The sequence below is a fragment of the Pezoporus occidentalis genome, unplaced genomic scaffold (genome assembly GCF_034315485.1).
Source record: "Pezoporus occidentalis ecotype Australia unplaced genomic scaffold, CSIRO_AGI_Poc_V1 ctg80, whole genome shotgun sequence".
Classification (NCBI taxonomy): Eukaryota; Metazoa; Chordata; class Aves; order Psittaciformes; family Psittacidae; genus Pezoporus; species Pezoporus occidentalis.
The window spans coordinates 2,478,346-2,766,703 of NW_026916159.1; the positions used below are offsets into that span (position 1 = coordinate 2,478,346).

The 288,358-nt window shown below is 40.6% G+C and overlaps 5 protein-coding genes and 2 long non-coding RNA genes across 17 annotated transcripts; 3 read left to right on the forward strand and 4 right to left on the reverse strand.

Moving 5' to 3' along the window:
- Positions 1 to 3,995: 3,995 nt before the first annotated feature.
- DYNC1LI1 (dynein cytoplasmic 1 light intermediate chain 1) lies at positions 3,996 to 28,545 on the reverse strand. 3 transcript variants are annotated; one of them, XM_062603560.1, is made up of 13 exons: positions 28,256 to 28,545; positions 27,912 to 27,985; positions 17,585 to 17,701; positions 15,773 to 16,003; positions 13,355 to 13,524; positions 12,176 to 12,269; positions 10,426 to 10,561; positions 9,947 to 10,058; positions 8,523 to 8,582; positions 8,352 to 8,396; positions 7,361 to 7,481; positions 7,046 to 7,204; positions 3,996 to 4,916 (listed from the first exon to the last, which is right to left on the reverse strand). In XM_062603560.1, exons 1-13 carry the CDS (start codon positions 28,528 to 28,530, stop codon positions 4,804 to 4,806), a joined length of 1,707 nt encoding a protein of 568 aa, XP_062459544.1. In that variant the 5' UTR covers positions 28,531 to 28,545; the 3' UTR covers positions 3,996 to 4,803. The 3 variants fall into 3 exon arrangements, with proteins under 3 accessions (XP_062459544.1, XP_062459545.1, XP_062459546.1); XM_062603561.1 differs by lacking the exon at positions 8,352 to 8,396 and having other exon boundaries at positions 28,256 to 28,489; XM_062603562.1 differs by lacking the exon at positions 15,773 to 16,003 and having other exon boundaries at positions 28,256 to 28,488.
- A 115-nt stretch (positions 28,546 to 28,660) lies between these two features.
- On the forward strand, positions 28,661 to 50,945 carry LOC134155923 (uncharacterized). The gene is made up of 3 exons (XR_009961773.1): positions 28,661 to 28,839; positions 47,233 to 47,422; positions 50,077 to 50,945. It is a non-coding gene; the product is annotated as an uncharacterized LOC134155923 (long non-coding RNA).
- A 1,550-nt stretch (positions 50,946 to 52,495) lies between these two features.
- CNOT10 (CCR4-NOT transcription complex subunit 10) lies at positions 52,496 to 88,389 on the forward strand. Of its 4 annotated transcripts, none has more exons than XM_062603555.1 (20): positions 52,496 to 52,778; positions 54,137 to 54,190; positions 57,976 to 58,067; positions 62,285 to 62,446; positions 62,990 to 63,140; positions 63,983 to 64,128; positions 65,010 to 65,096; positions 65,816 to 65,899; positions 66,885 to 67,002; positions 68,605 to 68,754; positions 69,619 to 69,821; positions 73,671 to 73,792; positions 74,434 to 74,610; positions 77,149 to 77,229; positions 82,182 to 82,295; positions 84,114 to 84,244; positions 84,494 to 84,529; positions 84,614 to 84,741; positions 86,592 to 86,667; positions 88,103 to 88,389. In XM_062603555.1, exons 1-20 carry the CDS (start codon positions 52,757 to 52,759, stop codon positions 88,255 to 88,257), a joined length of 2,289 nt encoding a protein of 762 aa, XP_062459539.1. In that variant the 5' UTR covers positions 52,496 to 52,756; the 3' UTR covers positions 88,258 to 88,389. The 4 variants fall into 4 exon arrangements, with proteins under 4 accessions (XP_062459539.1, XP_062459540.1, XP_062459537.1 ...); XM_062603553.1 differs by lacking the exon at positions 52,496 to 52,778 and adding an exon at positions 53,174 to 53,360; XM_062603556.1 differs by lacking the exon at positions 54,137 to 54,190 and having other exon boundaries at positions 52,498 to 52,778.
- A 2,239-nt stretch (positions 88,390 to 90,628) lies between these two features.
- Positions 90,629 to 151,137, reverse strand: TRIM71 (tripartite motif containing 71). 5 transcript variants are annotated; one of them, XM_062603523.1, is made up of 5 exons: positions 148,573 to 150,444; positions 110,704 to 110,871; positions 100,618 to 100,752; positions 97,236 to 98,616; positions 90,629 to 90,888 (listed from the first exon to the last, which is right to left on the reverse strand). In XM_062603523.1, the coding sequence occupies exons 1-5, from the start codon at positions 149,434 to 149,436 to the stop codon at positions 90,884 to 90,886; spliced, it is 2,553 nt and encodes an 850-aa protein (XP_062459507.1). In that variant the 5' UTR covers positions 149,437 to 150,444; the 3' UTR covers positions 90,629 to 90,883. The 5 variants fall into 5 exon arrangements, with proteins under 5 accessions (XP_062459507.1, XP_062459505.1, XP_062459506.1 ...); XM_062603521.1 differs by lacking the exon at positions 90,629 to 90,888 and adding an exon at positions 151,028 to 151,137 and having other exon boundaries at positions 94,521 to 98,616; positions 148,573 to 150,162; XM_062603522.1 differs by lacking the exon at positions 90,629 to 90,888 and adding an exon at positions 151,028 to 151,094 and having other exon boundaries at positions 94,521 to 98,616; positions 148,573 to 150,167.
- A 277-nt stretch (positions 151,138 to 151,414) lies between these two features.
- On the forward strand, positions 151,415 to 154,197 carry LOC134155897 (uncharacterized). Its single transcript, XR_009961766.1, has 3 exons — positions 151,415 to 151,890; positions 152,332 to 152,483; positions 152,732 to 154,197. It is a non-coding gene; the product is annotated as an uncharacterized LOC134155897 (long non-coding RNA).
- A 42,412-nt stretch (positions 154,198 to 196,609) lies between these two features.
- TCAIM (T cell activation inhibitor, mitochondrial) lies at positions 196,610 to 216,227 on the reverse strand. 2 transcript variants are annotated; one of them, XM_062603563.1, is made up of 11 exons: positions 216,135 to 216,227; positions 214,051 to 214,121; positions 210,940 to 211,072; positions 210,245 to 210,398; positions 208,815 to 209,061; positions 207,365 to 207,487; positions 204,823 to 204,920; positions 203,093 to 203,184; positions 200,970 to 201,202; positions 200,298 to 200,429; positions 196,610 to 197,145 (listed from the first exon to the last, which is right to left on the reverse strand). In XM_062603563.1, exons 2-11 carry the CDS (start codon positions 214,080 to 214,082, stop codon positions 196,920 to 196,922), a joined length of 1,470 nt encoding a protein of 489 aa, XP_062459547.1. In that variant the 5' UTR covers positions 214,083 to 214,121; positions 216,135 to 216,227; the 3' UTR covers positions 196,610 to 196,919. The 2 variants fall into 2 exon arrangements, with proteins under 2 accessions (XP_062459547.1, XP_062459548.1); XM_062603564.1 differs by having other exon boundaries at positions 214,051 to 214,129; positions 216,135 to 216,189.
- Positions 216,228 to 221,083: 4,856 nt separating this feature from the next.
- Positions 221,084 to 257,199, reverse strand: TOPAZ1 (testis and ovary specific TOPAZ 1). Its single transcript, XM_062603588.1, has 22 exons — positions 256,418 to 257,199; positions 251,523 to 253,983; positions 250,479 to 250,505; positions 247,299 to 247,366; positions 244,324 to 244,463; positions 242,209 to 242,270; positions 239,787 to 239,902; positions 237,493 to 237,578; positions 236,648 to 236,785; positions 232,628 to 232,691; positions 231,394 to 231,545; positions 231,040 to 231,132; positions 230,671 to 230,786; positions 230,110 to 230,154; positions 229,460 to 229,529; positions 228,258 to 228,432; positions 226,738 to 226,838; positions 226,164 to 226,329; positions 225,140 to 225,304; positions 223,921 to 224,124; positions 222,673 to 222,859; positions 221,084 to 221,390 (listed from the first exon to the last, which is right to left on the reverse strand). Exons 1-22 carry the CDS (start codon positions 256,986 to 256,988, stop codon positions 221,177 to 221,179), a joined length of 5,421 nt encoding a protein of 1,806 aa, XP_062459572.1. The 5' UTR covers positions 256,989 to 257,199; the 3' UTR covers positions 221,084 to 221,176.
- Positions 257,200 to 288,358: the final 31,159 nt, after the last annotated feature.

The window sequence follows — 288,358 nt, forward strand, 5'->3', positions numbered from 1 at the left end:
GACAAGACACAGTGGCAGGGAAGCAGGCCTGGAGTTAGATCATGAGCTACAGTAACATGCCCAGGCAGAGAGTGGGAGATCAGTGGAAGCAGGTTTATGACAGGTGACCTACTTTTCTAAGGCCCATCCAACCTGGCCTTGAACGCTGCCAAGGATGGATCAGCCACAAATTCTCTGGACAACCTATGCCAGTCTGTCACTACCCTGCTAGTGAACATTTTTTTTCCCTAATATCTAATCTAAATCTACCCTCTTTCAGTTTGAAGGCTGTAAGGTTTTCCAAGGCTAGTTTATAAGGTGGATACAGGCCAGACTGCATCACTGTTTCCAACAAGCGATGCCCTGTTGGCTCGCTGGCACTAGCATGCTGTGGTACAGGATGACGGCAGAGCTTAAGTCCCTCACACTCAGAACTGGCAGCAGGGCTCCACTGACCTCATGAATGAACAGTCTCCTTTTCCAATGTTCCTAAATGCAGTTATGGGATTTTTTTGCTTGTTTTCTCAGAGGGCAAGTGAAGAATGAAGTAGAGGAATGGGAAAGCAACTGCAAAGCCCAAACCACTGAAGGAGCCAGACCCAGTTTCTTTAGAAGGGTGGTGAGGTTTTATGCTACTGCACAACCTGGGGAGCTCCACTGAAGTTAGCCAGTCAGAGGCGCAGCTTTCTCCCTGGCCTTGGGTCTGGTGCTCCCACACAGGCACCTCAAGAGCCTTTGTTCATGACTGTTGCCCTGTGTGTTACATGAAGTAAATACAGGATGACTAAATGGAATATTCCAAGTACTGTAACAACAGTTCAGAAAAAGACTTGAATGTGTTGCATCTGCTGAAGCATCTTCAGCTCTGGAGGCTCTATTTTTGGGCTCAGTATTTTAACTAAACTTCACAAGCCCCGATCACCATACTAACATGCTAGAATGTGTGATTTTTAAACAGCTGAAGATGAAGAACTGGCATTTTTAACAGCTATTTCCAAGTATCCCTTATGGCACAAGAGAAGAAAACCTCTTGATTCCCCACATTTCCCAAAAGCAGGGTTAGGCTCACTCTTGTCAATGGTTTGCTGCATATGTCTGCATGGCACGGAGCACAAAGCTGTGAGATTCAATAGGCAGCAGTTCTGCAGCTGCATGTGTCTTACTGCAAATTAAGTTTCCTCCCTAAGAAGAGACTTCAGCCCAACAGATACTTGCACTTCAGATGTATTTCTAGAAATTTAAGGTTAGTGTAGTATGGTGGTTAGTCCATTTAACCTAGAAGTCACCTGCACATTTTGGAGACTTCTATTTTCAAATGAAAAATATGAACTGTCTGGAAATGAAGTGGCCTTTTACTTGGAATTTTCCATCTTAAAATCCGTAGAACAGCTTTATTACAATCAGTATACTCAAAGAACTGATATAGGAACATGTAAGAGAGAAGGAGGAAGAAGAGATTTGTGAAATTCCCCTAAATCAGTTTAGTTTGAAGCGAATCAGCTTTGTCTACACAGAACTAGCTCTGAAAGTGTAAAGGAATTTATTTAGTTTATTCATGTTGCAGTGTTTTTGCAGTATTCACAATGCAAAGCACTTAAAGTGTTAATTGCTCTTTATCAAAAAATCACCCCCTGCAGTTCTTGTATTACCCCTTTGCTTTCTGCATCTTGTGTGGTAGACTGAAACTGTACCAAGTAACACCAAGTATTAAAGGCACATGAGAGTGATCAGAAGGAAAATCATTTATACCATTACTCTTTTTAAAATTGGGGTCATCACAAACCTAACCCATACCCAGCTTGGGTGGTGAAATGACAGTAAGGATCCCTGACAAATTAGCTTTATTCAATTTATTTCTTACTTGCCTGACTTGTGAAGGAGGGAAACCGGGGAGAAGGATGGACTAGTACTTCACATCTTGTGAAAAAGGCCTCCTGTCACAGAGACTCATTTTACATTATAGTTCTGGTAAAACCCCCCTTAGTTGCCTACTCTCATCAAAGCAGAAGGCAACTTAAGAGAGCAAAGCAAGCAGCTCAGTAGTCTTGGTCTTACCAGAGAGAAACAAGCCAATGCCATCAAGTTACACAGAAACACATTCTCCGACGTTTCCCTTTTGTGATAAAGGTACCCTGAAGTCTTTTTTTTTTTTCCTCCCAACAGCATGAGCAGGCTGCAGAGAGAGTAAGCAGTGGTAAGAGAATTTGAACTTGACATTTTGGAGGGAAGCAGGCTGCTTTAGTCTTGTAGAATGAAAAGGCATGTTAGGGACACAGCCTCTTTGTAGTGATAGGACAAGGGGTAATGGGTTAAAACTTAGGGGAAGTTTAGCTTGGATATAAGGAGGAAATTCTTTCCTGTTAGGGTGGTGAGGCACTGGAATGGATTGCCCAAGGAGGTTGTGAATGCTCCATCCCTGGCAGTGTTCAAGACCAGGTTGAACGAGGCCTTGGGTGACATGGTTTAGTGTGAGGTGTCCCTGCCCATGGCAGGGGGGTTGGACCTAGATGATCTTAAGGTCCTTTCTGACCCTAACTATTCTATGAAATAACAAAACAAAACCAAAAGGAACAAAAGAGCCATCAGGGTTTAGGGAAGACATAATCTTAGAAGCTTTAAATATGCAGAAGTAAAATTTTGCCAACCTTATTTTGAGAAGTGAAATTATGAGTCGTAAGTAAGGCTTTCCCCTGTCCCAGCCTCCACAAAAAAAGGGCACACAATGCAATAATTCTTCAGATATTGCATGTCTAGTTTTCTAGCTTTGTTAAGGTGTTGTGCTTTGAGAGATGCTCAAATGAACTCAATAAAAGATTGCAGAAGCTAAAGTTTCCATTCAAAAACTTGGAGAGTACCAACTAGTTTAAGATGTTGCCCTCAAATCCAGTTTCACCCTACCACCAGATACCACTGCAGCTGTAGGGGGAAGGGTGGTGGTGATGATTCAGGCAGGACTCATTCTTTCAAGCACCTTTCAAATTCTGTATAAAGTTCCCATACAGAATCTAGAGAAGTGCTCTGATGCTGGTGTAGGCCATGCATCCATGATTGGAAGCTTTACTTTTTTTCCTTCAAGACATAATTTATCCTATACAGTTGTTCATCAGCAGGTCATGCATTGCCCCATGTGCTACCCTTACTGAATCGTTGCAAAGCAAAAGTTTATTAGGACTCCATTTTGAGTAACTGATCCATAGTTAATCTCTACTGAAACTTTTCAGTTCACAATTCCATCCTCAGAGTCAATTTTAACAAGTATGTTTAAATTTAGAGAGTTCAGTGGACAAAAGAATGTGTTGTTCTTGAGTAAACTTAGGAAGAAAATATAGAAGTAATTCACTAAACCCACTACATAGTGCAGGAACTGGAGGAGAAGAGCACCACCATATGCAGGATAAAGACGATTTGCCCTCTCCAGACTTTTCAGAAGTTTTCTAAATAATCAGAGAAATTAACGTAAGACTTGGCAATTTAAAAAACTAGAAAGCTGAGCTCATTAAACTCTCTTAGCTTGGTCACTTGGTCAGGATAAGCTTTTCAGGCTTCCTATTCATTGGCTGTCAGTAAAAATTGACCACAAATTTCACACTGGACAGCAAAGTGATGCTTGACATTTGTGTACTGAAAGCTTAGATCAAGTCCTAACCTCAGTCGACTACCTCTCAGACAATATACTGGAGTCATCAGCAGGATCCTCGGTGGAAGTAGTGTGCTTTTAACACGCAGCACAGCAGAAACCACCGAACTTGGATAAGCCAGTTTTACATCACTGACTTACCTACTTCCTCCCAGAAACAATGTTTAAGGAAGTTTAAATATCTACCAGTGGTATTATTCACTGAGAGGTAAAATATAAAAAGCATGTTTTTATAAATATATTTATATTTATATATATTTATATAATATTTATATAAATATAAATAAAATAAAAATATAAAAAGCATGGCATTTTATACCACATCCTTATGTTTTACTCTAAATAAGAAAAGGAACACCATGGCTTCAACAAAAGTTAGTTAAATTTGAATGCAGAGAATACTTTATTAACTGATTACAGTTTTGATGACCAATTTTTAACCATAACTAATGTGGGAGACATAGTGGGGGACATTAAGGCTGAGCCATATATATATATAGACAAATCTGGATACTGATAATCTGTACATTTAACCTCTGCTTTTTCTTTATACATCTGTTATTCAGTGTTTGAAATTAATCAAAAAAAAAAAAAGACTCCAGCCACTAATTTAGTCTTATATCTGAATCAGCTTTTGAATGCAGTGTAAATCTCAGTTGAGATCACAGAGATTTTTTTAAGCCATACTCCAAATCAAGTGTTCAAGTATAACTGGAATGCGTTGTTACAGCTTCGTGCAGTTATTTTTCTCTTCCAAAACCCAGTAGTTGTTCTCTCATGTAGAGGTTAAGCTATTTAAGGTAGTCTTAAACTTGCCTAAGAGTTTGGGAAATCAACATAAATTAAAGTGTCTGTGGTGTGCATGGGTTTTCCTGCTCTAAGCAGACCCTATCACTTAGGTGGAGATACTTGCAATTTTACAGAATTACGCTTACTTTTCAACAAAACCCAGAAGAAAATCATGTTACTATTCTTGCCCTGTGGACAGTACTCCTACATGATGTCATAACCGTTTCCCAGCTGTACAGCTCCCTTTTGTAAAGTTGGGCAACACGTATGAAAGACAGACAGACATCAGCTGTGTTTAGAAAGATATTTCAGTTCCTTAGGTCCAGTCACTGAAGGAAGAGGCAGAGGCAAGTTTGAATTATCCCAGAAAACTCAACAATTGGTTTTATTAGGTGTCTTCAAGACGTTTCACCTTCTGTGGGAGACGTAGGTGTTGTAGGAGAGACCATTTCAGGTTTTCGTGAAATTCTGTCCAATTCTGCCTGAACATCTGTTAAAACTGGCTTCTGACCTACAGGATAAATGCACATCAACCAGTCATGTTTATGAAACAGTTCTGGGAAAGCCTATAGTATCTTTAATTGTCAAATTGGGCAAATCCTAATTATTGTTACTGCATATTTTCAGTGCAGAGTAAAGGCATAAGGCCAAAACCCAAAAGAAATAAAGGAAACAGTAGAGAGAAAGTCTCACCCTTTTGTATTTTCGATTTCTCAAAGAAACTTCCACAATTATATATTAATTATCAGTATATGAAGAGTTAAAGTATAAAATACAGAAGTATACTAAGGTGAGCACTCCTACACAATTTTCTGCACCATATGCGTTTTAAATAATTCTGAATGTAAATCAGGATTTCACCACAGACCAGTGAAGTCAGTTCAGCACATGCGGTCAGTACAGACCGGACACTGCTGCTCATAGGTGCACACAGACCTGCAGGTGGCAAATCCCTTTCTCTCCCCACCCACTTCCTTCCCCCCTAACTTGGAATGGCACAGACATCTCTGCAGTCACACTTAGACCTGATCCAAACTTAACACACACCATTTCCCCCTCGCCCCCCACCATTTTAACTCTTACTCTCCAGTTTAGGTTTTTATCCTGCCAGGTTCTACCACAAGAATGAAGAAGAAAATATGGAAAAAGGCAGTGCAGAATATTAAGAGTCTAATGCCATAATGTGTGCTCAAGCTGTGCATATCTCAAGCTGTGAAGGAAAATTCTGACCCACATGGAGTTTCAGCAGGGTCCCAGCATACTTTCTGAAGATGCAAATTAACAGAAACTGTTAATGTACTATGCTGCTCTTCAAATCCTTTAATGAAAGCTAATACTGTATCAGAATCAAAGCAGCTAATATTCCAGCAGAGGATTTTCCCATAGCTGCTGAGGGGAAAAGTAATTCTCAAATCCCAAACTACTGTCTTAACAGCCAGTTTCCAGATTTAAAGAGTGAGTGGCATGGATGACACTAATCACAAGACAGCACATACTATGGCAGGCAAAGAGGCTACATCTAAGCCAAACTTACAGCAATTCCTTGAAAACCTAATCCTTTGTGACATGAACTGGCTATACCCTAACCCTTAATTTGCTGCATGTTAGGAAATGTCTGAGAACGTTTGCTCCTTAACAGTTTAATTCTGCTCCTAAAGTTCCTGCCAAGGCTCTGAACACAATATGTTTCTGGAGTGCTGCCTCCACCTGCACTGACTCTGCAGTGGAGCTCTCTGCGTCAGCAGCACTTGTGTGAACAATCTCCATGTGCAGTTTAGACCAGCACTGTGGACTTGGCCTGCAGCAGGCTCAGGAGTGCTCAAACTTTACCCAGCCAACTTAACTTCACGTTTAAAAAAGGGAAGTGCACACACGTAAACAAAATAATCAGTCTACACAAAATGTTAGTGGGAAGTGTTTTCTCTTACTACATCAAAGTAAGCACTAACGCCAAGTACCAATGGAACACCAGTGTTCTCACCTAGGTGCTGCACTGCTACCCTCTGGGGAAGTCAGTAGGGAAGGTGTCAGTACAGGTATGTTCTTAAGTAATACAGAAACATTTTAATCTGGAATAGCAAGAAGCACCAGAGTAGTCCTGCATCTAGCATTGGAGCACTCACCATTAGGCATTTTTTGATTAATTCAAATCAATAATCACATCATGTAAAAAAGGCTCCAATGAGCCAAAAGGCTCTTTAAAAATACGTATTTTTAAAGACTATCAACAAACTGAAAGCCTTCATCACATCAGAGCTAGATCACTCCATGAAAATTTAAAATTATTTTAATGCTTACTGTGTTGTTAACAAAAATCAACTTGAATTTCAGTTGCAGTATATCTGAATAATATTAAAAGTGGCTTATAGCATAACCCATACAATTGGAATAGTAGGGATCAAAGGCAAAATGAAGAACTTGTGTGGACTCAATTCATGCTTAAAGAGCCACATGAAGTTCTTCCTGACTCTCAAGAGTGCCATAAAAAGGCAACACCAAACTGCTGTGAAATCAAAACCAAATCCTATAGCCCATAAAACATTCAGTTAAATAGTGTTTATACTTCTGAGAAACTATACTAATAGGGATGATCCACCACTCTCAATTTAGATTGAGTTAATCTTCTATCATCAATCATACCTGACTTTTTTGCTGATGGTGTCAAGTTGCTGCCAGCGCCTCCAGTACCACCTCCTCCTGGACTGCCACTAACACCACCAGGGCCACCAGGGGAACCAGTTTTCTTGCTTAGGAGACTATTGAAGAAGTTGGCCAGGACTCCTTCACTAGTAGCTCCGGCTACAAGGGGAGGGAGTTAAAAAACAAACACAAGACAAAACAGATTTTCTAAGCAAACACTGATTTAGCGTATTAATCTAAATGAGCACATTAAAGAGCACGCAAAGCACCTATTTTACTTCCCTACTACATTTATGCCCTCATAAGAAAAGGTACCTTTCATATTAGGATCAATTTTTTTTGACCCAGTAGGGATAGGTGTAACACTGGCAACGTTTGATGTTACAGATCTATTTGGTGTCCTAGGAGATCCACCAGGGACTCTTGGAGAGGCATCCTATGCAAAAAAAATAAACATTTCCAAAGGTCAATCTGCTACAGAATTAAACCATGCAGTGTAAGTGTACATTAAATGAAGTCTTCGGTTATTTCTCAGTTCCTAATCTTTTTTGTTTCAATAATATAGTATCTCATGCACCTGGAAGGACACAGGATTCCATTTTGCTGATTGTGTATGAGCTTTCACGCTTGTGTAACATTCTTAAAAATATTAACTTTAGTGCAACTAAAGCACTAGTGAAGCTTTTTATTTTATCCCAATGAGAAACTTGAACCCCTATCTGTTACTCAGTAGTGCCTCTGATCATAATGACAATGGCACTAATTAGATCATAGATGAACTACACCAAATTTCTTGGGACGTCACCACATACCACCAATACTCTGGGAAGGACTAAACGCAGCCCAGGAGAAAAATCATTACTTCAAGGACAACAAGTCACGTTTGCAGTTCAGCTAAAAAAATGATGCTACTTTTGTAAGATCACATGCTCCCCATTAAACTTGTCTTGCTTTTTAGTTATTTTGCTTGTATTTTAAATGTAGATGATACAGTTTTCATTTGACCTTAATATTTATGCTAGTCTTAATATTCCTAGAGAGACAGTGGGAGTTAACTAACTGCTTAGATGCATTCTAACATGAAAAGTAAAGCCATGACATGTAGCCCTTGCTGTCAATACAAGCTGTCATGACTAGCTGTGAAGAAGCATTATTTTAGAGCAGTATACAATGTAGACTTTAAATACCAAGTAGTTAAAAAAAATTACACTGAAGAATATTTGACAGTGCAATTAAAACAAGCAACCCTCTGTATATATGAAAGTGATTCATGTTCATGTGATAATATTTAAGTTTTGTTACTAACCACTGGCCTTCCTGCAGCAGTAGGTGGTTGTTTCGCCAACTGTGACTGCAAAAAACCAAGCAAAGCCATGTAGTGTTAGGCATTATCGTGACTAAGAATACAACCCAAAATTTCTATTGAGAACATTATTAAGTGACACACTGCATACTTGTTTTATAGACAAAAAGTTACCTGCTGCTTCATAAGAAACACTTGGTCATCTTCAGCTACAATTTCTTTTTCATGAACAAACTGCAATACAAAAACATTAACATCATTTTGACTGAAAGAAAGACAATTATTTCCTTTGATACCCCCTGCTGAATACAATCAAGGCCTTCAATAATGAAGTGTGTGAAATACATTTACTGCAGACCACATTTTCTGTACTTAAGACTGCTACCTCATGATTCCATTTAAGCTCAGTTAACTAGGAGCAAATAGAAGTATCATTAACAACTCTGACCTGGCAGGCTTAAGTCTCCAGGTGTACTTGTAGAAAGGACCATTAAAAAGTTCATTAAATTGTTCAGTGAAAGAAGAACAAAGTGGTTACAAGGCACATTCAAGGGTCTTGGGATCAATAAGAAACACTGACAGATCCCACTCTTCATATACCAGTCTAATGCAATGCAGGTAAATTGGACAAAGACATCTCAGATCCCAGTTGTAAGCATCAAATCACAAGCACTCTCCCTACAAATAAGCTCACCACAAAACAAGCACAGCAAATATCAATATCAAAGTTTATAATCCAGGCCTGAAGTGTATAAACATTCAAAGAAACCTTGTCAGTTATATTTTCCTTGGACACTTCTTTAACACAATACTATGTATGTCCTGACTCTTCCCCTGAAGATTGCAGAAAATACACAGTATTTTTTTTTCTCAGCTAAAATAATTCACACTTGGAAATATGACTAGTCCCAAATCCCTAGCTTTGTTAGAAAAAGCATAGAAATAGTTGCCTTCAGTAACTTTTGTATGCCTGAGGTCCACTTCTGCTGGTATTTTATTCAACCACCTCACATGTGTTTTCAGGTAGTTCTGCCAAAGCCTTTTGTTAAATAGTACGAGACAGAAAATATACTGAACAGGTAGAACCTGTTTTCTCATGTTTATTTTTCATTTTACACTGCCTCAAGATTTTTTATTTTAAATACTCCAACAGAAAGCATTATGAAGTTATGGGCAATTTGGAGCAAAATGTAGTGTACTTAAAAAATACTAATTCAACCTGACCAAGTTAAATGACACTGTTCAATACAAAATATGTATTAAAAGCAAAACAGACATTTTTGTAGTCTTGAACAATGGAACAGTGGCAGAAAAAACAAAACCAACACAACAGCGTAAGGTGGAGAAGAGCTATACAGAACAAGAATAAAGGATTTTTTGATGATGAAAGAAAATTAAGAAATAAAGACAAAATAAGGACCCCCCTCATTTCACACACACACACACACACACACACACACACACACACACACACACACACACACACCAGTTCATCACACTCTTATGATAAACTGGAAGCAAAATCCCAGAAAAACAGTCAAAAAACTGACAGGTAAATAAACAGACAAGAAGTTGAATGCCAAAACATTTCAATTTACCTTTCTGACCGGTGGCTTTGTTATGATATCCTCAAAATTGTCGTCTGCTTTTAGTGTCTGAAAGTTCTCGTGCAATATTCCTATCTTCTTGTCATTATCCCAACCTGAAGGACTAGATGAAGGATTATTCATCTTTAAATTCTGTTACTTCAGGTTGATCTTGGATGCAATCCTGAAGTGTACAGAATTCAAAGCCAGAGAAGTTCTCATAGCTCCTGCTCTCCTGTGAGGACTAATATTCGTCTGTACAGATAGTCAGGGACTGGTTCACCGTAACAGATAGGAGCAAACTCTCTGGGTTAACATTTCTCTCTGGGGCAGCAAATATTTGTAACCTCAATCCACTGGTGCTCACCAAACTCCAGTTCATGAGAATGTTACAGAACTTTAGAAAGCAGAAAGAAAAAGAGTTCTAAATGGTTCTAAATTACAAAAATACATTCCATACTCATATAAACATAATAATGCAGGTAACTTACATAAATACCGCATCTTTTTCCACAACAACAGCTGGAACATTGAAAGGAAATCCATACAGCTTCTGGACTATGTATTTATATACTAAATCAATGTTTTTGTTCTCCTTTACAGAAGTGTAAATAAGTGCTGCCCCATCTGAATAAACTTGTTAAAGAAAACTCAGTTTAGTGGCTAATAAGAGATACTAAAGTGACTTTCTTTCTGCTAGTTTAAAGGTTATTTACTTTGTAGAATTTAGAGGGGGAATACAAGATCAAATAAGTCAAACAACTCCTGACACTTAGATTTTTTACATAGGCAACTTGTAATTTAAATAGTAATTTAACATAGTAATTCAAATCTTTTGCATTTGTTCTAGGTCAACTCAGCCATCACTTTTAGAGTAAAGCACAGGCTCTTCTCAAAGCCCATAATACCAACAGTTTCACTACGATACTTTCAAAACTGTCTTCTGCTTTTAGTGAAGAAAGATGTTCATGCCATAGCCTTAGATCTTGTCATTAGCCCACCCTGCAACGGGGACACTACAGCATTAATGAAGCATTAATACAGCTTCAGAAATGCCAAAGATCTTCCACTTCCCCACCTGGGTTTTTAAATTAGGGGAGGACAAACAAATTGTAATGTATATCAATTACTAAAAGACCAAAGGAGTGCTTATATTCCAACATGGTTCAGTGTCAAATTAACACAGTTTGTGCACAGGATTAATAAAAGCAGCCAGGGAAGTTTTGAGTTATTTTTACTTTGGGATTATAAAAATGCCACCCCCCCTAATGTATTTCTACATGCATGTAATTCAAATTCTAGAATAAAGTTATATAGTGGGATATGATTCCCATTCAGTGACGTTTAGAATAGAACTCCCAAGTTCTACATGGTATATACCATTACAGAGACTAATTCCTACTAGCATTCTGCATTCTTCATATACAAGACCTATCACAATTATCCCTAATACCAGTTTGAAAAATTAGGTCTTTGAAGCCCATTGAAGGAAGTGCTATCTTAGTGCTCAACTGAGTCCTCAGGTTCTTGAACTAATGTGTCCATCTGTTAAGGGTGGCTTAAGCATTTAAACTTCCCTTTACCACAGCACAAATTATTATGACATGATGTATGTGTGTTCCCAGCATCTACAAATCTAGATCTCAGCATGTCTTGCTGACTAAACACTCAACAGAATTTTCTAAATTTTGTTTAAAGAAGTTTAAAAGCCATTGCAGTGCTATTACTGTTTATGTGCATTGTCTCTGTAGCAACACAGAGAAACCAGTGGATCTTTCCTACAGCAATCCACACTTCTTCCCTTCCCTTATCACCTTATCTTGTGCAATTACTGAACCCTGAAGAGACTGCATATTTAGGTTGAAAAGAATAACATGCCTTATTTGCATCTGAAGCAAGATCATACTTAAATGAATTATCTTTTGTTATTTGAGGGAACTTGGCAGCAAGGTGTGGTGATTTGCAAACTGACTCCCAAACATGAAAAGTAAACATGGCAAGTAAAGAAATTCCTGGTAAGGGGACACACCAGACTCTTGCAGCTCTTTAAAAAAAACCCCCAAACCAACATTAAAAAAAAAAAAAACAGAAAAGTTGAATTCAACATTGCTTGCAGGTGTAACTAAAGTAGACTGCCATCTACAGTAAAGAAGTTGCATTCTACTTTGGTCCAGGTGCAAATATTCTTTTAAGCTTGTCATAATTGACTCATTATCATCTTTAAGATGTGATAAAGGATACACTGTAAGCAAAACCGTCTGATATGTGACTGAATGAAGTCGAAGTGTTCATCTCTGTAGTCATGTTCTTTTTCCAGAACGCTGATGGCATCACACTATCAAAACACACAACATGAACACACCACTTTCATTTACCTGTGGAAATAGCAGTGCTACTACCCATCCAAGTTCACAGCTGGACAAGGGGGATGGACTGGGGTGGGTGGTGCAGAAAACCCAGAACCTGCTAAGATAGTTTAAAAGCATAATTTAAACTTTTTTTTTTTTAAATAATATGTAATATATATGTGATCAGCCCTAACTTGGGAGTTCAAGGGATTGCCATTTTTCATTCACTCCCTCATAAAGCAGCAACTCAAAAGTCTCTGTTGAAAGACTGACACACTGAATGATACCATCATTTTCTTCCAAATGTATTTTTTACACACTGTGGTAGTACAGGACATAGCAGTTTTTTTTATCCAGTTACTAATCAGCCCTTTGGCAAAGGGAGGCAAAAATCAAGAAATGTGGAAGCACAAAAAAAAAAAAAGTAAATGAACTAGCAGATGAGAAAAAGACAAATGAGAAGGTTTGCATTCCAGTGAAGGAACAATATATTCCTCAAAAGGTTTATTCTCTCACTGTGGGCCAGCAGAGGCTGCAGATGCAGTATGCTTAATGGCAGTGAGAACTGGGGTGGGAAAAACAACCAAACCAACAAAACAATCTAAAGGTATGGCTAAGAATATGGTTACATATCTAACAAAAAGCAAAAGAGATCACAGAAACATCCCAAGAACTGAGGAAAGTTAACAGAGCAGCACTTAACTAACTAGAGCCCTCAAATATATTAATCTTCAGAAAAAGATCTGAAATATTAAAAAAAAAACTACCAAACCACTATTTGCAGAATCATAAGGACTGTGGAGATGAAGGGGAGCTGACTGACCAGCTCACTTCTGTGAGCAAAACTAGATCTGATGTGTTTCTCAATTCCTTTAAAACTGGTAAATGAAAAAGTAATCCCAAAATGACACGCAATGGGGGCTTCCTGAAGATAACCACCCTTCAGCATTACACATTTTTAAATAATTCTTATGCAAGGTATTCAGAGTGAAAAATAACCAAGCACTTTCCACCCATAATTGGCAAAGTTGCTTAAATAAAATATGCAAAAACACTGAAATGTGGAACAAACCTTTGTACAAACTACTACTACTGGAATGCCTAAGTTACATGTTAGTGTGTCTGCACCAAGGGGTAAAATCACACTGTCATCTTTGTCTTCCTGTAATGAAGTATTTCTTCTCTGTGGAGAAGCTGGAAAATCCTCGCCTGGTTCTATATATTCCTGGAAGTCTCTTACCACTGAAAGTAAAAAAAGTTATATTAACAGATCAGGTACTTGATTATTCAACAATGATTTTCACTGCCATTGAGCTCTAGCACTGTTGATCGTATAATACTCCTGCTTCTTTATGTTAAAAGGTTGAGCATGCACCAAGTACTATTTGTTTACTCTGTGCAGCACAAGAGAGCACAAGACTAGTAAGTCTGAAATCTGCTTGACGGGCAGCTAGAGGAACACGACCAGGTAAGACCACCCATAAGGACAGCATTGAACCATTTTTATTTTACCACTGTGGAACCACTTGGCAGTTGCTATTAACTATTACTGTTGGATATATTTTGTTCCATTTTTCTTGGCAAAATTAATGGAATGGTTTGTTAGAACTAACAGAATTAAGAGTTACACAGCAGCTTAGCTGCTTCTCTATGAGATTTTACCTAAAATCCCTTCACTTCCCTCTCTCTGTACAGAGAGCCTACAGTAGTAATAAGTAAAAACAACAGAATACACAAAGGCTCCAAAGAATTTCGTAACAGGAAGAGCTATTCCAACCCTTCACACACAGCTGGTATGTATCCCCTAATGCCTTCCCATACCAGTCTTGGTCCTCACAGGGTCTGTTTATAAGTGGAATAAAGTTGCTAGAACAGGAAAACAGCAGTACACCTCCAGAAAACTACACACACAAACCCTCAGTAGATTTCAGTCCTGTCAGCATGTTAAGTCAGCTCACAGGAGCTTCTCAGGAGCACTGAGCCTGGCACAAGAATTAAGTAGGACCATACAGCCAGAAGTCAGGCAAGCAAGATTCCTCCCTCCTCCTCTTGGCAACATCAGGCTGCTGCCCACCTAGCAATGCATGAAGCCACATTACAAGAGTTCAAAACAAAGGCAGCTTCCAGTCATATCTGGATTGTGTCCAGGGCTTCTGCTACACCCAAGTCGCATACTATCAGTATCTGCAAGAATTAGAGCAGATGACAAAAGAACAACAGAGCAGACAAAACTTTTAGTGAGTAGCTGTTTTTCTTGACTCAATCACATTTTCTGGATTTTACAGAGTTTCACTGTTCTGCTCACTCCATGAGTAAAGAAGCAAAACTCTCAGCTACACATTTTTGATAACAGATGCTGCATCCTTACTACTTTCATCCAATAAAATCCTATCCTGAAACTGCGTGGGAGGTGTTCAATATGCACACACTTACACCACCCCCAGAAAACACATCCAGAATTTCTCAGCTCTTCCCTCCTACACAAGTTCTTCTTGCAGAAAATATGATTCTCAAGGATGATACTTCCCTTAGAAGAATCTCTCTCTCAAAAGAATAAACAAACTCCCCCCAGAGTATCTACAACTGCCACCTCATGGACTACTTTATCACAGCAGAGCTACAACTTCCACTGCTGAAAAAGCTGTTCAGCAAACTGACAGTCAACTGCTTAAGAACACAGAGTTCCAGAGAGCAACTTCAGACTTACACACAAAGTTTATCATGCTATTTGATCTTAACACATGGCTGTCTCAAACACTCATCCTTGTAGTGATTCACCGAGAGATGAACAGCAAGGACTCATGGTTTAGTACCCTCAGGGAAACACAGAGGCTGCCCAGAAGTAATATGGAATTATGATGTTAGTGAATCCAGTCACATAGCTTAAGGAATCCTGCAAAATCTTTGTGTTCTGCATGTTTAAAACTAAGAGGACAAAGAGTTATATCGTATCCATGCCAAAACAAAATTACAGCTGCATTACTGTCAATAATAATGATGATAAAACTCTTCAAATAGAAAGGGCCCAGACATTATGGTAATGTCATGAATCCTCCCAACAATTACACTTTTGGTGGGTAGAGAACAGGTCTCAGTTTCTCTAGACTAACTAATTACAGGAACAGTTAAGAAGCTGATGCAGTGATTTGCCTTTAAAATAAATACATAAATAATTGAAAGCTAAGAAGCTTTTTTTTTCCTTCGAGAATCTTATCTAGAAAAAGCTGTAAGATGCAAGAATGTACAATCAGCTGTGTTCATTCTGAAAGCTTCCACCCCTAAATTCCACCCCTACTTCTGTTAGAAAGAAATATCAGTATCATTCACATATTGAGACTTATCTGAAGCTTGACTTGCTTGATAACTCCTAATTTTAAGTAACATTTCCAAAGCATGAAAACTGTACAACTGTAATGGAGAGATTAAATGCTGCAGAAAGCATTAAGCATATTTGATTAAATGGATTCCTACATATTTGCAGAATACTCACACTTCTGTTCCATTTCTTTCATTTCTTCAGGAGGAATTTTTAACTTGTCAATATGTTCTCTTACAACACTCGCCCATTTTTGTAAAGAATCCAGTGCAGTCCAAGGCCTAGACATGTCTACTACCAACATAATTAGAGTGTCCTTTAGAGAGCTTGCTTCCATTGCAAATTTAAGAAGACCTTTGTGATACAAGTCACCATCTAAAATCCATACATTACATCTTGTTTGGTCTACAAAGGAAAAACATTTTATGAGACTTGCTGGAAACAGTCCACTACATAACAGAGCTATTAAATCTTCTTCAGACATATAAGGACGAAAGCAGCTGACTTGTTTTATCAGTCAATTAAAATGCATAGCAACAGAGCAAACTACAGCTTTTGGGGACAAGCTCCTTGTCTTCCAGACCCTGATGTTTAACGGCTGGTAACTGAAGATCTTAAATTCATTATTTGTAAGTGAGAATTCAGAGACAGCATTCAGCATTTCCAAAATTCATGTTCACAGTTTTAGAGAGGGAAAAAGTTTTCTTCAAGATGCAACTTAGAAGGGGAGAATTGGGTGAATTAAGCCACCCTTTCTCAGCCCTTGGTCTGATCAGTTCAAGGACTGCCATCTCCCCTTCAAAACTCCAATGTGATATGCCTATAGATTTTTTGAAGTACACAATGTACCTTGGCCCTTCAGAAAACTGGAGCAGAACTGCAAATTTTTCATTATTTAGATGGACTTTATGGATAAAGTTATTTTTTTTCAGATTTGCAAAAGGCCAATCACCATACAGTCAGACCATCCCACTGCTTTTTTCTCCCCAAACAGCAAACAATATTCAGAAAGACTTCTGCAGTAAATGAGGAGCTGCTGATTCAAAATTGGAGAGCTTAATATAATTACATTTTGACTTCAAGTAAGTTTTTGGTACTGGTTACAGAAGTTCTGAGGAAAACATTTAGATCAAACACCAAATCCTCTTAACCCTGGTCAAATCATCTTGGAGACCAACAGCCAGACATGGGAATCAGGAAAGGTCCAACTTCTTTTGGTTCTGCTTCTCCTTCTATCTGTATTTGGTCATACAGTTTAGACATTTTTCCCCACAGCTCCCAGTATGTCCTTATGCACAGCCCACTAAGTATTGCCATCTAGATAATTCACTGTACCTCTACAGAACCTGGTCATACTCCTTCCCCGATTTCCCCATATATAAGCAGTAAATATCCATCCCATAACTGCAGGTATATTGGGGCTGGATCTTAAACATCTTTTTTACCTTCTAGCCATAAGCAAACTCAAGCCAGTTGAAATACATCTTCTACTTATTTCTCCTTCCTCCAAATGTTTCTGTTGGTGGTTTGGGGGTCTTTTGTTGTTTGTTTTTTAAATCTCCTTTAGCACTGTGCATATTTTCCTACCTATCAATTTATGATACATAATCTTGCAGATTCTCATACCACCAAGACAAAACCTTCTCTGTATATTCAAAAACAGAAAAATACTTGCTACAGTATTTGAGATGCAAGGTAAGAGCACCTTTTCCTCTAGGGCTGAGGAATACGTATCTATCCAGAACACTGCAGCTAAGACTGCTTCCCTGCTCTTATTTTTTTCCCCAGCCTTTTCTTTTGACTGCTTCATGGCATATACTAAAGGAATTACACTAAGAAACTTCCTCAGGATACAAATTACTTGTGACCTAAGATGGACTCCTGCAACTTATAAAGAAAGAAAAACATCCCACTGTCATTCCAAGTATTACACTCCTGATTTTTCTTTCAAACTGGTTTAAGATATTATTAGAAATAAAAACTTACCATCTCGATCTTCATCATGCACATTTAAGTACAAATACTCCATTCCTCTTCCTTTTTTGTATTCCTCTATTCCTTGAATTTTTCCTATTAAGCTAGTTTTACCTGCTCCATCTTCACCTGGAGAGACAGAAGTTAGATACCACTCAAACTTTACTCACAGTTACATATTAAAAACCACCTCAGGCAAGAAGGAAACCATATACTAAGAGGGTAACTGAGCTCATTAAAGCTTTGAAATATAGTGGGCTTTGCCCAACTCAGCTATCTGCTCAGAGCACATGCCTAAGCTTCAAATCTTCTAAATACAATTTTATCACTAACTATCGTATCTGAATTAGGCTCTTATACGTATCTTTAAACAGATACCTTAAGGAGTAGTTAAATACCACAAACAATCACAGTCTTTCAATTGCAACCAAAGTGGTAACAAAGTCTTTCTAAAGTAGAGTTCATGCCACAGTAAGCTCATCTTGCAATCAGAAAAGTATTATTTGGAACTCTCTCCTATCAAACAGGACATACCATCAGGCTGAGCAAGGCAAATCTGTTTCCTTAGCTTTTATGGGTTGATTTCTTTGAATCTTTTCCCTGTTACAGGTCTAAAGAAATCTTACAAAGTAGTGACAAACAGTAAGCCTCTTGCCTTACAGTACATGTGTGATTAGGTCCACACATAGTGACAAGCCTGCAATCCGAGTCCATTCACTCCTCCAATGGGAACTGGGATAACCATTAAACCTTACAGCACGTGCATAGTGTGAACACCTCAGCTATTGCCAGAGACTCTTCGTGAAAAACTTCTATTTCTAACTTTGCATGCAGTTTTTACAGTTTGAAGGAGTAACCAAGCTGAATTTGGACATTAAGAGGGGTACTGCTACTTGAATTTGGCAGTATGATGGGTACATAACAGTTAGACATTAGAAAATCCTTGGAACTCACACCCAAGTTAGAAGCACCTTATCAGTTTTATGCGAAACAGAATATTTTTTCCTCAAGTCTCTCCTGCCCAGGGGAGTATAAACACTTGCTTTTAACTACATAACAAAGAGAAGAGTTCAAGGACAGTAATTTCTACTGCTAACTGTAATGAAGGTTTCCCTTTAAAGAAAACTGATCGTGATCTTGTAGACAACATTATGTCTATGTTAAAAAGACTACAGACAAAAGCCCAGAAGAGAGCAGAATAATGATACGGTCATGGACTGATTCTGAATTTACTCAACATATCATTCCCAAGATTACCACGTGAAGTCTTCAGTTTAGAGTTCAGCCTTATTTGCAGATTTCACTAATAGTGTAGAAGCTGCCAGAAAGCATAAGACCATTTACTCTGTAGCCCAGAGAATTTTACTCAATGGAATGAAAAGGGGCTTTTTGCCCCTCCCATTTTTAAAAAAATTAATAAATAAATTAAAAATAATAAAAAAGAGAAAGAAAAACAAGACCAGAACTGAAGGTTACAATCTGGTTAAGTATAGAGAACTTAAGTGAAAAATGAAGTTGTATCAGTCTACCTTTTTCAACATTTAAGAGTTTGTTTGGTAGTTCCTTAACTATACTAAATCAACACGCACTTAAGTAAACAGCTATAGCTATTTTTAAATAAGCTTTGGAAAGCACAGCTATTTTCTACTTGTACAAACTCTTCTTCTTGTGATAATATTGTCTTAAATAACAATTCTCCCCAAGCAGTGAAGAGTTCAAGCTTCATCACATGAGATGAATTACAATTCTTCCTCTGCCCTCACCCCAGTACTTATTCAAGCTTCTTAAATTTTCCATCTACGAGTAACTGGGAGACCTTATTAAGAGCTGCTACACTGACAGGTTGTGCTGCTGAAGCTGCCATTACTTTTGCCAACAATTTCTGTGTGATTCATTGTGTTATTTTACCTCTTTAAGCAGACAGCTTCAGTTAATTTATGCCAGCAGAAAGCTCAAAAGGTAAGACAAAACTAAATTTGTTACTCCTTTTAAAGAGGGATTGCACTTAACAGCTTTCCTAGTTTCTCAGAACAGCTGACTTCTTTTGCATATCAGTCTGTTTCACATAGGTGGCAATAAAGATTACAACTGTTTGTGCTGGGAAAGGTTAGCATCTTCTGTGAAGTACATCTGCCAGTTCTTTCAAAAGTGGTACAACTTGGGGGTTTAAGAAACATCTGTGGCTATGAAAAGTCACAAACATGACAAAAGATACACTTCAGCAGTCTAAATCAAACTTAATCATACTTAAAATAATGCTAATACATATGAAACTTGATTGTTTGGAAGTGTTCATGCTAAGATCCCATAAGGCCCTTACTTATCATGCTTGTGTAGTGTGATTTCCTCCCCAACCCAGCATTTCTAAATGCCTGAAGTGAACTGAAGTTCAATACTGTTAAGTTAATGTCTTATGGTAAATTGAGAGCTGGAATTTTATTTTCCCTCCTCAAGTTTTCAAGTAATTATGTTCAGACCCTACAAAGAAAGAAGTTATCAATACGGCATAAGACAAGTTGATTTGACATAGAATTAGTACCTTTGGACACATGCACACACAGTAGTCGTTTCAGACACACATCACAGAATTACTTACATTTCATCTGTTCTGTGAAGATTTTTTTCTGCCTTCTCCTTAGCAAATATCCACCCATTTCAATACCCACCAAGAACAGGTAGGTGGATCACTGACAGACATAACTGTCAGTTAATACAAGTTACTGCATGTCAAAAACAATACTCATCATTCACTAGAAAGCCAGAATGACACATCACTGATGTTCAAAAGGATTGGTACTACTTTCATTAATTAGTCAGGTATAGGAGAACAATAGTGTGGCTTGTAGATGATGTAAGATAAACCAAGAGATCTGTGGAGAAAAGGGTCAGAAGCAATACCAACAAGTGGTGCAAAACAAATTAGCAGTACATAAATCAGCTAATATACAAATAGAACAGCTCACTTTCACCGGTGCAAGACAGCTGCCTAACCAAACATGCCCCGTTCCACAGATTCAGAGTTCTCAACAAATGTAAGCCATGTTAGAGTCAATATTCTGGAAAAAACTGTCAGAAAGTAAAACCAGGACCATCCTACACAACATAAGGATTTCCTCCTTTTTGCCCACACAATTCTCAAAATATTAGGAAAAGATGACTGCCTTGGCGGAGGGAACTTGCAAAGACTTGAGGTTCCATCCACCTCTACTTTCCATTTTTAGTGTACTGCAGATAGCATTTGAAATTGTGATAGCTGCAGATGTACTGGTATCCTTGTTACAGCTAATACACCTGAAGGCTGTGCCATTCAGGAGGACATTGATAGGCTGGAGAACTGGGCAGAGAGAAACCTAATGAGATTCAACAAGGGCGAGTGTAGGGTACTGCACCTAGGGAGGACAGAACCCCAAGTACCAGTACAAGTTAGGGGCTGACCTACTAGAGAGCAGTTCAGCTGAGAAGTAGCTGGGAGTATTGGTTAATGGCAAGTTGACTATGAGTTGGCAGTGTGCCCCTTCTCTGGGTGGCCCTCCCTTGGCAGGGGGGTTGGACTAGATGATCTCCAGAGATCTCTTCTAACCCTAACGATTCTGTGATTCATATTCCCCAGATTTGAACATCATTGCATGTTAAAATTATGGAACAGAACTTTTTTTAAGTGCTACTGAAGCAATATGTAACAGAGCCTCATGCACCTTCAGAAAGAGTCATCCTCCTCCTCCTCCTCTTTCCTCCAAAACTGAGATGGAAAATCCTTTAGCTGCTTCTTTATCTCTAACTGTGTGACAATCAAATTAACAACTGACTTCTGTACATAAGCTTACAGAGCAAACCATTTCTTACGCATGGTTTTAAATATAGAATAGCAAAGTAGAATAAAAATCAAGTAGATTGATGCACAATTAAGATCCTGAATACTTCCTTTGCAAGTAACATACAAGGTCCTCCTCTTCAAGAGTAAATCCTAAAGAACTAAAATTCCTCATTACATTAAATTGCACTCACAAATTAATACTACAGCGAGGAAGCAGATGTGTAGCACTGCTTGCTACAAGTATCACAACAAAGCTGAAGACAAGTAAAAGAGGGACAACAGATTAAATTTTGCAGAAAAGCCAGGCTAGGAACCAGCTGAAACAAAGCCAAACCAACCTGCTTACACACAGTATTTCACCATCTTGTTAACAAAATGGAAAGTCTTATACTTGACTGAAAAAAAGCTGTTTCATTGTTATCCTCATGCTGCTACACTTCACCTCCCTGAGGAGCTCAAGTCTGGGGCAGTGGTTGTCAAAGCTTCTCTGTCCAAGGTGCTGCTCTGCCTACAAAACAGAGTTTGATGACATCCTTCTTGTTGCTGCCCTCAAAGATATCTGAAGCCATAATACAAAAGCCTGCCCAGCCTCTTCCCTTCTCACTACTCCAGGCAAAAAAGTCTGTTTATTGAGCCAGAAAATGGAGTATCACTGAATGTTCTGCTACAATACCAAATCTAGCAAAACAGGCGCCCATAGATGGGAAGGTGCAATGAGGTGGGTGAATTGCCTTCTGAGAATGCAGGCAAACAGGCCCTTATCTGTGAACTGCTACTTGAACTGTTCAACCATAAATTATTACATTAGAGAGAAGTTAGGCTCTCTGTTACAGAAATTTGCTAAACTTCCAACTGAACATTTTAAAATTAAGAATATTTACTACTCATGCTATTTCCATATTTCTTTCAGTTTAGAAAATGAAAACAAGTAGATTTTCACTTGTCTTAAACCAAGACATTTCTTACTTCTCAGAGAAGTCTGTATATGAAAGTACTCATTGTGTTACCTCCAGGACAGACATGATTCTGCCTTCTCAGAATCACAGAGCAGTCTCTATTCTGCACCATGTGGAATGCCTGAATCCTAATGCAGTAGAGTGGAAATGTAACAGCCTTCTTCCTACCAGAACCAAATGCATATGTACTACAGTTATTTTCAATATAAAATACTTCTTAAGAGTTAATAACTGTGATTAATAAGAAGTTAATAACTTGTGAGAAGTTAATAACCCTCTACTCAGCCACACGTTAGTGGAAGAGACTTGTTTACACATACTATACTAATCGAAGACTGCCTTTTGCAGAACAAAGCCCAAATAATCAGGGTAAGCCAAATTAAGTTTGCTTTCAGAGAATTGAAGAACAAAATTAACTATGCTGATGTGATCCTTCTCCAGAATCCCTCCAAACAACATGGAAGTTCACAATGAGGAGGTCATATTAAATCCTCAAATAACTTGTCATTAAATTATGATTTACTCATTGGACAAAAAAACTTCTCCTCCTCTAAGTTTGTTTTACTCCACCAGATTAGTCTTTGCCCTCACATGTGATTTATCTGGTATCTTTGTGGCACTGAAAGATGAAATAACATTTCCGAAGAGCACCTTAATGCCCTTCTGCATTACAACATGATAGAAAGCAGACTGAAAACAACTGTTCCAGCATGCCTTTTGTCAAGTCCTGCACCACAAGAATACACAGTCTGACTGTGAAAACAGGTACAGGAGTAACAGTGTTACTTATGCTTGGAGAAACCCACAGAGAAAACCAAATGTTGCAGTGAATATGAACAGCATACATCTCTTTCCTTTCACACAGCAGTAAATGATCCACTGTATTTTGTCCATGTTTGCTACCAAAACAGAATAGTCCTGTGTTGCTATTAAAGGGACATCCTTATCGGTACTTCTGCCAATAACCTGACTGGAAAACACAGAAGCATAATTCCTTTCACTACTCCTCACCTTTGGAGATATTTCAGAGAAATACCCAGTAATCGGCAGCACCTCTGTCAAAGCAGAGGCAAATTAAAGTAACTGCAATTCAATAACTGTTCTAAGTAAGTTTTACTACACAACATCCACACAACTCTGGCTTTTTGGAAAGGTATTCCAGCAAGAAGGATATTATGAAAAAGCACTAGTTAGTTCTAAACAAACATAACTGCAAAACAAGCAATTAGAATTTTATCTAGGTCAATGCATCAAAACAATTGACAGTTTCGCAGCATAACTCTGCTGACTGAAACAGAATTTGGCTATATTTGGAAGCCTTTCTTAGCCTGTAGAAGGTGAAGAAGTAGCAAGAAGAGGAAAAGAATCCATCTGACCAACTTCTGCAGCACTAGAGAATTAAGGAACATTTGAGATGAACAATATGGACAGTATCAACAGACTGTAATTTGGGATGAACAATATGGACACTATCATCAGCTGTAATGACTAAATGATCACAGCAAAACTTTCAGCTATATGAATTGGAAAAAATAAAGAGGAAAATTACTTTTCCTACTGTTGAGTACAAATTTAAGCAAGCAGCTTTTATATTGATTGTATATACTCTCATGATGTATCAGAACTTAATTTTGAAGTTCACTATATTGCATGTATCCACTAAAAGAAAGCAGCAAGCTAAAACTGCTCTTCAAGATGAACCATTTTCTACAGTAACAACCATTCCCAATACATGTACACATAGAAAAGTGTGTCTGTAAATTAGCTGTAGATTGTGGAAACTTCTTCTCAGGCATCCTAACAGTCACTGGACAGGAGCAGAGCTCAAAGATACAAACAGGCCTGGCCCTGAAGACTGAGATGTCTGGGGTAAAGAGAAAACACGGACACAAGGCAGTTGAATGCTCACTGCCCTCTAAACTCAAAGCCTTTGTCATCAAGTGTGGTAAAATGCATGAATAAAACCAAAATGGTGGTGATTCAGTAGAAGCGTAAGTGTGCAATACAGTCACTTGCAGTCAGGTATACATGTGTCACCATGTTTGACATCATTAGAACTGCAGGCCAAGAATCTACTGTGCTTCAGAGAGCGGAGTGGATGAAATACAGAGCCAGATAGAAAGCAACTCTCAGTTCACATGCACGCTGGGAACCTGTTTTCTTGTGCAGCCTGGAATGACTTCGACCATCACTGCTTGAACGCATGCTGCAGTTTACTGCATAAATGACTAGCTTGAAGCTCTGCATCCAAGCCTCCAAACATGATGGATTCCATCCATAACCTGCAATGATGACTTTTTATCTGCTCCCTCCATTCTACTTGCTGGTTCAGATACATCAGCAAGGGAATGAACAAGAAAGGTTCCAGTTACACGCATCAGTTTTCTCATGAAGCTCAGCAAAAAGCATCTCCTCTGCTCAGCTACCTTTGTTACACAAGTGAGAAGGGGAGACAGTCCAGGAGAGAAAAAAAGAGAAAACCAAACCCCACCCAGCAACAAGAAGAAAGCCACACTCCTCTGGCTATCTGTAAAAAACAGCTAGAAATGTTACCGAGAGCACCTAATTTCCTTAAGAAAGTGGGGACATCTTACATTTTCTGCTGGAATAGCTTACTAAATGAGGTAGCTATGGTCACTATGAAGAGCTACCCAGGAATCAGAGCATCCCTGCCTTACAGAAAAGTTAGGAAAGCTTGCATTTCTATTATCTGTTCATACAAGAACAGAAAAATCGTTTTATGCTACACATGGTGCCAAAGTTTAAAGTCTTCATACGAAAACAGTATTGAAGAAATATCTATAAGTGAAACAATTTGGAGAAGTAGAACTGTAAGTTAATTAATTTGGGGAGGCTGATTTTGAGCAGAGAATTGCCATTAGACATTAACCTTCACTTCACAAAACTATGTGCCATATCTAGAGATTAACATTTGGCATTCCAGTTTCCTTCAGTTATTTCTGTGATGTCTTGAATTGCTTTCCAGGTATCCTGGGTTCAGCTCTCTGGGGAGTGGGGGGAGGGGAGTGAGCGAGCAGCTGCGTGGTTCTGAGTTACGGGCTGGGCTTAAACCACAACACCAGGTTCTTAAAAATGCGATGTTAACATAACTAAAAAATAAAGACTGAATTAGCATGCCAGACACAGCCAGGTTCCCGAACAACTGGGCATACGAGTACATGAAGGGTTTGAAAAATATAAATTCGGTAGGCAAATTAGAAAACTTGTCCTAGCAAACAAAAGAACTACAAGTGATGGGTTTTTCTGGTCTTTCTGTGGGGTTTGATTTTGGGCGGGGGCTGTGGTGAGGTGTGTTGAAGGCCTAGACGATTTTCTTTGTTTAATGCAGTTTGCATTGAAAATAAGCACTCATTTATCACTACATCTCATGTTTCAGCTGGGAAGTTTGACCAATATAACTGTTTATACTGCAAATGTTTGCCTACCACAAAACCAGTGAAAACCATCAAGACCCTGGCCAGCTTTACACCTCCTGCTTAAAAGTATTCCAAGAACAACGAAACTAAAAATAGTCATGGCAAGAAGTGATCTATGTTAACAACAAAAGCCAGCACAAAACTAAGGGAATAGGGCTTAGAAACAGCAGAAACGTGAGGTAACAAAAGTTGCAAACACACAGCTCAAGAGCCTGAAGAGACAGAACTTCACATACTGAATCTGTCCAACACAGAACACGTAAGAGCTCTCATCTTCCTGTCCCAGTGTGCTTCAGGAGCAGCACCAGGATTTGCAAGTGAGCAGCAAAGTGTAACACATGGATTAGGTATCTTCACAAAGAACATGGCCACGGTCCTTACTGGCCAGTCCTCATATCTGATGATTTCTCCCTTGGAGACAAACTTTTTTCTCCCTTGGACTGTGGCCTTCTAAAAAACATGATTTCTGAGAAAGAAACAGAATTTCTTCTACAAATCTGCCAGTCTTTTTAAAAAATGCATCAGTCAAAAAAGAAAACAAAAAGCATTAAAGGAAATAATTCTATAAGCTGTTTATATAAACAGGTAAAAAGAATTTTTCTATAGAACAAATTAAACATCACAAACTAAATAAGCATTTAGAAGTATTCTATGGTCTGTGCCCCCTCTAGTTCTGAAGGAAGCATGGTCTTAAGTTATTGAGTACTAAGGACTGCCTGACTACAGAGAGAGAAAGAAAAAGAGTGTAATCTTCTTGTCAAGGTTCGCAGTTTTAAGAATCTTCCAACTTCAACAAGGACAATCATCCAAGTTAATTTCAAAATATCACATAAAAGCTGTCAATGATTATGACATCTTTCTTTAACACCAACAGAACTTCCAATCTCAATATCCTACTTAATCATGTAACATAAAGGCCAACAAATTAAAGGCTAGCAAGTCCTGTAAGAGATTCACTAAACCATCCCACCACCCTTGTACAGTCTTCTTCATCATGGTCAGTTTTAAGTCACCCAGCTTATCAAAACTGGATGAAAAGAGTCACAGTGATTGCTTTAGGATTATGGAGGAAAAACCTCAACTTGAAAAACCTCAAAAGGGTGTAAGCCACATGACTACACAGAATCATAGTGTGCATAGGGTCCACATGAATATCTTTACTGGCTTTTAACCAGGTTTCCAAATACTAACAATTCATAACTCTTGCTGGGGACAGGGAGGTTGTCAAAGGAGGGAAGATGCAGCTAGCTGACAAATTCACTCGGATTCATTGAATTGTCTACTGGTAGTATTGTTTACTAGTCTTTCAGACATATATATATCATAGTAATTAACACACATACACTTGGGAGCATCCATTTCTCCCCTTTCTCCACAAAGTTTTTGATTTTGCTTGACATAATCATTTCTTCTCTTTCCCTCTCAACACTGAAAAATAGCTGTGTCTCTCATTATTGCCGTATCAAAGTCCCATTCTGTTACTCCTAACTCTGCCAAACGCGAGGTTGCACTAACGCACTGGGTGGAAATAAGAGAACACAATAAAAGCCAGCAGCCAAACGCTGCTGCTGCCGTCGCACAACTTGCTGATGATATTGCTGCCGACAAGCTCGGTGCGTGTGGGCAGGACACAGCCAACACGCCCATATACAGCCTACTCCGCCCTCCGGCCAACAGGCAGCATCCGTCATTGACACCGCTGGGGCCACGGAAGCGATTTTTGTGTCTGCATGACACACCATAAGGACCAGCAGGCAGCACTGGCTGCACGAAGGGGGGAGGTCTCGTAACAGGTCCCCGAACTCAACACTCATCAGGGGAGAAAGACAATAGAAACCAGCCTTCCAAGCCATGTCTACCTAAGGAGCTAGGGTGGGGGGAGGATAGTAAGGGTATTATGGCGAGGCACCTACGACGAAGGGGATAGCTAAAGCATCTCTGGATGCTGGATATTCAAAATGAAGGAAAATACAAGGGAAGAAGCGAGAGGGTTAAGCCAGCACCTTTCCCACCATCACAGCCCCGACACCACCCTCCTTCGAGCACTAAAAAGGAGAAGCCCCAGACGCTCAAGAGCGGGTGAAGGAGCAAGCCAGCGTGCGGCAGGGAAGGGATCAGGATGCTTTCCTCACCAAGCAGGAGGACGTTCTTCCCCGAAGGTAGCTTAGAGCGGGACCGCGTGGACACCTCACTGAGGATGCACGACCTGGCGCAGAAAGAAGACAACGCTTAGGAGGGCGCTGCCGGGGGTTCCCATCCCACCACCTCCGGGGTGGGTACAGGAGAAGGGGGGGGGCACAGCAGAAGCTGCCACCACCAAGGGGAGGAGCCCCTCCTGCCCCTCAGCTCAGTGACTGAGAGGGGCCGAGCGCCAGCAGGGGGGGATTAACCACCCCACCTCCCACCTCCCCCGGAGGGCAAGGAGTCGCGCCGACGGCGGTAAAGCCAGCTGCCCAACCACGGGGCGGGCGGTTACCAGAGGTTCTGCCCATCGTCCTCATCGCAGCCTGCCCGCAGCTCCGCGTTGTTGTTGTTGGTCGTGGCCGTAGTGGCTGACGAAGAGGCAGAAAAACCGGCAACTGAACCGAGCCCGGAGGAAGAGGAGCCGAAAGAACCAGCTCTCCCCACTGCCGCCGCCATCTTCGCTGGCTCCTCCCTGCCCCTCTGCCTCCCTGAGACACGGAGCGACGGACGGCGCCGCGGCGGCTGACAGGAACCCGGATGTTGGGAGGGCGAGGGGCGGAGTCCCATGCTCGAGCGATTCCGCTTACACCGTCCCCTCTGAGAGCTTTGCGGCTGAGTTAGGGGTTCGTTCTTGCCAGCCGTCCCAGGAGAGGGGGAGCAGGAGCGAAAGGGGGCGCGTGCTTGTGCTTCCGGTTGTCTGCAGTGCGAGTCCCAGGCCCTGCAGGAAGGGCCGTCCCGTCCTGTCCTGGTGGAGCGAGGGGAGAAGCGGTCGTTGTCCGCCTTTGCGCCGGTTACCGCGGTGAGGTGGTGTGGGTAGAGTGCCCTCCGTTCCCTAGGCAGCCGCAGCCCTAGAGGAGGCGCCTCGCATCCAGGGCAGTAAGTGCGGCTGGGGGCGAGATGTGCATTTTGGGGAGGACAGGGGTGTCCTCTCTTCTCCGGGAGGCCTTCTATTACTTGTTCTCTCACAAGTATCGTTTTAGAGCTGGGAGAAGATGGGTCAAATGGCTATCGTTTTCACAACTCGATTCCTGCTAGAAGTCCAAAAGAAGCAAGCAAGCAAGCAAGCATGTGAACTCTTTTTCCTTAATTTACAGAGGTAACATGTTTGCTAGGGTACCACATGAGCACCTTTAAATGCTTTAAAAGCTCCATGGGCGAGTTTTACCCCTTCGGTTCAGGAAAAAGCTAACACAATGGGTGCTTCCTTGTGTACATCCTTTCTAACAAAGGAGGAACGTTCCCAGAGCCCCTGGATATACAGAAAGGTAGTGTCAGTATTAACAGTTTCTGTATGTCAGCAGTTCCTACTTGCAGGTTTTTTCTTGCTCCTGCATTTATTTATTTATTCAGAAAAGACTGCTTTTAAAGTAGTACTTTAAAGCAGGATTTTTTTTTATTATTATTTTTAAATCTACGTGTTTCTCTCAATGGCTTTCTGTTGCTTTGCAGCCCAGACCAAAGACGTTCCTTTCATGTGTTGTTTTAGTAGAGATCAGTTGTTGGAATTTGTAGGTCATCAGTCATGAAAGTAAATTTTGGTGCCACGTACTGAATTACAGATACTTGTCATAACAGAGGCACAGGTCCATAACAGAGTTATTGGGCCAAAGTATTTTGTTTTGGACAGACAGCAGCTGCAGAAAACTGTCAAAGTTTTGGTGGAGATGTGTCATCCAGTAAACAGTTTTAACTAGATAGAGGAATGTTGCTGAAAAGCCACCAGGAAAAAAGCATTTGCTGCATGCTTCTGCAAGGCCTTCTTGTGGCCTGCTGTGAACTCTCTTCTTCTGTTATCTCTGGGTTTTATCACTCTCAGATCAACTGATTTAAATCACTCTAATAGCAGAAAATTGATTACTGGCATGGTAGAAGATCTCTTCCAGTTTAGTGAGTTGAATCAGCTTGTGGAAAAGGGTTTGATGAATGGCAGAGCCGGAACACAGGGCGGGGAACAGAACTGACCAGAGAGTAAGGAGAGAAGGAAGAGCAGGAGGAATTTGAATTTGGAAAGCAACGAGATGGGAATGCCATTTCAGTGACAGTAAACAGTTAGGTCAGCTCAGTTGCAGGTCAAGTTGAAGTTCTCAGAGAAAGGAAAAACTGAACTTAAAGCCCCAGCAGATTCTATAGTACATTTTCTAACTGAAACAAGTTTGAAGAGTCTACACTTTAGCAACCTTCTTCAGTCAAAAAGGATTACATTGGTTTTAACACAATCATAGAAATAGATTGCTATTTATCCTGATGTGTGGTCTTGAGATTTTTTTTGTGAAGCCTTTCTAAAAATCTCTAAAATTCAGTGAATTAGCTTTTAGCACCTCACTCCAGAGGCACTAAGAGTAACAAGAGTGTTGAACTGTTTCATGTTACTTATTATTTTAATACTCCATATCATATTGTTGGCACGTGAGTTATATAAACTTGAGGTATGTAAATTATATTCCCTTACATATTTTTTGAAACCAGAATGTGTATATGATAATTATAAATTATTATAATAATTTATATATAATTAAGTAAATAATAATGTGAAAGTTGTAGAAAATAAAAGGCTACCTGGAAAAACAATAACAGCATGTTGCTTTGTGCTTAATAGGGAACATGCTGATTTTGAGAAAAATGGTGCAGTTTTCCTGCTTTTCTGCTTTTATAGAGGCTAATGTCGAGTTGGGAAAAAAAAAATCATATATATATATATATGGTGATTGTAAGTCTACCGAAGATTATTCACAATGAGAGACAGACCACCTCTTTTCTTCTCCCCTCCTTCTTTCCCTGACATCCATTCACTCTGTAGTCTTTTTAAGGTGGCTTTTGCTGTCTCATGCTCTTGTAATGGAGGATTTTGCTGTGTCCCTTTGAAAGAGGTGTGCACAGTCAAAATTCTCTGAGGATTCACTTACCAGCTTGTCACTTCTAACAGTTCTAATGATGCTTGTGTAGTATATTTGCTACCTTTACCAGAAGCAATCCCTCCCTCCTGTTCTGCCTCCTCTCTATTTTATTTCTGTCTCGGGAGCTGCAGAGGAGAAGGTGAAAATGGAAATGCTTGGTAGTCATACTCTCGGATTAGGTTAAAGAATCAAAATGGAAACAAAAATGTTGAGAAAATCAAGTCTTCATCAACTTCAGTATGCTGCTACAGTATCTCGATTGAATTATTTACAGAGTTAGCTGTGCAGCATTATAGGAAGAGGAAATTAAGGAAAAGCCTGTAATGAAGATGAAGTAAATATAAAAAAGGGGAGGGGGAATCAATAAGACATCCTTTCCTTTCCTGTGAAATAATTTTCTGTCTGGCAAAGTGATCTTGTGAATATATGGGAACAACATTCCACACAGCTTTTTCTGAAAGGTAGCTGTGGACAGGAACTGATGTTAACGGTACCTAGCAAACATAAAAGCCTCATTTTCTCCTACCTCATTCAACTTTTAGCTGTTTATCCAGAGTATCAAATTGTAAGTTTTGAAGTTACAAGTTTAAACTGTGTTTTCTTACCTAAAATTACCATTTTGATTTGATAGTATCTTGCAACAAGTCACTGTTACCCTTGCAGAGTAGGTATGACTATAAAAAACAAATGAAGATAATGAAAAATCAGGTCCATCAGCTATGATGTTTCAGCTGTTGATCATTAGCAAGTTTTAACTTGAAAAAGTATTGCCAGTGGCTTAACTATGCATAAATAATGGCAAGCTATGACGTGTCATTGGTAAAATAATGTCATTTACTAATACAAGCAAGATTCACATCCTTCTGTGAGCTGCCGTGGGGTGATGGCAAAGTGCAGACCCCAAGAGGGAGTTGGTTTTGTAGCTGTGAGCTTGCTATGCCATGCTAACCAAGAAAGGACCATCACCTCCTGTGCACAGCGGGCTAGTGATTGTAGGAATGGACTCTTGGTTTCTCTCATATTCTGTGCCTTTTCAGTTTCTGATGTGCTTTGATTATTCCGTACCCCCTCTGCTTGTTCTTAACAGGAGGCTCCTTGTTGGCTGTCTCTTTTCACATAAAAACTTTTGTCTGAATTAGCATTGTATGAAATCCAAAAAGTAATGGGCCAGCTTCTCTGCATTTATTGTCAGTGGCTAAATACTGTAAAATTGGTTATGAATTTAGAATGCATTTTTGTCATAAGCCTATGGAAATGATTTGTTATATTCAATTACATTTAAAAGATCCATTTTGGGTTGTTAGAGAAGTTTTGCCTTAGCAGTGTTGACCTTCTGTTGAAACCAAAATCATAAAGGTCACAGCGCTCAATACACAGCAGTAGTTCACGGTGCAGAAAGCATCTCTTTGAAAAGGCAGAAATGAAAAAGTAGAATACATAAAATTTCCGACAGGATGTTTTGTTGCCTTTGGCTATAGTTTATAACAAGTACAAAAATAAACCTTAGAAAGAGAAAAAGTGATTTGTCATTATTTGAATTTATGTGCAATCAATATCGAGAAAGCATTCCTGAAGACGGGAATGACTTTTGGAAGTGTTTTTAATAATATCAACAGCTACAACACTTCTATCAACAACACTTCTACGTTTATTTTCTACATACTGTGCTGTAAATTTTTAAGAATGTACAGGGCTAACTGATTTTATGAAGCAGAGTATTATGACTTGCTGCAAAAAAGATAAACTGTTTCATTTCAGATACAATGTTTTATTTCTTCAAACTAAATTTGTTACCATTCTGCAGCAGAACACCATAACGTGTGTAAGTACACCCTGAAATTTACTTGGAAGCAATGGAATTTAAGATGTTCTTTACCTGTCTGGCTGATGATTAAAAGTATGTGCTTGCTGTGCATTTATAGAGATAAGGATGTTGTGTGGGACAGTGTCAAATGCTTTGCACAAGTCCAGGTATATGATGTCAGTTGCTCTTCTCTTATCTACCGATGCTGTGGCCCTACTGGGACCAAACTGGTCAGGCACAATTTGCCCTTTGTGAATGCATGTTGGCTGTCACCAGTCACCCCCGTTATTGTCCTTGTGATTTAGCATAGTTTCCAGGAGTATCTGCTCCGTGATCTTGCTGGGTACTGGGGTGAGACTGACTGGGTCTTCCTTGTTTCCCTTTTTAAAAATGAGGGTTATATTTCCCCTTTTCCAGTCAGGAAAATGAGAGTATTCATAGAGGCAGTTAATGAGTATCTACAAAAGTGCAAATGTGTACTCAGGCTACCTTGCAATAATTAATGTAAATGTGAAACATGCTCTTCTAAGATGGGGCTGCCACACCATCACCTAACTACTCTGTTGTGTGGTCTGAGAATCTCATCTGCAGGACATGGTTTCTAATTGGTCATTTCCCTCAGGCCTAGTCATTGGGTGGTATTTCCAAACCTATAAAATCCTTGAAAGGGGGTAGTGTTTCAAAGTTTGGAGTCCTCCTTTGACACTAAGCATTTTTAGTTGCCACTTAAGTAAACATTCTAGAGGACTTAACTTGGAAAAAACTATTCTAATTATGTGAGTATTGTATTAAATATATTGGGTTTAGGTTTCTATCTTCTCAGGGATTTAATGATCTTAAGACCTACTCCCATTTTATCCTAGCTGTTCATGGGAGACATTTTGTTACAGGTTTTGCTACTTGCCAAAAGACATCTCTACTTTCGGCTTGCTATCTGTTAAAAATTAAAAACTTTGGAGTATGTTTTAGTTATTAACACAAACTAATGTGATTCCCTCCATCTTTCTCTTCAAACTCCAGTCATTGAAGGTCTACAGAGTTCAGATATGTGTGTGTGTATATATATATATATATATATATATATGCACGCTTCCTTAAACTAGTAGGTTAGAAACTGATATTTTAACTAAGTAATATGTGGTTTTGTATGTTGGAGGAGGATATTCTCTTCCATATTTCTCTTTCTGTGAATTGTGAATAGTATTTCTGGAAAATATGATGTCCTTTTCAATAAAACTGCCTGTTAAAATCATCCGCATCTTCACAACTGCGTAAGTGGATGAATTTGGTTAGTATAATCAAGTAATGTAAGACTAACCTGCATTCTACTCTACAAATTGATAGAAAAATATAGCCCAAACAGAAGATAAACAAAAATTTGCAATACTGAGAATTGTTTTAAATAGCCTCACAGTGTCTTAGGATGTTTGGGAAACAAGTTATTAATGTGATGAGAGGGGAAATACTGGCAGTAAGAGTTCCTACTTGAAAGCAAACCTTAAAGAAATAATATGTTGAGTAAGCAGAATTCTTTAGGTTCTTTAGAGTGGAAAGAGGCCTGTTTGTTTGGGGGGGGGGGGGGGGGATGGGGCGGTGGGTGGCTTTTCTTTAAGTGCTGATGAAATCTATCCTTGTGTTGTACTGAGGTGTTATGTGCAAAACCAGTTAGCAGAACTGCACCTAGAGTGACATATTGTCCAGGCACATTTTTAACCTGTAAGGCAATAGTTAAAAAGTAGTGAGCGGACAAAATTGGATCTCAGCACCAGGTGTTTGTTGCTGTCCTTGAGATAAACTTAGTAATGGGACAGGGCCATGGCCCATTGCCTGGCTGGCTAAATATAAATGCTGTACATGCTTCATATGCATCACTGTCTTTAACGTGTGGGAGGAGAGAAAAATCCGCAGAGGAACAGATGCTTCATTTTTGTCCCTCTCATAGCACCCTCTCAGGTTCCTCCCTGACCTTCGCTCACTGAAGCTGCAGTCAGTAGTCAATAGGCCTCTGTTTAATTCTTAATCCCTATATGATGGGAGCAAGTCTATGGATATACCTGAGAGTTAACTGGTCTTTTAAAATAATGTTAAATTTATTTGCATTTGTGATTCAGACTTTTATATAAAAATCAAAAAAGCCCCAGATTTTTAATATTTTTTTTTAATATATATTTATTTACTCATAATAAAGGAAAAAATCTTGCACCACATGGCTGATATTTCTCATTACTTTGGTAAGAATCTTGTCAAAATAAAGGTTCAAATCTTACTTCAGGGGGGTATTGTGCTGTGAAACTGATTCACAGCAAGAACACCTGAGGTTTTTAAAGTACCAAGGAAAATAGAGATTCCCATTTCATCCATTATGCATGTTTTATAGGAAGTTACAGATTGGGTTGTTTGTGGAGTTTTTGGTTAAAAAAGTGTTTATTGATAGCTGTGCAGCATTCTGTTTCTCATTGGGGGTTGCTGGGTTTGGTTGAATTTTTTTCCTCCCAGTTCTTTGCATGTGCAAATGCAATGTAGCATCTGTCTTTAAGATGATGATTTATAGTGGAAGCTTGCTGAGCTTTGATTGTAGGAATATGGTGGAAGTGTTTTAGTGAGGTACTTTGAGGCTTTGAAATGAGTATTGGTGTTTATTAATGCAATATTCCCTGGTTTGGAAAGAAGTTGACAGTGGCTCTTCAGTTGAAGAATCTCTCTGGTTCACATCACATTACAGTCAGATTGCATCTGAAATCTCAAATTGCTTTGTTTTGCCTTCAGACAGACACTTAAAATGCTGGTCAGGAGCGCTAAGGGCTTGTTGCATAGATGTATGGTTCAGTGGTGGTGAGGCACATCATGGGGCTGATTCTTCTCTTAATTTGAACTAAATTATGTGAAACGTCTCTTAAACCAGACATATTGCAGCAACACAAAGTGAGTGTGAAAGGATAGTCAAGCATGGAAACTTCCTGCAGGCTGTTCCTTCTCTACTCACTCATTTCTTCAGCATGTGAGGTGCACAGAAGCCAGGCACAGTGCCAACAGGACATGTATCATGATGACAGAAAGGCAATGAGGAAGAACCGCTGCCCTGCGTCCTCTGCTAAGCAAATACAGATCTCTTTCTACAGTCTGATTTCAGATGTTATATATTTTCAAAATATATCTTGAAGTATAAATTGCTTTAAACTTTGTGGTTTCATATTGTGGTAAATACATATAGTCTGCATATTTGACTTTAATATTTTGCCTTGCTTCCATAAGAATATGCGTTATCAGCTTTTTTAGTGTGTCCTTTCTCCTAATCCACTGTGTCTTTCACAGCCCTTTTCCTCTCTGCATTTTATTAAACTCTAAAAATATGAAAGCCCCTCATTCTTTTATCCAGCAAGCCACTCTGGGCCGTTAGGGTCCTGGAGCTTCTTGTATTTTCTTTGCTTTGTAAGAAAGCTTTTCCTGTGTCCTTGTGTTACCTTTTCTGTCCTCAGATCCTTTCGTTAAGATTTATATTGATCTTTCTGTGGGTCTTTCCTTCATTCTTGTGTCAGGACAAAGCCTGCTGTCCAAGCAATTGCTCAGATTCCCATTCCTAGACTCTTGCCTTTCCTCAATTCAAAACAAGTGCTAACCAATATGGCAGTGAACATCCAGTCATATAAATGGTAGACTTCCTGAGACTGTTTTCTGTGCAGTGTCTGTTAGTGACTTGCAGGAACAGATCTGCAGTGTGGAACAGAGCCAGAGAAGCCATGAAGAATGGAAAATGTCCAGGCTGGCTAAGCAAATTGGATTGTATAGAGCAAAGATTGGAATGTGTGAGAAATTAAAATAGGCTGTCCTTAAAAAAGGACCAAAAAAAGGGCAGAACCATTGTTAGGTGTTCTGTCCATCTTCATTTCTTACTGTTATGTCCTGGGTTCAGCAGTAGCAGTCATTTTTCTCCTTCTTGGTAGCCGGTGCAGTGCTGTGTTTTGACTTCCGGCCTGGGAACAGTGCTGATAACAATGATGTTTTGGTTTGGCCAAGGACTTTGTGAGGCTCATGCTCTGCCAGGGAGGAGGGAAGCTGGGAGGAAGCAGAGACAGGACACCTGACCCAAACTGACCAAAGAGGCATTCCATACCACAGCACATCATGCCTAGGATGTAACTGGGAGTTACCCGGAAGGGCTGGGAGACTGCAGGGTTGGAGGAGGTATCTGTCAGTGCTTGGTTGGGCTGGGGGGGGGCGAGTTATTGGTTGGCTGGTGGTGAGGTGTTGTATTCTCTTCCCTTGTTATTTCCTTTATTATTGTTATTATTGGTGGTAGCAGTAGTGATTTGTGTTATACCTTAGTTACTAAACTGTTCTTATCTCAACCCAGGGGAGTTGCATTCTTTTTGATTCTCCTTCCCATCCCTCCAGGGGGAGGCCAAGAAAAAGGGGGGGAGTGAGAGAGCGACTGCTTGATTTGTGGCTGACTTTGTTTAAATCACGTGTTATAACTGCATTTCTTCCCTTCTTGGGCATCTCTTAGGAACTTGGTGATGATGATACCAGTTATCTGCCACTACGATATTAAGGAGATGTTTCTTCCAAAATGATGAGGGATGTCATTATAATGGAGTTGTCACTAAGCTTCAGTCATGTAGTGGCTTGTAGGGCTGAGCATTCAAGCAAAGCTGTCAGTGCAAACCCTGAAAATCTTTTCACTTTGCATGTCAAAGATTATCATAGACTTTGATATTATGAAAAAATTGGAGCCTGCTTCATGGAAATTCTGCTTTCCAGAAAGGCAAATCAGTACAGAGTCAGTAAGGGGAAGAGTATGGTAATCTATGGGATTAGAAGTGTACGGTGTGAGATTAGGATCATAATTACACTACACAGTGAAGTATGGTATAGAAATAATAGATCTAACCATCACTAAACTATTTCCAGAAGTGAATTAGTACAGCCATGTTAGTTTGGCATTGAATACATGTAGAGGAAAATTGGCTGTCTTGGTGGTAGGGCACATCGGCTCAAAAGGAATGCGCTAACAGATTTTATACAGCTCTTGTATACAGGTCTAGAGTACCTGTAGTGTACTGCAGAGACTGGCGTGGGTTCCCAAGTCAGCTTGAACCTCTTCAAGTTGCATACCATGTTGTAAGATAGAAGTGCTAAAAGGATCTTAACTTGATTAGCCAGGCAAAATGAGTATTAACAGAAAGTATTATTTCTTTCTCTGAATGTACCACCAGAGAGAGAAAGCTCTGTTTAAATTGAGGGACAGTGTTAGTAGAAGAGCATAAGTCATTGACTGGCTAGGGATACACTGAGTCTAAAAATCAAAAAGAATTTCCTGTCAGGGCAGAGATGCCTTGAGATTGCCATCTGATTGAGTAGTTTAAGAGGGAATTTGGTCAACTTCTGAAAAGTATTAAATGATATGACTGTAAGTGAAGGAGTGGATCATTTGCAGTGTTCAGATCATTCAGGAGTTCCCTTCTATTCCTGTGTTCCTGTGACTCACAGTTCTGTTCAAGTGTCAGAGTCAACAATAAATTCTACTATTGAATAATCTCAGAAGAGCAGAGTCCTAATTATAACCTTGTGGAGTAATAACCTGCTCATATCTTTGTACATATATTTCAACTATTGTGTGTATATATATGTATTTCAGTTAACAGAGTTGAAGGGTGAAAGGAGTGGCTTCTCTGGAAGTCCGACACCTTAAAAATGCATAGGGAATTGGGCTTCTTCAGCTGTACAGTTAATGAAACAATTTTATTCAGTGTTGTTTCTTTTTAGATAACAGTGATAGAACCAGAGAGGTCCTGGTCACACACATTTCTTGTCTATTGTTTGGCTTTTTTTTCCTTTTTTTGTTTTTTTTTTTTTTTTTTACACATTTCAGTCATTCTAATCATAAGGACTTGAGAACTGCTAAATTCAGCCAGAAAAGTCCACCTGACCTAGTAACCTGTCTTAGTAAGTAGATACTTCCAGAAAAAATGCAGGGAGGCAGTCATGCTTATGTGATTTTTTTTTTTTTTTTTTTTTTTTTTTCCCCCATGTTCTTCTAGCCTTCAGTGGCTAGGAGACTCTTGTTTAATAGTTACCACTGACCTGCTGAACAGAATGCTGGATTCATAAAGTCATGATTTTTTGATCCATGTGCAGTTTGAGTCTTGCAATGTCTGATGAAAATTAGTTTATTATTACCAATAAAGTGCATGCCTTCCAATATTTGTACTATGAAAACTAGTGATGTCACCAGCTCCCCTTTTTCATAAACTTTATGGCTTAATACAGCTCTACCATGTCCTCCTTCAGATATTTTTTCTAATTCTACCATAACCATTTTTGATAATGGAATGACTGACTGCATATCATATTCATAATGTGTCCGGGGCTTGAATGTATATAAATGTGGACCTTTTGTGCTTATTCTCTGTTAATTTTTATATAATGCCTAGATTTCTGTTTGCTTCTTCAAGCACCAGGTGTATTCAGATTTCTTTCCTGGTGATACTGACTAACACCCTATGTATATATGTATATGTGTATTTTCCCTTCCTCTCTTGATGTGTAGTACACTTGCTGATGCTAAATAGCCTCTGGCATTTTATTACCCACTCATCATTGAACCATCCTCTGAAGCTTTTCATAGCCAGCTTTAGATTTCCTCAGCCTAATAGTTTTGTGTCATCTGTTGTGGTTTGGTGGTTTTGTGGGGTTTGTTGGGTTGTTTTTTCTGGTTGGTTTTTTTTTTTTTTCTATTATGTGTACTTTTCTACATCATGTATGAATATACTGAAGGACCCAAATCTCTCAATTGGGCCTATGTCTGTGAATCCTGAGAGTTTCATAGTGTGAATATTTCATTCTGAAGAATAAAAGCCATATAAAGCCTGACTTATAAAAGGCACTCATCCTTTTTTTCCCTTCTTCCTAAAATGCAATATTACCATTTTAGTTTAATTGTTTACTTATTGCATAAGTAGATGCATTTTTAATTCATCTTCGTGATGTAGTTCTGCTATTCTAAAGGTTTGTTGGGCAATGGGCAAATGACAACGAACATTCACTGCTGTTTGATGATTTAATTATCACATATATTGAGTTTCATGGCTTTAACATTTTTATTTTATCAGCGTAGGGGATTCTGTCACATACAGACAATTGAGAGTGATTGTCAGGAAAAAGTATATGAAATAAACTGTTCTTTTTATTTGTTGAATTACAGCATATATAAAAGGTTGTCTTTGACTCTCTACAATCTTCTGTTGGCTTAATCCACTATGCTTACTTATTAATCCTTTACAGCAAATCCTTTAAAGGATTAACTGTATCTGCCTGCTAAGCTTTCCAAGGCAGTTAAAAATAACTGCAGTCTGATTCTACTGACACACTAAAAATTGGATCTACTCTACATTTTGTTGTATTTGCTGCTGCTTTGACAGATGTAACATAGTCTGGAGGTACTTTAACCTTCTGTGAGGACTGATTGACCAAGTGTTCTTGAAACCCCTGTTATAACTAGCAGCTGTTTTCCTTTACAGACCATAGAGAATCAGCATTTGTTTTGTCTCATGAAAAATGCCTGTGACCAAGGGCATGTAAGATGGAAAAAGAAATTCAGCTTAATACCAGTGCATGAAATAAAAGATCTTACTCTGTAGAAAAGGCTGTGACTTACACAAGGTGATCTGCAGTATATAGTCCTTTATGTATTGTATGGCTTTTGCTAGCTGCAGTCATTGACTTCAGCAAATATGGGTCTTTTCCACATTTACAGAGTTATTATATTCTAGTGCAATATGAGCATCAATGCTGGATGCTGCTAGATGGGATTAGGAAGGGAGCCAAACAGATGAGATTCACCAAAGTGGAAGCCTTACAAGGAATGCGCAAGTTTCTCTTGGTGCTCCAAGAGCGTGTGAGACAGCAGCGCACTAAAATGTGTACTGACTGCCTGCTGGATATCAGGGAAGAAGAGTTGGCCTTCACCTTCTTCCTTGGTCAAACAAATTAAATTGTGGAACATATAAAATGGAGACTTTGAGGCGAGGTTTTTCACTGTCTTTTGCAAGCTATTTTTTCTCTGAAATCTTGTACTGGTACAACAGAAACTCTAGGTTGAAAAAGGTTATCGTATATGCTGGTATTTTCTTGTAGGGGAAGGACAGAATACCTGATGTGGATCCTTCTTTGCTACAGTGATTCCTACCTTCCTTAACAGATTCTTTAGGCTCCAGCAAAAAAGCAGAAGTTTAGGTATACAAAACAGCAGAAACTGATTCTAGCAGTTTTAAGAGCTGAAAGAACATGACATGGCATAAAGCTATTCTGCTCCCAAGTGATAGGCCTCAAGCTAAGTAATACTAAAGTGGATACATTTGCTCTGAGGTGGCAGAGGAATGTTGAAAACCAAATGCAGTGAGATGTAGGTACTCACAGGGGACAACTCTGTCAGCATTCCTTACCATGAACTCCTGACTGTAAAGCACTATGTACTTGTTGTGTGACTTGCCAGCCACCATGTCAGAGTGTAAAGCACTGACAAAAGTGTGAAGGAAAATTGGATTCAACCTTCAGTCCCAAAATAATGTTTTACACAGGCTACTAAACTTTTTTTGAGATTGCCTACACCAAGAGCTAAGTAGTTGTTACTTACTTCGTTAATATGCTGTTTAGGAGTGGAAGGGCTATAAGTTTTCCTGCCCTTTTAAATATGTAAGCAAACTCCGCACAACCCAAGCTGAAGGTTCTAGTTGGATACAATAAGCAGTGTAACTCCATTAACATTAATATGTGCTACTTTGTCTAAAATACTTTTGGAGACTGATAAAGTTTGTGTTGAGGCAACTTCATGCTGAGCTAAATCAAGAGATCACATTATCCTTTTTACTAGTTCTAGCTAAGGGAAGCCAACAAAAACTTCAGAGAGTGGTAACATTTGAAACTTTTTTTTTTTTTTTTATAGTCAGTGTCTGGCCATGTGTGGCCATAGCCTCCTTGAGGAAGTGCCACAGTTAAGCAGATACATTGCTTGAGATATTTCAGCAGTGTCTCTTAGAAAGTTGAAGAATTTCTAGAATGCACCAAAATGCACTATGCAGGCAATAGATGGCATGGACTTACCAGGCAGATTATATGGATCTACTTACTTCAGTGTGAATTTGTTTATTTTAATTAGACATATATTGTGTGACTTTTTTTTTTAGCTGAACTTCATGAAAAACTGGCTAAATTCTATTCAGTGTATATTTTGGAGGGATAAAATGGAGTTTTACAAAAAGCACTCTCTAATGTAAGCTATTTAGTGCATTGGTATGAATAGCAATCATAATGTTTAGTTTTAAATGGGAAATCTTGTGGAACCCAAGCTTGTCAGGCTTTTGCCAGAAACTTGCTGGTTCTATGCCAACTCATATACCCATCCATGTGGCAGGTTGCCCAGTCTTCCAAAAGCTGCAGCTCCCCCTACATGAGGGATGGCGGCACTTCCAGGGCTGCCGGCTCCAGAGCAGGTGGCCAGGTGGACTTCCTCCCAGCTGTCACTCAAAGAGTCCCCATGGTGATGGGGTGACGTGCTGTGCAGACTGCTACCCAGCAAGGTGGTAGCTTCAGGTCTGGAGATGTTTTATCTTGTGCCAGCTTTTAGTAATTTTCTAAGAAATTGGTTTACAAGTCAGATCCTATTCCTGTCACTAAGGAAGAGCTTGTATCCGTAAAGAGGGCCTTATGCATTCAACATGTCACTTTGTGGCAGTCCTGCTTTCCAAGGTTCATATAGAAATGACACAAAACGAAACAGCATGTTTAGGGGAATGTTGCTTTTTAAGTTGGAATTTGGCTTCTGACAGAGCACTATGTTTTGCTGGGATTTTGGCTTTTCTTTTTATCTTAACATTGTTTTTGTTTCTCCTACAAATATCTAATTTTAGATTCAACCAGACCTCAGCAACATGTTTTGGACTAACAGGCAATTTTTTAATCAGTTTTGTGTTTATTGTAGTTAATACACCCTTGGAATTAATAGTGTATTATAAAGTACTAGCCATTACTCAGCAGGCTAATGAATAAGAAAAGCATACAAAGCAATTCTGCTTTCTTTTCCTGATTATTTTTTAATAGTTCACTGCATTTTAAATAGCTTGTTAGAAAACTTATCTTTCCTAATGGAGCTCTACCCCAAAAATAAATCAATTCCACAACAGCAGGCATGGTTAGAGAAGAACTTTTCATGCTCCAGCTATTGCTTGTGAATTGCTCCTAGATGCCATGTAAATAAACAAATCTCTCTTTTACTGAAGTGAAATAATGATGCTGAAAGAGATATGTTAATGAAGCAACTGTGATACACCAAATATTTTATGGGCTATTGCCTAGAGATTATATATTTTTATATATAATTACCCTCAATGAAATTAATGAAGAATATTTAATTAACATAATACACTGTGTATTATTTTTGCACTAGTTGATATGAAAGTATTGTTAACTGGGTTTACAACACTTACAGATTAAAATGAGTTGCCTAACTCCATTTCTGCTGACAAACTTAATAACAACATGCTTATATAAAGTAGACTATGATGATCATATAATCAGCTACATACTGACATAGCTCCAACTGCATAGCTATAAACTTTGCAAGGATTTAGATACAAGCTTAAGGTCTATGCTTAACTGCTTTGTCGGTCTGTCTCTCCTCTTGTTGCTCTTAACACCATACAAAAGTTATGAAATTTAGCTTATGCTGATATATGAATGTTCAGCTATTTCTGTATGTACCCCAACCTGTGGTTTTTTACTCTTGTTTCAAGCCCAAATAGGAGGCTACATCCACTGTGACCTCTATAGTGGTATGCCATGGGTGTAAGCGTGCATATGTGTTTATGTGTTCTCAAAGGCTATGGATATGCCTCATCTAACCAAAACTCCTGTAATCAGGTAGACACATTTAAGAATAAATCCTTTTCCAGTGAATCTGTCCCCAAACTCATGTTTTTGCAGTAGATGTAAATGGAGTTGTCTTATGGCTTTTGTTTTAAATCACTTACTGCTTATCACAGTTATTGATACCTGGTTTTCATTGTATTTTAAAATGTTTACAGCAAAATATCACATTAGTAATAGTAGCAAAGATTTAGAAAGCGAATTGCACAAGAGCTGTTTTATAGCCTGAGACTGTCATCTCGTACAAAATATAAGCTCACACACAAAAGAAGGGATGATAAAATCATGGCTTTGGGCAGTGGCTTTAATAAACAGTATAGGTTTTTTTAATACTTAAAAAAGCTAAGATTTTACTAGAAATGTAACCTCATGTTTGTCTTTTATGTGCATTCTTCCCCAAAATATCATTCATCTTCAATAAGATTTAGTTGGGCTTATATGCTTGACCAAACTAATGAGGGAGATATTAGATTGTCTAGAGAGCTATGGATATATTTAAATAAATAGATTTGTTAAGTGCTCCAATTGTCTTAAAAATCAGGAGCCAAGTGATAATATTGGCATAGGTTAGAATAATAATAAAAAGTATTTTAAATACACATTTCCTTAAATTTAGTTCCTAAAACTTGACAGTGTCCATGTGTCTCTTCAGGTTTTTAGTATTCGCTGTATGTACTCTAGCTTCCCCTGGCATATGTGCCCTGTAAGGCAAGGGACAACAGAATCAAGAAGTAAACGTCTGACTATGTCACAAATCCAGTTAACTCTGACAAGGGCAGTAAAGCCAAGTGAGTAACAAGGCAGTGCTGTCTGGAAGCAGCTTTGTATTTCAGATCTTACTGGAGATGGTAGGACACCAGCTGGACAAAAAAAAAAATACTGAGAGCATCTGAATTTTCTGCATCCACTAAGATCATCTTATACCCTGATGAGGTCACAACTCACTATAGCGTTTTCAAGTGTCAGATCTCATCTCTTCACTGTTTCTAAGCAGCAGAGAGGAGGAGGGAAGCATTCCCCTCACAGAATGTAAAATATGCACTAATGTCATGACAAGGTAATGCAGTGAAGCAGAAACTGCAGTTAAGATCACACAGCCTCTCCTCAGCCACCACCACTGTGTTTGGTTATGATAATAACCTTCAGTAGATTTCAGTGCCGTCATCCTCAGGCAGAAATTCTGGTGATTGTCTAATCCTAGGACTTAAGCATGTTAAAAGTAGCTTTCCTCTTTCTAGCTCTTGACACATGTAGTTATCCCATGTCCCAGTTAATGAAACTGAATAATTAAATAATTGCTTTACTGGTCTGCTGCATTCACTCATGTTTGAGACTCAAAAATGTGCATGAATTTCTCAAGTATAGCAGTGTCAATCTCATGATACTCCTTTGGCAAAATTATTTTGTATTTATCTTGAGAAGAGAATCCATTCCTCGGCCTTCTGACTAGAAATATAAAGTCTCCCCTGCATGTTTCTGTGTAGAAGGGAAATACATACTCTGTTTACTTTATCTATGTAACTCAAACAACACTCTTACACTTGCAAGTTGCACAGCTTTCTCTCCTCACTCAAAACTATTTCACAATCATGCAGTACCCTCAAGTAAAATGCTCACTTTCCATTTAATTTTGAGTAATGGAAGAAATTTTTAGGCCCATAAAGGATTACAAAATATTCAACATTATTGCTGTTAATTGTTGACATTATTTGCGACTCATAATAATTTACTTTTCTAGTTGCCAGAACAGTCAAACATACTGTTTATTAGCTCTAATATGGGCCCTAAAATTGAAGAAAGCAGCTATCCTCAATTTTGAGATAGAGGAAGGAATGTTTATATGGGAAAAAGCATGGGAATTGGGCTTAGCTCATATCTCACAGCAAATTGGTTGGAAATTTCCCAGCACTTTTCTAATCTCTCTATTTCATTGAAACTGAAGTTATAAAAATTATATTAACTTCAGCAAAATTTTCCAAAGGGAGATTTCTCAGAGTTAGAATGGGATTTCTGGTCTAGAAACCAGAAACAAATACAATGACACAGTGGTTAGGGTATTGAATTATCAGCTTTAGAGTAGGGAGCTGAAAGTTTCCCCTCTCCTAATTCCATGTTTGTATGCACTGCATCTCTTAAATCTTTTCCCTGCAACTTGAAGAGGCCCAAGTTTTGTTCTCATATAGAGGCCAAAAAAAGTAAAAGCTTCAGAAAGTCTGTAGTGCCAGTTTTCTAGTTTACCTCAGTGTTAGTCCTATTTCCTGACTCTGAGAATTTAAAGTGGGGTGAGATGGATAAATTTAACTGTGCAGATGGTCTCTAAGGTCAGGGAAAGGAGCAACCAAAGAATAAATAACATTCAAGATTGGTTCTAGAGAAAATTAAAAATTAAACGTATCATCATGCTTCTATATTTTTCTGACTGCATTTAAACTTGATCTTCTTGCTACAACTTTGAACACAAATAGACTTTAGCAAATGGATATATGCTGTAGATGCAGCACATGCATAAGCTGACATACAGTTACCATATATCAGTCCACAGTGATTCTCTAGCTCCTGAGACATGTAAATAATTCTGTGAATAGCACTCCATCTTTTCAACATCTTGGAACATGTGACTATTTTCATTATGTTGCTCTTCTCCTTCCTTTGAGGCCATACGCATTTACAACTGACTTAGATTAGGCAGAAAGGACTGATAAAAAGAAAGTAAAATAGCTTTGAAAGATTTCTACTACAGTCAAATATATTTGGAACTTGAAGAACCAACATGAACCTTTGAAACAAAATAAAATCTGTATCTATCTGTATAAGCCAAGAAAACACTATAGGGATTGGAATTTTTGTCCTGGATTCATCCAGGGTCATACACAATATTTATTTCATTCCTAGTATGTTACACAGCAAATTAAAGTTTAATTAAAAAAAAAAAACAAACAAATTCCAAAACAATGTCTTTAATCATGTAACATTAAATACCGACATTTCAGCTTGAACTGGAGACTGCTGAGTCAGAGCCTTACAGTCTCACACAGAGAACAATGGTAGCTGCCAATGGAGTATTTCCTGTTGGTTTTATACAGCAAACAAAATAAATAGGGTATCTTCATATGCTCTGCAGATGTGCAGTATGAAAGCATTTAGATCAAGTTTTTATAAAGGCCTACTTTGTTTTAAGCAAATAATAGATAAACAAACCTCCTATCCCTTAAAAAGCCAGCTCTGTCAGAATAATCTTAACGTCTTTCAGCAATTGCATGACATAAAATACACTCTTGTGTTCTTAATTTACTAACAGTTTTGAAGGAAAAAAATAGTTTAAATTTACTTGAATGCCTATAAGAACTTCTTTAAAAAAGGAAGCATGATGAGAACATACACAAAGATTCTACTGCACTGTGTGAAGGTAGAAAAACTGTACTGAATACTTTTAGTGGCTTTTGCACCACCTCATCTAGGCTTTTGCATCAGCTTACCTAGGCTCATCTAGGCTTCATCAGTTAAATACTTCATTTGTATCTTTAGAGAAAAAAGAATTGCTTTATACTTCTCAAAAGACAAATGGTATTTTTCTGAATGTCTGGGGAAATGCTGAGAATAAAAACTACCATAAACAAGTAATTAATAAGAATTTACTTTTCTGATTTATAGATTATTCCTGCCTGGAGACATGACATAATTTCTGAGTAAACTCCAGCTTCCTAACTGTTGCAGTATCAACGAAAGCAAGCATTAGACTTCCCTACAAAGTGTATGTCAGCTTAGGCCAGCACAACAGGAAGAATTCTTTTGACTGGGCTGAAAGAACCAACATTTACTCAAAGCCTCTCATTCAACACAGGTACATTCACTTTCTATTTCTGCATCTCCAAAATGGTCAAAGTGCTCTGCAATGTAGGAGGGCATGAAGTAGTGCTTGACATGTTGGACATAAACGTGTATGTCATGCAGACATCCCACTGTTATGAATACATCAGTTCCTGCTTGTGCTAAAAGGCACTGATGTGATCACAAAATGGGTTAGAGATCCGTTTGCTCTTAATTGTGTAACACTGGACATTTTGGCCCTCTGCAAAATAAGGATGGGGTCTTAAAAAAGGCTTTTCTGTCAATTTGAGTGATTAAAGTGGAAACCAAAGTTCCATAAGCTTTAGGCTAGCCACCTCTACAGGAAGGTAGACAACCCAAAATGTATGGTCATGTATGTATGCTTTCCCTTCCACAGCTACCTTGATAACCAGATTAATTGTAATTGGAAACACAATTTTCTTCTGGATGACACTGGAAGGGAAAAATGACAAAGATGATATAAAACCTTTTTTTGTTTGTTTCTTACCCAAAAAAAGCCTTTCATGGCACAATTTGGGTGATCCTGGACTTAAACCCACTAACAGAAAAAGATAATGGTGCTATTATGGGAGCTAAATGGAGGGAAAATATGTAACAGTACTGTGTACAAGCAATATCAGATGAGATCTAGAATAAGGGGGAGGTAAGTGATGCCATGAAGGACTTATTTGTCAGGTACTGTAATTTGAGGAAAAGATGAGCACCTCTTTTCAAAGGATAATAATAGAAATTTATGGAGTCTGTTGTGGCATCATTCCTCTAAATCCGTTATGCTCCGTTGCTCATTGTGTTTGTCAGCTCTCACAAGTTTTTTACCTGCTTGTTCTCTTTCCACACCTGAGTGTTAATGGGGTCCTGCTTGCCAAGCTTGTCTCCCAGGCTCAGCATCTCTATTTGATTGTGAACAAAGCTGTCACAGGGGTAAGCGCTGTCAGAAAGATGTTCTGCCCCTCTTTTTCACTTGTGAAAGCAAGGTGTAAAAAGGTATTTTCCTTGCACTTGGTGGCACTCCCTTGTGCCACCAAGCAATGCATGTTCTAGCATCAGATGGAAGAACAGAATCTGAAACAAGTGTCAGTGTCACTTAGAAACTGCAGACATGAGAAAAATCAGGGGGCTTCCTTTGCCTGTGAAGTTTTTATGTAGTCCGCAGAGGAAGATGTGAAATGTATCTGCATGAGACAGGGGAAAGTAGAACTTGCTGCTTCTTAAAAGTCCTGTGGTTGAGGAAGTTTTGTGAGATAGCTTTACTGCAGGGAGTTTCCAGATATGTAAAGGAGGTCTGTGGTGCCCGGCCGGTTCCCGCCTCATGCAAAGTAATTTCTGTGTGAGAATATACCAGAGAGTGAGAAACCTCAGCACCAGCAGTTTATGGCCAATCTACTGCTGCTGCTCCAAGTGAATTGATAAAGTAAACACAGCCTATGCTGGCTTAGTCACTGCTCACAAACTGAACGAAAACTGAAATGGTTTGTGATGCATTATAATATTCCAGGAAAATATATTCTGTAGCACTCTGAAAGAAAAAACACTCTGTTTAAATGAGCTTCACAGAAGTGTATTTTATTGAATTTGAAAGGCAGATTCAGAAAAGAGGATTAGCAAGCTGAGACTAACAGCTGCATTTGACATACTCGAATTTACAGTAATTCGCTTTAGGTAAGAACTCCATCTGTAAGGGGAGAAATAATACTTAAACACTCCTTACTTCATGGTGTAGTGCCACCTAAGGGTTAAGAGCTTTTAAACCTGAGAGTGGCTTCCTATGGACAGGGCTTTGACCCAACCTGGTCTGCCCCTGGTCTGAAGGTGTCTGCCCGTGGCAGGGGATTGGAAGTAGATGAGCTTTAAGGTCTCTTCCAACCTTAACAATTCTATAATTCTGTTAGTAGCAGAGAAAGTCTTTCTCACATTATTAAATTGTTTGTATTTTGGAACTTACTTGGCAACAGGCTGCTAAGATTTCCATGTTGTTACATCTGGCAGAATTGTAACTTTCCCAGTTCCCGCTGGAGCTGGCCATGCTCTTCTGTCTCTTCAGCAGTCTGTCAGATTTGGGATGTTGCAAATCCTGATTTTCTCCCCTGCTAACCAGGTCTTCTGTGATCAGTGAAGAGGTTATCTACATCTACTGCTGCAAGGCAGGGTAGGAGATTGCTGCCTTGCTGGCACCGAGTCTGCAAGAACTTAAAACAGAGCCAGGAAAAGTTTGCTTTGTGAGGCTGAAATAGAGAGGAAACCCTGGCCTGCTTCTACTTAGTTTACTAAAGGAAGGTACTTTAGGGATGAGATGAGGGAGGGATGAGATGCTGGGATTACCCTCTGCCTGTGGGCAGATGTGCTTTATTCCTCCTCAAAATTCCCCACCCCTCAGCTTGCACATCACAAATTACAGTTGGCTCCTTTGGGCTTCTTTTGATTTAGCCTAGAAATGGGCAAAAGAAAACCATAGAAAATCTGCCCATCTCTGTACCATGTTTGTTTCTTCAAACTGAGTTTGGGGCTGAAAGCCTGAATTGTGGTCACTTCTTTTTTTTTTTTCCTGACAAACCCAAAACTCCAAGAGAGGTAATACTTTAGAAGTAGGGTTTTTCCACACTTTTTTATTCTCAAATCGTATTTCATTTTATACTGTATCTTCCACAGCAGATGGCATACCTACCTTGCTGAAACTAGAGATGCTTTCTGTGATCTGCTCAGTTGGCAAGATCTGCTGTATCTCAGGCAGAATGCACATTATACAGACATGGTCAGGCAACTGTCTCGCCTGTCCTAGGAGGAAGCTAATGATGGATTCACAGTATTTTTGAAGGAAAAATGTTAACATTTTTGATTGCATGACTGTATGCTTCAACTGTCATAAAGAGCAGGTGTTTCTTTCCTTCCTTCTGTACCCTCCACACACACAAGCAATTAAGTTTTAAGTATTAATATGAGGAAAGACCTGATTTTATTTGTGTTAAGTTTCTTTTTTGAAATCACCACACTGAAAAAAAAAAAAAAAGCCAGCTGACAAGAATTGTTTTGTCTGTCCCTTCGAAATGGGGGGAAAAGTATTTTGAAATGGCAAGACACAAACTTGGCAAAATGATGCTGGAAGAAATACCAAGCATTGCTGTAAGTGCCCCTCAGGTAAACAAGCCCTTTGGCAAAATCGTAGCACAATGGCCAAAGCAAACTCTTTAAGACTGTCCTCTTGATGTCATGATGTAGAAGAGGGGAGCAGCTGGATACCAGGGCTGCCACAATCAAAACTGAATGAACTTTGACAAGATTGTTAAAGAAAAAATACGGTAGGGAATAGTAAATTCATGGTGGTGCAGCACACTCTGGAAAAAGCAGACTGCTGCTTAGATACTGGTGATAAACACTGTGACAAGCCCAAGAGAGCAGGAGACAGACATTCACATCAGCCCCACGTTAGGTGCCTTTTGCTCAGGGTGGGTTTTTGGTGATTGTCTTGTTTTCATTAAGTCAGAGAGAATATGCAGTTACAGAAGTAGTACAGTGCTTTTATATATATATATAGGTTCTATTGCTTACCAAAACAAAAGTTTTTACATATGTGTGCATATGTGTATATAAATACATATATAAATAAATAATTACCCTAGTAAATACATACACATGAGAAAACTTGCTATTGCAACTTTACGGGCAGTTATTTTCTAATACAGATACAGGCTAATGTCTGGGTCAGCAGATATTTATTACAAAACATAACAACAAATTCAGAGACTTGGAATAAGGATTATCTCGTGTGTATGTGTAAAAGAAATGCTGAAGATTGGAGTTAATGTGAAGAGGAATTGGAGAAGTGGTGATTAATGGAAGTCATTAGACATAATATGGAATGTTCAGAATTGAAATTACAAAATAAAAAGAATGATCCTGCTCTTGAAGTTCCTGAAATAATGTTTTTGGAATATGCATTTTATAGGGCCTGATTCATTAAAAAGCTCTGGTGGTTTAGAGGCGATCAAAGCTGGTGTGTCTAAAAATGTGTTTCTTTCTTTCCAACTGTGTCCTTCTGCTAAACAAAGTATCCCCATTCCTTACAAACCTTGGCAGTTGACTGTCCCTGTCTCAGGAGCTTGACTCCAAGTGACAGAAACACAGAGCACCCTTTAGTGCCTGCGAGAGGAGAATCTGGGGCCGCTTTCCGCTCACCTCAGCCCACCCCCCCCCTCCCCCCTGTGGTATGTGGGATCAGAATGGGGGATCAAAAGAGAAGGTGGCGCCCCCAGACTCGTCCAGAGTCTCTACCCAAGAGTTGTAACAGTATGTGGCTGCTGGGCCTACGAAGACACATCTAAGCAAAGGTGAGCACTTAAATATTGTATATAATGTATCCAAAATACTATATATAGTATATCCAAAATACTGTATGTAGTATATCCAAGTCGTTATAAACACTTAAGAATCTTTACAATGCTACCAATGTAATTTATCCCATGCCTGGTACTTCAATGACAAAGATAATGGCAATAACATGCTAACTGTCATCTTCACTCTGGTGAGGGTTACTTTGCCCCTCAGCGCACAGAGCTGCAAGGACCTCTCGGACTGGCGGTATAAATGTGGGGTTCGCGGGGGGCTGGACCAATGCTCAGCGCTCAGCCACTTCTCAGGCTGGAACTCGGGCTGCAGGCATAAGACCACCGACGGTGGTGGCGAGCACCTTAACGATACTTAACACAGTCCAGTCAGGCTGATAACCCACATTAAACTAGTATTTTGAAGGTTTCCCCGTCACCAGCCGGTGACACCTGAAGGAAGCCCCGGTTCACTGCTACCGACACAAGCTGCTCCTAAGGGGATCCCGGCACGTCAGAACCGGATGCATTCTTGAACAAAATACGTTCGAAACAGCGGCCGACACCTGCCCCTCAACCCAGTGTGGCGGAAGGACCGGAAAGCACCTACACAGAAGTGGCCATTGCCCTCCACAAACAACCCTGCCTTCCGGCATGCCACAGCAACCAACATGGCGCCTGGTGGCCCCCAGAACGGAACGCAGCGCGCATGCGCCCCCTCTCCCCCAGCGGGAAGCGTTGCGGCGTCCTGACGCCAGTTGCGCGGTCCCCCGGCAACGGCCGTACGTCGCGCGGCGGCAGGGAACCCGGAAGCTGCGGGCGAATAGGAGCGAGCGACCCAGGCAGCGGGGCGGGCTCGGCGCGCGGAGGGTGGCGGCGGCGGCGGCAAAGTAGTCCCGCGGGGGATAGTGGCTGATTGGCGGTAGTGTGGTTGGTGCTCGGCACTGCGGTGTGCGGAAAGTACTCTCGGCGCTGTTCGGACCGCACAGCTGCACCGCGCAGCGGGGGAGATGGCAGCCGACAAGACTGCGGGTGAGTGTCACGGGATCCACCGCGGCCCGCCGCCTCCGCCCCGGGCCTGGGCCGCCTGGTGCGGAAGGATACGTTCTCGCGGGGGGGGGGGGGGGCGGCGGGGGTTTGAGCTGCGCTGCGTCCTGGTCGGAAGGAGAAACGACTGCTTTTCGGGCGCTGTGCTGTTTTCTTCCGCCGAAGAGCTAGTGCCCCAGCGCGGCCGAGCTGCTGGTGGCTGGTACGAAGTGCCGGCGAGCCCCGCCACCCATAGGCCTGTGTCATGTCGGGTCCGTGTGGGGACGGAGCTCTCCGTGCCCTCCGCCTGGAAGGAGGCGAAGGGGAGGGAATAGTGGTGGGGGTGGGTTTCGGCGTCTCCCAGAGTTTAGTAACTGCTGCAGGGGTCGAGTTAATTTGTTAAACTGGGGCATTCGGGAGGTGCTGGGGAGATGCGAATGCTTTGTGCTGCTACTTGATCTCTGGAGCTGACTCTGCTTCCCTCTGAGTTGATGCTTTGGTTTCAGGGGATGAGCGAGTCTTCCCTAAACTCAGGCCTGAAAAGACACCGTAGAGAGATCACCAGAATTAAAAAGAATAAATCATCTGGTAAATACCCTCAGTAAATCTTAAGAACAGTTGCTGTGTAACTCATTAGTGTTGATACTACTTACCCGTGTCCCATAAGACTGCCCTTCATGCAGGAAGACCTCTTTGCAGGAAAGATTATTTAAAAATATCTTAAGTGTGTTTTTTTTTTTCTTCTGGATGCTGAATACAGAACTTCTCAGTATCTGGAAAAGCTTGTGGGAAAAAATAGTGTACTGCACTGACTGATGCATACTAAACAATCCTGTGTTTATTTGTAAGCACTGTATGCATCTCCAAAACTACAAGAGAAAGAAATTGACATTAGGTTTTTTATGTTTTGTTGTTGGCCTAGGAGTATTGAAGGAACTTTTCAGTTGTACGTTCTTAACAGAAAAGTATGTGCCCAAGTGAACCAAAGCTGTGAGCTATGGCAAGACTTTCTACATACTGAACTTGTTCATAGCAGTGAGTTACAAGGAACTTTTCACTGAGAAGTGTTTGCTTTTTTGTTATACAGCACTGAAGAATTCTGTTATATTTATACTAATAGTACAGTGCTTCATAGAAAAATGTAGTTTTGGTGCCAGAAACTGTCATTATCTTATAGAGGCTGAACACTCTGGTTGGTCTTCGTACCCTTCAAAATGCTTTTGGAGCAAGAGTTACGAGATAGATTTCCCCACTTCCAAGGATATATTATCCCTCTGCCTGTAGAGTTTGGAAATAAAAGTAATTCCAGAAAAAGAATTCCAGAGGTATTCAACAGCACAGTTCATGTCAGATGTAATTTACAGGGCCTAGGAACAAGACAGCTCAGGAACAGCAGTCCTTGGAGATACGGAGAACAGGTATGAGAAGGATACTCATTGCAGTCACTCTCTGGGTATCTTTGGGTATGTTTTTGTGGGAGATGTGGCTTCTTGTAGCTTATGTGGTGTGTCAGCAAATTGATGAGCAATCTCTCTTTTCAGGTGGTAGTCTGATAATTTTCCATGTTCTTCTCTCATAGAGACAGGTTTCCCAAAGTTCTGCTGTCCACCAGTAACTTCTCCAATAGGGACAACTCCCTGCTTGTGCGAAGCAAGCAAGCCTCCATGACATAGTGTTTCTACTGCTCTGCCCCAGGACTGCTCACTAGGAAGTTACTTTCCTGACTTGCTGCTTTAACTTCAAACTCAGTGCAGCAGTTCCCTCCAGATCAAAATCTGGGCATTTGATTCTTTTCCAGGTTGCCCCTTTTGCCCCTTATCACTTGCCTGACAAGTGTTAGATAAAGAGTTACCCTGTACTTGTGAAAGTGGGCAAAACAAAGTGTTAAACAAACAGGTCTGTGTGTAAATACAATTCACAGAGATAAACCAAGTCCTGTCATTTGTGCAGCAGAGAATCTGCACTGTTTCAGTTGTCTCACCTGATGGATAGGAGCATGTCGGTAGTGAGCGCTGTGCTGTGTTACTCACGCCACATGCTTCTGCAAGAATGCCAAAGATCACTAGGTCTGAGTGAACAAGCAGCATGCTGTATGTTTTCCCAGGGAACAATGTGCTTACCTGTTTCATTTTCAAATGCCTCAAGAAATCTGGAAACAATAGTTTTATTTGCAAGTGCTTCAGAGTCGTTTGCAGCCAAGGGAGCAAGAATGCTTTATTTTCTTCATTTAAGTGGAGTCTTTTCAGTATCTTGCACCAGCCAGCTTTTAGGTGACTCCTGTCTGTGACATCTCTCAATAATAATAAAGATCAACTAAAGCAGCAAGTCCTGGTCTAAACAAGAGTGGCAGGATTACAATAGATTAGAAGCACCTTTAGCTCTTTAACAGGTTTCAAGTGTATTTGGGCAAAAATGGTAGAGACTAGCCAAAGTCTGTTTTTTTTTTGTTTGTTTTGTTTTGGTTTGTTTGTTTGTTTTGTGGGTTGTTTTTTTTTCTGACTTTTTTTCTCAAAGGAGAGAGCTATGCTGTGAACCAGCTGGACTTTCACTTCATTTTTTCTTGATAAATTTCCAGTGTTGCAAACCTGTTTCGTTTACTGAGTCATAGTAGGTGCAGTTGTTTGGATTACAGCCATAAAACTGGCTTTATAGGAGAAGGGACTTCTCTGGTTTGTTTAAAGTAGTCCCCTTTTTTTCTTCCCTTTAACATTCCAGAAGACTTAGAAGCATAGTGAAATCTGTAGACCTGTTCTGATTTTTTCCCTAGGAAATAAATTAAGCACCTAAAATAAGTGGTGCTTTTGTTATGAAACTTGGACAACAGTCTCTTATCTTTCACTTAAGATATTTTAGTTCAGGATTGATACTTCCATAAGCCCATCTTCATTTGAGATGCTTGTTTTACCAACTTGCATACAATGGCAGTAATCAGTTATGCACTCTGTAGTCGATGGCACTGATCTACTGGGTAAATCTGTATGTGAGGAACCTCTTGACCAGACTGACTATAATCAACTTCAAAAGTTTGAGAGTCGCAAGTCTCTGCACTGTGTTTACTTTTACTAGCATAATCTGAAAGGCATGCTGAGCAAGAAAAGCAGATAATGTAACTGGTAGCATGAAAACACGAGGGAAGATGTTTGCTTATTCGCTGCTGTTCTAGAGGTCCTTGGAGGGTGGTAACAGTCTGTTAAACTATACAACCACAAGGTTTAGAGCAGGAATCCAATTTATTCCGTATTTAGCTTGAAGGAGAGGTGCTTCTTGTTCCTGTTCTCTTTTGCTGCAGAAAACCTTGGCACATCAAACATTTTCTGAGCTTTTTTATGTTTTAATTTTCTCTCCTGTCCTTCCCTTTCAAGGAAAAGGCAGTGCAAGTGGTACTCATCAATGCCTTATACACAGTCAGATCTTATAGTATGTGTATGTATGCAGTTCTATAGCCCCCTGGAGATCCTTCCTTCCAGAGTACTGAAACTGCTGAATCCTGAATCTTGTCTAAATCACAGTGGGTTACTTTGTGAGTTGCAGGTTTAAGATTGTTGAGTTTTTAAAATCTCAGTTTTGTTGGTGTCTTGAAGCAGGATTACATCCAAATATTTACAGTTCTTGCTCAAATGTGTTGTTATATATGGCAATGGAAGGGATGTCACTGTCTTCTCAGCAACAAGAACAAACTAGTAATATATTACTAAGTCTGTGTTATACTTACTAAGGATGTTAATTGATGAATCCTCTCAGGATTGTTTGTCTTATATTTGCAAATTTCATAGTCAGGAGCAGACAAATGGTTGGTTTTATGTTGTTTTTGAAGCAGAACTCATGGATAAGTGTCTTCATTTGTTCAAAGTGAAAACAAAATTAGCAGAGTTTGCATTACATCTGTGAATGCTAGGGAAGAAAAAGAAGACACTGAATTTACAAAGCCTACCTAGCCTATTAAGATAGCAAAAAGTAGGTTAGAGCAGTGCTTCCACTGTGAAATTGAAGAAATAGTTTTCTGCAAAAGCGGTTTATAAAGTCCTTGTTTCAAAATCATTAAATTATGTTTGTATGTTCTAGCACATGAGTTCATGGTTCCTGAAATAAGTGGTCCAGAGCGGTGATATGATGGTTTGGGTTGGTTTTTTCCCCTCCACTAGTTTGTGTTCAGTACAGGGAAGGGTTTAGTGTGGGAGGGTTTGATTTCTTTGACATGGAATGTCTGTACTATCTTTTTTTTAATGCAGCTTCACTGCACTAAATTCTGAATTACATGGTTCAGCAGACTCCTTTCTGAAAAATATGCTCAATAGTGACTGAAAGTTAAAACACTAAGAATTCTATGTAAAAGAAATGGAAGACAGTTAAACCCTTATTATATTGCAATATAAATGCTCAAAGGGGACACCATCATTAACTACTACACTCTGTTCTTGTTGTCTTAATCTGGAAAAAGATATAGTAGAACCGGAGAAGATTCTGGGGAAAAAACATGTGAGGAAGGTACAGAATAAACTGTGCCTGCTCATCCTGGAAGAGAATTGATTCAAAGAAAGATCTCCAAGACTGGAAGTGAGGTGGAAAAAGTGAATAGGCAGCATTTCCTCCTGTATTGCAATATAATCACTACATAGCATTTTGTGGGGTATAATTGAAGAATGCAAAAGTATAGAGAGATTGAAAAAATACATCAGGTCTGCCAGTGATTATTAACAATGATATTTTGATTGCAGCCTCTTACTTAGGGAGACTTATTCTTCCAAAACAGGGAGCTGGGTGAAAGTTCTAGTGTTTGCTGTTTTGTATGTTGTTCCCTGATGTGTCCCTCTCTTGTTGTTTAGGAAGCAACATACAGGATGCATGGGGTTTTCATCTAACCCAGTGTGGTACCCTTTATGTAAATAAAGGCTATCCTAGTATATGGTTGCAGCTTTGAAGAAAAATCTAAAATGTGTGCGTTGTCAGTTAACTTGCAGGACTTTGGTTAGTGCTTTAGCATGGTAATTTAGCTAGGATTATTACATTTACATTTTGTGGAGAGGAATTCACTGGGAGGGTAGGATAATGAGATATTTCAGTGTAGTAGGGAGACAATGCAGTTATCTGGGAAGTAAGTTGTACTGGTGAGAAGATCATGAGAACTAGAAGAAACAATTTTTTTAAACTGAAGTGGTGTCATCACATTTGCAAACTTTCTTGTAACCTTCTGACCACTTTACAGATCAAGGTACTGAGAAACATGAAGGAGCTGGTACTTCTGGGATTACTGATCAGGAAAAGGAATTGTCAAGCAGTGCATTACAAGCTTTTCTGGTAAGACAGGGCCAAGCTCTGAGACTTCTGATTTATCACAACTGCTAAATGGGCTTTTATAATTATTCTTCCTGTTTTCTTATCACAGTTGCAAATGTTTTAACGGGATATTATATAAAAAGTAGCACTAGTTGTGTTCTCAAGACAGCACATGAGGTTTCTGTCTGCTGTGGTGTGAGGTGTCTGAAGGGGATACTTGAATGAAGTGCACAAGATTGTGCTTAATCTTGATTCTCAAAACTTAGTAATCTTAAAAACTGAGTTAATTAGAAGCAGGTTGCTGTTCTGTGTCAGTGTTGAAAATGCATGATCTGTCTGAAGAATTAATTGCTTCAAGTTAAAAATGTTGTGTTAAAGGATTTAAAGGAACTACATGTAGTTAAAAACCAGCAACCTAACAAACCTTTTTCATTTTAGTATCTTTCTCTATTCTTTCACAAAAACTGTTGTATACTGTTCAGTCACTTTACATTAAAACATATTCTTCAACACGTAACACCTACAGGCAGTATTTGCTACTTGTTTTGTGCTTCTTGGAAGATCTTTTTGAGTGTGTTAAAATTCAGGTACCACATCTTTCAGTTTACTTCTTTGTACTGTCTCCTAATTTTATTTAGTGTAGCAAGTGACAGGAAGCGTAATTGATTTTCCTTTCAATTGTTGTGGCTCTGTCTCCACAATGCCTTGCATAATTTTCCCTCAGCAAATTTGCCGATGACACCAAGCTGTGTGTTTCGGTTGATACGCTGGAGGGAAGGAATGCCATCCAGAGGGACCTTGACACGCTTGTGAGGTGGGCTGATGCCAGCCTCATGAAGTTTAACCATGACAAGTGCAAGGTCCTACACCTGGGTCGGAGCAATCCCAAGCACAGCTACAGGTTGGGCAAAGATGAGATTCAGAGCAGCCCTGCAGAGAATGACTTGGAGGTGTTGGTTGATGAGAAAATGAACATGAGCCAAGAGTGTGTGCTTGCAGCCCAGAAAGCCAACCGTATCCTGGGCTGCATCAAAAGGAGTGTGACCAGCAGGTCGAAGGAGGTGATCCTGCCCCTCTACTCTGCTCTTGTGACACCTCACCTGGAGTATTGTGTGCAGTTCTGGTGTCCTCAACATAAAAAGGACATGGAACTGTTGGAACAAGTCCAGAGAAGGGCCATGAGGATGATCAGGGGACTGGAGCACCTCCCGTATGAAGATAGGCTGAGAAAGTTGGGGCTGTTCAGCCTGGAGAAGAGAAGGCTGCGTGGAGACCTCATAGCAGCCTTCCAGTATCTGAAGGGGGCCTGTAGGGATGCTGGGGAGGGACTCTTCATTAGGAACTGCAGTGATAGGACAAGGGGTAATGGGTTAAAACTTAAACAGGGGAAGTTTAGATTGGATATAAGGAAGAAATTCTTTCCTGTTAGGGTGGTGAGGCACTGGAATGTGTTGCCCAGGGAGGCTGTGAAAGCTCCATCCCTGGCAGTGTTCAAGGCCAGGTTGGACGAAGCCTTGGGTGACATGGTTTAGTGTGCAGTGTCCCTGCCCGTGGCAGGGGGGTTGGAGCTAGGTGATCTTAAGGCCCTTTCCAACCTTAACTATTCTGGTTCTATGAATTCGGTTTTGGATGTATTAAATAGATTGAGGGAAGAATTTAAATACTGTCTTATGAGGTTCCTTCTTGTGTGTTTCACTTGTTACATTTTTTTGCCTAGAATGTTGTTACATGTAGTTGGTCCTTAAACTGACTACAGTTGATGTTCACTGGTGTCTTCTTGAGTGCTTTCTAGCTCAATGACTCTTTTTCAATAGCTCTTTGCTCATTGGCATCCTGAAAACTGAAGGCACATGAAAGATTTGTCTATTTTCCACCTTGCCCACAGATCTACAAGCTTAAAATACTTTTGATCTGTCAATGATTTCAGCAGATCAGACTTTTAGTTTTAATACTTGTCCAGTGTATCTTGTTTATTTCATACTTTTTTCCTTGCTTTAAGAACTCCCTAAGTTCATGCAGTTGTGAAGTAGCAGCAGATGTGAGCAGAATTAATCTGCTGCCATGTTTGCCAGTTTTGTTTGCTATTGAGTTGCTTTAAATAGCTTTGTGGGCTGCCTTATTATATTTCACTTCCAATACCAGTCTTGATAGAATTACTGCAGAATTCCATATCATATCCTAGATTTTGTCTGGTAGAGTCAAGTAAAGAACTGTTGTTGGCTGAGGGAAAAATAAGTTGACCATTTAAGGGTTCAAGATTTTTAGTCCAGCCATGGTTAGAAGCCTTGTTGCTCTGACCTGAAAGCTGCTCCTGTTGAAGAGAAGCTCTGAGTGTGAACACATGAAGACGATCACTGGGAGATGAACTGTCTCAGTTAAAGAGCATGCCAGCAGTTGAATTGCAAGTCCCTATGTTTATGCATATGATCACTAGGCAATCCATGCTGTTGATATTTAGAGTTGTGGAAATACTGAGAATCAACATCCTGCTGCATCTCTCTTTAAACTGTGTAACTGTGCTTTCATAAGAGACTGAAGGAACTGGGATGGTTCTTTTGAGAGTAGCCGCCTGTCCTGGGTTCAGCAGTAGCAGTCATGTTTCTCCTTCTTGGTAGCTGGTGCAGTGCAGTGTTTTGACTTTCGGCTTGGGAACAGAGCTGATAACAATGATGTTTTGGTTTGGCCAAGGACTTTGTGAGGCTCATGCTCTGCCAGGGAGGAGGGGAAGCTGGGAGGAAGCAGAGACAGGACACCTGACCCAAGCTAGCCGAAGAGGTATTCCATACCATAGCACGTCATGCCCAGGATGTAACTGGGAGTTAGCCAGAAGGGCTGGTAGACTGCAGGGTTGGAGGAGGTATTGGTCAGAGCTTGGTCAGGCTGGGGGGGTGAGTTATCGGTCGGCTGGTGGTGAGATGTTGTATGCTCTTCCTTTGTTATTTCCTTTATCATTGTTATTATTGGTGGTAGCAGTAGTGATTTGTGTTATACCTTAGTTACTGAACTGTTCTTATCTCAACCCATGGGAGTTGCATTTGATTCGATTCTCCTCTCCGTCCCTCCAGGAGTAGGGGGAGGGAAAGAAGGGGGGGAGTGAGTGAGCGAGTTGCCTGACTGGGTTTAAACCATGACACCGCAGCATGGCAACTTTCTTGGGAAGAGCAGAAGCACCACAGAGCCTTTCTCTATTGTAATGCTTTCCTTAATAGAGGAAGTTAGGCAGGAGCACTGGAGAAGCTCCATGGAACAGCACTTAAAAAGGAGGAGGAAGTGGTCGTGGTGCTCAAGAGATAGCTTTCGATTTTGAAACGTTGACAGGGATGGAAATGAATCTGCTTATTTGGCTGACCAGATTGGAAGTAATCCTGGTACAGAAGAGGTGAAAGTGATAATTCCTGTATTGGAATTGAACAGTAGTCAGTGAAGGACCATTTAGGCTTAACATAGTTGAAAGAGTCTGGAGTTCTTTTTCATTCCTTGATACCACTAAATTCCTCCTGCACAAATGCAGACTAAAAGTGAAAGCAGAAAGAGGTGAGCCATTCTGAAGTCCTTGCTCATTAGTGAGGTCAAAGAAGGGGATTTCTCGATTAAGTCACACCTCCGAGGAGCATCACGCTTGGGTCCTAGTTTCTGTTTAGGCATGCCTAAACTGGTGATAGAATACTTCATTCAGTAGCTGAAACTTGTAAAAATATTTACACCTGTACTGTGAAAGTGACACCCTCTTTTTTCCAACCTGTGTTAAGCTGACTTCCACAGACTAAATTATAACTTGGTCTCTCCAGATGAAGTGAAGAATGAGCACAGAATGACAGGATGGGACTTAAGTAAGCAACTGCAGCTGCTCAATGTGCATGTGATGGGGAAAGATTATGAAAACTGAGGAAATAAAGAATCTTGAAACTCAAAATAGTATGATGAAGAGAAATCATAATAATGCTTCATGGAAACATCTGTTTGTAATAATCGACTACTCCATTTGGCCTTCCTCCACAAAATTCTTCTTCAAGTTTGAATATGACGTCAACTTTTAGACTTACTTCTCATACATTATAATCTGAATAAATAACAAAGGATGTGTGTAGATGTTTAGTTTGCTCCGCTTGCTGTTGATAAAGGAAATACTACTTTGCTCTTTAAACTTACAGAAAATACTTTCATCAAAACTTAATAACCAGCTAATTCATACTTTGTATCTTCTAAATGCATGTTTCTGGTATGTGTGCAATTTCCAGGCTGGCAACTATGATGCTTGTTTACAACACCTGAATACCCTTCGAGACATAAACAAAGATGACTACAAAATAACTTTGAATACTGCTGTTGCAGAGTTCTGTAAAAGTAACCAGACTACAACAGACAATTTGAGACAAACCCTTAACCAGCTGAAGAGCCAGGTAATGCAAATGTATTGACATAATACTTGATTGTGAGTACTGTTAATGGTGGTGAGATATTCCAGTGAAACAGGAATAAAATTTCTGACCCTTATCCCTTAGATTTTAATAAAGGAATAAGAAAGTAACATTACTTTTAAGCCTCTGAGTCTGTTTAATCTTTTAAGAACACTGGTTTTATAGTTACGTTTTTAGTTATTGGTGAAATTGATCTGAAGCTGAAATGTTTCAGAGATTATAACCATAGAAACACGTGCTATGTTCTTTCAATAGACAGTTCCTTAACCTGAAATAGTTTGTGAAAAAATTAAAAAAGTGAAAATGTTACTTTACTACTCAGTGATGGCTTTCTACTTAATTGTAAATTTTTTTCTGGATTTATGTGGGCAACAATAAAGTTTCTTAGCCTATAGCTCTTGCTTACCTAGCTTTAGACAGATTCATACCTTCGGATTATTTTTTTTTTTTTTTGACTCTTAAAAAATCATAGCTATTAAAAGTTTAAAAAAAACTTTTATTAAAAAGTGGTTGTTTTTCTTTCAGGTTCACTCTGTTGTTGAAGAAATGGATGGTTTGGATGATGTTGAAAACAGTATGCTGTACTACAATCAAGCTGTTATTCTGTATCATCTGCGTCAGTATACTGAAGCTATATCAGTTGGGGAGAAGCTGTACCAGTTCATAGAGCCTTTCGGTATGTACATAGAAAGAAGAGTTTTAATTCAATAACTACAAAAAGATCACTACCAGACAAGTGATTTGTAATTTGCCTGATACGGCTCTAAAAAAAGTAGGTAGGCTTTGGAATGAAGCTTATGTTTTACTTGTATCGAAGACAGCAATTGAATTTGGGGGGAAGGCACTTCCAGGGCATTTAGCAGACAAGTATAATGAAACTGAAATGGATTTTTGACATCTCTAAAAGGCATTTATGTAAATGATATGAACAAGCTAATTAAATAAATTAAAATCTAGTATTTTGAGTCATCAGGCAACTTCATGGGTAGGTGTGTTTTTGTCAGGCACCCACATTTTTAAATACCTGCATTAGGCCATACATAATTGTATGTGCTCATATCTGAATATAAAGTCTCGAGCTTTAATGAGCTCTGGCACCCTGTGTAGTGTAATTGCCATACTTGTATTAAATAACTTCAAAATCCTCATTGAATTATAGAGGTAACAAGGCTGGAAGATGTATGTGTCTCCGTAAATTACATAAATACTACTATGTTTCTCCTTCAATTCCTCCTAGTTTTCAGTATGTCTGTTTAGTAGCTATCCTGAGAAGATAGCCCAGCAGAGATAAGTTTGTATGGAATCCTTTCAAGTTCTATGGGATTCTGCATATCTGCATGGTGGGGCTTTTTTATGTGATATATGTATTTTTCTCATAGTGTTGCATAGATGCACTTTATAGTCAGGTGGTTGGTTTTTGTTTTGGTTTTTGTTTTGTTTTTTGGTTTTTTTTTTGTTGTGTTTGGAAGGATTGGTATTAGAGCTGTAAAATCAGTTTTACTTCTTTGCTTTCTACAGAAGAGAAGTTTGCCCAGGCTGTCTGCTTCTTGCTTATAGACCTATACCTTCTAACTTACCAAGCTGAGAAAGCCTTGCATTTGCTTGCTGTTCTGGAAAAAATGATTTCACAGGGCAACAACAACAGCAAGAATGGAAAAAATGAGGTGAGCTTAAAATAAGATGAGTGCCACTAAGTCTTTACATGAAATATGCTTTAACAGCCAAAAAATACTTTTATAAGACTTCTGAATTATAAAACTGTTAGATCGCCTCTAACTTCAGACAGCAACTTATACGTGTTAGTAACTGAGTTAGTTTTATACAGCAGCTGTTTATTCCCTCTGTTTCATCCTTGTCTCCTACTCCCAGGGAGCTAAGAAGTGTTTTAAGTCAGACGGTTGTGTTGGAAAGACAGTTGTTTTCATGGTCAAATATAATTAGTTTTCCTTATTTGTCTTGGATTTATGACTATGAGACTCTGAATTTGAAAGGGAAATCAGTGTCAGAGGGGAATTGCAATTGCATGCCAAAGGATAAGAAATCAAGCATTTTTTTTATGCAGTATCTGAAAGTATGAGGAATACTTTCAAATGAAATCTTTTGTATGTGTCTTCTGAAAAAAATCAATGGAATGACTAGTGGCTTGAAAGTGAAAAAAGGATATTTCAGTCTTTTCCCATTGATGGATTGTCATACTTAAGATAAAATATTTTCTCTTTAAGTATATAGTAATTCTATTGATGAAAATATTAAAGAGAGACTAGAATGTGCATATAATCCTTCTAGGTAAGAGAATTCTTAAAATGCTTCAACTGCAGAGCAACATAGTGTAACACTGATGTTAATATAGAATTCTGCTCTTCATAGGCTGTTGTGGCTGTTCATGGGTTCTGATTGTTAAGCTCGAGTTACAGGTGGGATGTGTATTTTTTGACTATTAAATAGTTTTCTTCTTGTGCGATTGATAAAAATAGCTTATGAAAGAATCTGTAAACTGAATTTAAAAGGTGACTAATAGTAACACTTCCCTTTTTCTGTTTGACAGTTGGGTAATAATACAAATAAAGATTCCTCGAATCAAAAAGCTGAAAGCGGAGCTTTAATAGAAGTTGCTAAATCTAAGATACATCAGGTAAGTGTCTGCATATTACTTATACAAGTATATTAGTTCAAGTTTTTCTTAAAAACAAGTACCATCTGCTTCACATCCAGTTCAGCATGAATTGTGATATTCTGTCTTGAATTTCATGTGGGAAACCAAAAGAATTTATTTAACTCTTCATTTTTTAAGAGCCATGTAAAGGAAAAACTGACCCAACACCAAAAGAACCCCACGATTTCAGTCCTCACAGTTTGTCATAATTTTTTTTTTAAACTACAGTTAGCTGCACTGACCTTATATCTGTCAGACCTCCAACAGTCTGAATCAGCAGAGTCTTTATTTCACTACTGTTCTGTAGAAAAATATTTGAAGGATCAAAATGCTTCTTTATCAGCATTCACTAATTGGTGTATTCGGTTTAGTAGGTGAATGTCTGGGATTAAGAAGTTAGGTTATTTTAATTAGTTTGTCATTTGAAGTGCTAGTATATGTTTGAATAGACACTAGCTGTTGACCATTGAACAGAATGTGCATCTGCTTACTGTGAATGCAAAATATATACATTTATTGTTGAAGGTCTGAATATAATGTCTTTTTAGGAAGGCTTTTTGAACAGCTTTTTACTACCTGGCTTTAAGATGCACATGAAGTATTCTGTAATAAATCTCTAGAAATAGTTCATCTTGCAAACCTGCACAAGTTCTTGGTTGGTTTTTTTTTTTTGTTTAATAAATGTAATTTTTTAACAGTATAAGGTGAGAGCCTATATCCAGATGAAGTCACTAAAAGCATGCAAAAGGGAGATCAAGTCTGTAATGAATACAGCTGGGAATGTAAGTATTCTCAAAGCTAATGTTTTTCTAATGTAAATCTGTTCTCTATCTTAAAATTGAATTTTCTAACTTTCTTTACAAAGCAAGATCTTACTGCAAATGGGTGTCTGAAATAATGCTTTATGCAGTCAGTTGGGTTTGTAATCTCTTCACCACAAGTAAAATTAGTGTAGACTTTTCTTACTTGTGCTGTTTTCAGTTGCTCAGAAAATGCACTTTATGATTAATAATTCCAAATTAACAGTGAATCACTATGTAGTGAACAGGTTCAGTTTGCTTTATAATGTAAGCAGCGCAAGACAAGTTTTAGTTTACTATGAATGTCACGGGTATTACAAAGGTCTGGTGTCAGTGGTGATTTAAATCGATTCATAAAAGATTAATTCTGTGATACGCTTTTTTTGGTTTTGTTGAAATTTGAGGCTTACCTCTTGCTAGAAAGCAGTTTCTTTTTTTACATAGGAGTTCTCAACTCAGAATTATGTCCACCATCCCAAATAAATTCAACATTAAATGAGGAGCAGGGAATGGGAGGAGAGCACTTCCCTTTTGTTGCCAGCCTCAACAGCTACTAGTTTGACAGAACTACAACAGTCTCTGTTGGCAGACCAGGAAGATCACAACCCAGGAGGAAGTTGTTGAACTCCGCAGGGAGGGAACTGTTGGGAAGAGTGTACTAGAAGACAGGTTGGAGGAAGATCCTCCTAAATAAAAAGGAGATCCTCTGCACTTAGCCATTGCCAGGACAGAGTTCTCTAGACTGGTGTTGGGTTTTAGAGCAGTAACAGTGTATGAATCATTTTGTAGTTCAGAGGAGGTGAGTGTAAATCATGTGCTCAAGAAAGAAATGCTGCTTCTTGAAAGTATTAGGGCCTAGGCCCATTTATTTTTAAAATGGCAGTAGAGGCCAGCTGTGGAGTAATCTAACATTAGCAGTGTAAATCATAAACCAAGAGGTAATTAATTGTTGTTTTCTCCTTCACAGTCAGCTCCTTCTCTCTTTCTTAAGAGCAATTTTGAATATTTGAGGGGCAATTATCGTAAAGCAGTCAAACTTTTAAACAGTGCAAACATTGCTGAACATCCGGGCTTCATGAAAACAGGTAAAATAGAAAACCTTCATCCTGCGAGCACTTAAATGTGTAGTATAATAGGAGTACCCATAGATATTAATATAAAGCATATTAATGATTACTTAGGAAACTAGGCCCTGAATATCATGGGTTTATATGCTGTATATGTTTTAATCTTTCTTGTTGTGCTTCTTCATGTAACACTGTTGTGTTTTTCACTGAGTGTTCTTCTAGAAAATGCAGCAGTTGTCTATGAAAATGAATTTGTGAAAGTGTAACTGTAATATTTGCAAGGCTCATCTATGTGTCTAAATCATGACATGAAACAAGTAGCGATGTACTAGACCTAGAAATGAGATTTCAGATTATACTCAAAGAAGAGAGAGACTATAGCAGTTATAATGATGATTGTGGGGAAAATGCTAATGTTCCATGAAGTGTTTGACTTCTATTGTATGCCATTTTACATTACTTTTATATCTAGAAAGTATATATGTGTAGACATGTACAAAAATTTACCAGCACATCAGTGTGTATAATATTTAGATACAACAGTTATTCATATACTATAAATATATATTCTGTGTTTGCATACTGTGTATGGTATTATTTAAATATATTTGAGATTTTAGTAGACTGTTTAAAGCATCAGTTAAAAAATGCAGTGAGAAAGCTGTGTTTGGTGTTAGGATTTTAAAAAAATCACTTGTACTGTAAAACTACTGAATTCTAAATAATTTTTTTAAATTCTGTATTTACAGGTGACTTTAATAGAAAGCATTCAAAATATTTCCATAATGCCTATTCTGGCATATTTTGACACTTCTTTTAGAATTTACTGTAACTTACCTTTCTGTCAGTTTTTATATTTAAAGTTCTCTTTATAACTGAAATTTTTCTGGAAAGTTTTATTTTCATACACCTTTTTTGTACAGTAGAATGTTCACTTAATAGTCTTTCTAGGTTATGATTAAAACATTGGTTAAGTTGTTAATAGTGTATTTCCTGGTGGTTTGGATTTTTAAGCTGGGGTTTTGTGGGTTTTTTTTCTATCCATGAAAACCCTGTAATGCTTCAGTTACCAGCAGGTAAGAGTTTCATTTTCTGTCCTTTGTAATTTAGAAGGAACTTCTTACAGTGTTACCTGAACATGATATATTTAGGAAGGAGAGTGCATTTCCTGTTTGTTTTAGGTTGACATATTTGTTTATTTTATAAAATTTAGGCAGGTAATCTCACTTGAGAATTTCCTTTTCACAAGAGCCATCTGTCAGAAAACTTGAAGTACTTGCATGCTAAGCTGTATGAAAACCTCCAGGTGAACTTCTGTAGCTTGCAGTCTGTCATACTGGCTTTATACCTGGTTATCCTAAAATATGATGCTTGGTAGCTGTAAATCTGGCTGCTTCACATTTCAGGTCAATTGTGTACTAGAACTAGAGTGGTATACAGCAATGTAGGTTATTAAACTGCTTGCAAGGCAGAGACATAACTGCATAACCTATGAACATCTCACTGAAGAACATGTTTAGTAGACTACCATAGCATGCTGACCCATGAAAGAGTGATGGGAGCATTTTACAGGCTCAGTGGTATTTTTCAGTTTACAGAAATGGTCTTTTGTTCTCTCAGGTGAATGCTTAAGGTGTATGTTCTGGAACAACCTTGGCTGCATCCACTTTGCAATGGGAAAGCACAATTTAGGAATTTTTTACTTTAAAAAAGCCTTGCAAGAGAATGATAATGCATGTGCACAACTAGGAATGGGCAATTCAGATCCAGGTAAGGCTTTTAAGAGATAAAAACAGATGGTGAGAGGGGAAAGTGAATCAAGAAAGCAAATGATAGGAGCTTTCAGTAATTACCAGCAGAATTCCTGTTTCATCTCTTTGTAGGGGAGCAGGGTAAGGAGAGTGAGAATTTTGATTGTAACTTGACTTCAGAGTACAGTTGCTGTTGCCAGAAATAGATGATGATTAAATAGGTTCTTTTTTTTTCTGTTTTCTTTGATGTGTCATGGGGCTGGGACAGTTACTTCTCCCTTGTTCATAGTCTTGGGCCATCAGTCAGGGGGATGTGACAAAATAAAGTTCCTGTTCTAAAGTTTCTTTAAAATCTAGTTACTATCACGCGTTACTGCTTTTCCCATTCCTCCCCTGGCCCCGTATCGAAGTGCAGTCTTAGGCAGCAATGTCAAGATAGAAAATGTTTCATGCTTTGTTACAGCAAAGAGGTTTTCTTCTGGAATTTATATGATTAACAAAAATGTGTATTCTCACGAATCTGGGAATCAGTATTTTTATGTAATGTTTAGCTTGAGTGGTTGGCATTTAATGAGCTTCGACCTTTATTAAGAACACAGAAAAAGAATATTGAGCAACCTTGGTCTAGTGGAAGGTGTCCCTGCCCATGGCAGAGGATTGGAACTCGGTGGTTTTAAAATGCCCTTCCAAGTGAAACCAATCTATGATTCTAATACAATTAATTTGGCTTTGATGTGGAAGGAGTACACAGAGGGAGGCTAGTGGATTTTTGTGATGAAAGGGGTTTGGTTTGGGGTGTTTCCCACAGCTTCTCTCCTCCTCCCAGTGTTACGTTTCTGCTCTCCCAAGCTGCACATCCAATCTAATGTAATATTTTCTGCAGGTAAAAAATTTTCAGGGAGACCCATGTGTACACTACTGACTAACAAACGGTATGAGTTGCTCTACAACTGTGGAATTCAGCTCTTGCACATTGGGAGACCCTTAGCTGCCTTTGAATGCCTGATTGAGGCAGTCCAGGTTTATCACTCAAACCCTCGTCTTTGGCTAAGAATAGCAGAATGCTGCATTGCTGCCAATAAAGGGGTAAGTAGATTTGCAGATTCCTTATTTTGATTGTAGTTATGAGAGGCATGTGATCACAGAAAGGAAGAAATAGTACCTTGGGTTGGACTATACGTTTTAAAGGCCTAATGTTGCAACACCTCTATGTAAATCCGTATTATATTTGTGTGTATGTGTGCATTTGCATTTTTAATCTGAAGCTGCAATAGGTGGAGGAAAGCCACCACAGAAACTATGTCTTGAGACCCAGTGTTCAATTAACTTTTCTAAGATCAGAAGAATTTGAATAGGCTATATGAAAGATTGGCTTGAGATCAAACAAAAGCATGTAAGTGCCTGTTAGAGCTGCTCCTCTATAAAGTGACAAGTTTTTTGCTGGAGACACTGGTTAAGTTTGGTTTTGTTTTGGTAATTTACCATCACAGCCCTTTGACATTACAGCTCATAATCTGAACGGGTAGTCCTAAATTGGTTTGCAGCACATTGGATTTCCCAAAGTCATCTCATGGTTTACCTTCCTTGAGCAAAACTTGTGAAATAATTTTAGAAATACAAAGTTTTTTTTCCAAATAATAAATATATTATTCTCTAATAGACATCACTTTATAACAGGAAGCAATATGGTCTTACTGCAGTTAATGCTTTCTACTTAAAATGCAGATACTGACATTATTGGTTTGATTTACTATTTATGGGTATTTTATGATGCCTCATACTCATTTCATATTGGTTGCAAAATCTTGGGGTTTACGTAAAACATTTATGTGGTAAGATATAATATATGGTACATATTTTTAATATATACCATATATGATTTTACATGCGGTTTACATAAAATAATAATATGTAAAATATATAATATAATTACCATAATGTAATACTAGATAATATATATAATATTATACTAATATAAAATAATAATATAAAATAATAATCCCCATGTAAAATCATATGTGGTATGTATTAAAAACAACAAAAATCCAGCCCCACAAGTTAATTCTTTTGTGTGTGTGTATGTGTGCGTGTGAATATAAGAATTGAACTTGCTCAAGACTTTTTCTCTGTGCTAATTTCTGTACTGCCAAGGATTTCTGTATCTGGATGGCAGAAATAACGAGGTGAGATTGGAGTCAGTGACCATTTGTGTATCCAAGGACAGAAAATTGTTGTGGCTGCTCTGAAGGTTTGATAACTCACTTCAAGGCTTGATGCACAGAAACAACTTTGATAACTTTTTTTGCTGATAGTTTGAGGTGGAAGGGTTGTTTTTCTTCCTTTGTTTCAAAAATGTTTCACTGAAACATCTTAGTTTTTTATGTTTATACTCTGGGGGTTGCATTTACTGCTTTTGAAATGATGAGGTTCTAGCTTAAATCTTAGCTGGAGTAGTAGGAGAAAACATGCATCTACCTAGTAAAGAGTCTTTGTCTTTAAGGCTAGATGCTACAGTGTAAAAGGCATAACTGAAAGTATGTTGCTACTGTTTTAACAGACAGTAAGGTTGGGGGCTTATGTTTTAATAAATATGGTTATTGGATCAGATTGGTGAATAATACTGTTTTAAAAAAAGAAAATATATAGCATATGTCCTAGAACTTTATTGGAAGATGCAGACTCTTGTAGAGGACAAGTATGTGGTTATAGAGAAGCTTCCTTCCTGGGATGTTCTTAATTAATTATTTACAGGTTTTTTGATGTACAAGTGATACAAACTCTTTAAAACTTATTTTCCCTTTTTTAAGGAATTAATTTGCATGAAACCTCTGCTGATGATCTTTCCTTCTCTTCATGCAGCCAAAACTCTTCAAAGTTCATTTATTTCCTCACTCAGTTACTACTAGAGGTTGAGAAGCAATATTGTAGTGTGCTTAGCCTAAAACTGGCATAGACTGAGGAAGCAGAGATGAACCTTTTTCATCCTGAAGTAGTCCTGATCACAGCTGCTGGGGAACTGAATCCCTAGCTGCTGAGGTTTGTCATTTCTCTGCTGGCAAAGTTTGTGGAAACCTGCTGACAGCAGATGTATTGCATGTCATCTGGGACATACTGGTTTTAACCTGTTGATCCATGTCTATTTAGGATAAGCCTGTTTGTTAAAATTCAGAGGGATTGGGACAGGATTATTCATTCTTAGAGCAGGAAACTGCACCAAAATAGTATGTTTGTGAAATTAAAGAGATACTGTACTCGATTCCCTGTGAAACTGTCATTCACCCTTGTGTGTGTGTGATGATGTAATCTGTAACTGAATGATCCCATGCAGTTATTTCCAGACTGTGCCCATTTCACTCAGTGCACAGGGTGTATGGGATTAATTGAACAAATGGTTATATTGACTCTATTCCCCCCCATCTGAATTCTCTCTTCCCTCTCTGAGTGGCCTGTGTGCCTTATTTACTGCACATTCCTCAAATCCTTCAAAATAAAAAAATCATAACTTTTCCATTGGGAATTTCAATGGTGCTAATTATTTTGGAATCTCTATTTCAGCAAATGTAAGGAAGATATTCACAGCTTTTTTATAGGAGAGGTTTGCTTATATCCCCATTTCACAGACACAGCATTGAAGTTTCAACTGTTGGGCCAGATGATGCCAGGCTTCTGAAGGGTAGCTTTCTCCCTGCTACTGATGTGATGTTGTGGTGTACCAGACAGCTTGAATTCATGTCACAAAACCAGCTTGCTGCTTCCTAAATTTGTAATTGTACAAATTGTACAAAAAAAAATGACCTTTCATTAATGTTGATGTTTTCGTTAATGTTTTGTAATGTTAATGTGTTTGGTTTTCTAATGTTAATGGATGCCCTTAAAGGCAAAGGAAGTGTCTTTAATTTATAAGATAGATTTGCAACATGACAAGTGAGGCCCTAATATCAAAGGTGTGTTTAATTTCATCTTGTAACTCAATTTGCAATAATCCTTGATATCTAAGCATGGATTCACAATTATACTCTGGACACCATGCAGAAAAGAAATTTCACTGAAGCTAATCTTCACCTGCTTTAGTATTTTAGTTTATAAAATACACATGGAAGATGATTCCCTTCTGCATTTTTTCAACACCTCTTCTAAAATGTGCTGCATATCCAAACTCATTGTATGTATCTTTTTATTTGACAGTAAATGCCATCATGATGTCAATAATTTTTCTTTACAATAGATTCTGATAAATTTTCTAAAAAGTGATAGCTATTTAAAGTACAGTTTTTCTTTACAACTGTGACACTTCATCACTAATTTTACTTACCAACAAAGTTGTTAAGATGGTAAAACAACCAAACCTCAGTAGATGTAGTGTAGAGAGCTTTGAGTTCTGAGACTGACAGTTAGAGTGATTTTAAGTTAGTCTTAAATGTCTGCATACTCAGAAATCTGTTAGTTTAATGTAACTTTGCGTATGTTGTGTTTCAGCTTCATGCTCCCTGTGGAACGGTTGAGGAAGCTTTTTTAGAGGGTGTTTTGAATGCTATGTAAGCAGGAAGAGAAGTTGGCAAGTTTTGCAGTGCCAATTCTGAATATTATTTGTCAGATCATGATTTCCTTTTTGATATCCCTGCAGTTCTTTTAATATGATTTGGTTCATTGCTCTTTTGCTTTCAAAACAGAGGAGAAACTAGGTCGGTAGGCCATCAGACAAACTGTCAGAACTAATCGGGGTTACGCTGTGTGCAGTAAAATGCCTTTGCAACACAAAGAGAATAAAAGGTGCCTGATCCTTCATGGTACTCAAGATTTCAAACTGTACCCATATAAACTATTTATTCTTACATTTTAGCAGCTTCAAACTTCTCTTCCAGCTTTCACTCATTTTGTCAACCTTTCATTCAACAGCCTTGATATTTTAGTCCTTTTTTTTTTTCTTCCTTTCAGACATCAGAACAAGAGACTAAAGGTCTTCCAAGCAAAAAGGGAATTGTGCAATCTATAGTAGGTCAAGGCTACCACCGTAAGATAGTCCTAGCATCCCAGTCAATACAGAATGTTGTTTATAAGTAAGTAAGATTTCAGTGGGCTGTTTATTTTTGTTATCATAGCCTTGTTAAGGATACCTGTCTGTTTATCAGGCGTTTTCAAAACTGTAATGGAATAACTGTTCATTTTGTAATTATTAATAAATATAGGGAAGACAGAGGCATGCTAAAATGTTTGAGGAGTCCTAACATCATGTGCATGCCTCCTCTATGGTGGCCAGCAGAGGGCCCAACTGTGTATCTGTTGTAACTAAGAGGGATTAAAGCTTAAAACTGATTTACCTCAGATTCATATTTCTAGTTAGCTAAATCTTTCCCCTTTTTCTCACTAAAAAAATACATCTTTTTCACTAATCCACTTTTCTAAAGTTCAGGGAGAATCTAGTTGCTCTGCCATAAAACTTCAGGAAGTGAAGTCAAGAAAACCAAGACAACTTGTAATTGTTTTTGAGTCTCCTCACTCTATTTGGGCATCATGGCATACTTTTGATAAATAAGAATAGCAAGATACATACACCTTCATAAGTTAAATTTGTTATATTAAAACATGATTTAATTTTTTTTAGGATAAAGTTTTCTCTGCATTCAGATCTTTCTGAAGCTCTGCTTTTACTGTTTTAGTAGGATTGCTATTTGTTGGCTAACTTCTGTGTCTCTTTAAGCGATGGGCAGTCCTCAGCAATACCTGTAGCAAGTATGGAATTTGCAGCAATCTGCCTAAGAAATGCCTTGCTGCTGCTCCCAGAAGATCAGCAGGAGCTAAAGCAAGAAAATGGATCTAAAACTAGTAATCAGCTGGGGGGAAATACAGAGAACAGTGAAAGCAGTGAAGCATGCAGGTAAACAGAATTGCATATAAACCTTTCTTTCTGTCTCTGGGCTGACAGTCTGTGTCTGCTATCTCTCCTGTTTGGCCAGCAGAAAAAAATAACGTGTAAATTCTCTCAGTAGTGTTGGGATATCCAAGGATATTGTTTAGCTGTTCATTGTTTTAATTGCTGGAATGCTAGTTTAAGACTACGAAACTGAGTTAATTCGTACCATTCGTAACAACTTTAATCAATGAGACAGTGGCATTCATTTTTTTCCCTGGCCATCTTTTTTTCTGTGGTGCAAATGTTATGTTTTCCAACACCCTTCCACTGTGCATAGTGGTATTTCTCTAATTATAAGTGAACTTTCACATGTTACAGTGATTTTATGTGTGTGTGCGCGTGCACCATGTACTTCATTCAGTATGAAAATGTCTGGCAACTCAGTTGTAAACATTTCCCCATGATCTGATTTGACATTCATCAGCCCTAGTATGCTTTGTCAAGTTTGTTTTAGACTAGAAATGAGAAACTAGATTTAGAAGATTAAGTAGGAAAGCAGCATGGAGCTATTGCTTAATAAATCGCTATTTACAAAAAAGAGTTTTTTCTTAAGCTCTTTTTCTCCTTAAAGATTCAGAAAAAGTAACTTGTAGGCAATATCTGTCAAATGTAAACATTAAATAGCAGGAAGGTAGTTTTGGTTTGTGTTTTCTTGTTTTGTTTTTTGTTTTGTTTGTTTGTTGTTGTTTTTTTTGTTTTTGTTTTGTTTTGTTTTTTTGGTGTGTGTTTATCCTGGTGCATCCAAAACTTCTTTCTGAAGAGTAACTTTTCTAGCCATAGCCTGTGCTTTCACTAATGACCATTTTGAGAAGGGAAGAGTTACAATAACTAATCTGTGAAAAGTGGCTATGTTAGAACTTGAACTACTTAGTAATAAAATACCCACGATGTTTTTGTCAGACTCAAGTACAGATAAATTTTAAGAAGATAGGATCCATTTGTCACCTACCAAGGATTTACTGCACATATGCTGTGTTGCATAGGCACAGCACAGCATACGTGCAGTGTGCGAGAGACACAGCCTCTCTATTCTGAGGTTGCCTGGAGGCAGGCTATGGCTAGGGGCTGGTGGCTGTTACTGCTGCAACCATATTTAAAGTCTATTTACTGTTCTCTGTAACCTTCTTGTCCCAATGACAGTCTTTCCTGACAAGTTACTAAATGACTTATAAAACTCTGGGGGTTTCTGTGGTTGATGTTTTGGGGTTTTTTTGTTTGTTTGCTTTCTTCTTCTTTCCTTACTGAGATTGGCGGTTGTGAACTAACTTTCTCTGGCAAGCTGTATGCAGCCCATTGAGATGAAGCTTCTCAGGTTTAAATGAGAGGTCAATTTTAAGCTTATGGGGCCCACTAAGGGGCAGTGATGAAAACAAAATGGTGACCCTTACTCAGACAAGACCTCCTTTTTTGTTTTGGTTGCAGGGTGGTGGTGTTTGGTTTTGTAGGAGTGAGGAAAGGAAAACATGTGCTATATGGGAAGATACTTTACTACCTTTGCTTTTAAAACCAGATGCTTCTTCAGCTTAAAAAACAACACAACAGCAACAACAGAAAAGCCTCCCTCATATCTTTCAGTTCTCATTGCCAATTTCAAAATATCCAGCAACAAAGCTGGCTGTTCTTGAATGTGTGTCACGTTCTGAAAGATTCCCTAGGAATTTGTTACTTCTGACAGAGGAACCTCCATGAGAAAAGAATAAAATGCATAAGGCATTTGAAGAAAATCACACTAATTGAGCAGGATGCTTTTGGAGCAAATGCCACCAATTGAGCAGGCTGATTCTGAGGCAGATTCTTGCTTATCCACAAAAAACAGTAAACACTTTGAACGGTTAAGGGTACTTTTTAATCTAATTTTTGGCAAAGCCATGAAGTATCTACACTACAACAGCATTGAGTACAGTTTTTCTTGGTGTCTGTTGCTTTCCGTTTTGAAGGTCTAAGTTGGAAGTTACCTGTTTGTAATAAGTAGATATGAAGCTGCATCAGTTTAAAAGTTCGTGTTCAGTGGACAGACTCTTCTGAAATAATTGTAAAAATTAAGTGCAGCTAGAAGTCTAAAGTAAGGTGCAGAACTTTGTGTGTTATCTTTCTAGATTCTTTATGTAAGTAGTTTTTAAGATATCTGAGGAGAGAACTAGTTTACTGCTTTTCTTACAGGCTGAAACAAAAGAGGCTACCAATGCAGCAAGTTCTGTGTCTCTCCAGTTTAAAGTTCTTGTCCTATTGAGAAATAACTCAAGGCTGTGGAGAATGGTGTGGGTTGTTTGGTCTGTCAGTCAAATCCTTCCCAGCAAATGTCTTTCTTCTTCCTTCTCACACAGGATGGTTTGGATAAGAGCATGTGTCTCAATTTCTGCATAGCTTCATTTCCCTGCTTTTTAGGCTATAGAATTTTTGCTGTCCTTTAAATGGAGTGAATAAATATTGATGCTTATTGCACTAAGTTTTTTTTAATTGATTATTATTTAGTCACTCTTTAATACACTGTTTTTATTCTAGCAATAAAAGTCATGAAGGGGATAAATTCATTGCAGCTCCACCTTCTTCACCTTTGAAGAAACAAGAATTAGAAAATTTAAGGCAAGTAAATAATATAAAATTATTATAAAATATGAAGCTGTGCTATGATTCTGGAGTCATTCCTAGCTTTTTGTTTGTTTGTTTAAGCACTTGCAACACTGAATTGTAGCTGTTAATCTAAGGATGCCTCTTTTCAAATGTGTGTGCTTCCTTTCTTCTGGGCTTTCAGTTCAAACAAATAGAAACCATCCAGAATTTCAATTCAGAAAGTGGATTTGTCTGTTTGATCCCACAGTTATAAGCTTAGCACTATATGTTGTGCAAAAATAAAAGACTAAGTCCCATAATGACAAAGCTGAAAACATGACCATGGCTACTATTCTGGTAGGTGGAATAGGTGGAATTACTGTGTGGTAGCTTTTCTCTTTAAGGTCTTGATAAAACTAGTTTGGAATTCAGCCCCCACAACATTGTATACTTGTTTGATTGGGGGAAAAAAAGGAAGTGGTGGAAGCAGCTACGCTGCTTTTAGATGAGAATGATGCTCCTTTCAGCAGCAGTGAATCAATAGTTTGCATTTAAGAGAAAGAAGAGTTGCTGGTGTCCCGGCATTTGACTTCCTCACCATGGGAGAACATAGGTAAAATTTGACTGTAGATTTTTTTTCATGTTCTCAAAGGTATTTAAGTTACTTGTTCAGTAGTCTGAGGGCTCTCCAAACAGAGTAACTCCCATGTGTCTAAATAAGTATCGTGTTATCTGGAAACCTTTTATTTTTCCCCAACAAGATTATCATTCCCTGCCAATGTTAACTATTACAGGTGGCTGCCAGCCTGCTGAAAATCTCTCTTACTATAAAGCATCCACCTGTTTAGGAAAAAGAAATCTGTTTTAAGTTTCCATTATGAACAAAGCATACAGTAATTTCCTACAGTAATTTCCTACTTGAACTCTTGGGTAAACACTCTGTTCCAGCCTAAAACCCAGGTAACCTGTCTTTTATAATGACCAGCTTAACCTTTGCTTTGCTCCACTCATTTAAAAGCAATTTAGCAGGAATCTGTAAGGAGACTTTAGTGAGACCCTGATTATTTATTCTGAAGTGGTACAAGAGCATGCAACTCCAAATAGAAAGCACTGGATTAAAAACAGTGGTTGTGGTTTTGGTTTGGGATTTTTTTTTTTTTCTCTCCTGACTGTTGAAAATGTGGTTGCTGCATGTCAAAATTACATGGTGTCACTTTATGATTTTCTTTTTTAATATATAGTTTTTTCTTTCACAATCAGCTGTTGTATCTACTGATGAAACCTGACAACATGTCAGGAGAAACTTAATCAGTTTAGCAAGAATTACACACTTCTGGTAAGGAACATCATATAAGGAAAGGAAAAGCATTGGTTTGCTATTTTGCCATGCTAGCTTTGGTGGTTAAACCCAGAGGACCAGACATCCCTAGAATGCTTCTGCTAAAACTACTTCTAAGTTTCTGTAGACAGCTGTGAAAAGCAAAATACGTTATGCTCAAATGTTAGTGTATTCATGTAGACTTGTTCACTAAGGAGCTAAGTGAGAAAATGAAAATTCTTGTCTAGTCAGGGAATATTAAGAAAAAATACTGAACGGTGGCAAGGATTATCCTGAGGAATAGGTGTCTATTCAATTCAGTTCTTTTCTGTGAAGTCACTGGATTATAAAAAACTCTTGCTTCTAGAACTGAAACAGGCAACTCAAATGCTTTTTTTGCATCATTTTGTACAGGTGCACATCCTCCTAAGAGTTTAAAGTGATTGACTTTGCCCCTTAATAGTTCTTAAAAATTAAAAATACCATGTAGAAAAGGCTTGTGTGTCATATGTATTGTTTGGTAGTTGAGCAGATCGTTCTCACATTAAGCAATAATTGCAAGGTTTTAAAAGCACTAAGCAGAAGTCTGAGGACACCAAGCATTGCTAAGAATTGATGCATAGGCAGTAGTAACTCCAGGTTTTTCTTCTGAGTTTCTTCTAAACAGTTCTGCTCCTTGCTGCTTCTCATCCTCTGAGATGCCAGTTCCTCTGCTCTGCTCTCAGCCTGTGGTATGTTTCACCACACCGGAGCAACCCAACACTGTTGGGATATATCAAGAGTAAAGGAGGTCTGGTAGACCACAGTGCTACTAAATTTGAAATTTTGTAGATTGTATTGTGAAAGTTGAGATGGCTAGCAACAGCCCTGGTTATAGCCCTTTTCTCCCTGCATTGAACAACTTTGTGTGAGAATGTTGATTTTCCCCTACCGAGCAGCTAGAGATGAAGGAATAGTTTGATCACCTGCTTTGTCCTGAAGAGAGATGGACTGCAAACCCTTGATGTAAGCCATATGATCCAATTGTACCTTCCCCCACCTTTCTTTTGACTCTTCAGCCCATCATTATGCTTTATTTTATTTTCTTGCATATTGTTGAAGTGTGCATACCCTAGTATTGTATATCATATTCCAGGACAGTCACTGACATTGCTGATAATTTCACAGGTAATACTGTAAGGCCCACGATTACCCACTGATATACCTTGTCTCTTCTCCCCCCAGCTGCCTAGTTTTGCCTCTTTTATCCACTTAAAAGGTTGCAGTGGGATGTTTGGCCCTGTCACAATACTGAAAGCTCAGAATGCTAATCATCCCATGGCTGTTTATCTCTCTTCTTCCTCACTCTCAGCCACTTTATAGTTCTTCCTCATCTCCCCTTTGCTGGTGCTGAATTTCCCCATTTGACTAAGCACCTTCTGCATTCTGTATTTCTTAAAATTTTGGATAGTATTGTCTGTGTTGAAAGGTAAAAAGCAGAGAGGTTATAGCCACTGTTGTGCTCAGCTAGTAGAAATTATCTCACGTTAATGATGCTTTCTGAACAGTTTAGAAGTGCCGTTTTTGATGTCTTCATAGTAAATTTTGAAGAACTAGATTTGCTCTGGCTTGCCCTTTGCCTGAGAAATAAGCCAAGTCAGACGGGGAATTTGGGTTCTGTAAGCTTTCAGTCTGTGTGGGCTGACAAATCCTGTTGCCTAGACCTACACAAGAGGCTGTTTGACATAATCTGGCAGTTTAAAAAAAAAAAAAAGTTTTTCTTTTTCCTAGTGCAAAGGCAGTCTTATTTTGGGCATGCAGAGGCTCACTGATGCTGGAAGAGTGCCATGCTCAAAGGCAACCTGTGGCGTTTTGTCAGAATCCTGACCAGGGTGAAAAACTAGTTTGTCTTTTCCCTTGTGCAATTCTTCTGCTCCGGTTAGCTGTCAGGTCTCCTGGAATCTCCTGATTCCAACAATGGATCCAAGTGTGCAAGAACAGTACTGCAGGGAAGAAAGCCTGAATGTTTTCCTCTTCTTTAGATGGCTATAGCTGAAGAATCTTGCTCAGCTCCTACAAGGCTTAAACAGTGATGGGTCTTTAGAGCAGAGGAGTAGGTTTCAGTTTTGCTGGGCTAACTGTTGTGTGATTGGAGTGTGTCTTGTGTTTGAGTTCATGCATTCAGACGTACAAAAAGGCTTTTAAAATGTTGTGGGAAATAGAAGATACCTATTGGTATAAAGGCCAGTAGAAACCAACTCTGCATGCCTTGACTTGTATTTAGCTGGTGATGCTTTGCATCTCTGCTGGTTTAAAAGCTGTGCTTCCTTGGGGCAGAGATGAAAAGAGGCTGTTTAGGAACAGACTTATTACAGAAAATTAAAAAGAAAAGAAGTTCCCTTTACCCTCCCTGGTCATAATCTTTCAGAAATATTTTAGGTTTGAGATTTGAGCTGGGGAAGCTTTCCTCTCCCTCTCTCAAGCTTTTGTATATGTTCAGATTTAATGTGACATCTGGGCACAGTGCAGAGGAAGTGGGGGGTAGGGAGAAATACTGGAGAAGCTTCTTATCCTGCTTGTGTGTAATTAAGGAGCATGCCTCCTGGGAAAGGGGAATAAAGGCACCCCAGGTCCTGCCACGAATTACATGACTTATTGCTAGACTGAAAATGGGCTTGACAGTTGCCAGAAGGTTGGCACGGTAATAGCCCACCTACCAGCAGGAGAGTCGAAGGCTTTCCTCCCATTGCTCCCAACATGAGACCTCACTAAGAGGATCTGCTCTTCCTCCCTGGAGAAGGACAGTCTGCTCACAGCAAGGTGTCTCAGGCAGAGGCTTGTGCCTTTAGGACAAGGCAGCCTGCATTGAATAATGTCTTACCAAGTGGAAAATAACCCCAAGTGCCGTGTTTGGGAAGGGAGAGGGCAGTTATTACAAAGTGTGAAGCTTGGCCTAATAATGGCATCCTGGCATAGAGTTATTGTTTGGAGATTGAAAATGCAAGTAGTTCCAATTTTATTACAGAAACTGCCAGAGATTTGGGGGTTTTGGAAAGATAAGAAAAGTTTGTGATGGCAATAAAAAGCCACAGATCAGTTGGAGTCTTGGCAGCAGGTTACAGCTCTCAAAACTGGAAATACCAAATTCTCCAGTGTTTGTTGTCTGCCTGTGTGCAAACGTTGTAGAATACAAGAGTGAAATGTGCTACAACTTCATTGATTCCTGTTATGTGTCTAGAGATTTTACCTTGCTGAAATCTACAAATCTGCAACCCTTTGCTGCAGCGGGGGGGGGGGGGGCGCATACAAATCTGAGTCCAAACAAATAAAAAGAGGTTGAGAAAGGGAAACCATTCCTGAGAAAAATTATAAAAATATGTGGTGAGGTCCATCTTTCTTTAATCTGTTACTTATGGTCCAGATTGCAAAATCTTACTGAGCAGACCGTGGTGATCCTTGGTTTATAGACCACAACGTATGTATCTCCTAATTCAGAGAATGCGATTGAGGCCATAGATAATGGAACACTAGCTCCTTCATAGATTGATGCAAAGGCACTATTGCAAGTTTATGATTTATTTTTTCACCAAGACATTTAACAGCTGCATTTGGAATTGCAGAATTCTCCATTTAACATATTGGCTTCCCCCCCTTTTTTTTTCTTTTTGTTTTTTCTTTTTCCTTCCAGGTGCTCAATACTTGCGTGTAGTGCTTACGTGGCTCTGGCTTTGGGTGATAACCTTATGGCATTGAATCACGCAGATAAACTTCTTCAGCAACCAAAGCTGTCAGGGTCTCTTAAGTAAGTCTGATGTGGTCGTTTCTTCTTTCTTAGCCCTGCTTTTTGCTGGAGAGTTCAGAGTTGAAGCTTCCAAAGTCTGTAGCTGCTTGCCAATTCTGTATCTGATGCAAAGAATTGCTTGGCCCGCTCCTGTTCTTGTTGAAGCCCTGACTAAATGTTCATTGACACGCAGGAACGTGAGTCCCCTCCTTTGTGTATGAATTCCATGTAATTCAGAATCTATCACTGCTTTTGTTGCTATTTGTTAATCTCCAGCAGTGGCAGGACCATCTGGTCTCTGTCCTTATTCACTGTGGGGCTGCACGTGCTGGCGCTGGCACAGCACAAGGGGTAGGAATGAGCAGCTGGGGGTAGACAACATCAGCCCAAACCGGTGTGCTGCTGAAAAGCTCCCTTATGAAACTATGGCCTCAGATGGTAAGGTTTGCTCAGTAGGGTACCAGATCTTGGGTGTGTAGGACTTTCACTTCGCTGCTACTGTTGTGCTTACAGTTTCCATTCTTCACTTTCTCAGTTCTCATTTGACACTGTATTTTTGGGAGGATATTCAAAGCTCATTCTGTTTCTACCCACCAGTTCTCATATATCTCTTTAAGCAGCTTTAGCTCCATCCTTCTGACCTTGTATGTACATTTAATTCCTATATCATACACAGAATAAAATATATTAGAGGTTTTTATTGTAGTACTACTTTTCAAAACTGGTAACGTATTTACAGAAAGCAAGCTAACTTGCGCTTATTTTGGTATGCAGGCAGCATACTCTAAAATGGTCCACACCAATAAAAGTATTTGGCTCCTATGCTCCAGACTATTGCTGGAGCTCATCTTTTTGCACAGTCATTGTACGAGCAAGATTTTAGAGGAGTTTGCAAGGTACACATACTTTCATGAAGGCAGTGTTACCACTATGTAATGCAAGAAATGCTAGCTGACAGTTGCTTTGGGAAAAACAGAGACATGTCTCTTGGTCCCAGGAAGCAAAGCTTTTGTGCATACTGGGAATATTAAACTGTTCCTGTTTTCTTAGATGAAATAACTTGCATGTAGAATGTTATGTTTTCTATATCAGTTCCACGTTGCAGAATTTATTTGGGACAACTGACTGATATTCTACCTGATTATTTTGTAATTCATTACAACCAACTGTGCAGTCAGTTTGAAGTGTACTGTTTATAGCTGCATAGAACAAACATGAACGTTTTTTGCTCAACTTTTGTTTCAGATTAAATATTTGCAAACTATGCTCTTGATTGACAGGATTTCTTCTGTTCCAAAATTGAAAGGGAAAGCTGCTGAGTAGCTGAGCTGACCTACAAGTGTCAAATATTAGACTTGCTTAAATCATTTGCAAAACCTGCAGTTGGAAAGGTGTTTGTGCCCTGTGGAGAGGCCTGTATAGTTACTGTTCTTAGAAATGTAGCTATTATCAGAGACTTTATTTGATTTTTATTGAATGGAAGGTCACTTAACACCTTAAATTATACAAGTATCCATATCCTGGGGTGTTTTTGTAAGGATTCATTTTTTAATTCTCTGAGATAAAGCCATACCAAGGCACTGTCTTGCTGGACTGGCAATTCCTGGGCAAGAATGGTCGTAACTCAGGTGCAGATGTTTTTAACAACATTAGCACCTAAAAGCAGTAACTGGCAGAACTGGGTATTGTGACAATACTTTCTAAGCAAGCTAACTTCCGCTCAGGTGTTTCAAGTAATAGTTTTCATGTACTCACATTAAAATCTGCATTCAGTTTGTCCTACGTAACAAACTGGGGCTTGTTAAACTGATATTTGTACCTAACCCTTTGTTGTTGCAGGTTTCTTGGGCATTTGTATGCAGCAGAAGCTCTCATCTCTTTAGACAGAATATCTGATGCCATCACTCATTTGAACCCGGAGAATGTCACTGATGTTTCCCTTGGGATCTCTTCAAATGAGCAGGATCAAGGTTAATGAACCCACACTTCATTAGAACTAGTTATGCTTTCTGTTGCTTTCCTGCTGTAACTTCGTATATGCAAATACAGTGATGATTGCGACATCTTAAGTGACATGAATTCTTGAGCAAACTGATATAATTTCCCTCTTTAATGCCAGACTGTGAAGAAAGAAATTTGTATCTTTGTGTTCTTTTTGTAATAAGCTTTAAAAAACCTCACAGAACATGATGGGGTTTGTGTTTCTTTTTTCTTTGCAGGGTCAGACAAAGGAGAAAATGAGACAATGGAATCTTGTAAGTACCAGACACTGCATAGTGTACAGGAAGTTACTTGGCCAGTTTGGAATAAAAATGTAGTTTCTTTTTCTTTAATTGCAGCTAGCAAGCAGACCCCCCAGTGTTACCCCAGTTCAATCACATCTGCACGAACAATGATGTTATTTAACCTTGGAAGTGCTTACTGCTTGAGGAGTGAATATGACAAAGCTCGAAAGTGTCTTCATCAGGTATGAAAAACAAATCTCAAGATAGCTTTGGGGACAAATGTGCTTTTTTCAAAGTGCCATTTAGATCACAGCAAATCCTGGTGATTCCATAGCCTAGGCCTATTTGCAGACTTTGCTGAGATGGTGGTTCTCTTCTGTCTTTATGAACCGATCTCTATTAGTAACGTAAAATTAAGGAATCCAAATTTCTTCATGTGTAAATAGTTCAGTACCACTATGGGAAGCACGTTTTCTTCTAGGCTGTATCAAAAGAGTGGAATATGACTAGGAAGCCGTTTCACTTTTTTCCAAGTTTGTTTGTGTGTGTGTTGTTCTTTCTTTTTAATGGCTTAGTAGTGATTGTTATATTTCAGAGGAAATATAACAATCCAGTTCTTGAGGGCCTTGAGTTTACTTCTCTCTTATCAGTTATAACTCACCATCTAAGGTATTAACTTTAGGACTGTGAGAACATACTGCAGTGCACTGGAGATATGTTCCTTGCCTGCCTTTTGTCCAAAGAGTTCTCAAGCACTGCTTTTGAAACTCTGTCTTCACTTAGCCTGGCTCATTTGGTCTTTCTTATGGCTGGGACCATCTTTTTCAGTGATGATGTTTGTCTCTTTTTGTAGCCATTCCTGTCTGTCAGGAAAGACTACTCAAATGATTTGTTGAGATACAAGAGTCTTCCAAATTACTTCACAGTAGTTGTGTAGTGAACAGATTCAAATTCATTGAGGTTCTCAACTGTTTAAGGGAGTTGTCTTCGTTTTTTTTCTCCCAAGACTTCTTAGGATTGGGCAGGTGTCTGTGTTTGGCCTCTGCAGCATGTGTAAAACCCAAAGGAGTGTAAGGCCACCTGTGGATGTAGAGTATAGCAGGTGTCTGCATCTACAATAAATTAATGAATTTGACTTTGTAGCCAAAAATATTTATATATGGAAAGCTAATGATTAATCCCTGTTAACTTTGTATTCTGAACTTTGGAGAAGTGGAGGTTACTTTCTTCACCTGTCATCTCACCAGGAAACCACAATAGATTGGCCTAGGAATTTGTCCTGGGTTCAGCAGTAGCAGTCATTTTTCTACTTCTTAGTAGCTGGTGCAGTGCTGTGGTTTTGACTTTTTGCCTGTGAACAACACTGATAACACCAACGTTTTTAGTTACTGCGCAAATGTTTACTCTGACCAAGGACTTTCTGAGGCTCATGCTCTGCGGGGGGGGGGGGAAGCTGGGAGGAAGCAGAGACAGGACACCTGACCCAAACTGACCAGAGAGGTATTCCATAGCACAATACATCATGCCCAGTATATAAACTGGGGGCAGTTACCCAGAAAGGCTAGATCACTGCTCGGTCAGACTGGATATTGGTTGGTGGGTGGTGAGCGGTTGTAGCGGTTGTATTCTCTTCCCTTGTTATTTTCCCTTATCATTATTATTATTGGTGGTAGCAGTAGTGATTTGTGTTACACCTTAGTTACTGAGCTGTTCTTATCTCAAGTCATGGGAGTTACATTCTTTCGATTCTCCTCCCCATCCCTCTTGGAGCGGGGGGGAAAGAAGGGGGGGGCGGGAGCGAGGACTGTGTGGATAATTTACGACTGAGCTTAAACCACGACAGAATTACAGATTCGTATTAACATAAACATATAGCAGATGGTCCTGCTAACTAGTGTGAAACACTATTTTCTTCTCTCCTTGCATGCATAAATGTGCTGGAGTGTATTAGTTTGAAAAAGTCTTTAGTTTAGGAATTGTTACTTGTTTTTGTTAGCTCAGATGGTGGTTAACAATCTTGTCAAGGGGCACTTTCTTTAAGCTGGATGTTTCTCATGCACTTTTTCTCCCCATCCTTTTCTTTTTCAATAAGGCTGCTTCTCTGATCCACCCCAAAGAGATCCCTCCGGAGGCTATTCTGCTGGCTGTGTATCTTGAATTGCAGAACGGTAAGTAAGTTTGGGAATGTTCTACCAACCTGGACATAGGGTACAAGGGAAGGTGGGCAGTAATGGTCATTCCTAGTCTTTATAGAGCTGTGACATTTTGAATTTAGGTCCCATCATCTTCATTTTTACACTGCTATGGATCCCTGTATCCACACCCTCAATTCCATAGTTTATTGCCATCCTGGTCTTGACTTCCTAAACATTCATCTTCAGAGCTGAAAGCTTCTATGCTTTTTGCAGGAATCTTTGTGCAGGAATCAGCCATCTTGGATAGTCTCAGTAAAACCTGTGATGAGGTTTATACTATAAAGAGGGTTTGAAAGGCTTTTCATTAAGACAACTGCAAACCAGGTTTCCCAAGGAAGCCATGCCAAAGCCTGTGTAGGAAGTACTGCAGTGAAGCTTGCAATATTCATAACTCTCTCTTCTGAAACCCTTCCTTCTTTTTGAAGGTTCACTGTGTTCGCATGGAAGAAAAACCCAAACTATATAATGGGGAACTGGAAAGACTGCACTTCAGTTCTGCAGCATGAGCAGACTAGTGCAGCTGTGCTACACTGTCATGGTTGTGGACCTGTGCCCCTTGGTGCTTAATGTCCTCACGCTATGAAATGTTCAGTGTGCTTGTTTCCCTTCAGTTGTCTCGCATTTCAGGCAAGCAGTGCACTCGAGCATTTGTATTCAGAATTGAGACTGCTACAACGCCTTTCTTACAGAGGTATTTCTAAGTCGGAATTTTGGAAACCTTTGTTTCTGCAACAAAGTAGTACAGAGCAGAAGAGAGCAGAAAGTGGGATTTACATCTCTCCTTTGAAAATATATAATCAAACGGAGCTACAGGCATTCTTTTTTGTTCTATAAATGGCAACAGAACACTGTATCTCTTCTGAAACAAAAACTTTAGTGAAAGGAAGTACTTGATAAGAGGGAGAAATGTTCTTTCTTTTCAGAATGTAGCAGGTTTTCCCTTAGAGTTTTACGGTTTAACAAAAAGTAAAGTTTTCTATTTACATTGGTGTTTATTTGATGGGCCGTGCATACAATTGAAAATCAGATTATTTTAAAAGCATGTTGTAGAAACCCTCTTGACATTTGCATTACTGTCTATAACATCACATTGTGGGGGCATTTTGTGTGAGATCTAGAGTCTTGCTGTGTGAATGGGAGAGGTGCCCTTCAGGAATTTAGAAGGTGCTCTGGCATCTTCCAGATGTGAGGTGATGTCTTCACTAAGAGTAGGCAGAACCAAGCAATACTGTCTTTTCAAATTAATTGTCTAATGCTTTTCATGTCCATGTCAGCATTTCACTGAATAGGAAGACTACCACTGTATGTGGCCTGAGCCAAGGGCTCTGTTCTGAAAACAGTGATTTATGGATCATACAAAGGCACTTGGCTTTGTTGGGGCTTTCTTTAATCAGCAGTTGTCTTGTAGGTAACACACAGCTGGCACTGCAGATCATCAAGAGAAACCAGCTTCTCCCTTCTGTGAAGACACTCTCGGACATGCGGAAGAAGCCTGTTTTTCAGCTGGTGCACTCCATCCAGCCTATTCAGATGCCAGCCTTTACCACTGTTCAAAGGAAATGAGGTTTCAACCTCCAGCTGCCCTGCCCACCAGGACTTGGGATTTTGTAGTTTTTTAACCTATGACACCTGCATACCCCAATTGGTGGAGTGTGTTCATTTATGTAAATTTTTAATAAAACATGGAAACAAAAAGGCAGGCTTGGAGGTGTTTCCTTAAAGGAAGGTTGGTATCGGTTTTGAATGTGAGTAGCAGTTTACTTACCAATACAAAGCAGCTAACCAAGCGTGTAATTCAGCACTTTTCAAAGAGATTGGAAGGAGGTGACAGGGAGGAGTACCATTTACCTAGTCTTGTTGGCTGCTGTGTTTTGACACACATGAGCTATGAGCTTGTATTCCTCAAAGAGGCTCTAAGTTAACAGAGCTATGCTCCACTTCCCTGAAGCATGTGGGAGTATGGTCCTTGTTGTGGCTTAATCATAGGTGCAGGAGAGCATGCTGGTGTAAGCATCGGGCCAGGTTTCCTTCTATTGTCTTCCAAAGTGGTGAGTGGGGCTAGTGAGCTGGTTGGTAAGTGACCCCTTCTGCTGCTTATAGGCTGCAGGCCATGGACTGCTCCCACAAAGCCCAGGGGCTCTGCCTGCTTCTGCCTCTTCAGCTCAATGGGAAGAACCAAAATGCAGGTTCCCAAAAAGGGAAAGGTGCAAGAGGTGACTGGTCAGCAAGGACAAAACTCAGTGCAGCTGCTCAGCCTTTGCCAGCAGAGCAAGGCCATAGGGTGAAGGACAACAGGCAGCAGGCAGTAGGTGCTCCTAAGCGACCAGTGCTGGGAAACACTGTTGCTTCAGCAACATGAGGGTTATCGGTTTTGTGTTGGGTTTTATTTTTTAATTCTCCTGGGGTTTCCTTTGCCCTGAAGGAAGGTGTAATGGTGCAGGTACAACAGCTGTAAGAAACAGGATTTGCGTTTAGGTCTGGTTGTTTTTTTTTTTCTTTTTCAATGTGGTTTTTACTTTAGAATAATACCTCTTCCAAAAGCATTTTCTTCCTTTTGCTTGAACCAAGAGGCTCCAACATAGGAGCGTAACCAAGGCCCTGCTAATTGCTTATGGTGAATGAGCATAGGAAAAGAGAGAAGTGATCGTGCCTTGAGACTTAGTCCAGCTAACCTGAGCCCAGCATGGAGGGTAGCATCTCTCCTCACTTCCTCTCCCCAGATAGCTTGTACCATTTCAGCTACTCTTTGACTTTGCCCAGATAACCTCCAGGGTAGAGCTGGGGTAATACCTTATCTCCCTGTGCTGCTGGCAGTGTACTTTGCCTCCAGCCATCACCAGGAAGGGCACTTTTCCCAGCAGCCGTTTAGGCTGCAGGGCCCTAAGTCTACTCACAGTAACTTGAGCATTAGGTAGTGCAGCTTTGCTCAGGAGAGGAAGCCTGTGGGACAGTCCTGGATTTGTCCCCAGCAGCTTGACCAAACAAGCCACAAATGACAGAAAAGTGTATTAAACAATGTACAAGTGGGTGTCCTTTCAGCAAGAAGCTTGAGACCTGCTACTATCTTCTCCTCTGTTAGTTTCTCTGCTTTTGAAGGCTTTCAGAGTAATGCCCATGTAGCTTTTTCAATAGCTTTTCCAATAGCTTTTCTCTCACTGCAAGAGGTAGCACTGACTCTGGCCTCATGTAGAGGCAGTTTAGAAATAGTAAGAATTTAAAAGAAATATGGAAAAAAGTACATAGAGATCACCTTTCTGAAGGGGAAGAATAGAGCCAATACATCCCTCAAGCCAGAGTAGATTGACTGATTAAACACAAAAAGGTTAAAGATGCTCCCTGTGTGATCAGGCCCTGAATAGAGAAAATTCTACTCTACCCTTCCCCCTGTCCGGGAATGCAGGGCATTCACATGCAGAAATTACTGAGTCCCAGCAATGCTCAGCTCCCCTCAGGGCTCCAGGAAGGATGGATGCAGGTGTTGTTCCCCAGATATCCCACATCTCATGGCAACTGTATTTGCATGGGAATAGGAGCATTCAGCCCAGCTCCCTCATGACAAAGCCTGTTGCACTGACCACAGCATCACTGTAGTTTCATTTCTTTCTCACCCTCGGGCTGCAGCACCTACTTCTAGAGAGGAGTGAGCAGTGGTGCTGACATTCAGCTGCAGGGTGCATAGCATTAACAGAATCGGGGGGAGGGGTGATGTCAGAACACATCCAGAAAGGAAGCAGTTAAGGGTCTGCCTGTCTCTTCTCACAGTCCACTTTGCCTTTTCCCTCAGTTGCTACCCATGGTGGAAATTCAGTCAGTAACCTTCATTCTCTCAAGCCATCTTCTTATCCTGCTCACCATGTCTTCTCACCTTTTCCAAAGTAGCAGCTTTTTAGCTCTGCAAGATGTCACATAAGCATAGAAAAACTGCATGGAGTACAAGTGGTGAGTTCAGTATCAAATCCATTTCCTCCAGTTGTGACAGTGAGGCTGGGTTTTTAATAGACCAGACACTCAGAGCTTGACCAACACATCAAAACATTGTGTGTTGATTTTTCTATTTCATACATCACCATTTCTCCTCCTCTCTCCTCTCAAAGCAGGTGCCTCTGTTAAGTTTCCAGCAGGCCTCATCCAGAGGAAGCCAGTTTCAAGTTGAGACAAGTGTTTTCTTTAGTGCATCCCGACAGAAGGGTTAGCCTGGGCAATACAGAAACACACACACACAGGTTTGCCATGAAAAAAACTCCTCACATTTATTTGATTAAACAAAAATAAAATAAACTGCATAGGAACATTTTAAAGTCCAGAGAGACACTGACTTTGTTTTAAGGCTGCCAGTAGCTGATACATCATCTCCTTGCTACATCCTTCAGCCTTCCCTATGGACCACAAAGATACATTCAGAAGCCTCCATTAACACAAGGGTTCTAACATTTTTGCTTACTCTATGTAAAAGTTTGCACATAACCTGTCATGCTCAGCATCTGAAAATCATGTCGCCTTTTATCCAAGTAGTAATGTCATTGATGCCTTTTTTGGAGCATGGAAGTTCTTGTCACTGCCAGTCTCATTATCAATTATGATATAAAAGCTCTGAGCAGCTCATTAAAAGCAGAACCCTACCTGTGCTGCTGAGACATTATCATTAGGAGAGCAACAGCATCAATCACTACAGTAGGAAAGAAACAACTGCAACAGAAGAGGGAACTACAAAACCAAATTGGCTCCAGATGCCAAACATCTACGGACTGACCAAGTCCTTTCAGGTCCTGATGCAAACCTGCACTGAGGCAACACTGCTCAGAGAGTGGTAATGAAGCTTTGTAAGATGAGGCCATACATCCACAATTACATGAGGGGAGGAACATGCAGTAACACTGGTTGCGTGTAGATGACCCCAGTTTTGTTGGAGGCTGCCAATCTGTTTGACTGAAACTGCACCCTCACTACTCCAATGAATTGTGCACGAACCAGGCAGCACATGACAGGTAATGCACAGTACAAACAAGAGTCACAGTAAGAAACCCCCACCAACTCGGGTGACTACACACACCTTACGAACTAGTTAAAAACTTTTTAGTCATTTTAACAAAGGAACTAAAAACAAAACCCAGAAACAGACATCTCTCCCTGTGAAGGAAAAACTACTACATTGGCTGAAGAGTACTCTACAAACCTATAAAAGGACTTATTTTTCTTTTTTAATCTAGTCTGGTAGTTCAAAAGGAGAAGTTACTTAACTACATCACTACACAGACACTTAACATTCAGTCAGTAAGGCTCTATGAAAAGAGCTTAAAAAAATTATCTACCTGAGTTTGTAAGTTGATACAATCATTAATAGAAGGTCTAAGACCATGCAGGTACACAAAGCAGTTTTAGAACCATTATTGGTTAAAAAATGATGGAACAAGATGCCAGTCTGGCTCGTTCACCCGTAAGATCACTTAGAGACATCAATGTACATTTTCCACCAGAACATTTACCAAAACCAACACAGCCTATCATTACTAGGGGTCTCCTGTACCCACTGCTGTCACCCCCCAGTATGAGCAGGGGAGGAAAAAAAAAGTTTTGTCAACATAGTAATCTGAAAATGTGCTTCTGCAACTTCACAGGTAAAACAAGGGGCACATCGCATGTCACTATTCAAGTTGCATAAAACCCCACCATACTGGTTTTAAACTGCCTTCCTGAGAATGAACCTGAACTGCCCTCCAGGAACAGGAACCTGGTTGCTTTGTCATGGTGGAAAAAATCCCATTGAGTCAAGAAAGCTGCTAATACAATCACCAGGTCAAAATAAAATAAAAATAAAATAATTAGGATCTTATTCCCTTCAAGCATTTGGTATCGCATTTGTGTTTACAGCGCTCAGAATGTTCGTCTTTCCGAACAGGACATAGTTGTAGGCATGCAAAGTTTTTCTCTTGTAGAGAGAAGACCTAAAGGCCTTATGGACATTAGAACACTGCAAATGACCATGAAGCGTGCATCACATCAGCCAGTAGTGTCATAATACTGAAAAAGTTTACATTTCCATACTTTGTAGTGAAAACAGAACAAACTCAAAGTGTTTTGGTATCTCAGTCTAGTTCACCTGGGTTTATTTACAGATCATCTCTAGCAAGGACAGCTTAAAGTTTCCATGGGCAGGCAGCAAAAACAAAAGCAAACAAAAGCAGTTACCACATTGTACACACTTAGTATCTCTGTTTAAACTGAAATGCTTGTCCAACAGGCAGGATGAATCCTTCCCCCAGGCAGATTCTCCATAATTTCTCAAATCTGTCTGATGCTAAATTGAGGTAGATGATTTACTTCTGCAAAGTGAGGTAGAACTTCAAGAAAATAGTGGCATCTCTAGTTGTGCATTTTGTACCAAACTAGGTTTCAAACTCCCAAGGACTCAAAGACCAAAGGTACAATATTTGTCTAACACAAGTACCAGTGTTCATTTTTTTATACAGCTCCAAACTGTTTGTCTAAATATCTCTACTTCTAAATACCCTATTACCTTTTGGCACCATTTGGCTTACACTCCTTCAAAAATAATAAAACACTTTGGCACAATTTACTTCTTTTAAACCAGAACTGAACAAAGAAATCTTATGATCACAGTTACAGCAAGATAAGCCAAGAAGCCTGCTCTCTTCAGAAATTAATATTGGTTTAACTGTAATGTAATAAACTGGACCCATTTACCTGCAATTCTAAGGGAATGCCACATCCACATGCCTTGTATTTTCTCCCAAGCTGATTACATCTGCCCCCAATATGCTAACTAATGACAGTTTTCAGGTGTTGCCTTCCTTCACTTTCTTTACAAGTTTAAGGCTTATGGGCTGACCTAAATCAGTTGTATTTAATAGATACTAAATGAAAAGGAGTGTATTATCTGAAGGACCTGTATTACCAAGTACTGAGTCTGCTTCAGTTGGCTACTGAAGTGCCTTCTCAAATAGTTCTGAGAAAGGACAAGATGGCTTCACAGGCTGAACCCAAAGCAGCTATCCTGACTGAGGAAGTTTACTGAGAGCTACTGGTTTAACCTGGCATAGTGAAATTCCTTTGGGAGTTCAGTAGGCAGCTCTGTCACTCAAATCTGTTGTTCCCCAGTGTCAGAGCTAAGGGAAAGAAGCACATGCTTACCTCTCCCTTCTCCAGGTCATTCCCACTATTAAGATTACTCTGAATGCTTGTTCAGTTTGAAATCCAGCCTCAAAGCCTTGCTTTTTCTCCCTGCATGTAAGTATATATGTTATGATACTGTATGTTATGTTATGTTATGATACTGGGCTATTAACCTGAGAACATGCATGGAAAAAAGAGCAAGGTTTGAATGTCATTTAAATAAGTATTACTTTTTAAAAGCCCCTATGAGGCATCTTATGTTGGCATTGTATATCACCGCTACTTATTTTCATTGCATATAAAACACTCCATTTTATAAGCTACACTACCACTTTTCAATGAGACCAAGTGTGCTTAGCACTATCTATGACAAAGATAAGGAATTATTTTGTTTTTAAAACGAAAAAGCTCCCCAAGATGTGAGGTCGAACACTTGAGGTTTGGTCTGTAAGCAAATCACACTGGATTAAATAGACAGCAACTTAAGAGTTAGTCATTCTGCTTCCTGACAGAGCTGGACTGGGGGTTTGTGCAATGGCTCCATACAAAATAGCGAAAGGCAACTTCAGTGTCTGTCACCTTCTATGTGGTACAGCCTGCAGAGGGGCAAGAAGGTTTCTGCAGTTCAACATAATCCTGAATGCATACTTAACTTCCTTAGTTAAAAAAAAAAAAAAACCAACAACAACAAACACCTCCCTTCTAGCCCCAGAGAAGGGGGAACCCAACAAGCATTAAAGCACAAGAATATTTCTAGTGTACTTTAACACTGTCAGCCACACTGGCAAAGGTATCAAAAGACCTGGCATTTCTATTAAGACATGATAGGATAAATGCAAGGACACTCCAAACTAAACGTTAAAGCTTTTTAAACCAGTTTTCTTTGGTATCTACATCTTTCAGGCTATTAGGTTTTTACAGCCCAAGCTGAATATCATTCTTGGACTGAATAATACAAGACAAGCGTGGATATCTGTCACAACTGTAGGTAACTCCCAAGAAGTGAGGCATGTATACAAGCAGAACTTGACAAAGTTGAAGGTAAACTAGTTTTCTCTCATACCCATATTTTGGAGTGGCTACAGCAATTTAATGACAGACATCTGTATAAAGATTATCCTTTAAAGACTATTTTAAACTATGTTATCCTAAGATTAAGCCTAACTGAAACACATTGCTTTGAAGAGCTTGCTTCCTTGAGGCTTTGGCTTAAAGACAGCACAGTTATTTTATCTCACTGAAGTTAGGTGTTCTTTCCTCACCCTTCTTTCAAAAGAGGTTATGCCATCTCATGAATCTGTCCATTTCTTTCTGGTCCTTTAGTTTAAGCCTCCTCTATGGCAGCCATCTGTCTGCACACATCGTGGGGATTTCTACAAAGGCCAGAAAGTTAACACTCCTCAGAGGGGAAAAGCAGCAAGAAGGAAAGTGCACCTTGTGATTTCTCACAAGCTTGTAAAGAGCCGTTCAATCTCAGGTCACTTTTGTGCATGGTGGCTGGCAGAGATGAACCCTTTTCTTGAAGGATGGTTAAGGCTTTTTGGACTTTCTGGTAACAACCACATTGACGTTTCAGACATGATCTCTTGCAAGCAGTAAGGTAAATCCCATGGCATTTCCAAGCTTAAGAGTACTGATACATGCATTTTTCCATTGCAGAGACATGGAAAAGCCCTCTGTTCCCTACTTTAACCACTGCTGATTGCCACCAAAGGCCTTATGCAGAGCATGAAGCAACAGCTAAACTGGAAAGTGAGACATTGAAGAATAGACAAAAATACTTCCAGGGACTCAGAAAGTCACATTTTGCTAGAGAGATCGCTATTCTCCCCAGACGTTTCTGCTTCTCCAAAAAGCTATTTTTATATCCCTGAAAAGGCCAACTTCCTCCTGCCTCCAAGCTTTAAAGGATCATATACGTTTATTTTACACAAAATTCTTTGGTACTGCCCTGGAAAAAAACACAGTGAGGTTTCATCTTGACGCAGTTTGCCTTATGCTGGTACTGGTAACTTTTCACTAGGATCTGTAGCAAGAGTTACATGGAGCTACAACTCCACCCGACCTTAAAAACTACAGCAGACCTTCCTGAATTTTTCAGTCCAGCTCTTTGGGGAAGCCAGATGAAAAAAAAACCACAAAAAACAAACCCCAAAAACTTTTGTCATTGACAGTTACTGCAATCCTCTTTAAACACACACAAAAAACTTGCTGACTTCTCCAAAACACACCCTGAATCTCCAAAGCTATGCCGATTTCTTACTTTTGGAAAAAGGTATCACTTCTGTTCTAGCAAATCCAAACATCATTCTCTTAAAGTCTTTCTATAGGGAGGGGCCAAAAAAAAAAAAAAACCTAGTCGTTTAACAAGAAATTAAATCAAAAGGGTTTGATTTTCCCTGCTTCAATGCTCCTTGCATCCTCTTCTGCTACCCAGATTAAGTGTAATGATAAAATACACAGTAACTTTTAACTCACTTAAGCTTTCAGGTAAAAAGGGTAAAAAAAAAAAAAAAAAAAGAACTACTAACTGATGGGGTACATTAAAGGAAGCCTTGCTTTTCTCCTAAACTTTACAACAACTGCACCAAACCATTAAAATGAACAATTTGGTTTAAACTTAAAGAATTTTTGTGCATTTTCTTCAGCTTCAATTTGTGCTGTCGGATTACTGTGTTTCAGAAAAATACACACAGAAATGCCAAAACCCAGTAATACTACAAACTTGCTCTTCCCAGTGAGTGAATCCCACTCACTGTCACAAAATGTTCCAAGTCATCTGGGAGCAAGATGCTGCGCTCACCGATAAATCAAACACACTGAGGTATAAAAAGGAGAACAGGATAAAGTTCTCTGCTGCAGCAGCAATCAAACAAAACAAAAGTGTCCCCGTCCCCGTCACCCCCCCCCCCCCCAAGAACTGCAATATGGTCATGAACACAAATTCTCTACAAACACCTACTACCATTTTCTCCATTAAAAAAGTTACATAGAGCCTTTTTTGGCTTTGTCTACAGAACCCGCCACACAAACCACCTAATGTGCACAGCAACACTTGTTTGTGCATGAAACCCCATTGGGGGTTGAAAAAAAGAGGTAAAACATTCTGAACTGTGAGTGTGTGGGGATGGGGACAAGGGCAAGAAACCAGGGAGGGAAGGGAGGACAATGAGGTAGATAGAATTTAAACTTTACAGGCTCACTCCCTGCACAAAAGATAAGTACATTCATCTGTAAAAAAAATTAAAGATGAGGTAGGTTTGAATTAACGTTGTATTTCTTTTCATTTTTTCTTAGAAGAATTTCCCTGAGACAGTTTCTTCCTAATTCAAACACCGATTAGAAGATGAGAATTCGATTGTTTCCAAAATCGACCACAACAATCATGCCATCAGGGGTGACAGCTATACCTGAAGGACGGTCCATCTGACCAAAGCCACTTCCCTGAGTACCAAACTTGCATAAAAAGCTGCCATTTGACTCAAATATCTGCACCCGGTGGTTCCTGGAGTCAGCCACGATGATGCGCCCCTCTTGATCCACTGCCACTCCCTGTGGGCGCAGAAACTGGCCATTCCCAGTGCCCTCCGAGCCCAGGAAGCGTGCCGACTGGCAGTCCGGATGGATGACCAGAAGGCGATGGTTGTTGAAGTCTGTTACTACCAAGTGGCCCTCGTGATTGAAAGTCACACCTCGGGGGGAATCAAAGTGCTTCCAGAGTGCCCCTTCAAAGCCATACTTGTTCAGAAACACACCATCCGGCCCGAATAGCTGAACACGATGGTTCCTTGTATCAGAGACCAGGATCTTGCCCTCTGCGTTGACAGCCACATCCCATGGGTAATTGAATTGCCCATTCTTTGTTCCTTTTTCCCCAAACTTCAGAATGAACTGCCCCTCGAACGTGAAGATCTGGATGCGATGATTGTCCTTGTCAGCTACAATGATGCGACGCGAGATGTCGCAGGCCACACCGGCAGGGCGATCGAACTGCCCCGGCCGGGAGCCCAGTGTGCCAAACTTGTGGTGGAAGGTCCCACATGGTTTGAACACTTGGACACGGTTATTACTCCGGTCAGCAACAATGATGTAGCCTTCTTTGTCTACGCTAACTCCCCAGGGGCGGCAGAGCTTGCCATCGCTGTCTCCCTCACTGCCAAAGGAGAGCCCCGGCAGTCCAATGCCGATGTAGCTGCGCCCAGATTTCACCACAACTTTGAAAGGGCTGCTCTCAATGTGTTGGTTGCACATCATCACGGACACCAGGTGCTCCCCCTCCAGCTGTGGACGGTAGCTGACCAGGTAGGTTCCATTCTGCTGGTCACTGACATCTGCCCCAAAGAGGTTTCCATCTGGGCCCATCACTACCACAGAGATCATGTCACCTCCTGAGAGGCGAGGCTCACCATCGTGGTCATAGCCTATCACTGTGAAAGAGGCCACTTTGCCCTGCAGTGCACGCTTGAGGCCTTCCCCAGTGGCTTTGGTCAGAGGAGCAAAAGCCCCACTGCTGACAAATCCCATTGATTTAATGGCCATATACAGTGCCTGGTCAGGGGGAGTGAACATGATCCTGTCATCTTCCTGTGGCTGGAGAAGGCCTCTCACATTCTTCAGTTCCTGTACCTGAGCCAGCATGCGGTCCCGAGCCAGGAGAATATCCATAGTACGGCCTTCCTCCAGGACCTGCTGAACAGCACTAATGGTGTTGTCCAACTTATTTAGGTTCTGACGTAACTTCTCGACTTGCAAGTAGAGGGACTTAGCCTTGACTTGACGAATCTTTTCCACCTTACAGGGGACAAGGAGGGAGAGAAAAGCACATTTACACCAGGAAAGACAACCCATAATGCAAACATTCCATAATGTCACCCTTCTACATAAAAACTGGTTGTGCAGTTGTTTCAGTGTTGTGACACACAACTGCAGGACAGGACTCTAAAAGCCATGCTGCAGACAAGCAGAAATAAGGGAAAGGTATTATTTATCCAAATTCAGGATTAATCTCTCCCACCCTCCAGCCCACATCATGCATTCTTACTCTGCATGATCTGCTGGAGTGCCATTTGAAAGAAAGTCACCTGCTTACTAACAGTGTTTTGCTTCCCCAAATGCTATTCTAATCACAAGGTACTTGACAGATCATCCAAAGGTACATTTTACTTAGACTCCAGGGGGGACAAGCAGGCTCTCAAGGAAGAGCAGAGACTGAAGACTTCTCTAACCAGAACTGAGGCCAATTTCAGAAGGTAGGCTGCTATCACATAAAGCTAAGGATATGAGTCAGCATCAGCTACTGCACAGGGGCTCTTGCCATTCCCCTGTCAGGGCTGTGTTCATGTGACTGGACAATACCAGACATATCTCCAGAGATTTGTGGGGTCTAATCAGTTTAATATTTTACTGCAAATTGGGGCAGTTATGCTGAGCTAGTGCTTTATAACAGTACACTTTATAATGTCATTTCAAATGACAGAAGGCCACTACCAGTCCCTGCCTGGGGGGTCTGAAGCCGAACCAAAAATGGTTTGCTTATAACTATTTTATATAGGCCTGTGTATATCTTCACTTGTGAAAAACCACTTTAGACCATCTGGCAAAGACACCTGCTGTGTAAAACTAACCAAATATGAAATTGCTTTATTGTTACAAAAATACTTTTCCTGCTTGGCTGCAGTACAATACCAGAAATGTGTTTTAAGGAGGGACGGCTCACTGATGACTGCTTGGTTATACACTGACTAGATAACAAATGTACAAACATGCTATTTCACTTCGGGTTAAGGCATGCATCAGAATGCAAAATAAAAAGGAAACAAATGCTTTCTCCAACACATTTCCAAAAGAGATTTAATCTTAAATCACAACTTAATCTGGCCTCATCTTTGGTACTCAAAACTATTCACTAACACGCTTCACATGAAGGCTTAATACACTCAGCTGTTTTTGCTAGAATGGTTTATCACCACAACCAAGTTTCCTTCTTAATGTTTTATATAAACTGAAGAGAACTTGCTCTCAGTGCAGATATTCCACTAAAGTGGATTTATGCAGCCTCTCAAGATACAAACTGCACAGGGGCAGCTCTTCCTTTTCACTAGGAATACCTCAAGAGATAGCTGCCAAGCTTCCTGGGGAAGGCTAACAGTGGAAAGTGAACTCATGTCCCTCAATCTAAGTACCTCAGAAAAAGCAGCATTAGAAGTACAGTAACTATAAAAAGTACAGTTTTTACCTTGCCACTGGCACCTACAATAAAGCACTCCTGGCTGGAGAGGGACACTGCTTTGAGAATAGTTTTTTAGGTGTGGGAACAATGGAAGTCTTGCAGAATTTCTATCAGTCTTTCTAAAAAGGACTCAGCACATAAGAGCTTGACTCCTTTCCTTTGTTTATGAGAAGTGGATCATTAAGAAAACCCATATACTAGTTCTACAGCAACATTAAAGAGGTTTTAAAGACACTCTTTAAATAATGTGTTTAAAGGTGATGTCTTCTCTCTCAGGTCAGTACCAAGATATGAGGCAGAGGGAGTGCCAACACTGCTTGTGGGACTGAGCATACAGCAGTCCTTATACAGCCAGTTTCTCAGATAAGAAATATCTACAGCACAAAACCAACCAAGGCCAGAATCCAGCATCCTACCTACAGCAAAATGAGCTCAGAGTAAACCACAGTGTTTCAATTCACTGTTCCTTTGGAGGAATCTAGCCATGCACTAGTTAAAAAACATGCTTTCAATTTTGAGAAGGTACATGTCAGCAGTTCACATAACAAATGTAAGGTGCCTACCTTCCAGAGCAGTTCACACTCCCGCTCTTCCAAGGCCTTCTTATGTCTAGTAGTCACTACTTTGACTTCAGACTGTACCACCTTCGCTTTCATCTCAACCTGCTCTGCCACAGCCTGGGCCTGCTCAATACTCAGCTGGGAGGGAAGAAAAAAAAAAAACAACAAACAAACAAACAAAAAAAACCACAAACAAAAACAAACAAAAAACAACAAAAAACAAACACAAAACAAACAAAAAAAGAAAGTTAGGGCTCAAGAAACCAATCAGAAATGCATCAGAAGCCAGACTGCTTACATTTCACTGTCCTTCAGGTGAAGGCATGAAGTGACAACTCTCATTTTTTTACCACACCTTTACCTATTTCATACACCAGAGCTTGAAAACAATTAATACCGCTATACATACACCCATATGAAGACAGGCTGAGAAAGTTGGGGCTGTTCAGCCTGGAGAAGAGAAGGCTGCGTGGAGACCTCATAGCAGCCTTCCAGTATCTGAAGGGGGCCTATAGGGATGCTGGGGACAGACTCTTCATTAGGGACTGTAGTGATAGGACAAGGGGCAATGGGTTAAAGGGGGGTTGGAACTAGATGATCTTAAAGTCCTTTCCAATCCTAACTATTCTGTGATTCTATTACATGGAGTTTACACCTTCACTGTACCATGCACCAACACCACAGGACTAAACTCCCTGTGCAATTCCAGCAAGCAGCTAGTACGAACTCAAACAGGAGACTTAGACAGAAATTTATACTCCCGTTTTCCCCACACAGAGAACCCAGTTTGTTTTCTCCCTCAAAATGATTCAGAACATTGCTATCTGATGGTTCTGCTTCTACTAAGAAATGACACTGTAAAAAAGTGACTGTGTTCTCCATGCATCTGAGCTTCACAGAAATACGCCTAGAAGAATGTGAAGTGAATCAACTTCAAAAGAAAAAAACCCCAAAGATTAGATAGCTATCATTAAACAGCACTCAGTTTTTCACACTGTATTGGTTTAAGCACAGCTGGCAACTCAGAACCAGGCAGCCATTAGTTCACACCCCGCCCTTCCACCCCCCCACCGGGAGAATGTAACTCCCACGGGTTGAGATAAGAACAGCTCAGTAACTAAGGTATAACACAAATAACTACTGCTACCACCAATAATAATAATGATGATAAGGGAAATAACAAGGGAAGAGAATACAACCGCTCACCACGCGCCGACCAATACCCAGTCTGACCGAGCAGTGATCTAGCCCTTCTGGATAAACTGCCCCCAGTTTATATAATGGGCATGACATGCTGTGGTATGGAATACCTCTTTGGCTAGTTTGGGTCAGGTGTCCCGTCTCTGCTTCCTCCCAGCTTTCCCTCCTCCCTGGCAGAGCATGAAACTCAGACTTAAACATTACTGAGCAACAACTAAAAACATCAGTGTTATCAGCACTATTCCCAGGCTGAAAGTCAAAACCACGGCACTGCACCAGCTACTAAGAAGGAGAAAAATGATTGCTGCTGCTGAACCCAGGACACACACCTTGGACAGAGACCAAATTCCCTCCAATATAGCTCAGTAATGTTAGTATTTTAAAAACATTCCATAGTAGTATTCCACAAATACACAGAATGCATCTGGAAGGAACAAGTCTCATTTCTCCCCTCATATGAAAAAATATTTCCTTGCAAAAATCCTTTCCAAACTGTTCTCAGTTTCAGAAAACATTACACAAACAGCCATGAAAATAAGCTTGGATATTAGTTTTTAAAGACAACATTTTAGATAGACTTTTTACCACCTTTCCCTCACTCTCACACAAGGAGCCACTCCACGACACAAACTGTTTCAGACTAGGCAGACCAGAGAATGCTCTTGCAGAAAGCACCTCCGATCTTTAGAAATGCAGGCTTGATAAAGTTGGCAAAAGTAATTTAAAGGCTGTAAAACATCCTCAGTTTAATTCCGTGTATGAGTATGTATTGAAGCTGATGCAACAATCTATGAGCTACTCAATGTGATCCAGCTTCATCTAGAAAGTCAGATGGGATTTTTGTTATCTTTCATGGTATTTTCAAAGTCTGATCTGACAAGTTCAACAGCATCTAGATTATGCCAACGAGAACACCAAAACCCCAAAGTGCACTGTTACTTGGACATTTTAGTTACTTGGACATTTAGTTATTCTGAACTAATTTGAGTTAAATGTATTTTTCCAGGTCACGTAGGAATAAAGAACTAAAAGAAAAGGAAGACTATCTGGGTCAGGTGACTAGCATCTGGAGACAAGATAAGGACAACCCTGAAAAAAATAAGACAAGGCAAAGTTTCTGATCTTAAATCCAAAGAATTCTCTTGCAAACTGGCAGAAGAAAATAGGAGTGCTACTTGAGAGCCCCTCTGCAGCACAGGGCTAAGTAAAAGGAGCATGCCTTTTAGCTGTTCCTCCTTTGTGCAACTCACAGGTCACTACATTTTTAACAGGGAATGTCTTCAAAATCATGGACAGCCTAAATATCCCACATCCCACTGGAGGAATATGTGACCTGCCTTCACACAAAGCTTCTGGCAGACAAATTTAACTCAATGCTTCAAGTTGACAGAAAGTGAAAAATCTCATTAAAACAATTAGCAAAGCAGAAACGAAGTCACAGTTGGCCACAGATCAAGGCTTCATAAAAGCCAGGAAGTCTCAGTCCTAGCAAGAAGAGTCCACATGTAGGAATACTGCACCTCTATCAACTCTGCTTTGCCATTCAAATATAGAACCTACTGCAGGGAAAAGGTATGTATTTCTTCCAGTACAGACCTGGATTCTTGTTAACTACAGCAAAACACTCTTCCTCCTCTTGCAAAGAGAAATAGGTAGAAGTGAACCATAGGGAACCATGCTATCCAGTCATATTCCAATTCTAGCAAGCATGTCTGTGAAAGCAGAAAGGTCTTTATTTGCTTATTTGAGCTTTTTATACAGCACTGAACATTAAATAGCTAAAAGCAATCTCAGTTCTTCACTAAAATCAGAGTCCACCTTTCAGGAACTCCACAGCAGGAGACGTATTAATTCCCTGGGGATGGTGTGATCCTTCAGCCATAGGAACCAGTTATGGTAGGGTAAGTCACTACACTTAATAATGCAAAGTTGTGATCAACAACTCCTACCATCATCTCAATTTATTTTTACTTGCCCGACACTGAATAGCTTAGTATTTTGGGCATCCTTCACTGATCTAAGGCAGGATGTTCAGGATATTCGTAAAGCTTTGGCAAAATTCACATGATCCTGCACTCTTCCAAAACAGGCTAAAAGAGCCTGAACAGCATCAAAGGCACAGCAGCAGGCAGTGGTATGATGATGGGGCACAGCGGTAGGCAAGTTACCTATCTGAAGCAAAAGCCAAGAGCTTTCAGTACAACTTTAGGGAGCCTTCTTTACATGGAAATCCCTTGTTCTTTTTGATTGCTGTAAGATATTCACAGCTTCATCATGATAACTCTCTCCAGCTGTTCTGCAGGCATTTCCTGTGCAGAACTTGTCTCTTTTTAAAGAAAAGCAGCTTTTACAATACACACTCCTCATGCTATGTCATCATTATTCCAGTGCTAGTGAATGAGATAAGCAAGTTCACACATTTGGGAAACAGAAGACAAGGCCTGTGTTTAGCAAAGAACTGGGCTACTGAATTTGAGGTGAAGAACAATTATTGCTTCCTGATGTTGGCCAATTACAGTAAGTTGACTTCTGCAGCCATACCTGTTTCACTTGTGACTTCTCAGGGGCCCAAATCCCATTTTATTAGTGATGTCACCAGTATCTTGTGTTAAAAAAACAAAAGGACTTTGCAACATGTTTTGTAAAGTTTAGGGTTGAAACCAGTACTTTCAGTTCCTCAGAGTAAACTTTAAGTAACAGTGTTTGTGCAGGTGGTATGTTCCAGAGGGCCCTAACAAATGGAAACCTTGCATCTAGAGCTTCCTAAGGGGCAGAAAAGCTTGTTTCCCATGCAGGAAAGCAATGCAGATATCCATCACTAGTAGCTGCAACCAACACGTTTCTGAATGTCTTCCTCTTCTCTATAGACCTACCCAAATAGCAACAAACAATATTCAGAACACACACTTTAGCAGCAGAGGACAGAGGCATGAGGTATTAACTGTGCTTTCATGTTTCAAAGCATTTAATGAGGGTTATTAAACGTGCATGTCTAAGTTTTTATTCTCTGGACATTTCATACAAACACCTTTGTTAACACCTCAAGGAGGCTATTCCTGTAATTCATACAGTATTTTACATCTTATTAGACCTAGCTCTGTATAAACATAACCATACGTAAAGGGTCATTGGCACTCAGTGCCTACACACAGCATGCTAAACTAAACACTCCTAGGACAAAAACTAGTAACAAGCTTGCTCCCATGGCTCCGACATGGCAACTGATGCTACAACACTAAACTATGAAGAAGCCATCTACAAGAGCCAGTAGCAGCTAAGCAGTATCATAGAACATGGCTGCACTTACGGATATCTGGGCTGACTACAGAACAGCCCAAATTGGGATTTGCCATTTTGTACAACAGCAGGTTTCAGCCATTTTCCACATCTTCCATCTTCTACTGGTCATTAGGAACTGGAGCTTCAAGTTAGCAGAAAAGCTTTTCACAATTTAGTCTTAAATATTGGAATATTTAAACATGGTGTTCTAGAAATATCAGTACTCCATGTTTTCACTAGTGCTGCTTTTTTAAATGAAAAATTATGACTGGGAGCACATAACACTCCAGGAGAAAGAAACATTACAAAGCATGTGTTCTGACAGCCTACAAACTATAGAGCTATCATGAAGGTTCTGATGCCCTCACTGCAGGGCTTCCATAGTTCAATACCCAAATTAAATCAGTATGTCCAGTTATGTCAACACAGCACACAGCTACTTAACAGAGCCTATTAATCCAGATGTTGAGGCATGGTTACACCAATTCAGTTTAGCAAGTTATCCATTTGAAAAAATTGCAGCAACAACATGCCACTGTGGCAATGCCATGAGATATGTAAAGGCTGCTTATGGGAACTGTATTGCAACTCATCAATGCCAGCTCTGTTAAAAACATCTTTAAGATTCTTTATCTAAACACTGGGGAATGTGGCATCATTTTTCAGGCATTAATTCCAGTATTCAAGTTTGCTGCTCTCAAGTTTTCTAATGAAGGTGCCAAGTGTCTGGAGAGAAAGTTCAAACTTGAAAGTGAAGTTTGTTTTCTTCAGATGAATCCTTCAGTATTTCAGGGGTGAATGGACCACAGGTAATGGCTAAAGAACTGTAAATGCATACTTGCCTACCTCACTATGGAGAATTTAGACTTAAAGGAATTTAAGAGGAAGTTAATCCTCATTAGAGGAAAAAACCTTTGAGATGAATATTCTCTGACAAACACCTCTCTAGCTTTTAAAAGCACACAAACGACAAAAAAGCTTAAGGAAACCTTTCCATATCTCTCAAGTAAGCCCTCTTCCACCAGATGGAAGGTGCTCCATCCCTAACTCGTTTGGTTTTTAGCTCCTTATGGTAACAAAGGCTTGTTTCAAGGACCTTTTCAAATTACTTATGACTGTTTCAGAGCAGGATAAAGCAACCAGAACATAATAGCCAGCATCAAGAACTGGATATAACCTTCTTAATGTTGTTATACTTAAAAATTAACTGCAAGATCATATACAAAGTACAGTTGCAGTAAATATACTAGGATTAACAGGCTTAGTTAACAGTGGCTTTGCAGCAATATTGGGGCAGCTATAGAACTCCATAGTAACTGGACCAATGTAAAGGTTTCAGGCCAAACACGTAAACCACTTAAACTCACTTGAAGAAAAATTCTCACATGAATAGAATTTAAAGAGAAGCTTTGATGAAGGGGAGGGCTAGAAGTTAACTCCTATCAAAAGCTGACAATCACTTTGATTTGTACTGTAAGAACAGACTTTTTGCCTACAGTTTTAGGCAGAACAATAGTATGGACAGCTGTAAGTGTCAAATCCATCTTTGCCAATAACCAGCTGCTTGTATGTTAAGCTATAGAACTCAAAAGACAACACAAAACAGTAACTAGAAGTACAAAGAAATTCAGGCTCTGTTGATACATATCCTGGATCCAGAAAGGCACAGACTCCATTTTGGTTTGTTTTGGACTCTCAAGCCTGAAAGCCTGACTTCAAAGCCAGGCACAAGGGTGCCTGAGCTAAACTCAATGTGACAACGCCAGGACGATCCCTTGTAGCACAGCTGTGTCATCCTTCTCCAGTACTGACCTCCCTTTAGCAGGGACCCATATGGCAACAGGGAAGCTTTCACTGAAGGGCAGAGGCTCAAGGCAACAGATCAGCTTCCGCCTCTGGTTGGCCAAGTTTCTTGCAGTAGCTCTCTACCCCTCTTTCCTAGAATATCCTGTATTTGCGAGGGAACAGGCACTGCCTTAATGGCTGACCTACTTTACCACCAGCTCCTAAGCCTTTCATGCTGTTAGATGAGAGCAGCACCCTCTATGTCCTGTGCACAACCAATGTCACTGCATTAAGTGTGGAAGCCTGCACTTCCAAGCATCCCAGCAAAAATGGCTAAAGGCTCATCCAGGAAAGAACGTTTTCCACTAAAACCACTTTTAAGACAACTGACATGAACAGATTAAACTGTATTTTAACATCTTCACCTGGAAATTGACCCTAAATGGGAAAAAGCACTCAATGCTTTACTGTTAATGCAAGTGCATTAGATTACATGCATATATATATATATATACACACATATACACACACAATTACACATGTATAGACGTATTTCAAGGACATGACATTTTGAAGAAGCAATCTATCTTTCATCATAAGAGATTTACATTCAGTTTGTGGCCCAGTCCTTGGAAAAAATTCCGAAAGAAGACAGCTAAGTGTGCACTTTCACGGGGTAAAACAAGGTAGCAGAGCAAGCTCCCCATATAGAAAGCCAGCAACCCTGCTTGCCCCAGTGCTATTAATCCAATGTCAGCTTTGGCTTGCACATCCTGCAAATCAATTCAAGCCTCTGAAAAGGCTAGGAAAGTATCCCAGTAAGGAGGATAGCTTTCCAGTGAAACAAGAAAGAGGGCCTACAAGCCATAAAGCTGGGTGTTCCTGCTCCATTCCCTGGCAACCATCAACAGGCCTTGGACCATTGCAATAGACCAGCCAGGAGGCTGACCCAGCCAAAAAGTAATCCCAAAGAAAGGTTATCCTTTTGGCTACATCAGCTCACCACGCAGCTGCACAAGTGCAAGTTCTTGTGTTAGGAACAAGCTTACAAACAGACGATCCAGGCCAGGATCAGTACAGCAGAGGGAAGCAGTGGAAGTGCTCCATTGCTGCAGAACTTCACTGATGTAAAAGGCAAGCCTCTCCCTTCAACTCCTTTGAAAAGTGAGGTTTGGACTTTTAGGAGTGACAGGCTACATCAGGCTTCCGTGGACCAAGAGGCTGAGATGTATCCCAGCTCACAGCTTGCCCTTTTTTTTGTGTCTGAAAAAAAAATCTTTCCTCCACAGCCACAGGAAGAGTTTAAATAAACAGTTCTTCCTAAAAACCTTCAACTTCAGTTAACCAGATACTCTCCCTGGCCAGCTGACTCACAGCTTGACTTCCTCCCTCCTGCACCTTTTCCCCTTTATTCACAACTACTTCTCCTCATCCAACCTCAACATCTCATGTCAAGACAGCTATTTCAGAGCCTATTAAAAAAGAGTTACTAATACAGCAGTAGGAATCAGTCCCACTAAGAAGTGTTACTACACCATATTACTTTCAATGCTCTCAGCGCTCCGTGTTCCTCATATTGCAGCTTGCCCTGGCATTAATTCTCCATTGACTGTTTCCCATCTTTAAGAAAAGCACTGAAGCCAAATCCTTTTAATATAGAGGCTAGCTAGAGCTTGTTTCAAATTTATGCTGGCATGCTGTCATCTCCCTAGGATAAATATATTGCTTCACAGCCCAAGAACAGGGAAAGCTCTGCTCCAGGAAAGCTTCCTTATGCAGCAGGCTCACTGCATCAGCCTTTCAGTCAGACACGTCTGCTTTTCACTGCATCACATGCTCTTCTATTTGTTGCTGTTACTACTTAGTAGAGCTGCCTTTAGCTGTAGTCTTCCTAATTCCTGCACATGCACGCACAGATTACCACCAACCTGCTCACTCACCACCCTTTTTCCAGACAGTGGTCCAGATTAAAAATCTCACTAAACTAATACAACTTAGTTCTTAAGCATGGTTCATTTTTCATAATCTTCACACAGGCTGCTTTATTAACACCTCCAAGATAGCCTCTTAACCTGGATGGGCTGTAGCTAGACCAGGGCAAAACTGCAGACTAAGTTCAATTGAGCTGCTTGTTTGAATTACATAAGCATAACCAGTACCACCCTCCTTCTACCTGTACTGTCATACATCAAGCAGCTCACCCCAGAGGCAGGAGCCTCTTACATGAAAGCCATAAGAAAACTGGAAGAGGAAGAATAAAGTAAGCCTAGTGTGAAGCAGGCAGGCACAAAAGCATTCATGCTATAGAAGCAGAGTGGTGCTCAATGATATTCTGCTAGTTTCTACTCCAAAAGACAGTCCCTTCTTAGAGGATTTAACCACATCAGTTAGATGATTAAGAGCTCTGGAGGTCAAAGGCAGTAAATAAATTACTAACAGACAAGCCCTTGTCTACGACAAGCTGGAGAAATTCAGAACACCAGTGAGGTATAATCCCTTCCTTCTTGCTCATTTTGGGGACACATGAAATGCTTCAGTATGGATGCTGCTGAAGAGCCTTATGATCCATTTAAAACGAATATTAGAGGAAGCTATGGTTTGCAGGATTCTGTTTTAAGCAGAGTTCTAAATTAGCCATCCAGGTTCAGAAATTTGGTGTTTGCTGTTCTGACGTAACAAGTTAAACACCACAAGCTAAAGGGAGACAGCAACAACAGTTTACTATCTAGACTGCCACAACACTTATGTCATTCCACAGGCACAAAGGCTTAAGGACAGAAGTTAGCTGCCTCTGTTTCACTGAACAAGCTACTTCCTCGTATACTAGAAATAAACAGTGGTGGGTGGACAACAAATTTGGTTTGGGTTTTGTGTTATTTGTACCATGCATGTACCAGGAAAGCAAACCCAACACAGAAAGCAAGTTTACTTCCTATTCATGGCATTCTACCAATGTTTACAAAAAAAAAAAAAAACCTTAGTTATATCACATTGAAGTGCTGAGTTTCAGAATTTCCAGCTTGAATCTACAGCATGAGGCTAACAAAGCTAGAAAGCAGTAGTGTGGAGTAAAACTTCCCACTAAGCTTTCTCAATCTTTATACAAGCAAAACTACTGCTAAGATTGTAATAGTTACTATGATGTATTACTCAGCAAAAGTAACTATCTGCATATCCCTGCAAGTTAGTTCTCTATGTAAATTTCTTATGTAGTTTGAAGCACTTCCTTCCAGTCCTTTGCATTATAAAACATAGCTGAGGTACAATGCAATAATAGGCAATTACAGTATGCATCTGTGTGTGTGCATGGAGTAATCTTTGTACAGAGGTAGCTCCAGATCCTCTGCAAAGGAAGGTTAGAAGTTTCACACTAATCCAACAGCCAATTAAGTATTTTCTATTTGGTGGCAACACTGAAGAGGTAACCAGAGCCACAGGTAGTTAACATGTTAGATGCTGTACAGGCATGAAAGACAGCTGAAAAGTCTCAGTCATAAAAACAAAGCTATACTTAGCGCTACTATACAAGATCAGAACTTTCTTCAAAATGCTTTACACAGCCATGTTTGTACAGAGCTTCATATTGTGATTTACATGACAGGATTATGCTGCAAGAATGCAAAACTCATAACAGCACTTTGTTTTCAGCTCCACAGCCACTTCTGTCAGAGATCTGAGAGAACAGAAGGGGTGAGAAGACTGACAGCAGAAGCAGAGAGCTTTTTGCCTTGACACCTTGCCTTGTAACAGACAAGCTGGGGGGGGGGGGGGGGGGGGGGGGGGGGGGGGGGGGGGGGGGGAGTATTCAAGTTGGGAGCATCTTACTTGAATAGCCTGTCGTCCTTGCTGAGCATCTGCCAGGAGCTGAATGGTGAGAGTCCTGGAATCCTGTAGGGCATCTTGGAGGTAGATAAAGCTGTGACCCACATGTCGTCCCATGGTACATTCCCGACATATGGGGACAGAACAGGTATCACAGTAGAAATGCAGTACCTATAAGGGAAAAACAAACAAACAAACAAACAAACATGAACTATATTACTATCTAATGAAATATTAAGGAGAAAACAGAGTCAGGGTGTAAGAAAGGCCAAGAGATCAACTATAAAAGGAGACAGAGGTAGTAGGCAAAGACTTTGGAATTCTCTCTCTACAGAGTAAGAGCTATCCTCCCCAGTAATCTCCAGATCATACTCTAACAGTTACATGGAAGTGTCATTGTTTTCTTTGCAATACAATACAAGGAAGAGTGTCCACATCAGCTCCTCTTAGGAGCGGAAGCCATCTGCCAACACTTGCAGATTGGAGATCTATAGCATCTATAGCAAGTTTCAGGTGAAGACTTTTCCTGCATACACAACCATCACATTCTCTTAAGTGGGTCATTTAACAACCAACACACTGGAGAATTTTAGATCCAGCACACCACCGCATAGAAGGGGGGGGGGGGGAGACGACAAATTGTGCATGCCAAAACCCATCCTTTATGTTTTCAAAATATGCAAATATCTTATTTGTTCAGGGCAGTAACAATATTAGGCAAGAGCCCTCCTGCCACTCCCAACAACAAAGCAAAAAAACCCTTTGCTATGACATAATGTTCCTATACTAGTGATACTCAGGAGATGCTAGAATTGGAAAGCAAGACTGGAACATTAGCATGGCTGTAGCTTTCAAATGCGCTGATAGACAACTGTGGGTAACCACTAAATCCCCATTCTATTCACAAAGCACTTAAAAAACCTGCATTCAAATCACAATGGAAGTCTGACACCAAGATGTTAGCCTAGGAAGCTGGATCCATTCAGCCATAACTGTTCCCATTCCGTCCAGTAGAGGGAAGCAGCACACAGAAATAGCGAAGCAGCACACAGAAACAGCGTCTTCGATGGAAGTGTTTTCTTAGAGGCAAGCTGAAACCAGCTATTTTCAAAGATGCAAGGAGTACAACACGTCAACACAAGAAAGCTTTACATCCCAAGTCCTGCTCTTCATTACATACACTATTTCAGTTAGAGTGGTATGTCAGAAAATCTGTATTGCCATGGAAGAGTCAAAACTCCACTACAAAATGGCAAACAATTTTTCCTGCTACAGTTTTTCCATCACCAGCTATTTGAAATCTACCTCACAGAAAGGAGCAAGAGCAGAACCAAGTTTGGGCAAGTGTTTGATATGCCTGTCTTCTCACAGCTGTCATCCAGCCACTCCCAATTCCAGCTGTTTGTGATATGGTGCATAACATCCCCCCTTTCCCTTCTCCCTCAAAAGCAAGGGGGAGGCTAGGACAGGTGATTCCCTCAGATTGCCTGTGCTGCAGAAAGTGACATGTTAAGCTCATATAAACACAACACCTGAAATGGTACATGGCTTAATTTCTCAAGGGATATGTGTGTGTTTGTTTGTGCATGCATGGGAAAAAGCTTTAGTAAAACTCAAGTTAAGTTTTGCTATAGGGAAACTGGAGCAAACTGTTTTGCTTCTGTTCAAGCAGCATCTAAGATCTTCCATCTTTTGTGAGCAGAAAGCTGCCTTGGCTCCGAAATACATTAGTCAAATGCATCATCTTCCTCAACTAGAGGGTTCCCTGTCTTTACACTGCAGTTGTCTAAATCTGTATACATGTTCACTTGTTCGTGCAGTTCTGTAATTTCGCTGTTGAAAATTACAGGGAATGCTTATTACATGTCACTGAATGACTCCACTTAAACAACTGGGAAGTTAAGAGAGAATGAAAACCAAGACAGGGTATGAAGTTAAGTCATATGAATCTGATATACTTTAAAAACATACAGCAGGGATTTGGGGCCTCAATCAAGCAGAAGCAGCTGAAAGGAAAGTGGTGACCATATGAACAGAAGTCCAGAAGGAAGTTAAACCTATTGTCAATCCTCCATTTTGGAGGATACCAGAAGCAAAAGTTCTGTAAGACACCACAGATCAGCCCTGTCACCCAGGCACTCCTGTGAAGTAACATCATCCAGTGCTAAAGGAGTCACCAGCTGTTCAAACCAAAGAGAAGCTTAGCTATTCAGCTGCCTCCTGCCACCCACCACAATGTGGTGGAAAACAGCAGTCATGAATTTAGAATGAAGAGAGACAAGAGCTATAATGTCATTTCAGAAATATGCCGCTTACATAGGACATATCAGGGGAAAGCCTTGGGTAGATACTACAGAGCCACTGATATTTGTTTCTTAGTAAACAAAATGATGAAAACAACACAGATTTAAATCTGAGAGCAAAAGAGTTAAACTTGGGTGAAAAAAAGTAGACAGTGATGGACTGACCTCCATCACTACACTGTTACTCAAAACAGTTACCCTTAAATGCACACAAGAGGAAGCACAAATGCATAATCCCTACTGCTCTCAGTGGGAAAGGGAGCTAGTCACCAGAAGTAAAAGAAGTAAAAGAGTCAGCCAGCTTCAAGATGAACTAGCAGCTCCCAGGAAACTCCTTTCTGGATACAAAGACTACAACAGAAACCTCAAACTTGGCAGAGGTACAAGGGGAATTTTCCTCTTGTGGTTGATTTTACATACTCGCTGTCAGAAGCGCCCAACAGGCTCCTGACATCAGCTCTACCCAGCAATGGGGCCACACTCCTATAGAACTAAACTGGAAAGAGCCCAGCTGTGCAGGGTGCAACAGCAAGGGGAGTTTATTTGTGCCAGCCGGGCTAACGGAGCTTGGAGCACAGCATCTAGCTTGCCTGTGCTTGCAACCACAACCAGGCATTTATTGTTAAAGCTCAAGCCTGCTCACACACCAGTCCCTAGGTCATGGCTACAAAGGTCACGCACTGCTAGATTAAGTTTCTATGCCTGTTTCTAAATAGAAGGGGGAGAAAATAATCCAAACGCACCCCCCACGCCAGGCCACCAACAAGCACCCCCTGCAAAAAATTCATACCAGCAGTATAAGCACAGTAATAAGGACAATACACGAGTATGTTTTCAATTCAGACTTCATGCACTGTGTGCCTAAAAGCAAAGCATTTTAGTTGTGTTGTTAATACAGCAAACATATTGCTCCTTCTATGCTCATTATATGACAAGTAACAAGGCTGGTCCTGAAATGTGCATGGGCAGTGGGAAGGAATAATAAAACACTAATTCTTCCATAACAGATACCATCTTAAAAACACCACAGTACTTTAAGGAGAGTCCTAACACTCCTCCTCCTCCCCCCTTATCTGAAGAGGCAGAGATGATAGTCAAAAAGATCCATCAAGCTGTAAATAATACTATTTTACCATTTTCCCAAGTGTACAAAAGATTGGTTTTAAGAAAAAAAACAAACATGCTGCTTTTTCCAAACTACACAAACATTCTGATAGGCAGAAAGGAAAGAGAGTAGAAAGCAGGCACGGATTACACCTTTCAAAAGAAATTCAGAATTGTGAAAACTTCATTTAGTGAATACATTCTTTTTGTAGTAATAAAGTAAAAATTCAACTGTTTTAAAGTAAAAATACAATTTTATTTTCTTTTTTGCTTTAAAGACAAGACAATTGTTTGGAAAGGTTTTTGTGGGCTTTCACTGGTTTTAATAAAAATAAAATTTGATCGTTTTGGTTGTTTGGTTTGTTTTTTTTTTTAATAATATAAATGTTTAAGATAAAAGCTGTTGCCCTTCCAATACCTATTCTGTTAAATGTCTATTAAGGGAAAAAAAGACTCGTAATCAATTTTAGTAGTAGTTTTTTTTGTTGTGTGTGATTAGTTTTGCGTGCATGTTTTGCTTTGCTTTAAAGAAACTGCTTCAGCACATTAATTAGTACTTTGGACTTTCCACCCAAATTAAATGAAAAGAGGAGTCAGAAGCAAGGGGGGAATTTAGTTTTAGAGACAGTTAAAAGTGATTTATTTTAAAATAAATCAGCTATGGGCTGATTATTTCCCAAACAGGAAATATTTCCTGAATTGGTGGCATACAATTTTAGACACAAAACAATAAAGGGAGCCTACTTCAATTTAAACAGAATCAGTGAACCATATTACAGGGCTATTCATCTTTTACAGCCACAGCAGCCCAAGAAATACAACAGCAAGGCCATAAATGTGATTGCTTCAGGAAAGGCTGTACAGTGCACCGTAAAAACATTTTACAACAGCAGGAATTCCTGGGTGTCGTTCTCCCTCTTTTTTGGTCCATCTGCTTTCAAAGGGGGCAGGGGGATGGGCGGAGATGCTGTTAAACGTCCCCAGGGACTGCACAGCAATCAATCATCATCTGATGAATGGCCACTAAAGTTAAACCCTGACCCCACTCCACAATTCCCACACCACTGCTCCTCCACTTACTGCTGACCAGCTTCCAGCGTGTCTCCCCCCCACCCCCCCCCCCCACCTTCCAGCCCTCACACCAAAATATCCCAAATACCAAGCCCAGACAAAAGCAATGGAATGTAGCAGGCACCATGACAGGGAAGAATTCAGCAGAAACAGCATCTAAGGAGGCTTAGCCTTAACCTGTGTTTAAACAATTTTTCTCTCACCAGTACTCTGGCGTTTTCTTCCCAGCTTGCAGACACTTGATTTCTCTCATATCAGAGCGTATTTAAGAGCATGTAAGCATGCAATTGTCAAAGCATGTGGAATCTAATCATTTAAGCATTTGTTTTCCGTCACATTTCAGTGTCTTGCAATGATTTTTATCTAATTTTTTTGTTTTTTTATCTTTAGTGTTAAGAATTTGCACAAGGTCATACCACATAAGGTTATATTATTTTAAAATACGAGTCTGATGCTTTAAAAGGCACCCTGTAATCAACAATTACAAAAAGTCTACAGACAAAACAGTAGCCTCTTGGTTTCTACTTCTGGAAAAGTTTCAGTATGGCATTTGTAAGTTAATTTAGTTTATGACCAAAAATAAAAGTATCATACTTACTACATACAATCTGAAGTTTTCCATAATTAAAGGTGTTTTATTATCTAGTTCCCTTGACAATAACTCAAACAACAGTGGCTTTGTTAGGTAATGTGTAAGGTTTAGTGTAAGCCTTGGAGGACTATCAATTTAGCATAAACTAATTTTCCAATGAGTTTTGGTTGTCTTCCCTCAGCACTGTGGTCTGGGGTTTTTTGCCCTTTCCCCTTCCCCCCCAAAAAAAGCTCCTTCCCTGCATCACCCACAGCAATTTTTAATTTGAACAGCATATAAATATACCACCCAGGATGACTGGCTAAAAGTTTGGTGCATGTAAGTGTTACAAGTTTTAAGTGGAGAGCACTAATATTTTTACTCTGTAGGAAGCTAGTCATTAGTTTCCATTTTAATAGCAATTTATGGCAATTACCTTGATTCATACCACAATCAGAGCAGCATTTTAAGAACCTTCACTTCTGCACTGATAACACTCTTTAATTTAAATGCTAAATATAAAGACTGAAGATATAAGCAAGTAGTGCGATACACATCAGAACTACAGGCTATTTGCCAGCATACCTGAAGCATTTTGCTTTCAGAGATACTTAAAACCCTAGTGTTTCTGTGTACCTATTAATCATCAAATTACCCTTGGAAACTGTATTTTGACTTAATGCTCTGGTGTAGAAGAGACTGGCTTAACACCAATTTTCTTTGCTGCATGTAATGGGAAACAATACACCAACTCCAGAAGGTCTCCACAGCAGACAAAAAGAGTTAATTCTCAAATTCAGGACAATATTCTACTAAAATTTCCACAAGAATACAGACACCTTGAATTACAGCCCTATACTACACAAGGCATACAATATATGCACAGAAAGTTGTAACAAGTGTGATTAGTTGAAGCCAGTTCGCTATTTATTACCTTCCTTTTCTACCTGGATGAACAGAGATATGGCTGGGTCCATTTATAAGTTCAAGATAATCATTCAGCACTTCTGTTTAGATTTCCCTAGCCCATCAAAATAACAGAAAGCCCAGCTAACAGATGATTAATACTCGTGTAAGTCCATTTTTAGGAAATAAAGCTGTAATTTCATGTGCATTTTTTTCCTAGCACCAGTGTTAACACCCTTCCCCAAATGCTCCAAGTGGGTTCTGCTCCTTGTTCCAGTTTCTCAGCCACACAGGTATCTCCTGGCCCAGCGTATGATGGGGAAGAAGCTCACTAATAAAACCCCCAATCTAACCATCATTGCTCCCAGTGTGAAACCACACACAGCTCAAGGCTATCATTTCATTCACTTAAACTGACAACCACTCTACAAGGAAGCCCTGTGCCTCTTGCCTTCCTCCTTTCCTCCCCTCTTAACTGCTCCTCCAGTCTCACAGAAGAAATTTGGGGATCTCTGCAGGCAGTGGAATATTAGTTTTTTAAATAAGCTATTTTCTATCAGCTGACTGTGGGATCAGAACTGCAGTAGACCCAGCACAAGGGAGGAAGAAGAACCCACAACTAAAGACATGGAGACATCTGATGACAAGTATATTAAATACCAGCTGAACCACAACACTAAGCCACATGGTTCAGCTCTGGTACTTCACCAGCCTCCCAGCTAGAATTAGTGTAAATCTTCTCACTGATAGTATTCACCTCAAATTCTTACCAGAAGAAGAGTCTCCAGGCTACACTGAGTCAGATACACTGAACAGACTGTTAAACCAAACAAGACTATTACACTCTTAACATTCTTGATGTTTACCTTTTTCAGTCCTGCTATGATATTATTAAACCAGTAAAAGCAGCAGCATTATTTTAGAGAGTGGTAACTGGGTCAGTCAAATCAACTAGCTAGGAGCAAAGGGGTTTTGGAAGATACAGATTCATTAAGAGTTTAGAAAACCCAGTGGGTATTACCAGTCAGCTGAGAGTGGAGCAGAGTGCATTGAAGTTGTCTTTGCCAATACAACAGCATTTTCAAATTCAAAAGGACTTGGGCTACAAGGGACAATCAAGATCCACTTCACTCTGTATCATCACTGTAATGGTGCAAGAATGGTGCAAGACAAGAAGCTGCAAATGGGCTAGGTGACAAAGTCACACCTTTGACAAAGCTGGTTAAGGATCTGCTGGCTCCAGCATACTACAAAATCCCATCCGTCCTGTTAAAACTTCATGTGAGGACTGTAGCTCCTGCTATAGCCACCAGCCTCGAGCTGGAGCATCTCAAGTATTTCTCTCAGCAGCATCTGCCAGCTGTGGTACCCCATGTTCATTCACTCTAAATATGGAGGGAGCGCTACACCACTCACCTGGACTTTGCCCATCTAATCACATAGCCTCCTGTAAGCTCTCGGGTGCAAGGTAACATGGCCAGCTGATGTAGCACACTACCCCAGAGATTCCAATTACTGATGGACTGGAAAGAACATCTCACATCCACCTTACACGCATCACTCAGGTTCTTCCTAAATAGGTATAAGCAAAGTTCAATATTTTTCCAACATTAATACTGAGGTGGTACAGGTATAATTATCCCACTGTGGGCTACCATTCCATTACAGCATAATGGTAAGCCCATTTCACATTTTTCTGTTAAATAAATTGTCTGGGGTAAGAAAATCTGCATTTCATTTCTTTTTAAAAAGTCACAGCATCTGCTTCAGCACTGAAGCAGGTAAAGTAGCCAGTCTATGGAAAGACAAAATAGTATCAGCAGCTAGTAAATAACTCAGCCAGTGGCAAGTTAGCTCTTTACAGACTTTTCCATAGGGGAGACCAGCCTGTGCTTCAACATGCAACTCATTACCTGTTTAAATGCAGCTTCTGTGCCAAATCTACGTGACAGGAGCAGTAGCAGGGTGGTCTTGGCACAGGGGACAGTGGGTGGATCTAAATATTCAACAGTTCAAGCAAGCAGCTAACAGCCTGCTGTGGAAGTAGACACTAGCTAGAGTGCATCAGGACCCAGCTGTACTTTCAAGTCCATCTGTCCAAGTCGCTAGTGTGACTCCCTGCACATCCTTCACTGAGCCTCCCTAACTCTCCAGCTCTTGGAAAGTTAGTTCTTATAGTTCTCAGCCAAAGCTTGGCCATGGTTTCAGTCATGCTGTAACTCAATGTGTTGACAATTGCTTTGCTATTGCACATGGCATTTTGCTTTTAGACAGAACCAAAGTTCAACACCTCTACAAACTCCTTACATAATAGATTTTCCCTTTCCTGCACAATTCAGCATTAGAGCTTTTGAAGTTTTTTGAAGTTTTCCGAAGTTTTCCTTCTATGCATAGAAGGAATTAAACTAGCAGTTAGTGTACACGCATGGCTCCTGCATCCTTCTCTGTGACTATCACTACAGCCCTTGCTTCTCAAAAACTTGTATTCCTCAACTCCACGCTGTTCCTACACCACTGCAGAGAACACTACTTCCATTCAGGTCCCTGGTAACTGTTGACCTTCACATGGAAAGCTGTCAGCAAGGATGCTATCATATGCCCTGCAACAAATAGCTAGAAAATGTTTTTTGTCTCTTAATATACTGGAGACAAGCCTTATTCTTTATTTGATAGGGGGAGTGGGAAGAGGAAAGAAACAACTCAAGCTTGCAGATTTCACTCAAAGGCCAGCCAGTCCTCACAATGAGGAAAAGCCAATTGTGAAACCTCATCTTAAGCAGATGGGCTGCATGCAGTTTGCCTGAGAGTTTTCCTGATCCCAGAACAAACAGGTCTTTGTATCATACATTTCCTTACAGAGCTAGTCTGCAGTCAAGCCACCACTACCCAAGAAAATTTGTTTTGGTGCAACAGCTTCCCATTAATATTTTTAGAGGGCTCTTCTGGGGGAACAGAAAGCCTATCAGGCTAGACATCTTAAATTCCTAATGCTCAACTGTTAGGGAAAAACAGAGTATGAGGAAAAAGAACACATTTATATAAGGAACTATGGCTTTACCTATTTTTACCTTCGCAATAGGTTCTACCTGTTGGGGGGGGGGGGATTTTGGTTGGTTGGGGGTTTTGTTGTTGTTTTCAGCAGTGTTAGAAAGCTTGTTTTAGAAAAGTATTCTTTAGAACATGAGTATGTGCTTATTCTTTCACACAGTGTAACACTTCCAATTACATCATCTAGTAATTGCCTGCTACAAGGAAAAAGATTGAAAGCACACATTTGAAAACTCCCACAGCTGAACCACCACATGAATTTAACCTGTAGCTCAAACTGCAGTAGCTGGAGAGTACTAGAAAATGAAGCGATTATGAATTCTGAGCCCACTCTATAGCTTTACACTCTGGCTGTTCTACCTTGTGTGGCCTTACTGTCAATCACAGGGGAAGAACATTAAGAATACAGAGTCGAAACAACTAGTAAAAAAACAATGCTCAGAAAGTAAAGAATTTCAAATAAACCCATTTTTATATGTAAGTACCATTAACTTAAAACCATAAGAATGAGGTAGCTCAACATCTTTAATTTCTATCTTCAAGTGTGTACTCAGGAGAGGTTTGTCTCTGTACCAACTATTTGTTTAAAACCATTTTAGCAAAATTACATAATCTCTTACGGAATTAAAACCCCATCTCTCTGTTTGTCTTTTTTTTTTAATCAAGAAAGCTTTGTGTTAGGGTGAAAGCAAAAATATAACTATTTTCACACTAACAAATCTGAAAGCCCTTATAACAAAGAGAGTTTTTGACATACATTTAGCAAAATGAAGCAATTCAGATATCCAACACCACCACTACTAGACTCTGGTAATTCCAGTTTGAGTAACAGTCTGATAGGCAAGATCAGTCCACATACTTGTACAAGACACTGTCCCTCCCCCATTTCCAGTATCAGTTCTTCAGCAGAGATTTTACCTAGTATTATGCAAGCTAATATCTCTACAGGTACAGCAATTACTAAAGGGACTGGGCTGCTTGCAATGAATCCTTGTGGCAAGACTGAAGTCTTACATATAAATTAAATGCCTCTATCAGTTTTCATTTACAAACAGAATCACAGCGATCCTATGTCAGTTTAAACTATGTGGAATAAAACTAAACAAGACCAGAAATTTATGCATTAGGGTGTAAGTTAATCACCTGGAATATTACAGGAAGGAATTCCTGCCTCCTCACATGCAAAGCCAGGCTGGATGGGGTTTGGAGCAATCTGGTCTAGTGGAAGGTGTCCCTGTCCATGGCAGGGGGGTTGGAACTGGATGAGCTTTTAGGTCCCTTACAACCCAAACCATTCTATGCTATTTTCTCCATGGTAACTGCCTAGTTGGCCAAGCATGTGAGACAGGCAGGGGAGGGGGAAGAAAGTGTCGTTCTTCTCTCCTTTACTCCTGCACCACCACCCCAACATGGAGCACTGGCTACTACTGCAGCCTGGATGCCTGATGAGCATAGCACAGCTCTGCTCTCCCTCACATTTCTGCCTTGCACCTCTTCTGTCTGCAGAGGAAAGCTGTAACATGAACAGCCATAGTACTAAACCCCCACAGCAGGAGCTGTTACATTTTTTCCTTCGATTGTGAAGCAATCCATGCCTATTAAACAAATCCAGTTACCACTAGTGCCATATGCACATCAAACTCAGGTCAAAGTGAGTATGACCAACTACAGCCTTTTATTAGGAAATATAGGCAAGACAGCTGTCTGGGAAAATTGACATATCAACCCATTCCAAGTGTTTTATACTTCAATGTTTTTAGTTACTGCTTATGTGGGACAGGTTTCACAGAAAGCACAAAGGCAGCAGTGAAGTGGCCTGCTCTGTGCTCTGCCTTCCCTGCTCCCCTTTGCCTTACTCTGTCCCAAAAACTATTCTTAAAACAGCTAAATACCAATGTACCAAGAATAAGGACTGACTTTAGTGAACACTTAGAAGGTTATCTTTCCAAAAAGCATTCAGGCTCTCTCTACCACCATCCTCTCAATGCTCACACACTAAAAATATGCAAGTGTAAAAGCTTTATTAGCCAAAGTACATGTTTCAGAGCAGGAAGAAAAATTACAACATGTTGAGGTTTCAGCTGGGATTCCCTCATAAAGGAAGAATCTTAATTAAGCAAAAACAAATTTCGATTGCATTGAAAGAAAAAAAATCAGTTTGCTCCAAAGTACACATACAAGTGTATATATACATATGAGTATATATACCAGTATATATACAAGTGTATATACACATATATACAAGTATATATACACCACTATATCCTCAAGTGTGTGTGTATATATATATATATATACACACACACACACACACCCCGAAGTGTATATATACATGCCATATTAGGGTTCCTCAGATAACATCAAATTGCACCTTCCACATAAAAAATAATCATTATCTGCTCCCAGTATAGGACTTGGCACATAACTGGAGTATCTTATTCAGAGAAGCAATGTTCTCCTTGAGGATCAAAGCTTTGCTGCTTGCAGTAAAATGCCAGACTAAATTGGGTAGATTAACATGCTTGTTACAATTCCTCATAATTTCAAGGAGGATTATACAATCATTTTATGAAAAGACTCTTCATGAAAGTATTATCCTGTGGGTGCTAGTGCACTATTACTTTCAACTGAACTCTAGTATTTAATGTTTGTTTTGGCAGACCTAGCTGTCTTAACAGCCACAGGGCATTTCAATAATCATATAACAAACACTGCAGCAGGTTATTCTTTAATCCCTTGTGAGTGAATGAGTAAATGCTTGTCCATCTATCATATAATGATACAGCTCTGCAGTTACTGCCAAGAAGATACTGTAAATCATAAAAGAACATATAAGAATAAGGAGATCTGTTCCAGGAAGTCAGAAGTGTTTACTCAGAATAATTTTTTCTCCATCACTATAGGACAGCAAGAGCAGATAAACTAAGGTTTACAAGCCATTAACACAAAATGAGAGGCACTTTTATTTCCATCTGAAAAGACAAGTCCTGATGGACAATTTAAGTATTCTTCATTTATCCCTAGCTGTTTTGCCTCTCTGGCAAGCAGGACCTCCTAAGTTTCAGAACTCTAAATTAATCACTTTCCTGCCTTGCACTTATTTCCAAATGGGTGAAATACAGGTACTAGCAAGTTTAAAGCTTATATTCCCTTCCTCCACCTCCCCTTCTCCTAAAAGGGTAGTCTTTGTTGTTGCACGGATCTGGTTTTTGGTGGGTTTTTTTGTTGGTGGATTTATTTTTTTTTTTTTTAAACACTCACCCCCTACTTTCCCACCATTCTCTCATAGATTTAAGTGCTGCATAACATCCTACTACAAGAGCACTTTTCCTCATGGAAACAGTGTAAGAATGTTTCCCTTTTTAATCTGGGAGAGGTGGGAAGAGATAGACACTCCAGGATGAACATTTGATCAAATGAAACCTGAAGAACAGAATTACTACTGCTTCAAACTGCAGGGTAGATTTCGTATGCTTACAGACAATGAGAAATGCTAATAATTCCATTTAACATACATTGTGTCATAGACATTGTTATGAAGTAGGTTCAGTTAGGGGAGAGAACAATCTTCCATTCTATTCAAGGTTTAACTTACAATTGATACACACACTTTAGTTTTGACCCATTCCATGGGACTCCAATGGGTCAAGCACATAGTGCATGCATTCATACAGCCACCAAATAAATTTTGTTATTAAGTGTTATAGCACTATGGTTCGGTTAGACCAAAACTTTAGTGCCACCCTGTCACAGGGGTCAGTGATATTTCAAGGACCTTTTAAAAATTGAAAATGCTTAAATACTTTGAATCCTTCAGTGAAAACACCAGCCTTGATCTTGCTATTGAAAAATAACAAGCAAGCCTTCCACATAACACTAGCCTTGCTTCTGTATTGTGCAGGCAAGTTAGCCTTACCCTAACCTTTAACTGTAGCTTTGTTTGAGCTTTAAATCAGGATAAATGCAAATATAAAAAGCTTGCTCAATCATCAGTGAAGGGAAGGAAAGCTATCCAGGCTGATCTAGAGGGAAGAGTTAAGTGTGACTCACTTTACTAAAGGAAGAAAGAAGGGATGGCTAAGATTAAATGCCCAGTTCTTGGGGGAAAAAAAAAAAAACAAAAAACAAAAAAAAACCACCACAAAAACAAACAACAAACATGCACTAGTCTTATTCTAAAGAAAAAAAAAAAGGCTATTTTATGACAAAGTCTGCCCTGTCTTCTTCTATAATACAATTCTAAGGAAGAGACCATTCATACAGTAAAGGACACCATGAACATCTACATTAGAAATACACCACTTCTGACAAGCACTGGCAGGAGTTTTAACTGCAGTTTATGTACCCCGATTGATTAAAAGGCTGGCTTTACACAAGGTATGTTTCTTTCCCACTCCCAAGGGACGAAGCAGGTAGGCAAGGCAGAAGTAGTTTCATTATCTCTGCACAATCAGCAAGGAGTTTTTATGAACACTCAAGTACACACACGTCTTGCATGTTAAGCCATGATCATTATTTTTTTATGTATTGCCAGACTAGTCTTACATGCCCCCCCCCGTCCCCGTCCCCGTCCCGCTTAGGATAAAGTTTGAAGAGGTCATAGATTAGATTTATTCTCTCTTTAAAAAGAGGAGGATTTTCAGCAATCGAGGCAGAAGAACAAAACATGCTTAACCAGATTTCCAAGAACAGGACAACTGACCTATTGAGTCAAGTCTGCTTGGTAACAAAAGGCTTTCAAGGAAGCTACCTGCCTGACTCTAGAATATTCTTCCCTGTATCCCAAAGACAGTTATGCTGAATTCAAGAGGAAGGCCAGGCTTTAGGACAGTGCTGTCATGCAGTTCTTTCAGCACCGTTTTAAGTACTCTGCTAGTTTCCTAAATTAGTATTTAGGTTAAATTTATTGTAAGATACAAGTGGTTTGCAATTGGGACAGCACAATTAATGGAGACGTGTGATCAAAAGTACAAGGGAGAATTAAAACTCCTTATGTTAACACAAAGACTTCAGGAAAAGCTGCATTTATACCTGTCCTCTACCAAAAGGTTAGCGCGATGCACCTCACATACCACCTTTGCTATCAAAGTAACAGCAGCTTTGAGCCACACACAGGCAAGTACCTCTGGTAGCTTACTACCACGACAGACCTACTGCATCGGGAACATCGCTTCCTGTAACACTGCTTTCAAGTAATAACCAGACCCACTGATTCACTTAAGATTTAATGAGATTACAGCTTGAGGTGATTTGACTGGAGACCATAAAAGTTTTAGGAGCCCATCTGCTCTGCAAAACTAACCTCTGGCACACAAGCCCAGCTCTGAGGTGACCTTTGAGAGCTGCAGGAATCGACTGGATTGGTACTTGTGAGGGACAAACCAAGAGATTTGCACTTTCAGGCAAAGAGCAGTTTCCACATGCATCAGTACTCAATGGGAATCTTTCCAAGCAATCAGCAGTCTTTTCATTAAGAAAAGGCTAACTACCTTAGGGTGCTTTCTCCACTATTATCACACCATTAATAGCAAATTCAAACCATTCGGTAATGGTTGCAAAATTACCGGTATTGCAAAAGCCTAATGCGATATTCACCTTGTATAAACACACACAAAAAAATCCATCACAAAGCACTCTTGATCAAGTGTTGCAACTTCCTAATCACACTAAACGCAAAGTCACGCCTGCTTTCCATCTCACTTTATACTTCTATTTCCCCACCAGCAGCATGCATATGCTTTTGCAAGAACTTGTTATTTTTCTAACATGTTTCAGTATCGGGTCAAACAACTGACTTATTCCAATAAAAAAGAAATACTGATTTCGAGAGACTGAGGGCAGAAGGGGAAAGAGCTGCCGGTTTTACTACGTTACTTTTTCCAGATCTGTAAAAACAGGCAGCATTTCAGCAATACTACCATTAAAATACTTCTAGGTGTAAATGCTGGACAAATATTCACATGTTGTTACTCTAAACCTGACCTTGTTTACTATAGAATAATCAGTCTCACTGGACAGATGTATTTTTTAGCATTAAAAAAACAGGCACTGTTACTCTTCCTTCCCCTTGTAGGCTGAAATGTTTTGTTGTTTTGTTTTCACTTCACTAACAGGCCTCAATATGCAAGTTACATCTGGAAACAGACAAAAGCCAACTGCCCAGCAGTATTGGAAAATTAAAACATTGGGTCAGATTCAAACGGACCAGGAGGCCAAAGGTCAAAGCAGCATTAAATCATTAGTTTCCCAGCTGCCACCAAGTCATGGAGTTGACCTTTGATTTTGTAAGAAGTGGTCCAAGCAATTTTCTGGTGGCAGTATGGGCAATCTGGCACAGTGGAATATTATCCTTGAAAAGGGTGGGTGGGAGGGAAGGAGGAGTTTAACGTCTTGCAAGCAGAGATTAAACTGACTCTTTAATCTCTCCAGACTAAATTTGCACTGTGAAGCTGTAAGTGCAAATAATGACTATGAAATTATCCAACTTAAAGATACTCAAGCATTTGAATCATTCAAGGAGCTTCTTCTTCACCTCACAGGGAGAGCAAGTAGAATTTAAGAATATAATGAATGCACTTTAGAGAACACTAGATTATTTTATTTCTTCCCTGGAATTATTTGAATTTTCAGAAATTACAGTCAAAAACAATTTACTTGGTTGCATATTTTTAAAAACACACCCAAGATTTTCTCTCAGACTGAGAAGAACAAGAACACTGCATTTAGTCTATTTGTACCTCCCATTAATAATCATTTTTCGACATAGCTAAGATAGCAAGGACAGAAAGCAAAGGCCATTTTCTTATTTTGTCTTTCTCTAGCCTCCCATGATCTTAAATTTTATCTGCTACTGCCCTCTGATAACAGTTCCTGACTGGTCCTTATGAACTGCCTTGACAAATGCCTGTAGTACGTGCTAGGGCTCTGGTTTGGCTGCTTCCAAGTTCCTAGAAAGAGGCTGGTTTTACTGCTGCTTGGCAAAGAGCAGCACAGGTATCAAAGGTACATTTGAAGAGCATGTTTGATCCTCCATCAGCAGCTGAGCACATGCAGACACATGCAAAACCAGTATGCATACAAGCAGCTGGAAAGATTTGCTTTACTTTGTGTTTTAGGGAGCACCAAATTGTTCAAACAAAACAAAGAGCCCCTTCACCATCTTACACTTTAGTATTCCAGGATTAATCACTAACAGCTCTTCACATGAGAAGCATAAACTGAGAGTCACAGCAGAGACTTCAGGCATGGAGTGAGCCATATATCCACAACCCTGGTGGGAAGAAGGGGAGAAGGAGGAGTGCTTTCAGAAAACTGCAATTAGGCATTAATGACTTGAGTAAAAATAAATCCCTGTGCTAGTCACATGGTGGATTGTTTGTTTAAACACCATCACTGTTTTCACTGCTAAGGTGAAAAACCACACCACCTTTAACAAATACCTTAGTGAATAGGGATGAGCAGAACAATGTCTCTTCCCACACCCTTTCTTTCTAGGAAAGGTTCAAGATAACACAGCCAATACAAGCGCAACACATTATGAACATACAAGCTGTTATGTACAAGTCACAGAGCTAACCACAGGAAGCAAGACTTCTCTCTCCAAAGAGCCCAATGTTACAATGCTCAAACCAGTGAAAGAATAACCAAGTCTGTTTTAATAAGCCATAGTACCAAAACAAAACACTGAAAAGACCACACTGGTAATTTCTTAGAAGAAAAAACTTCAAAAGTTCACCCATTTGGCTTATTAAGAGGTACAAATCACCAGCTGATCATGATCTTTTCAGGTACCCAGTGCAGGTAGCACTGAAGGAACAAACCAGGTAACAAGAAACCTTCTAGAGAGACTTGAAGACACGTATTTCCTCATTAAGACCTTTCAGATAGAAAAAAAAAAATAATAATTTTTTGCTTGGTTAACATTCTGGTTTACACACATTAGCACAAGTTCAAATTCTCTACTGAGACACCACAGAAGCGTTATCTATCCTTACTTCATGCAGCCTGCATGTGCCCGCTGTTTCCTAGACAGAAGGACCAAGAGAGAAAGACCAAAGCTTTCATCAGGTCTGCAAGCCACAACTTAACTCTTCTGGTTGTTGCTGTACTACCCTCCATAGTCCTCTGAGGAGTGCAGACATAGCTAAAAAGAAGCCTTGCTAAAATAGCTATTCCTCATTTTTCTAGTTTAAGAAATAGTTCTCATATAAACAGGCCAGCTACCAAGTGACACCGGTTTTGGACTGGGCAATAAGGCTGCTTCTGGAATTGGATACTACTACCCTGACACAACTTCTACCACAAAAACCTACAAAATCCAGGTACTTACAAAACCTTCTTTCCTGAAAAGGTAGGATCTTTTACTGTTTGAGCTAGAAATAAGACAAGACTATATCTTAGAGCCCTTCAGGGATTCAAGTATACTCACTGAGCCATAACCAGCAACCAAAACATGGACCAGCACTACAATAATTTGCTCTTCAACAGAAAATGGCATGGGAGTGGAACAAGCTAGGAATCACCCAGGTGACTGACTAGCCCTGATTCACAAAGGCCTCATCCCTGTTCTGACTGCCATGGGAAGCTGAAAAATACCTTCTTTGCTTATGGGGGGGGGGAGTATTTTCCATTAGACCCCCATTCTCATCTCTGAAAATGGACTAGAGCCAGTTTACAGTAAAACACCCTAAAACTTGAAAGCATTCACAAAAAACTACTAGACAATCAATAATGATTTTTGCAAACATCCGTCACCAATGCAGTCCCATCAAGATAACATATATGGGTAGTGTTAAGCAACTATCCCCTTCCACACCTCAACTGAAGGGGTCCATTTGATATCACCTAATGACAGTAAGAAAGCTTACAACCTTCTACAGTGAAGGTTAGGGAGAAGGAAGTCAGACTTCAGGAGTTAGACCAGGGGCAACCAAGAGGGCCCCTTCTGTGACTGCACATTCCCCCTCGTCTTTGCTGCTGTGCTGTGTCTTATCACTAGAGCCAGATGCTCGGGGAGCTCGTGGAGAGCTCAACAGCCAGCAGCAAAGCTAGGGACAATATCCGGGATGTTCGGGTGTGGTGGCCAACAGCTAACAACAACTATGTTAATGCAGAGTCTTCAACATGGCTGAAGGCACCCTAAACCCACAGTAACCTTTTGAGAAATAGATAAGATGTATGGTTCCCCTCAGCCAGCCCCAGACCCCCTATGCATAGTGCCAGAACCATCAGCCTGAAGTCTCCTTCAGTGCAGGTGGTTTGTTTCACTTTGTCTAGCACCAAGCAGGCAACAAGTCACCCTCCATCTCCAGATGTGTTCCTGGGAAAGGCCCACTTGCTTTCAAGTCATTTGTGATGCATACAGAGCAACAAAATGGTAGGGGGGTCTTATGATGTGGTCTTTTTGCTTGGTCCTAACATGCTGCTCTGAGGAGTAAGAGGACATTACCAACCATCAGTTTTCCCCTAACCCTATCTTGGGGCAGGAGACAAAACAGAATTTCGAGATTCCTCCAAAACAATCAGTTCTTGAACTAACAGCTATGCTGTCTCAAGCTCAGGCTCCTATGACCTTAGTAGATGGGCTTTCTAGTCAGCTCACTCCATGGGACTGTGAGTTTCATTAGAGAGAAAACTGTTTGTTTTTGATAGGGGAACCACTTCCAGTTTTACTTTCCAGCTCACAGCGTACTTTAGCTTTGTCATTTCTGCTATTCAGAAATGAATGTCCAGATCTCTGCTTTGTCAGTCATATGGCTCAGTCCCCTCTGGAAGCATTCTCTGCTTAAATTGGGATGCAAAGATAAATCCCCAGGTAGTCCAAAGTAGCAGGAAGTGCTCAGACATCTAGCATTCCTGATCCGAGCCAGGCCATGAACCTAGAACTGCTTATCAGCCAGAAGAGATACAAAGCGGGTTAAATTTCCACGAGATGTTAAGTCCTACCACTGTTTTCTTTCCTGCTTGCAGAAAAGCAAGGGCTGAATGGAAGACTACCTTTGAGATGGAGCCTCACAGAAAGAGGGTCTTACGAAAAGAGGAACCAGACCTTTGCTTTTATCCCATTGGCTTTCTCCAGCTTAATTCTCTCCTTTGGAGCTGCTATTAACATCTCAGGAAAGGAAGCACAAGCCACATTAGCCTTCTCAAAGCCAGATCATGCTTGGACATAGTGGGTCAGAACAACTAGCTCAGGCAGAAGTGAAATTTGAAGTCTAGAGGTCTGCTCCTGGGCATTTTGGTTCAGCCACCAGTCAGACAGTAGGGGAATACAGGGACCCATGGATAAGTTGAACAGAATAAGTATTCCTTTATTCTACTGTTATAACCTGGGACTGGCTGTCAGTAGATCCTTATACCTTATGGTCAACAGCCTCTTTAAAGGTGTAACAAAGGTGCTGTCATTGAAGACAAACATGGAATTTTCTCTATTAGAATTGTATGATCTCATAAATACCTTCCTCTGCTGCCATAAGAAAAACAAGGAAATTCAAAGTCTCATGCAGTATTTTTGACACTGCCTTACCTATGATGGAAATACTGCAGATCAGGATGATTATTACAGCACTCTAATCTGGTAGATCAGTAGCTGAGAGCCTCCGCTAGGTAAAGCTCTAAATGTGACATTTATAAGCAAAGCTGATATTGCAGGAAGTTGCATGCTCAAATAAAATTAATTCCAGTGAAACAGAGGCAGTCAAGATGCTTGAAATCTGGAGCTAATACATACCAGGAAGGGATTTCTTTTCTTGGGAGGACTCAAGTAGGAAAGAGCTTACTAAGAATGTTAACAGCAAACATTATATATAATTTCTCTGCATTCCTTCCTCCCTCCTTTTCCTCCCATTTTTAAAAAACAGGAGCAAACTTGTGAGTTAAGTATTCTGATCAATGCAACATGTTAGGAAAAGAGAGCAGGAGGTCAAGAGGAAATGATTAATCCTGTGCAGAAAACTGGCAGGATGGGTCCTGGAATGGCTTACCAGAACAATGCCACCACTAATAAGCAGGTCAAAAGACTGTTACAGTGAACAGCAGCCCCAGTTACACTGTACATTAATATTCTTCACTTAACCCAAAGTTACATTTGTTCATTAAAGCCAAACTCAAAAAACAAGTGTTGAATGAGAAGACAGGTGAAAAGTGGTGCCAGACACAAGCAGCAGATCTGAAAGACAGAGGATTACAACTCAAGAACTCTGGAAGTGTTGAGAGCTCCATTCTAAGATGGTATTTGCAGAAGGCTTCAGTAAGTGAAGAACCCACTATTAAAGATTTCAGTCGTAACATTGCTGGTTCAAACAACTGACTTTATGCTCAGTTCATGCAGCAGACCAATGCCTCTTTTTGATAAAGGCTGCTCTTCTGTTAGCAGCACAGTTTAATGTGCTGAAGAGCAAGCAAATTCACTGCAGTCAATACTTTGGACTTGAAGGTGCATGTAGTTCAGTGTTGACTGTAAGGGATAGCTGTTCAGTACTGTGGTTTCATGGTGTCAAACAAGCAATGCAACCCAGAGAGATCCTCAATTATCCCAATCCCACATCCCTTCTCCCCTCTAGTCAGCACTACAGGTCCCCAAGGCTGCACTGTGGAAGCAGTATGGGGAAGTCCATTTCACTTCCAAAGGAATTACAAAGTTATGTAAAGCAGCACACACCTCAGATCTGTGTTTGCAGTAGGGGGTCTACAACTGCTTCAAGGTTGACCTAAGCAAACCCTCCTAGTAAAGGAGGGCTTACTCCATCAGCATCCCCCCAGTTTAGTCAATACCTTTGTAAAGCAGAGAATTGATCTGGCTGAGCACTACACTGCACTTGTCCATAATCTCTAAAGTTGCTCACCAGTCAGATCAGCTCCCTGATATGACTTGCTATACCAGTGCCGGGGAAGCAACAGCAATACTACAGGTGTAAGCGCTGGTGTAAAAGCAACTGGTAGGAAGAGGCAATCCAAGCATAAGAGGGGCAGGCATGCTCCTCCTCCCTGCAGAAGCATGCTCTTCACTCCTGGGAACACTGCAGAACCACAGCCTGGAGGAGAAAAGTGGTGGGGAGGGAACGTCTTCTGCCAGTGTTGCTGATTGCCTTTATATCAGCAAACAGCCGCCATTTTGAGGAGCTGGAGGCATTCAGGGCACTCTGGAGAGGCCAAACATCAGCTTCCAATGACTAGAAATAGAAATGGCAGGTTTGTATTAGCGTTTCTCAGCACAAGCTATCCTTAGTGCCTGCAGCATTCCCCCTACTCATACGCTACTTCTGTGTATAGTATTTATCCTTGAGGTCCACTTCCTCAGCAGCCTGGGCATTGAGCCCCCTTCCCATCCCACCCCAGAGGAAGAGGGCTGCACACAGAGCCATGAGCACAGTGCAGGATTTTGGGAGGGGGACCTACTCTCACAGCATGATAAGCGAGAAACTCAAGAATATCTCAACTTATACTAAATTGACAGTGAAAGCAAGGGTTAACCATTTTAATACATCGATCTGCACCTCTCAAGAGCAGTCTGAAGACAGAGCTGCATACAATTTATTTACTGTAGCTGTTCAGACTCAGGAGGGTCCACGTGTCTTTTAGTAAAGGCAAAAATCCACCTAGCGTACGTGTCAGGGTATGCCAATGCTTAAATCCCACCAGTATAGGCACAGTTGAATAGGCTGTGCCTGCTTCAGTTTGCAACCTCTTCCAGGTCTGCGGAGAATCAGCAGATGTTAGGCCACTAATTTTTATTAAAATCAATGAATGAGAAAGATGTACCTATTCAAGTCCAGAGGAAATGGAATCAGAGGTATTAAATTCACTTTTTGCAAATCCATTTCCCTATTTAATCCACATTCCCCAGGGGAAACACATTTTAAAAGAATTCCTTTAGTTTCAGGCCTAAGCTACCCATTGTACAACAGATTCTGCAGCATGTACTGAGATCTGCCTTAAGGCAGAGACTGTCCTTATAACACATCCTCGATAACATGCTTCAGAATCCTTGTTCCAGCACAAGATGAAGCAGCCTCAGAGCTGGGTTAGGTTAATATGCCTCTGCACAGTCACAAGCTGGTTTTCAGCTTCACAAGCCAGCTAGGTCACTTTCTGTACCTTGTGCACGAATACATGAGGGCAATCCTGTGTGGCTGGTTCAACATGCCAAATAAGGATGTTAAAAAGCCAAGTAACTGTTACATGAAGCTTGGCGCACGTGCCGAGTTCATCGCTAACATCCATTTTGCTCTGCCTCCCCACACAAAAGCCGGGAAAGTGGATTCCAAAGTTCAAGCACCATTACCACAGAGGAAGCACAGAAACGAAACCCAGAGTCTCACTCCAGCAGTGTTTTCACTAAATTTAAAGGACCACATCCTTAGACACCTCTGTCACACCAGTAACTATTGAGGCTGCATCTCCTGAGCCTACACACTTATTCCATGACTCTTTAAAACATCACAATGTACAATAAAAACACAGCTCATACATCTACAGCCACTCACTGCAGTATAAGCCTATTATAAAGTCAAATGGTTACTAAGTTCTTGAACAGATAAAAGTACCGGTTACCATTATTAAAACAAGGGATATCAACATGAACTCTTACAAGAGCCATTTCTTTCACTATTTGTTTCTCCTCTGTTCCCTGCAGTTCACTATAATGCACCTTTATCCAGAGTGGGGGTGGTAAGGAGACTGCTAACCACAAGCTAGCACCTCAGAACAGCCAAACACACACAGGTTGTGACGTAAATGCATGAGAACATGCTGATGTTTTAAGACGAAGCCTCCTGTTTTGTGTGCAACAAGACACTGTCACAAGGGCAAACCGATTTCAGCTATAGCAGAATTTTATGAACAAGATCAAGTTGAATTGCTTCCCCCCCCCCCCCCCAGCTGAGTAACTTTAAAAAATGTACCACCGCCCCACAAGCTTATAACACCATTCTCAGCTGGCATAAACTGTCATTGTTCCAGCATCCATCCTTCACTTAAATACCAGAAAATTCCCCTGGACAGGAACTGCACTGTCCTCTATCTGCCCCACATAATTACTCTTTCCCTTGACAGACACCATCTTTTAGACCACAATCCCCACAAAACATTAACCCCGATCAGAACCAAAATCAGACTTAAATGCTGTCCCTTTTAATGCAAGAAAAAAAGCCCAGCCTGCTGTCAGTGCAAGCATTTTATGGAGTTGCAAACCTCTAAATCCCACCCACAGCAACACTATTCCTCTCCAAATCTTTTCCCAATGGCCATCTCAAAGCAAGAGCCCATAAAAAGTTATTTCGTCAACTGCAAGTTGTACAAGGGGAAACAGTCCTGTGAACACCACCATATTTAACTAGTTAGACCCCTCAAATCTTTTTGATTTTAACCATTTCAGGAAGTGAGGGAAGAGACGGCATTTTCCAGCCCTAGCCATGGTTGATTTAAAACAGTTTAGGGAAAAAGGCAGAAGAAAGTGCAGGGCTTCCTTTCAGATTGGAAAAGAAAGGTATCTTCTTGTCGGCCCTGTGTTCACATTCTGTGCTGTTTTTCCTTAGGACCATCTAAACAAGACAGATGTAGCCTGTATCCAGGCAGCAGCTGAAGGCTAAGCACTAGAAAGGCACTCTGGGGTGGGGGATGGAAGGGAAAAGAGGGAGAAGAGAGTGAGGAAGCCATTTGGCTATAAAAAGGATCTTTCTTTCCTGTTGAAATGCAATGGTAAAGAGTGTCAAAATGGCTTAAGGGTGGGAAGGTCAAACATGTTTTGAGATGTTAAACTTTTAAGCTTTGTCAAAAAGACTGAAAACCAAAAAAATCTTAAGGTAGGTTTTTGTTCTTCCATTCAAAATACTGAGCCACTGAGCTGCAAGCAATTCTGAAATTCCCATTATCTGTTCACTTTTACCACAAATTAGCCAGAACTATTCAGTGAGTATTTAATCTTGACTAAATCTGCCACTACCAAAAAGAATACTTGTGAAAATTGCTGTTTTCCAGTAATTTTTAGATGCAACATTTGCCAATCCTTCCCCCCTCCAGCAAGGCTCCATTTTAAAAAGGTCAGCTACTACCGGTTATACAGTATGAGTGATTCTGCAATAGTAAAGATGCTGGAATACAAGACTCCAGACATCAGTTTTATTAATGACACAGCATCAGCACAATACACCTTTTATCTGTATGCCAGGTTTTTTGCTGCTAAACAAGAGTAGTTTTAGAACTTCTAGGACTGCCATTACTTGCCATTTAAATTTGAGAATGAAATTTTAGAGCTCTCCTAAACATTATGATGCACAAAGCTGGACAACAACTGTAACTTACAAAAAGTCAAGACGCAGGAGAAGCCTTAGTAAAATTTGTGCAGTATCTTTCAGCCTTTTCTACTTCCTCACTCTAAAATCTGACAAAAGGAACCATATAGTTTGCGCAGTGAAGCCTTTTCTAGTTTGCACTGCAGTTAATACAAAGTCTGAATCCTCATCTTTTTAACTCAGGATAAAGAACTCATAATATGAAATAAGCTACTGGAGCACAGACTGGCACCCCAGATTCCTCTTCCTCTCCTACCGATGAGAAAGACAGGTTCATCCTTGCTCTCTCTTGGACCAGTCACTCAGGTTCTGCTCTATAAAGTTGAACAGCTCCCACAAGACACTCCAAGTTAAGATTTGAAAGTTCATTCACAGGAAATTGGATTTACACCAACAGCACCCTGACAATCCCACTCAAACACTGAAGTCCTCTCATGTTCTACAAGCACCTTGTCTCCATCTCAAGTTTTTGCACTTCACTAAAACTTTCTCCTTGGGGTGGGGATTGCACTAACTACTACTGCTGCCTTTTGAGATATGGATGTTACTCCTTTGCACAAGAGCTGTTCTTTGGGAAAAGTCCTCTGAGAAGTATCCAAGTCAGACTTCTTCCTCACTTGGGCAGGTTTTAAGCAGGAGGTCTTTGCAGCACCCTGTTGGATTGGCTTGTTAAGAGTAAGAGCCAGCATCAGGTTCCTCAAGGCTGGTTTCACAGTTCACAGTTTCTCTATGCATTCTCAGGATTAAGGTTCACTGCACAACCAGACAAAGACCTGGCCAGCATTGGATGTTTATAGGAAAAGAGAAGGCTGCTTACAGCAAGAAAAATTACATGTGTAATTTCCCGCTCAAATGGAAAGTCTTCTGGAATTAAAATTATTATAACCCCACACAATATAGGTAGTTTTGAAGATGCAGTATTTACTGCAGGAGTTTACAGAACTCCTCAAGCCAGCTTCGCTGACACTGCTATCAGAAACGTGGTCAAAACCTAACATGACCCTCTCTCCCCAACTATGCAGAATTCAGTAGTTGATCAACATAGTCTTTTATCAAATTCAAATAAACAAAGATATGTAGGAAATATTCTGCCAATCTCCTTTTTAAGGCATAAAGGCAGAATTCACAAGACATGACTTTCAGATGCCAGCACTGCTGCCTAATTGTCCGGTCAGCTAATCTACCCAAAGACAGGAGCCAAAATTAGCATAGCGTATTTTCCAGGGATGTATACACAGAGATGGGTCAGCAAGTTCATAGTCACTAAACCAAGTAGCACCCCCTCTTCATTTTGTCCCAGTAAATTAAGTAAATCAGTAAATTAAGATTTCCATCAAAACCTCAGGTCTCCAGTACATGATATTAAGGATTTCAGCACACCACCACCTGATAATTCAGGAACACACATCAGGACATCGTAAGAAACTAGAAAATTGTTAAAAGGGTCAGGACAACGAATAGCCAAGAGGTGGCAGTGTTTCTATCTGGTAAACAAGAACAATACTAATAGTTTATAGCATTTTAGTAGGGTAGGAAGTCCAGTGGCATCAAACAGTGCTATACTGCAAGAGGCACAGACATTAAACTGCTCCTTTTTCCCTTTCAGCTGCAGCCCAATTAAGCTGAATAGTCTCTTCAGGCACTACATCCAGGTCTTGGTTAAAGCAATTGCTTTAAGAAGCAGTAGCAGCACACTACTACAAACATCCAGATTAATACTAACTGGATGTTTCTAGCCAAGGTGACTGTATTTTAGAGCTTTAGTAGGCCCCAATAAATGGAAGCGTTTTAAGAGATCATCTGCACAGTTGTTTTTAACTTGACAAAAAAAATCTCAGCTTTAAAATTTTAGCATTTTCAATCTGAATTAGATTTACAAAAAAAAAAGAGTAACTGTATAAATCAGTACTTAAATATCACTTTGCATTTAAGCTAGTCTAAGGAAATCCCAAGACTGCCTCACCTCTGAATTTCTAATGTGGTTATTGAACACAGGAAGATGAAGTTTCAGTTCACATGTTCAGTGCAAAGGTCACAAACTCTGCAAGACCATGATCAGAAACATTCCAGGGCAGTGTTGCTTAATTCACGGCAACAGCTTTATTTAACAGAAGCACTCAAGGAATGGTTTCCCTCTGTAACTCCGTATGTGATCAAACATGAAACAAGTCAGCTTACTCCAAGAAGTGGCTTCTTCAAACACATCAGAGTTGCGTGTTTTGAGAATTAGGTTTGGCTGGGTTTGTTTCGTTTGCTGAAGCTTTGATTTATAAAAGATCTTTCATTCTGAAAACATTTCTATCTGGTTTTAGTGGAAAAAGAGCCATGGCATGAGTATTTGGTAGGGATGTCTCCCCTGCTTGGAGAAAAAGAGATACATGAAATGGGGAAAAACAACGCACACACCATGATGTTCTGACTCACACTGATTTAGTGGAGTATCTTTCATCAACAGCCATTTGCTCCTAGTGAACTGCTGGCAGCAGTTTGCCTGGGTCAGACAGGGGCCTCTTAAGAGGAGTTTCCTTTCCTAGATCACCAGCATAGTATTTTGTATCTTTTCACATCATAGCACTCAAAAACACATGCTACTTCCTTAGAATACACGCATCCAGAACAAATTACTAGATTTACAGCTCTGGAAGTCACCTTGGATTATTTCCCCTTACTTCCCTCCTTAGGGCAAGGGACTACGTAACTGTCTGATAACATATCACTGCCACAGGAGCCAAATGGAAAATTGCCAACCTATTTCCAAACTGAGAATCCAGCAAATGCAGGTGGCAACTATTTCTTTGCACACACCTCAGGAAAATTCTTACCAGGAACCTTTCTGTTAAAATCATAAACCACAACATAGAATGACAAAAAGGAATAAACCAAATTCTGTCAGCTCCACAAGGACAGACAACTAGGATAGAGTTAGATATACTCATTATCATGAGTAGTTCATCAGATTTCCATTCCAAGGTAAGCCATATACAAATGCACTTGAATTCTGCAAAAACGTAACACTGTTCCCCCATATAGTAAAGAATACGTGGAAGAGCAAACAAGATTTCCAAGGAGCCTACCACTTCAGTGAGTCTCTCACCTCCTGATAGCATATTTGGATAGCACACAGTAATCTTAGCTGGGAAGTGTCGCTATTTTATTTTGGTACTTGTTTCAACATTCAACACTTCCTCTTTGCAACCTATCCCCAGATTATGAGAAGTGTTTCCTTCTATGTTACCTCCTTGGGTGGCATTAATTTAAGTTTTAATCAATAAAAGCACTTATGAAAACAGTCTTCTCCAACCAAGATGGTATTAAGTTTCATATATGTTATGGTATTTTCAGGTGAGACCATGGAGGGGTTTTGTTGCTCATATTAGAAAACTAATGTTAAAAGAATACGTAAGACAGGATATCTTCAAGGCTTCCCCATGATGATTTTAGATATAACTTAAAATAGGACACCTTGTGGAGCAATTACTCTAGAACTACATACTATACAGTTTTCCATACTTTTTTTCTGGAACAGATGCATTCAAGATTGGTGAAGACAATCCATCTGACAAGAAAACATCCATTCTGACAAGATACTGGTTCCATTATTCCTAGATTAACTGTCAAGCTTTATCTTTCATTTAGGAAAAAAATTAAGTCTTATTATGCTAGCCAAACCCTCATGAATACTATATAAAAATTATGTTTATATAAGTACACTGACAATATAGAATGAAGACAAATGAATGGCAACAGAAAAAGCAGATTACTAAACAGCTGAGAAGATGACAATTTAAAAGCAAGATGTTTAGTCACAAGAATCCTTTATGATGAAAAGCAGAGCTATGGGTTTAACAAAAATTCATTCAAAGCATTCAAGTAATTCAATTTCTTTTCAAAATTTTGGGGTTTAGAGTTAAGGCAGAACTCGGGGAGGAGAACAGATGAACAGGTTTGGACATGAGAAGAGGAACTTCAGTACTTTTTCTCCTTGTTCCCTACAGCATCTTCAGCTGAAGGGTTTTGCTACCTCCATTGTCCAATGATTTTAGCCAACCAGGCACTGGCTTTCCTCCTCTTAGATGCGAGCTATTTTTTGCTAATCAATGTGTGAAGGGATCAGATGCAGAACACGTACCATCTGAAGAAGGCTGAAGCAGAAAGGAATTGCAGATTAAGAGGACAAGGGTTACCTGTGCCAAGGCTAGCAAGCTAACTAGCCGATTTCAGCATGAACCCCCCCGCTTTGCCTACATATCAAACATTTTATCATTTCCCTCCTCATTATATAGTTGTATATGATGAATACAACTTTCTGTGCCTGTACCCCACACCATTAAGGGGTCTCATCAGCCTGAGCTCCTTAGCAGCTCTGTTTTTTCTGAATGGCATAGCATGGCATTAAGGTTTCAGGAACTGAAAACATACAGAATGAAAATGCTAACCTTGAATTGTATTTACAAGGATGTTACTTGGAAGGCTGTGACTCCTCTGTAAGAAACTGGTTGCCAAATGAATTGGCTGAATAAATCCTCCACACAAAGTTTTTGTGGCTAGATGAGCAAATCAGAAACCAATTAACATAAAGTTAGCATATAGTTTAACACACAGTTTAACACAGTTACAATGACTTCTGTAACAATAAAAATGATGGTATTTTCTGTAGATAAATAAGGTGTGTTTGCTTGTAGCATGTAGGAGCCGAGATATGAAAATGAAACCATCAACTGTGACAATGGTTCGAGTGTTTGTTTTGTTCTAGTCTGTACTTCATGTTAACATCCACACTTTTACATTGAGAGTAGAAATGGGAGAACCTTAATGCAGAAGGTTTTTTCAGCATTGTTGCAAAGAGACCGAGATAGAAACACTAGTAAATACTGGCAGTAATCATGTACTGCGTGAAGTCACTTCACTGACTCAGAGGCATAGGAAATGAAAGATGACAAGAAAGTATTCAGGTGAAAGAGCCTCTGGACCTAATCCAAGGCCAAACATACAGTATACCACTACAAGCTTAAGTGGCCAAAGAACCCAACTACTGCAGTCTTTGCAAAGACATCCTGACCTTACCTATAGCCAGTCAGTGCCAAGTGCTCATTCAAGGGGAAATGAAATGCAGGCATTACGTCAATTTTAGCTGCAGCACTTCAGAACTTCCAGCAGAATCTGACTACTAGTTCTCTGGAATGTCTGTTTTCCTGGATCATACAGAAGTTTTAATTGTATGTAGCTGCATCACATGCAATCAAAGCACACAATTACTCCCTAAAAACATTATTTCAAGAGTAAGCCACACAGAATGGAACTCCCCTCCCTTTCAGCCTCACATGAACATTGCCTTAGAGGTTTCCCACTTGCATTTGGTACAGAGACACAGAAGTTAGTTTGTCTTGACACAGCTGCTACTGTTTAGAGTAACAGTTCAGATTTATGGGTACTTCTTTTTGGCAAGGTGCAAAGATGGAATAACATCACCTTTGCCAGAAAGGCAGTAATGTGAAGATATAATCAGGTTTGTTTTGACAAGTCACAATTGTCTGAAACTTGCCCCATCAAGTATATCAAATTTGTATGCATTCACATGCAGCCTGTCATTGGGAAGAGCACCGCTCAAGAGGGGCCCAAGGTTTGGAGTAGACAGCCCTCCAGCAGCATGCCAGCTAGGCAGAGGAAGTCACCTCAAAACCCTCATAGACTTGTTTCCACTCAACAGCAGCCTGCTTAAGACTGCCCACTAACCTCCGTAGTAACAACCCCACCGACAGGGTATATACAGGGTAATTCAAGTAAGGGAAGCATGCTTCAGCAACAGAAGTTCTCTCTGCTCTATTAAGAGGCTCAAGAGTCCTTAAAAAAAAAAGTTAGAATAGAGCAAGAGCTACCATGAAACAGTACTGTCAATTAAAATACATGCTGTCCAGAATGGAGAAAGACAGATGACACCCTCACTCTAAGAAAGGGCATGCTGTCACCTTTTGGGACACTGTCAACAGCCACCATTTATAACCTTCATCTAATTCCCAGTTCTAATCTTACCAATACTTTCATGATATTGGGGGAGGTAGTATTACATCCACTCATTCACAATTATATTATTAGTGTATTATTAGTGGTATATGTATTTTTATATATATATATATATATATATATATATAGTACAAGAGGGGAAGAAGCAAGAAGAATATTACATCTTCCTTCTATTACCATTTTATTGAGTGTGAGAGCAGCACTGGGATAACTAGAACATCAGTGTTCCAGAAATTCTTTTCTACTTCATCCATTCCAATTCCCTAATTGTTGTTGTTAGCTTGGTTATTTATTTCAGGGTAGAATCTACTCCAGACCACTGCCTGACATTTCCAGTTCTGATTTTTGTTTTATTCATCCCCTGTAACCGTCCCTCCTCTCTTCCTAAAGTATTTGCCCATTCATTTAAAAGCCTTTAAAAGAAGTTGATAGCAAGTGTGCTGTGTTAGGACACCACTGCGACACTACAGCTGCTTCTACAGTAACTAGAGGGGGGAAGGTTCTATTTGCCATTTGTTCAGTCAATTCAATATGATACAATAGATAATCTAGTTATCTGCACAACAGTTTCTGTAACTTGCAAGCACTTTAATGGGAGAACCACAATTTTCATTTTCCCCTACAAATAACCATTGATCCTACAACCACTTTAGCTGGATTGCTTATCAGTCTTCAATTAAAGAAAATCTGCTTTCCAGTTTGCTCATCTATACACAAAAACTGTTTAGGATACACTTGGCTCATTTGGCAACCAGTTTCTTATGGAGAAGACATGCCTTTCTCAAGTAACACCCTTGTATGGATCAAGTATTCTTGAAATTTGAGTGACTTTGTCTAGCAGGCTGCAGACCCCCTTCACGCTCCAACTTCAATGTATTAAATCTCCACTGCCTGTGGGCACAGAGCATATAGCAGTGGGGGCAGGGTGTGGTTGGGTGTGCGGTGCGGGGGGGGGGGGGGGGGGGGGGGGGCGAGGAGGCTGGGGCAGGAATTTAACTCCTTAACAGCATTGCTTTTAAAGGAAAAAGGAGGCTTGGAGGCACAATGATCCTTTCCATTCTGTAACATGTTCTTCCTCAAAGTAACAGACTGCCTCCCATATACATGCACTTGCTAAAACGTTTTAGGACTATATAGCTGGCTCCCAAGCCACAGAAAGACACAGCGACAGGGAGCCCCTAGAAGCTAAATGACTGAGGATGTAAGAGATAACAATCACCTGACATGGCATTACTCAAGGTTACAGAGGATCAGGGACCAGTATCAACTAGTTTGCTGGCAATTCACAGACCATACTACCAACCCTCACATAAGAGGGCATTCTATTATCTAGTTCCTTGATGCAGCACTAGGTTGGATTACAAAGCTTAAAGACATCCATAATGCAGACAGCTTTCATGCTTTGCTTGCACCGAAGATTTAAGGCAATGGTATACACTTCACTGTCTGAGAGCGTGAATGGCTGAGTAATAAGAACCACTGAAGTGCAGGGGGAGGGAAAGGGGAGGATTTGAAGTTTGATAATTGACATTTTCCCCTAAATAACAGTTTGCCTTTTGTTGACAAAGAGCAGCTGAACAAAAGGCTGTATAAAATTAGTCTTCCACCATACGCCTGCCACTCTGGACAGCAAGTACCTAAACATGGAAAGGGAACCTACAAAACCCAAGACAACACATGACAAGGGTAAAATACAGCAACAAGCTTTGACATTAACATCTGAGAATCCTGTCGACATTTGATTGCCAAATCTCAGGTCCCTACCAACCTTTTAATCCAGCCAAACACAGTGTTTGATAGCTCTCTAAATTTATGATACCTTAAGCAGGGAAAGAAATATTTACAGTGGGTGGTAATTTATCAGCTATCCACACAATATATGGAATGGTCATATAATACAAGCAAGCAACTAAAAAAAGATAAGAGTTAAAGGTATTTTGTCAAGCTTACTAAATATTTTGGTTATGCATGGAGACCAACATTTAAGGGAAAATGATGCAACACAAGTTTAACTATTACCTTTAGCTCACTAAAGGACCCTTCTCCCCAGAAAGCACTCAGATCCAAGGGCAGGCTGTCACTGTTTTAACAGTCCTGGAGAGTACCAGTACTGGGAGCAGCCTTGGTGATTACCTCTTCATTCAGTGAAGACCATTTCCACTATAGCACTGAATGATATAGCACTGGGGACCTCAATCTCCAGCATTTTTAAATGTTCACTACGAAAAATTACTTACAACTATTGCTAGTTAGATTTCTTCAAACTGCCTACCTACTGCTGGAAGATAAGCCATTTTCTCCAAGTCAGCAACAGTGCAGAGGCATATAGCATAAAGTATGCCAAATCATAAAACAATAAGCTTCTTGTATAGTTTCTAGTTTAAGTCTCAGTCATTTGAATATTTTGCCTACATATGTGGGAAAACTGCTTACCAGTCATCATCTTATCCAACAAGCCCACCATCTGAGGTTTTAAAAATGCATATCACACACTCAAGTGAAATGGAATGGAGCTCTTATTTCTTCCAGCTGAACATGTAACTATAAATTGACACTTAAGTGCCAGTATAGCATACATATCCAAGAGGCAGCACAGTAGGACAACGGAGAACACACAGTGAGGCTCATCTGTGGTTACTGAGTTTTCTTCCCTGTCACACTAAACAGCTAGAGCTGTTTAGTATTCAAAGCTCGTCATCAGTTTCAGTTCCTAAGTAAGATTAGCTATGGACTCCATAGTTGAGAATCTCATTATTTTGTTGAGGGTTGGTGAAGAACCAGGTAGCTTAGAGTCAAAAGAACTTTAGGAAGTTAATATTACTCTTTTACTAGCTACCTACACTTTCTCTTTAAGGTGGGAAAGGTAAGGGGGAAAGAAGAGAAAGTTGTTCAAAGTGATATTACGTAGTGAAGAAACTTTTGAACTTTTTGAGTTAGAAAACAGCAGGTATTATTGCTCCAATTCTCTAACATGTTTTTGTTCTATTCCTGTGACTTTCAAAAAAGCCGAAAACAACCCATGGAAGGAACTGCAGCTGAGGCCATGATGAGAACACCTAAAACAAGGACATATGCCTTATCTATCTTGGGATCAGGGACTTCCAATCATTACATTAACCAATACTTGCACTGCCAAACAGTAGTCCTGTTCCCATCCAGTATTTCTACACTTTAATTAAGTCTTAATGACAGGTCAAAATCATTACGAAAATTATGTACTACATAATTATGATTCAAGGTTACATTTGTAGATGCTCTGTTGAAAGTGGATTAACCCTAAAGAAAATAAACCCCTTCCGTGAAACCTGTGGTAACATTAGTCTTGCATTTGGTACATTGTTCATACATCTTAAGATCTGTGCTTTCAACACATCGTGATTCTTTGTCTGATGGAAAGACACCAAGAACTCTGCAGGAAGGAAGCGAGTATAGGAGGAGAACTAAGAAGAAAAAGGGGCAAGACAGTATTGAAAGAGGAGTAATACCTTCTTAACTTTAAACCAGAGGAACTAAATAGTTTTCCTCTAAGGAAGCATGGTCTAGCAAACATGTCTACACGCTCTGAAGATTCAGCTGAAAAGAGAAACTCACTACACATGATGCAAGATTTCATCCCTTGAAGTGCAAATTCAATCAGGCCCTGTCTACAAGTTAGGAAATACACTTAAGAGACATCAGTTTTAGCAAAACTGAAGTTAAAGAAAATTAGGCATGAAACTAGTTACTGTACACTGAGAACCTGTTTATTGTATACTTATCCCCACTCCTATTTTTTCAAGGGTTATTATAACCTTAGGTCTATGTTGTGGCCTGCAAGTTTCTACTGTATTGGTAACTGTTTTTTCAAAGATGTTCTCAAAGTAAGAACACTCCATGAAACTTGCCTGAACAGACAAAAGCATTTTTGTTTCTTCCAATTTTTACTCACTGAAAACTATCTCAAGCCACGTTTAATAGGCCAGTAACATAAGAATATCAGTTAAATAAATAAAGCAGCAGTTAAATAAAATTGTTCTACATACAGAGAAGATACAGGAGCTACAGGTGTGCTCGGAAGGAGCAGCTAAAAGACAAGGCGGAGTAACCTAATGGGCAACCTGTTTAGCAGCAGGTATATGAACATTATAAGTAAAAACGTGTGAAATTACTAAACCCCTTCATTCTGAGTATGTTACATCCACATTACATAAACCACATATGAACAAAATAACTTGCTGCCTTCACCCAGAAAAAAATTGAAGACCCAAGTGTCAGTAACTGAATTTGAAGTATTGCATTCAGATTGGGCACCTGCATGTGCATTTGATACCAGAAGAAAAAAAGACAAAAGAAGTACAATAAGTGAAGGGCACATCAGCATAAAGAAATAAATACAGTTGCTTACATATACTGGAAGTATGAATTTCTCTAGCTCATATGCACATTTTCCTCTAAAGCTGAAGCTATAGCAACCACAACAGCAGCAACACAAAGTACTACATGGTAAGACCAGTGCCTCCAAGATGCCCTCCTCAAAGTTTCAATCATTTGATAGGAGGTAGAAAACCCCCGACCATTAGAAAAAGGAACAGCAAGAGCCTGCATTATATTTGTCACATACCACAGTTTTACATAAGTAGCCCTTGAGCAAGAGACACAGAACTGGGGATACACAAGCATACCCAACTGTTCTGGTGAGATGTGGGTGGACAGCTTTAAGAGCACCATGAAGTAAAGCTTAGTGTCTGGCAATGATGGCAAGCCATTACATAAAAGGAACCATTTCTAACCTACACTTCCTTCCTAGCCACATTATCCCTCCTTTTACCTCCCAGCAGTTCAGTTTGGGGCAGATTCCTCTGGAATTCAAATAAATTTAATCCAATGCTAGAAAAAGGTATAAATTCAATCAGCAAATTCAGCCAAGATACCAGATAAGTAGCTTTCAGTTCAGGAGACAGTTAAATGTTTGGATGCTTTCCCCTATATATACACAAGCCTTCAAAAGTTGCATCTTTTGCAATCTGGAAGACAATAAGGAGAAGTGTAATTTTTTTGGTAGTCTAAAAAGACACTAAGTTTTCAGGAACATATACGACTACGGAATTCAGGGCAACAGTCTAATTTTAGTCAGTCATGTTCACATACACTGATATCCCACCATGAGCCATTTCAACTTGCTTATCTGGCAAGAAACTTCTGCGCTTGTTAATTCATCTGCTCAATAGAGAAGGTGACCAAAGCCAAAACTGATGCGAGCAAAAGAAAGAACAATGTGGGTAAGGGGAGAAAGAACTTTAACATCCTTTCTTGCAGTGGTGAGGAACTGTGGTGCTACATCCTGGGGAAGGAGAACTCCACACCCAAGAGGACTATTCTAGCAGCTTGCAGATGAGATCCACCTGCACTCAAACCTACCTGCATGACCGTAGCCTGGCACCAGCTCTTCTCACTTACTGAGCAGAACCACTGCTTTTAACCACTGTTAAATTTAACTAGTGTTAAATCACTGTTTAATACTACTAAATTAAGGTTCCCATCTAGCATTCCCACCTTGCATTTTAGGTTTGTTTTCACACTATTAGACAGCCAAACAAAGTACTTAATGGATCACCTAAGTACCCTCTTGGAAGGCTGCCTTTCTATTATCATTCCTTTTATGAGGCTGTAAATAGCATTCTTAGAATTAAACAAGCAATAATCCTCAGTTTTGCAACCATCCTTTCTCAAAAACAAGCAAACAAAAAAAAAGTACACCTCACCCACTTTTTGTTTTTCCCAGCAAAAGTGAGAAAGATTAACAGTATAAACTGTTCCAAACAGTCAGTCTCTCCCAAAAGTCTTCACTTGAGTGGATGGTAAGTACAGATCAGGCACACCCACATTTAAGGAACCACCAAAACTCACACTAATTAAGAACACTAGTAGATCATTAATTTGCAGAATAAAAACCTTTCTCAACAGGAGCCAAAGGCTTGAAAATGCTCACTACTTTTAAAACGATTTCTAGGTCTACAGGACATAAGGCCACCCAAAATCAATCCTAAGAGACATGTACTCTTTTACACTTTTCAAAACACACTAATGAAAATAAAATTAGTTATGAAAAATAAGCTAACAAGCTTTTTTTAGGAGTTACTTCTAGAAAAGTTGTACAGTTTAAGCAAGGCTAGAAGACCTTTTTTTTTGTTTTACAATTTAAGATTTTAAGTCTACAAAATACCTTGGAGCTTCTGTCCCAGCTACATCTTCACTAAGTGGTGGTGAATACATCTGCTTTGGAAGATACTATCTGCTATGGCCAAAAGCCCTCTATTGCTTAATTTTACACACTTTGAAGGTTTTTGTTTTCCCAAAATTCATACTTTGTCCTCCAATACCAGCAAATTTAAGAAAAAATAAAAGTTCTTCCAGAGCCTCCTAGAACATTATTTCAGAAGTACAGCAGCATTAGAGGAGATAATAAAAGCATCCTTGCAAACCCAAGACAAAGGCATCACCACATTTCACTAGGCTAAACGCCTTCCTCTATCAGTCAAGGAAGCATCCCACATACTACCCTGTCCTCAGGCAGTTGTTCCCCCCCCCCCCCCCCCCCGAAGCTGCCCACTTTCATACTGGGAGGAAACTACCTCAAACACTGAAGATACTGGCAAATTCCAGGAAAATCCCCTGCATTGACACCGGGAGCAGAAGGGGGGGACAGCAGACCGCCATTTTCCAGTCGGTGATAAAAAACAAGTCTCAGACCATCACAGCGAGAAACTCTCTTCTGATGAAGCTTAATACAGCCCAGTTCACTTTGAAGAAGCCACAGCCACTTTTAGATCCGTGAAAAAATCTTAAGGCTCATCAGAAACACAACTCGCAAGCAAAGCGCTTTAAATATAGAGCACATAAAGCCAAGTTCCCATTTTTAACATCAGTGAAGTTCCCGTTTGCACCACAGAGGCAGCTAAAGTGTTGTTACTCAAGGGCAAGAGATGAAGCTGGCATACACAAGTGTATCTGTTAACTTTCCGACTACCTCCAACTAATTAAAAAAGGATCCTGTCCTTGATACAATCATTTTCCTTTGTATCTAGTAGGGGTTTCTGTCTTCAATGGGTTACACGCCACAAATATTCCATGAAGTGATTTAACTTTGCATTAGAGACATCAAGGGGCTTGGGGAGGAATCCAGACTTCTTCTCATCTCACCTCCACGGACCCGCCACCCCCGCTAAGCCCCCCACAAGCTCCCACAAAACAGCGGCGCCCGCAGTCCGATGCCCCACCGCACATCGCGTTAGCGGCTCCCCACCGCCCACCAGCGGCCCGAGGCTTCCACGACCACCTCTCCTGTCACCGCCTCCCGCAACCTCCCGGCTCACCTCTTCCTCCCGGGACGCCGCCGCCTTACCGTACCCATCCCGAAACCACCCGCGTTCCCCGTGCAACGCGGGGAGGGAGGACGAAGCGCCGCTACTGGTCCCCGCCACCTGCCTGCCCCTCGGGGCCGGGGGCAGTGCAGGCGGGGGCCCTCTGGCGCCGGCCAGGGGCGGGAGCGCGGCCACGCACCTCCCGCGCACTCGCTCACCTCGTCGTCGTGGTGCTGGCAGTAGCTGGCCCGGTCGGGGAACACCGAGAGGATGTTGTAGGGCGAGGCAGGGTAGGGTGGGCTCAGGGCGATCGGCGCGGCGGGGCCGGCGGCGAACCGTTCGATGAAGTGGTCTTTGGTGAGGCGGACGCGCTGGTGCGCTCGCACGCAGTTATCGCACAGGTGCTCCTGGCAGTCGAGGCAGCGGGAGCTGGCAGCGTTGCCCTCGTCACAGGAGCTGCAGCGGGGCTCGCCTTGCCGGCTGTGGGGCCGCCGCAGCAGGAGCGCCGCCGGGCCGCCGCCGCCGCCCGAGGACGACGACGATGTCGAGGAAGGCGCGGCCGAGGCAGCGGCGGGCGAGGAGGCGGCGGCGCGGGGAGGCGGCGGAGGGCGGCCGTGGTGGCGGTTGTTGCCTCCGCTTCCCCCTCCCGCGCCGGAGCCTGCGGTGTGTCCGGCCCCGGCGGCGCGGCCGTTCTTCTGCTCGTCGACAGCGGCGGCCACGACGACGACGTCCAGCAGGTTGCTCAGGAGGAAGTTGGAGGAGGGCAGCGCGTCCATACCCGAGGGCTCCGAGATCACCACCTTCTGGTCGCAGATGGGGCAGCGCAGCTTGAGCGCGTCGCCCGCGCCGGGGTGCCGCTGCGCCTCCAAGCACTGGCGGCAGAAGGCGTGCAGACAGGGCAGGACGTGGAGCCTCCGCGGCGGGCCCCCGCAGGAGGAGCCGCTGCCGCCGCCCCCGGAGGAGCCGGAGGTCTGCGAGGAGGACGAGGAGGTAGAGGAGTTGGAGGAGAGGGGAGCCGGCGAGCCGCACATCTCCTTGCACAGGGGGCAGATCTGGAAGTCGGACTCGGGAAATGAAGCCATTTGCGATGGGCCTGACTCCTCGATGGGGGGTGAAAATGTTATCTCCCCTCCCTCACCAAAATAAGTCAGAAAAGACAATAACGTGCTCAGAAAACACAAGAGGAGACAGGGGGCGTTTGGAGAAGGTAGTTCTGCGAGCGGCTTACGAGCAAGCTAGCAACGATCAGTCGTTTTGCCAAGTGGGATCGACTGGCCGGTTTTGCAAATACGGTGTCATCGATCCGGCAGTCTGCAGGGAACTGGGTCCTCGCCTCGTACCGCTACTAGGCTTGATGCTGCTCCCGCTGCTGCAGGGGGATATTTTTGGTATCAACGTATAGCTGTCCCGTTCTCTCTCAGCAAATGGATCCTCTCTTCCCTCACATGTACTTAACCCCCGATCCCCCGCTGCATTAGACAAATTGTATCGATTCCAGATCTGTCAATACCTCACTCAGTCTTCCCATCTCCACCTCGGGTCAGCAGTTTGACAACGTTGTTCGGTTACTTGTCTTCCTGAACAGAAAATGCATGGGCGCCAACTGCCCGATCCCCACCGCATCCAGCAGGGATCGGGCCTTCGTCTCCCCGGGCTCGGCTCCGGTTCCCACGGCCGAAGGACGGAGTCGGGGCGGCAGTGCAAGTTCCTCTTGGCCGGGTGGACGCGGGTGGGGGGCAGCAGGGGCTTAACTCAAGTTTCGCTCTTTCTTCTTGGGGCGTTGGGTTTTTTCCTCTTTTCCTTTAAACCTGCGCTTGTCGGGGGGGAAGGGGAAATTTCGTTTCAGTTCCCCCCTCCACTTTTGCAATCCAGAGCAGCTCTAGGAGAGAGAGAGGCACTGAAACACAGTGGCCAGGCAGACTTCTCCAGCTCCCGTCCTCCCCCGCCGAAGCCTGCTCCACCACCGCATGACTGGGGGGGTGGGGATGGGGGCCGGCACTGGTGCCCACCCCACCGGCGGAGACTCACGCTGGCGGGACACGGAGGAGAAGGAGGAAATGGGAAGAAGAAAAGGGCTCGGAGGGGCAGGCTAAGGAGACCAAGTCCCCACCACCCCACCCCATCCCCCCCCTCGCTTCTCGGAGCTCCCACTGCACGCCTTCCTTTATGAGGGGCTCCCCGCGGTGGCGGAGGGAACGGTGAGCACACAGAGCCCCGCCACAAGCAGTGCCCGGTGGGCTCTCCCGGCCGGCTGGTCAGCACCGAGACCTCGACGCGGATCGCACACGCCGCAGCGGCCGGACAGAGGAGCAGCGGCAGGTCCCCGCGGCCTCCCTGAATTATTCATGGAAGGAGGTATTATATTCGCTCGCACAAATTGGAGCCGCTGTGCAATGCTATCCGAGAGCGCTACGCTCGTCCCCTCCTCCTCTCCAGTTCTCGCTCGCTCTGAGCCCCTGCAGCGCCTAGGATCACATTTCCTTTGTCATCTCGCCTCTTCGCGTGGTGTTTTATTGAGAAAACAAAAATAATATAAAAGCCGAAGAGAGGGAGGGCGGAAGGGAAGGAAAAAATAAAAACAGCCAAAAAAAAGCCTCAAACTCCCGCCTCCCCTGCGATCTGCAGAGCCGGAGCCCACCAGCCCTGGGGGGTGAATTAGCAGGAATTACTCACTGATGCGGCAGCACCGTCCCGGGCGGCGTGGGATCCGGGGAGAGCCATCGCGCTGGGAACCTTCCCCTGCCTGGCGGGGTGCGGAGGGGGAAGGCCGGGGGGGGGGGGGGAGGGGGGGGGCGAGGCCCTCGGGGGAGGGGGAATTGGGGGCGCGGTGTTGTCGGCGGCGCTGACTCCGGCCCCGCAGCGGGCGGTGGCACTGGCGCGGCGCGGCGTGCGAGAGCCTTTTAAGCTCCGACGGCGCGGGCTGACTTCCGCCCGGCTGCGGGGGGCGACCAGGGGGCGGTGGCGGCGGGCAGGAAACATTCGCCCTCCTCCCGCCCGACCTGCCCCCATCCGCCCGCATCCAGCCCGGCCGACCCCCGTCCCCTACTACCCCCCGCGATATTTTAATACCGGTTTTCCTTAGCGGGACCCACCACCACTCTCTCCTTTGGGTTTGACGCACTACCTCCCTGCTCGTCCTTCTTTTTCGGTTTGAGATGCGAGCGGGGAAGGAGCGGGGCCCCGGGGGCCGTTCTTTGAAAGCATCAGGGCATTAATGCAGCTTTAGACATTAAGTCGCTCGATTAATTGTTTTCTTACGACCAGTCTACTGGCGACCGGCTTCTTCCCGCGCCGTCGCGGTCGCTGCCGGGGCAGCCGTGCCCGGGAGGGAGATCCCCAGGTTTGTTGCTCGCCGGGAGCAGGCAGAGGTTTCCTCGCCTTCAAACTGCCGCGATGAAGTTAGCAAAAATTACAGGTGATGCCGTTTGCACTGCTCGCTGCGAGACCAAACCTAAATAAACCCGCAACAATTACGGTTTTTAATGAACCCCTCGCAACCAGCGGCTGCTGGAAGTAAAGTTGCAGCTGCTGCCCAAGTGAGTGGCCACCCTCGTTTTGGTGGGGCTTGTGCTAGCAAGGGAAGACACATGGTATCTTGCCCTCAACAAGAGAACTGGGGATGCTGAAACATTTTAAAAAGTGGAACTGGCTTAGGGATTGGAAAGCAAAAAAAAAAGAAAAAAGAAAACCAAATAGGAAAAGGAATAAAAGTAAGAAAAGATAAAAACAGATTTGTGAATGAAACAATCTGTAAATAAGCAAAATAAACTCGAAACAAAATAATATTAAGTAATGATAATAAATTTAAAGGAAACCCACAGAAAACAAAAACGGGCTATTAAAATACATTGAATTATGTTCCTCCTCTGTTTAGGCCTTAGCTATATAAATAACTAACACTGTTTAGGCCTTACACACACAAATAACACTAATTTAAATCATCTACTTAAAAATACCTTTTTTTCCTTTGCTGACAGGTACTAAAGGCAGCTATGAGCCATGCCTGTGAGGATTGCTCACCCAAAGCCCTTCAGAGAACTGGGAATCTCAGGAATGCTAATGCCCTTATGGGAAGCCAAGTGATGGGAACCGCTGATGGAGTCTATGAGCAACAAATTTATGTTAAGTTGTAAACAAGCATGAATATTTATTATGCATTTATAGTATTTATATTTATTTATTTATTAAGCATTTCTATTTATTATGCCACTCTAGTATATTCAGCTGAGAACTTGCCTTATGTATCACTAAAGGATTGGGGTCTGTGTTCTTTATATGTTCACATTTGAGCGTGAAGGTGAAACCCACCACAGCTTTGGCTAGCAGAGGTTGAAAAATCACTGAGCCTTGCCTGTGTTTGTCCTGTGGTTGCTGCAGATGATTATGATGCTGCAGAGCTTGTCCTTTTCCAAATGAAGCCTGTTATTTGAGAAGAATGGCAACTTCCTGAACAACAAACATGCAGTGAATCCATGTGGGTTTCCCAGATAGCCCTTTCCACTAGCTCCCCACAGTAGGAACCATCATCTTGTGTGTTCAGAAATATTTTAGTTGGGCAGAAATTCCCAGATGCATGTCTCCAGGCATCTGACACCCCTTGCCTTCCTCAGTGACAGCTGTTTGCTTTCCAGCTTCCTGGCTGAGGAGGGGAATTTTGCCCATCTATGCTTCAAATGGCTCTAAAGGGTTCACAAGACTACCTAGATGCTGCGGAAGGTCCATTTTGCTGACAGGATCCACTGTATTTGTGCCAAAGCTCCTGAAGCTTGTTTGCAGCTTCGACCCTCCCTGAGCTTGTAAAAGGGCATAAGCAATTCACTGTCCCTGAACAGTAGGTCCTTATTCTTCAGCTGTCATCCTCGTACTTGAGCACTCCATCTCTCTAAATCAAAGTCCTTTTCTTGTCCCTCCACCACTGTCGAAGGAACAAAATATTTTGAGGCTTCCTCTGTTTATGGATGGCTTTTTGTCATCATTGTAAAAAATGCTGAAATAAAACTAAAGGTAATATGCCAATATTATACTCCATTCTGAAATGTTAGCTGCTGGAACACTTGTGTGCTCAACTACACAGCAGATAGCACTTTTGTGTGCATTTTTCTGCTTACTGCATTGACTGGATTTTTTTTTGATCTGATTAACTTGTTCTGCTATAAAAAAATACCATCAGCACTCCTCAGATAGAGCAAGGCATCAATACATTTCATTTGTTCTCTAAGCCAAAACCACACATGGGTGAATAACAGTGCAAGAGCAATAGGTGAAGTACAAGAGGCTTCTGGTTCTGGTAGACAGCAGGATGAGAACTTATTTTTATGATTTTTCCCGGGGAAGCAGCCGCTTCACATTTACCCTTTTTGTTTCTTAAAAACAAAAGAACAATAGCTATACTGGTTAGCGGGGCTATTGTCCCTCTGCGCCAAATGTATGAAATCTTACTGCTTACATGAGCATCTGAGGTATTTCTCTGCATTCTGCTTGTGCTCCTTTGTATCGCTCTGCTGAGATTTCTTGCATTTATTCCCTTCTTTCCAGTATTTTTCACACCTGTTTCTCTCATGTTTCTTTTGCCCTCCATTCATATGCTCTTGCTGGTCTGTTTTTGAAAGGGTGTAGTTTGTGCTGAAGGTAAACCCATCATTTAAACTGTGTTGAAAACATAACTATGTCAAGATCACATCAGAACTGTTAAAACATTAACCATTAAAACATTCTAACAGTGATAAAATCTTGGCATGATTGGCCAGATCTTCAGGAGATCTGAAGGAGCATCAAGATATTTCTGAAGGTATTTCCACCTAGTGAAAAACCTCTGTTTGGCAACACTTGCCTGTCCTTGACTAACTGCCCAGCCACTGCAGCTAAAGTGTGCATTAAAAAAGGTGGGTTTTTTTTTTCCCCCTTATATTTAAGTGGAAAATAGGACATAGATTGGGGCAGAAGACTGCACCTGAGTCATTCTGTAGTATCTGCTTCCAATGCTGGGATGCGCTTTCCACTGTCTGTACTTGGAAGCTTCTTTTGCTTGAAGGAAGGCATCTGCTTTCTGCCAGAAGCACTACAGGACAAACAGAACTGTGTTCCTGCCAAAAGCAATACAGCTGGAAAAGCCAGGGGTCTGGAGGTTAAAAGCTTCGTTAAATAGAACCAGGTACAGTAATTGTGGGTTTGGGGATATTTTGCTGTGATTTTAGAGGCAAACATTCACATAAAGAGCCACCTGTGTGAAATGGTCCAGCAGCCAGATACTGTTTGCCCTCCTATGTTGAGCAGTAAGGCAGTGTGCAAGCTCAAAGCTCAGCCGGGCTTATGAACAGGAGATGCTGAGTAGCTGGTGCAACTCCCTGAATGTGCACAGGTAATAATAAACATGTAGGACCATACTTCTGTTGTCATTGTTGCTGTTTTCCATCTAAGGACCCAGAAAACATTTCCACAGCCAGTAACCAAAGACTGGACATAAGAAGATAAGACTTGCTTCAAGTTCATTGCTTCAAGTTCTGCATGATATTTTCCAGGGATTATAAAGACCTAAAACTCTCCCTGTCCTGATTCACCCAAGAATCCCTTTCCTTCTTTATTTGTTAACAGAGACAAGAGACGCAATGTTGCATCCAACTTGGATTTTTGCCTCCCACACTGAAGAATTTGGTAGTAAATCAATGAATTAAGGGAGCACTTCCAACAGGTCTATCCACAGGGAAAAGCTGCAGCAAGACCTTGATGCTGGTGAAGTCTTTGGGGATTTCACATTTGTCAGTGCCAGATAAATGAAAGAGGAACATTCTGCTGTTGATGTTTAGCTTGCTGTGAGCAACTTTTTCATTGCACTGAGAGGAATATCCATCTTGTATTTTGGCTTTCATCATGACTGTACTTCATGGACAACTGTGCCACTTAAATCCAGCCACTTTAGCCCTGATTTGTGCTTTTGTTTCTTTTTTTTCCTTTCCTCATTTTTTCCTCTTGTGAGCACAAACTTCTAAATTTGCATCAAATTCCACATTTGCCATGCCTGCTATTGCATACTGACTCTTGCTTAACTGTGTATCTGTCATTGAATCCGTTAGTAAGTACAGTAGTAAGCTCAACTTTCTGCATGTGTTACTGAGTTTCCTGTATAATATGCTGGGTCTTGAGCAGGGTGGAGGGCTGGGGAGCAAAGAAGAAGTGTTGTCCCTATGGTATAAATCATTGGGAACTGGCTTGCTCAGCATATTAATTCAAGCTCTTGACACCCCTTCATCCACCAAGCCATCTCCCCTATAGCAAGGTCACCTTGATTTTAAAGATGTCCTTGTTAGGATGGGATGGGATCCAAAGGGGAACAGAGATAGCCTCCCCTGTACACCTGTGCAAGTGAAATCTATAGATCTTGTTGGTGTGCATCTCTACGTCTCTACACCCTTCAAGCTTTGAGAAGCAGAGATCTTGCACTCAAACAGCTGAGATAACTTTTAACCGCAGAGACATAGCCTGATTTAGGGATTAACCCTCTACTCTCCATTCCCAGATGATTCCCTACTGTTCTGCCTTACAGCACTGAACTTTGTGGGTAGCTGATGCAAAGATGTCATTTTGGATGTGCTAAAGAAAGTTTTTTTCACTTTTATTGATAGAGTGTCACAGAGCACATTTATGGTTAAGCCTCATTCTAGCTCTCCTAATACTTGGTATACACCTGAGGGGAAACTAAAGTACCTTTCTCCCACCTACATTCTGATTCATTCCTTCTTCCTTTCAGAAATTCTGACTGAAAATCATGCAATTCTAACAATGTAGTGGTATTTAGCATCACAAAGACTTTCAGCACCTTTACTTCCTAAGGACTGCATCTCTAAAACCATTTTCCTTTTCCAGACTTCTCAAATCTATCTCTATTCACCATCTGTTCAATCAGATTTCTTGTTAGACTAAGTACCTGTGTTTGCTTTAATCCTTGATGGTGACAGCCCCCAGGATGGGCTCAGGGCCAGAAGATGCCAGTGCCTGTTCTTCTCACCCTGATGCTGTTCTAATGCTGTTACAGCTTTCAAATGTGATGCCTACCATTAAGAATGGTCTAAATCCAGGCTTTAGCCCACATTTCATTGACTGGATGTTGGACTTATGCAAGAAGTGATGCTGGAGTAGTATTAAAGGCTCTCAAACTCACCTTCAACAAAATGTCGCATCAGGTCTCTTTTCCCTTCAGGAAAGGCAGAATAGACATGTCTTGTAGACATGCTCTGCAGGTCAAGAAGTGCAAACTCTGAGCAGCTGGAGGTAGAAAGCAGATGCCAACATTATGGGCTAATAATTACAAATGTTTTGCTATTAGCCTTCCATTTCCTGACACTGCTGCTGCTGCCCCGATACCTCACTTCACATTCATCCTCTCCGCACAGTCAATTCGGCTGTAACTGAGGAGTCCACCCTACCTTCCTTCTTTGTCCACTTCCTCAAGATCCTTTTACTCAGCTGGGGGAGTTCTGTTAAGTGCAGGAGGTGGAATAGGCTAGCGCTTGAGGTAGAATGGCTTGTCAGCTGCTAACACTTCTCCACAGCTGTGTAAACTGGGCACAGGCAGCTGTTCCCCTCCAAATCTGTCTGCAGGAGCGGGGAAGCCTGGCACCCACAGCTATTCATTACCAGCCCCCTGCAACGGGATGTGTGAGTGTCCCCTAACAGCGCCACAATGGCTGACCTTGTAGCCTGTTCAGACGGACACTGGAAATCTTCCATCTCTTCAGATGGTTACAAAGAGACATTATCTATGTCTTAAGGCTATCTGTGTCCAAGTGCTACCCATCCTCATCTCGTCATTCCTGGGGACCTGGACAGACCACTTTTCCCTCAGGGCCAGGCAGTGTAATTCTGTGAGCATCAGCAAATGGTGACCCTCAGAAAGCAGCATGTGCCCTCAGATGATTTTGTGTTGTGTGCAGCATTTATCCTGACCCGCATTCATGTGTTGCTCTGTCCCACAGCTGCTCTAATCAAGGCAGATCAGGTCCAGAGGTATAAATTGAATGCCGAGAGAGAAAAGTGGAGATATTTCTGCATTGTCCTTAGCAAGAAACAGGGCTTGAGCTACTCTGGATCTGAAATGTTTAGGGGTTTATGTGTGGAAACCAACACTGGTCAGAAATGCAAAGGTAATACACTCCTTTACAAGAGCAAATGAACAAGCAAGCAGCTGTACAGGGTGATAATCACAGTTTCTGCTTCATACGAATATTTATTGTGGCTCTAATTGTGTTCCCTGTAGGGAAAGCTGTAAGATGGACTCAGAGGAAGCTTTTGCTGCCTTGCATCGTGCAGTTCTTCCAGTCTCAGGTTACAGGATGACTCTGTTGTGCATTCATGGGACATGCAAGAGGTTGGACTCTTGGATCCCATCCCCTCTGCAAAGTCTCTGGGGACATGAACTAACCCATGAAAAGGGCTCTCCCCTTCTCGATGCTCCTCCAGGGAACCGAGAAGGGAGAAGCTCTTGCCTGGGCAGCTCTCCCTGGCAGTGGGAGCAGGCGGCTGTCTCCTGTGTGGGACACTGATGGCATCCCTACAGTCCTTCATAAAACTGGGCTTACAAAAGCACTTTCATCACAACCCAGAGCCCTTCTCACGTGCCATTGGAAAAAGGTGTCTGAGACCCTTTGGGTAAGAGCCTCTTCACAGAGAATGAGCTCCAATGAGCCACATGTTTCTTGGAGGCTATTAAATGTCCCTTTGCAGCATGCCTTCTCTCTGTGTGCGAAAGGTCCCTGTGCCTGCTGGTGTAAATCCTTCCCAGGATACCTCCACCACAGGAGCTATAAATAGGCTGGGGGATAAGAAAAAGGGAAGCTTTCTTAAAATGGAGGATACCACAGGTCCTGTTTGCAGGAGTGGAGCTTTAAAGGGAAGGCAAGGATTCAGGAAACTTTTAAAGCTGTTGATCTGAATGATGCTATAGTTTTCAGAGAGAGGAATGCTGTCACTCTGAAGATCTTTTGTCTTTTTTGCTTTACTAAAGCAGGGTGTTGTCTCTCAAATAAACCCCACGTACATTTATGATGACGGATGCCTGCTGGGAAGAGAAGTCTGTATATCTTCTGTTTGCTAGCTGCAGAGCGGTGGAGTTGTGTTGAGCCTGATAGCCCCTTTTGTGAACCACTGCCTGGCAGTACAGGTGCTCATTTGTTTAAATAAAAGGAGCCAAGGGGCTTGTGTGGCGTCTGCAGTGCAGACACTACCCTTCCTCCCCGTGTTTCACAGCTACCGGCCTTTGGATGCTACTGCAAGCCAGAGAAGTAAAAATACGGAAGGAGGGAGTGAGACTCAGGAAGCCAAATCAAATGGTGGTAGCAGCATCTCAGGAAGCTTGCCTGAGGTGGTGGGGTACAGGGCAGGTGAAGAAGATCAGAAGCGTAGGAAATCAGGGAAACAGATGTGGCCATGCCAGGCTTTGGGGAAGGAGCTCCCTAGATGCAGGGCTGGCATTCCCATCTGGTAGTGAAGGAAATTATGTAAAGTGGAGGGGCCAGGGGCCCCTTTCTTCTTCCTTTTTTTTTTTTTTTTCCCTTTTTCTTCCAATTCTTTTCTCCCCTCACTTCCCATGATGCAATTAAACAGCCATTGCTGACATCATCATGTATGCACTCTGAATGCAGCCATTGTGTCTCGGCCGTGGTGCTGTACTATATATAGATTAGTTGCCAATCTCTGCTATGTATGAGCAGGGAAGACACCAAAGGAATTAAGTGAGCAGTTGCACTGTAGGACTCCTGGCTTTTGTCCCATAACCTCAAGACACTATGGACCACTAGAAATAATCAAAGGTAAGTGATTTGGAGGCCCAGCCAGGAAACTTTTGAAGGATTGATTTGCAGCAGTGGTAGGAAAGCAACCTCTAGGTTGTGATGCAGGAAGACAATTTGACCCACACATGTTCCTTTTATGTAAAAATAAATGGTTAATTGGTAATCTCCCCCTGCCAATGTCTATTCCAGGCAGCATTAGGTAGCTTCAGATCCTGCTTCCTTAGCTGTAGGTAGGTGGAGGAATAACCTCCATCTGGGAATTGTGCTTTTGGCCTTCTGGGCATTTGAGTACAGGGTGAGTGATTTCCCCTCTGCAAGGGGGTCAACATACCATGCAATCCATTGTGCAAGACCAGCAGAGAAGCCAGAGCATGTCTTCGCATTGCTGATGGCATAAAAGTGTAAGTGCTCAGGGAGGACTGGTGCTACATCTGCAGCCACCATGTACCAGGGAATCTCTTCCACCTTGAGCCTGTCCAAGTGATCTTGCCAGAACTTCCCTAACTTCCCAAGTTAGGGAAATTTGGTCTTTTGCTTTTGCAGCAAGACAGCTCCATTTGCTCCTTCTCCCTCCCTCCCACCCAGCCCTTTGGCAGGAGGTGACAGGAGGTGGCTGAACCAGTCTAACAGCTCAACACTTCAGAAAGGGGAAAGTCCCACTTCTTCCTTCTAGCTCCTGCTCTTTGCCACTCATCTCTGGACACCCAGGGCAGTTGACAGCAGGGACTGATGAGTGCTCCAGTAGAGGAGGTGGTGGGACAGCAGAGCTGGATGAGCAGGAGAGGCTTGGTGTCTGAGGAGGTAAATGAGGCTCTCCCTGTTCAGCATCAAGCTGTTAGATTGACTCAGACAACAGACAATGTGAGGGTGTAAATTGATCCTGAAAGGAAAGCTTTGATATTAGATGCTTTTTTTCTTTTTTGTTGACTTCACCCCAGGCCAAATTCCACCTAAACTGTGGCCACTAGCAGCTTTTTCAATCATTTCATGAAGTCCCATACCAAGGTGATGAGACCAAGTGTTGCTGCAGCCCCAGGCATGCACCTTCCTGCCCTTAGCTGCCCTTGGGCCAGTCACAGCCTTTCTGTTTCTAAGAGATGTTCATATCTGCACTCAGTAAATGGCACTTTTTGTTGCTCTGGTGCCTGCTAGACATTTAAGAACAAGCTGGGTAAAAATATTTATTTCTTGTAGTCCCTGCAAGGGTGTCTGTTGCATTGGTAGCAGGCAGAGAAAATGGCTTTGAAAATTTTCAAGGATGGAGGTTCCCCAGCCTCTCTGTGGCCCTGCTCCCATGTCTGCCCCACCTCTCACAACAAAGAAGGGGTTTCCTTATGTCCAGGTAGGATTTTCTGTGCTGCAACTCATGAGTGTGTGCTCTTGTGTTTCCAGTCTTCTCAGGCTAGATAAACCCAGTTCCCTTAGCTTTTCTTCACACATCGTGCTCTAGCTCCCTAACCATCTTAGTGACACTCTGCTGTACTTGCTTCAGTATATTCATGTCTTTCTTGCACTAGTAAGCCCAAACTGGACACAGTACCCCAGGTACAGTCTTGCTACTGCTGAAAACAGGGGAAGGATGACTTCCCTTGACCTGCTGATTAGGCACTTGCTGGTCCAACACAGTCTGGAGTTAGCCTTCATCCCTGTGGGAGCACACAGGCTTGTGTAAAAAAGTCCCTTGTAAAGGACTTGTAAAAAGTCCCTCTCCAGATTCCTTGTAGGCTCCCTTTAGGCACTGGGAGCTGCTCTGAGGTCCCCCTGGAGCCTTCTCCTGTCTGAACAAGCCCAACTCTCTCTTATACTTGTTAGTCCTTTTAATTACATGTATATTGCAGAGTGAGCAAGAGGCACAATTCTGGATGTGAAAACCTAGTACAGTTTAAGCCCTTCTGATGTGGCAATTTTCACCAGTGAAAACAAGGGCAGCATCAGAGCACACAGAAAATATCATGGTATTTCCTGGATGCAAACAGTATTTCTACTTGGTAATAGCTATGCTGGAGCTGATTGTCTTTCAGTCGTTGTCTTTTTAAATCCCAGATACAGAAACTGTATATTTTTTAAATTGATTTTGTATATTTTCTTAATATAGCACCCTAAAAGCGTTCACCTAACTTGGTTATTATATTTGGGTTTTAAGAATAAAACGTTTTAAACTTCCCATAATGTTTAAGAGCTCCAAAAAATTCTTCCAGTATTGGCCCAAAGCATGGCTGGTGGATGGCTGACTATATGACTGTCAAAACAAAAGTCCCAGGGCACTGAACGAACACCCCTATGAAACCTGGCATCTCGGGAGCCCCAACAGCAAGAGCTGAGCATTGAGGCAGCATCTGCCTTGCCTTGACATGGCACCTTGCCACGCTGGCCTTAGCAGGTAGCTGCTCTGAACTGAATTCATGTATTTGTCTTTTAAGATGAAGCTCCAGATCCAGGAGCTTGGAGAAAACCTAGTAACAGCTGTAGTTCCTGAGCAGCAAAACAGCGCAAGGTTTCCAGAGCCTAAGTGCTGATTCTCTCTGACATGGTAGACCGAGAGTGCCTCCAAAAATCCATAAATAGCTATGTGAGCCCAGCAGCAGTGATCTGCAAAGCTATGAAGACATCTCTGCTTTTCAGGTTTCTTATGCAAGTGCCTTGTGTAATACTTCAGGCTTCCAGGTATAGGAACCGTAGGCTGAATGCATATCTTACCCACCTTGAGGCCAAAATAGCCTGACCTTTAGATGATCTTCAGAAGGTGATGAATAATGTATTGCATCTCCCAGAAGGCTGATTTCTGCCCATGCAGTGACCAACAGTTTTCCTGACATCAACCAACTGTGTCACCTTGTATCCTTTCAAAAAAGGTTCTGCGATATTGAAGGGAAAAGGCTGTATGGTGGAGGAAGGACTGCTTCAAAAAGAAGTAAAAAATATTGCAGCCATCAAATGGGAGTGACTCTTGCGACAGCCCTGTGCCAACAGTGCCTGCAATGTTGGGATTCTTCTAAGCACAATGAAATCTATCAAAGAAGAAACATCAGCAGGGCTGGAGAAAGCAGGAAGCAGGCTAGGACTTCTGAGAATTAGTGTTACATTGGTGTTTGTGGCTAAGCAGACCTGTGAGCAAGGGTATATGTATTAATGAGATCATTTAGAAATTCCCAAAGAAGCTCTCTTCATTGGCAAACCGCAGCACCCAGCCAGTGCTCACACACATTCTAGCTGCTCTGAAAGATAATTTAGATGCCACTTGTTACAGAAGAGCCATTACAGGATAAAGTCCAAGTCCTTTGGTTCATATAAACCTCCAGGGCTGCTTCAGCCTGGCTGCCTGCCATCTCCAGCCATTTCTCACTGTGCTGGGGCTGTTCCCAGGAGCCCAGGGGTCCCCAGGACCAGTCTTGGCAAAAGCATCTCCATGGACCAGCACACTCCCATGCAAGGAAAGGCTTGTCTCCCTCTGCTCTCCCTTTTCACAGGGTTGCCATTATAAAGGCCCAGAAAGAGTAGATTGCTGTCATGAGTCAACAAAGTGACTTTTAGGCTCAAAGGGAATTTTTGAAGTGATGTAGTGCTTAGAAGTTTACACCTGTTTAGGTCAGGTAAAGTTCCTAAGCGTGGCTTTGGTGCTTTTGAAAATGCTGTGCCATGCCAATTATCTGCAGATGTATTTGCAGGGTAAGAATGGTGCTGCTTGAGTTTCCCCTGATTTCTGGGCTTAACTGTTTCTTGGGACCAAGCCCTGCAAAACTTTCCCTCATAGCATAGGAGGGACATTGTGGTGGAAGGAATAGGCTGCACTTCTTTCTGGTGAGATTTTTGGGCAGTGCACCCCTTCGATTCTCTGTTCTGCTCCCCTCGCCATCCTTTTTGGTGCTCATCAGTGCTCCACTGGGCTGTCTGCCTGTGTGCTCTAGTTGGATGCTTGCAGCAAGGTTGGGGTCATCTTAAATGCTTTTAATAGCAGGTTGTCTGGTGTTACATGAAAATGTACAGCTTAAATGAAAACACATATTTAGGCATGGCAAATGCCTTTGCTAAAGGGGCTTTTGAGTAACTGCTAAGTTTCAGAGAACCACATTTGATGCCAGCATAACCTCACTGGAGTCAGGACAACACCTCCTGAAATGCCAGTGTGCAATGATCATATCTATCAGCAGGATTGGAACTACTTGTATTAAGAGCGGAGACTTCTTTTTAAACATAATAAAAGTAGTGCTTCTTTATGACTTATTACATAGTCCTTATGCCTAAGCTGACACCGCTTGTGTTCCTTATGTGCTTTGCTCACAATCTTAAGCACTTGTATGACTGTAAGCACCTGGAGAGCTGGTCTGGCTTCACTGTATGCTGTTTGTGTTTCATGTGATGCCAGGGTTATGTTGTAGATACATACTACAGTCCAACCAGGTAAAATTACTGGTTTTGACTGAGGCATGTTTGGTCTTTTATTTCTGTTGGCATTTTATCTTCTAAGCTGGTTTTATAAACTAAGCATTGCTCCAAGGTCTTCTCCATGCCTTTGGAAGATAACATCCATCTTGTTGGGACTTGCCCCTTAAACTGTGTGGGAATGAAGGGCCGTTTGACTCACCAGCCTGCATTAGGCCTGCTGCTGTCCTTTAGCAGCTTGGGAGATAAAGCAAGAGCTGTGGCTTCCAGGGTCCCTGCTGCTCTGCAAGGAAGCATAATGCTTGGGTCTCTGCTGCTCTGCAAGGAAGCATAATGCTTAACCATAGGAAAGCAGGGACAGGGGAGGTGAGAATTCAGTGTCTTGTCACCGTGGGTAGGAGAACAGCTCCAGAAATAGGGCTCTGAGGGTACTCACTAATTACAGGAGAAGATTGTTGAATACGGGTCCCTCTGACCAGTGAATCTCACTCACCCTGCTTGAGGTGAGCTCCCATTGCTCCCCTGGCTGAGCTGAGGCTGGAGCAAAGGCTGGGGTGAGGTGGACATGAAACCTTTCTCAGCTGCTCTTCAGCCAGCATCTTTCACCACCAGGGAAGATGACAAATTGTTTGTAAATTATTTAAGATATTACTGACTGGTTATGAATTATTAAAGTGTTTATTACTTACCATTTAAATGACAACTTAGCACAGAAAATCACAAGTCTTTCAAGAAATCTGAGGCTGGCCATGACTCTCCAGACATGCTGGGGACTTGGGGTGAGCCAAGGCAGTGGTTGCAGCAGCATCTGGTGTGAGAAAAGGCACAGCTGGAGCCTGGAGCATGTTGCAGCCTGTGCTGCTGCAGATGGCTTTGCCACCAGTGATGCAGTCTCACAGCCTCCTGCCACTCCTCCCGGTGCTATTTCTGTTTAATGTTTGCATGACAGCAGTACTAAGACCCCTTTGTACCATGTGCCATGTGAACTACCACTGAGACAATCTTTGTCTCAGTGGATTGTTCCCTATTATTGTGATTTCCTTAGTAATTAAAGTGTCTTCAGGTAGGAGAGGATACCCCGAAAGCAAGAATATGTTAATTCTTATCAGCAAACACATTTGTTTCGTGGTTTTGCTCTGTTGAAGATATTTGATTTTTTTACCTTGGCCCTTTTTTCTCTCTTTTCTAGTCTCCCCCATGTTTGAGGTTTTTGCTTTCTGTTTTGGTTTTCCCATTCCTTGAAACTATAACCATGTGCTGATCATTAGGACTCCTGTTCCAAGCATACTTATCCTTCATGGTCAACATTCAAGAGTCGGAGATTAGTGATCAAAGAAATAGTGTACCTTATCTTTCAATGTTATTTTGGGAAAGACAAAGCAAGGAGATAAAAGTAGCCCATTTGAACAAGAAGCTCTGCTTAACAATAAATCCGCATCAGTGTTGAGACAGTTAGAATTGGGTATGTGGTTAAAATACAACTCGTTGGAGCAAAAAGTGAGCTAGTAAGCTCATGGCTGCTGAAAAAATGAGAAGAGGTTCACAATTACACTTCAGCCTGAGTGAGATGAGTCTGATTTGCAGGCCTTACACACATGCACCACAGCATCCAGCATCTGCAGGGTAGTCAGTGATCACTGGAAATCTCTGAAAGTGTTTGTGAGTGCAGCCAGCTGAATGTATTTGTCCTTGAAATGCATTGTTTCTTATTTAGTATCCTGTGTTCATTTTTTTCTGCCTTGCAAACATTTCAGTCATTCAGCCCAGGAACTGATTAAACCACCCAGTAAACACAGTACAGATGTCAAAGTGAAAAATTCACAAGCTATTCATAACAAGCCATCTGCTGAAAATAATTTGTCTAAACTATTTGGGGGAAATTTATGAAGTAATGAAAATGCTCAGAGATATTTGGGAAGATTCTAATTACCAAAAGTCAAGAGAAGGACTAATGATATGTTTTGGATACAACTGAAATCTTTACAGCTCATTGCAGGATTTGAGGTAATAAATGCTCTTTGGCCTGCTATGCTAAGTACTGGCTGCTCAGTTCTGAAGCACGTAAACCAGTTTCGTGTTCATGATTCCCCTACAAGAAGGGGCATCTTGAGGGTAGTCTGTGGTATAATTTCTATTCCCAGGGTGATAAATTGCCAAATTCCCACTCCAGCTATATCTGGACTACACTGGAAATCAAACCTTCAGAAATTCAAACCACCTAAACAATAGCATGCAGTTTTGTTCAAGAAAAGGCATATTTAGCATTTAACAACTTTTTATTTGGGTAAATAATTGCTCCTGTGGCCATTCAAACTGTTTCTCTAGTGCTGTGTCCTGGTTTTCAGAGCTCCTGCTAAGTACCAGCCGTGGCTCCAGGAGCACATTTTTTCCATTCTCTGAATCTCTTCTTTTCCTCGGTTTGCATGCTGGTGGTTTGACAGACACCTGAGCTGGCTAAAGTGTTTTTTTTTTGTGTGTGTGAAATGCAGATTCGGGCCCCTGGGAGATGTATTTGCTGGTAGATCTGAGATCTCACATTTAAAACACAGGTAATTTCCTGAAAAAGGCTTAAAGTGAAAAAAGAAAGAAGATAAAAAGATCAGCATCTTCAGGGGACATTTTCCAGCACATCACTTAAATCCTCCTCCCCAGCATACAGGCTGAGTAAAGGTTAATCCTACAGCATATAAAACCCCATGCAATCCACACTCCCTCAATGTACACATTTCCAGGAGGAATTCCTCTGACTGAGCATAGCTGGCAGCCACACAGGAAGGTATCTCAGAGCTTAATGGCCACAAGTCAGTGGAGATCTAGATCCATCAATCTCCAGTGGATATAAAAGTCATGTAGGGACATTGCTGCTGTGCACATGAGGTATGGAGCTTCCTTGGAGGGTGGAGGGCACCAAGAAGAAAGGCCTCTCTGAAAGTCCACATTCGGAGAGTTTTCACACTGGGATTAATGGGACTGGGGTCAAACAGATAGATATGCATGTAATGAATTTTTCAGAAGATGTTGCATCTGAAGTCTGTACTTACCAAGTCATTCCCATGTCCTGGTTTTTGTTTTCTTTGGGAACTGTCAGTGTCAATATTCTAAATAGACTGAAACATCCCTGAGTACAGCTGATTGCTGAACTTCACCAGTGATGAACACAGGAAAACTGGTTTGATGCTTGTGCTAATAACTTGCTTCTCATTTTTAAGTGACTTCTGATACTGAAGTCCCAATTATGTACTTTTAAATAGAGATGAACCAATGCATTGTCCAGCTGCTCTTGCCACTGTCGTGTGTTTGTTGATAGTTGCCCGTCTGTGCTTTGCCAGCTTAATAGCAAACATCCACAAGTAACATGAAAAGATATTAATTTAGAGCATTATCCTGATGCTACACATTTCAGTGTTTCCATTCAATTAAAAAGAAGAGAACAATGCAGTACCTACTGTTAGCAGAGGGACAAAATGAGCTCACTTTATGAAAACTTGCTGTAAAATGTTGCTGCCAAATTAAGAGCTTCGAAACCTGTGTTAGCCTACTTCTCTTGCTTTTTTTTTGCCTTTTATTAGTGTAATAAACTCAGGTCCACAAAGTTATTCAAATGTCAAACTCTCATTGAATCCAATGGGAGTAAAGCACCTAAAGGCTGTTATAAAAGCTTAGTCTGAGGATCTCCAGCTGGTGCATAACCCTGCTAGGGCTTTCGGCACACGTTTTCTCTCCTACTCCTGGACAGCTTTGCCTAGTGCCACAGCCCATATTTCTGATGGGGAAGCTACGGAGAGCACCGCCGGTCTTCGGGCAGAGCCCGCTGCGCCTTCCCCTGACGGCAATGGGGCTGAGACACCGGGGACTCCATTCGTCTCGGCGCAGCTCAGCGGCTGCGGAGCGCTCAGGCTTGTTCAGGAAGCAGGGATAGGACACACAAGTGCAGACCCCGCGGTGCTCTCTGTAGCCGGACTTTTCGCTGCGTATTGCAGGTTCGGCGGGCTCAGCCCCGCTGCAGTAGCTGCAGGCGGCCCTCGGCGCGTTACCCGGCCCCGGCGGGGTTCGGCAGGACAAGAGTGGCACCCAGCGGCTGGTGACTTTATCACAGGGATGCTCCCGTCCCTCTCCACGGCCGCGGGCTGCCCTTCCCCATCCCGGGAAGTGCTTGAAGCAGCCTGGCCTAGGGAAAGGTGTCCCTGCCCATGGCAGGGGATTGGAACTAGGTGATCACAACGGCCACAAAGGTGATCAAAGGACTGGGAAGCCTGTCTTATAAGGAAAGGCTGAGAAAGCTGGGTTTGTTCAGCCTGGAGAACAGAAGGTTCAGGGGAGACCTTATCATCATGTTTCATTATTTGAAGGGTGACTACAAGGAAGATGGAGGCTCCCTTTTTATAAGGAATCACATGGAAAAAATATGGGGTAATGGACACAAGTTACTCCTGGGGACATTCTGACTGGACACATGATTCGGAGAAAACAATTGATTCGGAGAAAACTCCAGGAACAAACTGGCCAACAGAGTTTCAAGTCGACAAGCAGGTATTCTTCATTGCGGCGCCGGGAGGCACGGGGGATAGCTCCTCCTAACGTGTGTCCCCGAATTGCTATACAGGTCATCCTTAGATGGTCACTGAGCATATTACATCATTTTCCAAAAAGTTTCAGCATGCATACAAAAATGTGGTGGTCTTTAAGGGTCGTTTAATTTTCCCAACAAGCTGAATTAACATTACAGTCATAGAAATCATCCTGGCCTTCTACTTATCAGTTAGTTTAACTGCTCTCATCCTGGACATCTGCTAGTCCAGGATACTCCCTAGTAGATGCTTACACCAGCTTAATGGGTTTATTAACACCTCAAGCATAGCCATCATCCTGTCCTTTTACTTATCAGTTAGTTTATCTGTGCCCACCCTGAACATCTGCTAGTCCCAGATATTCCCCATCCTCAGGTCTTGTCCTTCTATTCTGCTTTTCTCACACCTTTTGTACTGAGGGCCTGAGGGCCTGAAACTATGTCAACTACCTTCAAGCACCGCAGTTATTTTCCATTACAAAGCCATCAAACTTAACATTATTTAGAACTGATTACATTTTGTACTTTTGTGCCTCCTTGTTTCAAATCCCCCCTTTTTCTGTCCTTTTGCAAATTCGTTTGCAACATTTTATATACTACCATTACCATCTAGAGTCTTTTTGAAATAGTTTCCTGTTTCTACTTGCTTAAATTTCATTTCTTTTTCCAATCTTCATAGTTTACCATAGTTCGTTTACAATTCCATAAAGAAAATTTTGTTATACCACAAGTAATCAATATTGAAACAATTAATATTAATATTTCTACAACCAGTTGCCTTAACCAGGAGAGATTAGGTAACCATGAGGTTAACTTTTTCCATATTTCTTCAAACCCCCAGGATCAAGATATCCTTGAGATATCTTAGTTTGTTTCCAAATTTCCTCCAGATCTGTTTCAGGAACAGCAACTTTCATTGATTCTTGTTCCACTTGGATTATATCAATGGTTTTAATTTCTATTTCCTCTATGGTTGCTGAGATATTTTATGATTGCCTTCTCTAATTTACTTACTCCCAAGGACGGAACTAGCCATCTCACAAAACTATGAAATTAGCAAAACTTCTAACCCAGGTTCCGAGATGGGGTATCACAGCACCCAAGGTGCATGCCCCCTTCCAGTTGGGGGTAGGGTCTTATAAGCATTTTCTCCACATAACCAAAGCCATCCTTTCCCTTCAGGAACAGGCCACCACTGAACCACAATACCATCTATATTAGTGGTGTGATTGCAATTTGAATAGTGACTTACACCTGTGGCATTTAAACAAACCTCATACTCTGGTTCCTGGTGTAATACATCTTTGTACACAGGTATAATATTCTTTACTTCGATTAGGATTAACTATTCCAAATCTTAAATTTGTCCATGAGATACTGTTGGAAATTGGAATGCCAGTTAATGGAAAGCCCTGATCTTCTCCTGATTTAGGCAACTGTGCACACACCTAACAGTCATTACAATTAGCAGATTTAGTAACATTCTGCATCCCAAGCTGGTATGTCAGTTATTACATAAATCCAAATTACAACTGATACAATTTCATATGCGAAGGTCCTGAAGGTTCGATCCGCCATGTCTTCTCTGGTTCTGGTGCTTTCTTCATTTTTGAAGAAAGGTTGTTCCTTTATCTTCACTGCTGTAAAGGTGGTCAATATTATCTGGTACAGTCCGCTCCACTTCTCCTGTAGAGGATCTCCTGAAAAATTCTTAACATAAACCCAGTCTCTGGATCTAAAAGGGTGAGTCGGATAACCCATGCCTCTCGCTCTTGTCCCCAGTATTCTCTTATTTCTTCTAATTGCTTTCCCAGATTGATCAGAAACTCTAGGAGATAACCTTCCCCCACTTCCAGAAGACTTTCTCCTTTAAACTGGGACTGACATGGTCTTCCATGTAGAATTTTACATGGGATAGCCTCTTCTTTCAACCGAGGTTTAGTTCAAATTCTCAAGAGCCAGTGGTAAAGCTTGGTATCAATATCTTGACATATTTTACTAATCTGTTGTTTGATCACCTTTTCTACTTGCCCACTGGCCTGAGGCCTGTAAGGAACACATAGTTGCCAATCAATTTCTAATTTTTGCTAATTTCTTGTAACTATTTTGCACTAAAGGGCGAGCCTCTGGTACTCCAAAACAAGGTATATACTGTTTAACAATGTTCCAATTACTTGTCTTGCATTATTTATTCTACAAGGGAATGCTTCTGGCCACCCTGAAATTATTCATTAACACCAACAAATACTGATCTCGGTAATTCAGAAAAATTTATTTGCCAGTGCTGTCAGTTGTACCAATTTGATTTCTATTTTCAATTTCAGGATTATTCTTGAGACAGAGTTGACATTGTCACTAATTGAACTATGTTATATAGATTCCTTCCTTCAATTTGTTCATCTAAGTATTTATACAAAGAGTTGCTACCCCAATGAGTTTTGTCATGTTTCTCCTTGAACTAGCTTTCAGAGTTGGTTATAGGGGATTACAATTCACCCATCAGGTATCTGAACTCAATCTTCCTTGTTTTTCTCTCCTTTGAGAGCTCCAATCAATTTTCTATCCTCCTTTGAATATCTAGGTTTAGATTTCTCAATTGTTAGTTTGCCGTCAGGGATTAAGGGAATGAGTTTAGATTGTTCAGCTTCTCGTTTGGCTTCAGAATCTGCCAAATTTCACCTTGTTGATGCCCTCGACAGTACATAATAGCTGCTTCCTCAGGTATCTGAATAGCTCTCAGTAGTCATAGAGTTTCTGTAGCATGTTTAATCTGTTTCTCCTGTGTATTCAATGGTCCTCGTTCTTTCCAGATGGCACCATGTGCATGGACCACACCAAATGCATATTTAGAATCAATCCAAATATTTGTCCTTTTGTCTTTAGCCAATTCCAGGACACGTTCCAGAGGTTTCTTTCAAATCTGGTTGACTTGAATATGCAGTTTCATATAGTGGCCAAGCAGTCGTGTGTTCTGTTGGTTGCTCCTGCAAGAGGATGCTGGATTGGCAACATTAGTGACCACAATTTCTATATCATCGTGTTGCACAAGGGTGGCTTGGTATTTTAAAAAACATGAAGGAGATAACCAGTGGGCTTCTTTCTGTTCCAGGAATGCTGATACAACATGGAACACTAGCACAGTAATCTTTTGTCCCAAGGTAAATATGCAGGCCTCTTCAATATTCATGACAACTGCTGCCACAGCCCTTAGGCATCCGGGCCATCCTTTGCTCGCTTCATTCTGCTGTTTTGAAAAAATACACCACTGCTCTCTTATAGGGTCCTAGTTTCTGAGTAAGGACCCCCAAAGCTATTCCCTGTTCTTCATAGGAATATAGCCAAAAGGATTTAGTCACATCCAGAAGGCAGAGCTGCAGCTCTCATTAGCTCTGCTTTTAAATTTCTAAAGCCCTCCTCTGCTGAATCAGTCCATTCCAAAGAGAGAGGGGTTTCTTTTAACAGTTCATATAGGGGTCTTACCAGAACACCATAATCATGCATCCAAAGTCTGCATCATCCAGTCATTCCCAGGAATGTCTGGAGCTCCTTGATGGTCGACAATTGTGGAGTTTGACAAATGGCTTCCAAATAGCAGTTCCAAGTTTTCTCTCCTGTTATTTCATATCCTAGGCAGGAAACTAGGGTTTGGATTAGTTGGACCTTTTGTCTGGTTACCCAATAACCATTCAGTCCCAGAAAATTCAATAATCCCACCATTCACTGGGCACATTCTTCCTTTGTTTCTGTGGCAATTAATAGGTCATCCACATATTGTAAGAGTCCTGGTCTGAGTGGGTGGTTTCCATGATTCTAATTCCAGTGCCAACTGACTTCAAAAAATCATTGGACTATTTTAAACCCCTTAGGTAATACTGTTCAAGTTCATTGGGTTTTCTTTATTGTGTCAGGATGTTCCCATTCGAAAGCAAATAAATTCTGGTTTTCTTTGGCCAATGGTAAGCAAAAGAGTTCTTTAAATCTTTAAATCCAAGACGACAAACCATTTCTGATTCAATTAAGTCAATAAGGTATAAGGATTAGCTATTACTGAATATCCTCTACAAATTTGTTGATTCCTGAGATCTTGAACCAATCTGCAACTTTTCTTTATTGGCAAGATAGGAGTACTATATTCCAATTCACATTCAATTAAGAATTTATATTTTAAAATTTATCAATGATTTTTTAATTCCCTTTCCTGCAATTTTAGGGGATATTGTTTTATTCTAATTGGGCAGCTTCCCCCCCCCCCCCCTTTTTCTTTCTACTTTAACAGGCAAAGTATTTTTTGCCTTACCTGGAACTTAAGATGCCCATACTCCCAGATATACCTGGATTAAGGATTTCTTCTATTTCAGGGAGGTCCTCCTGTTCGCTTTTCTGTTGAATTAAAGTTAAACTCAAAACTGCAATTAATTGATTTTTAACTCTTAATTCCATTTTGCCTTCTTTAAGTGTTGCTTCTTGCCCTAATAAAGATTTCAGAGAATTTAGCAAGCATAAAAATTTTATGCATTCCTACTTGTTTTCCCAATTTGTACTTCAAGAGTTTCAGAAAGAATGCCTCTTCCCCCCCCCCTTCTTTTTTTTCCTTTTTTCTTTTCTTGGTGGCCAGTAGCTCCCACATCTGTAACAAATTCTTTTCCCTCCAAATTAACGCCGAATAAGCTGCTCCTGTATCCACTAAAATTCCACTTTATTCCCTCTAGTCCCTAGTTTTAATTTAACCAGTGGATCTGCTAGGGTAGATTCACCAGGTCTCTTGTCAGTCTAGTTCCAATTCAGCCACCGGAGCCACCCCATGGCACTCTCCCCCCCAGGGCAGTCTCACTTCCACAGCACACACACACACCGATTCGGTCCCATAGGAGAATAACCCACTCACACCTTTTGTTCTGAGGTCCTGAGGGCCTGAAACTATGTCAACTACCTTCAAGCACCACAGTTATTTTCCCTTACAAAGCCATCAAACTTAACATTACTTAGAACTGATTACATTTTGTACTTTTGTGCCTCCTTGTTTCACAAAGGAAAGATTTTCACAATGACAGCAAGCCACTGGAATAATCTCCCAAGGGAAGAGCTGGACTCCCCAGCACTGGACACTGTTAAAATTCAGCTGGACAGGGTGATGAGACATCTGGTCTAGGTCATGTTTGTCTAGAAAGGTTGGACTGGATGATCCTTGAAGTCCCTTCTAACTCAGTATTTTATGATTCTGTGATCTTTAAGATGTCTTTCAACCCAAATCATTCTATGATTCTATGGGCTCCATGGGGAGGAGGACACCACCAGGGGTACCACCAGGCTGGAGATGTGGCTGTAGCCCAGGATCCCAGCCTTGGGAAGGGTTTGTAAACTGGTTTTGTTTTGGTTTTAAATAAAAAAACACACCCACAAAGGAGTGGGAGAGGACGGAGGGAGCCAGAGATAAGGTCTGGGCTTTATGCTGCTGTGTCAGGGGCAGAGGAGAAAAGGGGATTACATGCTTTGAGACCTTTCTTTTGCTATTACAAGAATAAGAGAGTAGGGTTTCTCCATCCAGTTTTGATCTGAGGTCGTCCTCCCAAGAAGGCAACAGAAGGCTCCAGGGCTGGATTGCATGAAGCAAACCTCAACTCTTTCTGCCAACAAGAGAAATGGAAGAGAATACGGAAATCTCTTGGCCTTTAACTCCAATCCCAGTCAGCAGCATTTAGGTGGAATTGCTGAGCTCGCTGGAGTGCCTGGGTTGGGAGTACTGTGCTTGGCAACAGATTTTTGGCAAAAATAACTTAATCCACTACTTTACAGTGACAAAGACCACATTAACCATGCCTAGCAAGTAAAGATTTGTCTGCATGCTTGTGTGAACCAGCCCCAGAGCCCACAGCAAGTACAGGTGGCGTCTGCTGCCAAGCAGCCATGGGAGCCATGGGCCACCAAGCCCAGCCAGGAGAGAGCAAACTGGAGAGTACGAGCCAGCCTCATCTGTCTCCTCTGGGCGTGCGCCAAAAGGCAGTTCCAACAGAGACAGTGCCATGTTCTTCTGGTTTCACGCTGACTGAACTAGGGCAAGTGGATCTTAACGCTACTCTTGTTTAGGGCAATGAAAATTGCTGTCTTCATAAGAAGAGACTGTTGATAAGGATGATCTAACTGCGGTTTTGGACGTGATCAATAAATGGTGCTCAAATGGTTGTATTTCAATAGAAGTGGAGTTTAGCGGAAAAAAAAGTATTTTAGGAAAAAAAAATCTGTATTTGTTATTGGTTTTAATGTTTTTAGCATGATCACAGACCCAGCAGACAATCTCCTTTTCTTGTGGTGTAAAAGAATCCTCCTAAATGAATAAAATATGGGGTATGTTAGAGCTCAGCTTAAAACCTAGAAAATAAAAAAGAAAAAAGCAGAGAGAACACAGGCAAGTCTCCATCTCAGCTCTCACTGCCATCTGAGAACTCGTGGTTGGGACCCTATGGAAGTATAACCCCTGGTGAGACAAGAATTAAAATTAGAAGAAGGAAGAAAAAACATAGTAAAAATACAAAGTGACCCATGAAACCTAGCCCAGAAAGAAGGAGGGTCACCAGAGGAAATGAAGTTAAGGATGTGTTTGGAGGGAGTTTGTTTTCTCAAAGCCTTCCGTTTCACTGCAGCTGATTTGAAAGGAGGGTTGTGTTTCAGCAGCTCAGTTGTTAAAGGGGAGCTGCTGCCTCGCCCCCCGCTGGCAGGCTTCACATGGAGATGTTTCTGGGACCAGACCGGAAAGAAAAGCTGCCCCTTTACTCCTGCAAACCAAGTGATGCTGCACAGAGTCATGAAGGGCAGCCCTTAGCCTGGCTGCAGGGAAACACGTGGGTTTGCTGCCCAGCAGCTTTTCCCTGCTTGCAGACATGGTCAGCAGTGGTGCAGGCTGGTGGCTACCCACAACAGAGATTTGAGCAGTGTGAGAGCTGAACCAGAGTTCATGTGCTGAGGAGCTAGTGATCTGCCATTAAACCCTTTCACATGATTAACATGGAGTCTTCATTTTCCCATTAACAAAGCTTCTTCCCTCTTATATTAATGGCTTAATGAATATTACAGAATCATAGAATGGTTTGGGTCGGAAAGGACCTTAAGATCATCTAGTGCCAACCCCCTTGCAATGGGAAGGGACACCTTCCACTGGAGCATGTTACCCAAGACTCCTTCCAACCTGGGCTTGAACATTGCCAGGGATGGAGCATTTACCACTTCTTTGGGGAGCTGCCTGCATTAAAAAGACAGCAAATCACCAAACCCCCTATTTTTTTTTTCCAGGAGAATTTACCTACTCATCTCACTTGAAAACCTCTCTGGAGGACACCTGAGGAAGCCATCACAAAGATGAACCCTGAGACTTCATGCCCTAAAATTAGCCCCAAGATGATATTCAACGCAGTGAAAACACAAGAAAATTGGGGATGGGTTGGGAGCACAGAAGTGGTTCACTCTGGAGGACATGGGCTCCTGGGGCAGAAAGCCAAGCATGCTGTGCAGTGGTGGTGGTGAGACAGCTTTACTACTGGTAGTAAATTCAGTGCAGTCAAGATTTCCATGTGATGGCTAAAGTAGTTTTTTTGTCACTGTCAAGTGTTTAAACAATGTTCTGGCTGCCTGTTGCCTGCCTCTGATAGACACACAGAGCAACAGGGCAGGACATCAAACCAGGCTCATAAATCACATTTCAGCAACTTCAGTCAAAGTTTCACCCCTGCAAGTGTACCTGGCGAGGAAATGCACCCCATGCCCTCAGGCTGGCTGTTTTCTGGAACCTGGGAGTCACAGACTGATAACAGCAACACTCTTCATCTCAGAGTGCTTCTCCACATCTGGGCTGCCCTTCACCTCTGGCCATGGTCTGGAAGCCCGTGGAAGCCCCAGGAAGACCTGCTCTTCTCAGGGCAACCCCACTGCTCCTCCTTTTGTCTCTTTAAGCAGAAAACATTTACCTCCTCTCCCTCCATCAAGAAACTCAGAGAAGATGTGGCAAAAATAAATGACCCCCCGAGATTTTGTAGCTCTTTGTTGGGTTAGGAGGCTTGGACTGAGAGATGTTCCTGCAGCAGCGGGTAGAGGAAGGTGTGGTGGTACCTGCTGCTGTCATTCCCAGTTGATGGCAGGAGCAACCACCTTTGTTTCCCTATGCCCCAGGCTCCAGACCTCCTCAGGGGTATGAAGGAGGTTCATGATGTCCAGTGATGTCCGTGTGAGGTTGAAGACACCATTAAGAAAACACATTTCAAAGGGTGGTTTAAATAATAGATAAATTATGAGGAAGTTTCTGCTTAGCAAGGGTCTTTACACTTGAAATACTGGTACTAACTATGTCTGAAAATAGCAGCATGGGTGGGGAAAAGTAAATTACACTGTCAAAAGCCAAGCTGAGTAAATGCTGCAGTGGGGACTTTTGAACTTCATTAGCTCTTTACAAAGCCGTACTTACACTGAATCAAATAGAAATATATTTCCATTGAAGGGGTGCAATCCTGCCATGATGGTCCAGGCACCAAAAAGCCTGGTTGTCGTTATCGTGGCACAGCTGTCTGGGTGCTGAGCCACACTTTGGAGCACAATGTCTGACTGAACGTCATGGCTGAGAACACGTTATTGCTTTCTGTCAACACCATCGCACTGAGCTAGAAAGTGAAATGTGCTTCTAGTGATGTGATCCCTCAGATGACATTTTAAATCAAGCTTCTGTCTGCGGGGAGGCATGAAAGATCCCATGACACCATTTTTATTCCAAGAAGAATAAAGGCATTCATCTCTGCAACACTGGCTGGATCCACTGCCTTATCCCAATAGGGCACCTTCACATAAACTGCTGAATTAAACCCAACTCTGGAATAGCAGTCAGGAGTAGAAAACTCACGTCAGAAACTCAGGAACTAAATTTACTTATTCACTAAAACTATCTGTGTTTTATTGCTCTGAAGGAGGGTAGCCACTGGTTTGTAGTACGGCTTCCAAATAATGGTACCTTTTCCCCTTGGAGTCATTTTTATTTGAATGTGATGGCTGCTATTTATGTTTTCAAGCCCAGCTGTGGCCAGAAATGTGAGAAGAAATCAAAAGCAAGCTCCGACCCCTATTTGCAAGGAATCCAGCCAAGCTGTGGAGATCAAATTGCTGTTTGAAGCTTTAAAATGCAGTTTTAGATCTAAAACAAGAAAGATCAAGACAGCCAAAAGGTGAACGGTGATAACAGTTTTAATACCAGTGGGGATAGCTGATATGCATTAAGCCTTTTCTCTCAAGAGAAAGACAGCAGCCCTTATAAGTGCCACATCTCTGCCATGGTGGAGCTTGGCATGACCATTAATATTCATCTCCCTCCCGAGAGCCATGTCAGCTTTGAAAATATTATCCCCATTTTACAGATGTGGGGCTCTGGTCCAGGACTTCCCTGAGGGCACTGAGCAATCCTGCAGTTGAGCCAGTACTAAAACCTGTGGGAGTCACTCCCATCCCGTGCTCACCTTCCTTGCCTGTGTCCTACAAGGTGGATCTCAGCCCCTGCACCTTGGGCTGAGAGCTCCTAGACAGAAGTTCTTGCCCTGGTGAAGATTGGCCCAGATGCTTTGTGCGAGGGCAGTAGAACCAGAAAACATCTCTGGCTGGGCTGATTACACTCTCCAGGCAGCAGAAAATAAGGTTTAAAAAACCCAAAACCAACAGTGTAAAGGGTAGAAAGCAAAGTCAATGAAGGATATAGGTATGTATACTCATTACAGTACTTAAATAACATAGGAAGGATTTTAGAAATACAATCTTGATCCTTTTATTTTAAAAGTGAGAATCACTTGTGAATATACATCTGGATGAGTCACTAATTTGCTATTATTTTTAATTATTTGATTTGTTTAATTCTTTAATATCTTTGATTTGCTTATGCATTTTGAAAGTTTCTTCAGCATCAGTGGGTCTCACAACCCAAGAAGACAGGGAAATGCAAAGCACATTATTCTTGTATCTTTCCTCCTTTTTAGGTTTTGCATCAGTCTGATGTTTTTTTCAGGACAGTTTTTATTACTGCTAGTTTGGATCTGGGTGCGGGGTATCACCATGTTAGAAAGATCCAAAGCTGGAAAGCTACAATTCACAGATCATTGCTACTTCTATAAGTCTACATTTAAGAACCACTTTGATTTTTTCCATCTCACCTTTTCACAGACTGAATGATTTCTCTTCTTGTTGGCAGCAACTGGGGATAAAATCTCTAGCTGAACTGCTTACAACATGATGCCTTATTCCTGCTATGGGATAGGACTTCCCTGCCTTCTCTCTTCCTGCCTTTTCAGTACAACATCCATGTTTCTGCTGGCTTCCAGCAGATCAGACTACTGAGGTAAGGGGGGAGCTCTGCTCCATGCAACCACTTCTCCCTCCTCCCAGCAATGCTACTGGAGAGACACAGGGGTTTAGCATCTCCTAACTGGCACCAGAGATGTTTATGTGACACATCGCCTCTCCCTTTATCCATAAAGCCACATCCCTCTCTCCCCAGGTCCGGGGTGACTCCTGAGGAGCAGAAATCCAACCCTGTGTCATCCTGAAGACACAGTACCTTGCTGGAGACAAGCACGGCAGGTGGCTGCAGCTGCTCAAGCCAACTGGGACGGCAGCTGCCGGCCCCCACACACCAGCCCCGTGGCTCAGGTGTCCTCAGAAAGGAGAGAATTAGTGAGGGCTTTAATGCTGGATTAGGCTGCACCAAGTTTTCCCTTCTTCTCCTACTGCCAGCTCAGCCCATGGAAGTGGGTGGTCTCAGTGTGGGTTACAGCCTGGGACTGCCCCTTGTGGTGGCCATGTCCTCTCCTTGACCTGCTGCCTCTCTGAGCATCACAGGGTGGCCAATGCCTTGGGGTGCACCCCAGGACTGTGCACAGGTAAAGCCCCCTGCACAGACAAAATGTTCTCCCTTGTGTTTTTAGGCATCTCTTTTCTTCACAAAACCTTTCGGATGTTCCACCAAGCTTCAGAGAAATCTGCAGCCATCCCAACAGAACTTAATGGCCCTTTAGCCCCAGAGGACTGACCAACACAATGCTGTGGTGTTGCTTTCATACCTCAGAGGAGTATGCACCGTTCCCCCTTCGGTCAGAGTCACAACCATTAATGTAACCACTAGGAATCTGGAATTGAAGTGACTTGTTGAGTGGTATTTGGTAGGCTTCCTGGCTGGATTTAGACAGCTTGGCAGGCTGCTGTTCCACAGGAGTCATGTGGGTGCAGGACAAAAATCCCATAGTCATGTATCACAGAAATAAGAATTAAAAGAGATCTCATATATGATTTTTCCCTGAGACTTACAGATCTGTTAACACCACTGCATGCCAAAAACCTGGAGAATGTGTAAGGAAATCACTTTTGCATCTACCCTGTTTCTCGTCTTCCTTTGCACATCTGCTACTTGGTGCTAGGGGAGGTTTGGGATGAGGAGACACACCAGATCTGACCCACTGTCATCATTCTTTTACTTTCTGCTATGTACTGTTCATTTTTTACCCCCAGTTGACTTTGAAGAGCTCAGCAAGGCTCATTCACCAGCCTCCTTGAGAGCCACTCAGCACTTTCTGACAACATCCAGCTGAGTTTTCCTACTGATAATCCGTCAGCATTTCCTAAAGAGAAACTAAAAAGCTTTTGTTGAAATATATCAGGTCAGTCTTGTGGGTTGAACACAGCTGAAGCACAACTGTGATGGTCTTTTGTTGAATGTGTTAGAGGCCCTGACACAGTTTTTATACTGCTGCACGCCATGGGTTGTGCTTTGTGCACCAGAACTCACTGCCATGCTGCTGTTCACCTGCCATGTACTCTCCAGCTCTGCTGCCTGTGGGTAAATATCTGAGGGTCTGACCAAGGTCAGCTAAGGCTGTGGAAAAAGGCATTGAGATAAACACCTGGAGCTTGGCTCACCAGCATGGCTCCCTCTCTGCCTGGATAGGTCATACCACACATCACAGGGCTTGGGTCCAGCCTTCTTGGGTAGGTTTGGTGCCCCTGCTCAAGCTGCTCAAGGTGCTCAGGTAAGACAGACATAAAGACAAGTTTTCCTCACACCAGCAAGTCTTACTATATTGATACATGACATTCTTCTGGGAAAAGTTTTCGTCAGCTTCCAGAAGGTGCAATCTTTTGCTCATACAAATTCATAGATTTCTTTGGGACCAGATGCAATGTAATCCTGTGACTCCATCACTGGCACAAGCCTCACATACTTGAACAGTCACATGACACAGTTTAGTAGATGACTGACTGACTCTGGTGGGAAAAGTGAATCTTTTCTGGTTCACTACTTCTGGTTCACCCCCAGCTTGGTAAGAGCAAGGTTTTGACCCCCAAAATAGCAGTCTTCACTCACCAGTGGTGTGGGGCTGCTGTGCCAGGGGTGCACTAAACCAGCACATGCAGCGCTTGAGAACATACAACCAATCATCAAAGTCTTCCACGCGCTGCTCTCCCTTGGGGCCCAGGTTGGAAGATACCCATGGCCATGAACTTTCTTGTGCTCAGCCAGAAGCACCTAGAGCTCATGCAACACCCGATGATGTCTCCAGGTACCACTTGGCACCACCAGCCAGGCTGAGACAATCTCCTAAGAAGGTTTGTCATCAGCTTGACTGGCAAATCCCACCTGGGACAGGGAAAGTTCCTGCTGTAAAGGCTCATGTTTAATGTTTTTAAAGCAGCTCTTTGATTTCTTCGCTGATCTCATTTTTTTTTATTGATACAGAAGCAAATCCTGCCTCAGATCCTGGAATTGCAAATGGAGCAAATAACCAGTAAATAACACTCACCATGTTTTCCACACATTGTTACCAAGGGATTCACGTGCCCAGAATAAATTAAAAATGTACAGAAGCAGAAAAATGCACATTTTAAAGCAGAGAACATGACTGTTTAGTAGATTTTTTTTTTTGTTTAAAGAAAAGGGGTATTATTCTGAATATGCCCTTTCAGAGTGATTTTCTAGTATTAACATTTTGGATTTTAAAAAAAGAATCAACTATATTGTTGATATATGACATATTATATTTCTGACAATATATTGATCTATTGTATCAATATGATGATAATATTTAATTGAAAAGCAGAACAAACCAATCCTGTGCTCATCAGCTGCAACTTCAGTTCTCACTTGTTTCTTCACTGTTTCTAATAAGAATTGAAGAATTAAAAATAATTAAAGTTTTCTACTGCCTCTTCTTGTATAAGTGTTTAATTTACTTATTTCCATTAGAAACTTATTCAGAACTTCATTGTTGTGGTTTAAACCCAGTCAGGCAACTCGCTCACTCACTCCCCCCCTTCTTTCCCTCCCCCTACTCCTGGAGGGACGGAGAGGAGAATTGAAACGAATGCAACTCCCACGGGTTGAGATAAGAACAGTTCAGTAACTAAGGTATAACACAAATCACTACTGCTACCACCAATGATAACAATGATAAAGGAAATACCAAGGGAAGAGTATACAACATCTCACTACCAGCTGACCGATAACTGCCCCCCCCCCCCCCCAGCCCTACCAAGCTCTGACTGATGCCTCCTCCAACCCCGCAGTCTCCCAGCCCTTCCGGGTAACTCCCAGTTGCATCCTGGGCATGACGTGCTGTGGTATGGAATACCTCTTTGGTCAGTTTGGGTCAGGTGTCCTGTCTCTGCTTCCTCCTGGCCTCCCCTCCTCCCTGGCAGAGCATGAGGCTCACAAAGTCCTTGGCCAAACCAAAACATCCTTGTTATCAGCTCTGTTCCTGAGCCGAAAGTCAAAACACTGCACTGCACCAGCTACCAAGGAGGAGAAAAATGACTGCTACTGCTGAACCCAGGACATTCATTCACTCAGCTTTAGCACAATGGTGGGAGAGGATGAGGGCAGCTGTGCAGGATGCAGAAGCAGAATCAAGGCTCTGGCAGGGGGAAAGGGGTTTGTGTGGGGCACTGAGCCCAGGCAGGAGCAAGCAAAAGGGGAAATTCAGTAATATGTTCATACATCCTTCCAGGATATCAGCTGCTGGTAGGATGGCTTGTGCAAAGTGTGTGCACATGTACTTGCTGCTCCCAGAAAACACAGCCACTGCCTCCCTCTGTGCCACAGTTATTTTGGGTAGGGTTGGGTGGACTGGTATGTAGATGACTGGCTTTGAAATCCTCCGCTGCACTTTAAAAGGAAGGATCCCAGGTATGCAGGAAGTGGACTGAGGTGCAGGCAAGCAAGGGGGAAGCACTGGGAACACAGCGGCTGGAGCTTTTTAGGATAAAAGGAAGGCAAGGACAAAGCAGTGGGACAGAAAAACACTAAGTGCTACAGTGCTGAGTATTTCATACCAGCCACACCTCAGAAACATTGAGGTTTATTTAATATGTCACTTTTTTGCCCTCTTGCCCCTAGCTCTGGAGAGGAGGGAGAAGCAGTGCTTTGATGCCCAGCAGAGAGTGAGGGGCTTTCCTCCCATGCTGATGCTTCATGGCATCCCCAGAGACGCAGACCCCCCTCCCCTCTGCAGAAGTGTGTTATCAGAGCTTTGCCTGCAGCAATCCTGCATTACCAGCTCCTGCATCAGCAGGCATCAGCAGGATGTGGTGCAGATTTTGCTCCTGGGACACAGTGAGCTGAAACCACCCAAAGACTGGTTTTGCTGCTCAGCTATGTTGTCTTGCTGCAAGAAAAGTCAAACCATTGAGTATAATGCTCCTGATAGGAAACAAGAAGTTCTGCAAATGGAAAACACAGAAAAGGTTTTTGTTATCATGCCAGCCCTACACACATTGCTAGATAGTGGAATATAGGGTCTTCAGCTCAACTTTCACAAATGCAGACTGCTGGGGCAGACTTGCTGATGGGTGAGATAGAAGATGGTCTAGATGTCTCTTTGGTTGGACCCAGATGGTGGGCTATGCACTCCTCACTGCAGCAAAAGGAAAGAGAAAGCAAAGCACAAATCCTGACTCATACTGCACAGAGCACATACCCACTAAAAACAGTCATCCAACAGTTTCAGATGTTATTTGAGCAAGAAAAAAGCAAAGAAGGACAGCGGGATTTCTCACCAGCTGCAAAAAATGAGACTGTAATTGCAAGGACACTGTATCCTCTGCTTTCCCCGCGCTGGGTCTTGAGTTCCCAGCGTGAAACACACCACATTATTATGAACAAAATCAGACAGAGCAGCGTGGCCCCATGGGCCAGCCATGGAAACCCAATGCTTGTAAGGCTTGAGAAGGGAAAACATTGTGTGTTTTCACCTGGCATGGAGTGGGGCTCAATGTGACTCCATCAGGAGCCCCATCTGAGTGGGTTATAGCCCCATGAGGCAACTGCAGCAAGGAGCTGGGAATGGAGCTGGGAATGGAGCCGGGAATGGAGCCAGGGGCTGGTGCTTTTCCCCAGGCAAAGAGGGAGCCGGTCACAGGCAGTAGGAGGGCAGACAGGGAGGGACAGAAAGGAAGAACATCCCAACCAGAGGTCACAGCTGATGGCAGTGCCCAGGGTGTGTGCCCCGGCTGCTCCTGGTCCGGAAACGCCAGTGGGAGGCCCATGGAAGGAGAGCCATGGGGGGAGCAAAACGGCCTCAGAGCATGTCTGAGGTCGTGACACTTGACCTCTTCATTTCTTTTCCTCTTTGAAACCTGATTACGTCTATTTTTAGGCCCATGCTTGGGAAGAAGAGGGGGCAGGGGTGGCCTGACCCTGCCCGATAGCGCTGCCTCCCCTCCCCTGTTTGTCACAGCAATGGCCTCATGTGCCCATGCATGCTCTGTGTTTCCAGGTAAACCACATTTGGTACTGGGGTGCTTTCACCATCCCAAATCCCCTGCAGACCAGCATCCATTCCATCCATCCACCTAGTGTGTGCGAGAAGAATCCCATGTTACAGCTAGTGTGCACAGGGAGCAGTGCTTGGCCATGAGCAGCTTCCAAAGGGATCCACTTTGGGTGGTGGAGGGAAAGACAAGGTTTGGTGCAAAGGAGCATGGCAGTTGCCAGATGTTCTGTATTGGGATAACCCTGTGCGCACAGGTAGTGAGCAAGGGACTGCCACAAAGGTGCCAGACTGGAGGAGGAATTTGCCAGACTCTACTGGAGGCATAACACAGAAATCATTGATTTAGAGACTGCTTATTGCAAACTAGCATGGGCTGTGGGGTTTTCCTCTTTCTGATGTGCAAAATCATGCTTGCAGAAGCAAGGGAAAGGCAGTGAAATAATAATGGGTTGTGATAGCAAAGCTGGCTTAGAGGACCCCCTTCACCAAGCATAATGTCTATTTTACCATTTTAACTTAGCTGAACAGTAAGAAAGTAACAACCCCCTCCCGAAACCTTCTGTCAGACTGTTTTGCCAGGCTGACACTGGTTTTCTCCCACTCCAGCTACCTGACTACAAGGAGCACAAAGGGGGAAAGCTGGTACCTGAGCAGGACCTCTCAGCATGGGGGTGTCCCCAGGCGGGACTGGGCTCTCCTTTCCCTCCCAGCACTTGGTCAGTGGGTGCTACTTCACCAGGCATGTTTTGCATCCTGCCTTTCCCGCAGGAGCAGCACCGGTGGGAATGAGGGCTGGGGGCTCTCCTGTGCTTTGGGCTGGTTTATACATTGGTGAAGGACACTGTGATGACTGGGAGAGGAGGAACTTGGATCCCCAGGAATTGGACCCCATGACCAAACATGCAGCTTTTTAGGGAGGTGCAAGACCACGCCCTACAGGGACCCTTTAAAGCTCAAGAAGGTGCTGCTTGGCCTTGCTGATATGGCACAACCTCTCTCCCTTTCTACTTTATACCTCAAGGCCAAGGTTATCCTGTCTACCCAAGGCAGGACTTGTTTCACATCAGCCAAACCATCTCCAAACAGTCTGAACAAAAATAACATTGGATCTCTGTATGCTAATATGCTATTTACACGTTATTTCACACACCCCTAACACAAACAGAGCTTTCTGATCTGTTTTGTTTTTTCCTTAAAGGCCCAGGGTGTATGGTCAACCAACTCTCTCGGCTGCCTAGCAACAGGCAATTGTGCCTGCCTATCAATTCTCAGTTTATAATAAAGTGAGACAGACCTAGATTTTTGTTTTCCCTTGAGCTTTTGTCTCCCCTTCCCTCTATAATAAATACCAGAAACGTAGGGGCAGCATCTGTCAGAAATTCCCCAGTGGAATATCTTTCATTGTGCTGGCAGGGCTGCTCCCCTGGCAGGACAGAGCTCCAGGTCTCCTCCCCTTTGTTAAAACATTTGAGAGATTCATACTGCATTAGACCACCCCTTGCAGTAAATTTACTTTTAAAAGAGCCTGGCCATGCTCCCTAGGGATGTTGCAGGGGCAGGGAGTGAATGCGTTGGGAGCACGGTGCATCGCAAGCATTAGGCAGCTGCTGCCCCATGTTTGAGGAGGGCAGCACGTAGTGTTGATGGAGAGGCAGGGTATTTAGCCCATGCTGAAGGGTACCTCACACAGTGAACAAGTGTGGTGAGGTGTCTACAGCCAACTGTGCTGCTACAGCATGCGTTTGTCTTCCCTGGTGGCATCTTAGGGATGCTCATTGCTGACTATCACTGTCCTTACTCAGGGAGGAAAAGCAGCCTGTAAAGCCTGGAGATAAGGCAAACCTATGGAGATAATGTGAGCAAACAGCGGGAGACTGCTCACCTTCCTCTGCCCCATGAGCAGCCCCATCCCCAGAGCTTGGGGCAGCCTCAGGCTGGCGAGGACTCTGTGGTCTTTTCAGGTGTGGTCTCTCCATACCAGGGTTACAATTCTCACAGTTACCCCATACCAAACCTAAGTATTTCCAGTATAAGAAGCATTTCCATGAGACTGACACTGCTTTCAGCTTCACCAGGACTGCAGCTCTCCCTCTATGCAGTCCTTGCCCCATCTGCCTGCAGCCTCCAGCTCTCCTGGCTGGAGAACTAAGAACAAGTTGTTTTCTCCCATGTGGGGAGCCTCGGCTCTGGGCAAGAGGTTTTGCACCAGCCAGCCCCTCACACCACCAGGATATACCTGCTCACTGCAGGTCCCTGTCTTCCTGTGCTCCCCAGGCACTGCTGGCTCATCACCCTCAGCAACAGATATAACATCAGATGAGGCATCCTAATTGCAGATGTCTGATGTTTGAAGTGGACCTGAAAACAAATGACTGCAGGGATGACGGATGACTGAAACTCTCTCCTTTCGCTGAGGTCTCCACAAATCCTGCAGACAAACTCCGATCCTTACCTTGTCTCCACTGTATGTACATCACAGGACCAAGTGCTGTTTCTCCCCAGAGCTCATGACATGAACGATGATCAGAAACCATTGACAAGGCCTTTGCTTTCTGGATCTTTCTGTGCAGATCAACAGGTCCTTCAGGTGCTGGTTCATGCTGTTCCCAGAGATGGTGAAGATGATGGACACTTGTAAATCCAACAGTATGCATCAATCTGTCCTCACAAGAACTAGATTGAAGGATCATCTAAACTTTCCCCTTGCAGCAAGAATGGAAGTGGTGCTAAGGAAGGAAGACTGGAGTCCTAGCACTGCCTGAGTACTCAACAGCCCCTTCTTCTGGCTTTGAACTGTTCTGAGCTACTGTATCACTTAATACCATCACTCATTTTCTGTCTGCTGGAAACTCAGCAGAGGATCCAGCTATTTAAGAATCCAAAGGTCTGGAAACAAATCATAGGCAGGGCAAACATGGGGACTGGCCTAGGTGTTCAATTAACCCAAGGGTCCTGTTGTCCCCACAGAGACTGATCAGCAGCTTTCTTCACCTCAAGTGATAGGAGCACACTGCATGCAGGCAGTGGCCCATATATATAACTTTGTAAGGTGTGATTAGCAAATAAATATGTACTCACACATGCCTGGAATATAAGGGCACATTTGAAAAACATGTGTGGAAAAGCAGTACTTTGGATGTTTCACTTGGTCTAGAAAATGATGCTTTTATCTCAAAATGGGTTACTTGTGAATTAGTCACAGGTAAAGCAAGTACGGGAAGAATCATTAGGAGGTGATAAAAGATAGTAAAAGCATGACTTTTACCATGCCAGGAGGTGGTAAGTGTCCCTATACAATGTGCAGCAGCTTTTCTAAAGCTGGAAGGGACAGCGACTGGCCAGGAAGACTAAAAACTCTTTCCCAATTTAAAAACATGCACATGGGAGGAGGTGGTGGTGGTTGCCTTGCATCATACCAGTGTCAAATATGAATTTAGCTTACCAAAGAAAAGAAGGGTACAGAAATCCAGAGAGCTTCTCCCAGCAAATCCACCTCAGCATGTTACCTAGGAACCACACAGGCATTACGAGTATGGCTCAAGGTCCCCCCTGGCTGCTGGGGGAGGCTGTACCCTGCCACTGACTCAACCCTCCCGCCTTGGCAACCGTGAAGGATAGCTGGTGACCAGCTTCCCTCAAGCCTCCAATCAGTGCAAACAGTGTCACCAGTTGCTTATACTCCAGCTCACACCCGTGAGGAAAGGAGCAGGTGCTGCCACGTACCTGCAAGGCTACAGCTAAGCTGGTTTTGGAAGTATCAGTACGCAAATACACAGAACAGACACAAAGAGCTGGGTTCAGTGTTTGGCTATGGCAAGCTCTTCTGCCACAGAAGCAGCACATCCCGGGGAGTGTGGGAGGCCAGGACCTTTCTCCAAGACCAATCCTGTAGGAAAAGCAAATCTCTGCACAATGCAAATGCAGAGTGAAGTGGATGCCACAGTTTCCAACAGCAGTGCCTACCTTTGCAGAGGGAGTTTGTGATATTTTCTGAACCTCCTTACAGCAGGAGGGAAAAGTCACGTTGCTTTTTCCAAAGTTCAGTTAGAATTGTGTTAGAAGTTGTATCAATCTACCTTCTTCCTCCATACCTCTCCCTGTGTTGTGCCTTTCTGATAGGGCAGTAAAACTATGGGAGAAAGCAAGCTCTACCCTTCAAAATAAGGTATTACGGAAAAAAATATTTTTCACAAAATCTGTGCATTAACATTTTCATAGTAGGAATTAAAACATCTACAGAAAGAAATCCAGGGCAGTTGGCACACTCTTATTTAAACAGCAATTTCTGGATGCAAAGTATCCAACAGAGATTACAGAAACACCAAACTCCAACACAGTCCTTTAGGAATGGCGAAATATGTTAAAACACATCAGCTGAGGTGTAAATTAGAAACAGTTTCACTGAAGCCATGCAAGAGCTTGTCATCACAAAAGTGATGGCATTATAAGTGCACATTCAACCTAGGGTAACTCTGGTGTAATTCTCTACTGGAAACTCTAACTTTTGGAAAAGTTACCATACTTTTTAAAGCTTACTTAGTGCTAAGAGTGTATGCTTAAAGAAACACAACAATGCTGCAACACATATCCACACAGGAGGTGACTCTACTTTAACCACCCTGAATTCAACTCTGGTTCTCAGGCTGGTGACATTTTTCCACCCTTGTCATAGACCCCTGTACATTAGCGCAACTGTAAAGCTGGTGGACAGAGACCCTTTCCCACAGTGAGGATGCAGCTCCATAATTAAGCACTTTCTTTCAGGAAAACAGGTTTGCTTTAGTAAAACAGAATTGGCAACAACTACAAAGTCCAAACCAGAATAACACTGAGGATAGAAGAAATGTAACCGGGAGTGCAAACTGCTGAGAGAACGGTTCTAGTATACAACCAGATTTGTCTCTTAAACTATTTACTATGCTCACAACGGTGATACATTAAAATTCTTGTTGGCAAAATGTCCAATAAAAATTAAATGATGCTTCAGCCTCACCACCAGGATTTTTCTCACACCAAATTATGTTTGTAATAAACTTTATTAAATGTAATAAAATATGACACAGTTCAAACAGAAAAACCCAGCAGGCAAATCATGTCCATTTCTGTTAAACTAAGTAGCAGAGCTTTGTTGCAGGCATTAGAACAGCTTTGAGCTTCACTAGAAGAAAATCCCAATAGTTCTTGATAAATAATTGAAGACAATATATAATTGAGACACTTGTTTGCTGCCTCCAGAGTTGGATCCTAGAGGACCATTAAATTAATTTTTAATAATGTATGCTACGGTTAAAGTTATGGGACACAATTTCACTAAATATGCTCATTGTATAAAGAATAATCCCAAACTTACAACGCAGGTAGCAGGAGGTTTACAGTGACTAATAAAGCAGAAACACTAGGAGAGCTTATAGCTACTCCAATTTTGTTTTCACATGTCATTTGTTTATGCCTCTTACCTGAAGACATATTCCATGACTTTAACAGTGCACCATGACAGTGATGCTCAAATTCTCCTCACTTAAATGGTCACTTTTTCACCCCCTCCCAGAAGCTAGGAGCTGCGCAGGGCTTTCAAGTGTGCAGGGTGCGTGCAAGACCCTTCCATTTTAGTTTTTTATCCTATGTGGTCAGCGAAGAGGCAATTTCTGCTACTGCCTCAGGATGATGCTGAAAACATTTCACAAATCCACTGTCCAAGAGGAATTCAGTGTAATAAGTTGTCTGCAAAACAGATTTATACAGAACAAAGCAATCATTAGGAAACCCAGCCCATTTTAAGTAATTGCTAACTGCACCTAGGCTACCATTCATTGATGCATAATATTAACTCTGTCTTCAAGAAAGGCTGGTTTATCTTTGGAATAAATGAACATAACAAAAGAAGGTAACAATGAAAGAATGACAAAACCAGCACAAACTTTAAACCAAAAAGGAACAGAAGGTTTACCAATTATCCCATGCCATGAATGACTTGGTATTTGTATGCAATCTCTACAGCCCACTGCTGAGATGAGTAGCATAGTAGAACATGTTCTAATGCTATGAAGGAGCATGAGGGTTTAAGACACAGAGTGATGGCCTGTACCCAGCAAAGCTTTTATTTCATCAGAAGCAGAAAGCAGTTTTGGAAACTCTGGTTTGTAATTTCTTGACAAACTGTGTAACCATTGCAGCCAATTGGTCCATGTTCACTCAAGGTGGAGAAGCCTTTGCTCAACAAATAGAGGAGAGGAATGAAGAAGACAGAGATGAACTCAACACCCAATTCCTTCATACTCTCTTTCTTGCTGTTTTTGAACACAGACATTTAGAATAAACCAGTTTATCATTTGTACCTACCAAGAATAATTCGATGAAGGATTTGATGAAGCCAGAACAGCAGTCCTTTTCTCTGACAGAAACTTCAAGTGCCAACCAGCTCTGCAGACATACTACACTCAGTGCATAGCCTTGTACAGCTTTACTTGCATGAGAAAGTATCTTTTCACATCACAATTTATTTGAAAGCATTTTTCAAATTAACACATAGTGAAGTTTCAAGGCTTCTAAGAAAGACCTGGGAGCTGAGAAGCTCTTTTAGGACTTGTTGAAGACACCTGAAGATACCTACGAAGGCAGTGAGGTCTCCACAGCTTTCAAATGGCTGCCGCTTAGGAAGTAATATACTACTAAATTATACCTACAAATCTCAGCTGAAACCTACTCTTAAGATCTACCATTCAGTGCTGGCCATGACAAACTGCATTAGGAAGGGGGTAGGCAGATACTGCCCAAGCTGCAGCAATCCTAAATCTTGTTGGTACTTTTCCTCATTTTTAGACTAGAGCATGAATTGTAGATGAAATGCAGTTCTTACCATAAGATTACAGTTAATGGTTTTCATATCCAGAAAAGATGGAAAGAACCATACAGTAGTGAGAAAGACATATATATATATATACACACACACATATATATGTATATGTAATTTTTTTCCTTAGGTGCTGATCTTGGCCAGGAGAGGTTCAGACCTGCAGGGCCTTTTATCCCACCCACTTTTCAGCATCTCAAAAGTGAGACAGGGGATACTGGAGTTCAGCACAGACTTCTGGCTAAAACCAGAATGTATATAATACATCCCCATTTTACAGGACAGCTTATTTTCCCTCTAGAGTTTGTCATATCAAGACAGCAAGGATCTGAGCAGTGAAAAAACATTTGCAATCATACAGGCTTTGAAATTCTGATTCATTAATTTGGTTTTTTTTTTTTTTCTTCTGGTAGAAGAGTGCACGAGACCCAGATATTCCAGGCATCATATAAATACTGACAACATTCCCTGTTGCTAAAACCTTTGTGAACTAGTTAGTCACATTTAGATTAACGCTTTGTGACCTTTGGAGAAAGGTCTCACAAGCCCAAAGATTAAATAGAGAGGAATGTGCCTCTGATCATGCAATATACCAACAGCCCCCTGTTTAAATATCACCTGGCTAAAGGGATCGTCCATTTTGACGGCAGCAGCATTGCCTTCCAGGAGCCTTTCCTTATCTGAAACATGCAAAACCGCACCAGAGAACTGACTCGTAACACCATGAACTGTTACTTTCTCAACACTGCCACAAAACCAGGCAGCAGTTTCAGAAAGACCATTCCCCACTTTGGTTTTGGGGTATTTTATTTTGAGGTTGGTTGGTCTGGTTTTGGATTTTTATGCTATTTTGTTTTTTTTAAATGAGCAGGGCTCCTGAGTCCACCCCACCAGAGGCTGCAGTGATTGGATGACCCCCCGGGGCTGTGCAGGCAGTTCTGATGAAGACAGCATTGACTCACCCTTGGTAGCTCTCCCTCTCCAAGCCAACATAACCTTTGCAGGTTCCTGGTAGGAGGGTGAGCCCCAGATCATGCAGATTCTGTACAACACTGCCCTGGCTGCAACCTGGCAAGAGAAATCAAATTTAAGCTAGTGCTCCTTAGTAACTACTTTCTACTAATTTTAATGAAGTGTGAAATCGAGGGATTTGCATTGACTCTTAATTGTTTTTTTTTGAGTTTTGTCTGATTGTGTAGTAATACCAGTTCTATCCTGATGGACTGTCTGAAATCAACACAATCTGAAAAGAGTTACCCATTCCCTTGGACTGTAACACAAGCAGAATTCAAAAAATCAGTCTACAACTATGACTCAATGAACTTGAAACACCCCATTAAAAAAAACAACCCAGAACAATAGGTTCCCAGGAACATGACAAAGTCATGGGTAAAATAACGTGTGGGCTGGACAAAGCACTAACAAGGAAACGCCTTGATCTTGAACTGTGGCTGTGAGATCACAGAGCAGTCTTGAGGGAAGAGACAAGGTTCTCATCCTATTGCTGCTTTTAGTCAATGGTCTGAGAATATCCCATTACTGAGAGCGGGTGCATGCAGCTACCACAGGCATTAGCTGACTACTCAACTATGTCCCTGCAACATCTAAAAATCAAATGACAAAGCAGATGATTAAAGAGAAACAATCACAAAGAGATTAAAGATGACTGGTATCTTAAGCTACATCAAATTGCCTCATGTTCTCCTAAGCAGCTAGGTACGGATGCTGGAACTAAATCAAGAAAAAAATTATAACCCTGCTCTTTTATCTAACCTTCCTGTTAAACACCAGCTCATGTTGGCACTGCAGCTGTTATATTTGGTAAGAATTTTGGCTACTCTCACCCATCTGAAATCTTATTCCCTGTCAAAATCCAAGAGATTTGTACAAGGAAGTTAAGCAGCTCCGTTTAAGGCATGTTTGGTGGGGTGTGTAGTTAGCACAGTTCATAGCATACATGGAGCTAACTTAAACCTCTATTCTTTCAAAAAACATGTTAGGAAAAGCAAAAGGATTAAAAAACTTTTAAACTTACTAAAATATGGAGCCACACAATAGACAAAAACTATGAAAATAGAAGAATACAGAAAAGACACTAGCAGAATATAAAAGCTGGCAACAAAATATTAAATTTCAACTTCACTAAAGAAAGTATCTTCAAAAGCTTTTTTGTTTTGAAGACATCACTGAGAACATTGTCAATCAGTCTGGCTACTTGGACACACAGCACCCCATTGGAGGATTTAGCAAAAAAGCAGCACTAAATTATTCAACATTTAAGCAATCGTGTAAGGAATATGCAGCTGAAAAGGACAAACTGCAAACCAAGATTATTTTTCTGTTACTTCAGTATATGCTGTAGTTTGAACAGGGCCTAGCAGGGAGACAGCTAAATAATTTTTCCATTCACAGAATCAAGATTCCAGCTTTTAATCTCATATATTTAAGTCAAATTATTCTAGTATTTATATGCAACAAAAAAGCATGATCTCCATCTCTGAACTTTTTAAATCAACTGTTTTAGTATATTTACAACTATTCTCTTTCTCAGCTAGGCTCTGCTTTTACTAATTTGTATAATTTTAAGCATATAAAGAAATATTGATGTACTATACATATACAATACACACATGTTCAAGGAATCACAGGATCCCATTCAAATACTGTATACTCTCAGAAAGACAAGTTTAAATTAATAAGCTTTAAAATTTCAGTTTCCTCAGAAAGTTTTGGGTTTTAGCTGTAATGTACGTGTGATTAGATTTATGTTCTCCATGAAAGTTCCGGTGAATTTTGGATGCGCTTTGATACATCAGCTCTAGCCCTGTGTAATATTTTCCCTTTTTAAGTCTTTCTCAAGATTTGTTATCAGCATTTTGAATGTCTTAAAAAACACGAAGACAAGCCTATTAGTCCCTAAGACTGTTATCACAGCAATTAACAGCCAAAAGAACAATGACAAAGGGCTTATTTCACATGATTTTATACAATTTCCATATACATATAAAAGTCACATATTGAACTGTTCAAACACTGGCAGGAAGCCTGTAACACTGGAATTCATACAGAATGGATACTGTAAAACATTACACTGGCACCTGCCATATGGAAATTGTCCTTTGCCAATGCGTGCATCTCAAGGTCACAGCATTAAACAGTATCAAAATAACTTCAGGTGATAAATTTTGTCTTAAGTCCCCATCTCTTTTATTCTAGTATTGAATCTAGCATTGAATTTCCTTCTGGCAGCTGCACTAAAATACTAAACCACTCTCAGAGGCTCAATGACATGATCTGGGCATCATGGATTATTAACCCATGACGGATGGCCAACACAGGTTTCAAGTCTTTGATCACTCGCAGATATTCATACTTATCTTTGCAATATTTGTGGCAAATTTCTGAACAGGAGAAAACCTCAAATCTAAGCCAAACAACAGCAACCTAAGACATCAGCTCCACCTAATTTAATATTAGGATTTGGGTTTTAATTTGGAGGATGATTTTGAAACTGCATAGCATGTTTTCAGTTGTTGGCCACAGAGCAAACAGGAATTCTGTACTGAATAAAACTATAGTAGATGTTAATACTTACTCATATCTGTTTACACAATGAGTGGATAGCACAGTCGGGAACAGAATTGGAGGTATTCTGCATAGTTTAAAAACATTAAAACCAAATCATTGTCTGTTTCCACCCTGCTGCCATGACAAAAGGCTTTCAGGGTTCTAAACCTTTTTTTTCTTCACCTCATTAAAATGTCAAAAGTAAAATACATTTCTGACATTTAACCCATACGCATCTACCTAAATGGGACAATTCTCTGTGACTTTTGAGACCTCCTTCAAAATAAGTAAAACTTGTCAAAGTAAGTACCTACAACGACCACATGAAGTTTATCCTTCTGTTTTGGGGTTTCTTTTCACTGCTTTTCTAAGTATGTTAAAAAGTGCTGGGAAGTCCATGTTTGCAAAGTTGACTAGACCAATCTGCAGTAAAAATTGATTTAGAGGAAGTGCACCACAAACGCCGAGATGCAGACCTTATCATGCTGAATTACTGACCTATACACAACCTTAATTTGTGTATTCTGAGCAATTTTAGAGATTATGACATGCATCTCCTGCAGAACTCAGGAAAATAAAACTCCAAACCTAACAGAAAAGGGAAGGACCGCTCAAATGACACCAGAGCTGATCCCCTCTCTGGTGAGATGGCAGCAGGACTGAACTACTCAGCTTATTTCACAGACCCCTGGCTTGGAGAAAACCATCAGAAAAGCAGGTTGTCATGCCACCCTTGGAGAGCCAACACGTTTTACCAGAGAATTTTGGCTACTTCCTCTTAGAAGGAACAGTGAGAATCTTCAGATCTACCCCAGACTGATAATGTTTAACAGCAACAACTTTCACTGCTTCCACATTTAAACTCAGTCCCTTTCCCTTTTGCCTGCCCTTGCTACTCTGATGCCCATTCCAGGTCAGCATCTCCACCACCCTGCTTTACTCACAGAAACATCCCATGCTCCACTTCATAAAGGCTCTTTATGGCTTGTACCTCCTTCAGCCAGTTCTAGTCTTTCCTACACCACAAAGTAAAGGTTCCTAGGTGTTAGGCACTGCTTTCTGTGACATTAGCATCAGTCCTCACAGAATCACATCAGGCTCTTGATCAAGTCTACTCACCTTCCCTCAGGCTTTTTGGGTTTTTAATCTCCTGTACAAACTGAACAGCTGTTTCTTGCCTGAAGATCTGCAAAGGGTCATTCAATTCAATTCAAGCAAGAAAACCATTACTACACACAGCTGCCATGACAAAAGGCTTTCGGGGTTCTAAACCCTGCTTTCAAAGGGCTGTAAGAGGGAATCTTGCCAGGCTACAGCTGATGGGACTGGCTCACTTGCTTAGCACAACCGGGACATGGGCAGTATCACTGATGCTAGATGGAGCAAGGGGAAGTAATGTGAAATGGAAGTTAACTACTTGGAAGAAACTATCAACTGATCTTCAGAACCTATACAGGAATTAATAGTGATGTGGTTGAATTTAAGACCCAAGGGAATCACAGCTTCTGTCTCAATGTTTTAAAATTGACATGTTTGAGATCACAGGGAGCTGGGGCGGGTTTTGTTTGAAGTCTGGCATCATAATAAGCAACTTGATGCTGAGCCTTTTACCAGGAGAACCACAACTTCCCTGCTCAATACAAATATAAATAAAAATACAAGGCAATTAAGTATTTAAGTTCAGAAATGTTAAGACAGTTGGTTCTCCGCAGAAGATACTTTGCAAAGCAGTAACCCAAATATGAAATGCATCTTGGCATGTATTACAATGAAAAAGTGTTGACATACATTCACACTTCAATTTTTTCAAGGAATAAAGTATCAGTGAAGAACCATGTGTTTGCCCTACTGCAAACTCCCTGCTCTCACTGAGAGCTATTTACTCTTGCAGACAATACTACACAAATCAATGATTCCTTTCTTTAGATGTCACATTGAACTACCCAGGTTTTAAGTGTTGTGAATGAGATTTGCAATCTGTTCTAGTGTAAGTAAAGAGGATTGTCTGTATTTATGAAGCAAATGCTGGAAAACAAAGGGAATGGCACCTCCTATAAACTGCACACAGTTACAGGCAACAATATTGCACCAGCATATGAAACTAGAGACCAAGTTAATGTACATCTTTCTTCTGCAAAGTGTCTTTTCCCTTGTCTTTTCTTTTTTAATTCAAGAATAGGCAGCAATATGAAATGTCAGTATTGCCACCAGATAACTCACACACCCAACTTCTGCATTCAATGAAACCTTAAGGTAACATGTCATGTCTGGTTTGAGACATCTTCATCTGAGATTACCTATCTGGGATATTGAAAAACACATACACATGCACACTTTTGCAGACTTGCAATTTAATGTATTTTCACCATTCACTAAAAAAAAACACGGTTTCACAACTGCTACCATACACTGGGATTCCTACAGTAGTATGGAGAACGTACAAATGTCTTTCCAGAACTATCAATACTGAGCACTGTGCATTGTCCAGGACTCCAATTCTTTTTGAGCAGCAGTTCAAAGAAAATTTGTGGGTTGAATACTGATATCAAAATACAGATTTAAATAATTTACTCTTAAAAACATTCATATTTATAGCCTCTTATGGAAAATAAGCAATTCCTCTGATTATCAGATATGTCCCTCAGTTTTTCCAGTTCCAAGGTATGCACAGGTCTCCATCCTGCAGCACAGAGTAGAAGTGAGAAATGCAAAGGTGCATGCCTTGTAGGTACGGCAGGGATTCTTCTAGCAACCGCTTACAGCAATCTATCATCTGTGCACTGGAAACACTGGGCTCCTTATACAGGCGATCCAGAGAAAATCTTTTAGTGGAAGTATCAATTAGCTCTCTCTCTGTAATCATCATCCTAGCAAATGAAGACAACATACAGTGACAAAATTAGAACTTATTATCATAAAAATACACCACCTGGAAATAAGTATATTTGTGGGTTATATGCATGTAAACAAAGGTGTCACTTCATGGACAGCTACCTTACAGCTGAGATTTTTGTGCAGGCTGATACCCATGTCTACCTCAGAAGCCTGACTGAACATGCTTCCATGACTAAGGGCAAGAGCATGCTGACAGTCACATCTGAAAGCCTGCAGCAAAACATTTCTTGGCTCACCAGAAAAAAAATACTGAGATAAAAATCCTATGAGAATCTATTTTTAATGTAAGGGATGAAAGGACTTAAATAACCTTCAAAGTGTAAGCTTTAAGAATAAGATCATGTTAGTAACTCTGTCTTAACTCCAGTACTCTGCATGTCATCAAAAGCAGATGACAGGTAAGGTCACCTGATGCATATTAGATGTGTTAATAACTTACTAATTGCAGAAGTGTATGCATTCAATTGGACACAATGACCTTAAAGGTCTTTTCCAACCTAAATAATTCTATGAATACTGGATTCATAACTTGCAGATGATTTTTTCCATTCACCCCAGACAAAGAGTGGCAAGACACCACATAGCAATCAGAAGCTACTCAGAAATAATGTGCAGAATCAACTCAGAGTCACTGTAACTAATCTCATGCAGAGACACTTCAGGTTGGTTAGCATATTCAGGTTAGTCAGCCAGCCTAACTAGCTCAGGCACTGTGCCCCATTCACACAGCTGTAATTCCAGAGCCAGCTTGGCTACAGAAACAGCACCATTACTGCCCTACAACGCAGACCCTGTGCAGAACAGGAGGAGCAGCATGCCTGTGGGGCCACTGGGATGTGAATCAGCCCAAGCTAAGCAGAGACACAGCTACTGAGACTGACTCATGCGATAACATGACTGCAGGGGCTCAAAACCACTTTCCAAAGCCTATGAATCTCGTGTACTTGCATGGCACTACACTCTGCTGAGGTCACAGTACATGAGCCCAGTTCTGGCAGGCAGGGATGAGCTGAGCCAGTGAATTAATCTGGAGCAAGCCTGCCCTCTGTACTGACTGTATCTGTGCCACCCTCCTGAACAGTTCTCTAATACCTGAGCACAAAGCTTTCCTGTTCTGCAAAACCCAGGGCTCCCCTGAAAAATAAAATAAGCTGCACATAGTGAGAACTGAGGTTTTCAGTCTCCTCTACAAGGAGGCTTACACCTTTATCACAACATAAACCTGATACTTCACAAAAGCATGGGAAGGAGAAGCAAATTCATACTAAATCCTGCATTACCAGAAGATTGACACTGTCCATACAGATAATACCATTTTCTAGAGCAGCAGCATTTGAACTCCCCAGTGCATCAGGTCATACAGTAAACAGCACTGCATAGGTGGAATTCTGTATGTAAAACATTCATCTGAATGTGCAAATTAAATCCAGTACATCTTAAAATGTTTTCTTTTATCTCAGGGCCCCTTAAGCAATCACAGGAGGCTAAGGAAAATCAGAAGTACAGAATGGGGTCAGTTCAAGGAAGCATTAAGTGAAAAAGGAGTTCAGCTTCAGAAAAATACAATTAAGGGGAAAGATGAAATATCCACCAAAATAAAAAAGGAGAGGTGATAAATACAGAATGACTGTTTTGTATTTCCTACAGCACAAGAACAAGATAATGACAAATCAGGTTGTGGGTCTGTAAAACCCAGAACACCTTTTGCCTCCTTCATGTATGTATGCTATATGTAATTCAACTGTGCAATTGGTGCCACAGGGTATTTTGGAGTCACAAAGCGTAAATATGCTCAAAAAGTAGATAATTAAAGATGGAAGAAAAAGAAGACAGCTGATTACTCTCTGAGAGGAGCCACACATTTGTCCTGCATTAGTGTCTATAATGTGGGGTAGTGTGAGAAGTACTGGAGAGCGAGTTACCCAGATGCAAATGCATATGTTTGCCACAACATCCCTCCCAACCTCCATAAGACACTTTCCCAGCTGTCACATGCTTTCAGCTACATAGAGAGCTATTCAGAAGTTATATGGCAAAAATAATCTAACTTGAAAGCTGGACTAGCGTTATGGAAGAATTCCACCAAATCTCCATGTTTTACCAAAGTCCATCTCCAAAATACATCCTCCCAAGTAACAAAGTCTTAAAAGAGCTAGAACCATAAAGCCTTCAGTAAGACTCATGCCTAAAATAACCTTCACAAGAAACCATCTGGATCTATATGTCATGTATACACTCATGACAATGTGGTATTTCAACAATTCAGTAAAAGATTTCCAAAGCAGAAAAGCTTGCAGTAACAATCTCTAAAAGGTAACACCCAGTCACCTATTACAGTATTTTACTAGAAATAAACACACAGTATCTCTACTTCATGCTTTTAACTCTCAAAGACACATACAACACCCACGATCAAGAACAAAATTTACAGTTCTGATGGATATTCCAAGTCACAGAATCACATAATCATTTAGATTTCAAAAGACCTTTAAGATCATTGAGTACAACTGTAGTCTATGGACTTTATTTATAGTCCTTTGACTCAACTATTATCAACTCCCTCATCTCACTTCCATCTGTGAAAGAGTACCAAGGAGGTGTTTCTCTCATCATTCTATCAGATTTTTTTCTTTCCCTCACTAGGTGCTACCTGACCTTTTCCCCTGTTTAACTGACAAACAGCTAGGAAGAATAATTCCCTAGTTGGTCTCAGTTATGTTTTTTTTTTTTTAAATTTTACTGCTTTCTCATCACAATGTAAGTAGCCTTAATAGAAGTTTGCTGCTTTCTGAGTCAATAAAAACACCATGTCTCCTCTGGGGAGGTAACTGTAAACACATTCTGTAATTGTCTTGTACACAAAGATCTTATATTTCTGAATAAAGTCCAACTTTCCTACAAGGTGAAGGATGAGGATTTTCCAACAACTATTTGTGTTTGCTGAACACTGAGATTTTTACTTAGTAAAGCTGCTGGGTAAAGTTCTATTTTATAAACAGAAGGGTTTTTTTCCTACCAGAACAACATAAATACATTCTTCAAAGTTATCCTCCTCCTCCAAATAAAACATATGATATGCAAAGATTTTAATGAGCTAAATGTATCGAGTCACATGAACACTTACTCTTCCTTTCTTTTAAGATTCTCTCTTGCTTCCTGTGCTTTGGCAAAAATAAACCATTGAAGGGTTGCTGGATCACAGACTGTTGGGATCGTAAAGTGTCCAAATTCATGCAAGCTTGGTGCATATCTGTCACTAATGACACATCATGGAAATAAAAAACAAGGTATAACCTTTAAAATGAAGTATTTACATTAATTACTTTCAGAATTAATTCTGAAGTTAAATATAAATTATCACAGTAAGTGGTAAAAGTAATCAAGTTTGGTTCATGAAAATACAGAAGCATCATACATAAAGTTTTAAAATTACATTTCAAAAGAAGCTGTCAACAATACTCCAAAAATATAAGCAGCAACACCATCATACAGAACCGAGTGTTAACATGCTGGCACAAACCCTTCAATTTAACCCAGCACAACACTGTAAGATGAAATGTTACTTTGAAGAACTTTGACTCTAACTTGTATGAAATTAGCAGGATTTTCTTCAGTCTGATTCCTTCTTAACCCATAAAAAGGAACTTAAACCTTTAGAAACAAAGAAACGTTGACAAAATGAAAATCTGAGATTATATTAATTTTCTTTTTAGCAAGAGCAGTAATCAGTGTAACAAAAAAAAAAAAAAAAGCGTAAAAGCTCTAAAAGGAAGAAACCTTCCCTGCAAATACCTACCTTTCCAGAATCATCTGCAAGCCTCGCAGACTGCGAGGATGAAAAGGTAGCCTACTGTCACATAATTTATTATAGAAGGAGTCCAGAGTCTCGTAGTACTCTTCTAGAGTCAACAGGGGTTGCAATTCTTCAATATATATTACTTGTATGCCTCCCAGAAGCTGGCTTATCCGATCTTCCAACAACAGCAGCCTTTTTTGAAGTTTGTAATAATTTGGCAATCTCTCAAAAATCTGTGCACACACACACAAACACACACTTCCTATGTTACAAAGTATAACACTTAAAATTAAGAAATGAAAATTTTAAAACAAGAAGCTATAAAGAAAGAGGCACTTAACAATGTGAACAGGGAACCCAAGGTGAAGAAAAGAAATACAAACAAAAGGATAAAAAAAAAAATAAAAATCAGAAATATAAAGCATATACACTTTGAGCCAGGTATAGTGGAATAAGCTCCTAAGTATTTTTGGTATTTATATTGTAAAGGCACCAAAAGGCCATAACAAGATCGATGGATGTGCTCTTTCACTATAAAAAAAGCCCAAGAAATAATAATTTGAGGCCTACACAAAATGTTTATCACCAGAGTTATAGTGGTACAGCTACACCATATACAGTCAAAAGTGGTTTTGCCAGTCTAATTTATACAAATTCTCAAAAAAAAGAGAAGTCTGTTGCTGCAACTAGTTCTTTCCAACGGTCTGGATAACTTATCTCGAGTCTGAAAGGAGGGAAGAAAGAAGGAAGGCACCAGATCTCTAATCTTAAAAAGGTATACCACAAAAAGTTAAGAAGTGATCAGACTTGTGAGTGAAGATATAGGCGGTGTGACAGGGAGAAGGTTGGAACAGTGAAAAGGGAAAGTGCAGTAGTAATCACTACTTACCATCTACCCAGTTGTTAATATAACATAGTTTTCCATACAAAAAATTACTGCTGCTGGAACAAGTCAAGTGAATAATCTCTTTAGAAGCCCAAGAGAGTAGTTAAATCATGACAGCTTTTGGCACAATAAAATCCACTGGCTCAGCATTAGCATTTATTATAGAGAAAAACTGCAAAATTCTTCTAAATATTTTACCTCTGAAGAAGCATTCTACAGACTGACTTGGACATCATTCAACTGCTGCTTTTTCCTTACGATCAGTAACAACAGTACTAATACTTAAGACTGCTGCCTAAAATGGCTTAGAATTAGACAAAAGATTCTGCTCTCTAAAAATCAAGCAGCTAACAAAGCTCACAAAGATTTTCACTGACTTTTACTATGTATCATTTAACATGATAGTCGGTGCATTTTAAAATAAAAAGCCTTTGATTTCAGGTTGTCTTCTAAAGCAAATACCATCACCACAACTACACACATTGTCCCATCTGCAAAATACTTCGTGTGGAGATACGATCCCTTCAGAAAACCTGTTGGCAAAGGTCAGAAAGGGGAAGAATTTCTCTTTTCAAGGAAGATAGCATTTCTGAATACAGAAACAGAATATTCTGATATTCTAACTGGCTGAAATTCCCAACTATGAGGTTCCAATTATGTCCCTTGCAAAGAATTTTTTTTTTTATAGAACCGTCAATATTTCAGCAACCAAAATTCAAGAAAATTTCCTTAAGTGATATGCTGGTATCATATTTTATTTGTGCTCCTTCGCATACAATACTTTTATCATTTAGAATGCCAGAAAGCCTGTCAAACATCCACATTATCTGCCTAAAACAACAAAGCAGACTGACAGGGTTGGTTAGCAGCTACTGACTGAAATGATCACTTCACAGATCTGAATAAAATTCCTAAATTCTTCATAGGAATGAGCTCTTTATAGATCAGGAAATATTCTGCTAGTGCTCACAGCATAGACTGGAACACTGCAACAAATTTTCTTTATATTTAATCAGGGTTATGACTGTTTTGTTAGCAAAAGAAGCAGTGAAGATCTGAAGATTGTTCTTAGCATATCACAGGATTAAATTTAGAACACAATGTAGACAGTTATGCTAAACACAGTAGCTATGTGTTTGCTTTATATTACTCACCTGTAGGATTTAATATTTTGGTTATAGTTTAAAAAAGGATGTCATAAAAAGAGGCATTATCATTTACTACAAAATCCCCTTACTTTGGTCCAGTGATGGTGAACATCCATGGTCCCCAGCATTATGTGGCCTGCTGCACTCATACCTGAACGGTCTGTAAATACCATTGTGTGCCCTGAGGATTGAACAAACCTCTTTATTAATCTGGCTATTATAATTATTACTATTTAAATATTGTCATTATTTAAGGTTTAACTATGCTACTAACATGTCACAAGCAACACATTTCTGCAGCACAAACATGTACAAGTAGGTGCTTTCCTTATTGTCAAAAGTTGATTCTTGAAAACTCCAAGATTTTTTTTTTCATACAAACCTTACCTAGCATTTGCATTCTTCCTGCTTAAACTTGACAGATTTTTAGTTAACTGGACCTTTCTTCTTACAAAGACTCTTTTTAAAACAGAATCTCAGCAGACAGCATATTCAAAGAATATGTACAAATTGTGTATACAGTAGGAAATACATGCCATATGCTTAAAGAATATGCAAGGTAAAAGTTGGCCAAAGCAGTATTAACAGAGCCATTTAACACTACTTTCACAGAACAACCTGCAATATGCAAGCCGTAAGAAACACTTTCGCATTAGGTTTTTGCTCTTTTCTTAAAAAGAAAGAAGCAACATAAAAGGATAATACTAGGTTGACTTTTGGGGTGATAAATCAGTTTTGAGTCTCTGTTTTTTTTAAGTGAAGCACACAGATCCTCAAGAATTCTTTAGGATAAAAGCAGAGGCAACTATTTATCAAAGTAAGCTTCCATAAAAGTTTTCAGTGTGATGTATTAATCTACAAGACAAGACTTCAACAGAAAGTCCTGCTCTCAGAAATCAGTTTTCAAAAATCCTTAAGAGCAACACTGACTTTAAGGAATCAAGTCCACACTTGCAGCCCAAGGCAAGATCAACTGTACATGTTTAATTACTGACAGGTATTTGTCCAGTATATTATTAAAGATCTTCAAAGATGGAGACTACAACAGCTTCACAAGATAGACTTCTTTACCTGAGCAAAGCTAGAGAAACGAAGTTGAAACATGACACAATTTAGAACAACTATTTATTGTCACTCTGTCTTTTGACAAAGGATTATGCGAACCCTCAGATGAAAGCCACTCAAAACTTACTATCTGCAGACATGCATAAAACACGGAGTTATAATTACATGAAATAGCTACTGCTACAGGTCAAACAGCTGTACAAGAAGAATGGTACATCAGGTTTAGAGAATACATATATTACGTATTATGTGTATATTTTATATACATATATACATAAAATACAGGTATTTTATCGAAAATGCATAGTAAGACAGTATGATTCTAAAGGTATTCTAGTAAGTCCTTATACTGACTCCTTAGAGAGATACTCATGTTTTTGTCTTGAATCCACCATGGCTAATAATCTCTTGCTGCCTCCATCCTCTCAAAAGGTTCAGTCTAGATCTTTATTTTCATGTTTAGTACTAAGTCTAGTGCCTTCAACTTGCTCAGTTTGCACTTAAGTAGTAAAATAGAAGCTGAGTATAGCAAATACACTATAAGATGTTGTGGTTTAAACTGAGTCACTTGAAAAAATACCCAGTAGCTTAAAATGAAAGCTCTCACCAGCTTTTCAGCAAGCCGGTCAGATTTGTTTTTACAGTTATCAAAAGCATTTGTGAATAGAACTAGAGCTCCCTTGTCACAGAAGACTCATGAGCACCTTTGAGTCAACAATATATTAGAATATATGAAACAAACAACAGAAAATACCTTTAACATTTTTTAATACTTCAGGTCTCTGCTGGACTAAGCGACCTAGACTGTGTAGCTGGCTACAGCGATGAGCAACGCCCCAGCTTCTCTGCCACCTGAATAAAAATATAATTGAAAGCATTTAATTTTCAATATTATTAAAATAAAACTCCTATGTTGAGATATAGCTGAAAGCCTTCTAACACAAACAACTCAAAATAGCACTCCAATAGTAATAAAAGCAAGGGCAAATAAAAGGGAAAAACTGTTTCATATGCTATTTGAACAGATAAAAGCTAAATAAAACTTCAGTCTTTCTTAAAGTAACAAAAAAAAAAAACACCAAAAAACAACCCCCCAAAAAACCCCATGATAGACAGAACATAACTTGTAAATCTCTCCACCAATAAGAAGTGGGTTAGTAAGTAAATAGCTTACTGACAACTCAGTATTTGGTTCAGTCATGTGGCAAGCACTTTCTGTTTGTACACTGTGTAATGCTCACCTGGAAGAACAAGTACTTTATATAAGGATATTTTCCTTCAGCTCCTAGAACAAAACATTGCTAGGATTCCAGTGGTAAGTTGCTACATACATACATATTCATGTTTTACAACGCAGTAATTTTTGTTAAACTATACAGGAGCCAGGTGTTAGGTTGGCAACTTCAATACACATAGCTTTGACATCTCATCCATCACAGACAGATTAAACTCCTAACTTTCAAAAAGCATTTAAATCATAAAGTTGTCCCAGTTTATTGAAAAATTGCATCCTTTTACAAACTTCTAGTTCATACAAAAGTCTAGACTGGCTAGAGTTAATTTTTTTTACAGCACCCCCATGTTTTGTATTTTTTACAAAACCAGTGTTGATAACATACCACTGTTTTGGCTACTGTGCAGTGCTGGCGCAGTGACCAGATTTTGCTTTTTCTTCCCGCTCTGCCCACTCTCCATCAGCAAGTAAGCTGAGGTGACTGAGTAAGCTGGGAGGGGACACAGCCAAGACAGGTGACATCAACTGACAAGAGATATTCTGTATGTTGTGCTCAGCAATAAATGCTCAGAGAAAGAAGAAGGAAGGGGAGACCTCTGCGGTTACAGCATTCATCTTTCCAAGCAAGCATTATACGTGCAGAGGCTCTGCTTTCCAGAAGTGGCTGAACATTTGCCTGCTGATGGGGAGTAGTGAATGAATTCTTCCTTTTGCTTTGCTTCACTTCACCTAAACTCCTATCTTGATCCATGAGTTTTCCTGCTTTTGCTTTTCCTATTCTCTTCCTCCCATCCAGAGCAAGCAGCTGTGTGGGCGCTTAGCTGCTGACTGGAGTCAACCCACATCATCTAATTTAGGAAAATCTAACAAATACTGCTTGGGATACAGAGAATGGTGCTGTGCCAAAGGACTTCTGAGGCAATTTAATCTATTATAATGAAAGCCATTCTAGTAACTATTTACTGTTACCTAGCACTATTACTCTGCTTTCAGTAGCACCAAACATCAATGTGATCCTGCAAGATCACAAGTAGTAGCTTCCTATTAAGACACTTGTTTGTCGAGTTTCTAACACTCGCATTCTTTTCTGAATTGTGACAATGTAACTCTTGGAAGGTTAATAACTCTTCATGGAACAATAGTTTTACTGTACTTTAAGAGCACAAACTATAAGAAAATTAAATATAAGCCATGAATAAACCCAAACCTACACATTTAGTAAAGACTATTTCAGAAACTTGAAAACCCTGATGATAACACAGTTACAGAGGATTAGAAATCATGATAAATAAAAAAAAATTAAACTGGCTTCAACTTAGAGGAAGCCACGGTCTTCTACTGGGTAAAAGAACAAAAGCATGATTTCAGAAGCATCAACTCTCTCTTCCCTGGTTAAAAGAACAAACTAGCCCTTGAAATAATCCCCCAAGTTTATTTTTCCATTGTTAAATACCCTCATTGCCATCCTCCCATCCTGAATACCTCACTTCAGAACATCCTTATTTGAAGGCACAAAATTTAAAAAAGGCAAACTGTTTTCTGAAAAATATTCTAAAGAATGTTCTAAAGATCACTACTACAACTTTCAGCCCATTCAAGCAAATAAATACCCTCCTCCTCTAGAGCATGGGAAACAAGACACTAGAAAGAACAACATTTGTAATAAGCCTTCATAGGATGTCAGGATGTACCATCCAATCTCATTACTATTGCTAATCTAGCTGCCTTTGTAGATACTGAAATCAGGAAAAGCAATTGTATCCAACAAAACACCCAGACTAATGAATATGTACAGGTCCTGTTTCAAGTGCTTCTGTGTTTGCTGCACCTAGAGCCTATGTTATTAGTTACAAATAATAGGTCTTTTTGAGCAGACTGTAATGGGAACTTTTGTCCCAACAGAATTCTTCTAGAAGAATACTATTGAGTACAGTAACACTTTTCCATATATGAAATATAGCTGTTTTGCTGAAATAAGCCTTTAAAGCTCATGGTGTATTATTACACAACACTTCCTTGCTCTGACTGTATTAATATAAGTCCAACTGATCTAATTTATTACCTGATATCTGAGAGCTGGAGTTGATGAGAGAGTTCAAATTTTAAACGCTCTAGTTCTTTTCTAAGTGGCAAACTCTTTTTCAGCTTATTTACTGCACTTGCTTCATTATCATCTAGCCAGGATCTGAAACAAGAGGAGGAAAAAACCCCAGCGGTATGCTGTATTAGCTTTCTTGCAAACAGTACAACTAACCGAATTCTTACTGTTAATATTAATGTTTTATTTCAAGTCACTAGGTAAGAGGATTGTTCAAAAGTGGAAAACAGAAGACGAAACTGCTAAATGCTTCATTCTTAAGATATCTACAAACAAAAACCTAGTGCATAATGTCTTTGGGAGGGGGATTAGAGAACCAAACTGAGCCAAGAGACACTGACAGTGTTACAACTGTCTGTAAGACCTAAAAGTGTGAAGGGCGCAGAGCAGCAGATTACAGTGATTTAGTGGGGCAGCTTCAGAGCTTACTGCCTTAGTAACAGAAGTTCCCACACATCTGTCTTTTTAAAAGAAAACAACAAAATGAAGTGATTTAAATAGACTATCAAATAAGGGAGATGGTACTAAAGAGCTAAGTTAGGTAACTCTCACAGAGCTGGGATGATCTTTTGAGGTCCCTTCCAATCTCTAGCATACTGTGAACAGAGATGAAGCAGGTCAAAATTTTATAGTTTTTTTGTCAATAATCACAACCAGGCAAACATGACTCATGGAATACATCTAACACTTTCAGTAAATAAATCATCCTATTTCTAGGAAAAGAGCTACTATTTTAAGAGATTCATGCCTTTCTTCACAGCCTAAGCTTGACACTTATTTTCATACTCTTATTTTTACAAATACTTCCATTTTCATACTATATTCTAAGCAAAAACAAAAATCAAATCAAACTCAAAAGCAAACAGAGAAAGCTCAGTGCCAAATGGTTAGGTATTAATCAGACTGTAAATATGTAACTGCTCAGGGAATTTCTCGTAAATGTGTAGAAGTAAAAATATTCTCTAGTACATTAAATCTCATAATCTGATAATGATATACTAACAACAAAGTTAATAGCTGTATAGTTTTGTGTTAGAGGAGTCCTGTAAGAGGTAAGGAACTATCTGGAGCAAGTGGAACCTCTGCCTCCGTCTGAACTGCCACCAATATTCCATAAAACTGGAAAACTAGATTAACCAAACATGAATGTTGGGCAAAGAGACAAGAATACCTCAGCTTTGCTGTTACTGCAGTTATCACAGCAGCTCATTTGAACTCTCTTTAATTCAAATTAAATTGTAAAAAGCATGACATGATTATATGTTAGACAAGGTTCTGTATTGTTCAGAAAGTTTACTGACTGCCTCTAAAAAACTCAGCATTAGAGTCTGGCTATATATCTATATAGCCATATATATATACATTTATAACCAATTTGGCTATAAATTATCAGTTAAATGGAAGTCTTACGTACATTAAAGTTGTTTCCACTCTCTGGGCTTGTTCCAGTTCCTCCTCAGGATCCTTGAATCCAGTAAATGAATAGTAAGTCTTATCCCATTTGACAGGTCTGTTCACTGTGCTTTCTGCTTCCTTGAGGGGCTGAGAGTTCACATTCAAACTCTGAACATGCTCTGTAGATAAACTGCAGGAGTTGAGAATATCTAATACAGTGCTCAGGAGATCCCTAGTATGTAATGTGAAACTCACTGCTCGAAACCCTATAAAACACAAGTCCCACAAAATTAGTAATATTTAATTAAAATTATTTAAAATGCATTCACATTTCTCTCATCTTACAATAACCCAAATAAGGCGTGCACAGCTGGAACTTATTATAGTTATTTCAATACTCAGTGCAAAATTCATATGCCGTTTCATTTTTAAAACTGTTACATGTTCAAAAACATAGAGCTGTTGTAACTATCTGAATCATTGGACAAACTGGAAACATACCTACAGATGCAGCTTAACCCCAAAAAATTATTCTTTTGCTTTAGCAGTGGCAGTTTTGTCCAACAGCTCTACATAATTCATGTCATTATTGATAAACACTTTTGATATAATTTATTGTAGAAATGCAGCATTACATCAGCTCTTCCCAGGCTATGAACAGGAGCTTCAGAACAAAACACTACACTTGCCCAGTTGCTTAAAACTAAGTCACATCACTTAACTATTAGGCCTAACTGCCCCATTAGAATGCAAGCAAGTATTAAGACTCAAAAGCAGAACACAGCTGCCAGTCTGACTGTTACTTTAAGTAGACTGGATATAACACTACTATTTTCTTGAAAAACAGTATGATTTTATTTTCTAGCACTAAGGTCCTTCACAATTTGCTGAAGTGTTTTGACTAACAGGGTACTAAGGATAAAGCTCATCTGTTAGATAAGGCATATTGGTACAACAGACACAAATACACAGAATAAAATTAATCAAAACCAGTATTCCAAACTTTGCAATATTTTCTGTAGTCTCAAAGTAAGAGACTGGGGTAAATTGAAGCTTTAGATATTTATACAACCTCTGCTTACAAAATAAGCTCCTACTGATCCTACAAACACTCTGACATTATGTACTACACATCATATGCAATTAAAACAAGGACCCAACTGTTAAACATGACAATGGCATTAAAAAGCAGAAAAATTATCATTTGTATCAACCTATGTTTTTACATTCTCATACCATAACATGAGATCAACTTTGTAATTTCTCATTCTGTCAATGCCTCTTAAAGCTTAAGATGTTTAACCACTTGGGATGGTCCTGCCTGTAAGACATTTTTATGGTTTGACAGGATTTTATTCACTTGAAAAGACTGCACAAGGCTTAGTAATGGTCTGAAAGAATGAAAGAATTCAAATACAGGAAAATATATTCTACACAATATAAAAGCACCTGAAGCACTGAAGGATTCTTGAACATTAGAAGAGTTTGGTTCTCTTTCTCTTACATAAAAAGTAAGTGGAGTTGGCTTAAAGGAGTGAAATCCTGGTTTCTGTAGGTTCTCCAAGTAACCATTTAATCTCTTCAGAGAGTTTTCATTTACTTCCTGTTAAAAAAAAAAAGCCAAGGAAAAAACAAATTACAGATTAAGAATTTGGCCATTTTTCATCTAAACCTTTTTAATCTTACATGCAGAATTTTTACAAACTGACAGCTGCTCTTAACAAGTAGTGTTCATTTTCTCAGCATGAGTAATTATCTTGCATGAATAAATTGTATGATGTATATATTCACATTCTTGTCCATTCCAAAACACCACTTCTAAGGCTTTCAAGCTTAAAGAAACACATTGATTCAAGTATAATGCACAGCATTCTGAAGTTATAAAGCAAGTAATACGTATTAGAGATTTGTCAGGGAAGATTTGGTATTTTCTTTATAACAATTAAGCAGAAAATATGACTAACAAATAATGGATATTTAAGGGAGCTATTCTTGTTAAAAATAAAGTACATGTTTTTGTTCTCTGGTAACAACCATAATCCATTCTAATACTAATTTTGTTTCTCTGACAGCAGGAAAACTAGAAAATCTCCATCCTTGACACATGACACATTTACAAAGAAAGCATACTGAGAGATTTTTACCCTCTCTTTGGGATGCTGGCCAAAGAAATCTGGATGTACAGCAAAATAGAAAGGTCTGAGAGCACTGATGGCATCAGCTCCTGACAAACTTCTTGACTGAATGCCCCATAGCAGTATCTTCTCCAGACATAACCTAATAAAGTAATAAAATCTTTATGTATGATGCAACCAATCAAGTGACAAACTGACATAAATTATGTCAGAATGTGACAGAATCGAGCAAACATTCATAGCTGCAAGTATAATAATTTAAAACAGGTATCAGAAGTCCGAATTCTGGACTTTTTCCCTTAGGACTCATAAAGCTGTATTTATATAGAGCAAACCCAACAGGTTTGAGGGATGGTGGATGCTAATGGCTGATTAAAGACAAATAAATAAGTACAATAACTTTTCCCTCTACTTTCTCAAAGCAGGCTCAAGTTAAAATTCCTCAGTCAAGTAGTTCAAATGATGAAGACTGGCTTTAGTGGTATTTTTCTGTAGCTACTGCTGAAGCTGCTCTTAAAAGCCACCCCTTACTTACTTTTGAACCTTCAAATTAAAAAGCCAAACCCAGTATTTTTTAAGCAGTGCCACAAGAATAATAAGTTTTACCCAGGAATAATAATCACAATTCAATCAAAATGAGTTCTGCATTAGACTGAGGTCTACATACTTGTGCCCATTTGAAAAAAGTCTGCTTTCCCAAACATACTCTTTTATAGAAGACATCAAACAAAAAAAGACAGCGCTCTTTTTGCCCTTTGATCTTCACCAAAATAGAAAAAAACAAGAAATTTCAGGTGAAGCAATATTCTTTTCCTACCACTAAGGGCAGAAGGAAGTTAAGCTGAAGAAGTTACAGAACTTCAGAAAGTAAAAAAGACTGAATACTTCCAGTGATGCATAAATTAAACAAGAGCTCTGCAATGAACATGCCTGTGTAACAGAAGATTGAAATGGAGGGAAAACCAAGTTCTGAATCAAAGCAGTACAATGCTGTTTCACTCCTTGCAGTATCAAGTCGAACTGCAAGCCCCAAACAATATATGGCAGGTTGGAGGTAAAGCTGCTTCCAATTCACATAAAATTAGTAACTTCATTAATAATAGTAAATAAGATTGTTCGACAAAGACTTATTTGTTCAGCATTCTAGACCTAATAATCATTGTGGACAAACAAACATGTGAGACAGCTTCCCTACTGCTTTCACTAATTCAAAAAACCCAAACAACTAATCCAGAAAGTCCCGAAATTTGTGCTGAGACAATAAGCAGTATTTTTCATGTTGGCAAACGGTAGAGTAAATGACAACAGTTGAGTTGTCAAGCAGATGCAGTGACCCTTACTTTACCTTTTTCCTGTCAACCTTTCCAGCTTTTCAATTAAAAAACATGAAAGCAGTTAAAGCTAATGTTTCCTGCCTAAGAGGTGGGCAAATACTGGATCAGTAGGTCTTAAAAGTCAGCTTGCTGAAAACAGATGTTTTCATAGAAAACTGGGATGGAAAACCTGTAATGTGAGACGATTCATGGAATTTCAAACCATTAGGACTAAAACTGATTTTCATGCATGTGAATTAAATGGAAGATTAAAAAAAAAGACTGTACTACTGGCAAGAGTTTCTACCTTCTTGCTGGCTGCATCTCTAAGACTAATCATCACTATAGCCCTTGGTCCTGCTTCAAATAGCAGGAGATGATTAAGTACCACAGTAATATCAGGTTTTTATGGAGAGCAAAAGCTCTTGGTGGCAAGAACATGCCAGAGTTGCTCAGTGACACAGGAAAAGACCCGCTTTACCATTTTGCATCTGGAAACACCAAAATAAATTGTCTTGCTGAGAAAGAAATAGCAGATTATTTTTTTTTTTGTGTGTGTGTGTGTGAACATGAAGTGGTAAAAAGGAAAAAAATTAATCTTTCCAACAAAGGGGAAAAAAAGTAAACCAACCTGCTATTCCTCTGATAGCAGTTTTGACTAAGTTGCCATGCCCATGCAAAAAACCCCCATTTACCTAGACTCAGCTGCTATGAAGAAGTAAGGAGCTCAGTTCTCCCTTCGCCTTATTTGTACACTATTTCCCACACCTACTCTCAAGCTACGCTGTGTGCCATTGCCAGTAATCAGGAAAAATGTTCCAGCATACCTGGAAACTATTAATCATACTTCCAAATTTATTAATCATAAACTTCCATCTGGTATTCTACAAGGAAAATGGCCAAGTATGGTTAACTTCAGCTGCCGTGCTTTGTAACTAAACAACACTGTCATGCTAGTAGGAAGGCTCAGGATTCCAGCTAGAAGTCTATTTTGAACTTGCTTAAAAGAGAAATGCTCAAAGGCCAAAATTAGTCTGTGTGACAGAAGGAAGAATCCATTCACTGAAGGTGAAAGACAGAACTTGGAGGCATCCTTCAAGTGAAGTGACAAAATAAGTGAATTAAAAGGAACTTAGAGAAAGAAAATGCAAGAAAGATGCTTATGGCTTCACTCACAAGGAACAAGGATTCTTCCAAGAGCTTCATTTAGATCTGATGAGCAGAGAAAGTATTTGCATTAAAATAAAGGTCATAACCACTTTGAGGACAGCTGTCCCCACTTCATGAAAGATAAGAAACACAATCTCCACTAGAACACATTATGCAATCATACTCTAGGACTGATCTAATTTATTGATTAAATAATTCTCTTCAGATTTCTTTCTACCTTTTTTTCCATATGTCTCTGAAGTTTAACTTTTTGGCTTATAGCTTTGGCACTGAAAAGCTTTGTTAGATAAAGCTCATTATTACAGATACATTCATTCATTTTTAAACGCTGAGCTTCAATAACTCAATAATGCAGTAATATATTGGGTATCATAGTCATATTTAGACTACCACTTTCTCATAACTAAGCTATTTTAAGCCCTTGTTTTTTGAGAGCCTTTCTAACGCCCCCCTCAGGACAGGCATATGGCTTTTGGGGATTTTCAACTCTGTTGAAAGCTTCAAGCTGTAAAGATGAGAAAGCCAAATAAATAAGCCAAACTGAACAAAAGTACCAAACCGGTTTTACATACATGCAAGTCACAAGCAAACACTTAAATATATGGTAAAGGTAAATTAAGTCAGCAACATCCCATACCTTCTCCTCACGGCTCTCAAGCAGCAAAACATTGCAGCAACTCAATGGTCAAGCCAACTTTCAGCCATCCACTAACCCACTTGGGAAAAAAAAAAAAAAAAAGAAAAAACCCCAGCTGTTTAGTAACGGACATTATGAGTATTCCCCCTGTTACTTACCAGTGCATTCGTCTTGAAGTATAGAAACAAACAAACAAAAAAAAAAAAAAATAGAAGCTTTCTTTAATCACTAACACATACCAGCCTGTGGAATTCAATGTACCTTTTTACTGTGCTAAGTTCAAAATTTTCAAACAGATTATAATACTTTAAAATTTATATACCATATTTATATGATTTTATGGGGGCACAATAGAAAACCAACAGGAAATGCACTGTCACGCAACAATGCCTGGAAATCTTCATTAGAAGTTTGCTGGCTTTCATAAATATGAATTAGCAATTTTTACCAGCAAATTCTGTAAATTCAACTGTAATTGAGAGCTTTCCAATAGGAGATAAACCACTTCGTGTATCAGAGTGTTAACACATACCTAGTTATTAGGGACTATGAAGGCAGCTCCCTATTGCCATTATTTTCTCATATATCTTTGTGCACTTTTAATGTGTTCCCACTAACTGCGCCATTTTAAAGCACCTGGAATGAGCAGTTATCAGAGAAATACCCTCCGTCTTCCAATTCTACATGGTAGTTCCTATGACTATTTTGCAAAGCACTTGAAGTTTTGGAAGTGCATCTTACTAACACAAATATACTTAACTAATAGCACAAATTGTTTACCAAATAGTTTACTAGAGGTGAGTAGAGCAAGAAAAAGATATGCTGAGTCAAAACATCCCCAAAACACTTTGTAATTGTTGTCTTCTGATTTTCAGCTAGGTGGGAGGACAGTAATAATTTCATATTTAGTGTCCTTAACAACAGTCCTAATCATAAACTAATACATTAAGAAGCTCTCTGGTAATAAAACAGATCTCTATAATTTTAGCTTCAGGGATTTGCACAGAGGATGGAAAAAATCCAACAATCTCACTAACCTGTGATGACACTTTGTATTATCACACAAAAAGTACCGTTGTTTCTCGTTTAAAATGCTCTGTTAAGCGCTCAGAAATTGTTACATCCCTTAGTTAACAAACAGACCCTCCTAGTTTTGAGCCGGCTTCACCTGCACCCCACCTCATACGAAGCAAGACATTGATTACGCTGTACTCATTTTGCAAAAGCCTTTGAAAACACGACCCTGGCACGCTACTACCTCATTATTCCAACCGAGATTACCTAGTTCAGGTGTTTGCGTACGCCTGACCCTTAAAGGCAACATGAAGGAAACAGTATGAAACTAATACCAAAAGATAACAGCGTTCAGAAAACAAGCTCGGGTGAAACGGATTCACCCGCTGCTTGAAGGAAAGCAAGCTGAAACGACCCAAACTCCCCAGTTTTAACTGTTTAAACAGCACTAGCTTTAAAACGCGCCGAAGGAGGGGGGTTTCCTACAGCCTCTTAACGGCACACTGGTCAGCGACGTCTGGCGCGGCAACCCCCACCCCTAGCTATATTAAAAGGCTCGAAAGGAGCAGCCTCACCCGCTCGCCGCAGTTCTCGGTCTGGGCCCTACGCCAAGCACCGCGGGCCGTACGCGGCGCCCCGGCAGGTGCCTCGGGACCCGGCTACCTGACAAAGACGCGCGGCCGCAGCGAGGCCCCGACATCGGAGCAGCCACGCCAGGCCCCGGCCGACCACCTGCAGGGCTCGCGCCGACAGCTGCCGGCCGTGCGTGCCACCGCGCACGTAGAGCTACGTACGTTCCGCAGCGGGCAGGCTCCGCCGGGGCGGCAGCGGGCGCAGCCCCTCGCCAGGTCCCCCGCACCCACCCCGCGGGAGCGGTTGGGGGGAACTGATAGAGCTCGGCCTGGTTTTAGCACAGCCCCTGCACCCCTCTCCAACCACCCCGGCTCGGCCTCGTATCGTCCTCCGGCCACCGAAGTTGGCGACGGATGAGACAGTCCCCCGAGAAAAAGAGCAGTGGGTCACATTGCCTCCCCTCACGGCGGAGCCCAAGGACCGCCAGCCCCTCTTACCGCCACGGCCGGACAGCACCCGCCGGCGCTCGACCCCCATTGCCTGGCGCGGCCACCCCCACTGACGCTAGGCGGTGGGAGAGGGCGGGGCGGGAGCAGTAATTCCGGCCAGGGGGCAGCTCCTCCGCCGCTGTCCACCCCGCCCCCGGCGCTCACGTAGCCTCCGTGCGCCCCTCTCACCGCGCAGGCGCAGCCTCAGGGTCGCCGTGCTGTGCTTGTTGCTGCTGGAATCCGTTTGGCTCCGGGGGGGGGATAATGGTGTTGTGGGCAGCGGTGGAGCTGGCCGCCCGTGCGAGGGGTGCTAGGTGTCGGGGCTTGCTTCTGGTAGTTGAGTGTGTCCACAGGGACTATGGAGGCACAATAAGTCGCAGCTCTTTTTGTGTGCGGGTTCTCCGAATAGCGCAGGAGGAAAATACTAGAAGGCCTAAGAACCAGCCGTGAGCAACGCCGAGGGGAAAAGCAAGAACGATTGCTCGGCGATTAGTAATGCTCGATGCATAAATCTGTTTATTTCTCCAAGGTAGCTGGTATCAAGAAGCAGCTAATGGAGATATGCAGCCTCAGAGTAAAAACGTTTACTGATCTGGCGAGTTTTAAAACAAAGGGGGTTTTAACTCCAAGGGATTGGAGTTAACCTGCATACAGTCCATTGCACTTCCATGCAGAGAAGGTTAAAAAGCAAACTGTCAAGGCTTAGGAACTACCTGTAGTTCAGTGAGACTTTAATTCAAGTTGATGCTTCACAAGCCATGTGGTATTTGTGTGATTTCCATGATGTGAAGCATGGGTTTTATTTGATAGAAGCCATCAGTTAGCAAGTACAGTGGCTGCATAATTATAAAGATGGAAAAATAAATTTAATTGATTAAACAGAAAGTATGATGTTCATTTCACCTGGGATTTAACTATGTGACGAATAAAGTAAAGAGAGCTCAGCAGTAGACGCCACCACCAAACAGAGCCAGAGCGCCATTCCTGGCCCCCAGTTCAATGTGTTTTGAATACCCGTGTCCCCCAACAGAAGAATTTTAAGCATCACAAGTTGCTGCAAGTAGGCAACAGCCATTTCCTCTTTGCTCCTCTGTTTCTATTGTGCACTGTGGTCTGCAGATGGGGAGTTTCTCCAGTGCCATCACACGCAATAGCACAGAGACTCTGAAGCCAACAATGTCAGCACTAATTTTTGGTACTACTCATCATACTAGTAATTTTAGAAAACGGTTTTGCAGAAGGGGTTAAGACTCAAAAATGCAGACCTGGGATGTGCAAAAATAAAGCGCCCTGTGAAGATGCATCTGAAGACTGAGGACAGACAAAAATGCAAACTACTAGTTGTTAATGTGCCTGCACTTCACCAAGCTGAGGAGTATGGCATTAAGATTTTGGTAATTAAAAGTTTGATTACTATACCAGGGACATATAAGTTTACTATTCTCCTCCTGTGAGACTCTCATTGACATCCATTAGAATTCTCCCATGAATGGAGCCCAGCCCACAGGCCTCACTGTCACCTTGGCTCAGGTCTGTAGTTCAAACTGGAAGCTGGCCATGTCCACAGCTGAGAATTTCTGCCCAATTCATTCATGAGCATTTGCCAAATTATATGCTATGGCGTGGTGAAAAACTGCATAGTCTGACTGATCTCACACGTTCTTAACCTCTTCACGCAGCATATCATAGTCTAGATTCCTGCAGGAGTTATAAGATGTTAAACTCTCCATGTCTGCTTTGCCATTTGCCTGTCCTCCTGCATACCCAAGCGTATTAATTACAGGGATCTGAACGGAATTAAATAACTGAGTGACAATACTCACAGATAATTGTGGATACTTCAGAGAAAGAATAAAAAAAAATTTATTAACATCTTAACAACGACTGAAAAATGACCCCCACAATTGCACTTTATAAAACACTGTGAAACTATCAAGCTGTTATTTCCAGCTTCTTACCTCTGTCCGTGATGAGGCTTAAGAAACGCTCAAAACTATCAAATGCTTTGAAATAAAACTGTGGTAAGTCTTCCAAACAAAATCACTCTGTTTTAGTTACAAGAACTTGTCCATTCCTAACAGAAGTTAATCTTTCCAAGAGCATACCTTGTAATCAGTGAAAACTGAAGAAAGATTTTCACAAAGGGAACTTTCATGCATCTAACAACCTACTGAAGCACAGTGTTGTCTAGACCTAGCTACTGAGAGCAGTACAGGAAAGTTTTCTGCACATTTTTTTTTCTCTCTCTACAAACAGGTAAACATTTTATCTCCTACATGAAAAACTAAACATATCATATCTTCTGAATGGCAGGGTCTGCAAAATTGCACTGTCTCTTGTTGTACTTTATTTTTCAGAACGGATTTTTTCATCTTTCCAGGCTTATTTCCATTCCATATTGGAGTTTTGTCCTATTTATCACATGGAATTTCTGTCACCAAAACAGTACTGAGAAGGTTGCTTTCTGGCATTATGAAACACATCAACATGACAAGATTTGTATGGTATTTCAAATGGGCTCAGCACAAAAATGCAAAATATGGGACTTAACAGTACAGTTGTTTAAATTTCCTGCTGTTTTATCATGGTGATAGGGAGAACCACTATGTTGACAGAAACAGCAGATGCACCAGTTGTAACAAAACATCTCAGCAACATCGTGGGGAGCTTGCTTTCCTTGTTAATGTAACACAGGGCTGAGACTGCATTCTATCAGTTGAAGATGATATTTGGGAGATGGAGCTAAAACACTGCACAAATTTTGGCAAGTCCAAGTTAAGCTAGAAGGTCAATGATTAACCTCTGTCTGAAAAATAAAGCAATACTTTTTTTTTTTCTGGGGATGATCTAAATGAAAATTCAAGGTGGCTTATATTGAGAAAATAAAGCTGTCTCTAGAACATCCCAAACTTTGAAGCCATACAGATGACTAAGAGAATTTTGCTCTTCTGAATTTCTCAAACACAGTGTTAGCTACATCTGGTACTGCTTACAGAACTGTGGGATTTAGCTGAAGTTAGAAAGGCTCTAATTCCAAGGGAGATTAAGCTACAAAGGATTTTACAGAAAGTAATTAGCAAAAATGACTTACTTTCTCACTGCCAGTTTTAGTTTGTCAAAATCTCCCAAAATTGCGCTTGCCACTAATACTGGAGTGGCTGGAGGAACACTGGCTTAGATCTCTTCTCTGAAACCTCATCACTTCTTATCCAGTATTTCAGCTACTGGGAAACAGAAGCAGCAAAATGCAGCTGAATTTTCCCAGGTGGATAGCCTTGCAAATGGCAGGGCCATCCTGGCGAATACCATGTGGTGGAACCAAACGTCTGCTTGAACTAGTGCCAGCTGTTCTTCAAGAGAAATGCTGAGCTAAGGAGCTTTTAGTAGATAAATGCTATCCAATTGTCAGTATTGAATCTTCCATTTTTTTTTAGAAGGAAAGCAGGTGAGATCCCTACAGAAGAATGATAGCCTGTGAAAACACAAGAACATTTTTCTGTACAAGTAGCACAGCAGGAAGGCAGTGATCGTGGCAGTCATCATATTCAGTCCTCTCTCTTCCAGCAGCGACTTCCAGACAGGGTGAGCAGTGGTATCAAAAAGTGTCTGGATCTGACCATGAAGCCAACTGCTGATAATATTAATCAGATTAATGGCATGAACCTCAGGACTAGAGTGGCAACCCCCCCCCAGACAAAAAAAAACCCCAAAACACTAACAACCCCATCCATGAAAACCCTCCACAAACATCCCAGTGCTAAGATCATAATGGCTTTCATGATTCAGAGGTGCAAACGACACTTGCAATAAATAATGCTGCTGGAACTGGGAAGAGACTCAGGCTGCCCCAAAAAAGCAAAAGATTTTTCACAGACTGTGAGCTTACGCCACCATCTTGATCTCTCTTATGGTGGAACAGTTGTAAAAACCCCAAGAACTTCTATACCCAAGAGAGTAGAAATTTTTAGCACAAAAATCTCCAAAGAAGATGGAGAGCAGGACCGAAAGAGCTGTGTTATTGGCATGCTTGTGAAGGTTGGTACAGGAGATCTAAACTAACACTACAGAAGTGGGGAGCTCAGACAAGTATGAAATTTGACAGAGGTCCCACTGATTTGCCACAAAAGTTTTCTGATACGAAACATTTGCTTCTTTTTACACAGGCTGTAGATTAATAGCTGAAGCGTGACTTAAGCAATTAATGCTCCCAATCTCATTCAGGATTTGCAGGTGGGTGGAGAAGAATCCCTTAAAAACAAGCTTGATTAAAGCCTCCATCTCATCATGCAGTTGTCAGAAACTAAACAAGTGGGCAAAAGCACAGCAAAAGTACTTCCCTCTAAGAGAACAATCAGAAGAGAATGCAAGTTTTCCTTTTTAGTGGAAGAATGCATATATACAAATGGGAAGCCATATACAAGTTATTATAAAGACACAACTAAACCTTCAGGTGTGAGCAACTTATGTAGACTCAGTTCTGTGAAGGAAGTATCCTAAGTCAGGCATGTCTCAAGTGATTTTGAAGTTACTTCATTCTCAAGTGCTTTTTACTGGGTTTTTGGAGTAAGGAAAATAACCTCTAAGGGACACAGAGATGGGACAGTATACTTTGAAGAAGGCAAAAAAGAAACTCATACTGCTTTTACTGAACATGAAGCAATGGGAAAAACATCTCAGTCAAGAATAGTAGATACACTCAATCAATGGACTTACATATGCTATCACCTCATGGGAGGAGTGGATTCTCTGTAAAAAGACAGAGTGTAGGTTTTGAGGCTGCAGTTTCCTCATTATCTAATGATGCCATTACAAAACATCTGTGTAAGTCAGTGTGACAATCTGTATAGTCAGGGGAAAAAAATAACTGCTTCTATGCTACTATCTGCATTATCATCAATGTAAGTATTTAAAAACATGACTTGGTTTCAAGCCTTGCTGAGAATCAGTAAGGCACAGACTGAACACAGGGGAAACTGCCTTTATTAATTTGTGTTATTTTCAACAATGATTGATTTAACCATTAAACCCCAAAAGTCTTGACTATTTAATAATTACTGAAACAGCCAGACCTTCCCAGCCCATTTCAGATTCTCCTGAAGCCACTTTAGAGCAGATGTAAGCTCCAAGCTGTAAACTTCTTCCATATTAACATTCATTGTCATATGCTTAAGAAAAAGCTTTGGATCAGACACACGAGCAGCCTGGATCAGTCTCTCCACTGCTGCCTGGTAGTCACTGCTATTCTGAACTGCCTGATGTGCGCATCTGTAAGTGAATTTTTACAAACACAAAGTTAGGTACCATACAGGCTTTGTGTCACTTGCCTGATGCTTTATACTGGCAACAAGATTACAAAAACATTAAAATAATGTCTAAGGTTCACTTCACTTAGAACAGACTATGTCCATTTCTAGACAAATTTTAGCTGATTATTCTAAATAATTAAAAAGTTAGGAAAGGTGTATTTTAAACATATTCTACAATAATGAAAAGTAATGGGATTTAATGCTAGTGCAAAGTAGGTCTACTGTAGTCACAGCATGTTTCATTAAGAAATGTTTGACTCGGCTGGAAAATTCAGTGAAGGAATGTGAACCATTTTATAAACTGGATATAGCAAGAATTCATGCACATGCTTGAATCCAAAAGGATTACTTATTTTTGGTGTGTAATCATGTTTGGAATAAGGATGTGCCCAAGTAACATGCCTACATTTTTGCAAAAGCAGAACTTACCCTTTAAACAAACAAGCAGAGGTACAATAGCATACACATGAAACTGAAGTAAAAAATTTCTCAAAAGAACAAAATAAAAAGAGATGTATTCTCTGGGAAGGAAGACAGGGTTCTTAAGTTTGAGATGCCCCTGCTCATTTTTCTTAACAAATGTTGCTTTTCTATACAGTATCATATTTTGATGATGAGCCAGTCAACTCAGAGAAAAAGGGCTCTTGAGAAAAACAAAGTCTGGGTATAATCTAGTGACATTGGTTGGTGGTTTATGGACAAAAGGAAAAAGCAACAAAACATATTTTTACCTGAAGGTATGAAGTCTCACAGAAAGGGGAAAAACTAAAAAAAAGTCAAGATATCCACTATAAAGAGAATCAAGTAAAATGGCTTCACCCACTTTCCAAAAAAAAAAGCCAAGAAATTTCAAGAGTTGCTATGTGAAAGGAGTAATATTTTGACAGTGTCCCTGTGCTACACTGCTTAACCACAACACAAGGATCTATACATCAAGATACCAAGCTATCTTGGTTTTGAAAATACAGTACACTCTCAGTGGGACAGACACACTCAAGAAACACAGGCCAGTATCACTGTGGAACAATTACTTTTCTGCTACACATATGTAAAAACTAATGACAATAATAACAACACCTCCCCATACCCTTTACTGTTCTACAACCAGTTTAGAAACAAGGATTAAAACCAAGTTTAAACCCGAACATTGCCTTTCCCAGACAATGGAAAATAAGCTCTATCCTTAAGTACATGATCATATGGATAAATACCATCAAAATTACATATATCTGGCAACAAACCTTTTCAGTATTATTTGAAGAGTCTGACTAGTAGCCACTGGACTTTGAATATCACTGGCATTTGAAACAAGAAATATTTCAATGGCCAACAGCATCTCCACCTCTGATAAGTAAGACGGAATCGTTAGAAGTTTGTGATACAGATGTCCCTGCAGTGGTGGTGGGTAGCAACCCAGTGATAAAGCACCTGAGAGTAAATGCAAAAATGCATGGAATTAGGATTACCAATACTGAACACAGATCTGTTTTCTTCAGTATGTGGCTAAGAATGTGGACACCCCCACTCCCAACCTCATAATGCATTTTACTGTTTCACCTGTGAAACGGCCTGATTGAGAAGATAGCAAGTAGTATTCACTTATAATAGTCACTGTGATAAAATGTTAGTTTTATCAATTAATATTATCAGTGATGATTAAAAACCTCTGTCAGAAATCTGGAGACTCCAAGTGCATAATAACGCAAGTACAATTTAGGACAAGTCAGACAGAAGCTGTATTAACTATGATCACAGTGAGAAAACATTTGAAGAGCACTGCCCCCTTTACTCCCGTCTTCTGCCAAGTGACTCCAGAGACCTAACCTATATAACACTTCAGGAAAAAAAAACAAACCCCAACCAACTGCCATCCCCAAAACCCCCAAAGAAAAGGAAAAAAAATAATTTCAATGTTAACAAAGCTAAGTATCCCAGGAGGGCTGGACTCCTTGAGCAGCCTGCTAACCACCACAATTCCAAGGCAGAATGAAACAGTAAATACTGTGACAATACGGAGAGATGGCTCATGGTGGACCCTATCAAGGTGGCACACCCAGTATAATCTTAGCACAGAAATGGGGAGTTGAAAACAGACTTTTAGTGGAAAGGGATTTTCTTTTAGTTAGGATAAATTTCTTTGCCAGACCTCTCAGATCATAAATTATTTTACCACCACAGCTCTAAAGAGAAGTATAAAGCAATCTGATTTGCCTAGATGACAAAGATGATGCACTTTCTAACCATTTCAAGGGTCACTTTTTTCTTTTTTAAATTCTGAAATGAAATGTAAAAATTTAATTTTATCAGAATTACATTTATTTCATGCCAGGCGGTATGCACTGATTTGTATTTTCAACAGTTATTATTTCCCAATAAACATTTTAAATACCTGCTCATAACACAGAAAGTACCTTTTTCTTATGAAGTATACTCTTGCCCATTTCCCCCCAACATACTGAGCAAAGGATATTGTTTAAGAAGCAACTTACTTTTGTAATAGGTCCTAGCTTTAGACCACAAAGAACTTCTTCCCAAAGCTGTAATTAATTGTCTAAGTAAAAAAAAATCAATAGCTATGTTTTTTGAAAGCATGAAGTCTACTGCAGAAGATGAGACCCCAAGGTTCTTGCTCTCAAAACAGGCACTTATAAGCTTGTTAAAAAGGCAGCTGTACTGAGAAGCATCTACAGTATCTGAAATGAAATGGAGATTATGAATTATGTCAAATGCAAATCTAATTGAAGAAACATTTCTCATCAGTACCTACATGAAGACTCTTGCTTCTATCTGTAAAATGGAACAAGGCTGAGGTAACCTATGATAATGGTTTACTCATCAAAAGTCTTTTCATAAAGTCCATTCACATTGTGGAAGAGAAGTGCTAAGGTCCAAGTAATAATTTGCTGCCAAAACCAACAGGATCAGATATAAATATATTCACTTGCCAAGCCTATAAATACAATCTTCACCTGATCTTCTCAGACGTAAAATCTGCACCAACAGAAACAGCTTTGGTGCTTCAAGTTCTGTTTCTCTTAGTCTGAATTGTTCACTTCCCCTTCTTGGCAGGACTGAGGAGCCTTGCATCCACCTGATGCCTCAAACGCCTATATCCTTTTAGGATACTCTGAGCAGATGGCCTTCCAACTAAGCTCTCCTAATATACCTAAAAGCACACACTAGCAATAGCACTGAGACCTGCTCACAGGAATCAGCTCAGGTTTCCTTAGTGGAGCCTCAAGTAACTACACATCTCACCTTGAAGTACACATCAAAAACTTGTTAGATAAATTGAGCCCAGAACAGTACTCAGTCCTTAACATGGTATGTAAAAGCAGCTTAGGCTAGCTAGCTAAGTTATATAAAAAAACAATGCCTGAATGATATCCCTCTTTTATCTTATTGTATAGACTGTGTATGATCCTTAAAAATTTAGTGGGTCTTTCCTTTTACCTTGTGTAACTAAGCCAATTGGAAAAAGTGTTCAGGTGTATAAACTGTGTATGTGCGTGTGCAGCAAGAGGTGCAAAATACTATACATATTTAACTGACACTACATGCTTTGGGAGGAGGGGGAAAGGGGGGGGTCTGCCTCTAAAACTGTCTTTCTTCTCCAACAAATTTTAGGCTGAAAACAAACAAAAAGAACAGTACAGAATCATCTGCTGAATTTTTAGCTCTTAACACAGTACCTTTTTCTTTACTTACCAGAATGATTTTGAAAACCTGGTAAGTTCTGTAGAACTTCCAATGCCTGCCTGTATAAACTCTTCCTCAAGTATTTGTGCACTAGTGTACATAACAGATTATGTCGACTGAGGATGTCCATTTTATCACAGGGCCACAATGGTGTATTTGTGACCCACTCCGATTCTGTGGCAAACAATGGTGCAGTGTTAATTCTATGAACTGAAACTGTTGGATGGTGAGACTTTTGGCCATTAAGAATATACTGTAAACTGCAGCAGAAAACAAGTTGCAGAATTTCACAGAAAACGCAGTTCTAGTTATGAATAATGTGTTCCTTATCACTGTTACTTCTCAGACGGATTCTCTGAACCTTTACATTATATATAACCCCTTTTATTAAATACCACAAAATTAAAATGGACTGCCAGTGGCATATATGTGTATATAAGTATCTATATAAAACTGAACAGCAAATTTAGATCATCAGTATTACTCTACAGAACACCTTTTACTAGTTTGTATTTCCTATTCTTGTTTATATTTCGTGTTTCATCCCTTTTCAGCAAATCAGAGTTCCAAGAAGCCTTTAATTATGCATCATTTAATTGCAGAAATATTGGACTACTGTAAAGCTATTTTACTAAACAGGATACTGTGAGGTGTAAAGGAACACTGCACTGACTCAATCCTAAACATTTTTTGACACTGAATGTCACCTGGCTCAAAGGCAATCTACTTGGGGCAGGGTCACTTTCCAAGCTGCAGCCCTCCCTTACTACAGTAGGCTTTTGAGTAGAATGGTGTTGATGGCAGACTACTGTGACAACTTTTCTGAAAGAGATTTAGTGTTATAATATTTTTTATACATATTAAGAAGAAAACTAAGCAGTTAAATGGATCACATTTTATTTTTGCTGTCCCAGTATTATTAACTTTATTTAAAAAAAACCTCACAGAGCAGCTTATAATTTTCATCTGAAATTTGTCCTAGGAGAGTGATCAAATCTAAGTCAAAATTCAGTTTGTTTTAAGGCAAACTTACCTCTCAATACCCATGTTGCTCCATTCAAACTTCCTGTTTTAAGATAAATTTCTGCAGCTTTATTAACAATTTGGCATCTTGAAGCTAACTTCTCTGCACCTATGAGTCCTTTCAAGACTGTAAAATGTATCTGTAGCTCATGCAACTTATCCAAAACCTTCCTTCCCTAGCATAAGAGGGAGATGGGAAAGGGGGAAGGTCAGAGGAAGCAATATCAGTGGACGCAGAGTATATTTACATGAAATACAGCAGATTTAATTTGGTGATACAGATTTACAAGCATCAGTATCCAAACGAAAGTCAAAACCTGAACCTGAACAATCAAGCTTCTAGGTTGCAAGACAAAGTTCTGATGGGCTCCACAGAAGGTTAATGCTCAGAAAGACACAATGAAATGCTTTGGTCCAGCTGGACAATTAAGAAGTATTAAGATGGTGGGGAGGCAGGTAGCACATCCAACCATTCAACTAAAGAAATACAGTTTAACATATAGAAAGACTCATGACTATCTAGATGAAAATCTAGAAATGACTCATTCTTTTTCTTCCAGTCAGGTTCCTATAGTCCAGTATACCTTTATCCACTGGAGTACTTTGTGATAAGAATACATTACACTTATCCCAATCCTTCCAGTGAAAATTCTGTCTGCTTCATTATGTTGTGAATTTTTTGCTACTAAAAAGAGAAACAACACCACATTAAAAAAATGGTACATGCAAATGCAATTTTAAAGAGACTGCACACTTGAGAAACACTGTAATTATTAATTTTAATATTAATTAAACATTAAATAATAATTAAACATATTTGCCATTAAAAGTAGTAACTTCCTAAGTCTCAACATGGAAAGTAGGGTAAATAATTACAATTTATTCAGACACTATTTCACAGTAATTAATCCATGAGATGCTTGGACATGTAATGGCATAATTTAGTAATATCATTATTTGTACAGTAAGCTTTGCATTTTCTGGGACCATGAAGAAACGCTGGCAATTACAGAACTGACTAATTACAAGTTTTTCCAACCATATTACACAACCACTTTGGAAGCACTGTTGGCATTCTAGAGCAGTGGTCTCCAAAGTAGGGCATGAGCTCAACAATCCATCTGGGTGTGGGAAGAAAATATATTTTTGTACCATTAAAAAACAAAAATATTTTTAAAAGTACTGTTTATTTCATATTATCTCTTATTTTTAATTTCTATTTTTGTGTCTACTTTATAATGTACTTAATACACTGTGTCACAACTGAAAGCTCTGATAGCCGTTCTATAATATCGAAGTCTGTGGTCAGAAAGGTCATGTTACATATCTGGAATAAATATTCATCTTGTTTTAGTAGTTAATACAGATTGAAAAAGATCCGAGACATTAATTATAAAATGCTTTTAATATCCCAATGACACTTTGCTGAGCCTCGGTTTTCTGGAAACTCCTTAGGAAGAAGGATACAGTTATGTAAATGAAGGGGCATAGGGTGGAAAGGGGTGAGAAAACGTGCAAGAACTCTAAGAAAACTAGAAGGTGTTGTGTTCCCAGCCCTCACATAAATTCTTGGTTCTTTAGAGAATGAAATAATTCTGAAAATCCGTATTTAAAAAAAAAATTTAAAGAAGAAAAAAGTACAAATAATATACCTGATGTAACCCTGTTCAGTGTGTTTTGAAATACACTAATACAGCCTTATTTACAGCTGTAAAGTTTATTTATGCTATTAAGAGTGTGATGCTTCACATGACAATACTTAAATACATTTGCCTTTGTCCTCAGCAAACAACATGACTGAAAGACCACCAATTTTGGTCCTATTAAAAGACCACCAATACTGGTTTCTCTTCTTGATTTCACAAAGCTCAAATGCTCTTCATTCAGAACTTCCTTTAAATGTAAGCACTGTGGATTTTACTTCTACTAGAAAATGGCTTCTATTGAGCATTCTGGCTGGTTGTATTTGCTCCTCAAGAAATTCTTAATATTGTAACATATAAAATTAACTAATAATCAGTTTATGAATTTGTTTCTTTATCACTTTAAACACTCTACAAAGAATAGGGAAGAACAAAACGCGTTTCTTGCATCTTAATTTTACCTGCATCAGCAAAGTCACAAAAAGGAACTTCTAGTCGGTCTGTCTCAGAGTCTTTGGTTAGTATTTCAGCAATACATAACGACAATTTCTGAAGATCATCAGAATGTTCACAGCCAGTTCTTGCATTGACAAACAAAGCTCCCAGCTTGACCCAGTCTTTTTTTTCCTTGCAGTGCTGCAAAGGCGGCAAGGGGTAAATATAAGTCAACCTGCTTCCAGAACACTGAACAGAGAACATACTGAAATATGAGAGATGCACCTGGGATAGACTTAAAGCAGAAAAAAGATGCTGATGAAATGCTACTGCCAAGAACCTCCATGTTCAATACGGCACAGTTACGTTTCCTATCTAGCATGGACTGCTAATCACGTTTTGTCACTCCAGAAATTAAAATTCTTTTTCCATTTATACCACAACTAGGGAAGCTCATAACTTATTCATCCATTTACAAACTGTCATTCATCCAGTATTTTACTGGGTTTTGTTTTTTTTCACAATGCATGCCAAGTTGATGGTTATTTTCGTTATGAATTAGTCTTTTGCTTGTCAGATCACTTCATGATTGTGATGTTAAAGGAGTAAAAAAATAAATCAGTCCTCGTTCTTCCCTTCTTAAATTTTCATCTCAGGATCTGTGTAGTAAGTGTGGTAATGTGTAAACTTGTAATATGTAAAATATTATAATTGTGCAGTGTAAGTCATCTGCCCTTGAAAATGAAAGATGTAAGCCTCCAAGAATTTTTAATGACACTTATTCTTTAAAATACCTGCTTAGTATTTCCAATTACAGCCTTTTACAATTGTGCCTTTTTAAACTAGATATGAATTCTGTCTAGTAAATAATATATTCAGTATTTGTTTGGTGAGGAATGATGTACTACTTCCAATTACAAACACAACAAACAAAAGGCATAGAAAACAATTGTTTAAAGTTACAAAATCTTTCAATTACATACAAAACCAAGATAAAAACTGCAAGTATGTAAACCAGAATACTGGCACCACAAAAAAAGCCAGTTTTTCCCCTGCATGTTAATCTTTCCCAAACATGGCTTTGCATAAAAATATTTTATTAAAATCTCAAGATACTTAATAATAAAGCCCACTCATTTAAAATTATGTAGAAATTGCTATTTTTGTAGGTTTTAAAGAAGACACTGTTTAAGCATTTCAACAAACTTGAAGAATGCACGCACTGTACCTGAATTTCAGCCACTGCCAAGCTGAAGTCAAAAACCCAGTTCTTTTCAAAATGTCTCTCCTGAAATCTTCTGTAAGAAAAAAATATTAATACTTAACACATCCTATTGAACAAAACTATGCACTAGCAGGAGGCTATCAGCAAATTATCATTATGAACTAAAAACTGATGTGAATTTTGATCCTATTTACTACACACTATGCAAACTAGATACTGAAAACAGACATCTGCAATCATGCAAAGGAAGCCAGTCTCAGTAGAAAGGTTAACTGAGAAGGTATCAATAAGACTTTCACTCCACTTAAGTAAATGCAGAATTGGATTGTATGTATTTCTGACATACAGGTAAAAAAAATTAATTACATAAAAGAAAATGCTATACATCTTCAAATACCTGGGAGCATGATACTTTGTTCTGCTGCCACCACTGAATGAATACATCTACCTGGTGCAACGCTATCATGTAGAGATACATAACCTACATATGAATGAGCTAACACATGTAGCTGAAGCAGCACAGCTGCTCAGTCTTCACAGATACAGACTGTTTCTCAGTCTGTGCTGAAAACACGCACATACTTGAGGCAACCTGGAAAGGGGGTCATTCCTCTGTGAATGAGATTTTTGATCCAAAAAGTGATAAAAATTACCTCCAACATGCATGGTAAGTTGCATGGTGAGATCCATGTCTGAAACTATGGCAAAAGTATGAAGAGCACCAAATAATTTCTACAATGCTTTCAAATGAAACAGTGATGGCTTGTTTTCACACAACAGATGCTGCGTATTTGGTTTCCTCTAAGAATCAGAGGCTGCTTTATGAATGTCAAATTTAGTTTCTCAGCTTGTGTGTGAATGTATGATGCAGATAATGAGAAAAAGACAAATCTTGTGCAGGTGATGGGGAGATACCAACATCAACAGTTTTGGAAGAGATTTGGGCTGTGAACAGATTATACAGTGATTATCAGTATGGAAAAAACTAATCAAAACTGTGGTCAGAATCTAAGTTTTGACTTAATAATCCTTGATCTTTGAAGCACAGTAAACTGACAGCACTTTAAAATACAATTGCACATGATATGACAGTATTTTCACCTGAAACACTCATTTGCATTTTCTAATTGCCTTTTAAAGGCATACATGAATTTATAAAAATAGAACCTAAAGAAGGAACTAGACAGATATAAAGTAGTTCCTTAAAGACATACCTGGATTTTATGTTCAAAACAGTATTTAGTTCCTGACTGGAAACTTTCAATTGGTGAAGGAACTTAATAATACAGTCAAAATGTGCAGACTCAAGGAACATACCAGCACCAATGAGCTGTAATAGCAAAGAGGGGGAAGAAAAGTAGGCATACAAAGAACTGTGACACATATTTCAAGAGGCAAGTGGCAAATAATGGTGGAAAAAACATGTGATTGAATCTCAGTCAAAAAATAAGGTAGAAGCACGCACCACAAATTCAGCTAGTCATAATGTAACTAAAAAAAAAAAAAAGTACTGAAATAATATTGAAGTGACATGGTTGAATTTTAAAACAAGCAAAGTTATTTCAGAAATTCCAAACTCATACCTTACAAAAGGTACTGATTAACGTAGGCACAGCGTCTCTCATATTCAAAGAAGCCACGTGCTCAAAAACTTTCAGAAGAACATCTACAGCCGGCTAATTCAGACAGAAGAGCACAATCAGTTTTACAACTCTGTTCAATTAGAAAGCTTAGAGTTTTTATAATATATATTTTTTTAATTGCTCTTTTTACCCTCCCCAAGATTCGAGTATCAGAGTAAAATCAAACTTATTACTACAAGTGGCACAGTACTCAAAAAACTAAGAAACGATGGATCAGGGGTTTAAAAAAATGTAATTTTTTTATATTACATATACAATATAAATATTTTTACAGATTTGTGTAAGGTCACCTACCGGTGTACTGATTTGTACAGTTACATTCAATATCTGAAATACTTCATGCAACAAACATTTCTTGAGTAGAGAAACCAGAAGATCATTCAGCACTTCAGAAGCAAAATACACACCAGGAGTAACTTCTCTGTAATATTTCACAAATATCTGGACTGAAAAAGCAATTAAATTAATTTCATTTTGAGGTAAACTGACACTAACTATTCAAACAAGTTATTTCCTTAAATTTTAAATTCACTGTAACAACCCTTTATTATATAGGATATTATGGGATAGGGAGAAAAATGGGTGAAAAGAATCCAGTTTGAATACAATGTTAACCTTGCTAGACCCAGACTGACTATTCTGAAACATTTCATGTCACTGAGTTGAACACCACAAGCCCTTTAAGTTTCAAGAAAGCTCAGATATTTGGTGCAGCACCAGAAAAATGCACAAGACCAGGTCAGATTTGGTAAGTGCATCAAGGTAGTAAGGCCTTTCCAGACATGAAGTTTTAGAAAGTGAAGTGCAGTGTTATCACAGTGGATGGTCTTACAATCTGTTCCAGTCCTAGCCTTGGTAGAGACATACTGTGTAGCCTGCTGGTACCCAGTGTTATTTGCATTTACAATGCTCAGTATTTCAGCATGGGAACATACTACACAGGGTGTGACTGGATCCCACGTTCCCATTGTGCTATGCTCTAATAAGCTTTCATAAACTTAAGACTGCTTAGGACAGGTACAAAAGGAATGACAGACCAGACTGAAATTCAGTCCTTTGTGACTGAACTCAAAAGCTCAGATGGATCTGAGTCTCTAAAATGTGTTAATCATAGTTGTTTGCATGTAAGGTAATGTGAAAGGACTAAACTAAAGCCGTTTGGGTGCACTTCATTTCAAGAGCTTAATTCCAAAGTTTTTGGACCTGTAATGTTTTGCCAGGGTGTTCAAAGGCACCTTAACAAAACTTTGTTCTGTTAAACCTCCCCTCTTCCCCAGTTGCTCATTTCTGCTCTCAAGTCTAATTCATTCAGGCTAAATTAATTTTCTGTGGATGTAAGATTTACAAGGACCTCACAAGATAACTGTGTATCTAAATACCTAGCTTCAATGAGCAACTGGAACAAGAGAACATGTGGATTGAATATATTCCTTCAAAATCAGCATTTCTTACTCTCTGTTGAGAGCCTATTTAATTCGCTTTAAATAATCTAAGTATTAAAGATACATCAAAAGCTACTACATCGTACCTGCACGTTTTAGAAGGCCCGATTCTTTGATAGTAATGTATGTTCTAAGTATTGTCATGCAAACCTAGAAAAAGGGGGAAAAAATCCACAGTAAAATGTTACTTCAGTTCATGCCAAACAAAGAACTACTCACAACCATGAGACCTATATGGAAACAAACTTCACATTGCTTCTGTTTAACCCACACATGCTGACAAACGGTGCAAGAAAGTAATTGAGCCTGTAGGCAAAGGCACTGTTAAAAGGACATAAGGTAGATGAAATGTTTGAAAAAGGAGCTGCTGAGACAAATGCTTGTGTGTCTGTTTTTGTATATACTCACAGCAAACAAAAAAATGAATTAGAAAACAGTTACTTTGGAATTAGCATAGATGTGACATACTGTTAACAGTGAGAGAAAGGGAAGCAAAAAGGTGAAAATGGGATAAACAAAAATTACATTAATGTACCAACTAAGAAATCAAAGAATCATCTAGAAGTGAAGCTGGTAACACTGACAGTCACAAAGAATTACTCATAAGGACATAAAAGAAAAAACTCAGAACTATGTTTCTTACATAGCAAATGAATTATCATCAAAGCAGAAGATACTGGCTTGTGGCCAAGACATCTTTCCTTTTTTAAACTCATTAACCTATTCAGATCATCAAGTCAAAGAACAGGAAGACCATATACGTAAGTATGTTGAATATAAATAAAGCTTACTGTTTTCATTTTGAAACATCATGTTGTTGAACTATCATTTAAGATATACCTTTCGGAAAATCATCATTAATGCAGATGAAGTGTCACTTCGCAGTGAATTAGCTCATTTAATCCAAACCTACAATCCCAGGTGGCTAAGGGCATTTCCAAAATAAGCTTTAGCACATGCTTACAGTATGTAAATTAGTTTGCTTTCTTCTGCAATGTGTTTTCCTCCTTCTTTGGACTGACTCCCCAAAAAAATCTAAGATTGCATCTGGAGCTCTGACTGTTCCAAGTATTAGCGAAATTGCTTGGAAAATCCAGTTGCAGTAATATTTAATCATGGGACATGTTACATTACATTTATAAAAGAAAGTAAATGTGTTATACATTTACAGCTTCTCTAGGCTTCCGTTGATTTAGTTGTTTCAATTTTAAAAGGTGTAACGAACCTACAGATCATGTAAAAATGCGAGAATCTCTAACAGATTTCAAATTAAAGTACATAAAAGAGACAATTCCTATTTTCAAAAGGTGGTATAGATGACATTATTCTGTCACTTGTAAGTTGATTCCACAACTCATTTACATGACAATTTAATAAAAAGCAATAGAGGGCCGTTTATCTTTTACAAGCAGCTGACTACCCAGTAAAACAGTTCTACTGCAGTAACACAAAGGTGCTTAAAATCAGAAAAACAAGCACAAGAATTTATGAAGTCCTTCAGCATTCCCCAGTTTGCACTCTTAATGTTTAATAAGGGGTAGAACCCCCATGCTGCAGCCTTTTGCTTAATGAGATCAAAACCAGGATCCTTTTTACAAGAGATTCTGTTTAAGAATCCTGTGGCATCTTTGAGACACACACTCCATGTTAAATGTGGCTGAAACTAACCAACAGGTTAAAAAACTATTTAAAGGCAGTTAGAGACAGTAATAACAGGATAGTGCAACTTTTAGGGCTCATTTCTTTAGGAAGCCAGATTAAAAAAATCAAAACCAAATCACACAAACAAAAAAAATCCCTCAAAACAAAGCCCCCCCCCCCCAATACCCAAAACCCAAACAAAAAAAAAAAACCAAACCACAATAGAAGCATACACCCAAGACCCTGAAGTTGCAAGACGACATTAATGAAGACACATATCTTCTTATTTTATATCCTGTTTCCAGTTAGAGGTTCAAGAAGTCACAAAAAGTAAACATTTCTTTTTGTGGCTATGAGTCCAAAAAGGTTAATGAGCAAGGTACACAAAGCTAAAATAAAATCCAAGAAATACAGTTCGCATGAAGATTTGTTTTCAAACCACTTATGCAACTGCACAATTATCTATGCTACAGTCTGAAGTATCATTCAAGCCAAATTGCATTTCCTATCTTTTCAATTTATGCCCACTGCCTCTTACGCTTTGACTGGGCCCCACTGACAAGAGCCTGGTTTCATCTTATTTACCTCCCTCGCCCCTATCTGATACTGATACACATCATTAAGATCCTCCCCTTTAAATAATTTGTGGAGTACTTAAAACACAGCCTTATTAGTTTGGTTTACTTTGCCTAATATAAAAGAGATTTCACTGTTTGAAATTAAAGATATCTTAAAAAAAGCCCCAAAAACATGGTAACTTGTATAACTTGCTGAGCTCAAGAGTGTGATGACTTTCAAAACATACATTTTTATGAATGAAATCACTGCTGTGTTGCATGATCAGCCACAACTGTGAACAGTGAAACTCTAGTAAGTTATGCCTTAAAACATCAAACCGTTGCTTAATGAAAAGGAAGGAGTATCCATTACGGGGAAAGGTACTTCTCTCTGGAAATTCCTGTAACAATCATCAGTGAAAACGCTGTACTAAGGAAGTGGGTTGCGTAACAGTTCCTAAAGAGATTTGTTTCCCCTGCAGTTGATGAAGATGTTGTTGCTGCTTTACCTGTCTTCCATTTATGTACTTTGGTGCCACCATGAGGTGCTTGGCCTACTACAGTTTTTAAATGGACAATTCTAAAAACAAACAAAATAAACCCACCCTGAAGTAGACTTTGAGACTACCAGGAAAGTCAGGCTGGGTTTGGTGGGCAGAAAAGTAAGTGTGCTGGAGTGCTGCACCACAAGTAAAATAAAATGGAAGAGATTTTTAATAGTTTTAGGCATATACTTTCTTAATGTGCCTGTATATAATGAATCATCATAATTCATACAAACTAGCTGAAAATTAATTATATTCTCTATAGCCTTCACAACTGAGTAAAAGGGAAAATGTCCCATACAGAATTACTGTTAAATGAGCTTAGTATTTTTAATCCATCATACAAATTTTCAAAGGGGTTACAAAGCACTAGAAAAACATCTCTTTTTTGAGATTTAAAAAGCAAAAAAAAAAAAAAAACCTCAGAAAAATAAAACCAAATTTATATTTTAATATATTATGATGTATTTTAAAATTTGACACAGTATATTTAAGATCTCAAGGACATGGGTAAGCTCCTTTTTAAAATTATTTATGTCTAACAGGTTCATGACAACTTATTTTTTTTATGTTTTGATTGTGTTTTTACTTACTGACACCAATGATAAAACTGTACTTGTATCAGTAAGATGGTAGATGAGAAATAAATCTTGAAAGACCTGATCAGGACAAGCTTAGGCATCTAGTTTTGTTTAGTTGTTTTATTACTTCTGAGTGATTTACAGAAACACCTAAGTCTTGGTTTCATACAGCCAAAATCTTACATGACAGCACAATTAGCTTGTCTTACACAGTTCTAAGTATTAGAGAGTCGTATTTTCTTTGTTAAATGGTTTGAAAACACACCTACTTTGACCACCTCTGGAAAAATATTTTTGCTTGTAAATATGAGAATTATTGCTACATTTAAGGAGATTACAGCATCTTTAAACAAACATGCTGCTGTTTATTTACTTGCAGAAAGTAACATACCATAGATGTTTTTTGACTTTAACAATACATACAAAGTCTGAGTTTGCTTACAGGTGTCCAATGCAGAAATGTCTCATAATCTCCCCATTCTACGACTCTGTATTTGTACAGCCTGATACTTACTCTTTCACTGTTTTCTTAAAAAGACTACAAGTTCAAAATTCTACCTTAAAAAAAAAACAAACCCCAAAAAAACAACCACCAAACAAAAACTCCACAAGACCAAAAACCAAAACTTCACAAGACTTGAGAGGAAGAATTTCTGATTTTTTGATACATCAATCTCTGAAATTTGTTCCCTTTCCGCTTATAAATGAACAAAAGAGATTTTGTTTTACATTTAGAAGTGTCCATGCTTACAATCTGTCTTTTCTTCTATGAAGCTCTTTACCTTTTCATCTCCGTGTTCAGGAACATGCCAAAACCAACATTTTGCTCTTTCACAGCCCCGCAAAGTCATGAAATAAAATCTGCAATATTTACGGGGCAATTCAATCATCTCGAGGATCTGCTGGACTGAATGAGAAGCCTAAAATAAAACAAGCAGAATAAAAACCACAAACAATATTTTTTTTGAAAGCAAACACACAGATTTTCTTGAGAATTTCAAAATAGCTACAAATTACAAACAAAAGCAAAAAATGTGTGATCTACAACTAAACCTTTGAAGCAACCCTCATCTCTATACTGTATTTGCAGCATTTCAAAGCAGACCAAGATCCGCCCTTTGTCACATGTTAGTTAGTGTCTAATACAACAAAAATCTGTCTTGAAGACCACAGAGAGAATGCAAGAACTGCCAAATGAGACAGAGTAGAGAGGATGAAGAAACCTGACAAACTCCTGCATGGCTCTGGATAAGAGTCTGAGGATTCTGGGGCATCAACTTCCTTCATCATTTTTCAGTGCCCAGCATAATGGATAATGCAGTCTGTCTGAAACATGATAAACCTTGTCTGCTTTTCAGTTCTACAAAAAACAAGCCAAAAAAGCATTATCTGATTCTGCTTAAGTTGGAAGTATAAATCTACAAAGCTCAATTGTGAATAGCTGTCCCCTCATCGTTGATTTTGCTCTCAGAAACTGTACTTACTCAGTGTTAATGTCTTTAGAGGAGTAGAAACGTAAACTTACATAGATTCGTGATTTCTGACTAGACACATGGAGAGTTGTCTGAATATCCGTAACAAAATTAGTGCCAGAGGATCAGAGATCATTAAGGATTTAACAACTCACAATTGCATTTTTTTCCACCTTCCATGTCTCAAAATCTCCAGGATTTTGCAATGGCAGTAAAAGACTTTTTCCTGAAAATCTGTAATCTAAAAATTATGATGAGGGCAATAAATGGATCATGCAATAAAATAAATCATACTGAAAGCACTCTCATTTATCTGTATTTCCCTTATATTTATAGTTTGTTCAAATCACAGCAATGATTAAAGAAAATCTGATTAATACAATCCAAAGCCAGTCATTTGTTACAGTTTTCTTAATTATCCTAAAATCGAGACTTTACACAAACTTCAAGAGTAAACACATTTAAATTAAAAACTTTGCATCTTTATCCAGGGTTTTAATCTAATTTACAGAGAGAAGGAAATAAACTGAATTAAAATATCCAAAAGTTTTAATTTGAAAAGGAGAAAAAAACACAACCAAACCCACTTTATCAGTCATCTTTGCATTCCCACATCACTAGCCATAAACTACTTTTCCAAAACTGAAATAAAATCTTTCATACTCTATGTTTTAAACAGCACAGTATCAAGCTTAAGACCAATATAAGTTACTGGCTTCTTAACTGTAAAACTTGTTTTTAGAACTATTATTGATAACAGATCTCTTTCTCTGAAAAAATAAATAGTGTTAATGGAAGATAAAAGTTCATATTTTCAACTCCACATCTAAAGAGAAACAAGAGCTTCTGAATGCCTTGCTTTCTAGGGTTTCCATCTGGTCCCTTCAAAGAAGAGGCTATTCAAAAGGCAGGGTGTGCTTAGCCCTTTCTGACAAACTACAGTTACTAAAGATCATCCAATGATAGCGCATGTTGTACTACAGACTTGCACTAGGTACATGGTTCTCAATCTGCATGTCTTTCTAAAGAGGGAGGCTTTCACAGTATAGGAAGGAGAAATATAATGTAAAACAATTAAATATCTGAATGTCATGTTCTCTCACAGCTTTGTAACTCTGTGCAGTGATGGTGGGCAACTTGGTAAATTCAGGATTGGATGAATTTAGTGACAGGCAAAAGACCCAGGATAGAGTCAGTCACTAGCTGCAGAACAAAGCTACTGGGAACTTGATCTTAGAGGTCTTTCCTTCAGATTCTTGCCATCTTCACGGCAGAGAGTTTACGACCAGGTCTTTTCAAGTTTGTACTCTCCCTGCCAACTGTACGTCAAATTTGTAGGGAAGCAGGCACTGAAGTGAACTAGGCCAATCCTGCCTGCACAGTTCTAAGGGGAAAAAGGTTGTTTTACCCTCTCCTAGCACAGAAACTCTTGCTTTGGCAACAGTTTAAAATGATTTTAAGAAGGAAGGTTTAGAAGAACTCTTCATAAGGTGTATACACTTTTAAGGCCAAAGACATGAGCAACTTCAAACTACTACAGTCTAGAGACATATTTCACAGTTGCTTTTTACAGCATCTATGTTTCTTGCGTTTCTTGAAAATATTGTTAGACATAGTGATATAGTCGTTTTACAAGCTCATACTGGAAGTATAATTTGAAACTAAGCAAGAGCCTCTGCCAGTGGGCTCATTTCTGGAAATCCATGTTTACAAACATTCGTGTTAACCAGTAATTCTAAAAACATTAATTCCCAAAACAGCTGTTGCAAAGAAACAGAATGTAGTATCTATACATAAGCAATCAATTCCTGTTTTTCTCTATCTTGTACACCAAATGAAACTATGCTTTTATGTAAGGCTTAACATTAAGAGTTATTCTGTGCAGAGAAAAAGAGAAGGAAACTTTGACTACAGTTCCATTACATTATTATTTCTCTGGTGGCAGGCACACTTTTAAGAAGTACCTGTCCCAGGTGTGAAATATTCCAGGTTGAAATTAAGTACTGCTTATTAAATCTAGGATCATTTCCTTGATCCAGACTAGTGAATGTCTTGCAAACATTTGAATTGGCATAAACAGCAAAGTTCTGACCTTTGGCAAGCTGGGCAAATCCCTTAACCAAGTTTTGCCTACAGATAGCAACCAATCAAGAAAATCTGCAGTCATGTTCCCTGTACCATTCAAGTGTCAGAGAACCATGAATACCAACAGAGAATGACTGCTATTTGACCCTACCAAATAGGATCCTGCTAAAAATCCCAATCCAACCCAAAAAACCTGACTAACCTCTCATGTGAGAGCTTGCATTTCTGCTTCTATGTATGGAAACTAAAATAAACTCCAGCCAGTACCTTCAGGAACTGAAGAAATTCCTTAAGATTTTATAGGTAAATAAAACACACATAAAAAAAAAAATTCTGGAAGGTTCACCAAAGCAGCATAAGATACCATTTGTCTGGGCTTCCATCTCTGTAGTTTCACTGAGGACATTTATTTTCTGGGCAGGCAGTGGCAATCCTGATAGCAATCCACAGTTCACAAGGTCTCTGTATTTACAGTCACTGCTGAGTATTGAAAAACAAAAATCTGTTTAGCCAAATCAAGTAGGTACTTCTCCCATGTACTAAAAAAGCTAAAAAAAGGAGGAATAAGCACATAAAAATTGAGAATTCCTTCAACAATTGACACAACACTTCAAAACTTGATGTAAATTTAAACAGTAGCAGTATCAACAACTTTCCTTTCACTAGTCTCATTGCCGGGTCCAATCCGATTATGATCTTGGCTGAGATTATTATGTCTTTAAGTGGAACTATATGAAATTCAATACATAAGGAGAAAAGATACCCGTGAACAACTTCTGATTTTTTTTTCACTGTGCTGACAGCAAGACTAAGATGATTTCTGTCACCTCTGAAGAAGCATCTACTTTTCAGCAGCCTGTTATGTAATACCTGTCAAAGTAATCCACAAAGCTTTTGAAATTACATTTGAAGAGTCAACTGTTTTCTTTCCTAATAACTGGCTCTACTTGGCAGAAGACTTAGGTGATTTCAAAGGCAATTCTGTTCTGCCTTCAACTATTCCCACATATGTACATTTCAGATAATTAAACAACTAAAATGTGAAGTTTTCTGAAACAAGCTGAAAATACTGCTAGCTAAATGCTTAGTGATCTCTTTCTTATTTGTAAATAAAGCTACAGAAAAAAATAATCCGCTTTCATGAGATCCTCCTCCCCTTTCTCCTTTAATTAAGAATCTAGGTTCAGTACAAAGGACATTTCAGCCTACTTACTGTTTGGAGACAGAAACTGCCTTGCTATCCCGTTAGGGCTACCTATTTAATACTTCCCAAAGCCAGGATAGGCAAAATCTTTCCTAAATTGCAGGCTGGTTTTAATAGAGTTTCAAATACAAATGCTACAGCAGAGAAGAATAAATTCTACCTAATAAACCAAAATTATTTATTTTTCATTTAGTTATCATACCGTACAAGTCTCCAGAGGAAGAAAAACAGAAAACTAGATCTGCAGATCTAGTTAATCACAGTTTTCAAGTCACCATGACATTTTTTTCTGCTTTCTTGTGATGCCAGCCTCAGATCTGACACAACAGGATTTTCATAGCAGCTTACCTTCAGGACAACAATCTCAGCTGTCTTTTTAATCTAGACAAGAAACTGCACACAATTTTGTGAGGAACTGTAAACTATATAGCTTTACAATCAACTTCCCTTTTTTAAGTAACAGTGTCATTAGAAGTGGAGTTTGCTGAATAAGAACAGTAACTATATTTTCTTCTAAATGAAACTTTGCAATGGTAACATTTTCTGAATCAAACTAGAGAAAACAGTTTGACTCCAAATGAAAGAATAAATGCACGCCTCTTCTCTAGCTGCACTGCATTTCAACTAAGGAAGTAATGCAGTATTACTTGCACATACTTTATCCAGCATAGTCCTACAGTATAAAGAACTATTTATGCTACTGTGGTAAATTTAAATGGGTATTTTACCAGAAGGAGGAGCCTGGAGCTCTCTAGTGGATTACTGAAAAGATGCAATATTCTCTATTTAACCAAATTCTGGTACACTTCAAGTCTGTCACTGAAATGTAACTGGTGCTGGAAAAAAACAATACCCTCTTCTATACCAGATGAGATTTCTCGATTATTGTGAAAATGACTCTGAAATACCTGTTATTTCTCTTCTCATTACTTAAGAATTATATCACTTAAGTAACTTTTTCTACAAAGTCCTATTCTGCTTCATTTTTAAGGCTGATGTTGAATGAAGTTTCTTAGCATGACACTTCCAAGTTGTACATACAACAAACACTGTAAGCACAGCCTGAAGCTAGCAGAACAGCAAAGCACGTGCTTGACTCCACGTGCCACGTTTTTAAGTGCCTTTTTCTACTGCTGTCAGCCTGAATTTGAATGAGATCTTTCAATTCTTTCACTAGTTTAGGGAGAGTCCCAAGACGCAGGAAAAAAAAAGCTGAAAGTTTCAATTGATTTTTTTTTTTTTTAAACTTCTGAGTTCTGGTAAGTGCTGTTGTGGGTGGAGATGCATCTTATGCTACACACATTGAGATGACAAAGCTAGACACTGGCATAAAGTGGATATATTTTATCACTAGCTGGAGGACAAAATAACCTCTATTGTCCTGTAAGGCTACAGCTATACTTGTCTTGTACTTTGCACAGTGAAATTGTATTGTTTCACATACGTATTTTTTTCATCACAGTCACAATAATACAGAAAACCTGAATTAAAATGCTGATGGTGTTTCAGGAAAAACATCACTTTTCATTTGTACAGTAACTAGGGAGTATCACAGGTTACATGAAGAACACAGTATATATACCTTTTTCCAGCTTCACCCTGTTTTTCTTCTTTAACATCAGGCACTCCATCTGCAAACCTGAACTATGAATAAAATGCACTTTCAGATACAGCAAATCACTACGAAGCCTCTTACACTTTACACTACAGATTTCAACCTGTTAGTGATCATTGGAAAGTATGATAAGAATCCTGACTGTAAAAACTGTAATTCGGATGGCAGTTACTCTTACACCATCTTTTAAAATGGTGTAAAACTGCCATTATATGGTGTAAATGGTGTGAAAACACTGCCCTTATACCTTGTAATCTTTAAAACAGTGATTTTTAATTGGAAAAAAGGTGACACAATTGTCTTCTCTTTGTTCCTACCAGTAGTCCCAGCAATTTTAGGCCCACTGCCCAATTTTAACTGCGCCTGACAGATGTAGAAACCCACAAAAAACATTCCACCAAGTTTAGTGAAAGTGTAAAGCTGTATTGAGGACAAATCTAAGGCTTTTTCTCAGCTGTGTACCACAGCATATAGGAAAAAAAAACCAAGTATATGGACAAAAAAGACAGAATCTAACATATTTGGGTGTGAGAATCTGAAAGGACTGATACAGAACAAAGTCATGGAACCCTGGCTTTGTTTTGTCTGTTACACATGAAGTAACTTGAACTTCACAAAATTTATGATAACCAAATAATCAGAGATGGACATGCTCTCAATGGATTTCCGAAATTCAGTTTATGAGATCCCCACATATTTTTAGGGTTTTCTCTATAGTTAAGTGGTTAAGTTTTCGTCCTTCTCAAAGTATTGTGAGCTGGAAAGAAACATCACCTGCCCCATGAATCACCCCAAACAGTAGAACAGTTGCAACAAGTGTTCTGCCACTGCACTCCCTCCTCACATCTGGAAAGCTAGTTTTCTGTCCACATACAGGAATAGATTTAGGGCTGTATTAATATTTCGTGGCTTAAATTTGGTAAAGTTTGGGGTTTGGGTAATATTAGTTGTACTTCTTTACCTTTGCCCAACACAGCACAGAAAAGAAAGGATTACGACATTTGATTTTACAAACTCTATGAAGCAGCCCCCGCGACTGACCTGGGGGTCCTGCAATAAGTGCTATACTTACTCCACTAACTGGAGTTAGTTACTCCACTTAGATACTCCAGTAACCTATTCTATTTGAGAGACCCTTTTACTCTCCCTAAGAGGTCAGGGAACAAAACTAACTGTGAATGAGATGTCAGCAGCCCCAGTTCCATTTGTTGAAGGAAATGTTTCTATTCTGCTTTTAAATAACAATTTTGCCAGGGAAACCGATTCCCTACTGTTTGATTACCTTATCCATTTTTTACCAGTTTTTAGCCATGTGGCTTTTACAGTTTAACTTATCCAGTTAAAAACATTATTCACTCTTGAAGTAGTGGAAAGAAGTAAATGCTATCAGCAGCTATGTCTGAGTAGCAGCAAGCTGTAAATTCCAATCCATTATAAAAGTAGTAAATAGCATAAAACTTCAAGTCATAAAAGACCTACACTTACCATCTACAGGAAGGAAGACAGAGAGAGTAGAAAGGTCAGATAAAGTCACTGAGCATGAAAATGGTTTAATGTTCCCTCTGAACTACCAAGTAGTCAATATGATAATGTAATGGTCTTTCTGCCCAAGTAATGAACCACAGAATGATCCTCCTCGGATGTATGATGGCTGTGCAGCTCCCCAGCTTTCCAATAACATGCCATCCTTCTGAGACAGTGTGGTGAGAAGCATTTAACACCAACTTTTAAAACTAGTTATGTTATGTAAAGATGTCACATATGCACAGTAGTACTCTTAGGTATTCTCTGGAACAGTAATTTTCATACAACTGGTAATACAGAGTTGCTGCAATAACTGATATAACTATCTTGTTGTGTTTCAAATTTGAAAATGGGTTATTAGTGACAATTAGTGACCGAAGTTCTGTCAAGCAAAACTTACATTGTCAATAGCACAGTAAGCTGTGAAACACTACATTCTTTTTTTACAGGAAATTAAAAATTCTGTTGATAAACCAGCATCAGTAATTAAAATTATCCAACTACATGGACCATCATTTCCTAAACTACTTAGCAACAGAAAACATGATTTCTCAGTACCTTTTCATCCACGTCAAAACTCTTCAGAAGTTCATCTAATTCTCTTGATTGCCCATCTTCAAGAAAGCTTTCAGTAACACCTGTAACAGTCCCAAGAGGACTGCTTCCTCTGGATGAGTTGTGGGTTTTAGTGTCTTTAGCTGAAAATGTATAAACACATTTCATATTTCCCAAGCTACAAGACAACAAAGCTTCTACTTCCTAAATATGAAAAAGCCTTAATACTAATGAGATTTAAGAAATCCTAGGACTTCCTGAATGCGAGATTTATTTGTAAAATTATTTCACCCTTAAAGCACAAACACTTTCAAATACATATGAAATTGAATCTGTACTTAAAATTCTATCCAAGCTATAGAAGAGGTTTATTTATATAATATTTATTTCAGTATTTTAGAAATAAATTCAGTTAAGCTTTGTTATTAAAACACAGCCAAAGATACATATGGTAATTTCCTAAGCAAATAAAGAGTTAGCCTTTGCTGCAGAAGCGTGTAAGTTTATTGTAATGACATGATGAAGCCCTGTGTCCAGCAGGTCGAGGGAGGGGATTCTCCCCCTCTGCTCTCATGAGACCCCAGCTGGAGTACTGTGTGTAGTTCTGGGGCACCCAACACAAGAGGGATGTGGAGCTGTTGGAGTAAACCTAGAGGAGGCCACAAAGATGATCAGAAGGCTGGAGCACCTCTGCTATGGAGACACGCCGAGAGAGATGGGCTTGTTCAGCCTGGAGATGAGAAGGCTCATATATCTCATATATATATATCAGTCTTCCAATACCTAAAGGGGGCCTACAAGAAATCTGGAGAGGGACTTTTTACAGGGACATGTAGTGGCAGGACAAGGGGGAATGGCTTTAAACTGAAAGAGGAGAGATTTACATTAGATATTAGAAAGAAATTCTTTACTGTGATGGTGGAGAGGCACTGGCATAGGTTGCCCAGAGAGGCTGTGGATGCCCCAACCCTAGCAGTGTTCAAGGCCAGGTTGGACAGGGCTTGGAGCAGTCTGGCCTAGTGGAACGTGCCCTGCCTGTGGCAGGGAGTTGGAAACCGGATGATCCTGAAGGTCCCTCCCAATCCAACCCATTCTGTGATTCTGTAGACTAAATTCAGAAACTCAAAATTCCTGTAATATAGTAAACACAATGAGAATTCAGTGTCATGAAATTTCAGCACCTTTTGCAGACACCACAGGAAACGAACAGAAAGTAACTACAGCTTTCTGAAGCAACTGTGCATGTGCAATGGAAGAGCTCCGCATAGAGAAAAAATTCACTATTTCATTGTATCACATGAATAAATTTCAACTGCACCACACTGTCCAGATACAGGAAGAATCAGATTATTATTGGAAGGGCTTTTATCTTAATAAGTCACTGGTCTCTGTATAACCAGCAATACAAGGCACATCTGCTTGAAGACAACGTAAGATTTCCACTTGACAGATGAAGAGTATTGATGTCATCCATAATACCTTAACTGTAGTAATTGCTGCTCTTCTTAGACTGTGAATCCCCTGAGACAAGAAGCCATGGCCTCACTACATAACACAAGACGTGAAAGCAGTAATACCTATACATTCCTATGTATTTATATATTTCTAAATAAATACATAAATTGTGGGTAACTACCAAAACCAAGCACTTTATTTTGTTCTGTGCAGGTCTTTTAAAAAAGTCATATATCAAAGATAAGCTACTACGTGCACTGTTAATCTAACAGTATGATGTGATCCTTAATTTCTCACATCTGTGAAGAAGGACAAACTTAAATCTTTTTATTCTTTTAACCTTGAACTTCATTAGAACATGAAGCAAAACAACAGTCCAAAAAAATGCAGAAGTTACTAAACAGTACAGGACTCGTTGCCAGGTCTGTTTTCAATCACCTCAGTACTGCAGATACCATGGTCCCTCTGGCTCTTTACATGGCCAGAGGCGTAACTGTGTACTTCCTCCCTACTCATCCTCAGGGAACTTGAGTCTGTTTCTTGGTGTCTGAACAATTACATCCTCATTACCTTTGATTTTGCCTTCTTATCACTGAAGCCTGAAACTTTCGCTCCCCCAAATAGTTACTATTCACTCCTTTTTCTCCAGGAGGCTGCATCTCCCCAAACCATTCACTCATTCTACATGAAAAGTATTTCTTTCTACATGAATACATTAATATAAAAACTAGCACAAGACATACTGTCGCAGAGACTTTTCAAGGTTGCAACAAAAACAATACATAATGACCAAGTGTTACACTAACAGCAAGCTGACAAACTGACACCAGAAAGGGGAACACCAAGAACTGTCAAAACCAGCATCAGCACACTGTGCCTTCTCCAGTGTGTTAGTTTTATTCTCCTGTTCCTTCAACCTATCTAAGGGAAACTTCCACATCAGACATACTTTGCATAGTAGGCCTGTATGCAAGCTGTAGAAAACAAAACAAATCACACTCAGATGCTGCCTACTTGGACTGTTGTGCTTAAAATAGGAAGAAAAAAAATGAACAACTCAAGTATCCTTCTCTAAAAAAAAAGCATCCTTAAAAAACTGGACACCATCAGAAGAATGGGCATAGCATCTGCAAAAAACAAAAAGTACAACCTGGAAAAAGAAACCTATTTTAAAATTCTGTCTGCTAATTAAGAGAAGAACAAAGTGAGATTGTGAGTCAGCCTCCAAAGCAGTATCACAGTACTCAGTGTCTTACTATAAAAAACAACCAAAACCCAGTACTATCAACACACAAGTACTAAAGAGAAGTGCATGTTCCCTGTAAGACTCAGGTTCGCACCATTTCAAGACACCCACTTTATATGCGTTAAGAAACAAAACGCTGTTACGATAAAAAGGTATTACAGAAATGACAAATTCTTACTTTATGTGGAAACCAGAAAGTCCTGGTTTTGTTACTGAACACCTTTGTGGTTACTATCTCCTCTTGACTATGCATTCAGAAATCTCCAAAGACTCTTACCTTTTAGCACCCAATCACAGGAAATTTCAGTATCATCTGACATTCCAGATTCCTGTATGGTAATGTGTCTGTTTCGGAAAAAAAAGTGTACTTAAGATTTCTATCTTGCACAAAGGCAATATTAATCTAACAAGTTACATAAAATTAAAGTTCTCAGTAATACTTTTAGCTGTGGACAGAATCCTTACAGTCAGCACACTGTCATGAGACAGTTCTTCACACTCTTTTGGCTTTCTTATAGCCATCCTTACAAATACACACCTAAATGAGTTAACCACCACCAAGACATTTCAAATCTCAAAAGCTGTCAGTAAAAGCTCATTACTGCATTTCACCTTTGTCTAAAATACCAAGAAGGGAAATCTCTGTAGAGCAAATTACAGAAATACTGTACTAATGAGCCAATTCATCAGTTTCTACAAAATGTGATTTATGTTAATATTATATTCATGACAATTTGCATAACAATGAATCTCGAATAGAATAACAAACACATTTGTTCATAGAAATATACTTCACCTATTTTAAACATAAGTTGGAAAAAAGGTAAGTATTTCTCCTCAGAAAAGCTCTAACGATAAAAATACATAGTAAAATATTACATATCAAATATATCAAACATCATCATCACTACAGATCTTGGAAGCCTACCCCTAGTAAATGACAACAAATGTAATGACAGCAAGCTGCCTAGTAAAATGGAACAATGAAAATTTGCAACAACCTAGTGGAAATGAAGAAGTTCCCCAGTATGTGTAACTTGGAATTATGCAAACATTCAGGCACAAATATTATGAGACACATTATGAAGCAAAGTTGAGTAAGTTACAGCAAGTTTGCAGAGACAAGAAGGTTATTTATTATAGGCAAGCTCTCTGTAGGCTTACTTCCCCTCTCCCCCACATTGTATGGGAAATGCAAAGTTTGAGTGATTTTGCCTGTAACAAGTTACTTTCTTTTTGTAAAACTGCAGTGCAGACAGTTCCAGAAAGCTGTCATCTTCATAAACACTGCTTAAAACTGAAAATATTAAACAGCATCAAGAAACTGAAATCTTCATATTCAGGTCAAAAGCTACTTCCAAATCTTTACCAGATTCTCCTAATTGTGTAGTGTGAAACAGAAGTTATTTGCATTTTGGAGCTCAATCACTGTTGTGACCAGTATGTTCTCCTTTTGAAGGACATGTGCTCTCATTATCTGAAATTTGGAAGCCAAAAATTATTATCCTTACATTTTCATAACTAAAAATACTCCTCCATCTTTTAAGGTCACAAACAGTCAAAGATGAAAAGCTTCATTAGCTAAACATGTCTTGGTGTTTAAATTCAAAACTCAAACAAAATGGATCCACACTAATAGTTACGCATCTGCAGTGGCTAATAATTGCCAACAAACACTTGTCAGTGACTGAATCAAGCAGGTACAATCTTCACACAGTTTCAGTGCTTTGGTTTATCAATGAAACTTGAACAAAAAATATTACTTCATTATAGGAACTGTAATTTTGACAAGCTGCTAGATCTCAGATTTTTGTAGTGGGAAGAACACTACAAATTAAGGCACCAGTCATTTCCCTTGCAGTTACAACTTAAATGCTATTAAACTCATCAGCAACACTCAACACATCCTAAAAACCTTTTTAAGAACCCAGCTATACTGTCAGAATAACTTGCTAGCAGAACTACAGTTCCTACTGCTCTGTACCAACGCCAGATCAAAGTATTAGTACACAAGATGTACTGAAGTCCATCCTCATGCATTTATGCACTAAAACAGTTTTAACAAAGATCCAGGTTCTTTCTATCATCATCTGCCTGTTCTCATTAATCTGAAGGGAAAACCATAACAAAAGCTATGTATTGATAAAGAAAACATTCAGCAACAGCCACCATGTGCAGCCAGTAAGCATTTGTATTGCTCTTCTACCTAAGATCACCAAATTACATTCATCTAGAGTGTAATGGCTAACATTAACCAAATATTAAACAAAACATGCATATAAACTAATATTTATATAAGTTAGACATGGTTTACCATAGTGAAGTTCTGACTCGCTGTTCTACATGGACAGATTGAAGTATCATTACAAGCTAATATGAAGCTAATGTTGCAACAAAGCAAAACTGAGTATGCATAAAATAAGAAGCCAAACAAGCAAACATACGCAATAGCCTAGAATACCTCTAAAGAAAAAAAAAATTAAAAAGGATATTAACAGAAACAGTATTTTATTTTAAAATATGTAGTATGATGTCAGTGTAACTCTGCCAGCATAATCACTTTGGCAAAGACAGCTGAAGTCCCAGCTGTGTCTGGCGAACACTAATAAAAAAAAACATAGCAGTATGAACTGGTCATTATCTGGTATTATTAAGGGATACAAGTACCTGATAAACAGTAGTAAGGTTTACTGCCTTATTTTAATATTGTCATACTCAGTTCATTAGTATGTTCCTGACTGTTACCAACTTTGATCAGTCACTATCCAATGATCTTTGCATTAAATTATGGAATTTAAAAAGCAAAACCAGACAATTTTGCCTGCTTCTTTAGCAAATTAAGGGGAAATTCTAAGAAATAAGAGGCCTGCATTTTTACTTTCCTTGGCTGGTGGCAAGCAAATTCAGCAGATCCAGGAAGAAAGCTGAAATTTGACTTCAAACAAGTTCAGTTTTCATCTCTCTAAAGGCTGTGATAATGTTACTCTCAGTGTCATTATTACTTAAGGAAATATTTATCCTCCTTACAAAGTACTTACAAGATCCAATAAAATTTTCAGTTAGCATCTATACAAATACCAAACTTTACTACCATAACCAAGATGAGAGTGGAAAGGGCTTGAAAGTTCTGATCTTCCATTCTGTGCAATGCCTAGACAGCCAGTTGGAAACCATCTCAGAACAGCCATTATTACCCTGGGGTAATATACAGCAAACACTCATTCTGTTATGTAGTGTATATAGGATACAATATATACACTGTACACAAAATTAATAGTAATTCTAATAAATTTATTATGCTAGAGCCTAGCTGCTTCTTGAGGAGTTTGATGCTCCTACTGAAGATTTGCCCTGTTCTTCAGAGGCTTGTTTTTGCATAAGCTTGATTCTGCAAAAATATTTAATACATTAACAACTGAAAGTTTTATATTCTCATGTTTAAAAAACTGTCCAGTACCTCAGAGAAGATTTTCTTCTTTTTCTTCTTTTTGCACATGGGTTTAATGAAGGTGAAAGGATAAGGAGAGCAAAGAGGAAAATAAATTAATGCAGTGGCATAATGTTGAAAATAATTAAAACATTTTATTTAAAATAAGGATAAAGCCACCCAGAAAGTGCACAGGAAGAAAATTAAAACATCCCTCCCAATACAAAAAAAAAATAATCTTCAGAGGAAAATCTTACATTATTTGTATCTAAGCTCTGTTTTCCTTTGTATGATGAAAAATGTGATCTTAAACTCATCTTAAAACTCATTTATCAAACACAAGTATCACAGTTTAGAGAGAATACTAGTCTAGACAGTTGATGAGTTCCTCTGTCCCATGAAGGACTACTACCTCTTCTACAAAAGCTTTTCTACTTTAAACTTATCTTCCCCTTCAGTGACTTTATGATCATCTCAACCCTCCAAAAACCTTATTACCTAGTTATTAACTCAGGATCATAAACATCTATAACATGTAAACCACATTACAGATTTAAAAAATACTCACATGTCTGGGGGTAGAAGAAAAGCAGAGAAGAAGAATGGCAGAATGGAATACTACTGTAGAGACAACCATTTACTTGTACAGATCCAGCAAAAGAATATGCTACACCTAGAAAGCATGCTAATATTCTACCACCTCACAACTAAAAAAATTCTCTCAAAGGGATAGCTGCTATCTCAAATCAAGTCAGGTATTTAAAAACATTGAGTTATTAGTCAAGAATATTACTCTTCCTAAGTTTTGTTTGTACTTCCATATTTCACTTCACTTGGTCTAAACCAGTTCTTTAGGACTATATTTTCCTTCAATGCAGATATAATCCTAGTTCTTACGAAAAACAAATTATTTGCATTCAGAACATTGTCATACCTCAATCAAATTTTGACATTTAAATTCAACCAACAAATTGAAAAAATTCTGTAAGGAAGCCTGACCACTACAACCAAAGTATACTGATATGAGAACAAAGTACTTAGGATTATTGTAGTAAAGAAAAATGATATGCATACCTAAAATTATCACCTACTGAATCTTTCTTTTCTGAGGTAACAGGACACTCAGGCTTAAGATCCTGCTTTTCATCTTTAATGGAGATGCTATCATAGGACTCCTTCACAGAACAATTTTCACAGTCTGCAAGTTCAAGCTTCTCTTCATTATTGTATCCAAAAAGGTCAGGGTCATCCTGAATCACATCAATGACAAGAATATCTTCCTTGTAAGCGTCAAGAATATCTGGAGTATTTTGACTTTGGTGTTCTGAAAGAGTTCCACTTGATTTGTTACCATCATTTATTTCTAATGCAGCAGGGTGGTCAGCTGCATTCCACGAATGATCAGGAAAACTTGATTTTAGTACACATTCAGTACCATGGAAATCAGGCACAGGTGACTTTGGCTGTCCATCAGGAAAAGGATGTGGATATAAAGAAGAATGTTCAGAGAGAGTAGACAAGGTTGAAAGGTTTTTAGGGCCATCATGCTGGAAGTCCTTACTGCTGATCTCATCTGCTTTTTCTTTTGTTGAAGCTGTAGATGTAGCATCACTTGAAGTAGCAAGAGGCCGCTGCTCAGAATTTACCAAGAAAGTCTCTTCACCCATCTTCTGCCTTCTTGAAACACTACTGCTGTCAAAAAGCTCTAGTGGACTAAAGGTTTTTTTTCCAAATGAATGGACAGATTCCAATTTCCTGGATTCAGGCTTGTTTCTGCATAAAGGAATTTTGAATTTTGTCAGTTTTTCAGTGTTTAATGCTTTCATTAGCTTTAAATCAGAAAATATCTCTTTCACTACTGATGTCCTACAGCTCAAGTTCTTTCTGTGTGTGTCATGTGTAGATGTACCTTTCCGGACTGTCACAGACAGGTTTCTTTTTGTCACAGTTCCTTTTTTTTTATTTTTTTGCTTTGTTGTAAAATTCAAGGTTGCTTTAACTTCTTGCACATCTTCATGGCTAAAAGTCACAGCACTTCTATCTGTATGAATGGGGGATTCCACATTTTCACTGCTCAAAGTCTCATCAATATTCATGGGAGACGATCCTGGTGTTTCAAGTGAAGTCAGACATCCAGTATTGGAATCTATTATTTTGCATGTAGATTCTTTGTTAATTTCTTCCAATGACATAGGGAAATCCAACTGTCTCAAATTCCCAATCACAGCATTGCTTCCTACAGTTTCAACACTGCTTTGATCAGAGGATTCCTTGAAGGCGGCCCTTACAAGTCTTTCTCCTTCTGAGCAAGACCCAAGATTTTTATGAACCCATTCAGAAGTCCTGGCACAAGATTCAAAAGGCCAAACATTTTTACCAGTCATAGGTACTGTTCTTTGACAGGTAATCTGATGCAATTTCTTATTAACTTTGTTCAATTTTTTAACTGTCTTGCTTTTGTGACTGTTAGAAACACCATGGACCTCATCAGCTAGCACTTTCAGGCTACCTGAGGCAGCAGAATGATGTGCCACACTGTTTGAATTTTCTTCTTTTGCTGTTACTGAGAGCTCCGATCTCTTCTTAAAGCCATCTTCAAACACAAGTGATTTGGTACTGTTCTTTCTCCAGACTGATATATTTTGTGCTTCATGAGTATTTCTCCCTACATGAAGATTTGATGCATGATCACATGAAGGTGACAGAGTAATTTCTTCATGATTTAGTCCCAAGACTTCAAAGGAACCTGACCTGGCAAGTGCTGCTTCTGCTTGTAACTCATACTCACTGCCATTAGCCGTGTCTCTGAATATATTCTGCATTGCTGATTTCTCAGCAATTTTCTTCTTTTTCCTAGGCTTTCTACCAATATTCAACCTTTTTCCCCTTAAAGACTTTTTGTTTTTGCTCTGACAGCATGAAAAACACTCTTCTCTGTTTTGAGTTTTTTCTTTATTGAACAATAAACCACCTTTTATGAGTGATCCTCTGTTTTGCATTCTACTAGTGCTGCAATTCATATCACTCTGTTCTACAGTACCATCAGGAAAAACACGCTTTCCTTTATCCTGGGCTATATGGATGAATCCATTCAATTTGTAACTGCTGGTAGTTCCATTAGCTGAAGACTTCACAAATGTATTGATGTAACTACAGGCCTCTAATCTCACAAATGGATTCTTTTCTGTTGCACAGAACAAGCCATTGCAATGGTTTAGGGCTTTTCTGAAATGTTCAGCATCACATTTTGCAGATACACTTCTCACTTCTTCACGTGTAGTCACACTAAAACTTTGCAAGCATTTGACTTGATCAGTTCTGGGTTTCCTTTTTTTACACTGCACACCGGACTGTTTTGTTACAGAATGGCATAGAAAGTTCTTGCTTTGGGTCCCACCTAAAGCAGCAACTGCAGGAGATTTACAGTAGTGAGGTTCCTTTTCCTTAGAGTCTTCTGATGGGTTTTGATTTGTCTTAAGCTTCTTCACAGCCTGTGTACCAGAATCTTGCTCAATTGCTTTCCATTCTTCCTTCACTGATTAAAAAACAAAGAAGTGTCATTAAAGAGTATGGTAAGGGGAAAAAAAAAACCAACTTTTTTTTTTTTTTATACAGAACAGAAAACGTTCAAGGCTACTAAAGAACACAACACCATATAAAGCTAAAACACTTCTGTAAAGTTTTACTAATTTATTTTAAATTAGCACTATTAGCAGACTTACAGTAACAAATTATATTTTGTCTTCAGAAACAAATGTAAACAGGACCTTAAGGTGTCATAAAGACATTGGAAGTAGTATATTTAAGACATAGGTGGAAACCAAATTAGAGCAAGTCTGGCAAGAAAATGCAGATGCTGTTCGCACACTTGGCTGTACAATCTTTTGTTTACATAGTAGATTCTCTGTATTAGGAAAGCTTGTTCCTAAGAATATAGTAATTTATTTTAGATATATAGTCCAACCAAATGTATCAGTCTGTTCCAAGAAGATTCAGGAAAACTGTGGGACTTGCATTTTTATGAAGTACTACCTTTTATTTAAAAATAAAGATGATGTAAAAAAACTGTACAATCCAAAAGTTTCACCTGGAGAATGGACTCAAGAATGTACCAGCAGAATGTTGAGGGTTTTAGATCTTACTTTTCAAAGTAAGAAAGATACAATTGTAATATGTCTCTTTTTCTTTTTTAGCATATGGTTTATAGATAAAATATTAATAATAACCTATAGCAAATATTTATCTTTTGAATGCACCTGCTTTGAAAGTAAAAAGAATCTTTCAGACAGCTATCCTGAAAAAAAAATGAGACTTTTAAAAATTCTTTAAAAATTGCTCCATATTGATACAACACTCTTAAAACACCGAAACACAATCTTTTTTTCCTGCATCTTTCAGGGTTTTGCAGAGAATAGCTAATAAAACCCCAAAAGTTCTGAAAACAAAACCTATAAAGGCAAGACCAAACCAAGACAGCATGATGCATATTCAAAACCAATCAGATAATATACAGGTGAATGAAGAATTGACTATTTTCTCTTTTGGCTTTGCTGAAACTACTGCTTCCTTTCCTGCTTGTGCCTGACCTTCTATGTGTAAATGAACTGACCACTTCTGAGGGGAAAAAAGAATAAAAAGTTCTTACTTGGGGCCTGTAGCTGCCAGTGTCACTTTCACCCCCTGCACCCAGAAAGAGTATCTGGCCTCCTCTCCTTTGTGCTAAAGAACTGCTTTTCTCCTTCAATAAAAACCTTTCCTCTTCCTAAAATTCTGTTTTCTCCTAAGACTGGTATTCACAGTACTGTAAAGCAGACCCTAGCTCGTATCTCTGTATTCTTGTGCTAAGTTAGTAGCCATCCACTAAGAGCTGTTTTTAACTAAGAGTACAGGCCACTCTTTCTTGTGCTCACATCCACACAGATACATCTGCAAAAGAAATATTATCTCCTGTTTTTTCACCGTTTAATGGGGTCTTACTGCAGCTCCAGTCCCTTGTCCCAGGAACCCAAATTCTGCACCTGTACTTCTGCAACAAGGGCACAAGTGCGTATCACTTTCCCCTAGGCTGTCTGCTCCTTCCTAAGGGTTTGAGCTCTGCTGCTCTTTTTTCATGCAATACTTGTGGATCTTTCTGCTGGTTATTAGTTGTTCTTGGCCACCTGAACCCTGTAGCCACTGTGACACCAATGCATTTCTGTCCATCTTCCCCAGATTCACTGCTCCTCTCTTGCACTCTGGATACTGCATATGCAGTTCCAGCAAGGCACATCTACCCTTCTCTCTGGGCCCTTGTAGTTTTAGTTTCATTAAGGAGGCCCTGCCTTTCTTGCTCAAGCATCTCTTTCCTTTCTTCTGCATCCCTGACTTTCTTGATCCAATTAAAGAATTTAGGGCCTACAAGGATGCTGGGGAGGGACTCTTCATTAGGGACTATAATGACAGGACAAGGGGTAATGGGTTCAAACTTAAACAGGGGAAATTTTCGTTAGATATAAGGAGGAAGTTCTTTACTGTGAAGGTGGTGAGGTGCTGGTACAGGTTGCCCAAGGAAGTTGTGAATGGTCCTTTCCTGGCAGTGTTCAAGGCTAGGTTGGATGGAGTCTTGGGTAATATGGTTTAGTGTGAGGTGTCCCTGCCCAATGCAGGGGGGTTGGAACTTGATGATCTTAAGGTTCTTTCCAACCCCAACTATTCTATGACTCTATTATACCCATCTGACTTTTTGGGCCTATCTACCTCTTCCTGAACTGCTGGTTCAGACAAGGATTCCTGAGCCTTCTCAAGATACGGGATTTGCATCTTCAGTATCATTACAGAGTTAGTGCTTTTCACTTCAGTACTACATGTACTGTTTCCGAGTTGCAGAATCTCTGGTTCTGGCAAACAGGAAATTCCATGTCTCTCTATGCTCTTGATTTCCTCCTCTGAGGATGCGATTTGTAATTTTATTTCCATAAAAGAATACTTGCCTTTTTCTCCTGAAATCCCTGAGCTCTCCTGGAATGCTGAGTGGTTTAGTTCTTCTGAGTTCTGTTCTTTCCTTTCAATCACTGCCAAGAATTTACTTTGCAAAGTAGTTTCTGAGAAAAATCGCTGCTGACCTTGTTCCGTCCTTCTCCTTCTAGTCTTTCCCCAGCATGTGACTGCAGCCACAGTAGCTGCCTGCCAATTTTCACATATAGCAGTGTCTGAAATTGGCAGCTCTAGACCCTTGTTGATTCTGGAAATCCTCCTGCATTGTATCTGCTTGTTTTTTTTAGCTGGGAGTCTCTGGCTGCTCTCACCTTGCTCCTTCTGCATGGGTGCAGGAGGAGCAAACTGCTCACACAGAATGCTGGAGAGCATGGCAGGTTGCAGACAGCAAGGTAAGCGCTGCTCAGGTTTTCTCTCAGGTACCAGGTGATGACTCTGCTTGACTACCAACATGTTACCTGCCTCACATTCTACCCCAGCGCCCAGAGAGCTTGGGCTGGCGACCATCTCATCAGCCAACTTTATATCACTGCCAGTTACCACCTTCCCTGACCTTAACTGCGGCATCCTAATTGCCTAGAGTCAGCAACAAAATCCACTCACCAGCGCACCTTTACCAGCAGCACCCCAGCTAGTCTGGCACCTAAGGCAGGCAGAGGCCTAACCAGGAGGGGAGTACAACCTCGCTAAGGCCTCAGAGTTCACGGCCTGACAGCAAACAACCTCAGGCCTCCTGAGGAAAGCAAGCCCACAGCCACCAACGAGCGATCGCCCATCACCCCCCGCAGCCCGGTGCGGCCCCTCACCGCGCAGAGGGGTCTGCGCCCCAAGGGCCGCGCCGCGGCCACCCGTGCCACGCAGCTCGCCGCCTCCCGCCGCAGAAGCCGCCTGAATCACCCCCGCGCCACCCCACCGCTCCCCTCGTCCCGGCCCTCGTCCACCGATCCGTCCCTCGACGCGTCGTCTCAGCGCCGCCTGCCCGCACGCGCCACTCGAAGGGAGAGGCGGATGCCGGCGGCAGGGGTTAATGGCGGTGCGGCCGGAGGGGGCGGGGAGCGAGAGGTGGTCGAGGGCGTCGGCGTGAAGGAGGCCGCGAGGGGGAGGTGTCGGGGTGGGGAGGACGGTTGGCCTGGGGGGAGGTTTAAGGATTATTATGCGCGGTCTTGTGTGCTAACACTTACAGTCAGGAGGACAGCAGGAGCTGTGGCCACCCCGCTGTGCGGGTCCTCTGGCAGGGTCAAGGACGCCGCCTTTATGAGGAAACCTCTTCAGAGTCGGCTGCGGATGGGGTTGGCAGACGCTGCTCCTCTGGGCCACAGAGCTAGGCTGGGTGGTGGTTTCCGAGCTGCAGCTGGGGAGCCGTCATGCTGCTCTCTTGATGCCCGAAGCCCCGTGCCGCAGTGGCCACAGGGTGAGAGGCTACCAGGCCTAGCCACAGCCTTGAGGCCAGGGGATGCATGGCCCAAGGTGCCAGGGGCCTATGTAGAACTGCTAAAACCTGTGAAGTGCCACATGGTGGCAACCGGTCAACTCACTCGGAGCTGGAGTCGGGTAGACACCCCCCCCCCCCCCCCCGCCCCGGCGACTGCCTCGCTGTCCGGTTTCTTCACCTGTTTCATCCACCTCAGGTAAGCAATCACCTCGTTTGCCCTGAGCACTGAAGGGGCCCTCTGATACTGAGGGGTGATATACTTGTTTCCATAGCTGTGGCCTATGTAAACTTCGTATTTCAAATAAGGCAGTTTCTGAGGACTGCAGTTAGCAAAAAAGTAGCTCAACTAGTTAGACTGTATAGTCAGAAAACAACCAAAGTTGGTGTTTGGGCTTCAAATGTGGTGATAGCTTCAACACAAAGGTAGGGCACCAAAGTTTCAGGACCATCCCCTGAGTGATAATGTGAACACATAAAAGTAAGCTTACAAAACCAATGTTGTACAAAGATTGAATCTAAATGGTGAGTGCTATGAAAATCATAAATAATTAAACTTCATAAGGTGATGCTTTAATGCCAGCAATGCAGTCAGCAGCATCACAGGTGGTTGGCAAATAGGACTGTGTCCCTTTCTGTTCACAGGTGGTCCTTGAGGGAATGAAGTGCCTTACTCAGATTCATTACACCCTGACTTATTGCTTGGAGGTGTTCACATTTCATGCACCCTAGTTTGAGACCCATGCACAGAAATAAAGCTTTTTTGTCACTACTTTCTAGAAGTGCAGTATTGGCAATGTGAAAGAGTAGCTGAAGAGTAAAGGCATATTCTACCAAATGACATTGGCTTATTATGTGACTTCAGCTCGTGTTACTCACTTCACCTCTGTTTCTCCACCTATAGGTAGAGCTAATACATCGCTGCCCAAATAAACACAGCGGTGGATTTTTGGCAAAAGCTGTCCATAGATGAGGAACAACAGGGAGGCTGGGGAGCCAGTAACTTCCTTTTGCTTATCATCTTAGGTTGAGCATACATTCTTAAGTACAACAAAAAAGTCACTGAGTGGCTAACGAAAGCTAAGCAAAGCAGAAAATACAGATTTCTTTGGTAGTTTCTAACCCAGCTCAGTAATGTGCTTTAGGTCCTTCAGACAGAAAGGGCCAAATAGAAGAGGGTTAACTGCACAGCATGTACCATTGTCAGTGTTCTGCAAAGCTGTGTTTAACAGAAAACATTCAGCTCTGGCAAAATTTAACCACCTCCAGTTGAAATATAATGTTCTCCAGTGTGTAACATGGTCTTTTGTTACCAAGGCAGGAAATGAATGCTAATTAAAGACATTCATAAAAGTCCTCAGAAAGGATATTTTGAAGCACCTGTGGATTATGTTAAAAACATTACAATACTGCTAAAAAGAACTAGTATAAACATTGTCTTTTAAAGTGGATCAATTTAACTGTCTTTTAAAAATACTTGAAAGAAGAGATTTAATAAAAGAAATTCTGTGACAAGTGTTTATTAGAACTGTAGACTATTAAGGTGGAAAGAACTTTAAAAAAATCATATAAACAGCTTAAGGGAGAAAAAGTTATTTTCACATTCCAACAACATTTCAATTAGTAATACTACATGGAAGTTTTTAAATTGTTTGGAAATACAAACTTGAAAGAAGAGATTTAATAAAAGAAATTCTGTGACAAGTGTTTATTAGAACTGTAGACTATTAAGGTGGAAAGAACTTTAAAAAAATCATATAAACAGCTTAAGGGAGAAAAAGTTATTTTCACATTCCAACAACATTTCAATTAGTAATACTGCATGGAAGTTTTTAAATTGTTTGGAAATACAAATAAATGCTTGTTTCTCTTGAGTTTTGTAAGTCCTGTATTTCAATGCCATATCTAAACTTTATATTGCTGATCTGTTGCTTTGTTTCACTGGTTTCTTGTTCATCCTAGACATGTAACACAGTAATAGAAAGATGAGGTACGAAGTGTCTGAAATTAAAAAGGGATCCTGGTGCCTAAACCCTTTTTTTTTTTTTTTCCAGAATAGCCAGTACACTCAGAGATAGCTGGCGTTTTCTAAGAGGGTAAAAGAATACATAGGAATACATTTATGTAAAGTCCATGAGTTTATTTCTTTTTTCTCTCAAAGGAGTATGCACAGTTAGTCCCCAACTAATGTAGTTTACATTACTAGTGTTGAGAAATTGTGGCTGCAGATCTAACAATGATACATTTGGGTAACCTTCCAAAAGTTCTTGAAGGATTGAAATTCAGAAACATATAAACCAGCTACATAGGTGAGCAAAGCATACAATTTTTTTTCTGGGGTGCATTTTAGACTTTGCTAGTACACTCACATAGGAATTAAGTGTTCTTTTTTTAGCCAGGAAACTGAAAAGAATTAACTTGCATTGGTTTTTTTTTTGTGAGGCAATGTGAAAAATGTCCCCCTAGACCACTTCTTTTGCTCTGCTTACATCTTCATGCTTGGCTGAGGGATAGATTTGTTATCTAACAAGCCTTAGTGGAAAGAGTTTGGCTGTGCTGTAATAACTGAGACTGAGCTCTGAAGAATACACAGTCTGTTATATTCTTCAAGCACACCAAATTAATCCCTTAAGTAATAAAACTGAAATGAAACAGGGAGAGTTTTAGTCCAGTATGTCTAAGAAATTATCTTTTTATAAACCCAAGGATTTATTTATTAACTATTGGTTTTGCAAAGGTAGCACCTAAAGATAGTACACATAATGAATTTAAAGTAACTTCTTTACCCCCTGCCTTCCATTCAAATACACAGGTGTTTTGGAAATAGGTGTATTGCTAATCTGTTGAACTAAGGAGTTTTGTCTCAAGTCATTCATATATATATCTCTAAAACTGCTTTTGCTTTCTATTCCCAGGCACTAAATGAGGAAGCCACCTTTGAAATGGCATCTGATGAGAATCACGCTATGTGCCCTTGTTAGGCTTGACATACAATGTATACATTCAGCTCATGTCCTTGGTAGCTGAACTGTACGGGTGTTGATCCAGTTTATGTGAACTGGCTATTTTGTCTGCTTGTCTACCTTGACACAATGAGCTCTGTTAGCAAGAGCCAATATGGTGTGGAGAGCAGAGGTACCTCAGTGGAAATAAGTGATCTGTTTTGTGAAATAGCTGAATGATTAGATGACATTTCATCATGATGGTACAGTAGCTGAATCCAGTGAGTAGCGCGTTATTTCAGTCTTTATTTTGGTGTCTGTTTTTATTATAGAGCTGTACAGGGTATATTAAAGTAACTTCATTTTCCACCAGTTTAAAATGAGATGTTGGAGGAAAAAGGACAGCTGGCGTATTTAATAATGAACCATCTGGCATTTCTTGGTAGATCCTCTGATTCCTAATTTACTACTGAATTGTGACATCATAAAAATTAAAATTATTGATTGCGTGAAATCAGTGTTTTCCCCTGGCACATTTTGTGCTCCTTTTTTTTTGATTTTTTGTCAAAGAATAGGAGGGGTAAGGACCTCTCACACTGAGCTTGAAAGCTTGAAAGTCATCTATACCATTTGCCTTTTTTTTGGTAATCAGTCTGCTTGACAGTTATTATGGAAGACCGGCTTGCCAGATGATCATGTATGATCTGAACATTACAGAAAGTGGCACTAATTGTTTTTAAGGTTCCACGAGGGAAATCTTGTGTTCAGTTCTTTTTCTGTTTTAATTCCTTTCATTTATGGCTCTTTTTTAAATTTCCACTGCTACAAGTTTAAGAAATTAACTAGCTGGAATGTAAAATTCAAAAAAATACAGATGCAGTAGAGGATTAACAAATCAATTTGGAGACTACATGTTCAGTCTCAATTTGTTTTAAAATTATCTAAATAAAGCATATCTTTGCTTTAACTAGATAGTACCATGTATCTACCACTAAATCTGTGTTTAGAATCAACTTCTTTTAGTGGCTGGATGAAAAGGATGTTGGACTTGGGAGGAAAGCATCTGCACACCAGCAAGTACATGACACCTCCATCTTGCTGCCAAAAAGGATTATGAAATGTGATTTCTAAATGAGAAGCTTAGAAAAGAAAGGGAAAGAGGAAATGGAGGTTGAGTAAGTCAGAGCTAGAAAAGGCATAGGATTAGAAACAGTTGTGGTGGTGTAAGGTATAGACAGAATGTAATAAAATGGGGAAAACAGTGCTAAACAGAAATTAGGAAGAAAAAAAATTGTCAGATTGCTTCAGAAAATTGCCCTTAAGGAAAGGAGAAGTGAAGACAAAATGCAGTAATGGGAAACTTCTCTGTTCAGACAGAGACTGAAGAAAACGGTGGAAGATTGTCTTCAGCCGTGCTCATCGGAAGAGTAAAGAGAGCCTTAGACTTTGAATGGTGGCAGTGATCAATTGTAAACTGGCATCCCAGTCTGAATCCTTATGAATTGGTCATTGAACAGTGACTGCTCCTAGGTTTGGTTTCTTGAGCTATGGTCGTCCATTAAGGCATTACATTTCTGTCTGCTTGGTAGTGTCAAGGTGGCTGACATACGAAGTGTGGAGCCTCAGAATAAGTTGTGGCTTTTCTTTTGGGTGATTCACGCTTAAGCATCAGATCACTCCACATCCCCCAATATATTGTATAGTTTACACAGATAGTTTTGAATGTAAGGAGTGTACTTTGCTTCATATCTAGGAAATGGCTGCTGCTTACAGAGTTGCATCCAGCATAAATGCTTCAGTTAATATAAACTTCACTTGCATATCTTTATACTTTGATTAGCTGAGTGGCTGGGTCATAACCTCAGTGTTATCTCAGCTATTTGTATTCTGTGTATGAGAAAATAGGTTCATTTAAAACCTACATACCCTCTGCCTGTATGCTCTGCTTCTTAACCAGCATTTGAGGGTGGATAATGTCTCTTTTTGTTTCTTCACCTAGATAAATATTTATCTAATCAGCAAGAGGATTGTTGATATGTTTGTAATGGCCCAGATTCCATACTTTATTAACTGCAAGTGTCCACTATTCTGCTTGGCTGTCATCTGGTGGATCAGACTGAGCATGTAAGTAATTATGGAAAGTGTTATTTCTGGAGTCATTGTCCCACAAACAGCAACTTTGTGACTGCGGAGAGCTGATCAGAATGTCCTGTACCTGTCAGGTGTAGGCAAATATGTAATTACTGAAGAAATTGGATGTTTCACTGTTAAAGGAATTATTTGCTGGACTGCCCTTCAGCCTTGCCGCTTTCTAGAGCAATTCATTTGAGTAAATACAGAAAAATTCCTTTAATGATGTAATAGTTACAACAGCCCTGAACCCCTATTATGAGTCATAATTGCAGTGTAGGTTTTCTGCATAATATTACTACTACTATTACTTCTATATTGGTAGAATCCTAAAGTGAGTAATCATACTCCTGGGGCCCAGGCCATTCAACTGAGGACAGTTGAATGAGTCATATCAAGTGCTAGTTTCATGAAGGCTTTCTGAGCAGAGACTGTACATGGATAGTTTAAAGACTTTTATTCATTATGATAATTAAAACAGTAGTTTCACTGCGGATTTGGCATGTTGCTTTACCTACGGATTGGAGTGCTTTGCATTAGTCACATTGTGGTGATCAGATGAGAAGGAGTGGTTAGACATTTGCACGGTGTGGGGTGCAGGAATCAGAAAGTGTAGGTCTTCTCTGATGTTATTGTATCTATGCAGAAGTACTTTCCTTGCCTTTCTTTCAAAGGCTTACTCACCTGTAATAAGGCTGGCAGTAAGTAATACTTGTCAATTAATAGCGTTGTTGTCACTGTTCAACAGACAAGTCAGCACAGCAAGGCAGTCTATTTCCTTCTTGGCTACAGTGATGGTGTTGCACTCGCAGTGTGCCTGCTTATGTCAGTCATTCCTTCCTGGCCTCTGAGTAAGTATCAAATATTGGGTTATTTTGCCTAAGTTTGAAAGTGATGGGATAGTAGTCACAGAGCTGTTAAGTTCCTGCATTTTTCATGAAGGTGAACATCCACGTAGATGAGAAGTCTTCCATGGAAAGAAAGGCTAACCCTTTATTAAACATCAGAGAAGCCACAAGAAAGAGAAATGTCAGAAATGTCAGATACCAGGTCTTGTCCTACTGCTTACAGAGCTGATTATAAGCTCTTGAACAGGGTTTCAGGCAGGACTTGATGTCAGGGGACATGTTGCTTCTGAGAAGACTTGTTGAAAGGGAGAGAGCTTCCATGGGAATTACATTTGCTGGCAGAGGTTCCTATTCTGTTTTGAACCTTGAAAAGAGTCAGGTAATAATTTGTATTCATTTTGCATGCTCAACAGTCTGAAAAGAGACAAGCAAAATCAGTCAGTTGCTTCATGTGGGCTAAGAATGATGCCTTCAGGGATCGGGGCTATGCAAATGCTGAACTGAAACCTCTACCTGTGGTGCAGGATACACTTGGTACCTTGTCTTTTCCCCACCATCCCATAACATTTACATTTCATCTTCAGGTAGTGGTTTGTCACATGAGTCTACACTGGGCCTTCCTGGGGGGTGTTATTTTGTTGTTCCTGGCCACTGAGGACATTAAAAGATGTAACCAATGACAAGTATTTCTAATCAGGAATCGGCTTGGATTTTTTTAACTAACATCTTTCCTTTGGTGTAGTTAGACTTCTGTGAATACAGTATATTCCCTTACTTTGTAGTCTGCAGTTACTAAAACGGAAGGATGAGTTAAATCGCTGCCTCATTAAAAAAGTCAGGCACTGCATACAGCATTTATTTTTGATGCTGCTTTTTCAGAGACCTGTTTTCTGATGCCCTCATCCTCACTTCTCTTTGCCTAAGTAATTGTTTTCTGTGAAGTGAGATGGAAAGGAGGTTATTGTAAATAGTTCAGTGTCTCTGCCAAGTCCTTATGTTCACTTTGGAATTTGTTGGTGTAATAGGATATACCATACTGTTAAGAGGCTGCTCATGGGGTGACATAGAGCTCTGTGATGGGTATTGCTTCACTCCAGAGAAATGGCAATGAATAGCCTGATCTCTTAGTATAAAACCAATGCCCTTTTGCCCCCAGCAGTTCTGAGCAATGAATGCTAAGCAGAGACTGTAATTCCGCTTGGATTCAACTAGACATTATTATTAGGACAAAAGCCAACACAAGTGTAGCTAAAATGTAAAAATGAGGTTAGGACCCTCCAGCACTAGCTTCTGGCAGGCACAGCCCTCTGCTGCTAGCCTGGGGGCTCCTGTGGACTACTAGCCTGGGGCTTCGATGCCTTAGCTGATGGTTTAGCTGTCCCTTCATTTTGAATGATTACCTGTGTTCCTGACATTTGACCACATTTTCTCTCAGTAAAGTGATGTAAACATTTAAAGATGGCCTGAAAACTGTTTGAAATCAATGGCCAGCCAGCAGTTCCCCTGACACCTATGTGCGAGTAGATGCTAAGGTCATACCTCAGTGTGAATGAAAACTTGTATTCATACAACAAATCCTTCCATGTCAGAATCATTACATTTGAACTCTTGCCTGGGTTTTGTGTCTGTTGATCTGACTTCGACCAGCACATTCTGGCCATATGAACTGGAGTTTGTGCTCTGCCACCATAGCCAGACTTCATGAATGTAGAAACCTTTGTGTTTTGGGGGAAGAAGTAGGAGTACCAGGAGACTTTGAAGAGAGAAATACTGGCATGCTCTGTGAAGAGACTGCCATTTCTTTTTCCGCCCCTGCTTGCTGCTCCACCATTCATGAAGGCTTGAAGCTATATAATATGAATTAGTACAGCCTATGTGAAATAAAAGCAAAGTAAAACAGCATGCCTCATTAGTCAGGTTGAGATTCAGAGATACTGTACTGGAAAGGAATTACATGCACTGGAGTAGCATTTACTAGAGTGCACAATCTGTACATTTTTATTATCGCCTCTCATACAACCCCTCATTGATGTCGTGCTTTTGGGGAGACTTGCCATTTAAACTGCAGGCTTTGGGTGAGGGACAGTTATTCTGGGTGTTTGCCTTGTAGAGTGAGGCACCAGCTTGTGGAGCCTGCAAGTTGCTGCTGTGCCCTGTACATGTGAGGTAACAGCAGTAACATTTGCAGGGGCAATTGAACAAAGAATTTTATCATATATGGCCTTTAAATATTGACTAATTGATTTAGCACTTGAAAAATATTTGGGGCTTGTGCATTTATCTAGTAAAACTGCAAATAGCTACTGCTAGGAGTCTCCAGCTGGATTCGAAGAACACTGTTGGTCACAGTGACCTTCCCTCCTGTTCATTTTATGTTATTAAAAGTAGTTGGAAAAATGAATTAATCAGGAATGTCATTCAGATTATTCAAACTATAGCAATCTTTATGTTAAAATGTACCTTCTGTGAAATGAAACCATTTTTAGGAGGAAATTAAGCTGTGTTGAATTAAAGTGCCAGAGGTTGTTATAGTGAAGTATTTATATACATTTATACACTCAGTTTTCCCTGGTTTTTATAAAATTCTCATGATAAAAATTGTTTTCCAGAATCATAAAATGCTTTAGGAGAAATACAAGTAGTAGATTGGTTTGTTCAGGAATGAATGGCTGCTGTACTTGCAAATAACCATCATGGGGCAAATGACAGCAGTTCAGTGAATTTGTAAAGCTGTAGACAGATAGTGGTGAAAACCTAGTAATATTTTTATGCATTAATAAGTGTGAACAGGAAGCATTTATCTGAGAAAAAACATAATGGATGGCCCTTTCTTCATTGTAATTTATGATGCTATTCTCAGTGAACAAAAACTTAGTTCTCGCTGAAAGTCTGAACATGGAAGTGGATTTACCTGTGCTTGTCCACCAAGATTACCAAAAGGAGCTTCTTTAACAAACTAGAAGAATTTGCTCTCCTGAGTGCATCTCATCTCTAAATTTCTGGTATATTTTTTCACAGTGAACTACTTTATGGCACGCACAGCTGGTTAACTGATACCGAATAGTGTCTACAGCTCTCTCAGGGGTTCCTAGGTGTATTCTCCGTATCTTTTACTCAACGTGAAGTTTATACTTTAAGATAATATCATTCAGTTCAACTCTCTCTCACCTACATCTTAATATGGGATCCCTAGCTCTTGGAGGTTTTGTTTTGCTTTTAAAGGAGATCCAAGAATTAAGGCTTTGCTAAAAAAGCACACCGCCAAACCTCAGGAGTAGCACTGATTGATAAGAGTAGTGCCTTCTGCAGGCAAAAAGTTTGGACATTTTTCAGTAATACCTCTGTGCCTGGCAAAATCTTGGAGCAGATTCTCCTGGAAGGCATGCTAAGGCACATGAAAAACAACAAAGTGGTTGGTGACAGCCAGCATAGCTTCACTAGGGAAATCTTGCCTGACCAATTTGCTGGCCTTCTGTGGTGGGGCTATGGAACTGAGGGACAGGGCTAGAGCAACTGATGTCATCTACCTGGACTTGTGCAAAGTATTCGACACTGTCCCACACAACATCCTTATCTATAAATTGGAGAGACATCAATTTGATAGATGGACCACTTGGTGGATAAAGAACTGGCTGGATGACCACACGCAAAGAGTTGCGGTCAATGGCTCAATGTCCAGCTGGAGACCAGTAACGAGTGGTGTCCCTCAGGGATCGGTGTTGGGACCGGTCTTGTTCAACATCTTTGTCGCTGACATGGACAGTGGGATTGAGTGCGCCCTCAGCAAGTTTGCCGATGACACCAAGCTGTGTGGTTCGGTTGATACCCTGGAGGGAAGGAATGCCATCCAGAGGGACCTCGACTCACTTGTGAGGTGGGCTGATGCCAACCTTACAAAGTTTTAACCATGCTAAGTGCAAGGTCCTACACCTGTGTTGGAGCAATCCCAGGCACAGCTACAGGTTGGGCAGAGAAGGGATTCAGAGCAGCCCTGCGGAGAAGGACTTGGGGGTGTTGGTCGATGAGAAAATGAACATGAGCCAAGAGTGCACACTCGCAGCCCAGAAAGCCAACCATACCCTGGGCTGCATCAAAAGGAGCGTGACCAGCAGGTCGAAGAGGTGATCCTGCCCCTCTACTCTGCTCTCGTGAGACCTCACCTGGAGTAGTGTGTACAGTTCTGCTGTCCTCAACATAAAAAGGACATAGAACTGTTGGAACAAGTCCAGAGGAGGTCCACGAGTATGTTCAGGGGGCTGGAGCATCTCCTGTATGAAGATAGGCTGAGAAAGTTGGGGCTGTTCAGCCTGGAGAAGAGAAGGCTGCATGGAGACCTCATAGCAGCCTTCCAGTATCTGAAGGGGGCCTATAAGGATGCTGGGGAGGGACTCATCGTTAGGGACTGTAGTGATAGGACAAGGGGTAACAGGTTAAAACTTAAACAGGGGAAGTTTAGATTGGATATAAGGAGGAAGTTCTTTACTGTAAGGGTGGTTGGAATGGGTTGCCCAGGGAAGTTGTGAATATACCATCCCTGCTGGTGTTCGAGGCCAGGTTGGACAAAGCCTTGGGTGACATGGTTTAGTGTGAGGTGTCCCTGCCCATGGCAGGGGGGTTGGAACTAGATGATCTTAAGGTCCTTTCCAACCCTTACTATTCTGTTATTCTTTCTGGCCCTGCCTGTGCCACACAATGCAGTGGGGTGAGGAAGGACCAGTTGAGGTATTTCCTGCAGCAGCAGTATGTCTGTTCCAGCATGTTGCCCATACCACTAACCAGAAATTCTGGAATGCCTTCTGAGGGTGAAAGCTTCCTGATTTCCATCAGAGGTTCAGAGAAATTTTTCTGAGCAGAAAAAATTTTGGGAGGAAAAAGAAAGCTTGCCAGAATTTTCCAGCTGGTTCTTGCTCTTAGCATGGGGAAGATACTTGGTGTTTTTCATAGCTAATAAAGTTATTGATGTCCTGCTTTATAATGAAGCTTAGTTTTGACTGTGGAAATGTGACTAATTCTGCCACAGATTTAACGCTGGCAAAATAACAGTCAGTGCTATGTTCTCTAGCTTACATCTCTCACTAAGAAGCACCTTCTTCTGATTTAACCCTTGCCTTTTCTGTGTCACTTTTGAATGTCCGAAATCAGTGTCCTCAGAAGGGTTGAACACCCAAAACCATTGCTCAGTCCGAGAAGCCCTGCCTCAGGTTCATGGCTGCATCTTGGCATCGCTAGCCTTTACCAGTCCCTTGAGAACGTCTGCCCATGAAGTTATCTTGCAGAGAATAAAAGCTAACTATCAAAATGACTTCTTGGATAGAACCTGAAAATGCCGACTTTCTTCAGGCCGTTCCAAGATTTTTGCCAAGTCCTCCAAGCTGCATTTCCTCAAGTAACAATCTGATTAATTTGCAGTGATTAATCACTTCCTCTTTGCTGGAAAGATTGGTGAAGAACCAGAGAGGTGGAAATTTTCAGGGCACCTTCATGTTTAGGAAGTTAAGTGGTGACAGATGCTGATGCTGGAGAGATTTGTCCAAAGTGTGTGTGTTCCCAGCAGATGGTGCTGCGCTGGTGCCCATGAGAGGGGGATGCACTTAGAACTGCTCCTCATCCTCTTACCAGCTCTTGTCCAGCATCTTCTGATGTGCAACTTGGGATGCAACGTTTATTGAGGGAAAGGGTTCCTGAAGACACTGCAGACTGCCATTATGCAATGTGAAAGTGGTCTTTTTACCCATATGCATCAGTGCTGCACAATCTGAATCTCTCCTTGCCATGTTTCGTTATGGTGTGTTAATCTTAATTCATTTGCACTGTTGGTTTTGTATTGTTTTGCCTCAACGTTTGCATAATTTGCATAAATATGCAGCATACTTCTGGGGCTAGAGATAATGTTCACCCTCATTCTGTTAGTCCTCTTAGATGGCCAGGGCAATGCTCCATCTCCATTCTTAATTAAGGAATTATTGAGCCTTTTGGCTCTACTTTTATGGAGTGATTTGTAAATATGAAAAGCACTTAGCAGTTAGGTAAGAAAACCTGCAAATGTTATGTTTCTAAAATCACATTTTTTGCTATTGTATTTGCAAGCTCTGTACTCTGGAATTGACACTAAAAAAAGTGAGTTTCTCAAACAGAAAGGCATTGGTAGCAGTCAGAAATGGACATGGAGAATCAGGTGCCAGTGGCCCATGGAGTGACTAATAAGGGATCAAGGTTCCGGAGCAATGGGGAGGGGACACCATAAGTGACCTCATGGCCAATAAGGCCATCCTTAACAATAATAACTTCCTATAGAATTTGTCTAATCATCTGAGCAGACAAACTTTTTAGCGCAGCCTTTGTATCATTGGTATATTTTGTGCCTCATCTAAACACATTTCATAGTGCTTAAATTCTGTATTTTAAGTATGTGGGAGGAATACAAGCTATATGCAAAATGCTATGAATTACCCTGTGCTTTGAAATACCACCTACTTTTTAAAGACTGTATTACAAAGGTCATAGCAACAACATATTCGAACCCTTAGCATTAGTTATTAGGAAATTTTTAACACTGCAGTCAAAAGACCTGATTATCAGTGTTGTGTGTAATAAGTAGAAAGCATATAAGAAATTTTCACAAGCAACAAAACAAAGCAGCTTAATCTTGTTTCCCTTGCAACGCCACGGTCTTTTCATCAGATTGACTGTGCAGATATATCAGGGCTTGCGGTATTTTCTTCCTTGCCTTTATGATTATCACTAAGCAACTGGCCCCTCACTGTTTCTCAGAACTGGTTTAGAGAGATTTGCATCATTTTGAACTTTGTCTTTTTTAGAACGGTATCACAAATTAATGGACTAAAAGGAAGGTCCCTTGAATGAATGACATTTCTCTGTTGAAGAATTGTGGATTACATTATCTTCTCCAGCCCTATATGGAGAGAATACAAAAAACATCTTCGCACCCCCCATAGCATCCTGCTGCTGGTGAAATCTTACAGTTTTGGAAAGGGTGAATTTTGGAGGTGCCTACACAAAATATATTGAGCGTATGAGCTTGCATAAAATGTCCTAATAAAGCAGTTGAGTAAATCATACACTGTCAGTGCAGTTCAGATAGTTCACTACATTGCAATACAAGACAGAAGATATTTCTATACAGAGATCCGATTTCTATAGTCTGTTTCCCCTCTGAAGATGAAATCTACTGCAAAAAGTCTTTCTCTACTGCTTCTTGTAGGTAATGTCCTGGGAGAGGGGAGATCTCTGTCATCACAAAGGTTGAACTGGGCTACTCCATAACTGGAGCATTGTCCCACTCCCAACATGTGTTGCAGATTCTGGAATATCCCACATCAGCTACAGGAGAAATGATTTTTAGAGATATGACTAGATTTTCATTCTAAACACTGGACATAAAAAGGAGTGTAACAAGAAGTATATGTCTGTACAGTAGCTCTATCCCATGCTCACTGACTCTGCTTAGAAAGAGTGGTGTTTTTTCCAGAGTTTTCAAGCTCTTATAAACTGCATCACAGATTGTATAGGTAGGATATCATCTGAGTAAAGCCTTTTGTTATCCTCAATTTAGTATCGACAAAGAAAGACAAAAGAAAAGGATGCCCTGGAGATTTTCCAGTGCACTCTTCATCCCTTTTTATTCCACCATGAAATGAAGAGATATCCCCAAAGGTACCACACATTTCTGATACGGGAAGCATTGAGATACTTCATAGTAAAACAGCAAGATGCAAAAAATAATGTGCAACCCTGTCATTAGGAAATGACATGCACACAGTGTTTATAAAGTGCCTGTTGCTGACATGAGTTACCTGGTTAGTTCCTGGGTGAAGCTGACTGCCTTCAGTGTCAAGTATCTTCGGGGAACAAAGGAAAATCAAATGACTTCTGAATGTCATGGACTTACCAGTTGATATTTCCATTATATTCACCAGTGTAGTGAAAGTCTGTATTTTTAAGTCAGGTTTTAATTCCATTAATGATCAAGATTTTTGGCTTATCCTTATAGTGAACTTTCATAGTAAGTAGTAGGAAATTATCTGAGGAACTCCATTGCTTGATACAGATTATTATGGCAAGTTTATTGATGTTTCAGAATTCAACCCCTATGATTAAAGTTACAGAGAGCCTGATGACACAGTTATGCCTCTCTTCTAAGTTACTTCTTCTAAATTATCTGTCTTTCATTAATGGCTAGTATTACAACTTTCTGGTATTGGATGTTTCATTTGAAGAAACCTCATTTTTCCATGTGGGTAAGAGCCATTCTGCTCTCTCCATTGAGACTGTATGGAAGGGGGCAGACTGTCTTATGAAGACGATATGAAAAATCCCATTTCTGGACTACAGACATAATAGGAAATGCCATTCCCACACTCCGCAGAAACACCAGGGAAAGTGTGCTCCTGCCCTAGACAACCAAACTTTTAATTGTAAGGCTAACGATTTATAAATGTGATTTTTTTTCCCCTTGGCACTTGCTCAGAATAGCCAGGTCTCTCTCTTTTCCCTCTTGCCATTCCCTGTGCGTGGCATATGCAGTGGACTAAGGTAGCTGCCTCATGCCGGGAGTTGTTGAACTTCCCTTGAACTTCCCCTTGCAGCAGCGCAGCAAGCTACCATTTATTTTTAATTGCTCCCCACTGTGTAGGCCAATTAAGGATGCAGCCAGCAGGGCAAGGATCACTGGCAAAGCCTTTGAAGGGAGGAGACCCAGCATTTGCTTCCCTGAAAGGCTGCCATTCATACATTTGTGCGAGAATGCAAACAATTGGGCTCACTCAGTGGGATCAAGTGCTATCTAGTTCAGTCTGAACCACTTTCTAGTGCAGATGGCAGTGAGAGTGGCATCGCCACTGAATATTATCCCCGGGGTTAGAAACTTTCCAAATGAGATTTACATTCGTGACCCTCCCCATTTCAGCAGGAAACACCTGCTAAAGCAGCTTTAGGAAATGCCTCTCATTAGCAGCTTCTGTTTGAGCTCAGGTTTTCATAGCCATTGGAGTTCAGCAGGCTTAAGAACTTGATCTTTTCATAATATGAAAGGGAAAATGTTAGAGGATGGTAGGTACAGGCTCAATTTTTGGCTCATTTTTCTGCTACCTTAATTATTCCTTTAAAACCCTTGTTTGACACGTTTATTTCCCTGTCTTTTGAACCTTCTGGAAAAGAGGGTGCCTGGGTTTTCTAAATAGCTTGGTCATTTCCAGGAAATCCTGGATGGAGTGTTTGCTGGGTAGGTGGGAAGTAGCAATCAAGTATTTTAGGTGCTTTGGGAAAGGAGTGAGTGCAGATTAGGTCAGGAATGTTGTGAGCAGTCTGTGCTTTCCTGCCTCTGTTGGAGAGAGCTGGTATTTATGTCCACTTGCACTCAGAAATGGGAAATATCAGGGTACATACAATCAAAAAGTACTGAGGAAAGTAGGAAACCAAAATGGAGGAAAATCAGTTTTATCCTGGGAAAAGTTTTGCACTGAGTCACTCCAGGATGGCTTGCTGTTCCTAGAATGGGCTTGTACAAACCTTGGCCTTTGCTCACATTATTGGCATCATGTCTGCTGAGTGTTAGGGACACATAAGCACTGGGCTCAGGAGAGGTTTGGTGTCTCCTGATCTCTGAACATGCATCCTGCAGGTAAATTTTAGTCAAAATGAGTCCAGATTCTGGCTTTGTTTTTCTTCCATGAACTTCAGGAGGAGCCTGCTGGTGTTTCCATGAGCTAGTCCCCCAGCAGAGCCTCCAGTTACACACTAGTGGGGATGGTGAAAGCACCTGATGCAGCCAGTCTTTCTGGTTAATGACACTGTCCTTCCCTACTGTTTACCTGCACATCTCCATGATGCAAATTCCACAGTTTTCAACCTTTTTGTTTTAAATATTTAATTTATAAATCTCTCCAGGTTTTTCAGGGGAGAGGACAACCCTAGATGAGAAATCTTAGCATTTTGTGAATCACTTTAAAATGCTGGCCACAGCTCATACCTGTACACAGGGTCTTTTCCAGACAAAGATAGTCTCAAAAATACTCATTACACCTCTTACCTGGGCATTTGTTCAGTCATCCATCTGGGGAAGCCCTGTGTGTCTGCAAGGACTGATGTCAGGTCTTAAATGCTATTCTTTATGCAGCAGCAATGGAATATCGTGCAGCTCAATCAAGACTGCAATTCCATCACGTGTAGGCAGGTTTAATTTCATATGTATGCCATGTAGCCTGATTTCACACATACAGAAGAAGGATGCTCTCTAGCTCTAAATCAGATTTCCCCAGCAGAAGCTCCTCCAAACAACTGTGATGCAGAAGGCCAGTGTGGCTTGGGTTATACCCAGGGGTTCCCCACCTCCCCAGGCCCCTGCAGTGCATCACTCCTCTCTGGGCGCAGTGACTGCAGCCCAGCAGGAAAGAGGAGGATTGTCCTGAGACATGCTGAGCCCTAGGAGTGCCTGCTCCCTGCACTGCTGAGCTCTCACTGGTGCAGCTCTGCAAAGAAACAGTGATGCTGCAGATGGCAGGAGGACTGGCACGCCTCTAGGGCTAGGGAAAGAATGGAGCTTCTGGGGTTACTTTTGTTCTGATCCTGGTTTATCTCTTCCTGTGTGACTGCTTTTTAACATTTCCCTGCATGTAGACTTCTGGGGATGCTGCCGCTTTCTGTGCCATATGAAGTCATTGTGAGGATCAGTTACTGATGGCTGTTAATGCAACCTAGCTATTAAAGTTACTAAGGGTTTTGTGGGTGTTTTTTGTTACATTAAATGTATTCCAGCAGTAATGTCAAATTTTAATTAAATTTCATCATTTATGACACCAAGAAAAGCACTGTTATTTTACAAGATGTTCACATCTCTGTCGAGTGTAATTTTGTCCTCATTTTTAATAAGCTAATCATTCCATACAGAATATGTATAAAATTAATTGCTGCATTTGTGTTTTGGTTTTGGATTTTGGTTTGCTTTTGGTTTTGTTTTTTCCTTTAGATACCTGGATCATTGCTATTATAGAGAGGGAGATTCTCAAACAGTCTTTTTGGGAAAGAAATAAAGTTCTTAAAACCATGTAAATAATAACTGAAAAGAGATGTATTTATGCTTTCCTGGTAATGGAATAACATGGTGTCTGTGTATATTTTAATCTGGCTTTCAGTGATTGCAGAGCACAGTGATGTAACAGTCTTTAGATTTCAGAGCTTGGATTCAGCAGTAGATGCAAAATTGTTTTCAATATGGTAGAGAATTGCAGCAAGGGAAGAGACAAAGCTGTTCAGTGTTAGAGACAAGGGTTTATCTCTCTGATTGCCAGTAGTGTATGTTTTGTGAGGATATGTATTTATATGGCTGTACAGAAATATATGTGTGTGTGTGTTTGGAATGCAGCTTTCCAAAAGCAAGCCAGATATGCGTTCCTGTGTGTAGTTAATAATTTTCCTCTGATGCTTATATCACAAAAGCTCAACAGTTGTGTTACAGCCTCCCCCCCATATTATGATTGCTTGTCTTGTTTTCCCTGTGTTTGATAAGTTCCTGGTGCATCAATAAATTGAAAGCAAGTTTATATACAAAAAAAGGAGCCTCTCATATCAGAGGAAAACAAAAACATTAGATAAAAGGAAACTGCTTATATTCATGAGCACCTATCAGCATTTAATAAGACAGCATCCAGTTCAGACCAAAAGCCATATCCTGTCTTGTATCAACTGTGTTATCTGGGGCTGGGGATTTCACTTGTTAGATTTGCTTCCCATGTTTTTGCAGTCAGAAAGTCTTTGAAAGAAAACTTTTGTTCTGGTTTCTTACTGAGATGAGAATCATTTCAGTCATCAGAGAGCGTCTGTATCTGCAGTTACTGCAGTAGTTTGAGTATATTTAGTAAAAGGAATAAAGCTTATGCCTGCGGTCTAGAAAGTGCTCTGCTGCTTCTCCATAGAGTGAATATGTCTTAGGGATGCTGCAGTGCAAAAACAGAGAGTCAGCCTACCATGACTATCCATGCTGCTAGAACAGCATGCAGAAAACACACCAGGCGTTGGAGGCATTAGGTATTGCATCCACAGCGACTGAGACACTGCTGCCTGGGGAGCAAGATGGTCACAGGAGTACAAGGGAGTCTGAAGGGAGAGAGGATGATCAAGCTGCAGGAAAGTAGCAATCCGACTTTGGAAACAAGTGATGGGAAGAAAAGATGGCTTTATCTGGAATTGTGAGGTGAGACTCAAGGACCTGGATTCAGTATTTTCTTTGGCTTAGGCCCCCTTTGTCATAGTGGGTAAAACATCTTCAGCATTTCAGTTGCCCACAGGCACCTGAGAGGTAGCAGTGTATCTGCATGCAATACCAAGTGGATGAGGAGTCATCTGTAGTTGCAAACACAAGACAAGGTGCCCCTCAAGACCATCTCTCCTTAAGATGATCATAATGCAGAAAGATTTCTGGTCAACAAGCTCCAAATGCCTTACTGTAGTTCCTTATTTAGAGGTATTTCCCTGGAAATTTCCCTGGCACGGTTCTGTTCCATTCAAGCCTCTACCACCTTTCTCAAAAGCTGTCTGCTGTTTTTAAAAGAGAGGTTTGCCCTATCTGGGCACAAATATTTGTCTTTCAGTTCTCATCTGTTTTCAGTATATGGACAACACCCACTATTCAAGAAATGTCTGTTTTCTGTTGCTGGGGGGATTACTTTTCTTTCCCCTGTTGACATCAATCACAGGAGCAAACACCTTCCTGACCCCATGCTTGGGTTGTGAAGCTGCAAAACCAGCACTGCAAAGGAGCTAGCACTAACCTAAAGTTACAAATGTGCTCTCAAAAATCAGCATGCCCAACTGTTAGCAAAAAAGACTTTTTTTACCAAGATGACGGTGCATTTTATTCTCCTCGTGCAGCCTGCTGTCTATCTTATTAGCCCAAATTTGCATTTGATGGAACTGAATGCCACGGATTTTGTCACCAATTATCATGCTTTTTAAGGGAGGATGTTTGTGATTTGGGCTGAAATATGCTAATTACTGAAAACCACTGACACATGAAGAACTCAGTTTTTCAGCCTACTCCCCATACCACCGAGAGCGGTGAATGTGAAATACCACCTGTCAGGCACTGACAGCAGACAGACTATATATTCTGTGGTGTCCTATGGAGTAAGAGAGATGTGGAAGATAAACATGCTGGAGCGTGCGATGCTATTGCTTGCCTCTGTGTCATCACAGAGCAGCCTGGCATCGCAGCATGGCAGGAATTCCTCAGCTGAGCATGAAAGGCAGCATCACATGCCTTTCAGCATGAGCTTGGCAATGCTTCCCATACCCAAAGGGAGAGAGCTTGCACAGGGATTTCTTTGTTTCTTTAAAAACCCATACTTGCAAACCAGCAACTTACACTCAAGGACAACACCAAGGATTATTCTGAAAGTGCTTTAAAAAGATTGCAGAAGGGGACTGCTGATTGTTCAGAGCAATGCAAAGCTGTTGCTACCCATTCATTTCATTCATCCTAAACGCCCAGTCACAGTTTAATTCCTAGATGTACTGTATGCCCTTTCGTATATAATCAGCCTAGTTTGTCTTCAGCTGCATGCAAGTGAACCAAGATTCATTAAGTTAAGCAAGATAAGCAAAAACATTTGCTCACAGATGTGTAAGCCAGCCGATATCTTAAGATAAATGAAGAGAATTTTGTTTTCTTTTCTTAGCTACTGTAAGGAGTCCTGCGGACAGAAGAATGACAAAACAAACTCTCTCCCTGCATGTTTTTAATTAGTTAAACAGGAAAAGACTAATAGATTTCATCCTGGAATCCTAATTTGCAATGTTGGGCGTTGTTTTGACTTCAACTGGCACTTCTAACACATACTTTTCACTAGAGGTTTTCAGAAAGACCGCGTGTAATATTAGATGAGAGGTACTTAATTAATGTAGGAAAGTGCCAACAAACTATCAGCCAGCACTGACTTGTCTTGGATTTGAAATAAAAGGTATTTGATCTGTGCTGCCTGCCTAGCAATTACCATTAAATGTGTGTGGATTTAAGCCAATTCTTAGTGAAAAAGGGGCCAACTCACAACAAATGTCACACATGTTGTCTTGGGCCGCACTGGTAGTGTGGTGAATGAATCAGACAAAATCAAACGTTAAATCTGGCTGACCCCAGGGCATCTGGGGGGAGGCAGAGATCAGCTATGACTGCCTTCATCCTTGTGCTCTGTCTGAGGGCACAAGGCTATAGTTAAATTTCTGTCACACCTCTCTCACAGATAGCTAAGAGTTGCAAAATAGCTGCAATAGAACATCACCTTATCAAAAGAGAGTGTACACAGACGAAAGTGATGAAAATTGAAACCCTTTTAATCCCAGGGACCTTTCTGAATAGTAGCAGGACTTGCTGCTAAGAGAGCTGTACAACAGCTTTTGAGATACATTCTTCCTCCTGACTGCATGTAGGCGAAAGCAGGCAGGGACTGGGAGAAAAGTACGCTTTCCAGGCTCTGGCATTTTCTTGGTAGGGGAGCAGAGTTCAGGACAAGTTGCAAGTGTCTCAGCCCTGCATCTCAGTGTTGCATCCTCACAAGGTCAGAGGAAAAATGAGCGCAAACAATTCTTGCTGCTTTTCTCTTGTCTCCCCAGGAGAAATACAGGAAGGTGGAGGAACAAGGGAGGACATGTCCCGTTCTGCCCTCTGGCACCATGAGGGTAGTGACCCCCTCTAACTTGGGCTGTGGGAGAAAGTGGCACAGTTTGCTTGACAGCCAGTGGAGAAGGAAACTTTGCAGTGAGGAGGTTACTTTAGGGAAGAGGAGATTAGATCTCCTCAAGACTATATATGGAACCCAAAGACTGTAAAATCTGCAGAAATCCTGCTAGCCCTTGGTGAAAGGATTTTGGTCGATGGAGGGCATTGGATTGCCTTGGGACTGGTTAGGAACCATGGAGCTGGATCCCCCTTTTCCTGTCTCCCACTCCCGATTGTCATGAATGGCCATTCTGAAGGTCCACTCCCTGATTTCTCTCACCTGTGTGAGCCCAACAGGCAGCAGGGAGCAGATTGGCAGCTCCCATGAGCTTCAACATACAGCAGAGGTAAAATATCTAATTTTTGATTCCCTGGCATAAGGTTTCATGTCATCATCATCACCTTCCTCCTGTTTGAATAGTTTCCGCATGGCAGTTTAGGGTAAGGATTTTCTCTGCCACTGCCCTACTGTATTTCCCCTGTCCTTTCCCAGTCTCCACCTGCCTTGGCCAATTTCTAGGAGAGACACTTTGTGCATATGTATTTTTCTGACAACAGCACTGTGCAGAATGGATTTTAACCCTGCCTGGGGCCAGGTGTCTGCATCCCCTGCTGGCATATAAAGCCTCTTCCCCTGCAGCGATTCATGCGATGGTTTTGGTCTGGCTGTTCTGAGGCACCACTGCCTCTTTTTTATGCTTTTCTTTTGTCTGAGTCTGTTTCTGTGATAATCATTGAAGTTTTCTGGTGAGTCACATCAGTGGCCCCAAAAAAGAGCAAAGCAAACTCAGTTTCTGTTTTGAGGTTCAAAAGGGGTCTCCTAGCTCCTTGCAAGTCATTCATACTGCTCTTGTGTAGGTACCCTCTGAAATCCTGAGGTCTCGTCAGTAGAAAGTGTCCCAGGAAGAACAGTGGGTGCTTAGCACTTCACTTTCTCCCATCTGTTTCTTTTGGGGATGTCAGGTTGCTCTGAGGTGGCTGAACGCATGGAGAAAATGGTGACTGAGTCCACCTTGTATGCAGTCCACGGGAATTGTCTGGGGTGATCCAAGGAGGATGAGCAGGTCAAAGTATCTGCTCGGAAAATAAATTCTATTTAGAGGACTTGTCTCGTGGTTTAAACCCTAGCCAGACAGCTTGTTCACTCACTCCCAGTGAGTGGTGCCGGGCTGAGAGCAATCGAGGCCAAACCCCCCGGGGCTCTCCCCTTCCCCGCTCCAGGAGGAGTGGGGACGAGGATCGAAAGAGTGCAGCTCCCACGGGTTCAGACAAGAACAGTCCAGCAACCAATGTACAACACAAATCACCACTGCTACCACCAACGACAACAATGATAAGAGAAAATAACAAGGGAAGAGAATACAATACCACCGGCCAAGAAATGAATCCCACCCAGAAGCCTGTGTCCTTCCGGGTAACTCCCAGTTACCCCACACTGTGGGCATGACGTGCTGTGGTATGGAATACCTCTTTGCCTAGCCTGGGTCAGGCGCCCCATCTCTGCTTCCTCTCGGCTTCCCCTCCTCCCTGGCAGAGCGTGAGCCTCACAAAGTCCTTGGTCAGGGTAGACATCACTTAGCAACAACCGAAAACATCGGTATCACCAGCACTGCTCCCAGGCTGGAAGTCAAAACACAGCACTGCACCACCTACCACGAAGGAGAAACATGACTGCTACTGCTGAACCCAGGGCATTATCCACCCCTTATTCCATACCATTCACGTCATGCTCAGATCCCACATTTTCAATACACCATTGCTCTCCCACATATATACATCCATATACCCACAGACCAAGAGAAAGAGATCATTCGCTTAGTGCATGGACCAATCCCTATAATGCTGCCGAGTCCATTCGGCCCATGATATCAGGTTCCATCTCTTGTAACAATCTTTCAGGGCAGGAAAGGCTGTGTGCAGTACTGGATCGTTGCCTGCTGATGCTGGTCGTTCCTTTACTGCGGAGCTCATCTGGTTCTATCGAAGTTCATTCTCTGTTGGGATGATGGTTGGAGGGAAGTTAGGGCTAGTCGCTGGTGTCCTGGAGATATCTAGTTGGTGGGCTATAAAAGTATTACACAGCAGGCAACAGCATACAGTTAAGTTCATTGGCTGTTTTCCCCTAAAATCAAATCCCCTTGAAGTATACTTCGAACTTCCCCATCTTCCCTCATTACCCACCAAGTATATCCAGGTCCCTGAGCAAAAGCAATCCCACGAGTGGGTTTGCCTTTACCTGAAGCAGGAATAACCCAGACTGTCTTCCCCAGCAAATTCTTCATATGCACCACGGGAACTTTGTCCCCCTCTACAATATGTAAAAGTTCTGACTGGGCTGGGCCAGCCCTGTTGGCAGATCCTCTGGTGTTGACCAACCAGGTGACCTTTGGTAAGTGTGTATCCCAATGCTTGAAAGTTCCCCCACCCATTGCTCTCAGTGTAGTTTTTAACAGCCCGTTGTACCGTTTGATTTTCCCAGAGGCTGGTGCATGGTAGGGGATGTGATATACCCACTCAATGCCATGCTCTTTGGCCCAAATATCTATAAGGTTATTCCAGAAATGAGTCCCACTGTCTGACTCAATTCTCTCTGGGGTGCCGTGTTGCCACAAAATCTGTTTCTCAAGGCCCAGGATAGTGTTCCGGGCAGTGGCATGGGGCACAGCGTATGTTTGCAGCCACCCGGTGGTTGCTTCCACCATGGTAAGCACATGGCGCTTGCCTTGGCAGGTTGTCGGCAGTGTGATATAGTCAATCTGCCAGGCCTCCCCATATTTATACTTCAACCATCGTCCTCCATACCAAAGAGGCTTTAACCGCTTGGCTTGTTTAATTGCAGCACATGTTTCACACTCATGAATAACCTGGGCAATAGTGTCCATTGTTAAGTCCACCCCTCGATCACGGGCCCATCTATATGTTGCATCTCTGCCCTGATGGCCTGAAGTGTCATGGGCCCACCGGGCCAAAAATAATTCACCTTTATGTTGCCAATCTAAGTCCATCTGAGCCACTTCAATCTTAGCCGCTTTATCCACTTGTTGGTTGTTCTGGTGTTCCTCAGTGGCCCGACTCTTGGGTACATGGGCATCCACATGACGTACCTTCACCCCAGGTTCTGCACCCGGGCAGCAATGTCTTTCCACAGTGCAGCAGCCCAGATGGGTTTACCTCTGCGTTGCCAGTTGCTCTGCTTCCATTGCTTCAACCACCCCCACAGGGCATTTGCCACCATTCATGAGTCAGTATAAAGTACTGGCCACTTTTCTCGTTCAGCAACGTCCAGGGCCAGCTGGATGGCTTTCACCTCGGCAAACTGACTCGATTCACCCTCTCCGTCAGCAGTTTCTGCAACTTGTCGCCCAGGACTCCATACAGCTGCCTTCCATCTCCAATGCTTTCCCACAATACGGCAGGACCCATCAGTAAACAAGGCATAATGCTTTTCACTTTCTGACAGTTTATTATATGGTGGGGCCTCTTCAGCAAGCACCACCTCCTCCTCTGGTGACATTCCGAAATCTTTGCCCTCTGGCCAGTCCATGATGACTTCTAGAATGCCCGGACGACTGAGATTTCCTATTCGAGTTCATTGTGTAATTAGTGCAGCCCATTTACTCCATGTAGCATCAGTTGCATGATGTGTAGAGGAGACCCTGCCTTTGAACATCCAGCCCAGCACGGGCAGCCGGGGTGCCAGGAGGAGCTGTGCTTCAGTGCCAATCACTTCCGAAGCAGCTCAAACCCCTTCACAGGCTGCCAGTATCTCTTTCTCAGTTGGGGTATAGCTGGCCTCAGATCCTTTGTATCCCTGACTCCAAAAGCCGAGGGGTCGACCTCGAGTCTCCCCTGGAGCTTTCTGCCAGAGGCTCCAGGTAGGAGCGTTCTCCCCAGCTGCAGTGTACAGTACATTTTTTACATCTGGCCTGGTCCGGACAGGTCCAAGGGCTACTGCATGAACTATCTCGCGTTTAATTTGCTCAAAGGCTTGTTGTTGCTCAGGGCCCCATTTAAAATCATTCTTCTTCCAGGTCACATGATAGAGAAGGCTTACAATCGAACTGTAATTTGGGATGTGCATTCTCCAGAACCCCACAGCACCCAAGAAAGCTTGCGTTTCTTTCCTATTAGTTGGCGGAGGCATTGCTGTTATCTTGTTGATTACATCTGTGGGGATCTGTCTACGTCCATCTTGCCATTTTATTCCCAAAAATTGAATCTCCTGTGCAGGTCCCTTGACCTTACTCCGTTTTATGGCAAAACCGGCTTTCAGCAGGATTTGGATTATTTTCTTCTGTTTCTCAAAGACTTCTTCCACTGTATCGCCCCACACAATAATGTCATCAATGTATCGCAGGTGTTCTGGAGCTTGCCCTTGTTCCAGTGCAGTCTGGATTAGTCCATGGCAAATGTTTCCACCCCTGGGGCAGTCGGTTCCAAGTGAACTGGACATCCCTCCAAGTAAAAGCAAACTGTGGCCTGCACTCTGCTGCCAAAGGAATTGAGAAAAATGCATTGGCAATATCAATCGTGGCATACCACTTGGCTGCCTTTGACTCTAGTTCATACTGAAGTTCTAGCATGTCCGGTACGGCAGCACTCAATGGTGGTGTGACTTCATTCAGGCCACGATAGTCTACTGTTAGTCTCCATTCTCCATTAGACTTTCGCACTGGCCATATGGGGCTATTAAAGGGCGAGCGGGTCCTGCTGATCACTCCCTGACTCTCCAGTCTACGGATCAGCTGATGGATGGGAATCAGGGAGTCTCGGTTGGTGCAATATTGCCGCCGGTGCACTGTTGTGGTCACAATTGGCACTTGTTGTTCCTTGATTTTCAGCAACCCCACAACAGAAGGATCCTCTGAGAGACCAGGCAAGGTGGACAGCTGCTCAATTTCCTTAGTCTCCAAAGCAGCAATACCAGAAGCCCATCGGTGCCCTTTTGGGTCTTTGAAGTACCCTCCCTTGAGGTAGTCTAGGCCGAGGATGCATGGAGCCTCTGGACCAGTCACAATAGGGTGCTTTTGCCACTCCCTCCCAGTCAGGCTGATTTCAGCCTCCAGCACAGTCAACTCTTGGGATCCTCCTGTCACTCCAGAAATATAGATGGGTTCCAGCCCTTGACAGCTTGGTGGTATCAGGGTACACTGTGCACCAGTATCTACTAGAGCCTTATACTTCTGTGGGACTGATGTGCCAGGCCATCTGATCCACACAGTCCAGTAAATCCGATTGTCCCCTACCTCCACCTGGCTGGAGGCAGGGCCCCTCTAATGGTCATCACAGCGTTGGACACTTAAGTCGTGGTAAAAGGGATTATTCTTTATCACAGGAGCTGGAGTAAAATCAGCTCTTCCACTCCATCTGGGAAACTGCTCACCAGAAACTGAAGCTGTAGCTCTCATGGGATGATCAGTCTTGGCCCTTGCTCCCCTCTTCAATTCACTCACCCGTTCCTCCAAAGCTGAAGTAGGTTTTCCATCCCACTTTGTCATGTCTTCTCCGTGATCCCGCAGGTAAAACCATAGGGTAGCCTGTGGCATATACCTCCTATATCTCCTCTCTCAGACAATAGGACGCCTTTTGTTAATAGTTGAGACGTGTTGGTACACGTGAGGAGCTGGATAAATCAGATAGATCATCCCTCAATTGTTTGAGGTCCTGGGACAGTTTTTCCACAGCTGAGATGATGGAAGGGGTGAGATTGTCTTTGAACTCTTGGAGTTTATGAACCATTTCATCCACTGTTAGTGGTACTATGTCATTTCAGGTTACTGTTGCCAATGAATGGGCATATGATGATGGTGCATTCCGTGTAAGTTTTCGCCACATGGGTCGTGTACATTCAACTTCATCTGGATCTATGGATATATCCCCGTTATTCGGCTTGATGTGATAGATCATCTCTACGCTGGCTGATTCCCTCAGAGACTGGATACCTTTGTCTGTAGTAGTCCACTTGGCCGAACAACTCATAACATCGTCCTTGTATGGAAACCTTTCTTTCACAGCTGCCAAGAGCCGCCTCCAAAGGCTGAGGGACTTTTTCTCTCTTGCAATTGCTTTGTCAATTCCCCCTTCTCTAGCAAGTGATCCCAGCTGCTTGGCTTCTGTAGCTTCTAGTTTGTGACCATCGGCCCCATTGTCCCAGCATCGGAGTAACCAGGTGATGATGTGCTCCCCTGGTTGACGGGTAAAATCTTTTCTCATATTCCATAGCTCGGTTGAGGTCTGAGGTCGAGAAGTTACCTCTTCTTCTTCGTCATGTGATGATGACTCCTGATCAGATTCTGGACCGGGTGGTGAATACATTGTTCCTTCATCTTGCTTCACCCTTCTTGCCTCTTTTTTGCTTTTTCTCTTGCGTACAGGGGCAACCGATATTGGTACGAATTGGTCCTCTGGTTTGGCTGCAGTGATTATCACTATGGTTTGAGTAGCGACTGTACTTGTTGCTGGGGGTGGTGCAGCTGCTGTGCTTGGAGCTGGAGTAGCTGCGCTGACTGTTGCTTTGCCCTCAGATCCACCGACATTCTTTTCCTTTTGAAGGTGCTGGATAGTGTTGAACAAGGCCCTGTAAGCATAGGCCAAGCCCCAGCACGTTGCCGTGATTTGTCCATCTCTGGTATGGCCAGAATGACCACACACCTCATTTAAGTGTTTTACTAATTCTTCTGGATTTTGCAGCTGTTCGGTAGTGAAATTCCAAAGTACTGGAGGGGCCCACTGACCTAGATACCTGCCCATACTATCCCACACACCCTCCCACTCATGGCTGTCCAGCCTCAGGGAAAATCTCTCGGTCCTCCTACATCGTCGTTTGACCCCAGACAAGACCCAAACCTGACTCTGCTTAACTTTTGAAATCAGACGTGGGCAAAACACACTCTGTATGCGTGTTAGCATGGTGATCCCCATCACAATCAGCAAACAAGTCTCAACAGCCTTAAAAGGCCATTCAAAAAATTCAAAACTCTCAAATGTAAATGGTCTAGGGGGAGGACTGGGAGGGTAAAAGGATGTCTCCTTCCCAGGTTGAGCACCCGAGAAGGAGAAAAAAGATGTGTAATTGCTAAGCACTTCTATTATATACCTTCCAAAGTATAAAGGTGGTGACCACACTGGGAACATAAGCCAGATCAGTTTCATGATCAATGATACTATTGTATTACAAGTCATTACCATAAAGTACAATGAGACAAAAACCTTAGCCCAAGCCCCACACTTGAAAAACACTAATACAGCAAATACCGGATGGAAGTAAGATACGATATACTGAAACTGTGAGATCAAGAGGAACAACTTTGAGAGCCAATAAATCAGCATTGTGATGAATGACTATTAATCTGGACAGATCCGTCGTTATCTCAACCCCTCGTACCCCACATTGGGCACCAAAAAGAACTGTCATGGTTTAAACCCTAGCCAGACAGCTTGTTCACTCACTCCCAGTGAGTGGTGCCGGGCTGAGAGCAATTGAGGCCACCCCCCCCGCCCCCCCCACCACCGGGGCTCTCCCCTTCCCTGCTCCTGGAGGAACGGGGAGGAGGATCGAAAGAGTGCAACTCCTATGGGTTGAGGCAAGAACAGTCCAGCAACCAATGTACAACACAAATCACCACCGCTACCACCAACAACAACAATGATAAGAGAAAATAACAAGGGAAGAGAATACAATACCACCGGCCAAGAAACGAGTCTGACCCGGAAGCCTGTGTCCTTCCGGGTAACTCCCAGTTACCCCCCACCCCAGCCATGACGTGCTGTGGTATGGAATACCTCCCTGGCTAGCCTGGGTCAGGCGCCCCGTCTCTGCTTCCTCCCGGCTTCCCCTCCTCCCTGGCAGAGCATGAGCCTCACAAAGTCCTTGGTCAGGGTAAACATCACTTAGCAACAACCGAAAACATCGGTATCACCAGCACTGTTCCCAGGCTGGAAGTCAAAACACAGCACTGCACCAGCTACCACGAAGGAGAAACATGACTGCTGCTGCTGAAGTCAGGACAACTTGTTATTTCTTTAGGTTAGCCAGGCATAGCAGCCAAATGAAGGTTTTCCTCATACTCTTGAGAGCAGAAGTGAGGAATAAGGGATGATCATATTTTGCACTGGCTGCTCATTGGACACATTCAGTCTCACAGCCCTCAGCTTTTCTGTGGTACTGGTACTCAGCAAGCCTTTCTCTTCTCAATCAATTTCAGATGCACTGAGGGAGCAGTTTTTGGTACCCACTTGCAGCACTGCTTGCCTCCCATTACCCTTCTCTGTCTCCTTGCCATTTGGATGGGCAAAGTGCTTTTCCTGCTGTTATTAACTTTTGGGTTTTTTTCTAAAAAGCAATCAAACTTGTAATACACTGAATGAATTTTTCAGCTACCTGGTTGTGTGTGTAATTGAAGGGAGTGGTTAATTTTGGAGCACAGTGGGCTATTCACAGGACTAAAATTAGTTTTGCTTTTGTTAGACCAGAGATCCATTTGCCGCTAACACAGTCAAGGCACAAATCAGTGTTTATATGAGAGATCAAAAATGCATTGATTGACCAAAACCTTCTGTGCCACTGAACACCGGGCAGTGATTTAACTAGTGGTGAAACAACCTATCACAGCATTGGAATTACATGCACGTAGTGGGAAATTCTCTTCTTTTTTTTTGTTCACAAAAGGACTTGATCACATGCATTATTCAGGGAGTAGCTGAAATGTCTGCAGGCCTTTGCTCTGTAATCTGAAAAGCTTTTTACTATCGTAGGCTTTGGCAGCTAGAAGAAAATGCAAAATGATGGCTGTGCTTGTATCAATTATCATCCTAATTCTGCTTCCAGTGAAGTCCATCACAAAGCTGCCACAGCCTCTGGTGGGAGTGAGTGCAGGCTCTGTATAACTGCAGTTACTTTAATACAAATTTACTTAGTTGACACTTGAAATTCTGCATTCTTGCTACAGTTATGCTGTGAGCAGCATTCAGTTAACTAACTCTGGGAAAAGGCTGAGACTGCTCATGCTTACCTACACTCCTATTTTTCTCTGGAGGAGTTACAGACCCCAGCCTGGAGTGGGTCCTGTAGCGATTAAGAGCTTTTTTCTGCTTCCCCTGGTCACCTGTGAGACCCCTCTGATGTACTCTGTCTTTGTGATAGATGTGCTGCCCACAGGCACTTGCTCATTTTGATGCTCTGTGTGATGTCTCTGCTTCATGTCTGGCTCCTTATCTCATTATTTATTTCATGACCTCTCTACCTGTTCTGATCTTCAGTCACTCCAGATTCTCTTTGCTGCCTACTTCTTCTGCTCAGTTTGCTCAGTTAGAGGCCCTGCATCTGGTTTTATGGGTCACAGGGAATGAACAGGCTCTGGTTGAATGCCTTCTTCTTCAGGTGAAGAAGCTGATATCTTCTAATAGTTCTAAAGCTGTTCAGTGCCTTTTATCAGTTCTTTGCATTGTCCAAACACAGTATGTATAGCCATTTAGTTTTGCCAATAGGCACCTTCAGCCATAGCTTTAATTCAGTATGCACAAGAGGAGTCACAAGGCCATGGCTCTATCCAGTCTGTATTCTAGGTTTGTAGGTTCAGTGGAGAAACAGAAATTGAGCAGTTTCTGCCATCTCTTCAAGAGAAGCAGTGTACACCTGGACGACCCTGATGCTGTGTTATAAAGAGGAGCCACCACCGGGGAAGATTAACCCCTTCCCAGCTGGGACTAAGTGTGTGCCCAGAGCAAAGCCTTTTGGCAATAATCTTGAATTACCTGCTTCCACTGTGAGCCTGAGCAAGGTTAGGACCCCAGTTTAACCTCATATTATATCCTACATGCCTCCATGCATCCAGTTTTGCATATGCGAATCAGCAGCCTAT

Coding starts and splice junctions, on each gene's coding strand:
- TCAIM (XM_062603563.1), bottom strand. CDS start 214,082: ATGTTTTGCTGCTTGAGAGCCGTGAGGAGAAG. Junction 209,062..210,244: donor AGAATCCTTCAGTGCTTCAG/GTGCTTTTATAT, acceptor TGTGTTTTATAG/GGTTTCGAGCAGTGAGTTTC. Junction 197,146..200,297: donor AATCTTAAAAGAAAGGAAGA/GTAAGTGTTCAT, acceptor TTCATTTGCTAG/GATGATGATTACAGAGAGAG.
- DYNC1LI1 (XM_062603560.1), bottom strand. CDS start 28,530: ATGGGACTCCGCCCCTCGCCCTCCCAACATCCGGGTTCCTGTCAGCCG. Junction 8,583..9,946: donor CAAAGCCACCGGTCAGAAAG/GTAAATTGAAAT, acceptor TTTGTATTGCAG/TTTGTTCATGAAAAAGAAAT. Junction 7,482..8,351: donor CTGCTGCAGGAAGGCCAGTG/GTTAGTAACAAA, acceptor TTTTTTGCATAG/GATGCCTCTCCAAGAGTCCC.
- TRIM71 (XM_062603521.1), bottom strand. CDS start 149,436: ATGGCTTCATTTCCCGAGTCCGACTTCCAGATCTGCCCCCTGTGCAAG. Junction 110,872..148,572: donor GCCAGCACCACGACGACGAG/GTGAGCGAGTGC, acceptor TTTCCCTTATAG/GTACTGCATTTCTACTGTGA. Junction 100,753..110,703: donor AAGGACGACAGGCTATTCAA/GTAAGATGCTCC, acceptor CTTCCCTCCCAG/CTGAGTATTGAGCAGGCCCA.
- TOPAZ1 (XM_062603588.1), bottom strand. CDS start 256,988: ATGCCGCAGTTAAGGTCAGGGAAGGTGGTAACTGGCAGTGATATAAAG. Junction 247,367..250,478: donor AGAAGAAAATCTTCTCTGAG/GTACTGGACAGT, acceptor TTTCCGAAACAG/ACACATTACCATACAGGAAT. Junction 226,839..228,257: donor TTGTGACTTTGCTGATGCAG/GTAAAATTAAGA, acceptor TTCTCTTTTTAG/TAGCAAAAAATTCACAACAT.
- CNOT10 (XM_062603553.1), top strand. CDS start 53,264: ATGCTTTGGTTTCAGGGGATGAGCGAGTCTTCCCTAAACTCAGGCCTG. Junction 82,296..84,113: donor AAGCTGTCAGGGTCTCTTAA/GTAAGTCTGATG, acceptor TTGTTGTTGCAG/GTTTCTTGGGCATTTGTATG. Junction 84,742..86,591: donor CTCGAAAGTGTCTTCATCAG/GTATGAAAAACA, acceptor TTTTTCAATAAG/GCTGCTTCTCTGATCCACCC.